This window comes from Xiphias gladius, chromosome 16, assembly GCF_016859285.1.
Source record: "Xiphias gladius isolate SHS-SW01 ecotype Sanya breed wild chromosome 16, ASM1685928v1, whole genome shotgun sequence".
Taxonomy (NCBI): Eukaryota; Metazoa; Chordata; class Actinopteri; order Istiophoriformes; family Xiphiidae; genus Xiphias; species Xiphias gladius.
Genome location: NC_053415.1, coordinates 17436589 through 17724946, shown reverse-complemented (window position 1 = coordinate 17724946; position 288358 = coordinate 17436589). Strand labels below are relative to the sequence as shown.

The 288358-nt window shown below is 40.6% G+C and overlaps 9 protein-coding genes and 2 long non-coding RNA genes across 24 annotated transcripts; 5 read left to right on the top strand and 6 right to left on the bottom strand.

The window, feature by feature from the left end:
* Positions 1 to 27961: 27961 nt before the first annotated feature.
* On the bottom strand, positions 27962 to 39314 carry sik1 (salt-inducible kinase 1). Of its 3 annotated transcripts, none has more exons than XM_040148679.1 (14): positions 39042 to 39314; positions 38246 to 38449; positions 38031 to 38147; positions 34652 to 34715; positions 34358 to 34519; positions 33722 to 33846; positions 33495 to 33618; positions 33166 to 33386; positions 32557 to 32706; positions 32351 to 32461; positions 31997 to 32222; positions 31650 to 31904; positions 31332 to 31521; positions 27962 to 30844 (listed from the first exon to the last, which is right to left on the bottom strand). In XM_040148679.1, the coding sequence occupies exons 2-14, from the start codon at positions 38396 to 38398 to the stop codon at positions 30328 to 30330; spliced, it is 2415 nt and encodes an 804-aa protein (XP_040004613.1). In that variant the 5' UTR covers positions 38399 to 38449; positions 39042 to 39314; the 3' UTR covers positions 27962 to 30327. The 3 variants fall into 3 exon arrangements, with proteins under 3 accessions (XP_040004613.1, XP_040004615.1, XP_040004614.1); XM_040148681.1 differs by having other exon boundaries at positions 27962 to 30669; XM_040148680.1 differs by having other exon boundaries at positions 38246 to 38412.
* Positions 39315 to 69741: 30427 nt separating this feature from the next.
* ankrd10b (ankyrin repeat domain 10b) lies at positions 69742 to 87298 on the top strand. The gene is made up of 6 exons (XM_040148567.1): positions 69742 to 70770; positions 71696 to 71848; positions 72921 to 73012; positions 82642 to 82907; positions 83430 to 83537; positions 86664 to 87298. Exons 1-6 carry the CDS (start codon positions 70573 to 70575, stop codon positions 86894 to 86896), a joined length of 1050 nt encoding a protein of 349 aa, XP_040004501.1. The 5' UTR covers positions 69742 to 70572; the 3' UTR covers positions 86897 to 87298.
* Positions 83534 to 87764, bottom strand: LOC120801497. The gene is made up of 3 exons (XR_005709107.1): positions 87659 to 87764; positions 86784 to 86828; positions 83534 to 83642 (listed from the first exon to the last, which is right to left on the bottom strand). It is a non-coding gene; the product is annotated as an uncharacterized LOC120801497 (long non-coding RNA).
* Positions 87765 to 87832: 68 nt separating this feature from the next.
* Positions 87833 to 92726, top strand: ube2al (ubiquitin conjugating enzyme E2 A, like). 2 transcript variants are annotated; one of them, XM_040148576.1, is made up of 6 exons: positions 87833 to 88185; positions 90004 to 90084; positions 90213 to 90238; positions 90780 to 90869; positions 90956 to 91044; positions 91914 to 92726. In XM_040148576.1, exons 1-6 carry the CDS (start codon positions 88142 to 88144, stop codon positions 92040 to 92042), a joined length of 459 nt encoding a protein of 152 aa, XP_040004510.1. In that variant the 5' UTR covers positions 87833 to 88141; the 3' UTR covers positions 92043 to 92726. The 2 variants fall into 2 exon arrangements, with proteins under 2 accessions (XP_040004510.1, XP_040004511.1); XM_040148577.1 differs by lacking the exon at positions 87833 to 88185 and adding an exon at positions 88611 to 88713.
* Positions 92727 to 94385: 1659 nt separating this feature from the next.
* Positions 94386 to 98461, bottom strand: ing1 (inhibitor of growth family, member 1). Of its 6 annotated transcripts, none has more exons than XM_040148568.1 (4): positions 98127 to 98461; positions 96749 to 96928; positions 95961 to 96109; positions 94386 to 95356 (listed from the first exon to the last, which is right to left on the bottom strand). In XM_040148568.1, exons 2-4 carry the CDS (start codon positions 96885 to 96887, stop codon positions 94724 to 94726), a joined length of 921 nt encoding a protein of 306 aa, XP_040004502.1. In that variant the 5' UTR covers positions 96888 to 96928; positions 98127 to 98461; the 3' UTR covers positions 94386 to 94723. The 6 variants fall into 6 exon arrangements, with proteins under 6 accessions (XP_040004502.1, XP_040004505.1, XP_040004508.1 ...); XM_040148571.1 differs by lacking the exon at positions 98127 to 98461 and adding an exon at positions 97886 to 98092; XM_040148574.1 differs by lacking the exon at positions 98127 to 98461 and adding an exon at positions 97735 to 97823.
* A 303-nt stretch (positions 98462 to 98764) lies between these two features.
* Positions 98765 to 107418, bottom strand: naxd (NAD(P)HX dehydratase). Of its 5 annotated transcripts, none has more exons than XM_040148563.1 (11): positions 104543 to 104749; positions 102600 to 103046; positions 102183 to 102333; positions 102021 to 102066; positions 101821 to 101909; positions 101156 to 101264; positions 100508 to 100558; positions 100292 to 100396; positions 100069 to 100189; positions 99790 to 99913; positions 98765 to 99176 (listed from the first exon to the last, which is right to left on the bottom strand). In XM_040148563.1, the coding sequence occupies exons 1-11, from the start codon at positions 104595 to 104597 to the stop codon at positions 99026 to 99028; spliced, it is 1449 nt and encodes a 482-aa protein (XP_040004497.1). In that variant the 5' UTR covers positions 104598 to 104749; the 3' UTR covers positions 98765 to 99025. The 5 variants fall into 5 exon arrangements, with proteins under 5 accessions (XP_040004497.1, XP_040004496.1, XP_040004500.1 ...); XM_040148562.1 differs by lacking the exon at positions 104543 to 104749 and adding an exon at positions 103222 to 104131; XM_040148566.1 differs by lacking the exons at positions 102600 to 103046; positions 104543 to 104749 and adding an exon at positions 107360 to 107418.
* On the top strand, positions 106622 to 112195 carry rab20 (RAB20, member RAS oncogene family). Its single transcript, XM_040148575.1, has 2 exons — positions 106622 to 107268; positions 111027 to 112195. Exons 1-2 carry the CDS (start codon positions 107079 to 107081, stop codon positions 111626 to 111628), a joined length of 792 nt encoding a protein of 263 aa, XP_040004509.1. The 5' UTR covers positions 106622 to 107078; the 3' UTR covers positions 111629 to 112195.
* Positions 112196 to 112255: 60 nt separating this feature from the next.
* On the bottom strand, positions 112256 to 175648 carry col4a2 (collagen, type IV, alpha 2). Of its 2 annotated transcripts, XM_040148560.1 has the most exons (48): positions 175455 to 175648; positions 175078 to 175199; positions 174935 to 174986; positions 155194 to 155274; positions 133208 to 133342; positions 133053 to 133097; positions 132822 to 132938; positions 132654 to 132722; positions 132483 to 132518; positions 132336 to 132389; positions 132200 to 132235; positions 131999 to 132040; positions 130990 to 131061; positions 130789 to 130833; positions 130624 to 130671; positions 130485 to 130520; positions 130343 to 130387; positions 128523 to 128580; positions 127705 to 127818; positions 126602 to 126751; positions 126371 to 126442; positions 126028 to 126179; positions 125838 to 125910; positions 125561 to 125667; positions 125183 to 125366; positions 124726 to 124770; positions 124354 to 124428; positions 124162 to 124260; positions 123826 to 124047; positions 123484 to 123645; positions 123218 to 123388; positions 122911 to 123054; positions 122661 to 122786; positions 122372 to 122553; positions 121082 to 121145; positions 120894 to 120968; positions 120676 to 120783; positions 120436 to 120543; positions 120266 to 120337; positions 119661 to 119786; positions 119440 to 119556; positions 118702 to 118863; positions 117866 to 117964; positions 117627 to 117773; positions 117421 to 117537; positions 116824 to 117015; positions 115108 to 115394; positions 112256 to 113586 (listed from the first exon to the last, which is right to left on the bottom strand). In XM_040148560.1, the coding sequence occupies exons 2-48, from the start codon at positions 175125 to 175127 to the stop codon at positions 113332 to 113334; spliced, it is 5028 nt and encodes a 1675-aa protein (XP_040004494.1). In that variant the 5' UTR covers positions 175128 to 175199; positions 175455 to 175648; the 3' UTR covers positions 112256 to 113331. The 2 variants fall into 2 exon arrangements, with proteins under 2 accessions (XP_040004494.1, XP_040004495.1); XM_040148561.1 differs by lacking the exon at positions 124726 to 124770.
* Positions 175649 to 175757: 109 nt separating this feature from the next.
* On the top strand, positions 175758 to 219324 carry col4a1 (collagen, type IV, alpha 1). Its single transcript, XM_040148579.1, has 52 exons — positions 175758 to 175977; positions 194815 to 194868; positions 197464 to 197553; positions 197901 to 197945; positions 198082 to 198126; positions 198417 to 198479; positions 198617 to 198670; positions 199036 to 199062; positions 199199 to 199273; positions 199404 to 199466; positions 199702 to 199737; positions 199856 to 199894; positions 201016 to 201111; positions 201246 to 201281; positions 201389 to 201448; positions 202561 to 202596; positions 202701 to 202745; positions 202857 to 202889; positions 204201 to 204261; positions 204380 to 204415; positions 204536 to 204682; positions 204854 to 204937; positions 205180 to 205263; positions 205524 to 205594; positions 205744 to 205935; positions 206438 to 206606; positions 206783 to 206875; positions 207195 to 207299; positions 207472 to 207569; positions 207885 to 208035; positions 208161 to 208274; positions 209682 to 209849; positions 210785 to 210874; positions 210983 to 211135; positions 211269 to 211367; positions 211586 to 211675; positions 211979 to 212118; positions 212712 to 212838; positions 212962 to 213042; positions 213479 to 213577; positions 214009 to 214059; positions 214146 to 214331; positions 214510 to 214643; positions 214764 to 214836; positions 214934 to 215005; positions 215201 to 215329; positions 215449 to 215547; positions 215628 to 215840; positions 215960 to 216137; positions 216241 to 216355; positions 217084 to 217256; positions 217584 to 219324. The coding sequence occupies exons 1-52, from the start codon at positions 175906 to 175908 to the stop codon at positions 217663 to 217665; spliced, it is 4926 nt and encodes a 1641-aa protein (XP_040004513.1). The 5' UTR covers positions 175758 to 175905; the 3' UTR covers positions 217666 to 219324.
* A 23093-nt stretch (positions 219325 to 242417) lies between these two features.
* Positions 242418 to 246806, bottom strand: LOC120801246. Its single transcript, XR_005709066.1, has 3 exons — positions 246704 to 246806; positions 244785 to 244949; positions 242418 to 244513 (listed from the first exon to the last, which is right to left on the bottom strand). It is a non-coding gene; the product is annotated as an uncharacterized LOC120801246 (long non-coding RNA).
* irs2b (insulin receptor substrate 2b) lies at positions 246266 to 261306 on the top strand. Its single transcript, XM_040147952.1, has 2 exons — positions 246266 to 249734; positions 257737 to 261306. Exons 1-2 carry the CDS (start codon positions 246359 to 246361, stop codon positions 257739 to 257741), a joined length of 3381 nt encoding a protein of 1126 aa, XP_040003886.1. The 5' UTR covers positions 246266 to 246358; the 3' UTR covers positions 257742 to 261306.
* Positions 261307 to 288358: the final 27052 nt, after the last annotated feature.

Sequence of the window (288358 nt, the reverse complement as noted above, 5' to 3'; positions counted from 1 at the left end):
TGCTTTTATCAAAGTGACTTACAAGTGAGGCAAATTAGGGTTCAGTGTCTTGCCCAAGGACACTTCAGCACACACCATGAGGAGCCGAGGATTGAGCCGGGGGTTGAACCGCAAACCATCCAATCAGTGGAAAACCAGCTCTACCACATGTGCCACAGCCAACTCAATCGAGTTTAGATACATATCAAGGAAAATGAGAGAAAATAGGATGCATCTGACTAAAAGTGTAGATTGATGGGCAATATGGCAATTTTACCTGTTTAAAATTAAATCTACGTCAAAGGGTTTGAATACTTCCTGAAGCCACTGTATACATCTTGTTTAGGATGAGCCCCTGACCAGCCAGTCTGTCTTCATTTGTTACTTGCCTTTTTCTCACCATTCTGACAGCAATATACAGAAGTACTTCCTGCAGTACAGTATTGTCCTAATACTGCAACCAGAGGCTGTAGTAACACAGTTTGTTCCAACACTGTCTTTATGCAGACAGACTGTTTGTAAGTAATCAGCAACAGTTGGGGAACCTGTAGGAATTGTTTGCACTGACTTTCAAGGGTTAATTTAGTTCTTTTGCTGCAGAAAAACTGTAACTTGTTTACTCGATCCCTGATTTACATAATTTTTCAGTTTTTGCCGACTAACCTTTTTTTTTTTTTTTTTTTTTTACAATGGGCTGGTTTCCTATTGTACCATTTAAGGTAATTTACTGGACTTGAACTGCTTAAATTTCTGTAAAATCTGGAGAAATTGTGGTGTTTGACCTTTTTGAGCAGTAGTGTACGTGTACCCTAAAACATAAATAATGATAGACAGTTTTGGGTCTGACCTTTTCATTTCAAGTTCCTCTTGTTGCTTTTTTGCGGGTATTTCTGCCTCCAGAGCTGTAGAGTCTCTATCGGTGATTGCAAACCACCAGCTCCCCTATGATTCTGCTCAGCACCCACTGCTACAGTTATTATTATTCGTCCTGTTATCGTTATTACATCTGTGTGTGGAAATTGTGTTGTGCTATGTTCTCTTTCCTCCTGCTCTCTCTCTCTCTCTCTCTCTCCTGCCTCGCCCTCTCGGTCTCTCTCTCCTCTCTATATTTCTCTCTTTTTCTCTCTCAACCCAACCGCTCAAGGATGACGGCCGCCCACCCAGAGCCCGGTTCTGCTTGAAGTCCCTTCCCGTTAAAAGCGTGTATTTCCTAAGTGCGTGGTCAAGGGGGAATGCTGGGTCTCTGACCTGCTCTATATGAAAAGTGCCTTGAGATAACTTCTGTTATGATTTGTTGCTATATAAATGTTTGGACTTCACCGTGCAGTGTAATGTATGTGCAGAGTCTGACACCAGAAGGCTGTTTTCACATGTATCTGCTGATGAGGGAAAGTTTCTCTGTGCTCACCTTAAATCTGAGTTTCACACGTGTTCATAAGGGCAGGACTTTGTGACATGTCAACTAGTTTGGAGCCCGTCATGGTCCAGTATGCAAACTTACAAAAGTGGGATGTGGAAACATGCAACCTTTAGTGCAAATACACTGAGAATAGACTTTACATCGAAGTTATAGATGCATATTCACAGATTCTGGATTTTTCAATGAGGGAGAAGGAGTCAGCAGGGGTTTAAGAAGTAACTAAATGCTTTTGTGGAACACCATATATTATTATACATTTTAATACAAATCCGGAAGGGATCTTTAGGTTAATTCAGTAGGACAGAATACTAATGTGTTCAAAAATGCACTTTCTTGAGAAGAAATCCTAATCACTTGTTACGTGACTTGTGTCCTCATCTGGCTTCTTGTTAACATGTAATATCTCGGTTGACCAGAGGGAGGCCCTGCAGGGACACAGGACAGTATAGTATGTGTGATAGTGTGCGTTTGTGCGTGCGTGCGTGCGTGTGTGTATGTGTGTGAGACACTGTTCACAATGACAGGACAGCCCTCTATTTAAACACACTGAGCTTTATATTCAGTTAATCGTTTAAACATTGAGTCCAGTGGAGCTTAAAGGGCTGTGCTGCCTTCAGTCAGTTATGACATTTATTCTTCATTCAAGTCCAACTCAATGCCTTTCCTGGGTTTAAATACAATACCTCTTAGCAGATAGAAAGATTTATACTTTTATTTTCTAAAACGGGAGACTCTAAAAGGCTTAATGTGAAAAACAGATTGAAGAGGCAAAACACACACACAAATATTCCCACATGAAAGACACAGATTTTAATGAAGAAAAAGGAAAAATATGTCACTTGATTTGGCTTAATATATTTCTTCTTGAAAAAAAAAAAAAACCTACTAAAACAACAATTTTACCAGATGATGAAAGTGACCAAAGTGAACTAAAAATAAGTAAGGCCACACTTTCCATCACAGCATGCCCTCATAATATAATTCATCTGATATTTATTTAAATTTAGTATGAGTTTCATGACCAGACAATAAGGTTAGGTGAAAGACATTTTGGTGATTTCATCTCTCATCTCATCTATCTTTCATCTCTCTCTCTGTTTTGCTTACCTTCCTGAAAAAATTGTAGTTTTTGAAGATTTTGTGAAATTGTTTTGTCTGGGACTTTAGCTTAACATTAAGCTTTTTCAGGCACTTGAGTGCCAGACAAAATCTCCTAAATTCTGTTGGTTTCCTTTACCATAGAGGTCCCTTCTTGTGTCAATGTTTTTTTTTTGTTTTTTTTTCCCCACAAAGTATTTCTTTTTTTTTTTCTTAATTGTGTTTCCACATTAAACCTTTTAAAATATTAATCTCCCAACAATTAACATGACACTGAGAAACCATGCTTATTGGAGACTTTAAAGTGAGACAATAACTGTTGTAAAAAGGAAAAAAAACCCCATCTTATTACAAATGAAAAGTTAAATTCATAATTAATAAAATTGACACTTGCTCAATTCTGCACAATGCGGCTTCAGCCTCTAATATGACCAGTATCCCATGTAGGCCACTAGCAAGCTTTAGTTGGCAAACTTCAGACCTCTGTGAAACTGACATTGCTAAGACAATTCTCCATGACTCAATCCTCAATGTCACTGAATATTGACTTCACGTGTAAGTGACACACATTGTGCATACCTGGAAAATGTAACTAACCACTTAATTATTAAAAAGGGCCACTCTAAAGGGGCAAACCAGTCATAGCACAACAAATATAGCAGCAGATGGAAAACCACAGCCAACACATCACACTGTGCTCTGCAAGTGATCATCCGATCAATCATCAGCAGGCAGAGACAATATCCCACAATGACACTGCTCTCTTCCTGTCATCAGCACAAGACTGCAATCACAAAAGTACTTAAATGTACACAACTGTGCAAAAGTTTTAGACACTTTAGATATTTAGATTCTTATCCATCATGCTATACCATTAGGGAGGTGTCTGACTGGTCCCAGATTCATTCTGCAGCATCAACGACACCAAAAGTACAGCCAGAGCCATAACTAACTATTTTCAGTAACAAGAAGAACAAGGAGTCCTGCAACAGATGATATGGCTCCCACAGAGCCCTGATCAGATGTCTGGACATACAGTATCTGACGAAGTGCGGTGGAGTTGTCAGTCAGCATGACGAGTAAAGAGGTGACCGTGCAAGTGAAGACGGTAAAGCTAAAAAAAGTAGAAATCTATCAGAGAGATATCAAAAGTAGTTGGTTTGACAAAATCAACAGTTGGGTGCAGTCTAAAAAAGCAACCCAGGAAAACTAGAAAGACTTCATGACCAGAACCGCAGAGGATTCATCACAAGATGCAAACCCCTTTGTAACCTCAAAAACACAGAAAGGTGTGTGTTTTTGCGAATTGCAAAAAACACACAAAGAGAAACAGGTAGAGTTCTGGAACAAAGTTCTATGGATGAAAATAAAAATCAACCCCTGTCAAAATGATGGAAAGAAGAAAGTGTAGAGAAAAAAGGAACAGCTCATGACCCGAAGCCACCATCTCATCTGTCAAACACACTGTCACACACACTGTGATGGTTCTGTTATGGCGTGGTCCGTGTGGCTGCCAACTGAACTTGCACAGTGACATTTATTGATGATTTCATTGCTGATGGAAACAACAGGGTGAATGCAGAGGTATAGAGGAGCAGTCTGTGTGTTCAGATTCAGTCAAATGTATCAAAACTCAGTGGCCGACATCTCATCATCCAGCAGGACAATGATCCGAAACACACAGCCAAAGCAAACACAGAGCTTTTCAGGCTGAAGAGGTGGAATATCCTCGACTGGCCGAGTTATTCACCTGATCTCAGTCCCACTGAGCAGCGTTCCAGACTAAAGGCAGAGAGACCAGAGTAAAGGTGGAGAGACCCCACAACAAGCAAGAGCTGCAGGAGGCTGCAGTGAAGCTCTGGGAGAGCATCACTAGGGAAGATACACAGTGTCTGCTGATGCCTGTGGGTCAAAGACTTCAGGTAGTCACTGAACACAAACGATTTTCCATAAAATATTAAATATGATGATTTTGTTTGACTTCATGTGTATCTGCCCAGTTACTTTTGAACGTCTAAACTTTGCGCACTCTGTCTTTAAAGGGCAACAACTACCACACAGTTCTTTCCATATTGATGTAAACCTACTCAAATTAAAGCTGAGACTTGGCACTTTAAAGGTCTAGACTGTATATTGTAAGGTAGCACAGTCCTTGAAATGAAGAAGTGCCATTCTTTTTGTTGTGATGGAATCTTGGTTAACGCTAAATAAATAAGCAAAAGTTACTAAGAAGACACTAGTGATACATATTGCATATCTATCTATCTATCTATCTATCTATCTATCTATCTATCTATCTATCTACCTATCTCTAAACTGAACCATCGCTCTCATGCTGTGGAACGATATTAATGTTTTAGCCTTTTATCTCATTATATATCCAGTACTTATCCTCACTGACATTTACATGAACGTTGTTACACAAGCACATCCCAAGGCCAAACACACCTGCGTCCTAGATACTGTATCCTCACTTAATCTTTATTTGTATCTCATCCACTCATCCATTCATCGATTATACTTTTTTGAGCTTGTGGCATTGAAAAAGAATCACTGAGTAGGATGTGCCAGATTTCTTATGTAGTATGTGTTTAAATCCCATTTGATAAAAATGTGGAATGAAAATCTGTGCATTGACCATCAAATATTCAGGGGGTTAAACTGAGCTGAGTTTCACCTCTCAAGATGATGGTAACTCACTCTTGTTCAGCCCTATGGATAAAAAGAAGCCCACAGTGTCCGTATTTCTCCAAAGTGAATGAATGTGGTGTTTTCCCTTGTTTTGTATCACTCTACCCTGCCCGGGCCCTGGTGAGTTTCTGCGCCTTTTACCTACTGTCATGTGTTACTTCCTTAAGAAGTAAATAAAATCTATTTTTTTCCTCATTCGGTCTGTGATCAGGTCTGTTTAGTTTGGAAAGAGAGCTGCTCAGATCTGGCTGCTTCTTGACGTAATGAGAAAATGAAACCACTTTCAGAATCAACAGGTCATTTGAAGCGCCACAAATCGCTGCCAGTGTGTGACTGGTGATTGAAACGAGTGGGTGTATTTGGAAGGTATGACGCACGTCCCTCTCTCTTTGAATGCTTCCTTTGCTTAATGAGAATAATTGCAGACTCAGAGGTTAATTATTTTCCTCAGGCCTGAGGTCTTGAATATGTCAATCAACGGAGGTAAGTTATAAGTCACTAAAAAAGACCTTTTAAACATACCAATGACTTAATTCAGCATCGTTGGCGGGGGGGCAAACCGTCAAAATGACTTCCTGAAGCAGAACCTGAGTTAGTATGATGACACACACAAGTTTGTGAACATATATTTTACTTTTCAGAGAACACGGGTTTATGAAAGTGGGTCTGAATCTGGGGGTCTGGACCTCTCAAGGGGGTCACAAGATGTTATGTTAGTCTTCTCTGACATTGTACTAATGTTTTTTTTTTTTTTTTGTTATGAAATAAAAAGTAGTTCGAACGATTCAAACAAAACAATTAGAGGGAAGCATCCCTCTTTGGTTGAACTGCTTGCAACACGTGATCTGTAACGAGTAAATGAAGTAGTACTTCATTTCAAAGAATCACGTGCCAAACTGATTGAGAACCATTGATGTATTGATGTATCACATATGTTTGCGATACTCTTACAACTCTCGGCTAGAAAGCAAATAAGCATAGACAAGTGAAGGCCGAGCGCTACACTGTCAACCCCCCTGTCCTTACAAATCCCAGTGTCAACACTGCCTCACTGAACTGCACTAGATGTCGATCACATACACTGAAGTGTCAAGCAGCTGCTTTCACCGCAACTGGTTGAAATGCCACAAAGGTTGCTTCAGTAACACTCACTGAGATTGAGCTATGGCTAATTAGCTACAGAGTTAATGGTTTATCTTGAAACAATAGGCTACAATAGTCATATGCGCAATTGTCTCTTTCTGATCATTTTCTCTCTTTGTAGTTAGTTTTCGTTTCTTTGTGGTCATTTTGTGTCTTTTAACGGAGCCCTGTGACTTTCAAAAAATAAATTCAGAGACCCCCCCACTTCTCAGGCCCCTGGGCCTGTGCTTGGAAAGCCCATTTGGTAATCCAGCCATGGTAGCTAGGCTACCTGGACACAAACTAACCATACTACAACTTTATTTGTCACTACACAAACAACATCTACAGTACATAATTACAAACACACAAATGATCTTGCTCAAAAGTCCACCACACAGTGATGTATCTCTTATTTCCTGAAAACAAGAAGTCATCTGTGTTCACTGTTAGCAAGGCATGGACATGGAAATGCACAGTTATGCATGCATCATTTCCTTTGGGTTCTTGTTTGCGCAAGCCTGTATTCAAATTTTGTGCAGTGTGAGTATCTTGGTATTTTCTGAATAAGTAAATCACATGGAGTAGTACTTTTAAATGACCAAATCAGCCCATGACCTTCACATAGGTTTCTTCATTTTAGGAAAACACCACAGTAAGTTTTCCCATGGCTTTAACATGTCAGCAGCGCCTTTATCTCTGTATTTTCCGCCCCAGTCTTTCTTACTCCTCCCTCTCCCTTCAACCCTTGGCTCAAATACTCCATGGAAAACCATGGAGCCTGACCCTTATGCAGGGTGACCGCTTTACAAGCACATTTGAACAGTGGCTACATGCACTGCCACACAACCCTGCCTGAACCGCAGACTGTACGGTTTTCAACAGGCGTACCACAGAATGTAAATACACATGCTCTGAGATTGTTACCCAACATATTTTTTGAAAATAATATAATAATAAGCCAGTTTCCCCTCATAAGAGTCACAAAAACTTAGAATACAAACAAAAAATTTATATTAGAAAAATTAAAAAAGGAAAAGATATAACATATAAAAATACCTATATTTTTTTATGCTACATACTGTACTATGTTAAAGAATTTCAAAGAACAGATATAATACATATGAAAAAAAGAAATAATAAAAGAAATAGTAAAAGAAAAGGAGGGTGGCGTGAAAAGTTTATTTCAAGTCAATTTATGCACATACATACTCGAGATTAAATAGGTAACGACAAAAAAAGAAAGAAGATAAGGACATCCATGTACACATACATACAGTATCCCCATCAGCCTCAGCATTAAAACTGGTAACTGGTGTTAATATTGTGTTTGATGGGGTTAATGCTCGTGGTTTGCAGTGAAACAACCCTTGACATCCCTTTTAACTGCAGCGAGACTTTTGACTTGTCAAAGCAGTAAAAGTACAGATGGAAGTAATAACATTTATGATGGGTCCAGTACATTCAGGTGAGCCAGTTCTAGGGCTCTGGTATTGTGCATGTTCCTTCACTGACATGGCTTACTGGGACACTTGATGGAATGGAGCCATTTTTAATGTTATTATTCACACTTGTGCTTCTGCTGCTTTAACAAGTCAAAATGTCAGCTACGCTAAGTATAGCCTGACAGAGCAACTAGCCTGGATGTAGACTGTTGGTCTTCTTACAGCTGCATACATGCTGACCTGCTTACATGTGAATGGTTACAGTCTATGGCTTTTGTTTCCCACAGTGTGGCAAAATTAGCTGTAACATTAGTTAGTTAGTCACAGCTCTTCATGACAAGAAGTTTAACATAATTGCCCATGAAAGAATGGGAAATTATTAGAAAAGAGTTAGTGTGTACTTCCTGTTCAGCGTGTATGGAATCAGATGCTGAGATCCACAGGAAAGACGTAATGTGTGCCTATCAACACTCGCTTGACACTCACACACACACACACACACACACACACACACACACACACACACACACACACACACACACACACACACACACACACACACACACACACACACACACCCACACACACACACGACACACACTGTGGTGTGAATGACATGTCCCTCTCTAAGTGGCATAAACTGAACCCAATCGTTTTCTGTGCCAGGGCACAGCTACTGACAGCAATGGAGGGCCCTCGTCACTGGGCTGTTTAGCCTACGGTTATGTCACCCAGTTAGACTCAGGCCGCTTGTCCCTCGGTGCCACTGCCAGTGTCAGTAATAGCCCTGCTTGTGCAGCCCGTCACAACTCCCGGCCGCCATTATCTAACTCACTGAAGTGAAGTCACTGGGTCATGGCACTTGCAGCCATGACCCCTCGCCTAGAAAGTTACACTTTCGTCAGCGTCGCAAATGGGTCAACCTCGCTCTATTATCATTGCCGTTTGTCTCTTGGAAATCAATACGGTTGAAAATAGCACGGTTCAGTGTTTAATGAAGATGAATGCCCCATCTCCAGTGAGCCACCACGGCGTCTGCATCGTCTGCATACTGAACAATAAGCCCCTGTACTAAAATCCCCATAGGTTTTTTCATGCTGCATAAAAAAACCCCAACAAGGAGTTCAAAGCTGCAGAGAGTAAACAAAGTCTGAGATGAAAATCTTAAAGAATAAAAAAATAAATGGACTCTTTGATGTTTTTCCTGTGCTGGCCACAGATGTATTGCAAATTTATTGGTTCCTCCAAGAACAGTTAATAGTTGTGCCCTGTGGAATCATTAAAGGATATTAAGAGAACTATTTGAAAAGATGAAAGATGAAAGCTCTCTGAGAAACCATTAAGTTTCCACCTTCTAATTCTGAAGAATGATCCAATTCAAAGACCACAACCAGAAACACTGTCTCTTCTAAGCAGCAGCCATGATGCACCATAAGGCACGAAAAGTATGTAGTCTACTATACTCACTGTGTGTATAGAAGCAAAGACAGGGCGTATTAATTAGAATTTTTTGAGCGGCTGAATACCTCTATTGAATACTTAGCAATGAAATTAAAAAAATACCACCTAATCCATATCCTTTAAATATTTTACTAAAATCCTCCATCTGATTTTATGTTATTTGAATTCTCTTTTTTGAGATTTCTTGGATCATGTGACCGACAGAACGTAACCTGATGGAGCAGCTGTCTAATCTATTCCATTCTGACTTGATTGCCTATTTTTCGATGTTCAAATTAGATTTTTTTTTATTTATTTTTTTTATTTATATAATATATAATATATTATCTAATATATATTTATATCCAATTTGAACAACTTGCATATTTTTTAGCCAAGCTAGCATTTTGGCTCTTGGGATTGCAATGTTAATTGGTTTTTTGGGTCCGGATGGAAGTGTTTCAACAAGTGACTTTCCTCCCATTAAAAAACGACCCCATAGGTCATCTGTGCAAGCAGCTCATTACGACCTATAATTATTCTTAGCTTACATCTAGTGGCCGTAGTAATTATGATTGGATCAAGGGAGGAAGACGTTGTATAAGGAGCAACAAAGTCCACATAGGTGGGAGGTTGGGTTGGATGAATGAACGATGCAGGAGACTGCTGTTTAGTTCCTGTTTCAAACCCAGAGTCATCTTTGTTTCTTATAACCATGACTGTCCAGAACCTTAACCTTTTGTAACCTATTGTTACTTTCACCAAGGAGGTTATGTTTCAGCCCTTGTCTGTTTGTTTTAATTGTCAGCAGGATTACGCAAAAGGTACTGAACCGATTTGCACCAAACTTGGCAGAGGGATGGGGTACGGGCCAGGGAAGAACCCATTACATTTTGGGGCACATCTGGATCATTTACTGTGAATGTGATTTTTTTTTTCTCTGAAGTCTGATGTATGTTGCTTGACATTGGCCTTGGCTGAGGTCTGCACTCCACCGAGAGCCTTTCTAGTTTGAATATTGAACATAATTTTTAAAAATCTGAATTCGCACATACTTAAAATCATGTTTATGAATTTGCACATACTGAAAATATTAATTGGAAATTAATATTAATATCAAACATATTCAGATATTTAGTTTTCAAAGTAAAATATTTCATTTTTATTTAAATTTACACAAGTTTTTAGTAGTTATTGAATTTCCCACTTTCAAATCCTTATGGCCTGTCTTTGCTTACCTATATATCTCTATATTACCTGTATATCTAATTATTATTTAAATATAGAGTAAATCCTTCAGAACTCTCTCCTTTTTGAACCATTTGCCAATTTTTCTTATCTTAAACTCCTTGTTGGACTCTGTTTTTTTTAGGCACATGTACAGCTCCTTGATGAGTTACACAGTAATCTTAGTTGAGAATGGAAGTGTAACAACTCCGTCATGTGTGTCCCCACATTCAACCCCGTAACTCATACCTCTGTAACAACAAGCACAGATCACATCAACAAACAGCTGCTTTTTACATTTGAGTACTTTCCTTTTTAATGCAGTGACTAGTTTTTCTGTGTGACTGCACATGGTGAAGGTCAGACCTCTCAGATCAACTCTGATTCCCGCTCAGATGACTTTTCACTTAAGAACCTACAGCTTCCTCTCAGAAGAGGAGTCCAGGGGATCCTGGGGTTGATTCCTGATAGGAAAGGCCTCTTTAGCCAACAGGAACACAGCACAATGGGGAACATTGTGAGGAATCACAGGATTTTTATTGAAGGCTGTGAAGCTGGAGCAGGGGACAACAGAGAGGAAGAGAGCACGTTCTGGTTTTAGCTTTCTCATTGTGCGTCATTCCTTTGTCAAAACAAGAGTGTCATCTAATGAAACGATAGAAAATCTTGCCCCTGCCATCTCTCATCTCCTCTCTGCTTTATGTCCTCTCCAGCTTTTATCATACTGTTCCCCTGCACTTACACAAGAAAACAGAAGAAAGAAAAGTCATTTTGACAGTGGGAGACATAGCTTGAATCGCACTGACAGATGCAAAGAGAGTATGTGATTGGCCTACTGAGTTACAGAGAAAAGAAAAGTCAAATTAATGGAGAGCAGAGCAGCTGTTTGCTCTGATTTCTCTTGTGCGTCACACGCAGGCCCCTGAGGAGGAGCACAGTTTGAAACTCACCCTTGCACTTAGTTATGAGGGGCAGGGGGATACAGTTTGCAGTTGCGTTGGTTGCCAAAATTAGTTTATTGTTTCCCATATTTTCTTACAGTGTCTGGTTAGAGAGAATGAATGTCAAACACCCACGTCGCTGTTTCTGCTCTGATGTCAGCCAGGTGTTAAACAATTCCAGCACAAAGGGCACACTGGGTTTACACTGTTTTAGCCTGCTGAAGAGCTTTCCGTAAAAAGTTTTAATATGCTCTTTTTTTGGAAGTCAAATGGAAATTCAACTCTGAAATTTGAATTCCCCTCACATTTTGCATAAATATAAATCATATTGATACTGCAGCTTTTTTGACGTCGACTTCCATGGTGCTGCACTGACTGGAGCGCATCATAGTGCTGTATAAGGCACAGTCCTATGACTATTATCATTTTGGTACCACTTTCTGACAAGGCTCCATTGATAAATAATTTATAAGCTGTAATTAATGGCCCTATTATTGATGAATAAATTGTTTAGTTAGTCATTCCTAAGCCATTAATAACAACAACTCTTGGATTACCAGGTTAAGGAAAATCCTACTCTAGCCTCTCAATTTGCTAGAACTTAACTTCATTAGGGAGAACCCTCCAGCACATCGACTCTGCACTTTTAAATGTTAGTAAGCCACTAACGAAGGGTACCCATCTCTCTCCCCATTTTTTCCTGACCACCTCTATACTACTAAGATAAACTGAGGTGATTTTACAAACTATTTTTAGTGAATGCCCACAGACTCTGCCCCCTTCAAATTACCAGCACCAACATCACCACTCGGCAGAAATTCACATCCCCCCAGAGACCACTGATGTAGGGGTATATAATGTCAACTGTGACTAAGTAAGTATACAAGTCCAAACAATGAGGACATATATATATAGCGGTTTCTGAGCAAAACTGAATTTCAGTTTCAGTCCCTGAAGGTAGCCAGTATTTACAACATTTTTTGTAAGCCGGAAGGAAAACGCAGCCAAGTACAGACAAACCTGCACTGTCACGTTCCTCGAGATTAAACACACACCCACCAGCTGCTCGACAGATAGGAATCTGGAAATGTGAAAATAATGGGTGGATACATTTGCAGCACTTATTTCTTGCTAATAATGTAACAGTGTGAGGAGTGCGCAGACTGTGTGAAGAAAAAGATTACTGTGGGCCAGAGAACCACAAGTACACAAGATGACTGGCACACAGACGCACACATACACAAACCCAGTCGTGCCTCTGAGAAGGGTTTGACGCTGATGTGCAGTGAAAGGCAGAGGTGGTGCATTAGATGGAGTGTAGAGCTGCTGTGAGTCAGACTGTGCTGCCGTGTCAGCTTGTCCAGACAGACACTGGTCTCCACACTCTGTGTAGGTGTCTCTCAGGGGACAGACAGGCTTTCTGTTATGAAACCCAGAGTTCAGGCCCGTAGCTCCTGCACCTTTTCAATACTTCATGCCCCTGCCTTGTGACACAGAGGAGCGCTTCATCTGAGGGTCACAGTGCTGCAGTATAAAATGTTTTTAAATCAGAAATGAACAGATTATCTCAGGCCTTTGCTATTTTATGAAGGGTTTACTACATGATAATAATTTTAGTCTTTATTTCAAACTTTTTTCTTTTAAACTTGTAGTCTGGATTCAGGAATTCTCTGGCTCACTCAAAGTTATTAAAGTCTCTCTCCACCGTTCTACAGTATAGTGACGTTTACACTGTAAAAGCTCTGCGAGACCTTTTGGCGTGACAGTGATATTCTTGAACGTTGTGCTTTCCATCATATGCTGATGGTCGAACTTGTATCAGAGCTTCAAACATATTTGTCAAAATTCTTTAAGTTCTTTAGTAATGAAGATTCTTTTTGGTGGGTTGTTGTTGAATGGAGAACTGTGTGGTCCTAACAGATACTCACCAACTAAACTTTAGTTAGATCTATCAGATATAACAAGTTTCAGTCGTGTTTTGGAACAGAAACTGTTTTGGGACAGGCGAGTTCATGTCATAGATTTTTCATACATTCTTTTAAGGTCAAGTTGACAGAATAATTGGGTTTTCTGTGGGAAAGGGAAAAAACCTTATGTTGCAATGAACACTATTAAAACAGGACCGGCAGTGGTACATAGTATAAGACAGTAAATTACTTAACCACTAGTAATACTAATACTAATGTAATACGTACGGGTGGCTGTACTGTAGCTCTGGTAGCAGAGCTGGTCGGCCATTAGTTGTAGTTTCCATCCCTGGCTCCCTCTGCAGCCTCTTTTCCACTAGCCAGGATTGTATTTCTTTGGAAAATATGTTTGTGGGGTTTATTTTTCTGCTCAGTGTGTGTATACTACCACACTGCCTAGTAAAGTTACAGCACCTTGTCATTTTTCTGTCATAAAATGATGGTAAATTTGTTACCATTAAAAGATATAGTCTTAACTATTGGTACTTACCATAACTTGACGGTAACAAAATAGTCACCGCTGTTTCTTTATCTGGTAGAGGAAGTGTGACTTCTTCTCTTTATTGCTCATGCCGTTGACTGCAGTAGACTTTATAACATTTCCTGGCTACTGATATTTGAAGTATCAGCGGCGTTGTTAATGACCCCACTGGCTCCTAAATTTGTCACTACCTCATTCTCTGTCACCTGATATACTTCTGCGTCTCTGCTATCAGTGACCTTGCAGACCACAGGCTTATGTAACTGTAACAGTCTCTGTTTTCACAGACGTGCAACATGAGCTGACAAGGGAGACTAAACACACATATAGTCTAAACACGTATAGTGTGCGAGTGAGATCACTCTGCAGCATGTGTCGCCTATCACACAGCTGCTACTAAACACAAGTTTCAGTCAGTTAATAGCAGCGAGGTGGCAGATTGTGTGGTGTGTGTTTGGTTTAATGTGAGAGAAATTTAAGACAAATGGCTCCATGAAGAGTGCATATGCGTGTATGAATGCCTTGATGTATATTTTAGTGACTCTGCGGCGGTGTTTGTGTATGTACAGTATGTGTGTGTTCTTGCCAGATGATGGGAGAGATGCATATTATTGTTCTGACTCAGGAGGTTTTCCATTTTGGGAGCACCCGTCCTCCCATCTGTTTTTTTCATCTCTTACGTCAATGCCTCCAGACTCTCAGTGAGTGAAAGGGTTTTCCTGCTCGATGCCCCCAGAGAGCTGCTGCCATCCCTGCTTCATTATTGTAGGCCCTGCATTTTTATAGTCCGATGGGGTTCAGTACAAGCTGGAGAGAATACCTCAGTGGAAAAAGTGAATAAACTTCCTGACTAGTCCCCCAACTTCCTTGTCTCCTTTGTTTGGTCCCTAGTATTTTCGAAAACAGGTGTTTGTCCGGTGAAATAGTAATCGCATTTGTAATTTTTTCCCCCAGGTGAAATGGCAAGATGAACATAAGATCATAACGTCAACAGGATGTGCGCTCACTTCCTTTGCACCAAGTGGTGGTTCCTGTCACTTGACTTGGTCATGCAATACCTTTGTGCAACGGAGACGAGAAATAACTAATACAACCGTGCAGCTTGGAAGTGTGGATTGAGTCTCGTGAATTAACAGAGACACAGCCGTGCAGAGAGCTTACAAAGTGACAGACAATCAGCCCGGAAGGGTCGGACACAGAACATAACAGCGGTGGACAGATGGGAAAGAAAAAAAAGAGCAATTGAAAAAAGAGGAGTAAGAGGTGCAAATCTGTCAGATGAGACTGTTAATTACCTTGATCAATTCCCCAGAGCCTCATGACTGCTAGGCTGGAACAAAATATTGCTTCTTGCCTCAAACAATCAGCTTTACTAATGTCAACCCTTGCCCCCATACTCAACCCATTTCCCTGCCCTCCATCTGGCTGTAAAAACACTCATGACCCACTTAAAGAAGCTCACACACTCTCTCTCTGTCTCACACACACTCTCACACACACACACACACACACACACACACACACACACACACACACACACACACACACACACACACACACACACACACACACACACACAAGATCTCTGTAATCTTGTATAACCAACGGTTCTGAGAAATGAAAAGCAGACTTGTTAACATCTCGCAGACTGTTGGCTCTATTGTGGAGCTGGAGTAGCTGACGTCAGTGCTGGCTGATGACTTCATGTGTCCCCTGCAGCCTCAGGAGGTGACAGACAGACAGACAGACAGACAGACAGATAGGGGACACAGATAAACAAACAAGCTGCATCCAGTTAAAGCAGAGACAAGGAGCCAGTCATCCAGAGGAGAGTGTGAGGCAGCTGCTTTGACCGAAAACCTGCAGAAAGAAGTTGCGATTCATGTTTGTGTGTGTTCATGTTTTAACAGGCAATTTCTCATGAATGTCTCATTAATGTTCTCGAGAGCCAACGGAGTGCTAAAATACAACATTACATCACAACTCAGCTGCAGCCCTCTTTCCTTACAAACAGACACACAGTCATGTGAGGAATGAGGATGACTGTACACGTGCACCCCAGTGTGTGTGGGTTTAGCTGAGAAGTTTTCGTATGCTCAGAAGATCTACTAACCTATTCAGAAACATTGTTCAGACCGCAGAACTTTATTTTAAATTCCAAATCTTTTGGGGGAAATGTGTATAAAAAGTTACCTAAGTCATAGATTTGATTTCCATTTGATGTAACAGTGCAGCCACCAACAAATGTCTTGGGTTTGAAAATGTATGTAATATACATGTCATATACCAGTTGGTCTTAAACTAAAAATGAAAAATTACAGTTTTGACCTGGAGATGGCAATAGATGAAATTTCAGGGGCTCACCAAAGTTATGACAGTTAACTCTCAGGAGGACATGAATGTGTTAAATTTTATGGCAAATGATCCAAAAGAAATTTCCCCTCAGACACACAAATATCAACCTCTTGGCGACACTACAGAGGATCACAAAAGTCATTAAGATGCACCATCTTGCAACCACGAATGCCTGCACAAAATTTCATGGCAATCTGTTCCAATATTTGTTGAGATATTTCCGATATTTCAGTCTTGACCACGTTGGTGGTCACACCGAACGGACCAACAAAAAAACCCCAACAAGTCAGGCCTCTTTGAGGTGCAGGAATGAGCTGGTGGCAGTGGGTGATAAGCACTGGAGATACCCATGATACCCACCTGCAACATGTGGTTACGTTGCAGCATAGTAGTAGCACTATCTCTGGTGTCACAAGTCAAGTTTAACAGGAGCTGGAGGCTCAGGAGTCAGGCTCAGTGACGCATCCACCACCTGACTTCAAGTCCTCCAAAGTTTCCACAGAGACACAACTTCTGACACTCTTGTGTCATGGTACAACCACGTGGTGTGACGAGGTGCTCTGACTCTCTCTGTGATCACTGTTCCTCTTATGCACTATCATTTCTATTACGCATATTGTACAAAGTCCTTGCAGAAAGAGATGAAACACTGAAGTTAGAGATTACACAAGAAGGGTTTCACTGAACAGCAGGGAAAGTCAGAAAACTGCAGTGAAGCACATGATATAGAGACACAATACAGGAGTACGATGGAAAAAGAAAGAAGATAGAGTGGAGCTGCATTTGCAGCCAATCTAGTTCCATATTTATTTTGTGAGGAGAAAGCAGGAGGACATGGAGATGTTGAAGGGTGTGGCTGGTGATATTGTATAGTTTTGTTACTGTCAACGAATCCCATGAAAAGACAAAAACGAAAAATGTGTCAGTCCATCTGTTCCCCAGCCTGTCTGTGGCACACCAATCCCATTGGTTCTTAATGAAGACATAAATCTTATTTTTTTAAAAAAAAAGGTTTCAAGAACATATAGTTTAATTTTTAAAATATGGTAAATAATTTTCTAAAACAGTGTTGAGTACACACTGGAGTAAATAGTATATTTGTAGGGGACTACTTTCAGCCACAGATTTCTGGGGGCAGTATTTAAGGCAGTAGGACAGTGCTCATGTTCATTGTAATAAAGGAAAAAGTCACCCAATGTGTTGCTGTTAGCCTACAGACTCAATTGCCATTTCATTTCACTTCATTTATTCAGCCTGACATTGTGTTCATGCTAGTTAACTTCTTGTAGGGGGAATTAGTTTGTTTTGCTTTTACTGAAATAAACAACAATGCTAACAAAGCATCCTGTCAGTCGTCATAAAACCAGTGGTAGCAGTTGCTAAGTGGAATTTGGGGGAAATAGGAGCCCTGGCTCTGTAAATGAGGAACAAATAAAATGGCTCGGACCGAGCCACAAAACTGTATTGCAACCAATCAGCAACAGAGGACATTCGTGCTTGTGCACAAGACAAGAGAAAGAAGAAGAAGAAGAAGATGGGGGAAAGGGGGCAGTGGGAGCAAGAGACTGTAAATCTGGTGCATCCTAACGGGTAATGCCAATTTAAGGATTACCAGAGGAAGGGAGAAGGAGCAGTCTATGCATCGCCGGACAGACCATGTGGAGTTTTGAATGGGATTGTTTGGAACCAGAGAGGAGAGACCGGCGGCGTAATCAAGGCCAGTACACCGGAGGAACGTCTAGCGGCAGCAGCATGACGGTGGCTTAACTCCACAACATAATGGCATGGTCAAGAGGGAGAGATGGTCGAGGAACAGCCAAATAGGAGAAGGTCAGAAGAACAAAAAATTAAAAAGAAGTGCTATGATCGGGCAAGAGCGAGGAGCCGCATTAACACTGGTGAGGCTTTCCAACCGAGAGTTGAATGGCATGAAGACAGATCACGGTTGCTCTGTTTCTTCTTCATAGGTGGGTAAAACATTGGTTTTGCTAGGTTTCATAGATTTAAATTAATGTTAAATTACTTTCCCCCAGAAATTTACCTTACTTTTTAGTCTGCCAAGATATGGTGGTGGTGTGATGTAAGCTATAGTGGCGGGAGAATTGTGAGTATTGCTGTCTGGAGCTGCTGTGCTGGCTCTGGGAAACCGTCTCGTTCTCTCTGCATGTTAACTTCACAGCAGCAACTGTACCGACAGTTTGCTAACCCACTACCTAGCTAACATTAGTATACTTTACTTACTGTCTTGTTGCTCTATATCATAGTATTTGTCCATACAACGTGTGAGGGGTTTTATAGCCCAAAAGACCTAAAAACACAAGTTTGCTAGCACAGTGGGATTATATGCTAGGTTTGTTAGGTTAGCCACAAACCTACGGTCCTCTGTACTGTCACTCTAGCTTTGTAAAAACAACCCTAAACAACTAGCTCTCGCTGGTTTTCACTCCATTGTGTTTTGGATGCTGACTGTGTCCATGTCGTTTTGTTTGATGATGTTTTCTATTGTAAGGTTTTATATTATAGCAGCATTTGGGAGCAGTGACCAAGTCCACCATTTTGTTGGAGGTGCAAAGAATCAGGTCATCAGCGTAGCGATTGTAGGATCAATTGGTTATCACTCTGAAATATTGATAATTTTTGGCCTCCTTGCAACAAAGTTTAACAAAGTAAATAGGAAACCCATTCATGTTTTTCCAGTCAGATTAATGATTTTTCATAACTAGTCATCTGCCAAATGAGCCCCTTTCACGACAAAAATTCTCAGAAAAAAATAGGGGACAATTGCAATAAATGGAATTCAAGTACACTTGGTCTAAAATAGGTGGCAAGTATCTAACACGTTGCAATGTAGTAGACTCACACCAATATTTTCACTCAAGCCATTATGAGTAAACAGTATATCAGCTACTCACAGTATGAGAACATAATGAAATATTTTGAGATTTTGATAAGTATATTCAATATGTACTAACCAGGAGTGACCATCAGTACGATCATTCAACCAAACATCACGAGGCAATCTTTAGGGACAATCACGCCCTAAGAAGAGCACCTCCTATCGTGTCTGTTTGCACCTCCAACAAGTGACGTAATGTCGCTGTGTCTGAAAGAATGAGAAAGAGTATCCACTTCAGTGCCATATAAGACGCTGTGAATTTTGCTGCTGTGTCGCTGAATTAGGGGGGTGGCGCTTCTGAAGGAGCACTGAAGGAGGGCTGTATTTGTTTTGCCGCTGATTTAAAATAACGACAATCTTTCTCCAGAATCGCTCACTCTTCCTTTAATTGTTCTTGCACATGCAGGTCGCTGGCATTGAGAAATACGCTATATCAGGCTCTGGCTACACAGACAATATTTGTCTCTGGGATCAGCTCATTGTTGGTTTTGGTCTTATCACGAGATTTGTTGACAATATCAAAAAATTCAGAATATCACCAGCCTTATCCTTTCAGAGAGCGACTGGGTTTTTAATGTCCCGACAACTTGAAAGGTGAGGAGACAGTGAACAAAGAAGAGCTGAGTGTTAAATACCAAGACTGTGTGTGTGTGTGTGTGTGTGTGTGTGTGTCTGTGTGTGTGTGTGTGTGTGTGTGTGTGTGTGTGTGTGTGTGTGTGTGTGTGTGTGTGTGTGTGTGTGTGTGTGTGTGTGTGTGTGTGTGTGTGTCTGTGTGTGTGTGTGTGTGTGTGTGTTTTTGACTGGTTGAGAGAGACTAATTCAGCACACAGCTGCTTGTTGAACTCAGTATGAGACAGTACTGGAATGTAATGTCTGTAATGGAATGCTCACACAGACGCCAAAGCCTGCTGTACAATATTAACAGGGCCCAAAGTGCGTCATAGCTCTCACAGCTGACCGTGTTTGTGTGTGTGCGGGTGTGTGCGCGTGACTAAGTGTGTATCTCCGTGCCATGCGCTTCGCTTTAATCTCTCTCTACTGTAGTGCCACACAGGTCTTGTGGTGATGTATGAGGCTCCAAATCAAAGTCCTGGGTGGTGTTGCCATAGTTACAAGAACAATGGCAGCGCCGCACGTTAACCCAAGGTGCAGGGTAAGTGCTATGTGAAAGATTTCAGGAGCGTGAGAGGATGAAGACAATTAGCTGTTGGGTGTTTTGGTTCCTCAGGCCTCATTTAAGAAATAATAGCTTCTATTTAATTTTAAACTTGATGGGATGATTATGAAAATAATAACATTTACAGCCTTTTCACAAAACATATTTATTTTATAAGATGAAGAGCTCATCCTATAAGAGTCTCCTAGAAATGATGTTTATATACAACTAATTTGCAACTAGAAATATGTTTTGAAGGAAATGTAATTGCGATTGGATATGTTTTCTGGTAACGTAATTAGGAAATGGTTTTAATTTGCATATTTGGAAAGTAGCTAATACGTATTTATACTGAATTAATGAAGCATTAAGTTTATTAAAAGCAGACCAAGATTCGCATCCTGTCTGTGGCTAGGTTTAGACAACAAAAGACCTTTGGTTAAAGTTAGGGAAAGATTGTGGTCTGGTTTACACAAAAAGTTCACAGTGACTTGAGACACAATGTGTTTATTTAAATTTAACCAAAACCACGATCTTTCCCTAACCTCAACCAAAGTTCTTTTATTTGGTAAACCTGACCTCAGACAGGAATTTGAATGCGAACCTTGGTCTGCTGTTCATAAATATAGCAACTCATTTATTTATTCATTCATTCATTCATTTATTCAAAAACGTTGCCAGCCAGCATTTCTGTTGCCACTGCAATGTATTTGGGAAACCAGTTTACTAATATATTAATATTATTTCTAAGTGAGAGAGTTGTAAGCTGACAGTTTATTTCTCCAATTTAGGAAATCCCCAGTAGACATTACAAATGCTTTGTTCTAATTCTAACACCACATTTGCTAATTCCAGATATGGGTGTGTGGATTTAAGTCAGACTGAACCTATGCTTGCCTCCCTAAGTGACACACTCAAGCAAGCACATAAGAACACAAAGACCCAAGTAACTTTGTGTTCATGTGGCCCTCATTTACAAGTGAAGTAAAAAAAAATCCCAAGTGTACAGTATCGCCAGAAAGTTACCCTCAAATGTCTTTCAAAGTGGGAACATACCAGTGAAAAACTATCCCAATACTTGAGTTTATAGTTGTGATGTTTCACTTTAACACATGATCTATAACTGATAAACAATGGAGAACATGTTCTATAAAACTCCCATTTCTCTGTAATCTCATGTGATTAACAACCTGTCCAGGCTGTCAAAAACAACAAATAGATGAGTTCTTTCCTGGCCTTTTTTATTTACTTCCTCCAGCTCAGTTTTATTCATAAAGGTCAGAATCACAGATTGGTCTCAGACAGCTTTACAATGTCACCAACATTCGATACCATTTTTAGACCCTTGATTTGGTTAAGAAAAACTGAGTTCAGCTGAGATATTTACCAGTGAATGAGCACAAATGCCTGGTAAATATGACATGGTCACATGATATATCTAGAACTTGATGAGAATCACTTTTAGCTCTGTTTTTGGTCTCTACCAACCCCTGATGGAAATATCTGGCTCTTTAGCTGCTCAACGCTCCACTATGTTCACCAGCTAGTTGCTATCTGTCTGTCTGCTGTTTGGTGCTGAGCAGGTTACATACAGTGGGTTTTTAGAGCTTTTTTGCTGGTTTTTAGGGCAAAACAATGATATGACAGTGGTGAGAGTGAACCATAACAGTAAGGTTGCAGGCCGGGCAACTAAACAATGAGCTGAAACTCACGGTAAAGCTCGATAAGGCTGAAGGGACCTGGAGATTCTTCTGGAGATTGTCACATTATTTTTACAGTGTCATTTGATACATTGTTATGATATAAATATTGATTATAGCTACTTTAAATTAATTGATCAAACTTAGGCTGGGACTCCTGAATTAAGGTGCAGAAAATGGAAAGAGTCAGATGAAGACATAAACCTGACAATCTAGCACTAAATTAAAGTGGTCTCACTACTATGATGTGTTTTCCTGAAGTTTGCAGTAGGTGGTGTTCTCTACGTCTATTACTGCAAATGCTTACTACTAAGTCTTTATATTAAAAAACCGAATCCGTAGCTCTGGAAATATTCTTTTAAAATTAAAAATCTCAAGGCCTTTTCTAGCTACTGCTTTTCCCAGATGGATGTGTGAGCTGATTGCGGCAAACTCTGTTATGCAGAGTCTGGCCATGCACTTCCGAAATGTGTTTATTTACTTTGCTCTGAACCTCCACAAGTTCCACAAATCCTCTGGTATTCATACTCGTCCTGCCAGAGAGCTCGATTATTGGCAGTGACGCATGTGTACAGTGTCTCACTCACGTACACACAATTACGAGGGTGCTAATCTCACAGCAAGGGGAGAGATCCAAAAGCCCCTACAGTGGCTTCCTGAGAATACTTCTGAGAATGTTTTTATCTAATTTAAATCACTTTCAGGCCAGTGGGCTTTTTGTGTACAGTAACTCTGGCACTTCATGGTTTCCTATGCAACAGTTCTTGTGGCAGTTTCACTGACCTTATGAGTCTGAGTTTCCCTTTTGTCATCAGACATAAAGTTCCTCTCTCATCTGTAGCTGATCACTGGGACAGGAAGTTATTTTTACATTTCCAAAGTTGCACTTTTCTGTCAAGCATCTCCTTTTTTCCTAATCTTCTGTCTCTTCTGCTTTTGCCCACACAGAGATTCTGTGAAACCTCTTAACGCACTTTCACTTTTGATAACTGAGTTACTTATTCAAAACACTCTGAATGTTTTATGGCAAGCTGTCTGTATGTGGAACCTTGGATTCTTTTAATTTTCTGTGTGTGTCTGTGTGTGTGTGTGTGTGTGTGTGTGTGTGTGTGTGTGTGTGTGTGTGTGTGTGTGTGTGTGTGTGTGTGTGTGTGTGTGTGTGTGTGTGTGTGTGTGTGTGTGTGTGTGTGTGTGTGTGTGATTGTGTGTGTGTGTGTGTGTGTGTGTGTGTGTGATTGTGTGTGCCTGTGCGCATGTGTGGGACAGAGCAGGAGATGAGATAAGATAGGTTCGTCCAAGTGCTCTTCACACTCAAGTGCCTATTAGTCCTAGCCAAATCCCCAAATGCCTTGCAAGTCCCTTTTTACTCTCAGCTCTTGATAGGAACTTCTCTCTTACACTGTGATACAGGTTCAAATATCCAAGCAGTGTACTTCAAGTTTAAGGCTGGAAATATTCAAATTTCTCTCACAAACCCATTGTCCCTTTGCCGTTAAAACTAACTAGAGCACCAAGTGTGTATTCATCCGCGGCTGCAAATAGTCCCTGACAAATAAAGATTATTTTGTCCTGTTTGTGTTACATTTGTGAAAAACTACAGCGCCCAGCTGTTTTAGTAAATTAGTGAGCCTTTTTTTTTTAATTAAACAATAACTTTGTGAACCATTTTTAAACATTTATATCTTCAGCAGGAATGAATGGGCTTGGGACTGAGGCAGAAAGTCTGGACTAACAAAAAAAAAATGGACTAACATGTTTGCTTTTGGTGTTATGATGTAATTTGTTGATAATAAGAAAAATAACACTACAGAATTACACCATTAGCTTTTAAATCCAACACATTTCATACAATTAATTAACTATAAGAAAAATATAGAATAATTTCGGTCTTACCCTTTAAGAAAATAATTGAGGTAACTACTTTGAAATATTGCACTTTTAGTCCTATATATTTGTCTGACAGCTATAGTTACTCGTTACTTTGTAGATTCAGATTTTACACACAAAACATATCAGCTTTAAGGGATTGTTACACAGTAAACTACCCAACTTGGTAAAACTTTAATTTAACCACCCATTTAGCACTTATAGCCATCATATTAACATGTAAGAAATGGTTTATAATAAACTATAATGTAGTTGTAAGCAGATATTAATGTAATCGTCAACAACTATAACTCCTCCTGTGGGCAACCATAATTGGAAGGTGGTCTAAACAGATAATAAGTGATAATATAGTAAAACATAGTTTGGGCAGCATCTGTCTTCATGGGAGAGGTTGACAAATACTGTACACTAATAAAAACTTAAAATGTCTTTATAGCCACTTACAACCACATAATAGTGTGTTAAATAGGGAGGGTTAAAGTAAAGTGTCAATCCCAATGGTATATGAAGTGGTTAAAATTAGCTCCACCTTGACTTGCTGCAACATTAAAATGCTACTTAGAAATCAATTAATAAGTGATAACAATCCAATAATACAATATATTATAATACTTACAGGGGACATTTTCTATGCATGTTTGGTAATTTTACATTTGATACTTTGAGTAAATTTTGCTGATAATACTTTTGTTGTATTGCTACATTTTCCACCACTGCTGATCTCCAAGTCTTATTTATCTTTTCCCTGAACCTCCTGTTCTGGTAATTCAAGCAGAAAGTTGTGTAGCACTGGGAGCACAGGGACAAACTGTACTGGTCACACTGAGTCCTGTGTTTCTTTACACTGGGTGACCTGGACAGAACTATCCGAACCCTTGAGCTCAGTTTACATGCACACATACATGCACAGATACACAAAAAACCTCGCAGAGCTATAAACAGAATCACCTCCATATAGTGTATCTCTCACTGAATACTCAGCAGACAGACTCTGACAAGGACAATTCAGCAGGGCTTAAGCCCAAGTGGAAGTACGATCATCTTTGCAACACGATTACATTACAACAGTATGTGAACACGCTCCACTTGTGATAATGTCAATACATCAGGTGTCAGTGTATGTCTAGACTTAACAGCAGCCTCTTACAGTTACAACACAGTTACCAAATTTTGAAAAGGCCTTTCACCTCTGAATTAGGTTCAGTCCTATCTCTCAGACTGCATCTCGATTTCTAAGTCCAGAGTTCCTCATAGGAATAAATGTTCCTCATGGAGTTCCATAGGGCTCAAATCTAGGTCCACTGTTCTTTAGTTTTTATATGGTTCAAGATTAATTTTTATTGTTATATGGACGACATCCAACTGCATTTAGTGATCGTTTCTAAAAATCTTAGCCCTTTGATTATGTAAAAACTGCATCTCTGATATTTATGTGTGAAATTTGTTTTACTGTATATATATCACAATATATCACATGTTCAAGGAAGCAAAAAGAGAATCTAGGGTGAAGAAATGTGGGTGTTATCGCTGATTTTGATCTACTTTTCCAACTGTGTGTAAGGAGTAGAAATGAAACAGATCTTGACTTTCTTCTCTTGATACACAGACACGTGGACATAAATTTCTCACAAGACAGCTGTTAAGCAATATAAACTAATTTACAAAGCCACTGCCAAAGTTTTAGCCTGGGCAAATAAAGGAGCTCAGCTAATTTTACACCTTTTTTAGGTTGAATTTACAAGTGAGTATGGAAAAAAAAAACTTCCTGGAGATTTAGTTATGAGGAGAAGTAAGAAGTGGACAGCACACCTGGTTTTGGTTCACAGCTCACCCTCCACCAAGCACTACTGTAAAAACTGTAACATGACCTATAGGATTTTTGAGGCTCATACCAATATCAGTATTTGAATTTTAGAATCTGACAATGATATATTGAGAATGTGATGCTTTTTAAATTACCTCAAACATATCTTTGCCGTTTCTGTACTGACATTTAGCGTTCCTTATTAGTCGATATATATACACTCTATGCCAATTCTGATATATCTGCAATAAGATAATATCAGAATATATAAAGGTTCAGCCCATTTAACAGTCTAGCTCCAGTAAAAACCTGCAATGTTTCTTAAAATGCAGCCAGATTCTCAGCAGGCAGCTGCTGCTTCCTACTGACTTTGATGTAACCTAAGTACAGTGCCTGCAGTGGCTTCCAGTTATTGAAAAGAACAGAAAGATTACCTATATTTTCTTTTTCTTATGTAATACACTTACTTATTTTTCTGTTTTTTTGTGCATTGTATTAATCTCTAGGTAAAACAAATTAAGTTTCCCTGCTTACAAAACATGAAGTACCATTGCACATTTAGATATTTTGAGTTGTCTGTTTTCTATTTGATGTCAACACTCTGAGCTGCATTTCGTACATGAAATATACAACGGCAAACAAACACACACACACACACACACACACACACACACACACACACAGACACACACACACACACACACACACACACACACACACACACACACACACACACACACACACACACATGTTCCAACATCTATAAATCAGACGTAGAGCTTGTTAGTAATACAGCAGGCAGCAGCTCATGACTGATATGTTTGTAGTGGCTGGACATCAAATGCACAATGTTCCTTTCATGCTGAGCCCCCATGAGCAGCTTCCTGAGGGTCATATCGAAGTGTCAAGCCATATGCTACATGTGTAAATTTGTGTGAGTGTGTATGCTGGAGTCTGTGATTTTTTTGCCCCTCGCAGTGTAAATCCGTACATGTAGCGAGCAGCAAATCAACACATTTGTAAGTTTGCAACAAGCAGTACTCCGATCAGCCCAGCAGAAATTTAAATAGTGTTTCACCACTTTCTTATTCTCTTACCGACCTGGAGATAATGAACAAGCAGGCGGAGGAGAGGAGTGCAGCAGAGTTTGCTTGGCTCATGGATGGTGTGGCTTCTCGGTTTGCTGTTGCGTCACTCGACCCCTGCATAGCCTTTCCGGTCACATGTCAAACTCCTGTCCTTTCTCAGCTTTGCGAATAACCGACCAGCAGGAGGGTCAACAGGGCCGAATGCATCATCACTCTGCGTCACAGCCTTTTCATAGGGTGTAAGTGTATCGTCAGCGCACCTCGTCATCATTTAGTGGAATAGGATGTAGCAATATAAAGTGTTTTGTGACTTTCTATGGTACCTAATAAGACTTTCAGTAAGATTGTCTGGTTTTTATATATTTAACAGATTTGCATCAAGAGTCTTAGTGTTTCAATAATTTTAAGAAGTTTTTTTCATCATCAGAAACAAAAAAAAGGTAATATTTATATTAATCAAATAAATATTGGATAAAATAATAACTATTACTGTGCAACCTAGTTAAGCAATCCTCATATTATATGATAAATTCTACAGTATGTATGAATACATATTGAAATCTATGTTGCATAGTAGTTGTCCTTACAGTCACTGATGATTACCAGTTATACTAACCAATTATGCCTTTTAAGGGACCACATGGTTTTCATATGGATGCTGTTGATTCCTACTGAATTCACATATTTTAGCAAAATGGAGCATGAAATTCAAAGGTTTTATTTGTCACATGGTTATGCAATATGTGCAGTGAAATGCAGGGTTGCATTTCACTGCAAATACTGGGGAGTATATAAGGGAGTGCTAAAAGACTAGTGTGTAATAAAGAATATAATTAGAATAAAAGTAAAAATAAGAATTAAAAAATAAATATAAAGGCAAAGATGAAATTATAAATTAATGTAATATGACCTTTAAGATTCTAAAGTGTATATTGGTGGTTTCTGCTATTTTTTAAGTATATAAGAATGTAAAAAGTACATGTATCACAGTTGTACAGCTGTGATATATGTACAGCATAATTTCGCACATGCTTGAGTGCAAATATGCAGTTTACATTTACAGGATTCACCTGTGCCAGACAAGGCGGACAATTTGCAGTTATGTCATTATTTTAAACTGTAAACATGACTTAAAATGGATGTGAAAAGTTGAAAAAGAGTTGCTAAAGTCATGCAAATAAAAATGATCTATAGCTAACATGCCAGTAAACAGTCTTATGATTTAACAAAATTCAAACCACAGCCAGAGTTTAGGAAGTGAACTTTATTTAAATAAATAGCCAGATAAATAAACAATCTTTCCTGAACTAGCTTTCTCTCTCCTTTCCTGTCTCTTTCTGTTCCTCCCTTCCACACACTCACACTTTCACACACACAGTCACACACAGACATGCACATGTTCACACAGTCAGGTAACAAATAACAAAGGATAACAAAGAAAAAAAACATGAAGTACTTCTTATTATCCAAAGTTTATCAAAAGGGTCATTTTACAGATTTGCATCAAGAGTCTTAGTGTTTCAATAGATTTATGAAGTTTTTTTCATCATGAGAAACAAAAAAAAACAAAAAAATGGTAATAAGAAATATGAATAAAGTGCAATTCTTGCTTCAGTTTACACAGCAAGCTCAAATTATAAAGAAGCTATCAAAAGGGGCGTCTGAGTGAACAGCCAATAACAGAGCCATCCATTTTAATTTCTTCAGTGTAGTGATCAGAGATGGAAACCTCCGATTGTGGGTTTGTTCAGAGAAAGGCACGAGTGTTGGTAATGAGTGCAATCAACTAAAAATTGTTGGGTAAAAATATCAATACTGCATGTTTCCAACGTAGAACTGGGTTTGGAAAAACACTGCTCCTCTGCAAGATGTTCCACGGATATGAGAAAAAATTAACTAAACTTCCAATGTTATGCATCTCTTGCAGCTTTCTAATACGACATCTGCACAAATACATCAGGTTGTTGCAGGTCATTTGTACCTATTTCTAGCCACTTATGGACAACTGAAGAAAGTTCAACTTCCAGCACAACATGGTATTGCTATGTTCTGATTTTTTTTCTTCTTCTTTTCTAGAAAAGTACAAAAATGAATACCACCGTGGTTCTCCTGATAGTAACAGCTAGAGATATTAACAACACGTGTAGCATTAAGGTTTGGTGGCAGCGGGAGTTTTTCTCACAGCAAAAGCTAAGGAGATCATGTGAAAATGCTAGCTAACCACCATGCTACATTTTGAGACAGCATTCAAAGTGAAAAGTCAGTAGTGTATCTGTGATAGATCACCCATCTCTTGTGATGTTCACTCTTTGGTAAAACCCAAAATCTTCCTTTCAGTTAAAGAACTACAAGAATGCTGTGTGCAGAAACAGCATTTTGAAATGCCTTCACTCTCAATTTCTACAGTATCATGTTATTATGTTACATAACTAGTACCCTTTCTAGTCAGCTAGCTAGCACAGCAAGGTCAAACAGACACATTAAAAGTAAAAACAAAAAAGCCTCAGGCATATCCGCATGTACATTTTGACAATCCTATGTAGAGATTTATCTTTCCTTTGTATTTCAATGTGAAATATTGCACTGTTCCCACAGTCTTTGTTATGTCCATATGAAAAGTGTCTTTCCTCTGATATTCTGGGATTGACGACACGTTGTTAGAGGATTTTGAAAGGTTTTTCTGTTCTAATTTCTTGCCCGAGGAGGTAGTAAAAGCATCTAACAAGAAGGTGCTTATCAAATGAGGGGAATACGGATCGCTGTATCCACATATGTGAGGTGCTACCCAGCTGACTGATGTACCTGTTGTGCTTTACTCAATCAGCGAGACACACTTCCTTCAGTTTTGGCTGATGAGGATGTAGCAGTCTTTTTGCAGCTTGAGGTAAAAGCATCATTTGCGTAGCTATAATAATCTAGGGAAAAAAAATCACAGAAAAAAAAAACCCAGCAGCACAGGACAAAAAAAAAAAAAAAAAAAAAAAAATCACAGTTTCAATACAAACCAAAATTGTCTCCTTCAGTGAACGTATGTAAGCTTAGGGCACTATATTGCATGTTCATTGCACTGCTACAGAGAAACGTCTCTTTAAAAAGGTGAACAAAGTTGAAAAAATTTAAAAAAGAAAAAGAAAGAATTTTGGTCTTCTGTCCAGTCAAGTGAAAAACATCAAGAAGAGGAAATGACACAAAAAGTGACTAAAAAAAGAATGAGGAAGATGGAGCCTTTCTGTTTGCAGAAAATCAAAAACTGAACTTAGACAGCATCAAAACATGTGAGAGATAATTGTATCAGCTAACGTCAGCTCTCATTTTATTCAAGTGAGTCCATCACAGAGCTGGATGAGAGTCTTTCAGTCTATTATTGCTTCTCTGGCTGTCTGATACGGATTTAACACCTCATCCAGAGTTTGGTTATTGCTTAGTCTTTAGCTTATATGATATCAAAACCATACACACAACATACACACGTGCGTACAACACGTGTAACCCATGTTGTTAAGTGTACGTTTGTCGCTTGCATCTGCTTTTTGTTCTTTCACCTCACTTATGCTCTATTTTTTTCTGAACTCAAAATCAAGTCATTTTTGCTCCAAGTGTCACCGAGAGGTCTTCAACATGGCTTATGTTTTACTTCACCATCACACAGCTACTGAGCTGCTGCTGCCCAGCCAGGCCCAACTCCTGCACGTCTGGATCTGTGCTTGAGGCTGCGTCCAAGCTCCACACCACTGGTTTGGACAGGAACGGGAAGGTGCCTTGTGTTGTAGATTGGGGCTGCTGCTGGAGGCTGGAGTGGGGGTGAGGGCGGGGTTGCTGGCTGATGTGCAGACGAGCCTCGAGAAGGTAAGCAGCGGAGGCCACGGGGGACAGCGAAGAGGAGTAGCAGGATGAGGAGGATGAGGAGCAGCCAGAGGAGGAAGTCTCGAGGGTTTGTTGCCAGGGGCCGTGCTGTAGACCAACTGATGCTTGCTGAAGAGGCAGGGCAGAGGGGGCGGGGGTGTCAAACATGGGGGAGGGAGCAAAAACAGAAGTAGGTGGAGGAGAGGGCGCCTGCTGCTGGGCCAGAAAGAGCAGGGGATTCTGGGTATGTCCTGTCTGAGCTGCTTGGACCTGAGGCTGAAGCTGGTGCTGGATCTGCAGCATTCTGTAAAACAGAGACAGAAGATCTGAGTCTGTATCCACATACTCTACTCATGGGATAATTGTGTCTAGGTTTTGAAACTACAGTTCCCATAATGCCGTGGGGGACATAAACAAGGAGTATAATATAGTATAAAAAACTGATAATTATAAGGCAAGTTCTACAGTTATTAGGAGCATCTTTTTTCTATGATTTCTAAGTGGATTTATAGCTGTTTATTTGCGATGGACATCAGAGAAAATTATATCCTCGGAAAATGTAAGTTACACTGTAACTAAAAGCACCTGTACCTTGTCTTTGTGTGCAGATTTGAGTTTTGACTCCCAGATGGCGTACAATGTTTGAGTCACCTCACACTCTATCTTTGCCTCACGTCTCTCCCTCTGCGCCTCTCCTCCTCCTCTCCCTCACAGTTTGAAAACTTCAGATTTACATTATCTAATATGTGGACTTTGATGACAGCGTGCTTTCATTTAATAGTGTGTCTCACCTCTGCTGGTGCAGCACCTCCTCCAGCATGCTGCGGTGCTCAGAGAGGGCTGGACCCAGTGACCCTCGGCTTCCGCGGTTACAGGAGGGTGGAGGGACAACCTGCCTCGTCAGACCCTTGATCTTATTTAATCCCAGAAGCCCTTTAGTGCGTGTGTTTTTCCTCAGCTGCTGGCGGAAAGCTTTGAGGCCTGCAGAAAGGCATGGGAAAGTGTTACACAACACTCCTTTGATTCTCCACCGTGACACAGTAGATGTGAGAAAAATTAAAATCAGATTAGATAAATGATGCTTTCATTTCATGATCCTGCTCCTGTACCTTGTGTAAGGGAGGTGTCAGAGGCTCTACGACCCTCTTGGAAGCTGGCGGACGGCAGGCTGCCCTGGGCCTGGGGAAGGAGGTGGGAGGAGAGGGCCAGAGGAGCTCCAGCTTGCAGCAGAGCTCCACCTTCAGCCCCAGAGGCCAGAAGCGTTGACACCTCACCCATAGCAGCCTGCAAAGTGGGGGTGGGACTGGATGAGGACTTCAGACAGCTGTCAGAAGAGGCACCATCAGAGGGACTGACCACGATACCTATGGAAAAAGAACAGAGAAGAAATTAGATTCTCTCCAGCTGACAGAGTGAGAATTAATTTGTGCTTTTTACATATGTTCATCATACTAACATGGAGGGTTGCACTGGTGGAAACCAGCGGACACCTCAGCCAGAGTGTGTCTGCGGGAGGTGGTGGTAGGAGGGAGCAGGGGTCCGAGAGTTTGTGTTGCCTCCTCCTCCTCCAGGTCTCTGGGTCGCACCTCTTCGCTGATGCTCGTCTCCAGCAGGCTGTTGGGTGAAATGGAGCGATTCCAGAGCAGTCTGTTCAGGCTGGCCTCCACTGGAAACACCACACGCTGAAACCGAAGGAGGAAGACTGTTAGTCACTGACTGACAGGAGACACATGGGATGCAGTATTTGCATCAGGGTGGAGGGTGAAATCTCTCAACCTCTGAGCTGTCAATCTTTATTTAATATGTTTACCTGGAACAATCCACCTTGATCACACTCCATCTCCGAGTACACATGAGGAGTATTTTTGGCTGGAATTGAAAATGCTGTAGTCCTAAAGCTGTCGGTGGACTCCCTAATCACCTAAAACCAAGCAGAAAGCTTTTTAGACTTCAAGTAGAGAATGCAGATTGGATCAGGAGTAGTTTGACCTTGATACACCCAGATGGAGTGCTCACCTCTGGGCCGGTGGAGTCGGAGGTGCTCCTGGGTCTCTGGCTCCAGGTTCCACACTGGCGGCTCAGCTGCTGGGTGCGATGCTCTCTCACTCTCTCCAGCAGCAGATAGTAGATGGCAGAGAAGTGATTGTAGCTGCTGCTCTGCAGAGACTGAGGACAAGGAAAAAAGACAGTATATTAGTGGTTTTGCTAGTATGTTTAAATTCTGTGTTTCTTAATGTCAGTTTATACCCATCTCCTCTTCTCTTTATAGCTTTCTTTAGCTGTTCACCTCTATGTAATTCGAGTTAGAGCCAGGTATAACCGTTAATGTAATATCAGAGCGAGAAATTGTTTCTACTTATAAAAACACTAGGCTAATTCTCCCAACAAACTGAGTGATAAGCTTTAAGGCATGTGGAGATACATGGTGGGTTCGACTGGCTTCAAATAAAATAGGAAACTCTCTCAATGTGAGGCCATACATGACTAACTATCTTAAACCCCCATCTACTTGTTGCCCCACCTCAAGACATAAGTCTCCTGAGACTGTAAATGGTGTATTTTCACTGTGACTACAACATTTTTACAAAGTCATAAAAACCCAAACTTCTTTTCTTGTTAAGTCACCTCGATAGTCCTCTGGCGGTCGATGCCCAGTGTGTTCATGATGCCCAGCACAGGTTCGCTGTAGTCGCCCAGGTTTGAGTTGTACTCTGTGAAGGAATGGCTGAGAGTCTGGTGGGCAGCTGTTGGGTCTGCCAGCATCCAGCGATGCTGCTTGATCTGGGCCACACTGATTCTCTTGGCTGGGTCCACCACCAGCATTTTACGGATCAGGTTTTCACAGTCTGGAGGATGTAAACAACAAATGAGTCTTGGGTTGTGAGTGATTTGAATTTAAACAGAATTGGTAATTAGCAGTAATTGTCGTGATTAGATATCAGGATAATGGATACCTTGGGACATGAAGAATGGGATTCTGAATCGTCCCTCTGTGACTCTCTGTCTGAGTGCAGGAAGGCTGGGGCCATCAAATGGAAGAGAGCCGCAGACGAGAACATAAAGTACCACACCGAGGCTCTGTGAAGAAAATAGCAAAAAGAGGAATATTAGCAATATTTTTAAAATGTTAATGCTTAGTCTTTGAACCATGCTGTCTTATATTTTTCTTGTACAAGCTTACCCAAATGTCCAGCTGAGGCCCCTCATACTCTTTCCCTTCAAACACTTCAGGCGCGGCATAAGGCGGGCTACCGCACCATGTAGACAGAGGCTCCCCTGCATTGTAGAAGTTTCCAAATCCAAAGTCTACAAGACACAGACAGAGATACACAGCTTTGTCATTCAAACTTGTTTGCTTTCTCTACATAATTTGTCATACTGATGTTCTGAGACATTTATTGACCAGATCTTATTGAGCTAATGTTAAAAACTCCTTTCTCACACAGAGGACTAGTTGTCTTGCTCTGTTCTGAGAGTTAAGCTATAATATTTCTCTAGGCAAGAGTGTTTGTTTGTGTGCTAATTTAATTTCCTCTGGTTGGTATTATTCTTGGTAAAATGACTGAATTGTTCACACTTAATTAGCAAACAGACATCACAACATTGATTTAATTAGAATGGTTTAGGAATCCCAATCCCAGTGAATACTTTCTTCAGGCGAAAACTGAACAGAATACCAAACCAGCAGGGAGAGAGAAGTTGTCAGACTCAAAGCATTGATTTCTAATAAAAATCAATTAATCCTCATATCGTACGACACGTTCATGCCAGCAAACCAGTAACCATGGTAAAAGTAAACAGTATATGGCAGACCTACCAGCCAGTTTGATATTCATGTTGGCATCGAGCAACAGGTTCTCAGTTTTTAGGTCACGGTGAACGATGTGGTGTCGATGGCAGTAGTCCACTGCTGTAAGAATCTGCCAGAACTTCTTTCGTGCCTCATCTTCACTCATACGGCCATTTGAGGTCAGGTGGTCTGCAGGGAGAGATGATATTTTAGTCCACATTTTAGTTAGTCCATATCTATCAGACTATCAGGATCAACAGATTCAGCCTAGATTCATATTTGCAAGAAAAAAGAAAAAACGAATTTGAAAGCTGAACTCACCAAACATCTCTCCGTTCTTTGCATACTCTGTCACGATGTACAGCATGTCTTTGGTCTCCATGACCTAAGAGAAAGAAAGAGAGAAAAAGAAACAGTTTAAACAAACTGTGTCATGGGCAGCTGGTGATGACGGAGAATACATTTTCAGGTTAAAATCAGTTCCATGTCCTTCAGCGGAACCTTTGCCAGGCATTCCTAGGCATGAGACATTTTCTAACCACGAAAATCCCCTTCTCATTCTTCTCCATATTCTTGTTCCACTCACACGAAACACCAGCCCCCTGGGTTTCCATTATATGTCCTGTTGCATAAGCTGGCCTCAGTGACTTCCTGCATGCATTTATATCATGTTTGTAAAAACCCATCTATACAAGTAAACACAAACCCAAAAGGGAAAAGCATAATATTAACACACAGACCAACACATATCAAATGTTAGAAATGTTTTCCCTAAGTCTGACATTAGTTAGCAAAATACTAGAGTTGAATTTCAAGCTCCCCCTATCTTTTTATTTTTTGGAACAGAGAGACATATTCACATGGCCTGTTCACATGGGTCCTATCTAGCGTATCAAAAACACCATAAGTCGCCAACCGCGCTATGTGGGCTGGAAAGACGCAATTCCCAATCCCTTCCTGGAGCTCATAGAAAGCTTCCATTTCCCAGGAAAGCCCTCAGGGACAGAGCAGTTGAGCTAAAAGGTTGCACAGCGAAGCAATTTTCTTCAGACGACAAAGCCCTGTCTGGGTAATGCTGCTCCCCAACTCTGAATTAAATGTCACTAAATTCCTCTGAATGGTGGAGCTTAATTCTTTTCAGCCACCAGCCCCTTTAGAAAACCAAGCAAAGAATGATCCAATACACAGATGCCTGCAATCGGGGCGTAGTCTTTATCTGTGAGATAGGGCAGCTCTCTGGGGCTCTGTCACCTTGAGGTGCAGCTGACGTCATGGCTCTGAAGAACAGGCATGGCACGTCAAGGGCCCTCAACTGCCTCCCGCCGCTCCAGAAGGAAGATTAACCCCTTAACATCCATATTTTTGCCTTTTTATTTTTTAGTTTATTTACTTTATTGCCATAAAGTAGCTTTATGTTTAATGAAGCTGTATAATGTTTACACTGAGTGAAATATTCAAACCTGAGACACCATGTTTTTATGGCTGCACCTTGTCATCTAATGGAAGTATTTTAGATAATTTCTGCATTATCTTATTCACATTTCCTCAGATCTCTGCCTGACATTTTTTATCCTTGGAAACTTTGGGATCTCCTCAAGAATTTGAAATAAATTTCTGTGGGTTTGAACAAATTTAGGCTTAATGGCAGATCAGCGGCGTTTATACTAACCGCCCCGCCAGTGGGAGTGTGTGGTGATACAAGGTCGAAGAGAGGATGAGACGAAGACAAAGGGAGAGGTTTCAATGATCCTTGACAATAGAGGAAAAACACATTTTGTTCTCATGAGACCAGCAAGAGAGGATGTAAGAGGATGTAAGCCTTGGATCACAAGACGGTCTTGTGCCACCATCCTCTCTTTTGTACAGGAAGGAGAGAAAGATGGGCTGCAGTGGTGAAAACGTTGCTTACCATCACCCAGTACCGAGCAACTGACTAACAGATAGAGATACAATTTGATGCTTTACCTTCTCTCTCTGCCATTATATTTTTTTTGGAAATGAACTTAGTCGAACAAAAAAAATTTGACCAGTGAGTCAGTGGGATAAAGATTTCTTTTTATTTTCACCCCTGACAAGTGAATTTTGCCTGTTTCACGCACTTCTAATTGTCACATTAAATGCTACTGTCACTGAATTTCCTCAGGATATTAGCCCTGAATGGAAATGCCGTTAAGCCTCTCTGCTGGTGAATGCTGCTTTACACTCACTTTCAACACACTTGACATGTCTAGAGAATGGATTAAACACGATTGCCTTTAAACTCACTCAAGTATCTGTATATTCATGTGAGAGCTGGACTATATACTCATAAAACAGTGATTTTTGGTTAATCATAATTTTGTAATATATCTCAAACAATGTCTTTTCCTGACCTTATAATTGAATTATGGTTCCCTGACAGAATTTTTTTTTTAACTTATTTGACTACTTGAGTATGTATAATAATGATATTTTTTTCTCACATGCCATATCACCCACTGATACTATAACACATTGCATTGTCAATATTAAGGTAATGAGCAAACATTATACTAGGGGTCCAACTAATGACTAGTTCTGTTATTGATTAATCTGTCGATAATGTTTTGGATTAGTCAATTAATAATTTTTTCTATAAAATGTCAGAAAATAGTGAAAAGTCTCCATCACTGTTTCCTTAAACCCATGGTTTCGACTTGAAAAATTAAATGAAACATTAATCACTTATCAAAATAGTTGGCAATTAATTTTGGCACTAATTGACTACATAGCTCTACATTGTTCTGATAAATATGATTTCTCAGTAAGCACTGCTCAGCTGCTTAGAACCGGACATGAAGTAATCCTAGAAAAGTAACAGTAAACAATACTGAGCTAAACAAAGGGGCAAAAAACTCAAGAGTGAAAAAAAAGAAACGTCTTTGTGTGTTTGTTTGTGTGGGTATGTGTTTGTTTCCAGACGCGTGCCACGGCCCTCTCAAGGCCAGCTGAGGGGAAAAAAGCGGATTCTTCCCACTAAGTCTTCAATTTGATTAGGAGTAAAGCAGCGCTTTGTGAGTTGGCTTTCACGTGACGCGCAGACACATTGCACTTGGCTTTAACAGATTCTAATTGGGCTTAACGTTCAAACCTGGGGACACACATCTCCTGACTGTTCCGTTTCCCATATCTCTGCAATCACCTCTGACATTATATAAGAGAAAACATCTGAGAAATGCATTGTTCTCACCAGTGACTGGTACCTACGGTTATTCTTGCACACATGCAGACACACACACATACAGGGAGAGGTCAAAAGGGATTGCACTAATACCGTTGTGCTGTACTTATGATTCAGTGTGCTCTGAGAGTCAGCAGCTCAAAACAAGCCAGGACAAACCACCTACATAACAACTGCCCCTAATTTTTGCCTCACATAATGGCACTGCTGCATCAGCATATTTACAATAATGAGGCACAATGCTCTGCACCACAAAATTGTTATTGACGGAAATAAATTTGTCCCTACTTTGCAAAGCTTCCACGCCATTGCATTCTACTCCCAGATTCATGCATGCGTTCAGACTGGCTCAATGCACACAAACTAGGCTGCACAGTGAGTGTTTGGTGACAGCGAGGACGTGGTACAGGTTGAATGCTCCACGCACACAGCACTCTGCGTACATACAAACACATATATGACAAACAGCAACACTGCAGAAACCAGAAAGATTTTACACACCTGGTACAGTTTGATGATATGGGGGTGGTTCAGCAGCTTCATAATCTGCACCTCTCTGTAAATTTTTTCCAGGTTTGAGGGATTCAGCCTGGTCTTATCAATTATCTTTATGGCCACCTGAAAAACCAAGGAAACACTGTGAGCTTGCAAATAAATTTCAAATGTGTAAGTTTTGCATCCAAAAAATACATACAGTTATGAGAAGAGCTGCTGACCTGTGTTTTGGTGACTTTATGTTTGGCCAGTTTCACCACTGCAAAATTGCCTTTCCCCAGGGTGCGGATGATCTCGTAGAAGCCGACCTGCAGCGGCCTTCCCTGGGCAGGGCTGGACTGAGCCCCCCGGCTGTTCTCTGTCATGATCACCATGGCGCACCAACAGTCTGGAGTTACAGTGTTAGGATAAATTAAGGCTCGTACCTGCAGAGGCAAAGACAGTGTTGCCGACTGTATATTACGCGGATTCTCATTTTACTAAACATTCATAGACATATAGGCCTATTACTTTTTTACATTAATTACATTAATTTGGCAGATGATTTTATTCGAATCAACTTGCAATAATTTATATGGAGCATGTGGCTATATATACGGGATTGTATGTATACAGCTATGGAGCAGCAGTATGAAAACTCTCTTGTGTAACAAGTGAATTCAGTTGGAACGAGAAGCCTGGAGTGAGGAGGGTGCTATAAAAATTCTCTTCATGGAGATAAAGCGTTAGCCAAAAGAAAATAATTTGAATCGTACAAATACGTATTCCAGCTCTAAACAAGTATTAAAAACGGATAAAGTAAGTTCTCTTAATGTGTTAATTCTATAGCCATAATTCAGTTAAAAAATGTAGGTGTTTTTTGTACTATTAAATAGAACCGACGGAATAGGGAGTAAAATGGGTGAGAAACTGGACTGACTGAAACCGAAGGGTAGCTTTGGGGTGGGTTAGAAAATTCCAAAATGATTGGTAAGGAACTATTAACCGGTCGAATGTGAGTAAAAAGTCCAGTCTTACCTTAAAGAGCGGACAGAAACCACCTTCTCTCACAGTTCAGACAGCTCTCAGAGGAACCGTAAACCATTCCACAACCAGGGCGAAGTGTCAACAACGCAACGAGGAGGGAAAAACTGTAGAAAACATACGCGGAGGAACTTTTTCCCCTCGTCTCTACTTTGAGTTTAGACAACGAGTCTTTCGGCCCGGGACTGGGCTGCGGCCGGTGTGTGCTTGTGCGCTCCGCCGGAATGCAGAGCAGAGGGCTTCGGCACTCACAAGGGGAACTCCTCCTCGCCTGCTTCCTCCCCCTCCTCCCTCCGCCACCATAACAAATTGATATCCACCTTATTAACGTCACACTCGCGTCAGAGCTCCGAGCTGGGTGCAAGGCAAGGCCGGACCCGAGCGAAAGGCACGGGTTGCCAGGCAACCGCGCGGCTCGGGCGCACGGTGACGCGAGTGCTGATGGAGGGGTTGCTTGGAGATGGGGACGGTGACGTCAGTCGTGGAGCTGTGTCACCACGTGATGTTTCCCTCTGCCGGGCTGTTGCTCGCAGGCAGCCTCGCTCTCACTCCATGGACCGGCAGCTCGCGCGGCTCCGGCGGGAACAGAAACAGAAAGCAACGAGTGATCGACGGTTAGACCGTTTTTATTGTGCGCGCCGTTTTTTCCCCTACTCTGTTCTGTTCTACTCTGCTCTGCTCTGTCTGTTCTAGCCTTTCTTCAAATGTTAATGCTCTGTTACTTTTTTTACAGAAAGAAATTAAGCAGCAGGATAAGTGTGGCGTGTCCTAAATATGCACCATCACCCACGCCCCACCCCCCGCTTTGCCAAGCGTTCAGCCAGCAGCACAGTGAACCTTGCACAGATAGAGGGAAGAATGGATTCCACTATAGATCATTAGTTTCAGGAAAGTGAAACTGAAAAGAGGCTTGGTTCCACCTCAAAATCCACCATGAACTACCTCAAGCTATGTAATGTGGCCAGGGTTGCCCTGTTCTATTCCACTCTATGCTGTGTGGTGTTTTATTCCTTTTCTGTTTTCATGTATTCTATTATTCTAATGCTGTAAAGTTTCTACTTTATATATCTGTTCCCTTTAAAACTTATATTATTGTGTCTACATTAAAGGTTCCATGTAAACATTTTTGAAAGACAAAATAACACAGTCTGCCACAAATTAAAAGTTAAATTCACAAGAAATAAAATGCAGCCTTACTTGGTCTGGTATGACCAGTAACTTATGGTGGCCAATGTTTGCAAACTCACATTAATGAGTATGTTTGCTGACTCCAAAACTCCTCTACTTTTGCTCCTGTTACACTACGTTTTAGCGTGTCACAGGTTAACATGTTAAAATTTTGAGAAATGAAGGGAAACTGAAGGCACCATTATTTTGTAATTACCATATGTGGCCGCTGTTCAGCAAAAGTAATGTAGTGTTGCTTTAAAGACAAATCAAAATGGAAAGGTTCTCTCCATCATCAAAATGAAAGCACAGGAGTATCATTCTCTAATAAGTCAACCTTTGTGAGGGAGTTATAGGTAGTAACCCATGGCTTTATTAATAGTTAATGATTTACTAATTTTTTATAGATCAGTTATACGCAATGAAGAAAAACAACTTTTGGGTTGTTGGTTGTAAAAAATGTATCCTCTCTATTTGGTCATAATGCCGTTACAAATATCTAATATCCATTTATCAATGCTGATGGGTTTCTTACAAGCCAAAAGTTGGTCTTATTAATGGGTTATACTGTAACTGATCTAGCATTATGAAATTATTCATCAACCAACAATGAAGCCACGAGTTATAACTTGTACACTCTTTATAAATGGTGCCTACAAATCAAACTGTGAAAAAAATAAAATGTGAACATAAGTCAAGTTCATGCGGTCACAGAGAGAGAACTCAATTGTTTTTTAACTGCAGCCCAGTTTATCTAGTAGGTACTTGTATCTGTTTAGATGCTGTGATTAATTTCTTTTTTTCCCCTTTTTTTCCATTAAGAAGTGTAAAGCTTATTTGCTGGTACTGACCGGCTAATATTACAAATCAGGTTAAACCACTGTACAAAAAAAAGTATTAAAAAAAATCTCTCTCCTCTCTGCACGAAGCACGTGGGACAGAAAAGAGGGTGGCAACACCTCGACACAGAGGGAGCACAGCAGTTTGAGTCAGAAAAGAACAGACAAGACAGACAGGGAGAACATGGAGGGTGTGAGTGTTTCCAAAGAACAAGTTGCATGAGAACCAGATGATATGTTGACACAGAACACATGCACATGTGCAAACACACACAAACATTCATGTGAATCATCAGATTACAAGAATTCAAATTCATTCCAAGTTATATCCACTCGTGTTGGAGGGAGTATTTTTGTGTGTGTTTCTGCTGCCTGTGGGGTTAATCCAGATTTAAAAAAAAAAAAAAAAAAATAGATAAATGAAAATGGAACTGATGTGTGAAAAATTCAAAGTTGGCTGCACATAACTGTCAAGCAGTTGAGAGCTTATTTATGTTATCCAGTGACATCTAGATGTCTCGACTGTCTGGCCTTGCAACCAGAGACCACTTTAAGACCAACTAAAAGACGACAGCTCTAACATGTGTCAGATGGTGGACATGCGCTAACATTTCGTACCATGCATAAGTGTGGGTGAGTGTAAATACCAAACATCAACCCTGGTACAGAGACAGATTCTACCCTCCCACAGTCTGAAATGTTAAAGGGATGCAAACTGTATGCAAAATGTCCCAGCTGAAAGGTCACGCAATATTTTGATGCACACTTACAACAAAACCACACGGCCCACTCTGTTCTTCATCTCACTGTTTTCATAACCAAATGTCTCTACCTGGTGCCATTTGAATATCTGCCTCACTTGCATGTAACAGTTGAGTGTGGGAAAAGCAGACACAGTTATGTAAACTGTATTTACAGTCAGATTGTCTCAGCATGAGGAGAGAAAAAGAAATGAGTTTCACATTGCTGCATGGGTTCACTTTTCTGACAGCGAATTGGGCCTGTATTTATCAAACCCCTTAAAAAAAAATTGGACTCTTGAGAACGACACCTTTCAACTTTTACTGAACAGTGGCTATTGTGACCACAAGTCGTAGTTACAAGATAAAGGGTCATTGAATTTGCCTTCATTCTTTAAAGATTCTCTTAAAGTGTAACCTCACCCCAAGCTCTGAGCCTAACTTGAAACAAAGTCATCAAGATGTGACTGGTGTTTAGACTTTAAGTTTTAATTCAGCGGGTTTAACAAAAATATCACATTAACTGTTCAGGAATTACAGCCATTTTTATACATAATCCCTAACTTTCAGAGGCTCTAAAGAAAATGATTGATGGACAATCAATTTAATAGCCAGGTGTGACCTGTTCCCTCGTTATTTCCTGACAAATTAAGCAGAATAAAAGGTCTGGAGTTGATTCCAAGTGTTGAATTTGCATTTGGTAGCTGTTCATGGGAACTTTCAATATGTGTTTCAAAGAGGTGTTGATGCAAATGAAGCAGGCCATCGTTAGACTGAAAAAACATAACAATCAGACAGATGGCAGAAACTTTAGAAGTGACCAAATCAACAATCTGGTACATTCTTGAAAAAGAAGGAGTTCACTGGTGACCTCAGCAACACCAAAAGGCCTGGAAGACCACAGAAGACAACTACAGTGGATGATCACAGAATTCTTTCCTTGGTGAAAAAAAACCTCTCAAAACATCTGGCCAGGTCAAGAACACTCTTGAGGAGGTAGGCTTGTCATTGTCAAAGTCTACAATCAAGAGACGCCTTCGTGAATGTAAATACAGAGGGTTTACCACAAGGTGCAAACCACTGGTAACACTCAAGGACAGAAAGGCCAGATTAGACTTTGCCAGAAAACAACTTAAAAAAAAAAAAAGCCTGCCCAGCTCTGGAGCAAGATTCTTCGGACTGAAGAAACCAAGATTAACTTGTACCAGAATGATGGGAAGAGAAGAATATGGAGATGGAAAGAAACATGGTTGAGGCAGTGTTATTGCATGGGCTCGTATGGCTGCCAATCAAACTGGGTTTCTGCTGTTTATTGATGATGTGACTGCTGTAAAAGCTAGGGTTGTACTATCTGCTCAGATTCAGCCAAATGCTGAAAAACTGATAAGACGGTGCTTCACAGTACAGATGGATAATGACCCAAAACATACTGTAAAGCAATCCAAGAGCTACGGCAAAGAAATTGAATATTCTTCAATGGCCAAATCAGTAACGTGACCTCAACCCAACTGAGCATGCTTTTCATTTACTGAAGACAAAACTGAGGGCAGAAAGACCCACAAACAAGCAGCAACTGAAGGTAGCTGCAGTGAAGGCCTGACAAAGCATCTCAAGGGAGGAAACTCAGCATTTGGTGACGTCCATGGGTTCCAGTATTCAGGCAGTCATTGACTGCAAAGGATTATCATCCAGGTATTAAAATTAATCCTTAGATTTATAATCATGTTGATTTGTCCAATTACTTTTGAGCCTCTTTAAATGGAGGGACTATATATAAAAATGGCTGTAATTCCTAAACGGTTAATGCAATATTTTTGTTAAACCCCTTGAATAAAAAAACTGAAAGTCTACATTTCAATAACATCTTGATGAATTAATTTCAAATGCATTGTGGTGATGTACAGAGGGAAAATTACGAGAATTTTGTCACTGTCCAAATACTTATTGACCTAACTGTATGCTAGAGGTTGGAGTTGGAGGTCTTTTCCACTCCAGAGAACCATGAGGCAGACATTACATGTGGAGGACCATGGCGGTCCTGAGCAGTTTCAATTCGAGCCAAGCATGTAGATAGAATGGCACTCTCATGAAAAAAGCCAATTGCAAATGTGCGTAGCAGTGTGTAGATATTGATTGCATGCTGCAAAATGCACATTAGTCAGGATGTGAAACCACTTTTTTTTTACTCCTCAGGAGTAAACAAACAACAAGAATAAAGCTTGCATTGATTTTGTTTGCAGTCACTTTTCATGCATCCTCATCGTCTGCACTTGTCATTGTGATACAACATTTCCGTTATTATCAACATTATTCATAATAATCTCTTTCCTTCTCCAGCTTGGTTTTCTTTTTGTTTCCACTATTCCAAACTTTCTATTATTTCCTCGATATTTATATAATTAAATATACTATAGCTATATTACACTTTTAATTTTACATATGGACATATTAAGGAATTTATAGAAAACTTAATCAAGCCATACACTGTATGTTTTAGAAAATAACACATCACTGAGAAAATGTAAGGATTTTTACAAAAAAGAATAAATAATATGGCAGATGCAGGGCAAATCCATGTATCTATTCCCACTCAAAGTATACATGTAATTAATTCATCGTTAATCATCACTTAAGAGCTGGTCTTGAGTATTATTCCTCCACTTTGCTCTGAGTAGAAGTGGGACCCTTGATAAATGTGTCATCTTCTTCACTTTTAGAAAACATTTTTTAAGAGCATTTAAATGTGCGGTTCTTGGAAATTTTAATAAATAAAGAAATGAAAAACTGTAGAAAACAAAAGTATGACCAGGAGAGTAAAGGAATGTGTTGAATGTGTTGAACATGAGCCAAACCACATTCAACACAAATCAGTCTCACATGTACAACTTCTCATTAGTAACACCCTCTCTCACTGTCTCACTCTCACTTTCTGTCTCTCTCTCTCTCTCTTTCTCTCTCTCACACACACACTCTGCATGGCTTCTTATGATACTAATTGTTTGTAAAAGTGAACCAACACAGTCAAAGAATTTGTATGAGTGTGTGTATAAGAATTTCCTTTGTAGGCAGGAAAGAAAACATTGTAATTCCTGCTATCAATCATGTACAGAATCTCTGCAAAGAAACACAAATATGACTGACTAAGCAGTCCTTTTGTCTTCAAGACTTATCATTGTTAACTAAAAACAGGTGACTTATCAGGCATGTTTCACTGCAAATTTAGTTTGCTACCAGAAAGAAAGAGCCATGAGTGGGTTTGCCCTTTTTTTGTGTGCTTCTCGTACCCTTTTATCAAATGTGGGTGCACAAAGGTCAACTCAAGGGGTATTTCACCCCCTATTATTACTTACAGTATTGAAAATTTTGAAGAATCATATTCTTGTGCAGACTGACAACAGGGGGTGTATGACAGGATGTAATGAGTCACACTTTTCACTTTCTGCTTGCACTAGTAAACACGCCGAGGTATTTTTCGGTTGCATCTTTCCACTAGTACTCAAACCAATTGCTTAGGCAGCTGAACACATCAATAATGACAGGAACGCAAGGTTAAAAGAAAACCAAAGATGTGATCCCTTCACAGTGGAGATCAAACACCCAATTCTGTTAATCTGGGTTCATGTAATTATGACTATCACCCGGATTTAATTAAATTCAAATGTCCCCTGGCTGCTCTTTTCAGACAATACATATCAAGGTTCATCTGAACTTCAAGGTCAGGATCACAACACACCAGAAAATCCACTGATGATGAGATGTGTGTCTACAACACAAGATTAAAGCTGACACTGTGAGAGAAAGACAAATCTCATGTTTTTAGACACTGGGACAATCCACAAATCGAGATATGAATGAAAGCGTTACAACTGCTGTAACTGAAATGTTACTTTTCAAATCCACAGGGGTTTGTTCACCTATAGAATCACTGCTTTCCTCTTCTCACAGTTGCTTCTGTATGACTAAACTTTTCATATAAGCTTTTCGAATGAACTGTCCTCTCAAAGACCTCTCACCACTGTCTGCAGTGACCTCTGTGTCGCACATCCCAACTCCAAGTGTGAAACTGTGTGCTTTCGAGAACATCTGTTGAACCCGACCTTGTCTTACCGAAGAGTCAGCCTGCAACTCTTTCCTGGCTGCCTGCATGTGCTGTCTAAGCCTGATTGTTTTATGATGTTTGATTACATTTTGACTAAAATACATTTACAACTACATAATTATTATATTTCTATATACACGTATAATTTCATTTACAAATCATTCTGTATTGTGATATTAGACAGGTGTAGAAACTGGTAATGTAATAACAAGAGCCTGCAGCCATGCTAGCTGTTCCGTAATGCTGTTTAGACACACAGCTGCTTTTAGGTAAGGTAGTTATCCTAATAACCATGTTCACCATCTTAATTTAGTGTGTTAGCTAATTAGCACAAACCACACAGTGCAGCTGATGGTAGTATAGTTAGTGTTGCAGATATCTGGTAATAAACCTGATCAAATTCAAATTTGGCCTGCTGATGGCACAAGAGGAGAAGTCAGTAATTCACTAAAATTATTACAGTTCATCCTGTGGGGAACATGAATATCCATTTCAAGTGTCATCACAATTGATCCAGTAGTTGTTTGAGATGCTCAAAACTACAAATGTCAGCCTCATGGTGACACTAGGGGAAAAGTCCTGGGATCACCAAAGTTATTATGATACATCCTTTCATCCTAAATTCATAGAAACCAGTCCAGTTGTTGCTGAGATATTTTCAGTCTGGACCTGACACTGAGGTTGCCATCCATAGAGACGGTCCTCGTGTAACAAAACAAGCCCAGTTACGTTTATTGTTAGGCGGCTTCTACTGGTAGTAGTTACTATGGCAGGACCAAAAGAAGTAAGGTGAGATTGTTATAGAGCGACAAAGTCCATGTTAGGAGGAGGGTTGGGGTGGATGGATGGGTCGACAAAACAGTGGACTTTGACACAGGAGACAGCTCTTTGATTCCTGTTTGAAAACAGTCATCGCTGTTTCTTTTATCCATGACCGTTCCACAACTTTAACAGGGTTATTATTGTAATCATGATGACGAAGGTCCTCTAACCATATGGAAGTATTTATTTTAACCCAAACCATGATCTTTTCCAAAACCTTACCAAGTTGTTTTTGTGCCTAAAAGTAACCAAACCATGACCGTTCCATTAGCTCTACCGCATGTTTATTATTGTAACCATGACTATGAAGGTCCGGTACGCCTGTCCCCATTGGCTTACTATTCCAGGAGATGCCCCTATGGGTCGGGTAGGGACAAATGACCTATTCGGGTGTTGAGGTTGGAGGAGTTGTTGCATCCATACCATCCATATCAGCAGTGTGGCTAAAAATTGCACTTAAAACCAATAATGTAATAACCTATTGAGTCCTTAACATAATAAGGCTTTTGTGTACAATGTAATAAGTTATTACGTTTTGTAATTCTGGCGTCATTTTTTTTATTATTAAAATGGGACATAAATTGTGTTAACAAGACTGGTAAAATCAAATGTGTCATTGGTAAACTTTTGATAAGAGTTCCAAGTGTTTGCACAGTAAGGACAAACACAACCATAAATGTGGCTTTGTACATTTGAAACCTTGAAAGTTGAAGTGTTCATGCGGCCCAACACTGCAGAAACCTCATGGCTGCAGGGTCTTCAGCTTGGTCAACACAGCCGGAAGTGTAGGTGGATGGGAAGCCAGGGATGACGTCCTGGTTTTTTTTACTAGGAAAGGGTATACATGAGTTGGCACAGAAACGTTCCTGATGCAAATAAGGCTTCAGTGAGGATACAAATATTATTTGATATATTAAACGTACAAAGTGAGTACATAACATGCTCAACATTTTTAATATATTATTGACATTACCAGTTTTAATGACTGATGTAAATATCGGAACAATGGTAATTAAATGCCCTTTAAACTATTACACACCTCTTGAATAATACCTGATATACATGCACATATAGTTATGAATATTGTCTGAATGTTGCTGTCCTGATTGTTTGCAATTTCTCTCAGGTCACTCCCCTTCTGCTCCCTCCACTGGCTCTCAATAGCTGCCTCCTGCATCCATGTCCAATCTCTGACACAGCTTGTACTGCAACTGGCTTTCATAATCACCACAGAAACACATTTCAGCTTATGCAATACACATATACTCCACACATTAGCAAACAATAGCTTTCAGACCCACAGCAAAAGCAGTTTAGTTCAGGTCTGCTGTGAGGTAATGATGTAGTACTTGCTGTTCTGAAACTGTGATGTGCATGAGACTTTATGACATATGTGATTCTTATTTTCTTGCTCATTTTCTCATTCTCATTATGGGAAAATCAATGTTTAAACTGGGCTTAATCTTACTGTATATCTGTGAAACATTTGGCGGCCAATGATGGTTTTAAGCATATGCACATACACACACCACTGACAGACTACCTGGGGTTGATGTTCCACTCTCTGATCTCAGTCCATTTATCCATTTATTTTGCTCCTTACTTTTAAAGCGTTCAACAGACTGTGAAAAGCTCCTTTGTCCGATCATTTGGTGTCACTGTCTTGTGGAGGACAGGGGTACCATTCTTCTTTGGCAATTAACGCTGGTCTGTCTACGCTTGTTGACTTTGGCAGGCGGGGGCTGTCCTCGTGAGCTTGTGCGTCAAGCTATCATCCAGGAGGTCCAGCAGCAGCCCTCCTTAAACAAACAATTTCCGTGATGAGGGCCTTACAAATCTCTCACTCACAAATACTCACTCATTTCTCACTCATGTTGTAGGGTTTGTGTTTTGAATTCCCATATAAATTATATTTATCCGTGATAATATGTCATTAATTTGAGATGTTCCAACGTCAAAGTGTTTCATATATTTTGAACTGGAAAGTAACCCCAATTTTTGACAGAAAATTGGCTCAGTATTATAGGGTGGCTGAAATGTTTCCTTCATCTGGATGCTTTTCCACAGTAGCGGTTTAGTGTTACAGGCCCTGAAGGTGCCAGAAAGCTGGAAAATGCTTGATTGATAATGATTTTTGTACACTTTCCTCTCATAGAAGAAAGCACGACATGGGCAGCATTAAAATGAATAACTCTGACTCTCTTTAGCTTAGACTCAAAACAACAAATAAGACAAAATTATCTGTTTACCAGCTGATGATAGCAGTTATGTAATTTTTAACAAAGCAAATTTTATATTCTTAAATTGCACGCCATGTGCAAAGATAGCATTATGTGAAAGAAACATTACCCAGTAAACCGCAGATTGGTACAGGTTGTTTCTCCTGGTTTATCTTTGAGCCGGACACACAAGCTAGTTGATAGCAGGGCTGAAAAATACTGACTAACAGCATGGTTAGAGGCTTTCTTAACGTCTTGAGAAACACTGATAACAAACACATATCAAAGTGTCCGTGCTTTCAACTGTAGTCCACTGAGCCAGAGAGTAGTACTTGTGTTTGCGATCGATCTGTTGTTCGCTAATATCACCCGAAACCAAGTCACTAAGCTTGTTATTAACAAAGCCAAAAACAAAACAAAAATGAATAGCTTTGTAGTCACACCATTTAAATCAACCAAATTAGCCACTTTTGTTGCTACTTTTGTTGTGTTACATGTTTGTAGGTGTTTGATAAAGCACAAGTGCCTTTGGGCAGAGCCAGGTTGGCTGTTTCCCTCTCTTTCCAGTTTTTAGGCTAAGCTAAGCTAAACTAACTGACTGCTAGCAGTAGCTTCATATTTAGCATACAGACATGAGAGTGGTATGAATTTGCTCATCTAACTCTCAGCAAGAAAGAAAACAGCGCATTTCCCTAAATGGAAACTAAATTTTAAAAAAAGCTTTGCCTCAAATTTGCCACGTTTGTTGACACTTCTGTAGGGATATTAGAGTCAGTCAAAAATTCACAGTATCTCTGACTAAGAATCATAACTGGGTTGTGAAATTTTCCAACTTGTTACCTTGTAATTATGTTCTGAACAATATGATTTGAAAGTGGTGTAAAGCTTTGCAATTTATAGTTTTTTTTGTTTTTGTTGTTTTGTTTTTAGCTTGTACGCTTAAAACTAAGTGTTCTTCATATGCGACACCGTTCTGTAGTCCTGGTGGCTATACAATAATCTGTTTTTATGATCACCATTCATTAAAGTAACAAAAGTCTTTTCTGCTAAAGAATGCGCAGTGTATTATACTATCAGCAGAGCTGCTGATACAGTTCTGTGGTGTCACTTATCTCAAGATGTAAATACCTGGCCACTGCTTGTGTCTGCACAGCAGGTTACACAGAGCCTTTATGAATGCTTGTGTGTGCAAAAGCCCCCCTGGAGACAGAGCTATGTGCGTCATACCACGGATCAGCCTATTATCCTGGGCAGAGGGTGGCAGAGGAAGGGGATGTGGGGTACCCAGAAAGGTGACAGTAAGCTTGACAAGAGGAATTAAATTAAAAGTAGATAAAGCACAGTGGTAGATAGACTCCATGATTGGATAAAATTAAAAAAGAACAAAGAGAGGAAGTAAAAGAGGGCATTAGTCAAAGGAGAGGGAGATGGCATGGGGAGGAGAGGGTACAAAAACAGAGAGAGCAGTGATGAAGACTTTAGAAAGAGGTCAGCTCTGAGTGGAGCAGGATGATGCACCTCTCGTAGTGATTTAGTGATGTAATGCTCTTATTTGACCGCTCCAAATACATGGAGAGTGAATGAATAAAAAAAAAACAAAAAAAAACAAACTCTGGGTCACTTTTATTTGTCTTTCTCGCTCCACTACATCCACGCACACACACACACACACACACACACACACACACACACACACACACACACATGGTCTATAAGTGCAGTACAGGCACATTCACAAAAACACACACACAATCTGAACTAACAGGGGATTTACTGAATTGAGCTGCTCATGATGAAATGGATTTGATATATAGGACAGTGGAAAATCAGTAGGAAGGCAAGACCTGATTAAAATCATGTATAAAACAAATAAAGCCATCAAAGCTCCACCAGACTTCAGCATGTAGAGGGGGATAAAGGGATGAAACTGTTAGTGTATTGGGGATTGAAAACAACTTCATGTGAACAAGCAAAACCAAGAGCTAACGTGCTGACGTTGTTTAAAGTGCCCACCATCTTAGTTTAGCATTTTAGCATGCTAATATTTGCTAGTTACCACTACACGCAACGTAGAAGTGGAGCTGATGGTTTCACGCAAAACCACAAATGTGAACTTGACGTGGCACTTGAAGAAAAGTCAGAGGATCAACAAAGTCAATAGCATCCATCCTCTTGGGACCATGAATATCTGTATTGCTGGAGTTGTTGAAACTGTTGGACCTACCAATGTTGGCATCCCTTGAGCCATGCTGCTAGCATGGCTAAAAACTTCCATGACGTGCTGTCTCCGATATAATTTATTTATGCAGGAGACACATATTAAGTACGACTCGGAAGTGACATTGCAAGAGTCCAGATGGAAGGAAATTTGCAAGTTTTATCCCTCCAGGTGTTGCTGCATCTTGTGCACCTGATCTTACTGCTGAACGTCCATATGGTGTCTCAGCTGGCTCCTAATACCTGATAACAGTTCTTAACACACCAGAGAAGGGAGAGGAAGTAAGTGTAGAACTAGAAACATATACGGCTTCAGGGCAAAATTAGTGGAGGATGTTTGTTGAAGGAAGAGCCCGACCCGTGCTGCTTAGTTAGGTGATAAGATTTGGATACAGGGTACAGCAATGTTTAGGTGGTTCATCATCAATTGCTTGTCCCAGAGCATATTATTCTGGCTTGTCAGCACTCATCTAAATTGATTTATTCCTTTGTTTACCCCAGACTTGTTGCGTCGTAACTCACTTTACTCATTTCCTCATTTTCTTTGCTTGATGCCTACCACTTGACCTCCATCGTATCCTTGTGCAGCTCTCGGTTCAGAGCAGGCTGGCAACAGGTTGAGTGAAACGTAATGTGTTTTTGATTTGGTGGTAGAGAGTTTGAGAGGACTCTCCCGGAGGAAAGAACAGATAAGCGTGGATTAAGAGACCTAAGCTGGGTGAAGGAGGCTGTCTGAGAGGCAGAAATGACATTCAGGACGTCTGCGTGTTCGCCTGTTCTATCCATGTGAGCACTGGACCTTCCAGTCTGGGGGGGATCCTCTTCTGTACCAAAGCCAAAAAAGGAAAGCCAGAGCTCAGGTCAAGAGGTCAGTCCTCATGGTGTGTAGGATGTGTTGTAATGTGGTCTGTTCCTGTAATTAAGCAGGAACAGTTCAAACTTTACTAACAAAACAAAAGTATATGTACACATGCATGATTGCATAACATTCACGGGCTATTAAATTACAAACTATTGTAAGTATCATACATTTTTGTTTGTTTAAACTAAAAAAAACAATTTAGGTAATCTGTCATTTTTCTCTGTAATTGTTTTGGATAAATAAGACAGAAAACGGCGCACTCATTATCTTGGAATCTGCACAAATCATCAGCTTCTTCCTTATCTGCTGCACAAAAACACTGCAATCACTGCAAGAGAATGTGCAAACACATACACAAACACACACACAGCCACAGCCAGTGCAGAACATATTGTTTGTTTCATCTCGTGTGCCAGTGATTCTGATGTGCTAGAACAATAAATCCAGAAAATGTGTTCCAGCTTAACGTGGAGGCACAGGAACTGTGGGATCATTCAGTCTCTGATGCAGTTTTTTAAATTTAATTTTTTTCTTCGCTGTGCTCAGTGAGATTCAGCTGGAGTATTAAACTGCACATGCTACGCAGAACAAATGGGGAAGAACACAATGTACTAAAAACACCAGGGAATGAAGTGTGCACAAGTCTGTGCTGAAGTGTCAGTGTGCAGCCCTGTTACACTTAAATGTGTCTCGGTAACTCTTGTATAGTTAGCATTTCTATTTTAGTTCAACAGCAGAGTTTCAAATTTCGAGATTATGAGGTGAGAGCACGAGTGCTGTCAAATTAAGTTCCTAAACCATCCTTTCATAGAAGTACTACATTTTACTACCAGTCTACCATATTATCAGACACACCAACTGACAAGAAGCTTCAGAGCAGTCTCCCGTCTGAGCCACAGAGTGTTTTGAATTTTGTTTGAGTTTGTTGCTAGGGGCTGTTGTGAGATAAAAGCAACAACAGAGAGTTTGACACTGTTCCTCCTCTGTTCCTCTTCCAACATGACCTGCTCTCTTTATCCAGCACCAGGCCACCCACTGCTCACTTCAGTGATTAACCTCAGATTAACTGCGGCACATAGACCCCTCTTGTTTCCATCACTTTTCACCCTCCCACGCCCCTATTTTCTTCCTCGGTTTTATCTCCTTTCACTACGTTCTCTGCAGCCTGTAAATGTCAGCCACTCACGGAAGGAAAATAATAATCCAAGAGAGCGAAGCAGCCAGAGGAGTCACCTGCCTTGACCTCCCACACTACACAGCAGCATCTGCTCATCCTGCTTAAAGAGCACAATCCACAGTCAGACCTTGTGTCATTTTTAGCAGCAAAGATAAGAGAGCGGCTAGATTTCAAATCAGCACAATTTTCTCTTTAGTACTTATTACACCAAAAGTATTATTAAAAAGGAAATGGCTTATTTCTTTCATAAACTTTTGCTTGTATTCTCTTTCAGGTGTCACCTCCAGCTATAGCATGTATGACGTCAGCCTGATAATATGCAGTGTACGCACCTCTCTAGGAAAAGTTCCCTCTCCTTTTCATGATGTCCATGCCTCCCACGCTATGTGTCAAACATCGTTATCTCTGCGTGATATTCTCTCTGTATAATTAACGTCAGATTTACGGTGACATTTCCTCAGCCTTAATGATGTTTTGGGTAAATGAAGAAGAAGGTGGTGGAATTATTCTCCTGCAGGAGTGACAGTATAAATATCCTGGTCACAGGGGTCAGGTGGGTGACTGAATGCCACAGACCACCAGTTATTTTTTAAATTAGCCACAGAGTGAATTTCTTCCTCCATAAAATATTCTCCTGTGTCACGTTTAGTTAGACAACATCAGTTTCTTAATATTCTTCTGCTACAGTATAATTTATCTAATCTCTCTTGCTTCATATCAAGCCTTTAATTTCATAGATATCAGACTCACAGTCAGTGCTTTCCTCCTTTTCTCTCCCCTCCCCTCCACCTCCCTCCTCCTCCATGGCAGCGAGTGGTGAGCAGACTGCTTGGTCAAAAAGACGTATGGCCAATGATGTCAGCAGCCTGCGTCAAAGTCTCAGGGGCACATTTACAATCCCCTTAACCGAACTGAGCCTTCCACCGAGATCATTGCACACTAATCAAATCTGCACTGCAAGTGGTGCGTCTTTGTGTATGCACGTCAGTTTCCTCCTCCAGCTCAATCCCTCAATTCAAATAGGTGCAGAAAAGTGTGGCTACTCTGCAGATGCACAGTGCCTCAGCTAAACAGGCACAGGCACACATTTTTTCAGGACATGCGTGGACACAGAAGGAAACACACATACACAGTCCTTGGAAAAAACAATGTGTAACCTTGAAGTGGCTCAGTGCATTTTTTTCTGGTTGATCAATGGAGGTGACAGAATCCTTTCGGAATCCATCATAGTTCTCCCTGTGGTTCGTGGCTTTTGTTGAGAAAGAAAAAAAAAAACTTGCTTCATTACTATATTTCTGCAGAAGAGTGCAGTTCTAATTCTTCTTGTTAAGGATTCACCGTGCTCACTGGAACAGATAACATAGGATTGTTGTGCTGCTGGACGTGTTGGGCTTCCAGGGAGATGAGTCAGCTGGACTGTGGTTTGCATTTATGCTTAACTGCATCATAAAGTGGCATAAACAATGAGATCACTACTAGGGCACAGTTTTGGTTTCAGAGATGGTAGAGACAAAGGATGCGGTGGAATACGTCAACAAGGCAGTTAAATCAGAGGTTATTTTATGGTTAATTTTGTAATCCAGGCACATTTGCATCATCGAGAATGCTTAAAAGGCAGGGTTTATTTACTTTTTACCCATATTATTCCACTCTCAAGCCATTACTCTGTCTCCATCATTGTTTTTAAGATTTGGTAGCTAGTTAGCTATAACATAAACGAAAGAAACAGATGTTACAGCAAGGTTGAGCAAGGAGGTGATGTTGAGCACTTCCATTCATTCCATTCAACTTGCCTTACAGAGTGTGCAGACTCTTATTTACTGCTTATTTAGGCAATAGTGTGGATGGGATTAAACCAACACTGAGATCTGCCCCAGCCTTGTTATTATAAGCCAAGATGTAGTAGGTATATTCTACTTTTCGTTAAAGCAGTTTGGTGCTTGTCCATATCATCCCATGTGCAAATCTATGCCTATGCTTCCGTTAATTACTTAAAGGGGTACTCCAGCAATTTAAGTATTGAACTTCAACAAATCTGGGAGACTTGTAAGAGTCAAATTTAAAAAAAACAAACATTCAAGACTGAAGAAGAGATAAAACTGAGATTTTCTGAGTTTTAGATCCCGATATTGATCAAGCTCCGAAAATGCTGGATTTTGACAACACTTCCCCCAGTGCACCTCAGTGCCATCTTTTATTAGACCCCACCTAATAATCACTCATGTCTTTCAAGCTCCAAGACCCCACTTTGTATCATGGATTTTCCCTAAACAAGACTTAGAGTCTATAATCACAGAAGATTTTAAGACTGGATTAAGCACACACAAAGTCGAGGCAAAGCAATGCTAACATCTGCATGCTAACATGCTCACAATGAAGATGCTAACATGCTGATGCTGCAAAAAAAAGTACACTTGAGGCTAATGGGAATGTCATTTGTTTTGAAGGTATTCAACCATAAACTAAAGTATTTAAAATTAAATTTTGACCTGATGATGGTGCCTGAACAAATGTTAAGGGATCAACAAAATTATCAGAAGACCTTGTCTGGGAACCACAAATGTCTGCATCAAATGTTTGAGCCAATCAATCCAGTACAACGTTGAGATATTTCACTGAGCAAGTGCAAAATTTGACCTGCCGGTGGCACTAGAAGAAATTCAGGGCATCACCAAAGTCACTGGGATAGATTGTCTGGAGACACTGAATATCTCTAACAAATTTCATGGCAATCCACTCTGTAGTTGTCAAGATATTTTAGTCCGGACCAAAGTGATGGACCGACGGGCTGAAACCGCCGTGCCTACAGCCACACAGCTTCTGCTAAAAATTGAATAAGATCACCAAAGTTATTCTTTGAAACTTTAAAAGTTTTCCACTCTGATCGTCAATGGGCTCTCAACATCCATCACAAGGTTTAGTGACACTGCAGAAGTGAGTTGGAGGGGAGAGGAAGGGAGTGTGAGGTAAGCCATTAACTGGTTAGAGCTGTCAGAGGGGCTGTGACCGCACAAACAGAGCATTTGTGCTGCATTTACGTCAGACAGCAGCTGTGGTTCATCCCTCCCCCCTGCAATACTATGAGAGTCAGCCAGACAGGCTGCAGGACTGGGAAAGAAAAACACTGCAAGGAGCCATGTGTTTGCTTGTGCGGACACGCTGATAGGCCCCACAATGTGCACACACAACACACGGCCACACAAATGAGATTAAAGTGGTTGCCCATGGCATTTTCACAGAGGTGACAGAGAAAGACGCACACACGTACATACATAAAGCTTCCATAATCCATGACATGACATCTGCTATAATCCTCCTTGGCATTTAGTACATACGGCTGAGTGATTATAACAGGTGTCATGTCATGTTTAAGACAGGATTAGGCTGGCTTTAGTGTGCATGTGTCTTGCAGCAAACGTAAGTGTGTGAGGGTGTGAAATCACTGGGCTGCAGACTCATAAATGGCGTTTATTGTTTTAATTAGGGGGGGTGTGGAGTGACGTCTACTGTTTGGGATTTTAACTCCTCACTCTAAATTCCGTGGACACTTGTGGAGAAAAATGCAAAAAGAGAGTAAAACAGAATGTGCTGGAGCAGTACAGGGTTAAACATTTTTGAAGGGAAAAAAAATCACCAGGAGAAACAGATCATTTCCAGGACAGACAAAGTCATCTGTATCAACTGTACTTCACATTTCTCTCATTACAAGTCTTCCTTTCCTCTCACTGATGTCAAACTAGAATAATGTAAGAGGGGAGAATAATACATTGTGTTTGCTCTCAGATTCATTTAAGTGTGCAAGCATCTGTCAGTGTGTGTGTGTGTGTGTGTGTGTGTGTGTGTGTGTGTGTGTGTGTGTGTGTGTGTGTGTGTGTGTGTGTGTGTGTGTGTGTGTGTGTGTGTGTGTGTCCTCAACAGGCAAAACAAAAGCTGTTTACTAACTAGGTCAAACTCTCTCAATGCAGTGTGTAGCTCTGCATGGTTGCAGCATAGACAGCCATGCACACTCTGTAAATGTGTGTTTTTGATGTTAGATGAGGTTTATGGGACCTTGTTTTGGTCACACAAAGTTAAAGCCAATGCGCTGCAAAATGAAATGGGGACCTGGGGGCTAGTGGTTTATTAAAAATAAAGCTCATGAAAAGACCAAAACCAACAATGCATTAGTCTGTCACTCAATACTTTTACTTTTTGACATCCCCTTCCCTGTGTGTAGCACTCCTAGTCAGTTTGTTCCTACTGAAGATGTAAATCTTCTTTTAATCTTGGGGGAGAAAAGAAAAAAAAAAAACAGGTCACAAATATACAGTTAACGATTTTAGAAAGGGCTATGTAATTTCTTAAATTGCTGGGGCACTGTAGTTTTTTAGCAAATTTTACTTAAACAGGAGGAAATCATGTATTTGTTTGGGACCACTTTCAGCTGCAGATTAGTACACATCTGATGCACAATTGAGTATTTACAGCAACAGAATTGGCTCAAATTAAGGAATACAATGTCCATGTTTATTATAATGGAGGAACACGTCAGCAAGGGCAGCAGTGTGGCTCCTTATTAAGTTTTTTAATAGTTTTGGACAACATTAAAAGACTATGGCACAGAAGAATAAGGCTTTGGCCAAACAGATAATACTTGTTAGTAGGACAAATTTATTGGTGGTTTTGACTTTTTCATGGCATTTGATGACAGTAAAGAATGTATACAATGTCACAGTTTAAAGTCAGACAAATAGTGCTCTGCATGGTGCTAATGTAAAGTAAGATGGTCGGGAAATTTACTGCTTCCATCAGTTTCTACTTCAAATCCATCAAATAACATCAAGATTCCAACAGAATTTTGGCCGTTTAACATGAGTGCAGCGTAATGACTGTTAATGACTGTATTCACATTCACTGGACCTGTCTGATATCTTTAACGTCCACTGTTTAATATACACGGATGTCTGTTATCATTTCTGTTTTCCTGACGCTCTCTGACATTTCTGGCTGTTCATCACTTCTGTCATTTGAGTTCATACATAACTTGCATCATTTGAGTTTGTCATTTTAAACATCACTTCATGTTAAACAGTTGGTAAGTCCATGAGACGGTTGCAAACACCTCTTACTAACAGATAAAAGCACTATTTTGGCACAAATAGAGCCTGATCAAAAATAAGGAAATGCTTTGGTGATCAGATTTTCTTGTCTTGACTCCCACATCAGCACATTGTGTACAAACGTGCCATGCTCAAAAATCTAGTACTTTACATACATTTGGAAATTGAACAAAAACAAACTATTTTCTAAACTAAATTTGAACATACAACTAACAGCACAGCTACTTTTTGCATAAGCGTAGACATTAATATGGTTTATGTCTGCAAATATGAAATGCATAACCATGTTTTTTTTTTAATGTACTGGAATAATTGAACCAAGTGTCAATGATGAAACTAGACAAAGAGCCTACAGCTGTGCTAGTGGCTATGTGAGGCTGTATCTATGCATACAGTAGCTAAATGCTAACTTCAGTATGCTAACATGCTTACAGTAACAATGCGAACAAGTTGATGTTTAGCAGGTGTAATGTTTACCATGGTCACCATTTTAGTTTAGCATGTTAGCATGCTAACATGTGCTAATTAGCAATAACCGCAAAGCACAGCTGAAGCTGATGGGAATGTGATTAGTTTTTAAGAGTGTAGCAATAAACCAAAGTTTTGGATTAATTAGAAAATTGACCTGATGGTGCTAGATGAAAAGTCAAGGGATCATCAGAGTTATTAAAATTCATCCTGTGGGGGGGGTGAATGTGTGTACCAGATTTAATGGCAATCCACCCAACATTCACTCTGAAGCACAGAGTGTGCCTTTCTTAGTTTGATTGTTAAAAGTTATTATTAGTTTTACATGATTTTCGACAGAATTTTCTTCCAGCCACAGCATATGGCTGCAGTTAACGTCAAAACATTTCTTTGTGTAGGTGTAGATAATGTTTTTGTCTGCAAATATGAAAGGCATCATCAGGTTCTTAATGTGCTGTAATACAAGATTCTGTTACAAGAGATGAAATTATTATGTTTTGAAAAAGATCTGGGTGTTTAAATCTCCTTAGAAACTTTGTATATACAAGCGGCATTACATGAGAAAAAAATCATATATTTACAGAAAGAAAGAGAGTATTATGTATATATGTTACTCCTTTGGGAATATTGTCCCTGACCTTTCATGGCAATCAAGGTCCTTAATTCAAAATTGAAAGAGAGCATGTAAACAGACTTCAGATAGACAAAGAGAGGAGGAAAAACAGGTGTTAATTATAATCTCCGTATAAGAGCCAGTGCAGTGCTGGCGTCAGAAGAAACTGATGTCACCTCCAACCCCCCCCCAAAGGTTCTCCAGACGATTGCCTTACTTCTCCCTGGAGGACACCTCACCGAGTGCATAAGTGACTAATGGCCTCCTCCAACAGGTATATCTCCATAGTCTTGTATTTTTGTGCTAGACGGAGGCAGGTGCTGCGCCTGGTGTGTTGTAACCTGATGAAAATATCTTTCATTCCCAGGTGCTCTACAGTCTATTCTAAACAAAGAGAAATTAACAATGTGGTGGAAGAACAAAGTAGAATTCATAGCCAAATATAGGAGACAAAGCAAAATAATACAGCATGATGAATACTTTCAACAACAGATGGTATAAAAGTGTGTGTGTGTAACAATAGAGCATACTTCCTCTCTGCCACAAACCACAGAGTACATACAGCTCATTACAATGCACTCCATTACATCTCCGTATCAGGGACCAATAATGAGGTGGGAGGTAAAAACTGTCAAAGAGGAGAAGAATGGCTCTAATGCTGTGGGAGCGTGGTCAATTTGGTTCAAATGCATGCAGCTCTGAGATAAGACAGGAAGGAGGAGAAAAAGAGGGGAAAGAATACATTACGACCACAGAGTGACGGATGGATCTCAACTTACTGCACTAGTATTGGGGTATACTGTATGTTACTTTAAAAACAAACAAAAATGGTTTAAAAAAATCATATTGGTGTTACAATACGAAGATATATCTTGTTTAATGTATGTATAATGCTTGCAGGAAGCTACAAAACTCCATCATATTTAATGACAGATTTTCTATTCCTCCCATTTTAGTGTATCTGCTGACGCTTCCTAATTTCCCCTAGAATTGTATAATATGTTATTAGTGATAGCGTTAAATCAGCAGCCATTATCAACTTTTATCAGATAAAGAACACTGAGGAGGGATTTTTATTCTCAGTGACGTCAAGTTTCCATGTAAATTAATTCTAATGAAATGCAGTAGAACAGGGTTATATAAACAAGACAATGGCTCGACCATACGCTGTACTTCCGCAATCCAAAACAGATAAAAGCACTAACTCAAAACTTTCTGCGTGGAACAAGGAAGCAGCTCTTATTTCTATGCATGGAAGTGACCTTTGTCCACAGTTTTGTAACTAATGTATAGTGCAGTTATAAAATACTTGAAGAGGGGCACATTCCTGTTGTGTTTCTTCACTAAAGCACATTAGACTGAAGAAAAAAAATCCATGAGGGTAATGAGGTAAAAGTAGTAGAGTTCATCAGCTCATCAAGTCAGCACTTTATATTCCCCAGTCCAACAGCCACTCTTTGTGAGATCGTTCTTTTCGCCAGTCTGGTAGCTTACGCTCAGGCCGCTCAGAAAACACATTCTCAAGTTCTTGTCTCCCTGTTGTCAGGACCACTACTCGCCTACTGGCCCCCCAGCTTATCAGAGAGCCACGCTCCAGACGAACGAGATTGCCCTGCCAGCCACCAGCCCTCAAAACCCCACCTGCTAGCCCTTCTCCGGCTTCCAGGACTGTTGCCTTTCCTGCTCACTTCACAGCTCCCTCTCTGCCCACTGCCCGCTTCCCTAAGCCCCTTGCCTCAAAACCCCTGCTCATTCCTGTAATCTCTCTGCTGAGTTAGCATTAAAATCACTCTGGTTGTTCCTGAACTCTGAGACTGTGTCCTGCATTTGGGTTCCTCTGCTAATGGTGACATACAGTGTATACAGTTATACTGTTTCATACTCTGTTCATACTGGCACACCCTCCGTGTGAGAAACATGAGTGAATTGCAGGATTTTTATTTCAGTTGAAGAACTTTGGTTATTACCTACGTTTTTTCTAAAAGGACGGAGGTGGCTGGGAAGTGATGTTACTGAGATCCCAAATTTCTTTTAAACAGTTTGTGCAGCTTCGTCTAATTATTCTGAAGATGAATTTTGTGACTATACACTGAGTCCCAAAGGCCTAGAGTTACTGATTTGTGCATTATATTTATGTGTATTTGATAGGAGAGTTCACTAAAACTGTGGCTTCCTTTCAAAATGTTCACGAACATAAACGTCACCAGTGTGTTGACTTGCAAATGTTAGCAAATAATGGCCACATTGTTTTTCCTGTTTGGGACATACTTCAAGTATTGAGGTTAAACACCATTACAATTATCGAAGTGCTTTTAAATCCACATGATGAAAGGAAGGAAAAAAACATTACTACTGTACAATGCATTCAGAAAGTATTCAGACCCCTTCACTTTTTCACATTTTGTTATGTTGCAGCCTTGAGCTAAAAATTGTTTAACCCCTCCCTCCCCAATCTACACTCAATACCCCATAATGACAAAGCGAAATCAGAATTTTAGAAATTTTTGCAAATTAAATAAAAAGGTAAAACTGAAATATCACAATGACATAAGTATTCAGAACCTCAAGTTAGTTGAAGAACCTTTGGCAGTGATTATAGCCTCAAGTCTTCCTAGGTATGACCCGACCAGCTTTGCACACATGGATTTGAGGATTTTCTGCCATTCATCTCTGCAGATCTTCTCAGGCTCTTTCAGGGTGGATGGGGACCATCGGTGGGCAGCCATTTTCAGGTCTCTCCAGAGATGTTTGATGGGGTTCAAGTCAGGGCTCTGGCCAGGCCACTCAAGGTGTTGTCTTAGCTTTGTGCTTAAGGTCATTGTCCTTTTGCAAGGTGAACCTTCGATCCAGTCTGAGGTCCTGAGCACTCTGGACCTGGTTTTCATTAAGGATTTCTCTTTACTTTGCTTCGATCAGTTTTCCCTCAACCCTGGCAAACCTCCCTGCCTCTGCAGAGAAAAACACCCCCGCAGCATGATGCTGCCACCACCATGCTTCACTGCTGGGATGGTACTGGGCAGGTGATGAGCGGTGCCTGGTTTCCTCCAGACATGATGCTTAGAACAAACAGTTCAATCTTTGTTTCATAACACCAGGGATCTTGTTTCTCACAGTCTGAGAGTCCTTTAGGTGCATTTTTGCAAACTCCAAGTGGCTTTCATGTGTCTTTCACTGAGGAAAGTCTTCCGTATGGCCACTCTGCAATAGAGCCCAGATCGGTGGAGTGCTGCAGTGATGGTTGTCCTTCTGGAAGTTCCTCCCCTCTCCACATAGCATCTCTGCAGCTCAGCCAGGGCGACCATCGGGTTCTTGGTCACCTCTCTTACCAAGGCCCTTCTCCCCCAGTTGCTCAGTTTGGCCGGGGGGCCAGCTCTAGGAAGAGTCCTGGTTGTTCCACACTTCCTCCATTGAAGAATGATGGAGGCCACTGTACTCTTGGGAACCCTCAATGCAGCAGAATTATTTTTGTAGCCTTACCCAGATCTGTGCCTCAATACAATCATGCCTATGTTCTCTGCAGGCGGTTCCTTCGACCTAATAGCTTGGTTTTTCTTTGATATGCACTGACACTTGTGACCTTGTATAAACAGGTGGGTACCTCTCCAAATCTTGTCCAATCAAGTGAATTTACCACAGGTGGACTCCAGTCAATGTGCAGAGACATCTCAAAGATGATCAAGAGAAGTGGGATGCACCTGAGCTAAATTTTAAGTGTCATAGCAAAGAGTCTGAATACTTACTATATACTACTTTTTCCTTTTTAATAAATTTGCAAAAATAAAAATAAAAATCTGTAGATGTAACATTTTTGTTAAACCCTGTGAATTAAAGTTGGAAGTCTACAATCACATCTTGATGGCTTCATTTCAGATCCATTATGGTGGTGTACAGAGGCAAAATTATGAAAATTCTGTCATGGTCCAAATACTTTTGGATCTAACTGTGTAAGTAAAGTCTGTAAAAATTCAAATACTGTTTTGGTGCACATAGTCAACACTTAGAAATTCTGCAGGTGCAGATGAACAAAACATTGTCTAATATGGTTTAGTGGCTTTGGATGATGAATGAACCAGTGAAATCTTCCTGCTGTAAATCTGTCCGACAGTCATGTTCAGCTCCACATACAAGGCCAGGCAATCATCTGTATTACATCACTGCTGGCCTCATGGCTTTCCTTTTCCGGTGTTGTTTTGTTCATCACCCCATCTAGCCCTGACACCTCTCTTTCCAGCTCCCAGATGGTAGAGGGACCTTCACATGCCAGTTAGCACAGAAGAACCATTATGTTTCTCCAGTATGGGCCGAGAACTCTTTTACAATTACCAAATTACGTAGCAAAATGTCAAATTCACATTTTATTAACATTATATTAATTAGACCTGCTTAAAAATTGAATGACTTGTTGCAAAAGGCTCCTCTCACATTATAGACTCTGTAACACTGGTATGAGTTTGAAACTTGGTTTGGGTGAACACTCACTCCAAGAGCAAGTTAGCCTCCGCACCCATGCAAGCATAAATAACACACATAAGGGTTGTTGAAACCTACTCTGACAGCATTTGTGTAAATAATGTGTGGAAAACTTGAAGTTTACAGAAAAGAACAGATTGAACTGACTGAGATGACAGATAGAACTTGTGAGCGTCTTGGGAGCAGCCTGGAGCACAACACTGGAGGGTCTGACGCCGGGGAAAGATTTACAACAGGAGGAAGCTGTGGTCTCAGGGGCAGGATTTTTACCTTTGACCTAGATAAAGAAAGGGAGGAAGAGGGGAATACTTGGAAAATTTAAGGACTTGTTGGAGCACATATTGCTTTGCTTTACTGCATGCTTTATAAATGTTGACAGCCACTTGTGTCATGAGGAAAAGATTAAGAAGTAGCTCCCTTCCAGTGCATGTTGGAAAAATAATCACATATAAACACACATGCTTAACGACACAATATTTATATGATAGTGACATTTTTTAATTTGTTGACTAGGGGGTAGTTTTGAATTTGGCAAAGTGGACATAAGTGAAACAAGATATAAATGATATTTGCAGAGGACTATAAGAATCACAAAAATATTATTTTGCACAGATTAACTGAAAGAAGGGATTAAACAAAAACAACCAAAACAGAAAACTGTAAAAAATAAAATAAATAAAAGAGAATGGGATGGGTTCACAATAGTTCAGTTTTGCATTATGACGTGAGACATCAAACATTATTCAGTTTTCCATTCACGTATAGGTCTAATAAATACCAACTGTAGGATTACAGTGCTAATTTTACTGTAAAGGCCTGGTAACATCAGAAAGTGGCACAGTGAAATTAATCCATGATGTGGAGCGGTATATACTTGACAGAGGAGGTTAAATAAAAAGTAGTGATTGAACAGATGTGCAGAGGTGACAAAAAAGGTAGGATCTTCTCTTTCAAGCTCTTTTTATCATTCTTCACACCTCTACTTCTGCTATTTTCCTTGCGTACAAATGACTGCAACACTGTGAACGCCTGTGAGGAAAGACTGTCCCAAAATGACACTGTTTTCCCTTTTACAGTACAGCACATTACTATGAGATTGAGAAGGAGGTAGAACTGTGTGTGGACTTTTGTCTGTGTGCGAGAGAGAGGGCTCAGCTAAATAATCTCACTCATTTCCATGCAAGTCCGACATCTATAACCCACCAATCCCCCTTCTGTTTACAAAAGCGATAGCTAACACCTCTGCGTCATTCCTCTTTCGTCTGTGTGGAGTTGACTCAGAGGTGTATTATCAGACGTCTGCAAACAATCCTTTGTACTCCTGTGTCTCTGGTGAAGAAACATGCAAAGGGAAGACAGGAAACACAAATTTTGACAAATAGGATACGCTGTACCTCTTAAATGTCAAAAAGACAGACTCACGCATTTAATTTGTTACCTAGTCTAATCTGGTTTTGTCAAACCTGCAGCGGTGCTTCCCTCACATCAGCAGGATGATCAGTATCGATGTAACGGCCGGACTAAGTGGACTGAAGTGAGTTTGAAGACAGATTTTCGGGTCAGTATGTCTGATCTGAGCAAACAGACAGTAGTCAGGTGGGATATTGACCCACGCTGATAAGCTATCAGCGGACATTCCTGTGTAGATGTGTAGTCAAGGTCAGCAACAGAGACTGTTGTGCCCTTGCTGCAACATGGATTCAGACGAAAGTTGTGAATGTTGTGACATGGAAATTGTGCCGTCCATAGCACATACTGCAATTTGAATACCAAATCCACTATTTAAATAGGATTAAGACCTTCTAAAAACTAGGTTAAGGTTTCCCAATAGCCTCCAACTGATCACACAAAAAGAAGTTTACACTGTGCCAATTGCCTACCTGTACTGTTGTGTAGTTGCACTGTGGGTAATTTATGTGCCAGGTTTAGACAAGAAAGAAGAATTAAGGGAATAAAAAAGATATCTCTGGTTCTGCTGCATCAATTTTGACCCTCTTTTAAAAAAACTGTCCATCCATGAGTCTGGCAATGTTAGACCCTAGGAAAATCAGTGGAGTACTTCAAAATGACACTAAGCTGATCATACATAACCCTTTCTAAAATTATCGGTGCCACAGGAAAACCTGGAACACGACTTCACTCTACAGTAATCCTCCACTTTGCCCGCCGTCCTTCTTTAATACATCCAGTACATAAAATCAGAGGAATCCATAAAGTATTTGTGTGTCTTTGTCTTTTTTAATATTCAGTTTAATATAGCCCATATTAAATTGGTGCATTTTTAACACAATGTGAGTGGAAAATTTTCTTCTCGGCAATAAATGACATACTCCGTTCTACATTTGGAGCATCAATTGATTTTTTTCATCCATATTCATTAAAGTGTGTGCGTGTGTTTTTGTTACACACAGTATTTTACATGATAAAGAGTAGGGACAGTAGCGGGAAAGGGAGGCTATGAACAGACGCCCTCCAGCTTAAAACATTTCTGCACACCATTGTGCTGTCTCATACTCATTACTGTCCAGGTCCATAAATACTGACCTAGAGGTCACATGTTGCAGTGAGGTGAAGGAAAAAACTTTGGAAAACTGGGTCAAGAAGTGCCTCCCAGAGCATGCTCCGTGGTCCGCTAATGAAGTGGAGCATGATGTCATCCCCGTGATATCAGGATGACGCACCTCACCGGGGTTCGTTAAAATTCTCTCTGCTTCAAAGCCTTTCCTGTAACAGAAAGCGGCTCTGGAGCTCCACCAGTGCATGCTGGGATAGACTTCAGCCCACAGGATTAGCTGGTTTGTAAAATGATGGAGGCTTGATGGATGGAGCTACCGGGGCAGGACAAAAAAAACAAAAAACTTTCTAACATGTCTCTGCTTATATGAGACACTTCCACTCATTAAAGGGAAAGTAACGAAGTACAATGACCCAAATATACATCAATCAAATTTTGAAGTACTAATACTTTACTTGAGTATTTACATTTTATGCTACTTTATATTTCTTCTCCACTACAATTCAGGGTGTAATATTGTACTTGGTACTCCACCACATTTATTTGAGAGCTTTAGATACTAGACACTTTGCAGATTCCAACAAATTAAGATATAGTATGATATAATTTAAGCTACTCAGAAGTATATTAAGTAATTAAAAATAGCCCTACTTTTACCAGCTGCACCATTAGTGATGCTTACACATGAATGCATCACTAGTTATGATCCTATAATATGATATACAGATATTATTTTGAAATGGGCCATTCTGCATTTTACTTGAGGTATTTTCAGTATATTTTGATGCTAATAATAATAATAATAATGATAATGGGGGTTATAAAAGGTTATTGTGAATTTTCATGTGCGTTTATATTCATTATTCATTTATATTCACTGAACTTAACCAGTGGGATGCTGTTGTTGCTCTGGTGGTTGCTGTATGTGTTGCATGTAATAATAATGATATCTGTTTTCTTTGTCTGTGTAGCTGATGAATTCAGACCACTGATAAAGATAATAAAACCAGACGAATTCAGAAAAAAAAAGAAAAGGCTCCAAACACTGTGTCAGATCTGGATCTGAGACTGCTCATGGTTCGACCCGAAGTGGTCTGAGCTTAAGTGATGCAAATCGGTATTGACCCGTAACTGGCTTCTCATGCCTCAGGAGGGACATCGACATACATCATCCAGTAAAGGTGATCTACTTGATCAATATCTCCCTCCTGTGTACAGAAATAACACTTCACCACAAAAACAGGCATGGCGTACCAAAATGGAAGACAGCTCATGTGCTATGTTAGGGCTTATTTGTATAACAAGAGCAATCCTTATGAAAAAAAAAAATCATACTAATAACATTAAAATAAGAATAAAAGGTATACTGGTATCACCCCCTGTTTCAATCCCTGTGACTATGGTCAGAGCCTTGCTTGTGTTTGTCCAGTTCTTGTTGTATACTCCCATCTTGTGGTAATGAAGAAACATATCATAAGAGGCTTAAAAATGACATGTCTGTTTCAATTTCAGTGGCATGTTTACTTAAACGTTACTCTGTGTGACCTAAGCCAGTGGTAAATTTTTTTTTTGTGTGTCACTGAGATGAATCTGACCATAAAAGGGAGACTGCAAGTGGATCATGGGCTCCAGATGGCACTAACTCAAATTTATCTATTTTATCTAATTTCTATTTTCCCGGTGGAAATGGTGTTCAACTTAAGCAGAGCTGTAACTGTTATTTAAATATAAAATCAGAGTAAGATAGCAGACACACTGGGATAAAACCCTTTTTTGATAGCAGGGAGGGATACAGATAACAGTAGATACAGGAGAGAAAAAAAAGATGTCATGGGTTATGGACACAGAGGTTTGGCATTACTACTTTTAATGAAGAAACAAGTAAACGGCAGAAATGATTAGCCTATTGTGGCCAGAATATCAATAAAACTCATTTTTCTACATTGCCCAGTGTATAGTACAAAAAAAAGACAAGCTCTAAATATGTCAACGCATTAATGATAATAATCAAATAATATAATATATAATAATATTCCTGAAAGGGGCCATTCTGCATAATGAGTCCTTGTGATACTTTGAATACAACCTTGCTGATAAAACTTTAGTACTTTAACTTGTATAGAGCAAAACATTGATGTAATAATATAACATAAACATCCACTTTCCAGCATATCCTGTCATACAAAGGAATGTGAAACACCAAAGCACAAATGAGCAATGCTGTTAATAATCCCATTTTGCACACACTAGTCATGCAGAGGAGAATTAAGCCATCGTGGATAAAGTAGGCTTACAATGCCAACAACCATAATATTAATCTTATTAAAAATGTTTATGGAAATAGTTGTAAAGTGGGTAAAATGAAAGTATCACACGCTAAACCCCTAAGACAGGCAGTCGTGAGCTACAAATGTAAAAATACTAATGCTGCTTTGTAAACAATGCTGTTGCCAAGTCATGCAGATCAGACCAGCTGACGCCCATTGGTCACAGAACAAGTAAACAAAGTCATAATAATAAACAGCGAATATATTTTGTGGATTAGGAGTGTTCACAGGTCTAAATTTTCAGAAGCCAGGCCTTGTAAGACTTATGTGGAGGTATGGCATGAGGCCCAACTTTTGTTCAGTTGGTGGGGGTTCCACACTTAGAGAAAAGCAAGATCGGCAGAAGCAGGTGTCCCCATAAGAAAATATAGAATATATATTTTAATTGCAAAACTGAAATTATGAAGCTCTTAAATCTATATTTTGACACAATGAATCTCTTTAAGACAAGGGCTCATAAATACAGTAGGAACCACCTCAAAGGCCTTATTATATCAGCTGATGTTATGTTGTTAACAGGCACTAATTTAACCAGACTGCAGCAGTGGGTCTCTGCGAAGACTGCAGGCAGCAGGAATCAGGAAGCACCGACTCTACCGTCGGAGGAATCCGGAGAGCCCCGAAGATCTCAAGCGGCCTCCTCGGCATTCTTCGACGTGAGGGCCGCAGTTCGGCATGTATCGCGAGTGTCGAGGGCAGCGAGTCTGTACGAGAGCTGGTATCAGCAGCAGCGGGGTCGAGTCGAGTCGAGTCGAGTCGAGCGTACGGGTTTGTGGCACCGAACGGCCTCGGCGGGGGGGCACGCTGCTATGGTGTCCACGGCAGACTGGGCCGGCCCACGAACCCCGCAGCTCTCCGCATGAAGGGGCCAGGGGTCGACTCTGTGTTTTTTCTGCAGAGACCCCGGTCCTTCGACGTCTGTGGCACCATGTTCGATGGGTCTGCGTGTGGTCTTAGCCAGGGGAGCACCTCGGGCCAGAGACTCAGGAGGACTAATGTGCTCCCCCCGAGCGCCACAGGAGCTCTTTCTTTCCTGTGGCCACCCAGTTATACAATTCCTTCTCTTTCTGCACACCTCCGTCAGCACTCTGCAGTTAAACTACTGTTAATGTACTGCCGACCCACGTTACAATTACCATTCAGTTTGCATTTGCACATCACGGTTCATTTACTTTGCACCTTTTGGCACACAGTTGTATTTGTACATTTTTCTATTCACTCACTGTGTCTTTATAATTATTAACATTTATATCAGTTTTTACTCTTAACTTATTTACTTCCTTTGACTGAGTGTTTGAGCAGCTGCAACGGAGCAGTTTCCCTGCAGCGATCAATCGAGTTTTTCTGAATCCGATCCTGCCTACAGCTCGCTACACTTTGACTCGCAGTACTCAGGGGGAGTTTTTAAAAACACCACTTGGGGCCGTAATGCTTTCACTCGTATGTCTGGCGGAGTGTGTTTGGTAGTATATAAAAGTCGAGTGGGCTTGAGAAGGCGAGGGTTGTTGCCGGGGTGGCCCTTTCGTGGAGGCAGTGGGTGCCATGGTAAACTCGATTCGTATCGAACTCGCATTAAAAAAAAAAAATTACCAGTAGAAAAATAGCTCGGTCGTTCCTTTCCGGGCGAGCGCCAACCGGAGGGAGGAGGCGGACTGGGGCGTCCAGTCCGGAGTTTGCGGCTCGCTCGGCGTTTCTCAAGTTTCACTCCGGCGCGTGCTCTGGCCCGTCCGCTTTGTGTTGTCAGGCAGAAAGACACATCAGCCAGAGCGGCGTGTGTCCATGGTACACGGGCACACCGTCGGCGACCGGAATCAAACGTCGGCCACTCGCCTCGTCGTCCGTCCACAAGTAGCCAGCTTGCCGTTGACCATTTCGCTCCGTTTTTGTAACCATGTCGGTGGGAGTGGAGTCTGGATTCTCGAGCGAGGAGGTCTTAAACAGCCGCTTCCCTCTCCATCGGGCATGCAGGGATGGGGATGTCGGCGCCTTGTGCGCCCTCCTTCAGTGCACTTCAAACCCGGCTGACCTCACCGTGGAGGACACCTTCTACGGCTGGACGCCTATACACTGGGCCGCTCATTTCGGAAAGGTAGCTCCCCGGCTTAGTGTTTCGACGGACCCGGTTTTCGCTGGTGAACAATTTGGCGGAGCCGTGTCCAGAATGGGCGCCAGCGCTCTCCGACATGAGCCTCGTCTCGGCCATTTCCTGATGTTAACTGTTAGCTGATGAGACCAAACAGCAGCCATCGTTAACTGGAGGCAGACAATGGGCTATTAGCGTTAAAACTGGCGCTGCCCTCCAGCAAACGGATTTACTTTTATAAAACACACTCGGATGTATAATATGTAAGATACATAAGCAAGGTACAGCGTGCAAAAAGCATACGTCGAGCGGGAAAACATTAACATTAAAACATGAACCTAATGGCCGTGAGATGAGACGTTGACAAAGAAACAGCAACGTTACGAGACCCATTAACGGTAGTTAGCCTAACTAACGCTGGTTAACTTAACCAGAACGTAACTGGTGTTACTGAACACTTAACCTTAACATAATTTAGTACCACCGGTGGTATATGAGCACAGAGTTGAAGTAATGATCAGTTAACTCATTTTCCATGGACTTCTGTAAGCTTGTTATTGAAAACGTGGCTGTTTTGAAAGCCCCTTACGAGTCAACTTTTCACCCTAATGATTAATTTCTAACGAACTCTTTATTGAACCTCTCCTAAACACCGACTCGTGCTTGTGGTGAGATCTGTTTTACACTAACTACACCTTTTAGAAAGGGCAGGCCTACAGTTTGCACGGAAACTGGATGCATGCCCAAAGCAAGACCTTTAGAAACTGAGGCTGAGTGACTGAGTATAGTATTGAGTTTTGCCTCCTTTAAAGCCACTGTGCTCTACTTGTCCGTACCTGCCCAGCGCCGTCTTCGAAAAGCAATGAATGAATCACTGCCCCACTTTCACAATTTGTCTGACTTGCTATGCATTGCCCTTGTCTCTACACAGTTGGAGTGTGTGATGCGTCTGGTTCAGGTGGGCTCTGGTGTGAATGCGGTGACCTCCAGGTTTGCACAGACGCCCACTCACATTGCTGCATTTGGGGGCCACCCTGAGTGCTTGTTATGGCTACTCCAAGCTGGTGCAGATATTAACAGACAGGTATGAAGTCAGATGCACACTCAACACATGCCTCCACACTGTACAGTGCACCAGAGTATTGAATAGCTGAGTTTGGTGCTTTGAAAATCACCCAGCATCTTTCACAAAGTATACTGACTAGGGCACAAGGAAAACAGCACAGTACAAATTTACATGTGATCCAACATTTAACAGCAAATTGCATTTACATCAAAAAGATTAAAATGAGTAGAAGCAGAGGTACAAATGTGTGAGTAAAAAGAGCAGAGCTGTTTGAGAGGTTGAGCTCCGACTGATCCCATCAAAGAGGATCATTCTAACGTGGGGTCACGACCCTCACAGGGTATTGTTACTGCTTGCCTCTCCACTTGACCTATATTCAGATTGTGTGTGTCTGTCACATTTTCTGTGACTGCGGTGCTTCTTACACATCACGTCTTTGCCGCCTCATGTGTTTTCATGCACAGACTCGGGCTCTGGGGCTATATTTTATTCTGCGCTGCACTGTTGAGAGAAATCAGATTAGTAGGTCACAGTGACATAAAGTGTTGTCGTCATCATGAAACACATTCTTAACAATTGAGTTTGAATTTGCTTAGCATATGTTGACATTAATACCGAAATTCTAGGCTCTGTGAGCTTTCCACTTTTGGATTTATAATATATTGACCTGGCTTTGTTTTGACATTAGAACAGCGTAGTGTGTGGGCACGGCCCACATTTCACTGTGGTTAGACACAGCCTTCTCGGTGTATGTTTTTTTTTTTTTTTTTTTTCATTTTTTTTTTTTCCTCTCCTCTTCCATCTGCACTCCTACTAATGTGTAACTGTAAGTGTGTGTGGTTGGTGGTGAAGTCTGGGTGAAAAGTTCAGGCTCTGCCCTGCAGAGTTACACCCTGTGATCGTTCCTGGAGTCTGTTTTCTAGCCTTGGAAATGTTAAAGGAGGCAGTAAGGGAAGGTATATCGGATCAAACACTTAATCATGTATATATTTAGTGTACGAAACAGAAGGGTTTTGGCTCCTACTGTTCCTGTGCGCAACATAGTCATGCTTTTCTGTGTGTGTAACTGCAGCCTTTTGTCATCACCCAGGACTATGTGGGCGAGACGCCCATCCACAAGGCTGCTCGAGCGGGCAGTCTGGAGTGTATCAACGCTCTCTTGATTCAGGGAGCGAAAGCTGAGTAAGTCCTGTGATCAGTCCTGTGTCCACATTTCTTTCTCCTCTGTACTGTCCAACTACTCAGTTACACCTTTACAAGGGATCACCACCAAACTCAAATCAGAGCAGTGATGAAATTTAAATTCTGGTTTTATATGCGGATTCCAAAATGTTGCAAATAAGAGAGTCTGAGAAGCTGCAAATTAACTCCACAGATCTGAGCACATTTGAACAAGAACTGAACGAGATTAAACAAATATAAGCTTTTAAGTAATTTTGAACATTACATTTTTGATACAATGGCTCTCTCACACATACCCAGCCACAAGGAAGCTGCTCTAATATATGGTACCTTAACCATAAATAAATGTAAGCTGTATGCTATACATCACTGAAAACAAGTACAGAATGAGTCTTTTAAAGATCCATGCAATAAGCACCACCTCGCCCTTCTGCAATAGGCTTCTTCTGGTGGTAAGATTGTACAAAAGAAGAAAATTCCTGAAAATACCTTTACATCTCCCAGCATCTTTTAAGGAATAAGCTGATGGTGATGCATTTTATTAAATAGCAAGGAATCTCAACCAAAAAGTTTTGTTTTAATTGGCTTGTGACAGTTTCTGTTGCAGAATGGTAAAATGTTGTTAAAAGACAAAATAAACATTGTTGATCGTGCAACCACTTCAGCTCAAAACAGTATGATCACGAGATGCGTTGTCATGTAGGAAAAGAATTGATGGTGATCCCTTGAAAATGTGACACATTTTGTTAATCCTTGAAATTGTTGTTTATCATTCCAACAATTCCCATTAAGTTGTCCTCTGTAATAATATTAGCTACAGACATATTGGGTTCATAGAGAATGATTCGCAAGTTCCTTTCATTTATTTTCAGCAGACACCTTTTATATTACCTTTGTGATTTGAGGAAGAGCCGCATTTTAATAAAATTCAATAATTAAACTTGGCACGGGGCCTTTGATCTTAACCAACACCTGTAAATCCAGCACAATTATCATTTAAACATGAGGACAACTTAATGTAAAGGTTGATAAACTGTTTTTAGCCTAGTAGGCCATACTGCATGATCTTTGTTAAATCTAGAGTGTGGTTTTCTTTGTTAACATTTGTTTTGGATAGTGTCTTACATACACAGCTTGACTGGATGACCAAATGCACATTACCTCTTTTTCTGAAGCCCTTTGTACTGTCAGGAAGAAAAGATTCTATTTCTGTTGCATAGAATGAAACTGTATAGATCATACAAAACTGGTTTCATACTTGACATACTTAGGAGACTTCACACAAACAAGATTTCCTAGTTTTGTCGAGACTGTTTTTGCTTTTCTTACCTTTTTTTAGAATGTGTAATTTGCCTTAAAGCATACAACAAATGGTCTTGGTATAATACAATGATATAAAAATAAGTTAATATGATAATAAATAAGATAATAAATGTTACATTATGAATTTAACCAGCCCAGACCACCCTGTTCCGTTGTGGCATTTTAGGATTTGGATGAATAATCTGCCTCAGTTGTAATGCTCAGCCATACATTTACTGTTGGCAGCTGCTTTTGTGCTTTGCCAGGATTATTCCATTTATAGAAAAATACTTTGTTATTGTTCGTGCAACTGAGGCACGAACAAAGACAAGAGACACACCCCATTTTTCCCTTTTACCTAAATTTAGATCCAAGACCTGCAGGGAGGTAAAACAATTACATGTGATTGTGTATCTCCTTTTTTTTTTGCCTTGCATGCCTTAATAGAACATAGTTATTATTTAGGTTTATTAAGGTCTTGTAAGTCAGTCAGCTCAATAAACTAAGCACTTAATAAAGCTATTGCCAGAATCATATTTTATACAAGTGTGTAAACATTACTTTTTGTGCTGCTTTTTACTTGTACTCATAGTTTAATTAATGTGTGTTTTCAGTTTAGCTAGTGTAAGAAGGTTGTATAAGTAGGTCTTTTAATGCAGAAATGCTAAGACATTAAAAGTTGCAGCATATCTTAAAGATAGATTTACCAGTTTAGATGGTAGATTGACCAGTTTTTCCTTCTCAACTGTTAATGCTTTACTGGCAGTTTCATTCTTTGCAACAAGCTTTATGCCTTTTCTTTCTGATCCAATTGACGTAGAGAAACCCAAAACAACCAGGGAATTTACAGATGCAAAGTTAATTGTGTGTAGCTTTTTGTATATTTTTATACTGACAGCAGAGAAAATGATCATTATGTGGTCAAATAAAAATGCGCTCATCAGATATTGTTTGTGAAAAGAAAATTACCCAGATATGCCGTAGTGAAATAATGACTGCGTTTGAGTTATTAGGCACATGTTAGTATGAGGGGAAAAGCATTTGTATTTGGCAATATTTAATAAAATCTGACACTAGTACTAAGGCCTCTAGTTACCTCTGGTTTCAAAAAGGAATGTGACTAATGCCAACGCACCTTTTTAAGGATTGTTGAAACACAAATGTGTAATCTCTTCCTCATAGTTTCAGAGACTACATGTCCCCTAAGGAGCACGGACTCCAAGTAAAAATGAAAGAATTGCAAAAAAAAAAATAGTTTTTTTTGGATGAAGGTTGACACTGGTATCTGAGTCAGTCAAATCAGACTTTGAGACCGGGGTGATTTAGTGACTCTTAGTTGAAACTTAATTTTCCATAGCACATGGAACCCCTGGTTGCTTTGGCTGTTTCAGCAAATTAAATGTGATGCCTTTGTGCAGACGTGTTTTAATAAATGCCTTATTTCTTGTTGACATCATGTAATGTGCATTTGGGTATCAGCTGATGAGAACTGTTTATGATGAAAATGATGTCATTTTTTTCCCCTGCAGATTACAGATATTGTATTTAGTTCAGTTTATTATCAAATAACTTTTTAGGTATGACACAGAAATGTAGTGGGGCACAACTGGGAGGGAAACTAGGGCAACACAGGTGGGAACGAGGCTCATGACAAAATAACTTTATATCTTAGTTCAAAATTTAACTGGTGTCAAATGTATGCTAATAATGTTAAATTTGTGTCTTATTATCCTATTCACAAGATAAAAAACAAAGAAAAATTAAACATTAAAAAAATTACCCAAAGCCTAAAAACATTTTAAAGCCAAATATTCTTGGTGCTTTTTTCAAATTAACATCAAATGAAGAGTTTATTAATATACAAACACACCACTGAAATTAATACATGTGCCATTTCGAAAATTAATATTTTATTGGTTGTGTGATGTAAAATATGCTGTGGAGCACAGTAAGGAATATTGTGGTTTTGAAAAAAACTTTTTTTTAAATAATTATTAAATAAAAAATAATAATGAAAGAGTTAATAAATTGCTGTTTTCACATAACCAATTACAATCCTAAATGCACGTCTAATTACTATCCGTTTTTAATTTTTTAGTAGAAGCATAAATGCAAGACATGCAGAAAATTCAGTAGGTAATCGAACATAATCAGGGTTGTAGATTTACCTTTTCAGATGTTATAGCCCATTTTTGAATTGCCATAATATTTCAGCAGATCAGCAATATACATTATAAAAACATTTTATTTCGGCATCATGAATATTTTGAATGTATATTTTTTTCCTGGTGAGTCTTTCCTTCATTTCAGGTTAAAACCTGGATCAGATTTTAGGAATGTCCTTTTTCGAGGTAACGAACATTTCAGTGGACACCTACATGCTCTCAGTTTTCCTTGGAAGATCTCTTTCATATTGCTGGCCATACGTGTGTGGTGGTTTCTATCCTCTCTCGACAGTTACAACCACCCCATTTTCCAAATTTCTGCGCTGCCCTCCACAGCAGAATTCAGACGACAACGAACAGTCTACAGTGGAATCCGTTACATTATAATAACTACAGCTACAAAGGAAATGAGGCTTCTTTTGGCCAAGTTCTTCTCTCTGCAAGTGATGTGGATGAATGCCAGGCAAAAAGCTTTCCGGCTTATACTGTGACAGACTCAATGACAAACGCACACATACACTCTAATGGAGTCTTTTTACTTCAGTATTTCCGAAGATAAACCCCAGTGAAGTATCCCCTTTTAGGGTTGTAGATCCATTGAGTGTGGTATAATAATTTTTTTCTTTTATTTAAACTTGCAGAGCCACCGACATGACTCATGCGTCAACATTATTGGGCACGGTTTCAAATTAAAATCCAAATATAACCTTTTAACAGTGGTGTTACTATATTTATTGCTTCATACAAGCAGAATTTGCTGCATCACATTGATGATACGGACACTGCACTTTGTGTAACTACTATTTCAATCCTTGTCGTCATCACAGATTTTTCTTTGCTTGAAATTCTCTGTTCACCTTGTTGATTTCCTTTGTGTGGATTCTTGTGTAAAGGACCTTCGTCTTCTGCTCTTCCGTTTAAACACTTTGCACCAACTCATGCCACCTTATATCTTCTATGTCCTTGGAATATGTTTCAGAACACTTTACTGCTGGGATTTTTCCTGCTCTTCTTTGCATTGGCATATTCATCCCATAGCGTATGGAAGGAAAAAAAGGCGGAGTTGAAGTGAGGAGAAATTGCTCTAAATGGATTCATCTCTGATTCATTAGGTGGAACAGCTAGTCAACCATCTCTCACCATCTGCCACTGGTACTGATTCAACACACTCAGTTGGCTGAACAGCTGCTGATAAAGGCTGACTGTGGCACTGGACACACCACAAAACTACTGGCCCCAGAGGATCAATTTATCGGCCAACAGCACCTGATGGCTGACTGTGGGCGTGTTGGTATTAGGTGCCTGAGAACTCATCTGTTTTGAAATATTTTAATGCACTTCGTCTAAAATATGAAATAAACTTTTCACCCGCTTTTATACATTTACATGAAACGTTGGCCATGCAGAATTGGAGTTTTTTTTGGGGGGGGGGACCACTTGAGGTCCATCCTTCAGTGGACCACATGTTCCCGGTTCCTATGGCCCAACCATCTTCATTCGCTCATTTTCTTGCATACTCTTCCACTGCAAAGCCCTGGTTCTGGACAGAGGGATTAATGTTGTTGAATGACAGACGAGAGAAGTGTCGTCATCCTCATGTGATGCATATCTTTGTCCCATTAGATAGTGAGTACAAATTTCCACTGGGACAACAGTATTACATCTGGACTGGAAGAGTCTTGTGGTCTTACCCACCCTTAATGAAAAAACTTGTCTCATTTGTCCACTTCCTCTCATCACCTCTCCATATAATCCGCATGTGACAAAATTCTCATGTTGAAATCGTTTTTTCTGGTTCTTGTATCTAAATTAAATCTGTTACACTGTAAGAGCTTACATACCTGAAAGGATATTCTTCCGACACAAAACATAAAACAATTAAAAGCCAATGGTCTTAATGGGACAAAAACTCTTTTACCTTGTGGATTGAAATACTAATCCCCAATATTTAATAAAAGTTGTGAAAATACTGTCTAAACAAGGCTCTGAAAATTTTGATATCTTCCATAGGGTCCACCTCTAAATGTAATCTAGATCAGTTCAAACAATCTTCGATATTAAAAACATAAATAATTTCCTGAACTCCCCTCAAATATCGAGATTTTGTAAAATCAAGCTTTTGTCATTAAAGTTTTTTTTTATTTTTTATTTTTTTTTATTTGTCATGAGCCTCAAAGTGTTAAGGTGGTCCATTAGAAAGCTAGCAGCAGGTAGGCGAGTGTTTAAAGGCTGCCGGCGATGAGAGTAGTGCAGAGGCATAGAGCAGCTGAGTGAGATGGGTTAGATTTGCATAGGATCATGTACTGAACTATTAACTGTTTAATGCTAACACTCATCCTGTTGCAATGGTTATTCACTGTCATGTCACTGTACCAAATATTTTACTTTATACACAGAAATGTTTTATTTTGTATGTCACAGTATTAACCCTATACAGTATCATAGTCTGTTTTGACATCTAATCTTTTGTCACCTTTTCCTTTATGAAAGTGACAATAAGTTACAAAAAAAAAGTTTTCTATACTGTTAACAGAAACAGAACCGTACGTCTTAATGTTTTGCAGCCATTGAATTGGAAATGACTTGGTTTTTTCAAGTAATCCTAGAAAGGGGGAGAATAGACACTGCTGAGTCTGCCCCGTTCCCTGGGATAGCCGCACTGTTGTGGCATTGAGTGTTCTCACTATCGCTTCCTATCTACACACTGGCAAACTGTTGAGGTATTTCTTGCGGTGATTGGTTTTAATGCTAGGTTTTTATGAATCAAAACTAAAGTTTTAGACCTGCATGCTTTGCTTATTATCCATGATTGTTCCTGTATCTAGTCTTTTGTTTTTATTTTATGATTTGTTTTTGATTTTGTGAACTAACCATAGGAACCCTTTTATATGGACAGGTTTAATCACGTGAGTCCCATGTCAACATGTAGCATGATCATAGGCTGCCTCTGGAAGGTTAGACGATAGTTAGAGAAGATACATATTGTGTGCATAGGACGGAAAAGCAAAGCATACCAGGCATTTACAAAGAATTAACGCTTCCTTTTTAAATTTTCATACTAAACCTGGGTTAATTAGTGTTATCCACAGTTATCCATTTTGTTGGATCAGCGCATACTGTAGATGTCAGGTCTCACTAAAGGAATAACTTTTTGAAATCTTTATTATAATGGATTATTGTGTTTCATTTATTCAGGGGTCATCCAATAATTAAATTTAAAGGAAGGTCAAAGAAAAATTAATTGCGAAAGTGGGCGAAGGAACAAATTAATGTTGGAAGTAAAAAGAGAAACTTAGGGATTTACTGAAGTGATGCACTGAGATGCAACATGTGGATTATCTAGAAACATCATTTATTCACAAATCTTCATTTGATTTGAGCAAGTCACTTATTTGAGGCAGTTCAGACACTCATGGACACTTTGGATCTTATTTTAGATTCTGTCTTGCCTTTTTGTGTATCCAAAACACAAAAAAAACGTTCCATAGCATCTGCTGTTGTAACATTACAGCACTTGAAAATTGGCTAGACTGCAATAAGATTTATAGGAGTTTGTACAATGGCTAATTTGTCAAGAAACATGAGGGGCGACTTAATAATCACATTCAGTATCAAATTTCTGAGTGTTGGAAAACTGAGATTAAGCATGAGTTGGAGAGACAGAAAGGTTGTGGTGGGATTTGATCTGAGGTCAGCACACATGTGGCTCCAGAGGTTCAACACTTAACCATTGGACTTCCTCTGGATAATATGTACAACAAACACTTTGTGTAGCATTTAACTTGGAGAGAATTATAAGAAATGTACCTGAAAGTAAAAGGATAAAATAATACAGCAAATTCCTTAAAACAGATTTGGCTTAGGATAATGTTTGTATTTACTGGTCCCTCTCTGGTCCATACTTTGCCCAGGGAACTATTTCTGTTCAAACAGTGAGACATTTGGGTTTTTAAATACTAAATTGTTGAATTGACTGAGGGTTAAAAATGGCAGCGAATGACATTTAAACAGTAGAATTTCTATTCCTTGGCGTGAGACCAAACCATCTACCTTATTACAGAATGGTTTTCAGTATAAATGTATTCTATTGGAAAAGTCCCTTGGAAGCGTTAATTTTGGAGGGGACGGGTAATGTGGAAAAACTTATTGTGTGATATAAATATACATTTTTTTAGTCTTTTTTTTTTTTAGTTTTTTTTTTTTTAAATGTTGAATTCATTAAAAAATGTTTTTCATGTGTACTAGTTCTTGAAATGTTTCTTTTTTGCACAACTGTCTAGAGAAAAATGCAGAGAAAGAAAAAGTACTAAACAAGATGAATGACCAAACAGAAACAGTGTATCTAAAATGCTGTCTCGGTGTGTGGAAGTCAATTTCATATGGTTTCAGCAACCTAAAAGAATATAGTTAAATGAGATTGAATAGAATAAAACATAGTGTTAGTTCCCGTGGTTCTTAAAGCACCCACCAAGTAAACCATTTTAGTCACTCCAGATGGGCGTTACTTGTTCTCTAGTGTATTTTTATGTTTTTAAAATAGTCAACTGATGGAGAAGTTATTTTTTCTTCACATTTTTAACTGTAATCAAAAGCTTGGATATGGGCCAGGAGTCCCAAATCTTTGGCAAAGAGATGGCCGGTTGCTTTGAAAACTAATTTTGCAGTGTGATGACATTTAGGCTCAGAACAAGTACAGTATTGTTTTGTAACTGGCCAATGGAGAGGAGGGAAAATCTCATCATTAAGCTCACAGGCATCTATTGGTTAGTGGGATATTTTCTATGTCCTTCTCAAGGGCTGCCTGGCAGACGTGTTCCTGCATGTTAATTTCACAGCAGCAGTAGAAAATAGACTGTTTCGTATCTAGTAGTACATTTATTTAATAACTGCCACACCAACATACAGATGAGAGTTTATACTTACATAGTATTTTTAATTGCAATGACAGTTGTAGTAATTTGTTATGGTTTTATTGTCCAGTGAAATTGCTTCCATACTATAGTACAATGTACAAATCTGAACATTGAGAACCGATGACACGGCACTGTTTGCTCATTCATTGTTGCACTCAGAAAATCCCCTAATTCCTGCTGCAACTGGATATGATTAACACAACTGTATCTGCACGGTAATTTGAGTTACGAATGGTTGAACACATGCCTCTGACAGTAGTACAGCTGTTTGTCTTATTTTGCATTGTCTCGCTCATTTTTCTTGAAACAAGATGAAGACTAGGCCTTGATAGTTCCACCTTCTCAGGAGAAGATGACTGGATTTCTGATGCTTGAAGGTTGCATTTGTTTTTTCTGTTTCTTTGTTTCTTTGTTATTTTCCCTAATAACCACTCATTCAGTGGTGTTTCCTCTGGAGACGTAAATCTGTTGCATCCTGGCCTCCTTTGATTCAAGAACTTCTGAATCTTGTACCTGCTTGGAAGAATTCTACAATCTTGATTTGCCAGGCTCTGTTGCGTCGCTTTTGTTCAGGAATACATATTATTTGCCATTGTAACCCTTCCACCTTAAACACAATGTCTTCATATACATCATACATTCAGATGCACAGGTGCACTTGCTGTCTTTATGCAGTGAAAATTTGGTAAATGTCAAAACCATTGCCTGGAATTTCGATGCAGGATTGCAGAAATCCTTGAGCAGTATCACCGGTGGAAATATGAGATGACACCAACCGTCAACCCTTTGCAAAATCCTCCATGGTGTCGCATTTGTCTAGCTCTTGACATCACCTGCAGAAATGATCTCCTTTGGATTCAATCGTGCTGTCCAGTTTGTCAGATCGTTTCAGGTACTCATTAAAACTAACTGGTGCATACTTGCAGATGTCTTAATCATGTCCTTTTGCAGCAGACACGTTTCCCTAATTATTTGGAAACAGTTTCAAGAGTTAAGTTCTATGGAAGATCCAAATGATCCAAAAGGGATCAGTCGTCATCTCTCACGAAGATGACGAAGAGGATGTGAGGGGGTAGAGCAGCGCAGGGTATTTCTATACATCTGTGTGTCTGTCTGTGTGTGAATAATTGCTTAATGAGTCTATGTGTGTGCCTGCGTGTGTGCGCTTGGGCGTCTTATTTTGTTTATTTATTTGTGTAAATCAAACGTACAGTGCGTGTTTCTAACACTCCCTCTTCCCATTGTGCAGTATGAGGAATGCCAGTGGGCTGACTGCTGCTGACCTGGCCCACGCCCAGGGATTCCAGGAGTGTGCTGAGATTCTCTCCAATGCCCAGAACTTCCAACAAAACATGGCTCAGTCCCATAACGGGTCTTTTCTGAATGGCATGACCCAGAATGGGGGCCATGCTCACCCCACCATCCAGGGACGCAGCTTCTTAAATGGTGTGCCCAACAGAAAGCGGTCGTTCGATTGCATGGAAGCAAACCCAGTGAAGAAGGCTAGACCTAACGGTAGGTCACTAAGCTAGTCAACTCTGATTTTAGTATAGTTTTAATAGTGGATTTTAATGTCTTTGCAAGTTTCTTTGAAAGCTTGAACGTGTACTATTAGCTTACACTTCTACACACCCTGTAATGCTTATCAAAATGACTGAACATTCTGTATATTCATAAGACAAACACACAGTATTTTGAAGGAACAGACAGGACTGCTCAATTTGGGCTTTGTGTCTGTAACTTCATATAAAAGGCTAAGCTGGTATAAAATGTATGTTCATCATCCTCTATGTAGACTTTAAGTCTGATTACCTTATTTTAACATTAGAAATTGACTGTAAGCAGCAGAATTTTTTTATTTGAGTCAGTAGAAATGGATGTAGACAAAAAACTGCATAATTTTGATTTCTACTGTAAGCTGTTGTGGCCTAGTGGTTCATTGTAGTTTTGGTGTGTTTCAAGAAAATGAAAGTTGAAATCGAAGTTCTTTTCAGATATCAGTCATAGTTTATTTTTGTATGTATCTCTCTCTCCAAGGTCTGGGCATGCCAACAGTAATGCTGAATGGGAATGGGCCACTGGGTGGTGCTGGAGAGACCCAGATGGAGAGCATGAGCATGGAGTTGGCAGCAACTGTAACCTCAGGTGGGCCAGAACCCTTTGCATTTGGGCTAAATGGGTTTGCACCACCTCATGGGTCGGGGCCCATGGATCAGTGTGAGGACCAGGGGAGACAGGACAGGTCGAGCCCTGCAATTAAAGAGCTGGAGGTCATCACTGTGGCATCGATGCAGACCCCTTGTCGCTGCACCAACTCTTATGCCTATCTGTAGATGGCTTGTGTGTAGGGTGACACACTCTAATGTTCCATTTGTGCAGTGTATCTTTTTATCGCTTGGCAATTTTTTATTTTTTATTTTTTTTTGGCATAATAAATGGATAATAGAAAACATTTGATTTGATGATAAGCTAAATGAAATGAAAGAAAACTACTTTGACAAATGTATAGCAGATGATGTATAGCAGTGTGTGTGCTGTATTTTCTACTTTTCCATGTAGCTGATTATACTGGGATGGATAAAAGTATTACGTTTTCTTTGTTTTACAGTTATATTTAATGCATCTGTCTCGTTCTACAGATAATTGATGTGTAATCCTTATTGGTTAGGTTTATAATAAAAAGATGAGTTTTGTTTTGCACAATTTATACAACAACATCCTAAATAACACCAAATTATTGGCATTCCCCTCGACACGGTTGCATCATCAGTGCAAATATAGGTCATACTGGCTTAATGGAAAAAAGGAGTCTTGGTCACATTTCACATCAGTCTTACTTGTTGCTTCTCAAAGTATGCATTGTCCATTTATAGTGTAGGAAATGAGGCGGCATTACTGGCAACCTGAAGCTGTTGTCATTGGCCTTGTGCAGGAAACGTCTGAATTTCAGTAGCATCGGTTTTTGACTAATTTACTTTGTTTTGGACTGTCCAAAGCTGTTATATGCTCGTGTAACAGGTTAGAAAAAGTGTAATGTTTCTTTACAAGTCTACTAAGAGAGATGGCTCCAAAAGAGTGTCATTAGTATATACATGAAATGTAATATCTAAATGTTGATTGGATGGTTTTTCTGTAGTTTTGTTCCCCAGTTTAATAAATCACGTATTCTTGATTTTAAACATTTGATAAAGAATTTTATGTAAAAGTTGATCTGTGCCTAAGCACTCTTTAATATACACTAAGAAGAAGTCTCCTGATATTAACTGCCACCATGCATTAACTGATGCTGTTTTATATTCAACAATTACCTTATGCCAAAGCATATCCCAAAATGAATGTAGCTTGTAAAGTATAAACCGTTCACCGTGCAGCTTTTTTGGTAGTTTGTAGATGACATGTACTAAGATGTAGTGGTCAATGGGGCAGGAATTTTGTTGCTACTCTGCACTTCCTTTCTGTTCATTTTGGCCCCGTGCTTTATTGATTCTCAAGTATGGTGAATGTTAACTTTGAGTTTGTTTAGTGAAGTTTTTTTAAGCAACTAGCAGGGCTTGCACATCTGTGTGTTATATAATAATACCCAGTCTGAATTTGTAATTGGTATTTGGCCATTTTACAGTCAGTAGTTACGAATAAATAGTACTGCTCAAGAAAGATTTTGCATGGATTTCTACACTTTGCAAAAAGCCTTATTTCTTGAGTTGTATTGAATAGTTAGATCAGTAACTTTAATGTACATTATTTTCAACTTTTATAGCTAGTAGTAAGGGAATTTCTTTCTGTATTTTGTAGTACTATTTTACGTTAAAGGTGGTGTCTGATGATTTTGTTTTACATGCCAGGAGGTTCGAGTGTATAGTCATTCAATTTGGAGCATTCAGTGCTTAGTGGTGAGCAGGTTTGGCTTTGTACTTGATTGTGTGATATCATTAAATGTTGATAAATTTTATAAACGTGACTGTGGTGGCCTTTGTTTCCTTGATGTATTCTCATGCATCTCCCAAGTCCTGCAATAAAGGAAGGGTTATAAACATGAAAATAATTTCACTAGACTAAGCGTCTCTAATTTAAATCACCTCTGCTCGTTGTGAGGGGTCTTGAATTATGGCACGCCAACACGTCTGCAAGATTTAAGATCTTTTGGATTTAGTGCAAAAGCTTAAATGCCACTGTGGAAAGAGAACTAGGTCACTGTGTCATACAGCACTAACTGTAAGACAAAGCTACCACAGATCAGGATGTGACCTATTTAAAACAAGGTGTTGGGTCAATACCTGTTGATTACATAAGACTCACTGATCAACTTTTTTATTTGTAATTCAAAGGGTTAGAAGAAATTTAATTTCTAGCATGTTGAAATGTGATCATGAATGACTTCTAAACTTTTTGTAGCTAGCTGTTCATAATGAGCACCCCGTTGATACTTGTGCAAAACAAAATCAATCCACTAGGGTTTTTTAATTAAAAAAAAAAAAAAAAATTATTTGCTTTTCCTGCCTCGTATTGTATTTTGCCTCTGTACACCAACACAATGTATTTGAAGTGAAGTCATCAAGATGTGATTGAAGTGTAGACTTCCAGCCTTAATTCAAGGGGTTTCGAGCATATAGGGCTCTATTATCTGCTCAGATTCAGTCAAATGCTGCAAAACTGATGGGAGAGTGCTTCACGGTACAGATGGATAATGGCCCAAAACATACTGCGAAAAACAACACACAAGCTTCTCAAGGCAAAGAAATGGAATACTCTTCAATGGCCAAGTCAGTCACATGACCTTAACCCAACTGAGCCTGCTTTTCACTTACTGAAGACAAAACGGAGGGCAGAAAGACCCACAAACGAGCAGCAACTGAAGTCGGCTGCAGTAAAGGCCTGGCAAAGCATCTCAAGGGAGGAAACTCAGCATTTGTTGATGTCCCTGGGTTCCAGACTTCAGGCAGTCATTGACTGCAGAGGATTATCATCCAGGTATTAAAAAATAATCCTTTAGATTTATAATCATGTAGGTTTTTTCCAATTACTTTTGAACCTCTGAAAATGAAGGACTATGTATAACAATGGCTGTAATTCCTAAACGGTTAATTTGATATTCTTGTTAAACCCCTTGAGTTAAAGCTGAAAGTCTACACTTCAATCACATCTTGATGGCTTCGTTTCAAAGCCATTGTGGTGGCGTCCAAAGGCAAAATCGTGCCACTTACTTACTTAAATGTGGCCAAATAATTGTGGACCTGCCCATATCTGCCCTTTGACTATTCGTCTCAATTCCAGTGGCAGGTGAGAGAAAGTGTGAGGATCTTTCCTCAAATGGTTACAATCAACCACAGCTTCCATTTGGGTATGACCCAGCAGCAGAAATCCTCCACGACCAACACACCTACAGTGACTCACCTGAGACCAACAGCACTGCAGGCAGCCAGGTGGAGCACCAGAAGTCTGTGAAAGAAGAGCAATTGTATGACCATGCCCTCTTCAGCACCATGCTTCTTTACCATGGATCTTAAAGTACAAAGGATCTAGTTGACAGGCTGTCATTTTTTTCCGGAATCTCATGTCAACCTAAATAAGCATTCATTTGCCTTAAAGCCATTGAGTGGTACAGTTATTCACTGATTTGTTTATTATTTGTTGTTGTAAAGGGCAGGCCCATTGTAGTGGGTGGATCTGAAATGTGTAACTGATAAAATTGATTAAGTAGTGGATTTTTGTCAGTGTCCTTCGAGAGAAAGTATTTGTTTAATTAAGCTGTAAATAGCCGTGTTCTGATATACACTAAAATGGGCATCTGTATTGAACCAGTGCCAATACTTAAATTTTGTTTTCTGTCTCAGCTAGAAGCGGGTTGACTTCCCCCGCTACATATTAATAAAAACAAGGCAAGTGCATCCTATGTTACTCATTAATAATTAAAAAAAAAAAGTTTGCAAAAGTTAAAGCTTGATCATTCTTTATTTTTGACTGCTTCATATGTACGGACAACTTTCGAAATAAATCCTTATCCTGGCAAAGATGCCTTATACCAATAATTAATAATATGTATCTATTCTGTTGGCTGCATAAGAAATCATAGTATTTAAGATACTTCCAAACGCCAACTCTTAAAACTTTCTCTGCTTCACGCGCTGGGCTCTACTTTTTACCCAAGAGAGACAAAGCAATTTTAATTAGGGCTCAATATGTGCACATAGGACCAAGTGCATTAGTCGATGTGTGTTTAAGTCCATTTTATCCAGCGTGCCGGCGAGGCTACCCCACTCCACACTCACGTGTAGGGTCACAGCTGTGGCGGTGTACCCTGTCACCGGGAGCGACCTTCATCACAGCCTCGCTGCACAAACAACACGTCACTGTGACCACGCCCCGTGACAGACGACGCCCTCAACGGGAAGAGGGGAGGGGGGGACTAATGCCGTTAAATAAAACAACGTAGTGCTTACATGTATCTTAATGGTGTATAAATAAATCCATTCCCACAACATGTTCTGACAGCTAAACCGTAGGCTTGTACTGATATTCCCGTACATTATTTTTTTTTGTATAACGTGGCACTTGCACATCTCTCTCGCCTCCCATGATTTGGTATCGCCCAGTAAACCTAGCTGGGCTAACCTGGCAGTCAGGATTGTCGAGAGAAACAGTCGGGCTGGTGTTGAAGTGTCAAATAGCCTTAAAATACGGCATAGCTTGTTAATGAAATAAGATCCTGTTAATATATCGGTCCTGTCAGTACGTGTTTCATAAGTTAAACCATGTCAACCCCGGCCAGAAGGAGACTTATGAGAGATTTTAAACGGTGAGTTGATCAGAAATTATGCCGATGATGTTCGTTAGCAATGATTTGTCAAAAACAGCTACTGTTAGCTTAGCTTACATTAGCTGAGATAGCTAGCCTGTGCTTTTTTTTTTTTAACTTTAAACCTATTGATGCACTGCCCCAACAGTAAATTATAGTCTTAACGCAAATACTATGTTGTTATCTTGTTTTATTACGAATCTGAAACATTTAAGTGAAATAACGTTCATTTAGTAGAAGCCCGTAGCTAGAAGCTAACGGTGCTAACTCGCAGGTTAGTCGAGTAGGGATACTGTTACCGTTTACGGCTGCTAGCTAACTATTTAAACCAGCTAGCATTTAAACGTCGTTGACAAGTGACTGGTTGGCCATTTTACCCTTGCTCAAAACACAGTTAATTAAACTTAATGTAACACAGCAGTTTCTTTATCATTATCGTTTGATACTTAACGTTACTAACCGGCATTAACGTTAGCTGTGGGAAATTCGCACGGTCCTCACTTATGTTAACCAAAAAATCAAAGTTTGGTAGGTGTGAGGGAGCTGACTATGGGCAGATTCACTTTGAAACAAAGGTTTAATATCACAAGGTATTATCCTCATTGTGTTGAGCGCGAGAAAAGCAACATAAAGCCATAGCGGAAGCCATAGTATATACTCGGGATGTATTTTCTAAAGTCGGCATCAAGGCATCATCCCGTCTTGTTCTTCTAACAGTAACAAAACATTTTGTCCACGGAAAAGGGGGTTTATTTTTAATTAAAAAGCTAGCTGCGCCGCTATGAGCAAAAACATTCTTCCATATCTAAATCTAAATTTAAATGAGCCTGGTTACTTCATGGTCTTCAAACACGTTTTCATGTCGGCAGCATCAGATTCCGTATTAGCTTTTGTATTTGAAGTTCGGACAGGACTCCGACCTGCAGGAATTTGGACAGGTCTTTCCAAGTATTGAGAGTGGTGTGGAGCGCAGCCATGTAGACACTACCTCTGGTGTAAGCCAGTATGTGGGAATGTGGAAAATTATTGTAATTTAGAACTGAGTTTTGAGTTCATACTTTATGAGTTCATACCCAATAGCTTACCAAGTGTTTCTTGGTGAGGTATTGAAACCTTCCACAAGCTCCTGAATCCAAACATATTTTTATGCAGAATAAAGGGGACAGTTTGCAATTGACAGTATCAGAGCTAGGTCAATATGTGTTGCAAAGGGTGTAAGAGTTTAAAGTTTTAGTTCTGACCGTTAATAAAGGTGTTCTATTTAGCTGTGGTTAGTATGATGAGAGTCTCTTTTCTCTTACTTAAATACCTAATACTTACATTTTGATTGTTGGGCAAAGTTAATCATAAAAACATGACATAATCTAATTACATATCTGAGACCTTAAGCTTTAAATCTCAGATGATTAATCTTTAAAATGTTACATAGTAGATAATAGTAAGCAACAGTACCTATATTTATATGATTCGTGGTGTGTACTATTGATTTACAATGATAAAAATGCTAAACATGAGCTGGGTTAAATGTGTAAATGGCTCAACCAAGTTGAGAAAGTAATCAAGATAATCTTCTAATGTGGCAATTAAGTCTGTTTACTCTAGCCAGAAGTCCACTTTTCCTGCTACCAGCCATGTAAACTGGTAAAGTCATGTTTATTTGAAATATTAAATTTGGCTGTGGCTAAATGTTTAAAGAGGCCATTCCATTATGGGATTCACCTGACTCTAATGTCTGGCCAAATAAACCTAGTTTCCTGTTAGTAAATTATAGTTTAGAGGTCCTGTTATAACATTTTTTCTTAAATTTTTGTTATGAAGGCTACAAGAGGATCCTCCAGCTGGTGTTAGTGGTGCCCCATCTGAAAACAACATCATGGTGTGGAATGCAGTCATATTTGGGTAAGACATTGATACACAGCCATAATGTGCATGGACAATAGTAGAAATCTTGTGAGTTTGTGTGTGAAGTGTGAAATTAATGACAAAATACCTTTTTTTTTTTTTTTTCTTCTTCTTTAACCTCACAGCCCTGAAGGAACTCCCTTTGAGGATGGTAAGTAGCCCACTGTGTTCCTGACTTATTATTTTGTTTTGTAAGACATAATGTCTCTGCATCACACGCAAAACACATCTAACATAATAACTTAACCACATCCAAACCCCCTGTCTATAATATGTTTACATAGATGCCAGTAGCCAAACAACCCACTCATCATTTGTTTTTCTGTTGTGTACTTGTCTTAAAATGTAATTCAGTGTATCTCATAAAACTCAGCATGAAAGTTAAATAATAGGAAACACATTGTTGTACCTTATGTTACGATCAACTAAGTTTGCAAACTAATAAAATATTTTAGTACCATCCTGTATATAGCCAAACAGCTTTTTCTTTCTGCTTTTAAAGATCTAGTTTAGCAGTAATTGTTAAACCCGTAATATACAACTTTTCATGTTGGTAGGGGAGGATTTTTGTTCAGGTTAGAATGGGTCACTGCTCCATCACATTTTTTCTGCCTTGAAATACTCCTCACCTGAACCAGATAGTCCGGTTTAATTGCTCATAAGTATTGTTTTTTCTTTTGTTTTTGTCACAGGTACTTTTAAACTAATTGTAGAGTTCACAGAAGAATACCCCAACAAACCCCCCACAGTACGATTTGTGTCAAAGATGTTTCATCCAAACGGTAAGAATATTGACTTACACAGTATACTGGCACTTTGAAATGTTGGTGATTGTTGTGGGCAGTGTGTAACTGTGTTTTATCCACAGTCTATGCAGATGGCAGTATATGTTTGGACATCCTACAGAATCGTTGGAGTCCCACCTATGATGTATCTTCTATTCTTACATCTATCCAGGTAAGAAGTGTCAATACCTTGTTTTACTTTCTTTTATATCAATAAGTGAAAAAAAAAGATATTTACTTTATAGTGACATTAAACAGAAAAAGAATTGCACTTAAAATTACTGTTATTAGACTAGAAATCCCTAACTGAATAATTTTTTGCAATAATAGTCAGAAAAAATTGTACACAATGAGCTGTTTTTTAATGAGAAAGGGAAAATGCTATATTTGCAAACCTATGCTGATGTAAATGTTTGCAAATACAGTGAGATTTTCAACTTGATGCTAAGGCGTAGGGCTGCAGCTAGACATTATACTCATTACTGATTTATTTGTTTATTCTTGATTAATCAATTAATCATTTGGTCTATAAAATGTCAGAAAATTGTAAAAATGTCCATGACAGTTTCCCAAAGCTCTCAGTGATGTCTTCAAATGACTTGTCAAACTAACAGCCCAAAACTCAACAATTTCAAAATTTTAAAGACTAAGGAAACTAAGGATTTGAGAAGCTAGAATTTTGGATTTGTTTAAAAAAAAAAAAAATCATAGTGATAAATAAATTATCAAAATGTATGTTACAATAAACCACTCATTGAAACTGTAGTATGGTGTAAAAACCTGCTGAGATGGAGAGACTGTTGTACATATATTATTCTGTGTATCTTTATATTCATCTACCATTTATTAATTTTGTAGTAATAATAATAATGATACAGTAAAAAATCCTTTGCTGCATAATTTTGAAAATAGAACTCACAAAGTCAGACTTTGACCAGATTTTAATGATTGCAAAAGACAGGTGAGAAGCTGGAACATTCTGTTGTTATTGCGTAATGAACCTGAAGCCATAGTTACAGTATTTTATCTTCTTTTCCGCAGTCTCTGCTTGATGAACCAAACCCCAACAGTCCAGCCAACAGTCAGGCAGCCCAGCTCTACCAGGAGAACAAGCGGGAGTACGAGAAGCGTGTGTCTGCCATCGTAGAACAAAGCTGGAGAGACAGTTGACCTGACAATCCTGATAGCTGCTCTCTCCATTGTAAAGCTGTGTGTGCTGCAAGTTTTAGTGGAGCACCTCTTAATTTTTGGGCCCCCAACCTTTTTGATTTTAAGCTTTTATGCACTTTACCTTCAACTTCCCTTCATAGAATGTTTTTTTTTTTTCTTTACCTGCCAGGAGGGATTTATTTTTTCTATACTACCCCCTCTTTTCCAGTCCATCAGGGGAAATGTGCTGAATCTTGCCTTGATGTTTTGTCAATATGGACTTGTTGGCCATTACCCAAAAATTCTGGTGTGTTCTAACTTGCTGTAGTAACTCCCCATGACTAATTATGCTAAATGTCTTGGAGGGTGTATCAGTTAAGTCTGGGTCCTCTTCTGTTGTGCCCCCGATCTGTTAAGTTTGTCTTCACAAGGCAGTTTCTCTGAGCTCCAGTGTGATTACCCCACCTTTCCTTGGGAGAATGAGCAGCCTGAGCATCATGGACTTCAACTAAATCAGACATCTTTACACCATGTCTTTTGCTGTGTTGTGAACTCTGTTACATGCATGACAGTAAGAGTGTATTCACGTTCCTGTTCAGTACTCATGTATATAAGAAACCCGCAACTGAATTTATGTACAGATTTTGCACTGGTTGTCTCCCATGTCATTTTTTTCAGCACTTGTAAATAAAAAAGGCAAATTCATCCTTGTGTGGTAGGTTTTTTTTTTTTTTAAACTAACTGGTATTTCAATATTAGATCTAAAAAACTACTTTTCTTGCTTTGATAGGAGTCAATACTCATGCTGCCTCTCGGTTTATGTGAAACCGATGTTCCGAGAAGACCTTCATATCAATTAGCCCATGAGGTAAGCTGTGGTTTTGTATACAAATTTAGTCATCTGTCCATTAAATAACGGCACCGAACCTTTGTGGTGTAACATGGGAGTGAAATCCTTGATATAAGGACACGGTTATCATACATGACAATATTCTTTTAGGGTTAAGATCTGCTGTTGGACTGCTGATGTTTTCACTTAACGTCCTGCAACAGCATCAATATGTCTTCTCTGGCCCATATGTTTGTTTTTTTTTCTTTGCTTTAATTGTTCGTGCAGAATATACTGACCAAAGTGATGTGATGTGTCTTTCCTGTGTAAAAATGCAGTATTAAATTCAGCAAAAGTTAATGAGACTTCAGCAGTCTTGTGGACAAATCAAGTGGGTATCCTTCAAAGTTCATTTTAATATGAAATAACCTCCTCAGCCTGCAAATACAGAATTTCATACTAAAGACTACTCAGAAGCTAAGTACTTGAATCATGGTTCATGCAGGGTTCACATTAAACGCAAGACTAAGAATTTTTAATACATCAGAGTGTTATTTAATACCAGTTTTTCACGATCATACTGTCCAAAGTATTGATGTATGATGGAAAACCAATAGGGATAGTATGGCCAAGAATTATTTATATTGTATCACATTTCTCCAGTACTTTCCAGCAATGTATAACAATTTTTATTGATACAATTAATCAAATTCATGCAAACTGGGCCCAGATAAGTGGTAGATAATGGATGGATTAGCCAGTTAAAAATGATTAATTAAACTTTGCTAAAACTGACACTTATGAATGTTTGAGCCTCCTAGCTACTATAACTAGCAGCAGTGATAGTGTTTGCTACAGGTCTGAAGGTACTGACAATCAAAAAAAGGATTTAATAGCCCCCTGAACGCAAAATCCACTACCACAATTCAGCTTTGACTTCTTCTGTAAGTCTTCTGTAAACTAAATGTAAGACAACTTTATGCCTTTTTTTGAGGAAACTGAATTAAATTCTTAACACTTTTTCAAGACCTGCAGATCCCTGTAAAATTGCTTAACTCCGACTGCCGAAGCCTCATATTAGCTTTTGTTGAACTTTAGAAGTCGGAACACAGAACAAGGATTTTGGATTGCAATCAATTTGCATTGAAATCACTTTAGGAAGAGACAACGGCCGGTGACTGTGTCAACGTACATATGGCCTTTTCAGTACTGTATTAACAAATGTGAATCGTGAAACCATCCATTAAAAATTCCCACAATGGAACCAAAAAAGCGGTAGTCACAGCATGTACACTACTTGATGCAATGAGTCGCATTTTACAGTAAATTTGTTGTCTCATGTGACACTTCACCTATCAGTCATGAGGCAAAATGATGCTTCATAAGTGTACGAAATCTCACTTACCGTTCCCGACAGATTGTTTACCGTATAGCGATCAGTGAGCGACAGTACGCTGCATTATGATACCACATTTATCCGATTCTGGGGATTCTTTACTCCATCCTCTGAGATGTTAAAGATCATAAAGTTCTTCTGTGTTTAGAAATGGTTTATTTGTTAACTGAGCATATACGTATAATGGAGTGGGTGATGTTGCATGCATGATGAAAAAGAGGGGGAGTAAGTGCAGGACAGCTGGTTACAAACATGCAGGATGTACTGTGCTGTGTCAGTTCTTTACAAATAACCCCAATCTTGAGAGGGACCAATCTTGTTTCTCAGCTATGCAGCAGTTACAAAAATATCTATGTACAAGATCCCTCTTGTCAATTCATTACTCTTTTTAAACAGTGTTAACAGTAAATGGAAATAAAGACAGGACATAAAATTAAATTTTTATGCACTAGTGTTCATCGGGCCAGGCAGAGCGAGCTACCTGTTGTATGCCCTCTCCTTTTTGGCCCTTTCTAAGGCCTTGTCCATGGTCTTCTCATTCTCACCTCTACACTTGGGGCAATACCACTTTCCCTTGGGCTTATGATGGAGCCCAACACAGGAGAAATGAAACCACTCAATGGGACATTCATCGTTATCACAGCCAATCATCTCGCCATAGGACACCTGCTCACACAGGCAGTAGGTTGGCTCATCTGGATCAATGGGCAGGTCTGGAGGTGACACTTCTCTTTCAGACTTTCCTTTTGACCGTTTCTTCTTCTTAGAGGAGGTTTTGGCACGTTTTTCCCGCGATGCCCCCACTCCCACTTCCTCAGCGTGATCCAGACCCCCGTAACTTTCCCGATTTTCTCCATTTTTCTGACGTCTTGAGCGTTTCCCTCCAGCCTTGTCTGCGCCACCTGAGCCCGGGGTTACCTCGTCACGCTTCTTGTCATGGTGGCCAGGTTTACCTGGAGTGATGGCGGCCGATGATGAGGACATCATGGATGCTGCAGTAGTTGTCATGGATGTTGCTGTGGGAACGTGGCTCTCTGGGACTTCTTGAGAGGAAAGGAGAAGTTCAGAATGCCAGTCTATTTGTCGTGTACGGTTCTCAACCAACTCCACCTGAAACAAAGAACATTCATGTTTTATTATAAAAAGGTCTATCTGCTTTCGCTTTGTCATACACGTGGATGACTAAATGTTTGCATATTGTTTCCATGAAGAGGTGAATTATATTTTAAAACTAAGATTAAAACTAAAAATTGTTTGAAGTTATGTATAGAAAATAGAAAATTATTACTTAAACTATAAAATGTAAACATCGAACACATAAGATCCATATCTCATTTCAACTCTGACATACTAAACAAAGGGGAAGGTTAAATATGGTGTTATGTTTCTGGTAAACCTTTAGGGTGTAACTATAACAAGCTGATTCGCTGTTCACTGCAGGAGACCTGCAAATGTTCAAAGAGGTTTTTCTCTGGTACTGATTTCAGTGAAATGCAAATGTGAAAAATGCAAAACCTAATACACTTCGAAACTAAAAGACCTTTTAGCAGGTCTTTAAATCCTTTTCTTCTGTTTATTTACTCTGAGCAGATTTTCTGAGTACAAATGTTACAGGACAGCACTGCTCTATCCTCAAAGAGTTGCACACATTCAGATCTGGAAGTTTGCCAATGAGCAGCTGCACTGAAACAGCTTGAGGGTGTTCCTTACGTACCATTTGACCAGCAATCTGGATCTTTTCATCTCCGAGCTCTTGACTGCGGATCAGAGCCCTCTGAATCGATAACTGAAGCTTGCGCCTCTGAAGTGAGTCAGATTCCCGGCGATACCGTTCATAAGCGTCATCAAGCTCCTTCAAAACATCTGCCAAAGACGCAATTGAGGAGGAAAAAAAAAAAATCAGGTGGGAGTAGGAATACAGAAATTCGACATATTCTGTAAAGGTACACACAAATGTTCTTCTACAGCCTATTGTCATAGTGGATTACTTCCTTGTTTGTCTATTGTCACGAGTGAACGGTGCTTTCTGAAGCTTTGGTAAACAAGTAGTACTGGGGGGAATGATTAACCCACTAGATGTTATGTCTGCCTAATGAAGCTTAAAAATAATTACGTGGGACATGGATGACATTGCTGACATGTTGACGATTCACTCACACACACACACACACACACACACACACACACACACACACACACACACACACTCTCTCTCTAAGCTACACAGAAATTCTTTACAATGTGCCTCAAGTGTACCAAATCAACACTGCCTGCATTTTACCTATGACAAGTACCCAATTACATAGTACTTTAAAGGAAACTTTAAGAAATTTCTTTTTAGGACATTGTCATGTAAGCTATCTGTAAAATAAAGCATTTGCGTACTGTATGTTACAGTATTTTTCTCTCAATCTCTTTAGTGTTTAGTGTTAATTAGTGTGGAAAGATATGAAAGAGACTTGTGTCTTGCACATCTGTGTCCGCACTGTCCAGTTTCTTTACCTTGATACTTGGCATCAATTTCCTTCATGAGAGAGACACTCCTCTGTAGGTCAAAAGGTAGTGATTCCACAAGGTCCAAATACTCCTCGACATAATTCACAACAACGTGGCCTGGGTCACCATTGGTCGGGTTCAACATTGCGGATTCGTCTTTACAACAGGACGCTCCGACACCTATACCTGTTAAGGAAGAAGTCGTTATCAAGATGTTTATTGTTGCTGTAAAGTCATTCTGCTCTTGCAGCAATTAATGCTCAATTTTGGAAAAAAAAAAAAAAAAAGTATTTTCTTGGCTAGTATAACGCCATTCACTTGCATCAGACGTCTCTCATTTAAAGATAATTGGGCAGGCCACCTCGTGTTTTTGATAGGACCCAAAAAGAAGTGTTTTCGTCGAGTTTTCCCCGTATGGGTTATCTGAGATCAGTCCGGAAACACAGCCTGTGCGGTCAAAATCTGAAAGGGGGAGGGGGCTGCTGATCTGCAGTCAGCCATCCTGAAAATTGCTACGTGTAATAGGAATCTGCCCACAGAGAGATCACTAGTATTAACGATTAATACACCGGTTGAAGAAGAATATGAATAAGTGGCAGGTCGCTTCGGATGAACAACAAAGTAGTTAAAGTTGTTACTGAGTGCACCCCAGTCTTATGCAAGGTCGGAGAAGACAACAGAGCTTACCAGTAACGTTAGCTAGCTAGATTTCCCGATGAAAATGCGACGCTACCGAGGATGTCATGAACCGACATGTTAACGTGAAAATCACCCGCAAACGGCTTCACTGCTGAGCTTCAACGTTTCCTTCACGAACAGGCTGAGTTCCAGTGTGAAGTCATAATTACTAACGCTAACTGCGGCTAACGTACCCTGCTGGCGAGTTTACGTTAACGTCAAGTAACGTTAACCAACTTTCTCCTCTTTGCAAGTTTGGGATTGGAAAACTGTTACTCTGAGCAATACGCACATCGAAATACGATTTAACCTACTTGTGTCGCTGGCTGACAACGCTAGCAAAGTGTTGAATCAAACGACATCCTGATGTGACAAAGATTAACCGGCGCTAAGAGAAACGTTTAACGAACGCTTCATTCGCCCACAACGTAAACATTCACAGAACACTTAAATCAATACGCTCACCTTACAAAAACAAATAACCTAAGGTTGAATCGTTAAAAACATTATAAGCAATAATTTTGACACTTAAAGGAGTCTTATTTCTATCATGTTTGCATCAAAGTAACTGTTAGCCAAATTAGCTCCCGTTAGCCTTTAACCTATAACGCTACTGTACGGTCCATGCCGTTTCACACTGCAAAAACAAACACGAACAAGCTGCAGTTGTGTAGTTAGTTGGTAAGTAGCTCGCAGAAGAACTTACTTGTGTGAATTGTAGTTTTTCTGTAGCTGACGTTAACGTTCAACACTCCGTGGTGCTGCTCTTGTTGCTAGCGCTAGGTAGTGTGTGGAGAGTGGGACTTGTTAGCCCGACGACAGCTACTGTTAGCTGTTGGCTAAAGTGCCTGAACAAATATGTTAAGCTGTACTCATGTAGTTGCTGCACTGAGATGCGGCTGTAGCGACCACAGACACAGGTTGAGTGAATTAATCAAATATTATACACCTCTCCTAAGTTTTAAGCGTCGATTTCAGACTCTTGTATATTTCTGTGAACACTGTAGTTTATATTGCCACTTACAGAATTCCCATTGCTTTGGCACTAACGGGATTTTTCTCTGGTCTCGTTGACTCTTTAGTAACAAATATGACCAAGGTATGTTTCCATGTTGCAAGTCAATATTGCCACCCTGTGGCAACAAAGCTAAGATGCTATGGTGTAGATTGCTTTCAATAACCTTTTTCAAAAAGTGAATCACACAACATCTTATTTATTATTTAATTCAAAATTCAAACACGTTTCTGTTTTTTCTGTGACTCCAAGTATCCGATCATGTCTCGTTGATGGGCTACCTTGACATGTTTGGTGAATACATTCAAAATACCATTTGAGAGATGGAAGACAGTGTTGGTTGGTTTAATTAGAAGGTTCATTTAATGCACTTAAGTCAACAAGGTCAGTGTTTATTTTTTGCCACAGATTTTGAGCGCTGTCTTTGAAGGGATAGCCCACACCTCTCTAACCTTCATTCAAATTCAATTTGATGAAAACATTTTCTTCCAGCCTACCCAAAGGCTATAGTAACAGTTTTCAAGAATGCAATCTTGTGTATGCATGTATAGCTTTTTAACAACACCTATACTGATTTCAGTTGTCCGTTTTCAGCTTTCATATAGCTTTTTAAAGGCTGAGCCAATCTCCTCGATCATGTCCGAGGTGGTGGTGGACCTCCCGTGTCGCTGGAATGCTTGACTGTTGCACTGTCTGGTGAGTGAACAGGCCCCGAATGCTGCAACCAGTGATGGATTCACACTGTAGGAGGAAAAAAAAAAAAATGGATTAGGAAACATAAAACCACACATCCTTGAAAAATGTATTTATTTCTGCAATATGACACTTTAAAAAGGAACATTCTGGTGTTTTTTAAATGTTTTAGCCATTAACGCCTGATTGATACCCAACAGCATTACCAACAGAGACACACCAGGGCTGCTTTGTCCATCATTTTCTAAATTAATCATTTTATCTATAAAATGTCAGAAAATTGCAAAAAAAAAAAAACACAACAGTTTCCTAACTTAACTAATCAGTTATTTCACCTATTTTTTTGAGCTCCAAACTATATGAACACATAAGTCACTAAATATTTGGCAGGATGGATTACCTAACTCAAGCAAGTTTCAAGATGCTGCAATTTGATTTTCATAACATGGTGAGGTGAATAGAAACCAATGGGTGCTGTAAAGGTATGTATAAAATAAATTGTAACACTTACAGAATGTTTTGGAAATAGTTCACATAATGTAAAGTTTATGCACTTTGTAGGTAATGTGCTTAAACATGTACAAGCACTGGTACGCTCCCTTAAAGGCGTTATATACTACCATTGAAACACGGTGCCCAAAACAGAGAAACGTGTCCTCACCTTCTGACCACTCCAGCTGGCGACGCAGCATGAGCCCAGTGTGCCAGCACTCCCAGGGATCCAGATAGGAGGTCACCCTGTCCACCACATCTTCTCCCACTGCCGTCAATGCTGCATGAGATCACTGAAAACAAGAAGTCTCAGCTTGAGATGACAAAAACAAGAGTGTCTCAGTATATATTTCAAAGTCGTGATATACACAAATGGAAAAGGTGAATGATTGGCTGGGAAAGTTAAAAGTAAGTCTGTGCTTATACTCTATATGGGCTTGATACTAACCCTTACTGCCGTCTGTAATGAGATCCTGTTCACCTTTCAGCACCAGAGTGAGGTTGCCCATGGCTACACTGAGCTGCATGACACTGCGTTGATGATCACTGCTGTCCATGGGTTCATGGTGCTGAGACGGCAACAGAGAAAACCACACACAAACATTACTGCGCAGAATGATATGTTAAATACCATCAATTGGTTACTGACTGGACTCCACCGAGATACCCACCAGTGCCTCATATAGTCGGGTGAACTCCATGAAGTTAGGTGTGAGGATACCCTTCTGGTACCCTTGAATAACAGATGGTTGCTGTGTAACTAGCCATAATCCATCCTGTTGAAAACAAACAAACGAAACACATGCGCACACTTAGTGACTGCGAATAGCTTTGCAAATAAAATCCCATCTGTTCAACAGCTGGAATGTGATTTTATCAAGACTTACTGCATCAATGACTATGGGGATGTCTCTTGCTTTTGACTTCTCTATCACCTCCTTAAAGAAAGAGTGTGAAAAGTGTTATCTAAAGATAATGTCAAATTAGATATCATCCAAAAATACTTTACAAGCACACTGAAATGTTCTCTTTAGGCTACATTAAACAAAATGTTTATGTCCAGATATATCTGTTTCCACACTCCAGGCGAATTCTGGCAACAATGAGTCCGTAAGTCCACAGTGGACTTGCCACAGTTTGCCCAAAGGATATTCCTAGTGTCAAGAATATTCATTTCTTTACCCACAATGGACTGATGGATCAAAGCGCCAAGTGTCACCTAAGAAACAGTGCTCATGTGCATCGTTCAGACAAAGATGGACTCATCAGTATGAGATGTTTCTCTCATCTCTTTGACATTCTCACAAGTCTACAGGGTTGGTAAACATGAAGCCCTGTTTTCTGGGAAATTAAACCAAAATTTTTATAGTTATCAGTCACAAGGAAACACAAACGCCGCGCTGTGGTGTGCAGCTTAAATTAATCACTGTATTCTATCTAACAACTGCTAAAAATATGTATTGTGATTAATTTCAAGTAGCTGTGACCTAAGAGACTGTTTTGATTGCAAAGGAGAGTGAATATATGCCACGTGCCTTGGCTGTTTTCAGTAATAAGTCTTCTCTCCCTAGACCTGGTCCCACCACGAGGCTGTGCAGTCTTGGGAGCCATTTTTCTATTTCTTCCACTGCATTAGGACTGTCCCTTGATACACATACACACACACACACACACACACACACACACAAATAAAGACACACACATATTAGTATGTGTTTGAATGCACAAATGATTAAGTACTACCCTAGTTATGCTCTTATTCCCAAAAGTGAGTCACCTTTTTTATGCCTTTGCATATACAAAATCATGGTTTTCAAAGATAAAAACTCCTATGAATCAATGTTACCCTGGCAACCATGAACACACACGATGGATTTTGATGACGTCTAACAACCATCATAATGAATTCTACCTGTTCTGTCACTTTGTGATTAGAATGCATGTAAATTGCACTGATTGCAGACTCCACAATCACACTGATTTTAACACAGGCTCTTAGTTCATTTGACACCAGAACCCAAATTCAAAAAGTGAGAGAGTAGGACAGAAAAAGCCAACGAAGAGCTTATACAGTAGGCACTCTGGCAAGCCATAACCAAATTTTTCCTCTTATTATGAAATTATGGTGAGAAACCACCATGAGGATCATAAAAAGTTGTAACCTTTCATACAAAATCGGAAATGAATGTCCTGCACTTACAGAACAGGATGAACTATGAGCTCAGGGCTGTATGATTTGATTACAGTTGCAGCATCTTTGGTGCAGAACACGTGAGACAAGTCAGCCCCCTGGAGTGAAGAAAAAAAACGCCACTGTAACTGCACCAGAACTTGAATTCAACTAAAAGCGATACTTTTGGACTGGAAAATTTACGCTAAATCTGTCAGAATTATTATTACCACTTTCAGTGCAGAGATGGCAGCAAAGTATGGAGCTCCGGTATAGCTTTGGGGGGTGAGGACAAAAAGAATTAGGGCAAATGTTGTATAGAATAACAAGTTAAACTCTTGTTTGGTGAATGCTGTTTATATTGAGGGGGAGATGGTCTTTGTGTCACATACTCTTGGCATCCTCCAATGATCCCAATACGTCCATCTTGTCCCTTGTGCTTTTTGGATGTCAGTGGAGGGACTATGCTCTTTACTAGTGAGAGGATATCATCATCCATGCCTCTGTATGATGTAGACCCCAAGCTGTAGTAGCGTTCAAACACTGAGGAAATAGACAAAGTAAGAGTTTTATAGTGTGGAATACTTGTTAGGCCTGAGTCAGCGGCTAAACTACATTTTTACCTTCCACTGTCACAAGATGACAACAAAAACAACAAATACACTGCTAAAACAGAGATAATAATGTATGTAAATAAAGACAAATTAACAAGTGACCGCTGGAGTGAGTGCTCCCTCACTGCTTGTAATTTCCATCTCCTTTTCACACATTCCACCTCCAGGCTGCACACATGACCCCAAAACCAATACCTAATGCCTGGGGATCTGGGTTCAACAGTTGACTCTGATGGATGAAACAGTCTGTCTGGGGTGAAGGGCGTCTGAGATGACTGGACTGGCCACGTGTACATGATTGGGAGGCACTGGAGAACACAGGTGCGCGGGTGGGGGGAGCTGTCTTGGAGGGTGTGGCAGCAGAGCCGGGTCTGGCGGAGGAGAGACTGGAGAACATCTGGCCGAGCATCTGAAGCATGTGCAGCTCCCTGGTGTGCTCGGCTTCTCTGCGGCGGTCTTCTGCCTGCAAGCGCTGCTCCTCCATCCGGTAGAAGTTGTCCTCGGCCTGGGCGCTCTGCTCGAGGAACTGCTCCATTAGTTTCTCCATGGGGAAGTTAGCACGTCTCTTCCTCGGTCTCTTAGGTGTTCTGGCTGACAGATTACTGGCTGACTGGCTGCTGTTCTGTGGTCTTACTGAGGTGCCTAAAGTGGAGAGGGATGAACCATTATGTTATGCATCTTTGAGCACATGCAATCAAATAATCATTGTATTACAAATGATTCCAAAAAAACAAAAACAAAAACAAAAACAAAAACACACAGTGCATCCACCTGACACAGGAGAACAAAGGAATGTGGACAAGGATGGGGCACTTACTGTTATTGCCCACTGTCACTTTAACTGGAATAGGGATGGGAACAGTTGGGTATTCCAGCTTCACTTCAGTCTCTGCAGGATAAGGACACTCCCCTGTGCTCTCGGAGTATGCATCTTGAGCATCTTCTCCATCCTCCTCCAGACCATCCACGGCCTCCTCCCCCCCCGCCCCGCTGTCTATGAACTCCTGCGGGTCAAGAGCGGGCCGGTTGCTCAAAATCCTCTCCATGGTGTCATAAAACTTGCAAATCTTGTGATACTGCCCGTTGTTCCGTAGGTTACCCTCCTTCGCCAACAAGTACTGTCTCTTGAGGCTCTTGATCCGCACTCTGCATTGTTCCGGTGTCCTTTCAAAGCCCATCGCTCCCAGCCTCCGGGAAACGTCGCGGTACACGAAGCTGTTTCGGAAGTTTCCATCCAGCGCCGCCTGGATGTCCTGCTCCCCCCAGATGTTCAACAAGGTCCTCGTTTCGACGTCCGACCACAAGAAGCCCCGCGTTGTGTTCGCTTGCATAGCGGATCCAAACAGGCTTGCTTAGAGTAACCTCCACCACACGCAGTTGAAGGGAGATGTTGACACTGCGGATTATGATGGACGTCTGGATCTTCGCTCTTGGCTGCATCAAAGCCGCGGGGCGCCGCTATCCCAAAACAACAACAACAACGACAACTGGCCGTTTGGGTTGTTTACAAGGACCTACCGGGTTAATAATTATAGTTTTCAACCTGGGAACCATTCCAGTAGCGTGTACAGTTCAACTCCTTGTATGCTAGCTGAAGCCTATCCGTCTATGTTTGTCCGTTTACGTCGTTAGCAAAATGCGTCGCATGGTACTTTGTGGTAAACCGACTGGGGATCGGCCTCCCAAGCTCCTTTCACACCCTTAACCTTCATTGGGTACATCTCAAAACTGACCTCTGATCAGTCCTGTGAGGGGTAACCTTTCTCCGCCTGCTTCCTCCGCCCATGCTAGGTTTCTGCGGGGTCCTAGAGGCCTGGGACACAAACCCAACCGAGGCTTTTAACCTGTCAACTCCTCGACCAACATGGAGAGGCACCGACAGGCTTTAGAGGCGTGTAGCTAAGCTAATGCTGTAACGACCAGGGCGCTGCAATGACATCAAATAACACAATACTTTCTTCACTTTACCTTTCTCATTCAAACAGACCAAAGTGGCGATAACCGACAGTGCGAGTGTGATAAAGCAAAAGGCGAGCATCTGAATCTGTTGCGGCATATTGTCATTCATTCTTTTCTCTAACTGCAGCCACCGACACACGAAGCTTTTCCACGAGCGGGCGGTCCCCGCTTCTCCTTACCTAAGCTGAAACTGCGTTTCAGCGCTGACAACTGTGCACAAACGATCCTGGTCATGAGGGGCCCTAACCCGGAGCAGCAGGACAGGAAGAAAAAGCTTATGATGCCTTTAAAGCCTCCTCGGACACTCCTCAACCCCAGTGGGCTGAAATCTGTCAACAAACAACGAGCAGCCGCCGCAGCTGAGCAGCCAAACTGGATGTACTTTAAAGGTGCACTCGTTTTAATGGTCTCTGTAGATGCAGTTTGCAGCATGAGGGCAATAATGTTCCAGCCAAGGATGTCCCACTGTCATTTATTTAATCAGCATTAAAAAAAAAAAAAAGTGTTTCTGTCCATGTTGTGAAATAAAAAGGTAGACGTTAATGTATTTGCTAATAAAAGTTAACAGACCTAATCTGGTAGTAATTATAATAATAATAATAATAATAATAATAATAATAATAATCATGTTGATAATGATGATATAAGCACACAGACAATTCATTTGATTTTTTTCTTATTTTTGTGATTAACTTAAAAAAAAAATCATTTTCCCATGTAATTTGGTGAGGATACAGGAATATAACACAAATGAGACTGAATTACACTCATACACGTAACATACAATCCACAGGGCTTCCATCTCATAACAAAATTATTAATTAATTCATTCATTCATTAATTATTTTTCCACCTATTAATCCCGCAACAACTCAACAAAACTATTCTTATGTAAATGTTTAAGGTTGACCCTTCATTTAGTGATAGGATAGCAGCAACTTCCACATGGTATGCATGTAAGATTTTTGAGTACATCAGGGATTTTGGGTAATTTTTAGTTGCCATCTTTTTCTTGGTGTTAGGTAAAATCTTTGAATTAACCAGGACTCCAGGACAACATAATTATCATACTCCCTCGCCAATTTACACACAAATCGTGATCTTTTCGATCCACATTCCTTTTAAATTTTTTGTCGTTGCATTTTGTTGCATCAGTTTAATTCATTTCTGGGTTTGAAAATGTTTCTGTTTCCTCTGTATCTCCTGCAAATTCATTCGCTAAGGAGGGGGATTCATTTGCACCTGTGGTACGGTATGTATTATGTTTGCAAGAGTGAGCATAACGCTCATCAATTAATCAGGTTAATCAAGGTTCTGGCAGGACAGAGAATATTCTGCTCTTCTCAGCTTTGTAATGACTTTGTGACACTTTTCCTAGAAAGCATACATTACCTTTAATATGTTCAGGTATGCTGGCAAACACCTATGTGAACATATGTACATACTGGGTGTACATGTATAATGTCAGATCTGTAAATTTGGCCTGTATATTTGTAGATGCAGATATGTTCCAACCTTGAATCATAAACACGACTTGTTTCCCATTACATTATGCTTGCTAAGAAATAATAACAAACATTAACATTATACCAGATTTTTTTCTTTTTTTCATTAGTTATTTGCAAGTGTGACAAGTAAAAGCTACACTTGCTACAAAAGAAACAACATTTGAGAACGAGATGTATACTTTTCAAATTTATTGTCCTATGCTTAGCAGAGAGGAATGAACCATTGTTTATAATGTGCCAGCAAGTGTTTTGACGACTTGTCACAAATGTTTCTCCGTTTACTACAGGAGTTGAACGCAGCACATGAGTTGACGAAACTGAAATTGGGTTAAAATCTTAAAGGTCAATTTAAAATGAAAAAAAAAAAACTCGCATACAAATGGTAGTGTTAAAGAATAAATCGCGGTATAGTAATCATCCAATAAGACCAATACATTGTCGCTAAAATGTTGTGCTTTATTTTGACAATGACCACTGAAGTGGAAAAGCCTCTTTAGGATGCCTCGCAGAGTTACTTCCACTGTCTGAGGAACCTACTTTCTCAAGGGACCCAACTTCTCTCCATCGAGTTGTTTTTCTCGATGGAGGAATCTATGCGTGTCACGGTCAAGCTCGAGTGTGAGAAACCACCCGCCCACGGGGCGATCCGGTATGACAAATCGGGTTTACGAATTAGCTAAGAAGTTTCCCTGAATTTTGTCTGGTAGGTAACTGATTATTTACATAGCACCTTTCTAGATCAGATATCACAAAGTGCTTCGCAATAAAAGACAACGCGAATAGAGACAAAGTATAAAAAAATAAAATAGAGATAAAAATTCAAAAAGAGCTTAATAATAAAAACAAAAGGGATGGTAGAGACTGTGGGGCGGTACACAGGCTGCCATTACACGACCCTGACAAGCATTGCTCAGGGAATCCTGGCTCCGGTCTCTCCAGCTCCTCACCTACTTCCTGTTTTACCTCAGCTACTTTTTTAAGTTCAGATTGAGGCAGCGGATTTGAGAAGGAGCAAACGCTGGATAGACACGGTGTCATAAATTACCTTTGGATCATAAAATGGCGTTTGTCAGCGGAATTCGCGAGCAGCCTGAAATTCTTCTTACGAGCTAGGCCGCGCTTCTTTTCTACGGTGAATAGAGAGAGAGAGGGAGACAGGGAGGGGGGAAAAAAGCTCCCCTGTAGCAGGACCCGAACCAGCAATACCATGCCCGAGGTATCGAAGATGAAGAAGCCCGACGTCAAGGTGGTCCTCCTGGGAGACATGAACGTGGGGAAGACGTCGCTGCTCCACAGGTACACGGAGAGGAAGTTCAAAGACACCATCAGCACCGTCGGAGGGGCGTTTTTCCTCAAGCAGTGGGGACCTTACAATATCTCAATATGGGACACTGCTGGTAATGCCTCCTTCGTGTGTTTCCTTCAGACTTTTCCCACTGTTTAGACTCTTATCAAGTTTTCATTCCTCTGGTTAACAACTGTGTTTACCTGATAACGCCTAATCCCTCCACCTGGGGCAATCACTGGCATGTGACTGCTCAGCCTGTACAGGCTGCCTATTTCATGGGAACCTGCCTCTGCTGGCAATGTGTTATTCACTTTCACATTAATTTAAAAAAAAAAAAAAAAAAAATCTAGTGCTGAAACGAATAACAATACCATGTCCTGTAAAGTCTTGGACAATTAAAACTTTTCAGGTCAAAACAGGATAAGAAATAACCTGATAATCCAGCGAACTAATGGAAAAACAACCAGTAAAAACAATTTTAGAATAAATCTCTTGTCAGACACCTTTTACAGTAATACCAGGGTCCCTGAAGCTACTTGATTTCGTTGCTCATTTGATTTTGAGGGGACAGGCCTCTTTAATAAACCTTTAATCTGTTGGCCAGCTAATCATTAACATAAGGGCAGATGAGGGACGTTTAGGGTTTGGGTTTGGTCTATTTGGGTCAGTAGTATTACCCTTAAAAACATACTTACTAAATGAATATTGCACCTTAATCTTACATAAAATGATTAACAGGTAGGGGGTTTAACAGTTAAACATAACGTAAAAATACATTTTTTTGTATAGGGTAGTACAATCATATAACTGAATATATTAATTAAATAACATTAAAGTCTATCACGTAAATTTTACTAAACTATAGACTAACCTGTTTTGAAAATAGAGGCCTGTTTGTCAGCTGATCGAACAGCTAACAGATCATTTATCAGGTCAATTTTATTCAGTTTCAGTTTCATATCATTATACACAGACTCATTTAGTTTAGGCCAGCCTGTCAGACTATCTGAAAAAAAAACATTTTAAAAGACATCCCCGTTCTAATCGTAGTTGCTTATCATTAGCTAAGATGCATCTGAAGCCCTTGTAACGTTCTACGTAAGAAAACCCCAGATTGACTCCTGCACTGGTAGAACATAGATTGTTAGTGTGCTCGCAGAAAACTGCCTACCATGCAAGTCTCCATGCAAGTTTGTCATACAAATATTAAATTGCTTCACTCTGTTTCCTGCGTGCTGATATGCACGTTATAAAATTTCTGAGTGCCTCGCCTAGTGCTATATTGCTCAATTTTGGACTGATCTGAATTTATCAATACCATCATCTGAGTAATGTTTTTTTCCTGATTGGTTAATAGCTGCCTGAGAGAGAGGCTTCAGAAATAACAGCCATTGCTAAAGATTTGACAAAAGATGGACAATTCCAGTTTTGATTTAACTATTTATCCCACAATTGAAAGCACGAAAACTTCACTGCACAGTCAGTCTAAAACAAACTGTAGTTAAATGAGTAGATAAGGATGTGCACATGCGCCTACATGACAATAGATATACTGCAACGGTCTTCATTCTACCAGATAATGAGCTAATGAGTTATGACGTTTTGAAATGCTGTTGATTTTTCAATTACTCTGTTTAGTCTTGAGGCATGAAATGTCTGAATGATGAATGCGCATCACAAGTTACTGAGGAGTTGTCTTCAAATTGCTTTAGTTTGACCCACAGCCAGAAACACCCAGTGGATGTAAATAATAATGATCTGAAATAGAAAAGAAAAGCAACTTTTTGTGAATCAAGTTTCACATAAAGTTTTTTTTTTTTTCTTTTTTTTTTTAACTGTATACAGGAATAAAGGAGTTAATTATCAATACTGACTTAGATTGGTTTATCTGTTTGCTACTATTGATTATTGACTAATAGTTGGTGCTACATTATTGGTACAGTTACACCAAGAGCAGTCTTTCTGCTCTGTACCCAGTAACAGTATTTTCATAGTAAGTGAAGTATAGGACTTTTTATTTGTTTAATAAATTAAAAGTACAGGTTTTAACCATGAGTAGGAAATGGTCAGTTATGATGAAGGGTGTGACTGAATGGTCAGTTGTTAGTTGTTGTTGTATTTGTCATTTACTTAGGCATGTTCCGTGTTGCCGTGACCAGTTACGCCTTATGAGTTCGAAATACTGAATTTTGTTAATTTGTACGAAAGACACGTTACACACAGAACCAGTTATATTTTACTGCAATGTTGAATACACTTTACACATACAAACTCGTGGTTTTCCAGAACTTCTGTCCCCAGCTAACCCCAAAGGATCATAAGAGCCCTGACTTCTTAAGAATTATTGTTCTTAAATAAACTAATTTGGCTATTTCTATCGACTATGACAGGAATAATTATTAATCTAGTTATTTCTGATGAATAAGCTTAAAAATGGACTACGTTCCAGGGTTCTGTAAACATGAATTACTGCAACTCTTCTTAGGCAAATACACAGTTCACAGAAGTAGAGATGGTGAGAGATAAGGAAAGGCTGCCCATGGACCAGTAAGCCATTTCCTGTCTGTGTTCCCCAACTCCAAGACCTCTGACAGGATACTGTTGCATTTGTTTTATTTAGTCACTGTGGTGGAGAAATGCCAGCGCTGAGTCATTTCGAGGCAACTGTTCCTGACCTGTCAGTGTAGACCATCGGGGTGCAGAACAGTGGCAGTTATGAGGGCTGTATTGAAATCTGCCAGATGTTTGGCTTGTCACGGTAAAACCAGGCTGTCGGTTGCTAAAGCAATTAAAGCAATTTTCGGTTTAGTTCCAAAGCCCCATGCAGGCATATAAACTGTGTCTACCCTGTTCCTCTTAAGTCACATGATAGGGCTGAGAGAGGAAGACTTGACTCCCCATGCTTTAACCCGTCTTTTCCAAACTTGCATACAATAGTACTTTCCAGAGGCACGGGGAGGTCTGAGTTAGGGTTGTAACTTCTTTCTTTCTTCTCCTTTTCACTTCAGCTAATAGTATGTAAAAAGGAAACATCTCCCTACCACAGATCTTCAGTATACTCTGTTGTGATGGATACCAGGAGATATTTTTGATGAATTATTGTTGATTATTTTGTCTGTTGTCTGTCATATATGATAGTAAACTCAATATCTTTGGGGTTTTGGACTGTCAGATAAAACAAGGAATTTGAAGACATACCCTTAGGCATGATTCACAATTTTTCTGATATTTTACAGACAAAACAATTAATAAATTAGTTGAACAAACTATCAGCAGATAAAAAGAATCGTTGGTTGCAGCTTTAGATACTGTATAACCACGGCTGCCAGTGCATTTTGTTGTGCTGTTGAATTGTATTACATTATGCTGAGAGGTGTTTCTAATATTTAGCTGACCCTCACTTATACAAATTGGATGGACATAATATTAGAAACACCTCTCTGTATAACGCAACATAATTTGGCAGCACTACAGCCTCTAAAATGACCATAAAGTTGAATCAACACCTCTCAAAAACAATTTCAAAGATTCTGACCTTCATGAAAAGAGAATTTATTGGAGGACTGTTGTAATACACTTCATTAGTTTAGGTAGGCGTACCTCATAAACTGGCAACCAAGACATGCCCCCAGTGGCAATGTATTAACACACAATGTTGGCTTTCAAGAACCCTGCATATTTCAACAACAAAGGTTGTTTCTGTTTTCAAACTGCTGACTGTCTTGCACAATTTCTCTCTGTGATGTGGGCCTTTCTGCACTGCTTTTCGTACAGTATGGCTGTTTAGTCTCTATGTTTATGGGTTTCAAGTTGAGTTTGGTTTAATGTAGCATCACAGAAGCCTTTGACCTCCCTCTGTCTCCACAGGTCGTGAACAGTTCCACGGGTTGGGCTCCATGTACTGTCGAGGAGCAGCCGCTGTTATCCTCACTTACGATGTTACTAACTGGCAAAGCTTAGCTGAGCTGGAGGAGCGCTTCCTGTCCCTGACTGATACTGCTAACCATGACTGCATTTACGCCATAGTGGGCAACAAGGCTGATCTCACCGACCCCAAAGCCCAGCTGTCCCAGGACTCAGATGGAGTGTCTGAGGACCACACTGAGTGTGAGGAGGACAGGACAGAACCACAGGTGCTGTCTGCTTGCCCGACACCCCCAGCCTCCCCTGCATCCCTCTCTGGGATGATCCTACACAAACAGGTTACCCGTGAGGATGCAGTGGCTCTTTATGGGAGAATACTGCGCTATAAGGGCCTGGAGGAAAAGAGCAGCCTGCTTGCAGAGCAGATGTGCTTCGAGACGAGTGCCAAGACAGGCTACAATGTTGACACTTTGTTTGAGACATTGTTTGATCTGGTGCTGCCTTCCATCCTGAGGAAGAGAAATGAGAACCTGGAGTCTCCTACAGTTGACCTAGAGGAGTGCAGGGGGGCGAGCAGCAAGCGGGGCAGAACTGGCTGCTGCTAGGATCTGCCAGAAAGAGGTGGAGAGGCGGCCACAAGCAGAGGCTTGTTTTTAACAAAGGACAATCAACAGGTTGGTCTGAGCACCAAATACATACTGTGATGGTACTAATTATTTGCCTTGACTGAGACCCAATAGCTATAATGACCTCGCGATAACACAACACATACACGTACTATCTTGATGCTATGAAGATGGTCAGAAAAAGCAACTAGAGTTCATAGTGTCCAGAGACATTTCCTGTGTAAGGAAGAGAAACACTGAAACTGCACTTGTATCCCAAAGATGTGTCAGTGGGCAAAAACACACATAAGAAGTCAATCACTGCTATTTTTATAATTTAAATTGAACAGCACTAATTGTTAGTTGGGTGGCACATTTCGCTGTGTTTATTATAGTTGTATGGTTTTCATAAATCACACATTTTATTTACTGTAATGTTCTGTTACCGACATTGATACCGATCTTTATATTTTATTGCCACTTTTGAAACTTTTCAATGAGTGTAAATAGTAAATACCCCTGTCGAATTTTTACATATGCTGTCATAATAAAGATTTTTATTTTGCAGTTTCCCTGGTCTGTCAGATTAAGAAAAGCTTGTGTGAGGAAAAATGACTAAGTCGGAGGTATAACAAACAAGATTTAATCTTTACAGTCCAATGAAATGATAACGTTATGAAAATTGCCATAATTACAGTTAAAACTAATATCAGTATTTTTCTGTTCTGATCAAACCGTTTATTTCCAAACAAGTGAATCTTTGACCTACTTTCTAAATTGTGTGAAATACAAATCTAACCAAGGATCAATTACCAGAGCAAGGATATGCTACAGTCAGACCTTTGATCCCGACTGTTTACATTCTGTCCTTTTGCCAGCTTGGGGCAGTTCGATAATAATTAAAAAAAAAAAAAAAAAAACAGATTGTAAAGGAAAATAAGTATGGCATGATAAGTGTTAGATAAGATATACCTTTAAAACTCTTATGAAAGGGGGTCAAGTTCAATCAGCTGGTATAAATACAAAGAGAATCAGTGCATTGTGTGAACGTACGGTGTATGAAAAATAAGGAGTTACGGACTATTTGGCATTAACTGATAAATGCATACAAGTTACAACAAGTTAACAGATTGAAAGGACTGTCATATTATAAAAAATGTTTTGTAAGAGCAATGGAATAAAATCAGGATAATACTGTCAATAATATCAACCAATAGTTGTTTAAGACCTCTAATGACACATTCTTCATTTGGCTGACAAGCAGTGTTAGTGGCTTTATGGTGGGCTGTATACCCTAAACAATAAAAACATCTAGATAAACTGAAGCAGTGCATACACGCAGGCATCTTTGGTTCAGCTGTAGCACATGGTCTTTGATCTGTGTCATTGTAGCTGAGGTAATAAGTTAAACAATAAGCACCACTCCACATTTAACATGAAATACTTTTCCCATAATGCTGTTGGCTTCATTATGGGGCTTCTCCTGTTTTATCTACAGCGGGACATTTCATTCAAAGCTCGAGGAATCACACAGTCATTGCATATCTGAGCTCTGTGGCTTGGGGGACAAAGTTTCCCATTTACATTGATCTAAGTCAGTATCTCAAATCCCTCTTAGTTCTGTTTAGTACATGGATAGAGAGACGACACTAGACCACTGTCAATGGACCAACTTCTTTCTGTCAGCGTGACTGTCAAGTCTTTCACAAGTTCTTCATGCAGACCTGGCAGCGGCTGATGCGTGACAGGAGCTGGCCTGCTTTGAGAGTCTCTGATGCCGGCTCAGTGTGGAACGACTGATCTACGGAGGTTAGCCAGAAGCTGTGCTTGTTAGCAAAGTAGTGGCATGTGCCTTTAGCCCCGTTACACTCAATGAACGGTGTTGTGCGGAAGTCCTCCAGGCAGGAGCCAGGCGATGACAAGGACTGACCTCCGCCTTCATTTCCTGCTGCTGTATGCTGTGGAGACAAAGGTGACAGGTGAAAAAGTGAGAAGCCAAATGTACACTTAACTACTTGGTTACATGTAGCATTTTAAAGGACAAATATGGTTATATTCTATATATTTCTTTCTGTAAACAAATCCCATCAAAATCAACAATGAACTGATCCTACCGACAAGTATTGCCTGTGCATACAAAGACTGAAATAGCTTATTTCTTTGTCACAGGCCTCCACAGTTGTCCAAAAACTAATAAAGACACATTTCTTAATTATGATGAACATGGGCACTGTAATTTATTGAAAGTCAATTCCACCAACACTCCTGCTGCCATAAATACTCAACTCATGCACCAAATCCGCAGCAGAATATAGTCTAATAAATGCACTAGTTACTCCTGCTTGAGTAATGTTTGTTAAAAAACTACAGTGACCAGTTGTTCTGGGAAATTTTTCAGCCCTTTTAAAAAAAATGACAGTGATATTAGTGACCCATTTTTAAAGTCTTCAGCCAGAAAACAAAGAGGGTTGGGGCTTAAGTTGGAAGCTATTGAGAGACAGACTTGAGAATTGAGAAACACATTTTTTTGTTGACGATAACAAAAACATAGAATAAAGCCAGCCTTATCCTTCCACACAAATGAAGGGTAGCTTAATTAATTTTCATACATTAATTGAACAAAGCAAAATCATCGGAAAAGAAATCTACGTCCTCTACTGGTGACAAACCGCCTTGCCTGATTTTACACAGAATGTGTTGGATTATTGTATCAAGGTCTCATAATTGACAATACTGCAACATTGCACATATATTAAGTGGGGCTTTCAGAGTTTTTTTTTTTTTTTTTTCCATGTCAGATAAAGTAGCCAAAAGTATTTAAAAAAAGAAAACAAGCACCATTAAAACGATGGGAGGGAAAAGTTGTGACTTCCTTGTAACAAGAGGAAATATTGTTATAAAAATGTCATCTTAAAATGGTACTCTGGCATTTAATGTTATATTTCCATAAAGTTGAGACAGTAGCAAAGGACATATAAAAAAACTGGTCAAAATTAATGTATCAGAGTCTGACCGTTAGGCCCTAATGTGGGTCAAGCTTCAAAGACTCCGCATCTAACTCTTCCCACAATGCAACTTGACGGCATCTTTTTCATGAGACTCTCCCGTCAACGCCCACATCTCAGGCTTCATGTTCCCAATTTGTAACGCAGACTTTTTCTCATCAATCCATAATCTTTTTTCAAATTTCCCGAACCTCTTCCAGAGTAGCAGAATACAATATACTTCTGTTTTCACAGCCTGAGTAGAACCCACGATAAGTGAACTGACTTTTATTTTAGAAACTCAGTGAAGTTCTCCTTTTAATTATAAGAGACATTGGCACTGTAATTAGTCTCCCTATAAATCTTATTGACTGTTGTCACTTTTGTTATGATTATTGTATCAAGGTCTCATAATTGACAATAACATGATGATGATTAAATTGTTACACAAAGCAGCTTTGATTTTATGACTCCTAAAATGAAACCAGGACTCACCATGAGGAAGGAGTAGCCGATCCACAGGCTGCGCCAGCCCACAGGACACTGCGGGATGGTGATGTCCTGGCTGTGGACTGCGATGGCAACTGATGGGGCTTCGCATACTGAGCAGCGGCTGATGTACGGTTTGATCTCTCCCTCTTCCACAGGCATCATAGGAAGAGGAGCAGTTGTTGACAACCAGTAGGACTTATCATTTCTGCTGGCATAGTAACATATGTCTCCAGGATTGCAGTACAGGAAGGGCATGGTGCTGAACCGTGGGAGGCAGGAGCCAGCCAAACCTGAAAGGCAAGGAAGGTTTTTTCATTTAACACATTTTATACACAAACTCAATTCAAATTGCTTTTATGTAATGGATAAATGACATTGAATAAGAATTACATCATTTCACATTTAAAACAGATTAAATGTATGAAAAAATAAGAATTAAAAAAATGAAAAAAGAACAGTGGGGTGGATTTTAGTCAAAGAATTTAAAATGTAATTAAAAACAATTGAGAATCTGAAAAGCTTTTAATCTTCCTCTAGAGTGACCCTTTGTAATCTTTGCTGTACAGTGGCCAATGTGTCACAACTGACAATTATGGAATAACATTAAATGCTAAAATGTAGAATAACAGTAGCAAAAGTACAGAAAAATAATAAAGTCAGTGGACTGACTCAGCAACATCCGTTATCCAGTAGCTTCTACCTAAAGTTCACCAACATTAGCTAACATTAGCTAACATTAGCTAACATTAGCTACTAATCATACCAGACCAAGCAGCAAAACCCCTGGATATACTGAGTTGAGCAAGGGTCCATTTAATAATTTATGAATTCCAGTTTTAATTTCTGATAGGAATAATGTGTTATTTCTTCTTTCAAAACTTATATAGTGTTACTTTAAAGGTGCTCAAAATTATTAGTATTTTAGTATTTTATCTTCTGGACCTTAATTCCAGCTGTGTGTTGTGTGAAAAAGTAGTTCATACTTTGGAAATAGGATTCTGTTTAAAAGTCTAACCCTATTTTCGATTTTCTTTAGTTTTATTGTATCAACTCTGTTGAAAGCAGAACTAAGATCCAGTTAAGATTAAAATTTTCCTGGTTAATTTTCTGCTTTTAGAATTTCTCACTTTTGGTGAAGGATGGTCAAATTTATATCAGATCTTCATAACTTTTCAGCTATGTTCTGCCTTTTATGCAATGTTGATTCATTTAGAGAAAAAAATCTTACTACTTGATGAAAAGTCAATGCTAAAAGCAGGCTTGAGCTGGCATTCACAATGGAATTGTGAGGATGGGAGAAAGGATTATATCACAACCAGGGACACTGCTAGCAATGACTGTGAGATAGTTTCATGAAAAACAAGTCTGTTTGTTTCTGAATTCTATTTATAGTTTGTTTTCAGAGGTCACCTACATCCGCCCCATCATGCCACTGTTGCTTTGCTTAAAATGTGAAAGTTTTCAGTAAAGAACACTGACCAGTCAATATGCCCACAATGTCAGAATAGTTTAATCTGGGGAGGCTTGCCTGAACAATCAATGCATTCTGATGGGACTTTACTGTAACAAACTCACATGTCTATTCAGTGCACAGATAACTGAACTATTCTTCCAGTCTAATGTAACAAAATGCTATTTGTCCCTTACAGAATGTTGAAACGGTAGCTGCTGAGCACATTAATGTACTGTAGAACTATTTTATTGTCCATAGAAACTTACCAAGATCCTGGTTGTGGGCCTTTTCCTGGCCCTCAAGGTACAGCAGACTGTAGCCGCCCCACAGTTTAGACATACCCACAGGACACATGGGCGTCTGTTCTGATTGACTGTGTTTCACCAGCAAGTAGCCCACGCTGACACTGCGGCCAGGCATACCAGGTAACCCAGGGATCCCAGGGTTGCCACGATGACCTATTGAGGAATGAGGAGTTCAGAGCTGTGTTTTTTCAAAGTGAACTAGTTATCCGTTATAATACATCCAATAACAGCCATACTATACATACTTCTTACAAACAGCATTGTTTATGATAGATATAGTTATGTATCATGCAAAACTCAACTCTTTCATAATTGGCCTAAATCTCCGGGAACCCATTCTCCTAAGATAATTATATAATAATACAACTATAGTCTGAGGAACTTAATTTTCATTTCAGTGCACAATGGTTCATTCTCTAAAACAAGTCTCACAAAAAAAAAAAAAACAATCAAAAAGCTGTTTGTAACTGGTTCCCTACTTAAATCTTCACCTACTTTAAATCCTTTAATCCAGGTTTATGAAACTAATCTTAAACCGCCCAACAGTGTCAGACACACCTTCCATGCCTTGCAGACCGGGGTGACCACTTTGTCCAACCTCTCCACGGAATCCAGCTATTCCTGGTGTACCACCAATCCCAGGCATGCCCTTCTGCCCAATGGGTCCCACAAAACCTGAAGAGTAACAGGATATGTGCGTGTTGCTGAGTAGAAAACTTCACTCAGGGATGCTCAACAACTAATGTTTTATTAGAATGACTAACCTGCATCCCCTGGGGGACCTTGTGGCCCTGGCTCCCCACTCACTCCCTTTGGTCCTTGGATACCCTGTCGTCCTGGAGGGCCCCTCTCTCCTGGAATTCTGATGGGAAGTGGAGGAGGACCCTGGTTCCCTTGGAGCCCATGAAAACCTGCAGCCGGGATGGATTATATAATGTCCAAGACAAAAGGGCACATATACATGATATCTGGTGAGCATTGGGTACATTATTGCATAATCTACCTGGTGGTCCAGTGATTCCTTTTGGACCAACTGGTCCTCTTTCTCCCTTTACACCAGTCATACCAGGAACTCCCATCAATCCTTGCTCCCCTTTCACCCCTGAAAGACAAAAGCATATCAAGACTGTGCACAGAATGTAGCAGGTGTTCATTTCATATTTCAGCAACATAGTGTACATGGGTGCCATCTTTGGCACTTCAAAGTACATTTTATTTTTTAGCATATTTTTTTCTTTGCAATTATTTGAAGTATTCAACATATTTCAGTATACCACTGGTTATTTGACTCTTGAATTGTAAACCGTTGACAATTTAATTTTATTTTCGGCTTATTATATTTACAATATTGTGTGTTTTTAAATGATTTATTGATAGGAAGGTTTTATTTGAATGCTGTGTTGGATGTTGGCCCCTGAGCTCACCAAGACAAGTTCCTAATGAGGTTTGTTGTAATTGCACTACAGTTAACTCCACTAAACTCAAAGGTTAAACACCCATAAACTACGAAAAGACTGAACTCCCACCACGTAGTAGCACAATAAGTGATTCATTTTTGCCGATGTATCATAAAAGAATGATATTGTGATATTGGTATAAGTATAAATATAAATTGTAATCTAGCACCAATATTGTGATATTGGTGCTAGATTACAATATATATTTATCCTTATACTTATTCCAACTATAAATCATCATATCATAATTGGTCCAAATGGTAGACTAAGATGTATGGCATCCATGACCTTCACTTTTATAATTGCAAAAATGGCAATCATGGTACAGTGGTAATTTTAACACAAGGCTTATCCTTGAAAAGATTTAATATTTCATTCATACCTTTCTTCCCAGAAACACCATTAGGCCCTCTGTATCCAAATAAACCTTGATCTCCTTTGAGTCCTTTCCTACCAGGGACTCCAGGATGCCCATTAAATCCTGATACACCCTTTTCTCCAGGGGGAGCATCCACACCAGGAAATCCTCTGGGTCCAGGGAAACCTGAGAAACAAATCATTCAGGGTCAATAAATACACTTATAATGAACAAGAACTCAGCATTTAAACCACTCTTACGTGACAGTTCTGTCAATTCTACCGTGACCCTACTTTGATGAATTGATACACAGAGTAAATTACGCGGATTTAGTGGATAAATCTTCTGAAGTAAACAATCAAATTTCTCTGGCTTAAGCAATAATAGCTCACTAACACTTTAAATTACAGTAAAATTAATCTTAACTAAAGCCTCCTCCATCAGTATTTAAAAGGTCCAGGTCTCCAGCTGGAATCAGACTCAGAAACAGTTAGGGATTGCTCAAAGGCACCTTGAGTTTTTAAAAAAAATTTAATGAATATCCCGTATGTTTTTGCCTTAACATTACTAAATGGAATTCAAAATCAAACTGAATCATTAGAGGAAGACAAATAATATCCTAACTGAAAGGAGATAAAATACAAGCCAGGGAAATCAACATGCCACTGCAGCAAAAACAGTTGCGTACCAATGTGCCAAAGTGATTGCTGGTCACTTGGATTGCTGTCTCTTTTACCACCGGTTTCCTGTTCATTTTCTCACCTTGGTATCCTTTAGGTCCTATAAAGCCTGTGTCCCCACTCAGTCCTGGTCTGTCTGGGGTCCCATCTGGTCCTGTGGGGCCACGGAATCCTGGTGGCCCAGGTTGACCATGGTCACCTGAACAAATGAAACATGGGATTGTTACCAGTCACAAATTAGTGAAACCACAATGCAGCATACATTATGTGTTGCTGTGCATCATCAGAGGAGTATCTGCTGACCTATTGGTCCCTGGAAGCCTTTCAAACCCGCTGTGCCTGGAACACCTGGTTGGTTGTTAGGGTCACCACTCTCTCCCCTCTCTCCTTTGGCTCCCGGCTCCCCAGCTGGTCCAGTGGTATCCAGACCTGATAAAAATATGACCAGAAAACACATATCTAGCTTCTGACATCTTTACATGACAGAAAAACTCAGACAAGGTTTCCACTCCACTAGTGAATAATTCAGAAATAGACAGTACTTTGATTGATTTTACCCATTTTATAAAATAGTTTGAAGCCCCTGAAGTATTTCTCTATAACACAAAATATTTGTGACTAAATAAGCAACAATCGAAGTTAAACAAATTTAGGTATTATTTATGGAGTTCAAAACTTATAAACACAGCTAATTTCCTACATCAGAACTGTGAGAATGTGGTTTTATTGACTGACGATGAAATCTCTCATGGAAAATAACTTAAACTGCTGTGATTTTGTCAAAAAATGTGTGTTAATGTAGGACCCCAATACAAATATTAAGAAGCTGATTGAGAAAATCAGTTTTCAGGGCCTTTAAGCTGTAAGAAGAAAGTAGTATCTAACTAATTTTTAATTTGCGTGAATACCTGGTGTTCCTGGGATACCCTTTTGTCCTTTCAGTCCATGTAATCCATAAAGACCCTTCAGGCCAGGGAAACCTGCACACATTTGCATAGATCAGATGGTGGAATATGGTGGACGTCAACTATGTATTTAAAAGAGAATGAAAGAGAGAGCACTGGTCTAATCCTGTTACCTTTGTTTCCTGGGAAGCCAGGAAAGCCTGGGTGACCTTCTTTTCCAGGACTTCCAGGAAAGCCTTTTGTACCTTGGTTACCAGGAGTTCCCCTCTGCCCATCTGAGCCTACAGAAATACAAAATGTGTATAAGTCACAGTGAGTGCAACGTAATTTATGCTAAAATGCATAATATTTAAAATAACCTGATATACATAAATTGGAAAGTGTATAAGATGGAAGTGAATGGAATCTCTTACCTGGGTATCCTAATATTCCCGGATCACCTGAATCTCCCTTTTTCCCCCCAATACCATCAAAACCAGTAGCACCCCTGTCCCCAGTCTGTCCAAATAATCCTTTTTGGCCTGTAAGGGTGGTATCAAACATTTCATATCAGCCAAGTATGAGACTTTAATTGCAAAGTGGTACTGATCAACACCAGAGGAGAAGTAACAAAAGCTATATGAGTATGTACCCGGCACTCCTTGTAAACCTTCTTCTCCTCTAAATCCGGTAGATCCTGGAAGGTCTATACGAGGGCCTCCATCACCTGTAATAGTGTTCCAGAATTTACCAACACTTGAAATATTTTTATCACAATGATATTAAAATCAGCATCTAAATCCCCATTCGGTCTGGAGATGGCGGTGGGGGAGGTTGTACCTTTGAGTCCCTTAATTCCTTTGTCCCCTGATGCACCATAGGCACCAGGACTTCCTTTAATTCCCTGCAAAGTAATAGATAAGTGATTAACAAACATATTAAACATTTGAATATATAACTTTTGCCTGAGATGTTGCAATGAAAGAAATGTATTGAACATGTTTTTAGCCAAAAAATAATTGTCAAATTACACAAATGATATGGCATAGTGGTGGAGTGAGTGCAATAACTGAAATTAATGGGGGGATATGCAGGAGACAGTTTAAAAAAATGGAAAATGTCAAGATATGATATTCTGACCTTTAGCCTCTAGTATTGGTTATGTTCCAAAAACACTGGATCGTACATATTACATATTGCAACTGAATTGCATATTTTATTAGACCTTCATTCCTGTTAAACACCCACTTAGTTCAAACTGACATCTGTACTTTGTAATGCAGGCTTTCTTTTAAGATATTTAAACCTACAATAATTTTTTTGGCTATTTGGGAGCAGCTGAAACAGGCTGTGAACACAACACAAATTCAACTTTTGAGTTGATATGGTGAACTTGTCAGCAAAAAGTTTGTACATCAAGCAGATATAGAGCAACATTAGCATTAATATGGAGCCATGTTTCTGGCCACCTGATGAATGTAAGTCTATTTTTCATTTTATTTGTAGCTCTATTTTTGTCTCTGCTAACTTATGAGGGAAATATCTGGCTCCTTAGCTGCCATATGCTCTACTATGTTAACTTGCTAGTTGCTAACTTGGTCTGTCTGCCATTCGGTGCTGGGCTGGTGGTGTGCAGTGTTTTTTTTAGAGCTTTATCACTAAAAGAAGTCACCTTCTGCAGCTGGAAACAGTGCTGTGAGAGTGATGAGAGTGAACCAAAATAGGAAAGTTTTGGGCTTTGAAACCAAAACAATGAGCTGAATCATGTTGTAAAGGAAAACTAAAGAGTTGTGTGATAATTCTCTGCGGGTTCGTTACTACGAGCGACCCTTTTAATATACAAGTAGCCATGTGATGCATTGTTAACAAAAAAAATTATTATAGCTGCGATAAGTCTCAAGGCCAAACCAAGATAACGCTGATGAGATCATTAGGGTTATATTTTTAACTTTGAAAAATTCCCTCCAGAGCAACAGAAAATATTATACAACTCTTTCATTAGCTCAGTAGTACTCTGGACAAGTAAACTGAACTTAATTTGTAAAATTGTTAAAGTGCCTGTTTAAGGCATAATAATTAGCGTGGATGCCTACTCAGTCATATGAATTTTCCCAGCATATCTCTGCTCACCCTGCTGCCAGGCATTCCTTGAAAACCAGTGATTCCTCGATTTCCAGTTGGGCCTGGCATTCCTTTTATCCCCGGCAGCCCTTGTGCACCTGGATTTCCTTGCTGTCCTTTATCATTGCTGGGGTCTCCAGGAGAACCATGAGTTCCCTCACTGCCAGGCACACCAGGGAAACCCTTAGAACCTGTAGAAAAGTGAGTGTGGAGTGATGGAGATGTGAGGAAGTGAACTTTGGGAAGACAGAGAAGCTGAGAAGGAAGGAGTTGCTGATATCAGATTGTAGCTTTGTACCTCTCGGCCCGGTGAAACCTTGATTTCCTCGATGTCCACAGTCTCCCTTTGAACCCTTCATGTCATCAATCATCTGGGCAGGGATGTGAGGCTTCTCCCCAGGTGGCCCCCTCAGACCACGATCACCTAGCCAGACGATGGTGGGGAAGAAGGAAGTGGTAAGTTAAAGTGTTAATGTGGAGGTCTCAGCAGAGCACAGCAGACTAATGAGCGACTGGGATCGCAAACATTTTATAAAAAATAGTCTCACCTTTCTCTCCACTTTGACCTGTCACTCCTTTTGGGCCTACTTGGCCTGGCACTCCAGGTTCTCCTGTCTTCCCACCGAAGCCCTTCACCCCTAGATCACCCGTGGTCCCCTCAAAACCTGTCATGCCGGGAGACCCCTTGTTTCCTGGGAAAAAGAGGGACCATCAGAAGTCAGAAAAAAAAAACTTTTCTGACCAAAACTGCCTGAATCATTGACAAATTACGTAGATTTTGTATTATCTGATGTTTAATTTTTCTCTGCATTATTTAAAGAGTAGATTATCAATGTAATTATCTGAGGAACAAACCCTTCATTCCTGGGACTCCTGGGCGTCCATCTGCACCCGGCTGTCCTGGGTCACCTGGTTGGCCATACTCTCCAACGCCACCATAGTCACCGTGTTCCCCAGGGTTCCCTTTTAATCCAATTGGCCCTGGCGGGCCCAAATCTCCTTCAGTTCCCCTCTCTCCAGTGAAACCTTGTGAGAGGAACGATTTACCATAAGGAACAGGCATGTCAGACATGACCAAGAACATTTCTGAGAGAGTGTGTTGATGTGTCTGTTTGCCTAACCTGGCTGTCCAACGGCACCACGAGGCCCTGGTGGACCTGCTTGCCCAGGGTCACCAGGGTAGCCGTACTTGGCCGCTGGCCCAGGCCTCCCTTCCTCCCCCTGCAGGCCTGCAGGGCCACTGTCACCTTTGAAGCCAATCATACCAGGCATGCCGACCATTCCTGGTTTGAATGGATGAATAGGAACATTAGATAACAGCTCTTAAATCCTTTAGTTTTTCAAATGATCCCACTTATATTGAAAGTATGGCAAGAAGGCAAAGCAAGACTAACTGACAGTTAGTTGAGATAAACTGTTGAGTTTGAACCATAAGTAAGTGACAATGTGAAAACATGGCTAACCTGGATAGCCTGGTTCTCCTTGATCCCCAGTCTGGCCTTTATTCCCTTGAAACCCGGGCAGCCCTGGGTCACCGTTGGGTCCAGGTGATGCTCCAAGAATTTCTCCGTGAAATCCCTTCTCACCCTGTGCCCCGTGCCGGCCGGGCACACCAGGCAAACCAGGGACTCCGGCTGAACCTTTGCTGCCAGGGACTCCCAGGTCTCCACGGGGGCCGGCAAAACCTTTATTGGAGATCCATACAGGTTAATAAAACAAAATGATCTGGACTATGGTCAAAGATCAAATGTGTTTATATTTATTTGACTACTGTCCAGTGATTTCTTGTCACTCCTTACCTGGTGGCCCAGGAAGGCCACCTATGCCTCGATCTCCTGTTTCTCCTTTCTCTCCATCTACTCCAAATGAACCCTGTGGTCCTTTTTGGCCTGGAGGACCTGTTGGTTTACCAAATATAAACAGGGCATCAAAAATGTCTCGAAGATATTACCCTGCAGGCAACACAAAGGAAAAGTTTTTTGTTGTGTTACCTGGGAAACCTGGTAATCCACTGGATCCTGGAAGTCCAGGTGACCCAGGAGGTCCCGGAATTGCATTGCAAGGACCTGAGAAGCAAATAACAGAAACACAGTCTTCAGGGCAACATCGTGGTTGTATGTAAAAGTGACTGTTTATGTGGAAATGACTATTTTGGTGCAAGTGGTTTTTGTCTGCTGCCCAGCGTGGATTGTTTTTCAGAACATGGGATTATCATTACATTAGCTGATATCTCAATACACTAAATCTCAAATTGTAAACAATTCAAAAATAATCATGCACACAAGTCAAATAATCCAAAGGCAAAGCACAAGAGAGTGGTTATGAAGGGAGCAATAACGTGAAAACCTTATTATACCAGCTACCTGTTACATCCACCTGTCCTCCATCTCCTGTCGTACTACAGCCGCCTTTCAGTTGAAAATGAGAGAGAATTAAAGAGAGAGGCATTCGGAACAAGAGTTATTCACAAGCACAAGCATTGTCTCAAACAAGCTCAGCTGCAGCTGGTTTGAGGGATGCAGCCCCTGCATCAAGGAGACACCAGGAGGCGAAGAATGAAAAGTAAATAAAATGGCAACATATACTGGTCATGCTTCCTCCCTTTTTAATCACAAGCCATTAAAGTTCATTCCCATTTCACTTTCATTTGCATTAAATTACAAAAGAGAGTTTTTTCAGAAGGGCGAGGTAAAATGAAATACTTGGTAGAGTGAAAACAGGTAAAATCACTGTAAAGAAATAAAGCCTTGAAGGAGAAATACGCAACACCATATCGAGACTGGATAAAAGGGGGGAAAGTGGCAGTCAGCTGCTTCTCACCTGGGCTGCCAGGTGTTCCTGGAAGTCCATGATAGCCTGCAATTCCATCATCACCAGGTAAACCGCGCTGGCCTTTGAGGGCCCCAAGGACTGCACCTGGTTCTCCCCTCAGCCCAGCCACACCGGGTCGACCAGGCAGACCTGGGAAACCTTTGTCTCCACGATCTCCCCTGGGACCCTCTCCCTGTTGACATGAACCAGCACAATCATTATACTGTAGGTTTCACTTACTGTTAGCAATTAGAGGTGAGGACAAGAGGAGAATATCAGATTAACTGAAACCCTAATGCACATAATAAGGCAATTAAGAAATGAACAAAAATATGATGAGTATGAACAGTGTGACACTATCATAATGGACATGACTGATGGACTCACTGGAGGACCTTGGCTCCCACGGACACCAGTAAAACCATTTAGGCCTGGAACACCTGGTGCTCCCGACTCACCGTCTTGTCCAGGAACCCCTTGGTCTCCAGGATATCCTGTGGAGATCATGTACATTGGGATAAACATATGCATACAATCCATACAATCATGCAACAACACACACGTACATACAATATGCACACACATGAGAGAGGGTACTTTTTTCTGGCCCACTTGTACCCCTGGTGCTGATCTGAAATGAGATGAAATAGAATATACATTGCACCTTTCTGTGTGGCCACACTTGCATCCCCTTTTCGGCCTTTTGGGCCTGGTGACCCACTGAGCCCAGGAGAGCCCTAAAAGAAAACCCAGAAAAGTGTGAGGGAACAAGGAAGGGGTTAAAATAAAAATGAATGTAAAAGAATTAATGAAGATGATGTGATTTTTTAAACTTTAAAAAAAAATGTTCTTACAGGGGACCCATCATATCCCTGGGGACCTGGGTCTCCTAAATCCCCCTCGTGACCAAACTCTCCAGTCATCCCAGCATCACCACGATCCCCAGCAGGGCCAGGTGGTCCCGATAGAGAGTTTACAATGGAGCACTCACATTCTCCATGATCACCTAAAGGTACACAGCAATGCACCCACTGGTCAGAATATGATGCATTAGTATGAATTTTAGGAAACTGAAACTGATTCTCCTATCTGGGGAAAATTAAAAAGAGAAGTGAATACTTCAGAAAACTGTAAATGTCAGTGTTTTCAACCAATAATCCATCATGATGTCGTCTTTCGCATGAACGGTATGGCTACCTTTCATTCCTTTAAAGCCTGCGTTGCCGGGCCTTCCTCTCTCGCCCGGAGCCCCTTTGAAGAACTCAGCCCCTAGGGACAAATAGAAATACAGTAAAATGTAATTTTATAAACAAAAGGAGATAACACTTAAACTCATAAACCAGAAAACAAAGGGAGATAAAATATTAAAAACCTAAGTTTAAAAGTATCAAAACAAATGCACATTCACTCACTCACTCTCTCACTCACATGTTCCTTTAGGTCCTGGAGGACCCCTGGCCCCCGGGCGCCCGCTGACACCTGGGGGTCCAACACTGACAGCAGGGCTCCCTGCATCCCCTTGTTGGCCCTTCTCTCCTTGCTCCCCCTTTATACCAAATGGCCCGAAGAATTCAAACACTGACAGACACAAAAGGACATTTTTAGTTTCGGCACTTAGTTAAAACTCTCGATCCTGATCAATTGAGAACGAGTGCAGTCACTGCTCAGTTTATCAAAGGTTCAACCTCAAGAACCCTTGTTGTGACAGCTTGAAAAATTCATGAGAACTGGGTCTGATTTTCCATTTATTGTGACACAACGTAAACTAGCCTTTATTTATTGCAATTTATGTTCCTTTTATAAAGCCACAAAAGGAAATGTAAGATTATATACCACATCAATGAAGACAAGGTAGCGTCCTGTGACTTGTTCAATTTTGATACACGAGTAGCCTAAATGTATCAAAGGTTTGTACTGGAATTCTAAGTTTAAGTTCTACATTGTAATAAGATCCACTTATTATTAGGAAAGAAAAATTGAAAATAAGTCGTGACTGTTATGAACTGTGTATTGTCTGCAAATAAAGCTTTATGGCTTCATCCTGTATCTAAATCTCTTGTCTGTGTGAACAGTTTACTTGAGTTTTGGTTGTTTTTTTGTGGCTGATGTCCACTTTGCACCAAAAACTTTAACTTCTAATAGTGAATATTTACGTACCTCATATTATGTACTTAAGTTTTTCTGTCATTATGTTTCTTTGTATTTTGATTCCATCTCTTTGACTTTATCTACTGCTGTATGTACATTTTTGCTTACTTTTCCCTTATCTGAGGCAAGGGTCTAAGGTCTAGAGAACATCATATGTTGTACAGACTCTTAATCCATCATAGGCAATTGTGTGATTTTGGGGTATATGAATGAAATTGACTTCAAAAAATGACCATTGCAAGTTTTACATACTGGTCCTTTACTTGTATGTTTATGAAGGTTCACATGATAGACAGTTGAGCCAAATATGCATATCTACAATGGGTCTGAGTCTGTGGATGACAGTTTGTAGAAATGTCTTTGTTAAGCTAGGGTTGACAGACCTTGTTGCTGTGTTTCATAGGCAGGACGTCCTGGAGGTCCAGGGAAGCCTTGATCTCCTACTGGGCCCCTCTCTCCTTGTGGACCTTGCTCACCAGGAGGACCAGAAGGACCAGCTTATCAAGTCAAAGCAAACAGAAGAAACATTAGTTAGGATCTCTGCAACAGGTAACATCAACTGCTTTAATCCATTCTTATGGAGTTCTTTAGCAGATGATATATGAAGGATTATAAAGTGTTTCTAACTGTTTTAGCCTTATTTGAATATAGTGTAATAACAATATATATTGTTGTGTTTGTTTAATAGTGGAATACAAATGAATTTGATTTTTTGTCTCTGAGTAATAATGGAAGATTTCTTTTCTTAATCTGTCACTAGTGTTCACTGCCATATTTGTTTCCCCACCTATATGAAACAGACCCCTTGATGTACGCCCAACCAATCACTTTTAAGTCATTAATTACTGTTGGTTCAACCAGTTGCCACCATACACCACCTGGTCTGGGTCCTGCCAGATGATATCCCTGCAGGACAAGAAGCTCTATTGTTCCTCAGGTTCACTGAGTCTATGCTATGAACGTTAATAACCCTCATCACGTCCATATTTATCTTTAACACTTGACTTTTTCCTCTGACAAATCTGCATGGTCTGTTGAGGCTGGACTTTAGCAATGTAACAAATTTCCCCATAGAGTTTCACTTCATGTCAGCAACAGTTTTGTAATAGTGCCTGTTAACATTATCAGACAGCGGGTGTCTCTTTTTCCTCTTTTCTGTTGGCTAATTATTTGACTGTTTCTCTGGTACTGATCAACTTACCTACTGACGACCAAGGCCACGAGTTTGAAATCAGATCTCCTGGGTCACCTCTGACTCCCTGAAGCAGAAATTTAATGTCAGTCTTTGTGAGTCTTGAGGACAAAGATCAGATGTGACTCAGATGAGATCACATGCTGGATGTGGTTACATTGCTTGAAAATGACCACCACACATATCCGGCTGTTGTGATCTGTATCTGTCTTATTGACAACCCTTTTTTCCTTTTCATCTCTGACCTTGTTTCCTTCTCCGTGTAATTTTTGACGGTGGCTGGATTCACACTGACAAGTTTCAAATCAGATTCAGGAAGTCAGATAATAATGTGAGCAAAATGTTGATCATTTTTGCAGAGTGAGATAATATAACATAAACATAAGCATGTTAATTATGCCACTTTCTCAGAATGACTGACTATATAAAACCCTATGTTAAACAGTCCCTTCAGATCATCATTCGTGTTGGCTGGTAGACACTAAACCTGTTTGAATTTGACCAGTTAGCTGCAATTTGACTCAAGGCCTCCACTATTAGCTTATAAGGAGGGGGAAACACCGGAACAAGAACCACATAAACTTTAGCTACTGGATTTACTAAAGATAAAAAATTAATTCCAATATCTCCTTTTGTTTCCTCTTGAATAGCTTTATAGGCTGTTAGACCATCTTGTTCTAAGCTGTCTGAAGCTAAGTAATGTTTATACGAAGTGAGATATTCAAACTTAAGACTCTATGTGTTTTATGGCTGCATAATTTCATCAAATGGAAATATTCCAGATATCTTCTGCATCATTTTACACATATTTCCAGTAAATTCAGTCTGACATAATTGGTGTTTTGTGGGTTCGAACAATATTTGGTGACACAGCGTGAGTTTGTAATCACTGACCTACTGGTGGGCAAATTTGAGACTTAGAGCACAATGGTTATTAAGGCTTCTCTGGATAGAGCACCCATCGTGCTGTTTTACTCTTCACCTCTTCGACTCCTGGAATTCCCCTTAAATTTCTTTAAATTTAGGCAAAAATGAAAAAGCACATCTTTCCTCACAGTCTGACAGATTCACGTATATATTTTGTAAGTGCTTCTTCCAACACTCAGCTGAAGCCATACGATTCTTACAACGAGTGAAATATTCACACGAGATGTTGCAGCCTTTACGTTAAACTGAAATATTCCGGGTGTGTCATGCATCATTAAACACACACATTTCTCCACAATTAGCCTGACACATTGGGCATCTTGGAAATTTTGACATCTCCTCCAGATCTTAAAATAAAGTTCTGTAGGTTTTAACAATGCTGACATGAGTCTGTTCAAACAACCAATTCCCACCAGAGTTTAAAAGGTTAGCTTCCATTTTTCAACATACATCACACTAAAATTACATTATACAAATGCAGCGAATTCATGGTGTTTTTATAGGAGGAATGAGATTAATTTAACTGTTACCAATTTATATCCCGTTGGTTTTCTTTATAATATAACATTGCATCACAATATATAAACTTAATATATGTTTTATTATGTAAAATCTTAATCTGTAACTATAGCTGTCAAATAAATGTAGTGAAGTAAAAAGTACAATATTTCCCTTTGAACTGCAATGGAGAGGACGTATAAAGTAACATGAAATGGAAAGTATAAATATCTCAGATTTGTACATAAGTACAGTACTTGTGTAAATGCACTTAGTTATATGCTGAAAATTGCATTTTAATGATAATAAACCTGTGAATTTGAGTGTACATTTTTGTCAATCAGCTAGAAAAAGGTTTAGATGGAAAATCAGTGACCAGGGATCACAATCTGCTGCATTCTCACCTTAGGCCCATCGCTGCCTTTTGGTCCCGTTTCACCAAAATCTCCCTGAGCGAGAGATTTAATCATCAAGTTATAAAATGACATTTTATTCTAATAGGATGATAAAATAATGATACAGTACTCATCTTTCAGGCAAACATACCCTTGTTCCAGGACTCCCATCTGTTCCAGATGCACCCTACGACAGCACCGTGAAACAGAGGATGAAATGAACTTGGATAGATACACATGGGTAGAGGTCAGAGTTTTTCTGAAATGTGTAGAAATTAGACTGTACTAACTCGTGGTCCAGGTAATCCCATTATACCAGTTTCTCCTTTGTTGTTCGCCTGAAATTAATCAACCAATAGAAAAGATCAACAACATGCTTAAGTGTGAATGTTAGTATGTGTGTACATACGTATTCATGCACGGAAATGTGTATGATCGCCAGAGTGATCACATACCTGATCTCCTCTTTCTCCTTTCAGACCTCTTTCTCCAGGGGGTCCCTAAAATAATGAAAGAAGAGTATTTTTGTGGTACATGCATCAGTGTTTGTAATTCGTATTCTTCCTATTTATAATTCTTTTTTTTAGAGACTATCTTTGAATGCCATTACAGCAGAGCAATGAATAAAGATTAGCACATGTTGCTGATGTACTGACCTGGGGTCCGTAGGGGGGCAGAGTATGCGGATGAGTAGAGTTCCCTGGCAGCCCTGGTGGTCCAGTGTCCCCCTGTGGTGTAAGTAGGAAGTGCAACAGAAGTCAGCCAGCTCAGGGAGAAACAAATCATCACCAGCTACTCAGATCTTCTGCTTAAGGACAAGTACCAATTCCACAGCATATTCACAATATTCCATTACCAGTAAAAGTCCTGCAGTCCAAATCCTACTGGTAGAATTACATAAACATTGGCAACTAATAAAAGTAAAAGTCAACATGCAGAAACATTGCTGCTGTGAATGACATATTATTACATATGAAATGACTAGATTGTTAATACTGATGCATGAATGCATAAGCAGCACTTTACTGATGTACCTGGCTGAAGCGGACTATTTTAATTATGGTTTGGTAGTTCAGTCTACTGGGTCCCTTTTAGATGAATTTTTTTGGCCTTTTCTCTAATCTTTGATTTTTTTGTATAATCTTGGATAATTTCTCCTCTTTACATATTTAAATTGAAATGTTTAGCAGTGAAATTAATCTTTATTGGAACTATCAACCACTCATATATACATGTATCTGTGACAATGGGCCCCAACTAGACACTGTTATTTTCGTAATTTATCACAAGTGAAAATGGTTGGAAACCACTGAATTTATCTTTAACAATGTACCGTATTTTATGAGCTTATCATGTTGTAAGATTTACAGCTGTCAGATAAAGGTAGTAGAGTAAAAAGTATACTTGATACTTTCCTCTGAGAGGTAGTGGAGTAGAAGTAGCATTAAATGGAAATACCCAGTTAAACTACAAGATCTCAAAACTGTACGGTACTTGAGTAAATGTACTTTGTTACATTCCACCACTGCAAATTATTGCGTGGGAAAGCACAGACCTCAAACTGAAGCAGATCAGATGATTTATGACCTAAATGTATTCAGGATTTTTCGTGTAACAACTGACTAAAAGATTTTAGCAATGCGTTTGACAAACATGGTTACTCACTTGTTCTCCTTTTGCTCCCTTAATCACTTTGGTCATAGTGCCCTGCCCAGAAAAACAAAAAGCACTTGAAGTTGCCTTCATAAATTCAAGTTCCCATTGCTGTGGTTCACACACAGTATAAAACAACATTTCATGCAGTATTTACAATCATAGAGCAAATTTGTATTACATTACATTATATTTATATTTTTGCTACGTTACCTTTTGTCCTCGGGGACCTGGAGGCCCTGGGGGACCCTTGCAGAAGACAAAAAAACAGATCCTGATAAGTACTTTGTATCATAACAGATTAGGCCTCACAACCTAAACAAATACACTCACACATGCACAGGCTTACCTTTGGTCCTGGGATGCCTCTATTACCCTGCAATCCGGGGTTTCCTTGAGGCCCCTGACAAAAATCAGATTTAAGACGGTAGATAGGAAAGATCGCTACTTAGGAAAAGTAAGTTTCAGATATTGAATTGAATTGAATTTGTCTTACAAATATTCCATGGACCCCTGGTGTGCCTGGATCTCCCTGTGGAAGGAAACATTTGTGAAGTTAATAAGATCTATATGACGACATCGCTGCCATATCAAGGTATAAATGCAATTTTATGGAGCCAGCTGTCCTTCAGAACAAAAGTGATATTTGGTGTGAACTCTTCCTCACTCTGAAACGTTCAATGTACACACTCATCTCCAGGGAGTCTCCCTTCTCTCCCTTCCTGCCTGGTTGTCCCTTAGAAATGGAAACAAAAACACAGAGAGTAATTGTCAGGAAGTCAGACTCTATGTATTTTACAAATCACTATGCAGACAGGTTTAGAGTAACACTTACAGGAAAACCAGGTGCACCATTAAAACCACTTTCTCCTGGTAACCCTTGTTCTCCCTTTGTCCCGTTACAGCCGTCTGCACCTGCCTTCCCCCTGGACCCAGCTTGTCCTGGGTGGCCCTGCAGAGCGAACATCAAATCAAAACAGTCAAAACACATCCCATGTAGAACCAACACTCTGTCAATGTACAGCTAGCTTCCACTTCTTTCATCCAGACTGATGGATGGACTTACAGGTATCCCATCATTTCCAGAAAACCCAGGAACACCTGTCATTCCCTGTGGAGGAACAAGAATCATACATTTAAAAAAAAAGAGTTGTTACTGTAATATTTTTTTTTTAACAATTATTCAAAAAAACAGAAAAAGAAAAGAGAAGGATATTTTACCACATTTCCTTTAGGACCTATGATGCCCCCACGGCCAAGGTCGCCTTTTTGCCCCTTTGGTCCTTGGATGCCTGGATCACCAGGTGTCCCTAGAGGCCCCTGTGGACCCTGAGGACCAAGAGGCCCAGGGTGACCCTGAGATTGGTGCGGTAAAAGAAAAGAAAAAAAGTTGATCAACATCACGTAGAAGATAAAATACTTCAAATACAAAATACACTTCGATCTCCTTTATCAATAATTTCAGGAGTGTTAGAAGTTTAACGAAAGCCAGGCTAACAATGGAGATATCCGGGGTAACAAAAAACCCCCCAAACTTACCTGTTGAAAATAGAGGAAAATAGAAGAGAGGAAAAGATTAGAAAATAGAGCAAGTGTTCTCAAGGGCTTAGAAGCAAAGCATCACAACTATAAACAAGAGGTGTGACAAGACACACTGTAAAAAATAAAGAAAGATTTCCCTGATTTTTACATGGAATTTTTTCATTTGATTTTCTACATGCGGTGGGATGGGGGCACTTTTCTTTTTCTAGTAAAATCCTCTACTTCAGTGATCCTTGCTCTTTACAGCCATCCAGTGGTCAAACAATATACTTGCAAATGTTCACTGTCAGAAAAGAACTGCAGGAAGATTAAAAACTTGACCGCCAGGCTTCGGGACTCTAAAGAATACATTTCAATATTCCTGGACTGACTTTAAGCTCATTTCAACTTTTTACAGACAGAATGAGCAGACAAAATGAGAGATTCATACAAATTACTTAATATGTTTTTGTTTTATCCCAGATCCTCTAAGACCCCAAACCACACACACGCACACTCACACACACACACACACACACATGAAATGACACATGCCAGATAGAGCAGTAAGGAGATTAAGTTAAGATAAGTAAAGCCAGACTCTGCCGTCAGAGGTCGGTTTAATGAAAAAAGACACTCATAGTGACCAAGCGAAATTGAAAGGCTGTTCAAAGGACTGTTAAGAGAGGATTTTAATCGCTGACTCTTGGAATCTGCAGACAGCCCTCTAATCTACAAGCTAAATATAACAAGTTGATTATGACACCCAGCATGATGAAAGAGAGAAGACAGGCTGCCAGATAGAAAGGAAAAAAAGGAAGGGAAATGTGAGTCTGGCATTGGAAGAAGTATGTTTCTGTTCTCCAAGCCAGACCTCTGCTACATTTTTAAACATCTCATTTTTATACCCTAATAGCGTCTCCTCTCCGCCAGAGATGCTGCTGAATTTGGACAAAGAGAACAGCAGGATGCAAATGAACATAAATGGGTCATGAATATCAGGTACACGTTCAGTGCACGTGGGGTGTGCAAGGGCAAGGAACTTCAACTAAAAGGTCAGGTAGAATCCCTCGAGAGACGGAGAGCAAGTGCTTTAAACACACTCACACATAACCCAGTGTTTCTCAGTTGTTGTGACTGTCGTTCACACGGCTGGAGGAAATGCTTGAGGGGGGCAGAAAGTAGATGAGGGCCGGTGGGATGGAAACAGAATATGGACAGTACTTACAAGGGTCGAAAAAAAAAAATGTGAGGATGAAGATACCATGGGAATTTAGCGTGTTTGTATGGTCTGGGAGTTCATGGGGTCAATAAGTGATGACCTCTGAGGTTTGGGGGGCTTGACAGTCTTCCTGTGAGAACCAACAAAGTGATGTTGTTTGTCCCCAGTCAGAGATGCTCTGAGCCATGTTTTATGAAGCTAGAGCCAAGGGTCTCAAAGGAATTAATAAAACTGCCGGGAGACTAAACAATGTCAAATAACAATTCAAACAAGCTCAAGGACAAATCTAATTCAGATAGTTTGTGTGCACTTATACGTGTAGCCTGTGTGCATCTTTTGTGTGTTTTTCTGAGTGTGTTGTCTATGAGTTGTATGTAACTGCAAAAACAAACCTCAAAATGGAAAAAAAATATTTTTCAAAAAGCAGGAATCACATGATATTCTGTACTGATTCACAGAACTATGAAGCGTGTTCAGTATCAAACTTTTAAAGACAACTGACATGAAACGGTGTGTGCAAGACTGCTTGTGGTCTTTTCAAAACACACACAGAAACATGACTACAGCCATGCTAGTGGCAATTTGAGGCTGTACCGAGGCACAGTTGTGCTTTGAGCTAAATTCTAATACCAGCATGCTAACATGCTCACAAAAACTGTAACATGCATGTTTAGCAGCTGTAATGCTTGCTGCGATCAGCATGTTAGTTTAGTGTGTCAGCATGCCCACATTTAATAATTAAAACTAAACAAAAAGTACTGCTAAGGCTGGTGGGAATATGATTAATTCAGTAGGTATTCGGTGGCGCCAAGGATGGCACTATTCCTTAGATTAAAAGTTAATGTCTTTACCAAACTTAATTGCGGTTAATGTAATAGTTGTTGACACAAATGTCAACCGCGTGGTGGCATTATTGGAGACGTCAGCGGGTCACCAAGGTAGGGTTCATCATCTGGGAACCATGAATGTCTGTTCAAAACATTTTGTGTCAGCTCATCTCATATATGTTAAGATATTTCTCAGGATGAATTAAAACTTTAACCCACTGGTGGCCCTAGAGGAAAGTTCGGGGGTTCACCATTGTCAGTAGGTTTCATTGTCCGGGAACCATCAATGTTTTTACTGAATTTCATGGCAATCCGTCCAGTAGTTGCGAGATATTTCAGTCTAAACTAAAGTGACGGACCTACCGACCAACTGAGCCCCACCAACAGTGTGGATAAAACTGTGCAATAACCAAAATGTCAAAACAGTTATAAATTGGCAGAACCCTGAACAGCCAGAGAACAGTGGAACAGTGGTTTAGAGTCCAAATGTCTGCTGGAAAACAGCACTGATGCAAAATATAGAGTGCCAGAGGGGAGGAGTTGAACGAGCTGGAATGGTGTTGTAATTCAAAAGTGGCTTATTTCTGAAATTAACTGGGTGTGAAACTGCACAAGAGCTCCTCTAGAACACTTGCATGGTAAACTATGTGCACTGCTGAATATCTTTCCCAATGGCTTAAACACAGGCCTGATAAATACCATGTCCTTTTATAGCTGATAATGGGGGAGGTGTTTTTAAGGGCATACTTGTGTAGTCTCGCAGCAAACAACAGCTACAATACTGGATCTACTGTAAACACTCAAAAATAATTGCCTCCAACAATTTTTTTTACTTTTCTAAACTGCCCATCCAACAATCATGCCCACTTTACACAGCGCTTTGCCAGTTGTGTGGAGGTGATGAAGCAGGCAGGATTTGAACTTCTCTCTTAAACTCTCTTCTGTACAACTGAGTGCCACACCATGAATGCCTCCCAGAAGAGACTGCCTGAAAGTGTGCACTCTTATCCACATTTGTACAATTTATCATGTCAAGGCTACAAAGACACGCAATAGACTAAAGTTCTAGGGGACTGATCAGGGAGACAGGTGTGACATTTTTGCCCTGAGATGTGGTTGGACAACATGTCATATGACTACTCCGTTTCAAGCATACTAAAACCTTAAGTATGTCTAAATCATTGTTCCATTACCACTTATCATTCCTCTTCTCCTCTATTATCTCCTAAGCTAAATCTCTCTCCAGTCCTCCCCACTCTTTAATTACTAGTCCTCCACAGCTTCACTTCCGTCATACCTCTAGACTCCCCATTCTTATCTGCTTACAGTACTTCCACACAGCATTTCCACATCTCCCCTCCCCAAATTCTGAGGAGTTCTTACATCCTCTTACATCTCTTCTAACCCTCCTTTGTCTGTCTTTATTCTTTCCCTTCCTGTCTCTACTGGGCAAAGAGTAACCAACATATAAGCCTACAAATCAGCCGGCAACAGACTATGTGGGGGGAAAAAACTGAAATATAAAGTGGATACAGCTGGAAAAAAATCCCCAAAGATGACAAAAAAAGCTTTGGGAGAAGCATGAAATACCCTGAAATTGTCATCTAACCACTAGATATTTGAAAAATGAATACTTTTCATTCGTGGTATAGTAGCGGGTGGATGGACATATAGCAGAAACCATATGACTGGCCCAGAAAGTAGAAATGCAGCATGAGTGCAGCTGGGAAGAAAGAAAGCGTACAGTCTGGTGCAGGAAAACTTTGAACCTGTGTAAACGGATAACTTGACATCCAGATCAGATGAAGTTGAGTGATCTTCGTATATACACGTGCATACAGCACCTTGGATTCACTAAAGGACACTTAACAAACATATATGCGTGTCTGTTTAGGTCTGAGTTGGCTTTCTGCCTTTGAAGGCCAGTCATGACTTTACCAGATTATGAAGCTCGGGAGACATGTGTAGCCCTCTGGCTTTTTCTGTAACTGTAGCTGTCTGTGCGAGTTTGTTTTTCTTTCCGTCACGGTCGGCTCACGTCATACCTTCAGCCTCGTTTCTCGTGAGCTCCATAATGGGATACGATGAGCCATCAATCAGCAGTCAAATCTACTGAAGTCACAGGGGGAAGAGAAGGAAGTGAGGCAGGCAGAGGCTAGATTACAGCTGACCAATACTCTCCACATCTTCAACTTTTGCCTCTCAATCAAAAGTAGCCACTTGGCTTCAACCTAAAAGGTTTAGGTTGTGATGCCAGGCCAATTTTAATCAGTGTATACAGCCACAAAAAATGCAAATGTGTCTCAGAGGGCTTTACAGTGCACAATGTGTGACATCTTCAGTCATTTTGCCTCCACCTTTGAATAAGGGATAAAAAACTTGACAAAAAAGTTCCACTTTCTCAACTGTGAGGATTTGTTGCATTTCTTTGACTTATGTCATAATGTATTGGTACGTTTTGGGATTTTGGACTGTTGGTTGAACAAAACAAGCTACTGGAAGACCTCAACTTGGACTAGGACCAAATGATCCATTATTAATAATTAATAACAAGTAGATTAATTGATAATAAAAATATGAGCTAATATTAAGTGCAATAGGTTAAAGAATTTCAGGCAATTACATGAATTGAGTTTCATTTTTCACTTTAACTTTTCATTCTAATCTATAACATGTCTTTCTCTGTGATACAGTACGTGTGTTTTGTTTCTTGTTTGCCTGATAATAACAGTATTTACTCATCTGTCTATGTTTTTTTTTAACTTTTTCTCCCTAAGTCCCTTGTGTCATGCTATATATGCTCAAAATCACCCAAACCCACATACCTACCCAGCCTGCTAGACTGGTTGCTGTGATTATTACTGGTATAATCATTGTTGAATCAATAACAAATCACTATGGCAACAGAGGAAATGTGGAATCAAGCACACACACACACACACACACACACACACACACACACACACACACACACACACACACACACACACACACACACACAGTGAGCGAGAGAGCGATCTGCGGATTTGCTTTTATGGTGTAAATTGCGATTTGGACCCTTATTTGGATAAAAATGCTTGTGTTTGTGTGTGTGTGTGTGTGTGTGTGTGTGTGTGTGTGTGTGTGTGTGTGTGTGTGTGAGTGCAAGTGATTATGTGTGTGTGTGTGTGTGTGTGTGTGTGTGGGGGGGGTTAGATCTAGGTGTCATTATGCCTTGAGAAGCAGTGTGTAACTCACTGTCTAAGGAAGTTGTTCATTGTAGGTGAGAGCTTAATTTTCAGACTGATGACAATGAGTTTTTTAAAATTATACATGGTTGGAATTTGAAAAGTTTTTATTAACGTGCTTCATGGTTAGAATGATAGCAGTCACTTCTGCCATAGTGGAGTATAATCAGTGAACTTCACACAGCCAGACAAATGACAGGGACTGAAAGACAGACAGTTGAAAGAGAGGTATGTGTCTGGAGGAAAAAAAACAGACTGAAATTACAAGATTAAACTACAAAGAGGATAGAAAAGTAGAGACATGCGGCAATAAAACAAAGGATGACCCTGAATATACACAAGAAATTGGGATTTTCAGAAGAGAAAGACTGCAAAAGAGCAATAAATCACCAGCCCTGCCCTTACTGGTCTGCCAACTGGTATCTGGTTTTTATCTGATCACTTCTCACCTCATAAACCACCATGCACACACAGACACACACATAAAAACACACACCAGCTAGGTGAACAAAGTGACTGTGGCTAAGGTGTGGGATGATGGGATGCTGATAGGGCAAAAACGTTAACCTCTTTTTCTTTCTAGAACAAGGCGAAAGGAAAGCAGAGGTTAAGAATCGCAGACGCACAGCAGGTAAATGCAAAATCTTCAAAACTATATAAATACGATCTTTCCTAGGTATTCCTCTACTACAACATTTTTTATGTTTTTACCAAGGATTAACCACTTCTTTCGTAAATCATCAATGACAGTGACAACGAGGTGTCCCAGTTCCATCTTTTGCAGCTGTGGGAATGTGTGAGGAGGATTTTGGACATTCCCCTCCAGTTAATATGACATGTGAGAGTCCCGATGAGGGGAGAGCTGGTGCCCATTGAACAGCCAGGTTTTTCTCGCTGATCCCTACCAAATCAATACATTAAACAAGGCACTGAATGCTGTGGTGCTGCTGAGAGCTGGAAGGTGACTTTTTACGACTGAAGCACCAAAGGTCCAGATGCGAGATTGGGGGCATGGTGACGTACAAGATTAAAAGGATTAGTTCACCCAAATTACACGGAATACATATTTTGTCACTTAGCTCTTCTTGTGCAGGTTTTGAGCTGTCTTTGCCTAAGACTTTTGCTACCACCTCAACACAGTGGAGGTGAATGGAATTTCATTTCTGGTGCTCACAGCTATGAAAGATCACATTTGAAAATTCAACGGGTACATTACTCTAGAAACAATGTTCCTGCTACTTTATAAAAACACAACAAACATGCTCTCAGCAGTTTTTTATCGGGGCTTTCTCCTCAGCAGCGAACAGTTCCAGGTAGATATGTGGATTATATATCTAAATACAAATGAAAATCTAAATGAAAATGAAAACAAACACAAGCCAGTGTATGTGAGTTTGTGCATTTTCAGTTTTCTAACTGCAGTTGGATTTTTAGTTCGGCATACTTACACTCCACTTCACTACAGCACTTAACCTATGCAACTGCCCTCATGACGTGTCACCCTTCTCAAGAAGTTTATGAGAAAATCCGTGCTCTTCACACTGTATAAAATGAAGTAACCATAGTCCTCTCCCTGTGTGTACGTGGGTGTGTTTGGATTTCTCATTCCTAAATCACAGATCTACTAAAAGTTTCCCACTCTGACACCAAAAATTTCATCTGGGCCCAGACTGTCCCCTGGGGTGGACGGTTTGGGAATGACCCCTTACAAACAGGATGGGAACACACGGCCTAGTGCACAAACCTCTAACCTCAAAGAGGAATAAAATAAATCGATAAACAACGGGCTGGAAGCGCCCCATGTTATTTCATCTGTCTATCTTGAAAAACATGGAACTACAGAGGCCCCTTTGTAATTTGTTACTTGAGAAATACTAAGCGTTACTGATTCAAATTTTAATTTAAAGATAAAGAGAGTCAACAGAGATGGGAGATACGATAAATAACAGGAAAATAGCCTGTCTCGGAGGCAACTATGAAAACAGTGGCATCAAAAAAGAGAACAAGACCTAATTAGTCCTGACATATTTCACATTTTCTTAGATTAAATGTCCTCTGTTTTTGCTTTGGTAGAATAACATTTAGTCCAGGGCTGATCTATGCAATGAAATACCTTCTGTCCTCAGGAAATACACGCATGCATATATTAGCTATTTTAAAAACTTTCATTCTCATACACACTTTGCTTCCATGCCTGTTTTTCAAGGATAGTCAACTCTGCATTTACTTTGTCTCAAACAAAGCTAATACCTACAGTCTCACAGGGCTTGCCGTTGTAGTGGTTGTATATATACTGATACACTGTATCTCCTCAGAAATAACACTGAAAATCTAAACAGAAAGGGATGTGATGAGGGAGGACTGATGCTATGCAATGACGACTTCATCCTCTGATGTCATCGATGTGAGACAGGTAGCTGTCAGCCCCATACTTCCCTAGAAACATCTACAGACCAGAGTGGGTGCTTTTGACATTCACACATCACTCAAGTCATGTAAACTCCTCCTAATAAACTTAAAATCCTGGTTAATGTCTCTGTGAGCTGTCTGCTGCAGGGATGCCAACACAATGAAGACTGCAACTGAAGAGTAATTATAGTATAAATCAAACTCTATTTATATTATTTTATTTATATTATTATAAAATTATTAATTTTAACCCTAATTAATTAATTAACCCTAGTGGTAACCCCCCGTGCTTGGAGGAATGGTTATCTATCTATATAAAAAATGTTCTTCCGCTTAATAAGAGGAAAGGCAGTTAAAAACAGTTCCAGACACGCCAACATGCTCACTTAATCTATTTAAAAGAATCTGGTGGTCCACAGTGTCAAAGGCAGTACTCAGGTCAAGTAGCACCAGAACCGAAGGCTTGTTGGTGTCATTCATGACTTTTAGCAGTAGCAGCACCACTGGAAGCTGTGCGTTCAGGTCCAGTACAGGTGCTCTGGAGAAACATCGGACAGCTATAGTGATCCCATGGGAGGGGAGCGATAGGCCCCAAATGATGCAGTCACACATCAACACAGTGGAAACAAGTGATAGTGGACCGATGTGTGCAGCGGGACGATGGCGATCAGCACCGTGAAATGGTTTTCCAGCCTGACCTCAGCACGAGATGGTCGTGGGCAGAGGATTTCCCTTGGTCTTTGCCGCTTGCCTCTGTCGCCAACCCATTTCCGCTGAGCCTAGCTCTGGCATTGGGCTCGTGGCCATAGTATGAGTCTCTGTTTTGTAAGAAAAGTCGAGATAAAGTTCTTCCTCTCCAGGATACAGTCCTCTGGTTTCAGCTTGCTTCATCTGGGGCACAGAGTAACAAGGCTGGCAGCAACAGGTTCTTGTCCTGCCTGGTCCACAGAAGAGCTCAATTCGCAGACTTAAGTGCTTAAGTCTTTGAAATGACATCAAAACTGGCTAAAAAGTTTTAATGAAGTGTATTTACAGTAGGTGTTTAGAGTAGGAAGCAAGCTCATCCGTATGGCATGTCATCTGAAGGCAAGGATGTGATTACTAAAGTGCCAGTGAAATCTTAAAGGAATAAAAATGATGTGTTAGAAATATGGCATTCATGTTTTCAGGATGTCAAAGTTATAGACACACATGTTCTGACCACAGACTTGAGACGTCTCATTCCTCTGACATGAGGCAATAGCACAAATTGAAAAACTGCACAAAAACATGGATGGTGAGACAAGAAGACATTCACAGTGTCAAACTTGTTTGTACATACTAACAGTGACAGATGTAGTTTCGTGAAGAATGAAAAAAAGAGAGCTTGTGAAGGAAGTTAAATTCCGCATAAATTTACATCTCTGCACAGCCAGTCAATCACTGCATGAGGTGGAAGTAAGTGTTGGATTGTTCTGAACTGATCTGCTTCCTGAATACTATAGCGGAAATAAGTGAAAGAACTAAATCAATAGAAAGGGGAGAACGAAAGGACGGAATGAAGGAAGTAAAGTAGAAAAGCACAAATGAAGGAAGGAAAGGTGGTGTGAAAAAGGGAGGTAAGAGGGGAAATCTTGCAGAATGATTTGAGGAGGGAAGAAAGGAATAAAAGAAAAAGAAGAGGAAATGAATGAACCGGAGTAAAGGAGGATTTATCAAGGAAGAAGAGAGGAGAGCAGGAGAGGAAGAAATGTAGAAAAGAAGGAAGTTAAGTAAGAAGTAAAGGAAATAAGGACTGAAACAAGGAAGAAAAAGAAAAGGGCCAGGAGGGCGAATTACAGCAAGTAAACACTAAATGTCTCTCTCTGACTCCCACAGTCAGGCTCAGACGCTTTGGCGGATGTGGTCCCACTGCTCTGCGACCAAGTTGAAATGTTTTTCTTGGACACATATTTCTTGGACTCATTTCCTGAAGATCTGCATCCCTTCTACATGCTGCCCCAGCGGGAAACGGGGCTCAGCTCCCCTGGAGGAAAAGGGGGAATTAGGGGTTAGGGTAGAGGCTTGAGGGGCTCTGTCCGGAGGACAAGAGGGTCCTTAACTGGATGCCCTGAGGAGGACTCAGGCAGAATAAATAAACATCTGTAGATGATGTTTAGATAACTATTAGAGTGTGTTTAGATCTCCTGGCTGCAGTCAGGGAGGTCAGCTTTCTGAAACCCAAGATGGAAGAAACTGTCCTACTTCCGAAAATCCATGACCGTGGTGAACCAGAGCAGATATAAAATGATACACAGAGCTAAAGAAAAAAGCAAAAGGCCATACAGGCTGCAGGTAGAACAGGGACTTATGAAAAAACAGTATCTAATGAGGAGCTGTCTGTAAATTGCAGTGTTGCCATGGAGACAATCCTCGAGCCAGATTTGTGAAAATAATCACTTGAACTTTCACGTTCCTCGCTGCACAATGCCAAGTTCCTCTGACTCATCTACTTAAAATGTCTCATATGCAAAGAGAGAGATGAAATAGATGTATAAAAACAAATGACATTCCGACAAACATAAGTCAGTTGTTGTCACTTGCTTTCTTCATGGATGTCTGCTGCTCTTTATTCAGTCATTCAGCACAGAGTGGTTTGGCTGCTTTGAGTCTAGTTTACATTAGAATTAATGTGTTTAGACTCTGAGCTAATTTCTGCATGCACGTGTGTCATTTTCACTGAGCACGTGCGCATTCATGTGCCAGAGATCTGACAGCAACCAGACAAGAGACAGGGGGCTGCTAATGACCAGCGGTTAGACTGAAATGTGTGTGTGAGAGTCTCCATGTGCGTTGAGAGTGTGTGTTGAAGATCAAGACTCGAGGGGGGATCCCAGGCTGAGAACAGAACAGCTTGGACCTCCAGCTATCCCCGGGGTCTCTGGGGCCCGACACCTGTGCTATTACCTCATGTCAGAGGAATGAGACGTCTCAAGTCTGTGGTCCAAGAACATGTGTGTCTAAACAAGTCACAGCTGCAGCATGTGTGTATATGTGTGTGTGTGTGTGTGTGTGTGTTTGTGTACGTGAGAAAGAGCGAGAAATGGTGCACAGTCTTAAATGAGGTGTTGCCCTCACCTCAGAGACCAGCCACCTGTGTGCCTGTATCGGGTGTCGGCATGTGTCTGAGTGTATGTCTGTGTGTAATGAGCTCCATCATGGGTGTGCTGCCTCCATAATCCCACTGTTACATTTATCACTCTGACATTATGCCATTACACCTTCAATACAGTGAATCCCCCAGAGCGCATTGTCCTTCTGTTTATAAAAACCCACCAAAGAAAACTCAAATTCATCAACAAAGCTGTTCCTTGACATTGTACATCACACCAAATGGCACAAAGGTATGTATATTGAATTATATATGGAGTGAAACAGTTTAAGAGGCCACAGGAGCAATGATTTAGTGTGAGAAAGTTGTTTCATAAACAGGATATGCCTAGTTTTTTGTATTGTTCATTAGGATTTGTTATTTTGGCCCAAAGTAGGTTTCACTGATAAAAAAAACAAAACATTTTAGAGTAAAAACAACACGGTCACTAGTAGGATATCAGTAAAAATAACAATGATAGCTTTAGTGCTAAAATGATTAGTTGGTTGAGTTTATCAGCAGATAATTTCCTGCCACTTTTTCTGACAACTGATCAATCACATGCTTCGTTTATCAATCAAAAATGAAATGCATATGTGGTCCAGCCTCCTAAATAAGACATTTTGCTGCCTTTCTCTAACTTACACAATTATAAAATTGACTTTTTTATTTAATCTTAACTAGATAGTTGTATACTTTTATCACATTTGAGCTGAATATTATGTGTATTTGTATGATGTGTGACCGCTCTCTTTTTCTGTTGTTTGTATTTATTGTTGTAAAAATGACTTTTACGCTGTCCTCGCTGCCAGGTCTCTCTTGAAAAGTAGATTTTAATCTCTCTTACCTGATTAAATAAAGGAAAATAAGTGAATAAAATAGATTGAATATCTTTGTGTTATGGTCTCTCATTCAGACAAAACAGATGTTTGATGTAGTAATATTGGGCTGTGAGAAATTGTTGCCTTATTGTAACAAGACTTAGACTAAGGCTATTTTAAAGCTCTCTGAGGGTGTACCTACCCACAGCTGTGCTCAATAGCAATGTTAAGATGTTGATGTTTACAATGTTCATCATCTCAGTTTAGGATGTTGTGTGCAAACATTTGCTAAGTAGCACTAAACACAAACTGCAGCTGGGGCTGATGGGAATTTCATTAGATCTGCAGGTATTTGGTCATGAACCAAGGTATCGGACAAGCTGAAATTTTGACCGGATGATGAATGAAAAGTTAAGGGATAAATTTAATTCATTCTGAGTAGAACATGAATGTCTGTACCAAATTTCATGGTAACTCATCCCATAGTTGCCAAGATATTTCACTCAAATCAAAAATGTCAACCTTATGGTGGCACTACAGGATAGGTCAGCAGATCACGAAAATCATTAGGCTGTATCTTCTGGGGACCATGGATATGTAAACTAAATTTCATGGTCATCTGTTAAATTGTTGTTGCAGTATTTTAGTCTGGACCAAAGAGGTTGACTGACTAACACTGCTAAACCTACAGCCACACAGCTTGCTGGGCTGAAAATTATCAATAGATCAATCAATAATGAAATAACTGTTGGTTGCAGCCCAAACCAGCTTTATGTACATAGCACTTTTCAAAACCATTACAAATGGCTTTACAAATGGTTAAAAAAAAAAAAAAAAAAAAAAAAAAGCACACAGCAATGGGAAGACCTAAGTCTTGAAAATGAGATTTATAGTTAAATACCCAGCTGTGATGTTGGCCCTGTTTGACATGGACGTCAGCCAGTCATATTAGTGTGAGGGATACCCATGTAATCCTCAAGGTCTCTTTGGACCCATCCAGCTGGCCCTGTCGACAGTCCAATTTTGCCAGCCTGGAAGAGTTTTTCCCTTTTCCCACAGGGGGATGTAACACCCACTGCCATTCCAGCTGCAATACACATTCATTGATAGTTTGCAAGGGAATAAACCAGGGAAAAAGTCCATGCATGTCTATGGTTTACCGACTGAATGAACGGGGTCACTATCTTGAGTATATATGTAAATTACATCAAGTTGATATTCATAATTTCATTAAAATGCAGATGGTCACAACTGAGGGTGGTGTTTTACCTTGACCTTATGCCATTTGGGGGGGGGGGGGGGGGGACTTTAGTCAGATATTACACAAAATTTCCAAAATGACAAATTAAAGAGAGATATACACATATTGCGCCATTGCTAATGGAGCTAATCTCTGGTCTTGAGAAAAAAAGTGTGCACTGAAAACATGTCTTTCCTAGGAAATGTGGAATAAATGTGAGAGGATTTAGAGGAGGCCTAATTGTTTCCTCTGCAGCCGGTCCCTGATGTAGGTTTCCCAACAAGGCCTGATGGGGAACACATGCCGTTGCTGCGGAGACCCAAAACTCTGTTCATATTTTTCCTACAGCCCATAGGAACCCTCTTTGTCGACCATAACATTTCCTGACTGCTGTCTGCAAATCAAATACAAACATCCCAGAGGATGAACAGCGTTAACAGCTGATTTACCCAGCTTTCCTATTATGAGAATACAGACTAGACACATATGATTGATGTGGAAAACATGGTGTGTCTGTATGTGTTTTTCAATGAGAGGGAGGGGGAGATGGATGGAACTGGTAACAGAAGGTATCCACGGGAGAATAATGAGGCAACAGCTCCAGCTTGTTACAGGACATAAAAGGAGCTAATTGGCATTTCTCTCAGTGACCAGGGCTAAAGTATGATTAAGTTCAGAGTCTCATTCGGCAGCAATCCCTGCCACAACACGAAACACAATATCCCCGGCTTATTCTACTCATCTTGATCTTTGTTCAATTCATTTGCCCTCGATCACTCACACTATGTCCTCTGCCTGATGATAGCACAGTCAGGCTACAGATGGTAAATCAAATATTTTACACACATACAAGGTCGCAGAATTACTGGACCACTGAATGACTGTACTGTCAGTGGCTATAACTAATCTGTTTTCCTGCTGTAAGATGGATAATGTGATGATGACAGCATCAAGGTCATTGAATGACATTCTAGGATATATTATGACAGAATCAAAGTTAAGATTACCACTTGTTTCCACTTTCATGGTCACAGGAGTCAAGGCTTTTTCGATGAAGACTTAGAAATAGGTTTGGCAAACATAACACTAACATATCTCAGGGAACTGGTGGCGTGTAAACTTCCAGAAATCCAAAAAAGATCAGGACAGAGCCGATAACATTAACCTACACTCTAAAATGCCAGTAGTAGCATCAGGAACTGGCTTCCACACAGTGGGGAAAATCAACACAGAGGATGTATCAGTCCTGAATGGGGCTTTTTTTTTTACATTACCTGTAACCCCACAAAAGTTAACTAATGAAATGCACTTGAGCCTTGGAAGTATCACTGAGTTAGCTGGTTTACATTACTATAGTAAGCTTATAAGCCAGACATGCTGACATTTGTAACTTACATTAAAGCAGACAGACAGTTTTTAATCCGTTCCTTATGCACTTTTTCTCTTGTACTTTTGGCTTTGGGCTGGCTAAAGGAAAAGATGAGAAATCCACCAAACTTTTTTGGTGTCGAGTATTGCTCTTTCTGGAGTGCCATGCACACATTAACATGTAGAGAAATCCAAAACTTGACAGGCCTGCTATTCCTCGTTAAGTTCGCTAAGCTACGATTGCACAATCACTGCTTGGCGGAGGGTTTTAGCAAACGGCCAATATTCTCTTCAATGACTGAAGTACTTTATAATTACAACATCTGTAGTAATAGTATATGCCCGTTTGTGTGTGTTACCCTGTGTTTGTGTATATATGTGTGTGTAATAGTGTGTGTGTGTCTTTTAAAAAGAGTCGCTCCTTTGTTTGCACCAACAATAGTCCTCTTGTTCCTAAACAGCACCCATCATCTTAAAATGTGAGAGTTAGCCACTTTTATAGGCTCTTAAAGCCGGACCACAGCTGGGTGCAGGCTGCGGGTCAACCTTGGCTTTGACAGTAACCGAAAATAGGAGAAAGGGATGGGGAAAAGAATTTCTTTTGATTGTGGAGGCGGACGAAGATGTCATCGGAGAAATATGATGTGATCTTGTGACATTTAGTTTCTGAGTTATGGGGAACATTTCGGGGTCTAAGAGCTGCCCTGTAGTGTCAGTCTGCTTGTTCATTGTCCTTCAAGTGAGGTTTGTCTTTCTGTAGTGTATCAAGGTAGCAAACTCACACACAAAAACATACACATTTAAAACTGCTTTAATTCAAAATTTTATACTGGATGAAAAAATTCCTTATAATGTGAATGGGGTCACTCATAGTGATGAACCAGCAGCATATTATCACCAAATCTCCTCAGCTTTAAGGATTGTTCTTATAGCTCATTGCTTTGGGTTTACAGCGCATATTTCACTACTTTCACTACTTTCAGTAATGATTTCAAAATGCAACAGGCAGCTGCTTTCAGCAAAATCTGTTCTGATAAACCCTATGCTATCAAATTTTGTGACTAGCTGATGGAGCATTTAGCAGCTTAAGAGCCAGATATGTTTCCCAGGTTCTGGTGAATACCAAAACAGAGCTAAAAGTAGAGTGCAAATTTGACTAACAGTTGCCAGGTGGTCAGATACATGACTCCAAATGAATGATAATGTTGCTATGTGTCTGCTGGATATAAAAAGAAGCAACTGCTCGTGAACAAGCTCACCATAACAACTTTATCAGATACTATAATTGATAATATTGTTGTGTTTATAGGTTGTTGTCATGCTTGCACGTGGCCAAAAACGGTGTTCCTTTTTAATTATTTTCCTCATGAGTTTACAGTTTTCACATCTTATAAGAATCTGTCCTGGGATGCTGCATAAACCCATGCTCGGCTGCAGAAAGTCCTCCTACTTTTTTAAATTTCATTTTAAAGTACTGTTTTAAGGTACAGTTAAAACTTTTTTTCATTTTAAAGTTCTTTCTAACCTTGTCAAAAATGTGTCTTTGTTATTATTGTGCTTATTATTTCTTTGCTCCCTGATCTGTGTGTTCAGTATGCACATACTTCTGAGTCTAGGAGGAGTGGTGAAACCAAACAAATCACGAGGAATGTGTAAAGTGTGTAGATTTAACAGGCTAGTTAAAAGTTTGTGTTTCTTTTACGCATGACTTCAATGTCTCACCATAACTTTTAACAGCTTCACACAGTGGCTGAGATATCTTTAAAATCCCTGACCTCTAGCAACAGCTACCAATGATATTACGCTCCATCTTTTGTCTGGTACATCATTGTGCTGTATTAACACACACAAACAGCTGGTAAGCGTCTGTTTGTCTATGCGTCTCCCCAGACATGTCCCACTGCTCCACAGCTTTAATTTTCACACAGGACAAAGCCATACTGAGATCCCAGCAGAATTCCTCTTTCCACCAATCTTATGAAAAGAAAATCCTCCCATCCAAGTGTTTTAGTGATAACAGCAGGTTTGTAACTTCCCTCCCCTCCCTTCCACTCAAACACACATGCACCATTTTCTCATCTTTACTCCACAGTTGGTAGTTCTTCCTTGACAGGCCCAGTCAAGGTCGGGGTCAGGGGAGAGCTCCTGATTGCAGGTTTGGAATGAGGGGCTTAAAACTTCCATTACACATAATTTTTTACTGACACTTGAAGCTACAATACGCCCCTAATGCAAACCGGCATGCTGATAGTGCCAGCAAATCACATCACTAACTTATCAGTCCTCCTTCACTGTCAGACAATTTCTTTCCATCAGAGGAGATGAATCATGTTTGATTGAAGTTACTGATGGAGAGGCAGCTCTAATCAGAGGAGTTCAACCTGATTTAAGCTCAAGAGTTGGAAAGAGTTTATCTTATACACGCAATGGTGCACATTGAGACAGTTCTCAGAGGGTTTGCTAAGGCCAAAATGTCTGCTTTGCATACAAATCACTACTGGGAAGTGAAAAGGTTCAGGGAGTAAGAAAATCCTTCTTCCTTTACCATGAATGCCATGCATTTGTGAGTTTTAGCATTTGCTTTGACAAGGTTTAATATATCGGGGTTGTAAAATGTCCTGCGTAGAGGTTATGAACCTCCAAACACAGTCAATACCTGAAAACCACCAGCACAGGGAATCCATCCTTTGCGAAAACACTGTATATTCAACTTTGATTTTTTTTCTTACCCTACAGCATTCCTCTGGGTGCTATTATCCTGTCCCTGAGGAGGCAGGAAAGTATAGCCGATAGAATGTAGGTATAGACTTGTTTTCATGGAACAAGGAAATCTTTGCCATTTATAGCTACAGCCAAACACACAGACAATCTTGTTCCCACAAAAACAGACTTTCTATATTAAAAAAAAGATCAGTGGACTGTCATTGTGCTCAGCTTCCTGAGAAGCATGTCATTTCCTTGTTTCATCAGCTGTGGCGGCTTTTCCCATGGCGGAAAGGACAGCATCTCTCAATCTGCATAGTGTCTGTAATGGCCTATATCTTCACTTTTACACACACCCACATTATCTTCCTCTCCCTCACATATCCTCTCTTTCTCTCTCTCTCGATGTTTTTTCAATCTCTCCATGTCTGTATAGGATGAAGAGAGACACTGAGCCCACTGCAGATGGACACAACTGTTCTTTAATCTAAAGTTTCTTTTTCTCTAGAAAACCCGGCGCCACTCCCGGTTTCTGAGAACTGAAGATGGACGGACTCCCAGCAACAAAAGACAGCATTGATCTCCTAAACGTGTATTCTGCTGAAGATGCAGGGTACTTTGTGGTCAGTTTCTCATGCTGCCCTGATTTTTCATGCTTTGGAGACCACAAACTGGTCGGTTTTTACAGCACCACCTCACTTACAGCTCCAGGGATTCCCGTCCCTTTATTAGGCCAAACTTTACTTTTTGGCCAACTCTGTTGTGTGATTACAACTCTGCCCATGTTCCTCAACTATAAAGTGCAGTCTTGTGAACACCTTCAGATGCTTTGTGCGCCTAATTTATTTTATCATTACTCCATTTTAAGGTGATTATTCTCCCTTTTTATTAATAATCTCAGGAGTCCAATCCACTAATGATGCAGAAGAACAATGGGGACTTTATGAGCTATGTTGTGGGGGGCTTGATATTTTTCTGCACGCCTTCGATGAACTCTATGCCAGGGCAGTGGGTGGAAAGGCTGGAGACTCAGCTTGCCAAATCTCTGCTTTCCCCCTAAAGCAGAAAACCCATGAAATTAACATATTTAGTCCCCACCAAAACAATCCAATTCATTCTTCCAGTCTCTCTCACGCTCTCTCCGCCTGTCTCTTGTCTCTCTCCGGATTTGTATCCATCTTCACACTCAACATCTCACTTTCTCTATTACTGTGACTATTTGAGAAAATGAATCATGTGAATTCTAGCATTCATTCATGAAGTACCTCGTGTGACCCTCTTTCCACTGAAACCCAATTCATTTCCCTTTTCCTCCTGCATTGCTCACATCTTATATTTTTATCTTGAATGAAAAAAAAAAAACTATTATTGGCATTAACTGATTTTGTGGCCACTGGGGGGCAACGCAACAAGCTGTAAACACAATACTATCAACTTTTAAAATTATGGCAAATGTGTTACAAAACAGTTACTTATATATGCATCCAGCAGTTACAGAACATCATTTGAATGCGTTTTTCTGGCCACTTGATGAGTGGAAGTCCATTATTCACTCTCATTTTAGCCCTTTTTTGGTCTCGGCCAGCACCTGAGGGACGTATCTGGCTCTTTAGCCAATAAATGCTCCACTATGTTCAACTATGTCTATTGGTTGCTTGTTGCTAAGCAGGCAGTGTACAGTGGGTTTTTTAGTGCTTTTTCGCAGAAAACGGCTGCTTGCTGCAGATGAAAACAACTTTGATGAGAGCTATGGGAGCGATCCAAAACAGTAAAGTTGTGGACCAGAAAACAGTGAAAACAGTGAGCTGAAAGTCAATGAAATACTCCATAGAGATGAGGAGAACTGCAGAGTTGGTGATAATTATCTGTGGGTTCATCACAACGGGAAACACTGTTTATACACAAGCAGTCATTTGATTCATCGCTAATATAAAAATAGTGATTCGACCCTTAATGTTCTTTTAAACTTTCCCCTTACATGTCTCACGGTGGTGGACACAGTGATGATTCTGCTCCAATAACAGAATCTTACTACTCCAAAGAACAGCCAAACCAAGATGGTGACGTGACCACGGCCAGCATTTACACATTCACAACCATCACCTAATCACCACAGCTGTGGCAAGTTTCAGCAAACCCAGGCAGCTGTGAAGGATCAGTTTGACCCATACAGGGAGGCCTTCATCATCATGACTCTCCTCAGGGGCAAGATTTGGAAGGACAAGAGATGGACATAAAGCAAAAGAGACAGAGGGTTGAACGCATCTGTGAAAATCCATCTTGGTTTCCATTGCATTCACAAACAAGTACATGTGTTGGGTAATGCATATAGGCGGAACTACTTAGTTGGATCAAATTATGTGCTACACTTTTAGGCCTTGGAAAATTAATCGCTTAAATATGCACGCAATACGTCAGAGACCACAACTGGCAGACACAAACAAAGACACATTGATACTGCCTGGCTTCCTAGAAAGTCTTTTCTTCCAGTATGAAATACTGTAGTTCAAGAGCCAAATCAGTGTGTGTGAGAAATGTGTGTACAATCCATCTTTAGCAAAGTGGATGAGTAGAAAATGGAGGCGCTGTGATCATCTCTTGTGTTCATAAACAAACCACAAAAATATGCCAAGGTGTGACTCTGTAATGAAAAGCTCTTCACTCTCTTTGTCATTTTCACGTGATCACTAAATGACTAAATGAGGAAAGTTCTTTCCTTAACATCTGGCTGATGCAGAGAAAGAGTGAGAGAGGAAAGGGGGAAGAGAAAGGTGGTCTGCTGACCCTGTCATCAGACTTTTGCATCCTTACGATTTGGAATGTGCAGCTTCCTCTCTCTGTCTCTCTCTACGCCTCCTTTTGGGGTTTCCTGTATCCAGAGTCAGCGTGCAGGTCAAAGGTCAGACCTACTGTGAAGCTGGTCTGGTAAATTCTTATCCCATGCCAAAGTACAGTTGCTAGACCAATCCTCTGTATTTTTTAAGAATGGCTCCCTCAGGAGCCGTTGGCAGGGAGTTTCATGAGAGTCAATTTCAGTCCATGAGTTTACCACATCATACAGCTGAACTGAGACATTTATTGTTCCTATGAAAAATGATTCCTTATCTTTCTCTTAAAGATAGGAGAAACAAAGGAAACTGGGCAGTTTTGCCGTGGAAGATTTGTCTTTAAAATGTACAAAAGGTAGCAAAACTTAATTTTCTGTATGTATGTATGTTCTGCAGATCCCTTATTTTTACTTTGGTATTTTTAGTATAATTTTATTTGTGCAACTGCTGTTTTACATGAGATTGTCACAGTGGTTTTATTCACAGGTGATTAAGTGACTAATGATGACTTAAAATTCATATTCAGTTCTCTTCTTTGTGTATATATTTGCCTAAACAAAGTTTCTTCTAACATAGAGTAACATATGTGCATATGTAACATTTACATGCTTATTAAGGGCCATTGTTGCATTTTCTTGCCAAACCATAATCAGCATGAAATGAAAAATATGAAAGTGGAAAGACATTTCCAACCTTGAAAAACAAATTTAATAAATAATATGGCAATAAACTAAAAACTAGACCTGCAAGCAGGCACACGGGGGTCTTAGATCTTTGTTGGAAGTTGACTCAACCCAAAATGCTTATCGATACATCCTTCCCAGCTCAACAAGCAGGTACAAGAAGTACTACAAGTGAGCTCAGTGTGTAGCTGAGATTTTGGTGGCGTTTATGTCAGCTCCCGAACAAGCATGTGTAGGCTAAGATTACCCAGAAACCACTTCTCTATGTGCCTATTTAAGGCGTGTTTCATCCTTAAAAAGATGAAACTTGTTTATTATCACTCCCAAACACGTAGCTTATTGTTGTCGAAAGTAGTGTTGACCGTCTGCTTTTGAAATTAAAAAACTTTAAGGATGTAGAACCCCAGTCCAACTATCAGAAAGCTATCTGATGATCTGTACAGCATGTGTCTGAAGCCAAAAGCAATTTTAGTCATGCAGAACCCCAGTCATTCACTCTAAGCTTGTTATCTCAGCATGTTTAGTCTATGTCTGTCTCTCTGATTTAAAAACCCCGGCATCGGGTCCCTTTCTCTTTTTTCTGTCTGTCATTCCTCTCTCTAATCGGTCTCCCACACTCCAGACACTCTGACCTTTTCTTTTACAGAGGTTAATTGTTTGAACTTCATCACTTGAACTGTAACAAAGACTGATAAGTATTTCAAACTAATGAGTTTCAGCAGCATAGCAGTCGATATTAATGAATGTCTATGTCAGCCTCACACGTTCAAATCATCTAACATGTCTACATTGCATTGTTGTGATACTTTAATTTCCCATTAAAGGGCTTTAGGCCATGATAAGATATGACGCTGCTGACATGTGCTGGTAACGGAGACAAATAAGCTCACGGGGCACAAGGATCATCATTCTGATTGTTATACAACTACATCTACATAGCATTAATTATAGCTAACCTGGAGTAATAAATGGTATAAATAAAAGCAGCATGGGGGCTCTCCTTGGGTTTAAAGGATAAGCCTTGCAGAAAAACTTGGAAAAAGTCTCATTCAGCAACCAAGATATTGAAATTACAGCTTGCAGGGACATTTAGAAAGCATCATGTGCGATCATGGCCATATTTGGTATTCCAGACTGAAAGCCAAGAGCAAAAGCTAGTTAACACAGAAGTTAAGGAAGAGAGGGAGAAAGAAATGGAGATGGGTGTTTACTGAGCTATTTGGAACAGTAGTCACAGTTTCGGACTTACCCTGGCACCCTTCTCTGGGAAACATTTACATTCGCCACTGCAGTCTCTTCCTCCACAGGGGCCGCTGTGCTTCTTCCCACCCTGTCAGACACAGAACAAACAACATGAAGGTCAGAAATGGGCTATTAGAGGTCAGGGTATAGAGGTCAAATATAAAAAAAACTGTAACATTTTGCTGTAAACTTCTTTTGCATAAACAAAGGAAAGATATGTGTCCATATGGTCTTGTTTGTCTTCCTCTTTGTCCATTACATGGGACACAGTGTGTTGTAAATTTTTGTGTACTGTAGATACGACCGCCTGTGTTTGTTTACACTGTGGTTTGTGAATACACTAGCTGTTTTTGCCTGTGGCTCTGTTGTATGAGTGTGGACGATTGTTGCAGTGCTGTCTGCACTGTTGAGTATACTGGTCTGGTGTGCAGAAAGGATGTTTTGGAAGCGGCTCCAATGACTCATGATGGACGTCCGGATGTCCTTGAAAATCCTATTCGTCAGAGACGCTGGGTCTGGCCACTGACAAGGTCTGGCCACTGACAGGGTATGTCTGCATACCAACAAAACCACCCACCATCACAGGCTGATCTGTACTAGACATGACACAAGTACACAAACAGCCCATGGGGTCCGTGTGGACATGACATGATCAAAGAAAGCAGTCTCACAAACGGGATTTCCCAACCCACAGGTCAGAGGTGTCAAGACTCTAAGCTAGCTGAGATAGCTGGAGACGTTAATTAAGACAGAATGGAGTCTTGGAGAAGTTTTCCGTTTATGTGACGTTTCAAATGAAAATCACATACAAAATATAAGATTAACCTACTCCCTTTGGATCCTTTGCCATGACCACATCAGAAACAGAGGCAAAACAATCTGAAACCTTTACAAAACTCTAGATGCTACTTAACATGTTGAGAGGCACAGCTTCACCTTCAATACTGTAGAACAGACGCACATCAAGACATTAGCTCAAATTAATTGGTGGAATTAATGTATCACTGACCCAAATGTTCTTTAATAGATCTGGGTGTAATCAGTGACTGTTTAAACCCTGCAGCACTGTTTCCATTTAAATGCCTGACAAGCAACAAGCTTTTTGATAGTTAAATTGTTCCGTTGCACTTTTCCCCATGGTGCCTGAGAGTGAATACAAACGAAGCACACACACAGATAGAGCATTTGACTCCAAGTTTCCAAAGTTTAGGCAATTAGGTGAAAAAGGCTTTTCAGTGGCCTTTCAATTAGCATTTACAGTAAGAGTGAAACGGAATACAGACATGCAGAAAGGCTGAATGTGGCTGGTTGTGACGTCTCTGTCCTGTCTTGGCCTACGTCCTCCACCTACACAGCCATACCATAGCCTGCTTAGGCAGTAAATGCCTCAACAACGTCCCCTCTCCCTTTTTAAAAAAAATCAAAATGACCACTTTATGCCCACATCGGCGACAAAGTGGCAGATCAAGAATCAGAATAATTCTCCCTCCCCACTTTGACAGTAGTCCCAGCGGTCCCACTGACAATGGCCACATTGAGACCCTCCTCACACACAAAGACCTTCTTTTACCATAAAGACGTTGTCCTTTAATGATCCCCTATCTCCACAACAAAAAGACCCTCTTCCCCGTCCTTGTGGAATGCACAAGGCTGCATTTCGTTGTTAACTATCAGTGGATCTGAGTGGTTCCTTTCAAACTGCTGTTTGATAGAGCTAAAACATGCTGTATTGGGTTTAATTTAGCCTGTACGCTATGGTGGCAGACTCCCTCTGTCCACAAACAACATTTTTTACTTACAGTATACCCCTTATTTTGATCTGATCATGTGAAAGAGAGTTTTTCCAAACCAAGCCTCCACTCTGTGAACACCTTAGCAACAGTTTAGTTGGAGAGGAGACAAAAAAAGGAAGGTCATATCATCCCAATAAGGATGTGACAGAGTCACGGCATGGCCTCTCTCCACATTGAGGTGGAAATCCAAAACACAGACAATGGACTGCGTCATCTCCGGACAGACACAAAGGAATGGCTCCCATAAAGGCAATTACACATCATGGAGCAATGCACCATCAATTCAACTTTAGAGTTTATAGGTTCAAAATAGCTGATGGCTGTTTCAGCAGAAGACAATAGAACTGAGCTGCAATATCCTGTTTTCTTCACCCACCAACGCAACAACCCACCCTTTTCCATAGCTGCGGTACACCTTGGAACTTAACTGGATGATAATGTGCGGGTGCATTTTCAACATAGCACTGAAGTTAGTGCAACAATAATCCATCATCAATGAGTATGGATGATGCCATTTTCTATTTGCTTTGTTTTTTTTTCACACTTGCAGTTTGGTTCATTTTGTCCAGACCAAGTAAAATGCATTCTTGCTTTTTTAACGCTGGTCCAGTTCATGTTCACAAACATACACAAGAGCAAACTAAACCAGTTGAACAAGAGCCATAAACATGTAGTCATATGGACTAACCCCTATCTCACTGATTGGACTGTTTTGTAATCCTGAATCATCAGAGGTACAGTACATGGACCCACATGGGGAAATCAGAGTGCAATGACTGACAGCTGGTCATGTAGGCCTTCACTGAACCATATGTGTTTATTTATCTTTTCTGATGAGCTCACAAAGAAATAATTGGTTATGAGGAAATATAATATAAACTGCAACTGGACCTCTTACATCATTAAAAGACTACTCCCCAGATTTAGCATTGTACTCCTAGCATATTACTCACAAAGGATAGTTAAAAAAAAAAAAAAAAAAAAAGAGGTGTCTTGTCTTGGAAGGATAGTTAATAGTCAGTTGTGTGGATGCTATGTTTCATGTTTTTCATTCACTTTTTAATGAGAAACTGCTAAAATACACAGAGTAGGACACAAGAAAAATCTAAACAAACTGACCCAAACAGGCCAACCACATGCACCAGAATTCGACTGAACCGGTAAGGGGTACAACACAAAACTCTGCTTCGCACCAAACACCCACACTGAGACCGCCTGAGTAGTTGGATCTCGATCCATGTCCAAGAAAACTCTGGTGTGGTTCATTTGTGGTGTGAAAGCGAAAGCAGGTCCACAACAAGACTCCGTGATAGTAGATATGTAATATTGGTATGAAATCAAATGCTAAACTACTTTTAAATTAATCTTAAACTCTTCTAAGGGTATGTGCAGGCAAAACAAAAAGGATCAGAGAGGGCTTTTTAACCATGTACCATATCAGACCAAGAAATATACACCCTGAGGCTGTCAACATACCGCAACATGCAACAAGAGAGGCAAATGAATCCAGACCACCTAGCACCACTGAGTGGGGTCCTACGGACTATTACCATAAATCTGACATCTGTGGGAAGCTATATTGAAAGAGGTCCAGCTCCCTGTCTCAACATTGGAAAACCAAATGCTTTACCAGACTCAAGATTCGATTCGTGGACGAAACACACAGAGCTGGAAGAAATATTGCTCTGTGTTTAATAGCGAATGGTCATTTCCGAGATACACGTACAGATGAGCTGATGTCATCCCGTAGTATCCCCCATTTTTATATAAAGAACACATTAATCCTTCCTTTCTGTATTCTACAAAGGGTTTAAGAGTATAATTGAGAACTTATTATTTTGCCTTTGTTATGAGGAGTGTCAAACAACAGTGTAACTGATACGAAACAATGGCCATAATTCCGGCAGTTCTTAGGATCCGGTTTGCTGTGATTGTTCATCTGTGGCTTCTCGTTTACGGTACGACTCTTCAGTGTTGATCATCTTTTATGTCCTGTGAACTCCCTTCAGCAGCCTGGGGGATCTACTGGAGTCCTCTGCTCTACTTCAAAATTGCAATCACGTGTATAGATGTAAACATGCTTTCGACAAAAAAACCACCCACTGGCCGTATATAAATTAACATGTGGATTTGTGTACACCACTCAGACCACACACACATCACAGAGGAGAAATAAACCTCTAATAACAGATGAAGTTGAAAAAAAGGCTGAGCTTATCCATGTAACAACATGCTGTTTTCCTCTTACAGCTAGCATGGGTGTCTCCTGACCCAAAACAAAACCTATTCCTCCGTTTCCAGGTTCCTCAGTTTTGAGGTGTGTCTGGAGTGTGTCAGTCTATCAGTCTATCTAGCATTATAAACAGAGCTACAAGAGGAAAGTAAGTGTTAATGTGAAATACAGTTTAGAGACGTTTCATCAGGAGGAAGTCTAGCATTTCCCTTAAAGAAACACAACATACACTTGTTTATTGTCTTAGAGTTCAGAGAGTTATTATACTGTATAATATATATACAGTACATATATATATATATATATATACCCTGTGGTATATGTATATATATATATATATATATATATATATATATATATATATATATATATATCACAGCATTTCGGCCAGCACACACCAATGACAAGGCAAAAATTTAACACAAATGCAGGTTAAAAAAAACTGAAGGCAAATTATAAAAACAGACGCAGAGGAATAATTTCAAATTTTGAGAAGGAGGCAACTTAGGGCTTTGGCCTCCAGTTAAAATGTGCCAAACTCAAGAGGCCAAAAACCAAAGGATTGTGGGAGGATTTATGGTACTTTAGAGCAATCAGCAACCCACACAATGATGACTACAATAAGTAGAAAAAATGGACACATAATCCCTACATGGTTCAAAATTACAAATGCCAAAATAAAGACATAGTGAGAGGGATATATATCTTGAAATCTTAGATTAATGCAGATCAGTGCATAAAACACCTGTTAATGGAATACAGAAAATGCATTGGGAAGCCTCTGCTCTATGAAATGAAACAGCAAACAAATAAAATACACACACTCACACACACACACACACACACACACACACACACACACACACACACACACACACACACACACAGAGACACAGAAGGAGACAGATGTCCATGCTGTCAACACACAGCTGTACATTCCACATCTCCCCCGTTAAATTACTCACCAAAACATCAATTGATCCCAAAAGAATAAAAAACTAAAAACATACTTTAGAAATGTGCATGAAGAACGGATTGATGTATGACCTTGACTTAAAGGGCTGACATTATAGTGACAGGGAAGGACACATTTCAAAGGAGGTCAGTACATTTCCTGTTTCCAACAGTAATTTTTTCCACAAAACCATTTTTAATCTTGTAATTAAAAAAAAATGTTTTTTGTACTTTTTGTTACACAGATACTCTTTCTCATTTGCTGTTTTTTAAACATCCAATGATTCACAGATCAACTTTGATCACTCTGAACCTCAGGTGACAGAAGTGACAAACTGCCTCTTCAAGATTGTTTCTCAGTTTTCACACATGAAACGACACAGTGAAGCATAAACAGTGTTTGTGTGGGACCCCTCCTGTGTTTTAGGTATCAAATGAACAGAGATCACAGACTATTGTAGGTCAGGATGAGCGTTTGATCTGAGATTGGTGGTGACACTGTTGGTACCCTTCACTAACTCATTTTAGGATGAGGGCAACACAGATAATACTGAGGAGAGAGATGTAAAATATGGCTGCTGTGACAATGAATGGTAATAAAGAAGTCAACAGAAACTAAATCCCACTACAAGGAAACCTCTAACCATAAATGGTTTATCTGTCTGCTGTGCGTCAGGGGCTGTTGCTCAACCTTAATGAAGGATCTGACCTGCGGCCTTTCCACTTTGACCTTGACCCAGAGGAATGTCTGATCCCACTATTCAATTCTGAGAATGACCAATACCCTTCTACAGTGACTAGTCAGGAATAGTGGACCCTCAGTGGGGCTGCTACCATCGCCATCAAACTTAAAAACACTTGATTAAACTAAAATAAAGACACCATTAACCTCTGGACTCAGGATGATTAAGGAAGGGAAAACCATCACCACCATAATCAGGCCAAGAGCATTAGCAGTGCCTGGACAGGAACTCAGATTAAAGTAACCATCCCAGGTTAATCTGAGGTTTCCTTGACGAAACCCTCAGGTAAAAGCTAGACAAAGCAAGTGGGCTGGAAATCTAACTGCCATGTTCATGTATGCACTTACTCTCAGGTATGGACTTCTAGTTTTCACAAGTTTCTTCTTAGATCTGTGCTAAAATCAGAGCTGGTGTACATGATGGCACGGTTTATTTGAGAAAACAATATCTTGCTCATGCACATCTTCACACTTTTTCTTGCAAATCTTGTACCATACTGCACTGTTAGGTGGAAGGGATTTTACAATACCCTGTGGTATTTTCTTGTAACCAAACACATTTTATTTTAAGTGTTTCTGACCAAAACACACTAGGGCTGTTGCTGTGATACTGTGTAGAATTGTGGCTCAGCTAATCCAGAATTTGCTGGAGTTTAAAATGCAGCTGTGTGCTGAATTGAACCAGATCACTCAGTCAAAAAGAGCTCAGGTTCAGCTGAGCTGTAGTTAAATGGCAGCTAAACCACGCTCCACGTAGATGACACAGACATATGTTTATTATTTTCAGAAAATCTTAATTTAGGTAATAAAATCCAACTATTGAAGCCAATTATAGAACTAACCTCTAAAGTAATAATTTAAAAAATGCAAATGGAACAATATGTAATGTGTGTTTTTCATTTGTATTACAATTTAAACTGCACATTCTGACATAACTGAATTTGATAGGGCCGCATGATTTTGTTACAAATGGCACAGGTTTAAATGCATCTCCAGTCTTAAACCACAGTTAAACTAACACCACAGCAATAGCCACTGGTGTGTATCCATGAGCTTTAACAGACATGCTGAATGCATTTTCCTCCTTATAAAACATTTGCAAAGTGGATATGTTTCGATATTTGGAAACCTGTATTGTTTTTGGCTTCCAGTCTTCTTCTTCCCCATCTTTTGCTGCTGCATTGCTATGTTTCTGTTGATCAGTGGAGTGGTGTGAAACGGTGACGGGGACCTGATCCGAGGAATCAAGCCACTAGTTGTCGTAAACTCTGCAAGGTACCTTTAGGTAACTTTAAAACTTTTCAAACTGAGAATTTAATATGTATTTTCTTCTAGATCATAACAACTTTAAATTGTGAACACTGAATTTATCATGATGAGAGATATGATGTCATATGTTATCCAGGAAGGGACCTTTAGGGCAATTTGTAAATGAGTGTTTGCGTGTGTTTTCACCATTTCCACTTTGATTGTGTGTGTCTGTGTATGTACATTTATAAAATGTATATGAGATCATTTGTCACTGCTATGACGTGAGATACTCTTCTTCACACTAATGATGTGGATATCAAAGAGAAAGTGCAAACCCGCTGAATTTGAAACACCTGGCCACTTTCATCAAGAATCTCTGAGAAGGGTTACTGTACATGAAAAACACAGATGTGATGGAAACATGCTGCATGATATGTCTTGATGCATCTCGGCACTATATCTCAATGTCAGGGCAAGAGCGATTATGTACTGGGTGTGCTTTACTCCCTTTGCCAGCTGAGAACCATCTCAATATAAGCAAGTAAGCTGGAGTTAACATCTGAGTCAAGCGGTAACTTGGAATTTTAGGAAAGTTTTCTTCATAGCAAACAAAGTAGTAAATCACCACCTTGGGCCTGACTAAAATATCTCAACAACTATTCCCTCAGGATGAATTGTAATAACTTTGGTTATTTCTCAACATTTCACTATTAGGTCAAAAATTCAAATTGTCCAATTAATAAACAAATACCTGCAAAACCAATGGCATTCTCATTAGCTTCAGCTTTAGGCCTATTTTATGTACTTTATGTATTTTAAATTTTAGCATGCTAACATGCAAAACTAAGATGGTGAACATGGTAAACAGTATACCTGATAATGTTAGCATTTATGTAAAAGAAGAGTTCCCTAAGCACAGCCTCACGGAGCTGCTAGCATGGCTTTAGACTTTTAGTCTTGTTCAAAAATAATGAAGGTGTAGAAGAGGATAGCACAGTGTTTGCTCCCTCAATGTAAAATTAATTTAGTTTTAAAAATAATTTAGGTGTAAAGAAACTTCTTGTTTTCATCCAATCAGTTTTTAAAGATAAAGATGCTGATTTTAGAGATGATTTTTACATTTCAAGTCTTTGCACATACATGGTGTCAAACGCCAAAAGGGATTAAAACACTTGTACTTTGGGTTGATGCCGTTTGGCCAAAACTGTTGACTGTTTGTACCAAAGGAAAAACATCTTGAACAATATCTTGAATCATGTAATCACACTGTTTACGTGCCCCCTGTAGCCTTCGTGAACTCAGGACAACATAAGGAGGAATTTTGTTGAAGACATTCTTGTTTTGCTGGATAAAAAGAGGAAAGAGGCCTGTCTAAATGACCCCTGTGACTATGAGTTGGACGATATAACCATAAAATCGCAAATGTCGCAACTGTGTGAGTGCGCGAAAATAATTGAAAGGCAGAGTAGGTGACTACATTATACTGGGGATTGTTTGCTGTCTGGCTGTGTGACTCATATGTGGGCTGTAGGAAATTTTTTCTCACAATACAAGTCTGGAAGCATCTCTGATGGTTAATTCATCTGGAAAATTGTGACAGATACATTAGAATGCACTAGTACTTATTTTTCAGTATACTACTCAATACCAGCTTATAAAATACCAAAGTGGCTGAAAAAGTAGGGCAGCATGTCAAAAGGGAGAGTTTATACTTTCTGTGCAGCTTTTCCTTCCGGCAATAGTCCCACATAGAACTGAATCATATAATCAGGTTTCAACTGTTAAACAAACAAATTCACAAAACAGTAACACACACACACACACACACACACACACACACACACACACACACACACACACACACACACACACACACACACACACACATACATAAAGAAGCAGGAAAAGCAAAACATCAAACATAACCATGGCATCGGCGTAATTCTTATTGAGGCATGTCTTGATGTGACACCATTTTTCCCAAAGGCCTCCATTAAGATAATAAGGGAAATTCTCATGCCGGCTTTAATGGATTTACAGATTTTATTTGTGATAAACAGTACAGTATGTCTGTACAATTGCTTCTTTACAGCTAATTCTGCTTCCTGTCACACCAACATTGACTTCCTGTTGGAGCGTTTAAGTGCTCAACAACCCAAGACAAGTGCATTTGCATAGATGGAAAATCAAAAGAAAAACAGGGAAAGTGTTGAAAGGAAAATGAATGTGAAAAAGTCTAAAACCAAATTTTTTAAGGTCAGCATGGGAATAGCTGTGCAACTGAACACATTAGGTTATAATTTCTTACGTCAGTGTAGAGCAGCTGTAGTAACCAAATTAACATCTAGAAATCTACAACAAAATAGTGAAAGACACAGGAATTAGAGATGTCACTAAGGATCAGTATTCAGTTGATCTGGGCATATTTTAATAGATCAGTATTGGCTAAAACAAGCCAAAATCTGATCCTTTCTTTACTGAACTCTACTGTGTTTTGTCCATCTCAGGCTGCCAGTGTTGCTGTACTGCTCTCCTTAGTGACAGCTGGGGTCAAGTGGTTCTACATTGCAAGTTAATTCCAGGATTGCATTTTCCCAGTTACACTTTAATTCATATCATATGAATTATTTAAGAATGTCAACTTCATAGTTTTGAATCAGGATCTTACGTATTTGGATCAAGAAGCTGATGAAAAATAGGGTGGGCCAAATTTAGAAGGCATTAGAAGGCTTGTTTCGATGTGTCAGATTGGATTGGACCCTGTATCGGCAGAGACACAATATTAAATAAATTGGAACGGTATCAGGGCCAAAAAACTTGATGGGGACATTTCCAATGGGAATAGAGACTTTCCACAATTCCAAGACTTATGCTCTTAATTAATTGCTTCACAAAATCAGGCTACATCTTACAAGCTCGGGTTTTGTTCAAAATTTGTCCACTGAGAACCATTGAGCCAGGCAAATATGTGTCGGACCAATCGGCTAACTATATGGACATAGACGATGACATTATTTGCCCTCTCTTGACACAAAAGGAGGGCTGGAACTTACAATTATTGTATTATTAAAAAAAAAAAAATAGGACAACTGGGAGGTTGTAAAAACAGCTGACATGAGATTTCAATTTTAAAAGAAAGATTGACAGCCCAGTGAGTTGTGCATTTGAAATGGCCTTCCAAATAATCAACATCTCACCAAGTTATCTAGACTAATATTGAGTCCTGAAATCATAAACATGTTGAGAAATCTACCAGTAGGATGAGGTTTTTGAGGTGATAGTTACCAACAAGTTAAACTGTTGAACTCCCCACAAATTACATTAGGTTCATACCAGCTTTTAAGAAACTTTTATAAAATCTGGATCTGTCACACGTACTTCATTGATATTACTTGAGCTCTTTTATTATTGTCCTTGTCACATTATTTCTTTTTTCATTCAGAGACTGCTCCTTATAGCATTTTTTGTTTTTAATTGAATTAAATTTAAAACCAAATAAAAAATAACTTTTTTCAAACTTTATTGCTATTTATTATGATTATGATACAGAAACTTGTACTAAAAGCATGCAATACAATGTAAAAGAAAGTAGGGGGAGTGTTGAAAGGGAACTGTGGAGGCAGGGGCACATGGTCAGAGCAGGACATGACTTTGAAGGAAAACATGAACTAGAGCATAGGAACCTGAAAGAAGCAGGGCAGAGCAGAAACTCCCACCGTGCTCCTCTGGTTTAGCTCCAGGGTAAACACAGCTCTGATTTCTGCCCTGGGCCTGACACAGCTGGACCTTCCCTCTCCTTTAACTGGCCCCAGATCACATAGAGACTCAACTACATTTACCAGTGGGCCACACTTTTAATCAGGGCTTCCTGCTACAAAAGGAACTAAATGGAGCTGTTCTGGTCCTTGGTGCCAAAAGGCCAAGCTGCCAGACCTTGTTATGTTTGATAGCTTCTGCTCACCCCTCTAATCAGATGATCAATGACATACAGATGCAAGGATCCATTAAGTAACAACCTTGGCACCTGAGAGGCCTGAGGATATCAGTTTTTGTTGTTTTATTTCTACATATGAGTAGACAATGTCCTCACAAAGAATCCAAATTTGAGAAAAATCCTCCAGAATGAGGGCCCACAGGGATCGAGGATGAAATGAAGTCAGGTTAGATTTAGTTAGTCATGTAGAGTTCCACACACTAAATGATTAGGAGGGTAGGATTAGTGTGGGATGAGTCCAAAAACAGAGAAGGGGAAAATGGTAAAGATATTCAGGAGAAGTGGTTGATGTGAATTATTCTGTTCATCATGCCACAGTGGCAGAAAGAGTCTATGCTAGCGGCTCTATGCTAGCGCTGCACTGAAAGTGGTAATTTGAGCCACTTGCTAATATCAGCATGCTAACATGCTCATTCCGTTCAAATACACAAAAAACAGCCATGGTGGTGCTACAGGAAAAGTCAGGGGCCAACCAGAGTCACTAAGATCAATTCTCTGGGCACATTGGATATGTGTAACAAATTTCAAGGCAATCCTTTAAATAGATACTGAGATATTTCAGTCTGGGCCAAAGTGCTGGCAGGCTGACAAGCAGACATTGCCATCAATGGAGCCATGACATGTCTATAAGAGGAAAAAAAAGTCAGCCTGCAGATGAGATAGAGAGAGAAGGAGAAGCTGGACACAGTCATGTTATCCCAAAGTGCGCATTTAACTTTGTTAACATTCTTCCCATGACAAGAAATAATTCAGTCTAATCAATTAGACCACAGCTGGGATGGAAATTAATGGTCTATGTCCCCAGCCCAGATGAAAAAAAATGTGCTAAGCAGTGAGATCAGTGAATAGCCATGTTTCTGCTTGATGAGATATCATAGTTTTGACATTCTGGAAGGCCTTCATACCCACTGTAGGATATGACTAGTTTCAGTCTGCAACCCCCACCATTCATCAAATTCAAACAAATTACTTTTGAAATTCAATCACTAAGTGGGCACCTGTTGAACCAAACAGGACATAAGAAGGCCCAGAGTAATTCTGTGAGAAAGGAGTACATGTGGTCTTTGTGTAAATACAGCTGAAACAATCTTTCCATCTGAGCTCACCGAATAGACTCACCTCTGCTGAGGAGAGAAGGACGAGGAGAGATGCACGTGTAGGAGGGCGACACGAGGGGCAGGGGGGATAAATGGGGAAGAGAACGGAAATGTGAAATAGACAAGCTTAGAGAGGAAGAGTAAAAAAGAGGAAGGACAGACTGTCTGCCAAATGTCCCTTTGAAAGATAGATGGAGAGAGAGCGAGGGGACAGAAGACAGGGGAGATATAGACCAGGGGCAGAATGATTCTATAAAAGGAAGTGAGAGACTGAGCTGTACAGGGACACTGAAGCCTGGGAGGACCGAGGCTTTGGAATTCTTTCAGCACAGCCTGATGGGACCCCTGTGTCCCTCCATTAATCACTGTGAGATGGTGTAAGGGCAGGGGACAAGAGCAGATACATATACAGTATATAGGGATTTTCCAAAGATGACGTCCACAACGAATGAACTTCTGAACTTCATTCCAAGTGAAATGAAATTCAGTTTAAACTGCTAGAGTTTACAAATGCAAGTTACATTTATAGAAAAACAAGAGAGGTGATAAAGAAGCTTTTAAAAAAGTAAAAAATCAAAATCTGAATATCAAATAAGATTGCATATATTAATGACTCAATCCAATAGGGGGTGACAGCATGTACTTCCAATAGGGGGGGCAATGTACTTCCATCTTACAGGTATACTTTGGATAAGGAACCCACACTCTCAGACATGCAATACTGTAATTGTTCTGTCATTCACAGTCGACAGAAACAACACTGGTTTCTGTTTCGGCATCCAAAAGTTGTCTGAGTTGTCTGATGAATAAATTGTCTTGCTGTGATGTTGTATATACTGTATGTAACTGCAGTAAAAGTCTTGATCTCACTGAGACTTTAACCAACTAACTAACAATATTAAAATTACAACATGGTGAAATTAAACAATATATGGTATCTAAAGTGCAAATACGCAAGTCAAGCAGCTTCCAGCTGCCACCGAGCACTTGTGGAACCTGGACCAGAATCACATGCTGTAGGCAGGTATATAAATGTATGTAATTCCAAAATGCAACTATGCCTGCTTGTATGAATACAGTCTAGATAAGTACTTCTCGGAAAGAAGCAAATGCAATCTGTAAGTGCAACTTCTGTGACAGAGACAAACAGAGAGAGACAGGGAGTTTGTGAGTCTGCACACATACTGCTATATGTATTGTACCAGGGCAGTGGTGCATGTGTGGTGTGTGACCGATGGCTGTCACACATGACTGGGAATGAAAATGAAGCATGAACAGTGATTATCCATAGAATCAAACCACCGGTATTCCCACTTCCCTGTTGCCCTGGATATTGAACTTCGTTTATGTATTTTCACATCATTACAACATCTAAATAATATCATTAAAATGTCTTTATGCCAACAAAAGGACTGATGGAGACATTGATAAAAGAGGATCTGAACAAGCTGAATGTATACAAGTACACTGTATGCAGATTATCTATGTTTGCGGACAGACACCTGTGGAGTCACTGTTGTCCACTTGGGTCTCTGAGTTGACTGTAACGCTAGAGTGATGTGAGGGAAGGCAGCACATGAATGTAAAAAACATGGATCCATGTTCAGAAATAGGATAAACAGCACCCAAGTCACGACAAATGTCCACTGGCAGGCACACATGAATACTTTACAGATATAATATAGATTGCATACACTTTATAAACAGTTTATGGGTTTAGTGTAGTTAATGTTTATCCCATATTCTGTATGCATAAAGTGTGTGAATACCAGAACAGTTTAAAACAGACTGTTTGATACAAAAATTCATAATTTTAGATTTAGCAGATTAGAATTGTAATTGATTTCATATAACATCTTAAACATTGAATAATTTTCATGCTATAGAAAATGACTCAAATCAAACAAACAATACTGCCGTCATTCCCTTCTCATGTTTCTGCATGTCCAGTATGAACAGGACCGGGTTTCCATTGTGAATCTACATCTCAGAAAGCGATCACTGGCGCAAACTATGTGGGGTCCAGTAGCGCTGTAAAGCAACTCTGACACATTTAACTCCACCCCGTTTCCTTTTCCTGTTTAGAGAGCTTCTCTGGATAATCTATTTTCTCCTCACACAATTCTGCGCTCCGGATGTTTCCCATAGAATCCAACTTCACCAAGCCCAGAGATAAACACAGCCCACACACTCTGCACGTGTGAGGAAAAAGAAAATTATTCAAACACTCACACATCAAGTCAATGATGGAGAGCAAAATTGGCTGACTAATTCAATTGACATTCAATTACCTCACAAGAAACTCCAAACAAATCTCATGCAGATTTACTGACATTTTAATGCTCTTTTACAATTCTCTGATTTCAACAGTGTTCGTAATTGTATGCTTGTTTAAAGTGGCATTTCTACACCAATGGGGGCAAACATCCAAGCTCACCAGGCCTTTTCCTCACTGTTACAATGACAAACCACAGAGACTAATCAAATAATCACCACCTCAAAGTCACCTTTCACAACCCCCCCACCCCCCACAAAAAAAATATTCCAGAGGAAACTATATTTAAGCAAACAAAAGACACGCATAATGTACAACTATTCACATGTGAGCATACATGCACGTGTGCACACTAAACAAATGTAATGCAACACAAATGCAGAAAGGTCAGAGGGGTTTATCCCCGAGGTGATGGCAACACCGCAATTCTGCTTCTTCCTCGCTCCACAACACACACTCATACACAACACAGTGACAGGGGAGTCCCACATATGGGCTTCTCATCCAAAGCTGTAGTTTCCTGCAGCACTGCACAATGGGCTCTTCCCCTGATTGTTACAGCCAGGCACTCTCTATATCACAGCCACTATTTTGGCAGGGGATGTGCTTGCCATTTTTCTGCCCTTATCACAGGCAGACATCTTCCTCTCGCCCCGGACACACACTTTCCTCCCCCATAAAACAATCACATTCGAGAGGTCAGTCACGTGTCAGCTTTCCATTCGGTGACCCTATTGGACATCACTCATTCACATCTAAAAAGCAGGTATGTAGTTATATACTTTCCCAAGTGAGTTGTGCGGCTTTTAACTAATGCGACCTGCAATCCGTCATTTGCATCTCTTTCCTATTCTCTTAAGGGAATTCAAGACAAACTCAGATTGATTTAGTTTGACCATGTGGGATACAATGCCTAAAAGGCTTATGTAGAAACAACACTTATCACAATCATCCACTTAGCTGAACAGAGGGCAATTTCTAAAGCAGACGTTGCTGCTGGGCTTCTGTAGCCAAAAGCGTTTCTTCGATGGTCACTGACAAAATTCCCACAACTCACGCATCCACTGCCGGCATCATCCGCTCGTTCCATCGTGCTCAAACACATCTTGAAATATATTCTCAAACACATTAGAATCAAAGCCTGTCAAAGGGTCCTATACGAAACATCCTGTTAACATTACTGCCTCAAGAGCCTTCCTTCCTCCACCAACGGACACTGATAAACAGTATTTGTGTGCATGGGTTATGTGCGTGTGCGAAGAGACACGATTTTGTGCATGCAACCATGCACAGAATCATATTTTTGCTCTCGTGAGCGACAGGGTTAAATTTTCCCACCAAAGTACAGCATCTCCATGTAGAAATCAGAGCAGGAAATATAGAAAATAGGATCCTCTGATGTACTGTCCCCGAGGCCCTGTAATGTGGCACATTAGAGTCAAAGGAGGTTTGACCAAAAAAAGCAGACTTCAGGGGTTTGGTATGCAAACAAACTAGTTTCATGGTGTTGCACTAGGCTGTAATCACAAAATGTGACGGAAGCAGTCGTTTGAAGAATTCATTACAGAGATAAGGAGCAAGAAGTTCATATCCTAAACTTATGCTAAACCTCTTCACAGTGGGCAAATTTCTGAACGAAGTGAGCCTTAGAGCTGAAACGATTAGTAGATTAACTGATTAGCCGATTGACAGAAAAACAATCTATAGCTATTTTGAAAATCAATTATCATTTCAGTGATTTTCAAGCAAAAGTCCCAAAGATTTGGTGCCTCCAGTTTCTCAAAGGTGAAGATTTGATGCTTTTGTGTCATATGTGATAGTTAACTAAATATCCTTGACGTCTGAGCTGTTGGTCAGACAAAAAAAACAATATTTAAAAACATTGCCTTTTCTGTTCTGAAGGCAGGATGAAACTCCTGCCATCGTAGAGAGGGGAGAGATGCAATGGAAAGTTCAAATGGGGATAACGGCAGTCTATCTTTTTCAAGGCATCCATCGTGTTGCACTCAGTTGGACGCATAAAAAGTGATGGAAACAATTTTATAAAGAACTTTAAAAAAGGCTTTGGGAGAGAACTTCAAATGTTGCTTGCTTTTTCACCTCTGCACACCTAGAGAATCACTGTGTGAAGAGGGCGGGAATGTCTGATTCTTTCAGATGCTGTTCAATGAACCTACAAGCACTTTGATTGGAACATATCGAGGCCTTTAAGGTGCTAGGATACTCCCTCTGAATCGCTTGCCAAAGGGTCAGACAGCTCCCTCCACCCCCCGGAGTTCTGCTTGTTTACAAAGGCAGTGGAATGTGAACACTAGGAAAATAACAAAATTAAATCTCACATGCAGAATATCTTGAGAATTATATTTCAATAGGCAGGGGAATTCCAAATGTAAAACGTCACGTGGAGTCAGATGGTGGGAAAGAGTTGTCCAACACGGAGGCGGGGGTCTGGTTGAAAGAAATGAATAAGTCCCGAGGGTCAGATTTGGATTCGATATTAAACAGACACATATTTTCTTAGAAACAGTTGAGATTGAGAAATTCTGCGTTGGAGGGCAAACGTCATAAAGTGACATGTGATTGGTTATTGCTTCCTGTTGCCCTTTTACATGTCAAATCAACCCTCCAGCCATTTCATTACCTTCAGCTCACAACTACTGAAAGTGACTCCTTATTATCCTTTCAACAACTCCTTTGATATGCACAGATGGAGATATTTTTTTCCAAAAAGTCAGATGATGGTTGCACATCACACCTAGAAACAGAAGCTATTTTTACTCAAGTTATTTGTATAATCAGTTAGCTGTTTCTTCATTTGACAGTTAACTTGCCTGCACAGAGCACATGGATGGTGCCAAGCTAAAATTAGCCTTCTGTCTCTCAATATCACCACCTTGGAGCAAAGCTCCACAATACACAAAGGAGCTGAGCTGTGTCACATGCTTTTATTTGAGCCCTGACCAAATTTGATAAAAAGCGAGAGACAACGGGGCCTTTTCATCGCAACCGAGAAAGTAACTTTTCATCTGAGAGCCTCGTGTATGATATTAAATGTCTGACAGAACCATTGAACATCTGACATCCCGCACAAGCATCAACAAACAGAAAAGCAAAACATGCTCACGTGCTGCCAGCTCACAAACATGCACAAACACAGTACACAGGTTGATCCAGAGTCATGTCCTTTGTCTCCTTTCATCTAGCTCACATTTGTGAGCTACATAAAAGGAAAAATAAAGTAGGCCAGGTAAGGTCTGCAGGTCTGGAGAGAAAGGATAAAAAGTATTACACAAAGTTTGGCCCAGTTAGACATTCTAATCACTTAATGTAACATTTGTATTCTCTCTTTCACTTAAACTTTTATGACAACTTTTAAGAGTAGGGTAAAAATCCAACTGAGGCTGTTTGCACATGTAGGCGCGTGAGAAAAGCAACAAATCCAGCAGGAGGGTATTTTCCAATATGGGATCAGTGAAGTGTAATGTCAGCAAACACATGGAGCTGCTCCACTGATAATGAACATGCATTTTGTCCAATAACAGGATACGCACCATGGGTCCATCCACCCAAAGACTCCTCCACACTAAGTGCCTTTCCATTCATCTGTTTTTATGCACATTTTCAATTTGTGCATAAAAAAACAGAGTGGAAACAAAAAAAAAGCTAAATATTGCAAAAAAGTTTTAACACTTGGTTGAGGTGGAAAAGTGGATGTAGCAATAAAAGAAATTTGCAACAAAGTGCAATGGAAGCAGACTTAAGTTGCTTTCACACATGCACTGCATCCCTGAATTTATGTTGACATTACCTGGAGGAGACGCATGTGAAGACGCAAATGTCCAAATTCGTCAGACCGCACATTAAATGGTCTTTACCCTGCCAGCTTCCTAGTACAAAGTTAGGTAATGTCCAATCAAGCCCATGTGTGAATAGAGCTAGTCATTGTCAGGAGAATTCACAGCGAGTGAGAGGGCATCTTGAAGTTGTTTCTATTATGCGACTAGCGCGAAAACGGTAGAATACAAACATCCGAGGGTGAAGAAGAAGGCTCAGTTACACAAAGACACCAACCAAAATGTCTAACTGGAGAGACAACAAGATTCAGGAACTTCTGGCGGTAAAGGCCGACACTGAAATCAACAGACAAATTCAAAGAACGGCTAGAGACTTGGTTGTTTATGATGTATACAGAACACTGTGATTTCCACGGCGTATTTTTTGCGTCATGTCCTGCCTCCTGTATTCTCTGGACAGGTGCCGCCACTCGCCTAAACCAAACACATTATTTCCAGTAGGTGAGAATACATCTGACGCTGACAGCAGATCTCCTGTTGTGTACTACATGTGTGCAAGGGCAACTGGAGAATCAGGTCCGGACATTGCCCGGACTCCACTAATTGCCTGGCAACTCCTCATAGCCCAGAAGTATTCTGGCACATAACTCCCAGCAAATTGTTGTCTTTAAGCAGATGCGATCATGTATAATGTGTTCATTCGTGAGCTTTAGAGGTGCTGGCCGGCAAATTTTGTTATCCTCTGAACAAAGCGAGGCTAGCTGTTTCCATCGGTTTCCAGTCTTTGTGCTAAGCTAACTGGCTACTGGATGTAGCCTTACATTTAATGGAGAGACATGAGAGTGGTATCAATGTTCTCATCTAACACTGCGGGAGAGCAAGTGTTAGATGAGAAATGTATTTCCCGTTCTTTACATGGAGTGAGATGGAAAAGTTTCCATTGTGTTAATGTTACTTTGTTCCTTTAACTATTGGGATGTTATAGACTAACAGACACAAACATAAAGTAATTTATTGCTTAGTGCCTTTCCAAATAAGCAGAGTACGGGTTTAAAGTTACTTTGTGAATATTGAATAACCATGAAATATGAATAATAGCACACAATGACAAATTTATACTCAACAAAGCTCATCAACATGTCAGCATGCCTGCAGAGGTCATGACCCCACTACTCAAGCCCTGTCAGGTGAAGGGGTCAAGCAAAGCACAACATTCTGTAGCCCTACATGATATCCCATTTCTGGTTATTCATTTTGTGAAAGAAAAAAAAAACTCTGGGAATACTCTAATTTCAAATGGTAACATTGCAACATGAGGAATTTCACAAGAAGATGTCTTGAGTTTTGCAGCTTTTTACCAGCTTGCAAAGCCAAGAACCCTCCTACTGGAGGAACTCCCCAAACCGGACACTCCCACAATCAGCACACTGAGGTTTGCGTGTGTCTGCTGAGCAGCTCCAGAGATAGACAAACCAAGCCGAGAGACACCAACAGGTTCATTTTCATTTGGTAATTGTTAACAGGATGCAGTTTTCCAGAAAAAGCTTATACAAAAAAAAATAAATAAAAAAATAAAAAAATAAAAAATCAACACCACGTGGGAGAGAAAACTTACTGCTTGCGCTCCTGAGGCGAGGATGGCAACGCAGATGCACAGAAGCAGCAGCCTGCAGGCAACGAAAATGACAGCGTTAGCAACGCTGATCAGTTAATCCTGCATTCATGCTGCGCAGTGAATTGCGCCCATATAATGTTTACCTCAGATTCTTCAGTCCTCTGTTGTGTTGCTCGTGCATGGTCCCACTCATGCGGACCGCAAACTTTAGTCTCACTCCGCTGTTTCACTTGTAGAGACAACTTCTACAGCATGACTGCCCGACCTAAGGCACGCCACACACACCCCCCATGTTAATAAATCACTGGTAAATCATGAGTCAATACATCCTATCTGCATGAGTAGAGTCTCAATAAATGTACAATTACCCTACATTCACCGTTTTTGCTGTAAAGGAGTACTTCACCGGCTAATTCACATGGAACTGCTCTCAGGGAACACTTGCAATGATAAATCGTTTTTTTTTTTCTCGAGTGTATCTTATTAATTCGGCATCATTTTAATAAAAGGCATTACTTACAGTCAAACCGAGCTTACGCGCCGATGGTGAGATGAAGGAAAAAAGGGATCACGGGGGGTGCGCGGGTTCCCGGACTGGCAAGTTTCAGGTGACCGGTAACTCTAGCACCAAAACCCCCCTCAAATATTGTCACAAAAACAGCAAAGTGTGAAGAGTAGTCCCTCTCCTTTCCGAGAAAAGTCAAAGTGTTTGTAACAACTGGGTTGAGTCCCTTTGCATGGGTGAGGGTGGTCGTTTTTGGGAGGGGGTGTGGTGCAACAGAAACAAGAACAAGTTGCACTGATCAGAACCTCACATCGTTCCGGACCAAGATGCAGCCAAACGTGCTGCCCGTGCTCCGTCGATAAACCGCGAATTACCTGAAGAAATCTCACCAGAGGCGCTCAACAGGTGGTTGTTTTGTGGGCACTCTGCACTGTTGCGCACAGAGCCTCCACTGCGCACCGCCACGATGCTGTTACCGTCCGGCACCCTGCTACTGCTGGCGGCTCTCTACTCAAGTGTAGACTTGACAGGGGCTGAGGTAAGTGGGCGAAGGATCGATAAGGTTTTTGGCTGTGCTTACAGGTATACGTGCGCGTACGTATACCTGTAGACACAGCCGAAGCCTACCACCTGAACTGTATCTGATTATTATAACGTGAGCAACTTTCAAACTGAGCGCAGCTGAGGATTCGTTTAGGCTCTCTTCATGGGGACTATTTAATGCCATGCACACATGTAAAGTCTGCGTGCAACCAGCTCTGCCTTATCTCTGATATATTCAGTCTGATGAAACAGTTCATTAGTTGTGTTCATTGCCGTTAGTCCCATAGTAGCTTAAAATGACCAACAAACATCTGTTTCAGCATCACTGACAAGCAGGTTATGTATTCCAGATGTTTATATTTTTCAATCTGTGGTAATTTTTTTGTGTAATTCTTTTTCTTTTTCTTTTTTCTTTTTTTTTTTTTCTGTCATGCTGCTCTAAACACTTTGAGTTGGGTCTACTCCCAGTCCAGCCTCCTTCAGGTCTGCTGGAAAAGAGCAGAGAGAGAGAGAGGAGGGAGAGGGTGCGGCAGAGAGCCTACAGTAGCTCAAGTGTGTGTGTGTGTGTGTGTGTGTGTGTGTGCGTGTGTGTGTTAAGAGAGAGGTATAGCGAGGTAATGAGAGAGACAGAGATGTTTATGCAGTGAAAAATTGGTATGTTTCGATAGTTCAATAAACTTTTCTTTTTAGAATAGAGACAAACTTCTTATGGTCCGCTTTCACTGTCCAGACAGCCAGAGAAGTTATAACTGTATAACATCCATCAAGCAAATTGATATGATACAAAAGACAATGTTTATTTGATATTTGATTTTAAACATGTTTTGAAATCTAAATTTAAGTAATTTAAGGAATTTTGTCATCAGTGAGAATGGAAATTAGCAATTGTAGGGGGAGTAACATAAGCGAAACAGAGTTTTGTGTTGCTGATGCGCTTGATTATGATTTTTCAATTCATCACCCACAAAGAGGAATGTGCCGATCCAACTGTTATTTACTGATACTGATTGGACTTCCTCAACTCAGGATGTCGAGTTTAGGAATGATACCGTCCCAGCTGAAAAACCAGTGCTGTCATTTTCCCACGTTCAATCCACAAACCTCTCTGTTTGGAACTCATTACAATAATTTTATGTAGTTGGTGACCTGCCATGACTGAACAGATGTTACTGATACCAGATGTGGATCTGCAGACTTTGACTATTTTGATGCTTTGCAGATTTAGTTTCCACACATTCAAAAGTAGATAATCCATGAATGAGTTTGATGGAAAACGGAAGTGGAGGAGAAGAACTTGCTGCTTGTGCTTCAAGTCTCCACTGAGAACTGAAACACTTTAGAGACTTTCTGCCTCTGAGATGCTTGTTGTCAGATGTAGTGTTTTATTTTAAAGCACAGGTGGAGTTTCTAATGAAAAACACGTCTCAGACTAGAGTGGCAGAAATCCAGAGGAGTTGGAACAAACATTGGTGGCATGTTCGAAGCTTTTAATCATTTCTTTTATTGCATGGTGGAGCAATATGTGATGTTTCAGACAAATAAACACCTCACATGGAAGCCTGGCATTATCATGTGGAGAGTTTCTCCATCTTCCGGGATGTTTTAAGTATTTACACCGATCAACCACAACATTAAAACCAGTAACTGGTTTTAATGTTGTGGCTGATTGGTGTATTTTCAGCTGTGATGGATAGTAGCCGCGAGATGTCATCATAAAATGCTAAAAAAAAAATCACTTTGAGAGAAACTATTCAGGATATTGGTTGCAGGTGTCAACTCAAGAACGACATGTGATTGACATGTTGAAAAAATACAGTATGCCACAAGAAACTTCCCCTATAGCTTGTCTCCAAGTACTACATTGTGAGTTCAGTAAAGCCCACTCAAATTTTCATACGGCCATCCATTTTCCAGGTTGCGCTGGCAGCAAGTTTAGTAGAGTGGCTTTGACTTCCCTTTCCCAAGATGTTTTATCAAAAAAACAACCATCCTTCACTTTATAACTCACAAAAATCTGCATTTCTCCATTGAGACTGAGCTTTGATTCAGGGAGCTGCGTAGGATAGAAGTGTATGATGCTGGGGGCCAACATATCAGGTTAAACAAAGCAGCACTGCCTGCCTGGATTTAGAAGCACAGTCCTCAGCCCAGGACATCTGGAATGAGGAGAGGAGAGAACAATAGCGGAGGTGTGTGTCTGGCTGAACATCTTGCCACTGATCAGATGACACTAATGAAACTGGAGTAATTCAACATTCTGATTTTCAGACATTCTGACATTCGGATCCACCCATGGGAGGTCCAGAACAGGAAGTTTGTGATCCTGTCCGGGGCTTTCATCTATCCAAAGCTGCACAGTGAACAGAAAGGGGCTCCGCTTTTCAGTTACATCCAGAACACTGACACAGATACTATAGGCTAAAATGTAGTCGTATTTATTTCTCAACTCAATATCTTCTTGCTTCTGTGACCTGCTCTTGCTTAAATTGGCATCTGGTATAAGAAATAAATATTGGGCTCATGTCCACATGGCGCTTCAGTGTGTTTATCTCTTCATTGTCTCCACATAAACAGAGATGTGATCTAAAGTCAGTATCATAGCCTCTTGTTTGGGCTCCTTCTCAATCGGTAGAGCCAAACTAAGGTCAGTAGTGAATATATAGTCTAAACAATTCACGGTGAGCCAATGATGCATGCAAACATTTACAGATATGATAACCCAAAGCAGGTCCGGCTGATTTCAGAGAGGCAATAATGAAAAAATAATATAAGATTGCCTTTACCTCTATATTTAAGGATGAAGCTCCAAGGTATAATTTAGATCTATGTAAAGCTTTTCACAGCATCATCTGATCCTGATTGAATATCTCCACTGTTTATATAATATCAACAAAGTAGAGTTTCTCTCCCTTGGTGGTCATTTAATCTGGTCAGAATTAATCATTAATCATTCTCAGAGGAACATGAGGAGGAGGAGAATGAGGAAGAAGAAGGGCAGATTAGCAGATTCCTGGAGTGAGAGTTTGTGTGTGGGATGTTGGACGGAGGGATTGGGAAAGCCATTTTTGGGAAAGACGAAGTTCTCTGTGCTGCCAGGTGGTTCTTGCTACTAGCTCGACCATGGTGTTCCAAGGCAGGGTGAACCACAGGGAGGATGAGCACAACTCAGATATGGAGGAAGCAACTCTAAGAGCTGTTAATCCCCATACACCCTGAGGAATGTGTGTGTATTGTTGGTTGAAAGCTGAGAATTGAGATCGAGACTCGATCTGTTGGTCCTGCTGCCCAAAGTGCAGACAAGGCTGCTTGTTGTTTGGTCTAGGCCTGATCCTGAAGAGCAACCTCCTCCCCAACACCTCCCACAGAGACAACAGCTGACTATGTCACTGTGACTGGCCAGCACCAGGCGATACACCCTGGGAAGACACAACCTCCCTGACCCCTGTCCCCAGTGTTGTAAAAATGCCTACATTTGGAAGAGTTGTGATTGTGTTATTCTCTGTATTTTGACAGGCGCTCTGGGCGGGAAAGATAATTCTTCTCTGACCTTGATGCTCAAGTAGTGTGGCAGGTATGCCCCACTTTCTGCCTGTGTGAGTGTGTATGTTTCCCTGTGTGTGTTCCCTGTCTGTGCCAAGTAAGGAGAGGATTAATTGCGGTTAAGAACGGTAAAGCCCTTTTGAATTCCCTGTGGTCCAAGCATCATCGAGGAGGCATTTAATTCAGATTTGTTACAGCTGCATTTTACTTTTTACATATAACACACTTCTTTTGTCCCATGATAATATTTTCACTTTAACTACCCTGAGAACAACTTGAGTGTGACCCTTAAGATCAGTTACTTCCCCCGAGGTGTATTGTTATGGTGGAAATGCAATTTAGCCGTTAAACTGTGAAAGTGGTGAGTCATAAATGTCATTGGTGGTTTGGATGGAGATGGTGTAATGGATATGTCTTTCCGACAGGGAGGTGGGAGGTGGAGGTGGAGAGTGATGGAGAGGGAGGCTGGTAGAGGAAGGAGATGGAGGTGACGAGGTTATGAGCCCCAGAAGTGGAGGAATGTGTGTCAGAGCCAGAGATGATACCCCATAGCAAATCTTGTAGTCTCACTCTCTGATCCTAGACCCGATCTTCCACCAACTGTTGCCAAATTGTCCAACTGATGGAGGATAATCCAGACAGTCATGATGGTAACATTAGAAGAGTCATTCTGTTTGTTATTTTTTTGTATTGGGCCACATGGGATGAAGATTGAAGTTTTGGCTATCTTCTACTTCACCTGTTCTCTTTGTCAGTTTTTGGCCTGAAAAGCATCCGTCTGCTTTACATACAAATGGCAGGTGCAATACAAAGGAATAGTCTTCAGTTGAAGTTTCCGTAGAATGCATGGTTTGATTACTTTATTGCAACCCTCTTATTATACTTAAGGTCTGTTGTTACTCTGTGTGCCTGTGTTTGTGTTACCTCTACTGGACAGTGCAGTTCTTGGTCTGGGTGTGTCTGTGTATGGATGTGTGTCTGTGAGTTCACAAATTGAAGCTTACAAATTGATGGCTTCAGTAATCTGCAAAAGGTGAAGGTTTGTGTATTCCACACATTGGTGTCTTGTATAAAAAAAGGTAATTATTGCGTTTATTCCCACGTGATCTGACTAGATTGGACGATGCCTTTGTGAGCATCTGCATGTTGCTGCATCTTTTAAATGCCTTGTAATGCAGCAGAAAGTCTGCTGAATTCATGTGGTACAGATTAAGGTAAAAAAAACAACTATTTGCCTACTCAGAAGTTAGTCAGAACATTTTTTCAAACTTTTTCTTTGAAGCTCCGAAACCCCATTAAATGAATGCTGGTGACCCCATAACTAAAATATTTTTAAGGGCATTTTTGCCTTTATTTGACACAGACAGGAAACACACAAACATTAGCAGCTGAATGCAACTCAGCCAACTGAGTCTCAGGTATTAGAGCTTCTCATCAGCACATGAAACATCAGAGCCACTACTTGTTCATCCTGTGTAACATCCATATATAATTAAGTAATTTTCATGCTTCACTTGGAATTGTTGCTGCTTTTCTTCCATGGAGAGCTGTGGAGAAAGACTGAGTAAGGATCATCTTGATAAGTCAGCTTTTCCTCAGAATTCAAGTAAGTGTGTGTGTGTGTGTGTGTGTGTGTGTGTGTGTGTGTGTGTGTGTGTGTGTAAAAACACATAACATCCCCATGGCAACAATAAAAACACAAATTGGTCTTGCACTATTCTATTTTTGCCATCAATGCCACTCTTGTTCCCTTATATAAATACACTTGTAGAGATGGATCTTCTCAGATAAACACCATAGAGTTTGTCCCTTCTTCCTACATGACAGACTTACATTTATGACTTATTAAGTTATTAAAACTTTTACATTTTATGTATTATTTTTGCTGTATCTCACAATGCACAAGACACGACCCAGGGTATCTGTAACAAAGAGGCAGTTTGTTAATATAAAAGTTCATCCACATCAAATACAGATCAAATCATAAGCAGCTCAAAAGAATCGCTGACCTTCACACCACACTGCAGAACTGAGTGTTCCTGATATGATGGGACATCGGGAGTTCAGTCAGGGCTGTTGGGGTCTGGCAAATTGTGAAGGATCACAGCACAAAACAGATGTATGAAATTCTTCACGTTTGGTTAAACATTACGACATTTATAGGTTCTCGCCTAAAATTAGTAACAGTTACTGTATGATCACTCTATGATGGAAATCGGTGGAAGATTTCATTTTAATCAAGCCCTCCATTATCTAGGTAGTTAAATCATAGAGCTGAAGAAATACTGTAAGCGAACGAGGCAACACGTGTACTAAGATCATGAGGGCATTTTTAGAGAAAATAGGCGGATGGGTTGAGACATGACACAGTTGGACAGGTTCATGGTGCAGGAACAGGTGGACCCTCTCATTTATACTCGACCCTTTATTTGTAAACTTCCCAATTTCCAGTTTGAGGACTACACAGCAGGTGTTCCCAACTGGTATGCCCAAGAATAAGATCCAGCAGTGGCCACAGATTACATGAGTTTTTACAATTATAAAACAAATTTTGAAATTGGATTGAATCACATATTTGAGGAGAAATTTCACAGATTGTCTTCTCACAAATAATAATCATTCTCAAGATTACAAGACTAGACTAGAAAATAAGACATCACACGCTGCAAGATTTTTCTGCCAGAGAGAGCTACACACCTACAGGTTACTCTGTCACACGCATTTAACGCTCTCTTTTGAGAGTGCAGATGAGATTATTAGGAGAAAGACAAGGGACAAGGTCAGTTTGTGTGTTGAGTGCGTAACCGATGGATTTAACGATGGCAGATTGAGCCACGATCAATACAGGAAAGCTGGATGTCACCAGTGCTGAAGATAAAGAGACATTTAAAACCACATGATATCACAGATGGGACAGCCACATGCTTCATATTTGTCCGATTAAAAGTTAACCGATTACTTCTCTTGCCAGAGTGTGGGGTATGTGGTGTGTGGCTCCTTTTAAGAAGTCTGAGCATTAAATGAATGCTCAGCTCAACATGACAGTGAGATCTCACGTGGCTTAATCCAGTTTTTAACTTTGTCTGTGCCCTACACCTCTCACTGCAGACCTCACTTATTCCTGCATACTCTCCTCATCTTAATTGACCTAGAGTTACTCTGAATTTTTACCAGACATGGTAGCACTGGACTGTTAGTGCACTAAACATACAGAGGAGGACTGATAGAAATAGCAGAATGTGAGTCAGATCCAACTGTAATTCGGAGGACCTGAGAGTGACTGTGCATCCATACCTAGAGCCTCGAGACTCTTTCCCTGAAGAACAGATGCTTTATTCATCTCCTTCTGTGTTGTTCATTTATGTAGCTGTTATTCTAATATAACATAATATGATCAGATAACTTTGAGTAGGAAATAAACTCAGCTGGGCACATGGTGTGGTTCACATTAGGAGAAGAGGAGATATGCTAATCTTTCAATGCATAGCTGAGTCTAGGGGTAGATTAAGACATTTAAGCTGATATGCGAGCAGAACTGTTGTCAGTGTTCGGCATCTCTAAAGCCTCAGGGCTGTGAAATTTGTAAGTTACAGTCCCTCCATATGTTCAAATGGCAGTGATGTAATGGTGATGTAGGAGATAAGGCCTGATATGGAAACTGGAGAACAATAGAGAGCAGCTCTGTCTATTAGATAGAAATCAACTGAAGTGTATGGTCTGTTAATGGGGCCAAAGGGCTCAATTATCCCTTATTTTGTTGCAGACTTGGAAGTGAAGTGCTGGGCTAAAAGCTGTCTTTCTCTAGTCCTTGGAATTTCCTCTTTTTCTCACACTTATTCTAATTCTTGTAGTGCCGCCTTGTATAACAGTGATGGTAATGCTTCTTTGTATAAATTACTAACTCACATCCCAGATGCTTCCCTGTAACGTGTGTCTATGCTTCAGACAGAGACTTGGTTTTTCTTTTTCAAATTTAGTTTTTAAACTTTAAAACCAAAGAGTTAAAACTACTTCTTTTGCTGCTTTTTCATATAGGTTGTGAAAAAAGCGAAGCAACACAACTGGAAAACAAGGAGCTTGTTTGATAATATTCCAGGTTGGATGTAGGTGGTTGGTACTTGAGTCACAGAGGTCATTCCTTGTCTTCACGTGCTGACGTTATTCCCAGATACCAGAGCACACTTGAGAGAGGCGCAAGGCTGACCCAACCCCTTCTTGTCTTTGTGAGCATAAAAGGCAAGGAAGAGGCCTTCCTCCTCAGAGAAAGAATGGCTTCCTAAATCCCACATCCTGTGGCACAGTGCTACACATTCACGTAGGAGCCACAAGCAGAGCTGAAGCACTCAGAGCTCTGCAGCCACTCACACGAACTGAACTGGCTTTTTCTCAGAGAAAACAAACGTCTTAACAAAGCAATTGTTGCTTTCTCTCCCTCCTCCCGTCTTCTCTCTCTCTTTCCACCCCCCCTCTGACCGTTTTCTCCCTCTCACTGCCTCAATACCAGACTTGTTCGCAGAGAAAAAGCGCGAACTCTGTTCTAGTTTATTGTCAGATTTTATTTCTAGGCCGCCGGCATCCAATACCGATGCAGCTGAAAACAAGCAAACCGAAGAAAGAGGTGCAGAGGTAGAGGGCTTCAGTTTGATGTGTTTGTTTATTAGTAGTACATGGACTGATCCTGTGCCTGTGGGATTGTTGAGGAATGTTTTTTTCTCACTATGTGGAACAATAACTGCTCCAGACCAGTGATATGTTGGCAAGTGAACAGAGCCCTCCACACATCCAAAAAGTCCAGACCTCACTACTGCAGCAAGATAAACCTCACAGCTAGCCAGATTTGTGTTCTTAAATTTTAGTGTTCTGTGGCAGGGACACAGCATCTCCTGCATTTGAGGGCTGAAAAGTGTGTTTTATCCTCAACACATATTCAGCTTCAGGGCAAGACTGCAATCATGGGTGGAGTGCTGGTGTGTGTGTTTGTGCAGTAGTTAGAGCTGGAAATTCCCCTCTAAGACCAAAAGATTAAGAGGAGTCTGGCTTAATTTGTTAACAAGGTAACATTTTGTTCACATGCACATCTTCGCGCGCACACACACACACACACACACACACACACACACACACACACACACACACACACACACACACACACACACACACACTCGAATTCTGAGGAAGAGCGGAGTTATCAACATGACCCTTATATCAAAAGCTCTGTTTGAAAGTCTAAATCCCCTCTAATGGACTGACCAGAGGTTAAGGGTCAACAGGATGAGCCTATGAGGGTCATGTGACTGGTCAAGATGGGATGCAGATAGACTAGCTGATTAAGAGAGGTCAGGGACCTTTGTAATCTAAGGCAGGGATATTGTATAGGATCAATTTGAAGCATTGTAGTGCTGTGGAATTTTCCTAAATGCAGTTGAGTGAAAGGTGGCCAGATGTGTTTGGTGTTGGCCAAGAGAACCACAGCACTTTTTTTTGGCTCTCAGTCTGATCTCTGCATGAGTTTCACACCTCTCATTTCTCAACATGTACGGTGAGTGATCAGCAGGGAAAAGTTTTCTGGAGTCCCTTACACCATTTTGGAGTCATCCCACTAGCATTTGTAGATCAGCCAGCTCCAGGATTTCATATTACTGTACACATACAGAATACAAGCACAAACACATGTTACACTGTGCGGACCAGCAGAGCCTGAGAAATTGTCTAAAATAATTTTCCCATTTGCTGAGTCAATTTTGCATGTGGGTATTCCTGGGTGGACCATTAACATGGCTGGCGCTGTCTTGCTAAAGAGGCCTGTACAGCGATCCTGCTTCATGTCGCAAGTCCGCTGACATGTTCACCAACTTATGCAGTCCCAGAGAATGAGCTATGTTTTTGCTGCTCTGTCAGAAAAATTACTGTAAGTTAGTGCTCATGCTAGGCCCCAGTATTTGATGAGTTGCTCAAGTCAAGCGTAGACCTGCATGGCGTTGATAAGATGTATTTGTATTTTATGTTTTTTTTTTGTTTGAGATACAGTTTTCTTAACTTTGAGACCCCGCCACTTAAAGCTGTTATGGTCTCCAGGCCCCAAATTTGATGGTAGGCAACGTTAACCTGGTCACACATGAGCAGACTAGCAACTGACTAATGCATTTGCTAACTTTATTCATTAACTTGTGCGTGTGTGTATGTGTGTGCATATGTTTGCTCTCATATTTACCTTTGGGCAGAGACTTTCTCTCAGTCATCTCATGTATTTTCTTCCAATTTAAGATTTTCCCAGGGAAAAATAAGTGTAACATAAGGATGTTGCCTAATGAAGCTTGCTACTTATGATTTCAAGGATTTTCGCAATGCCTGGTTTTCAGTTTTTCTGTTTGTGTTTATACTCTGTGGGCATCTGTGTGTGTGTGTGTGTGTGTGTGTGTGTGTGTGTGTGTGTGTGTGTGTGTGTGTGTGTGTGTGTGTGTGTGTGTGTGTGTGTGTGTGCGTGTGCGTGTGTGTGTGTGTGCTTGTACGTGTGCAAGTGTCTGTGTGAGAACAGCTCTCTGCAGATGCATCTGCTTTTGGTTACCAAAGCCCTGAATTATTTCTGTGGTATAGATGAATACCTGCTGTCTGCAGCTTGAACAGGACATGTTTTACATCAATCTGGTCTCAGTGAAAAAGCACTACATGACTCCTTAACTAAAGGAAACAGAAAACATAACTCTTAACCCTGTGTCTTCTTTGTGCAGTGAAGTTGGCATTTGTTAAATGAATAGTTCAACATTTTGGGAACTGTGCTGATTTGCTTTCTTACCTTGAGTTAAATGAGGAAATTGATACTACTGTCATATTTGATCAATATCAAGCTGCAGCCAGCGGGTGGCTAGCTTAGCTTAACACAAAAACTGGAAACGGGGAAAAAGCACTGTCCCCCCTTAACAACCTGTAAAACCACATGTCGTCTTGCTTTAGAAGTGCTAAACACAACAGCTAGCCTGACAGTTATATTTTATCTTTATTTTAATTTTAATTTCAGTGGAATGTACAGCGCATGCCTTAAAATATTACTATTATTATTCAATTAATTGTCATGACTGGTTTAATGTACAATTGCCTTTTTTGGTATATTATGGTTTGATTTAAGGCTAAATTTCCCCACTAAGTTAGTCAAATGTTAAATGGTGTTTTCAAACATTAATTTCATGCACTGAAAAGAAGGGAACATGAACTATGTTTAGAGAATCTGGTTCACAGGAGCAGTTAATATGAAAAATTGGCTTGGCTTATCTTGATATCAAGTGCGGCATTAAAACACGCTGTTTCTCATCATACCGTTCCAGTTTGTGCACGTGCAGTTCACCCTCACACAGACACACACTCATGCTTATTTACAGAGCCAGTTGAACCAGGAGCCTTGTCTTCCAAGTAAGGCAGTCAGACATAAAAATCCCCTCCTCCGCTTCTGTTCTCTCACCCCAGCCTCTCAGAACCAGAGAAGGCCAGGAATGTCAGAGCAGCACAGTTCAACTCAGCATAGTCTGAAAAAACTTGTCCGTCCTCCTCCATTTATCTTTTATTATTTTAATTTCTTGCTATTTGTCTGTCCCTCTGCTGTTTCAGCATGTGTAGCCGAGGACTGTTGTGGGAACATTAGAGTTGTGGTCAGTAGCGCCTGTGATCTTACTGACCGCGAAGAAAAAACACAAATAAATACCTCAAAGCCACAGAAAAGCTGGAATGAGTCAACAACCCCGAGACACTGATGTCATGCAGTTTTTGTGACATCAGAATCCACTGACTAGTAGCAGAAGTACGACATGTGTAGGTGTGTGTGTTTTCTAGTTTGCGCACATGTGCTTGTAGCTGTTGCTGCTTCATCTGTTACAGATGGTTGGATGTAGGCAGTCCGCGATATAACTGTCTCATTCAGTGCCGCTTAATGAGCCCTGCTGCCAAGTGGGATCATTTGGACGTTTATGGAGTAAAACTATCCCGATTGTCTCCATATGGAAGCCATGATCCATGCCATGACCAGGTCTTTATGGAGTGACTTACACAGGTTATACATCTATGCCAGTGTAGTTAATTGACTGTAACAGAGCAGAATCCTGTTTGATGGCTCATAATGTTGGTGCTGTATAAGTTATCCGTGTAGAAATGAGATTGACTTTAAAGGGACACAGGAGCATGTAAAGTGCTTTATAACTCCACTTGTTATTTCAATGGGACTGACACAATCTACAAAAGAACCCAGATGTTTATGTGAAAGTTCACGGATACGATCAATTTAGCAATGCTGCACAATATTTACTGGTGGGACACAAGGCCGAAATCTCATTGGATGTCATTAAGAGTAATTATATCAACCAACTTGAAATCAACCCAGACAGCCAACCGCCCAAAAGACAGAACAAAATGTAAACCCAAAACTAAGTGATGCAACAATATGGCTAACTTGTGTACTTCTTTTCACATAGGGAAGCTGGTGATTGAGTACACATGGTTGAGAAGTCGTGGCAGTTTCAGTGGCTGCATTACACCAAGGCAAAACAATCCAGTCACGGGGACAGTGATAGTCTAAATCTCAGAAATGTCTGGGCTTTTGCTGGTACAAACACATGCAAGAAATCAAGGCAGCAAAATATAACTAAGGTGGCCTCTATACATCTCCAGCACGCACAGCTTTGTGGCTCACAGTATAACAATGTGGTTGCACTGGTGTTGGCGTAAAACCCTGAATTATTGAAAGTTAAACCTGCATTAGTCAGTTTTTTCATCAGTCAGTGTTTTCCATCCAACTCAACAACAAAAGTAACGTATACATTTGACATTTGATTTTGATTATGGCCCTCCTGGCTGACTACCTTCACTAGGTATAGTTTATAACCTTGTCTGAGCTTTTTGCTCAACTGGAACAGCTGGAAATGAGACTGATAAAAGTGGAGAGATTGGGATGTGAAAACAAATCAATGAGCTCAAAGATGCTACACCATTTCTTATACTAAATGACTGTAACTGGAAAAATGCCCATGTGATACGGATAACACACACCTAGCGGTGAAGCCTCATATTCAGCAAAACTTCGGAATTAAGTTGTGCTAGGAGGGAATTTCCTCTCGGGCCAGTATGGAAAGGACAAATTATTCCAGCAACAAAAAACTCTTCCTGTGTCAGTGTCGACATTTAGGTATTGTAACCTATGCTTTAACTGTACAAAAGAGATTAACTGTGGTAAAAGGTATCGTAGAGTAGTTACAGTGACTATGGTGACACGTGCCTTGATGAGAAGAAGGGAGTGCATACTTTAGAATACAGACTATAAATGTAAAACTGACTTAGTATTGTTATCTGTTTTCCCCCCTCAATGAAATCCATATCAGTGTGGAAGGAAGGCTCCTCTCTGCCCCCACCCCACCCCCCACTGCTGAAAAGATAACTGAGAGGAAATTCTCCAGTCAAATCATTTTCTTTGGCTACATTTTCACACTTCTAGGCCAGGAAAACTTGTCGCTTGTTTTCCGAAGTCAACAAACAGTGTTATGCAGCACGACTTAGATACGTGACTCCGGCTAAGGATGATAACTGAATACCTGAAGATTGGTTGATGTGAACAAATTGGCTCTTTATTACTGTGTGTGTGTGTGTGTGTGTGTGTGTGTGTGTGTGTGTGTGTGTGTGTGTGTGTGTGTGTGTGTGTGTGTGTGTGTGTGTGTGTGTGTCTGTTTTTATTTGATTTGGGGTTGTTTGTGTGTATTTGTTAGTGACAGAAATTCATTTAATCCGATTCATACAGTAATAAGTACCACCCTTGAAATGCTTTGACTTGATCTCATGATGTTTGTCTGATTGCTATTATTTTAGAAGGTCATCTAAATGTAAGGCTTTTATTTTTTTATTTGTTTGTGTGTGTACTGACTATGAATATACATGTGTGTAAATTGAGAAGAGGGATGTAAAATGACTAATCCTCCCACACTTACCCCAGGGGTTTGTGAGATACCTCAGCAGTAGTGGGAGGTTATGGCAAGAATGTGCTGGGAATGTGATGTAGTTTTAAAGAAAGGTCTGTAGATGACATTGACCAGACGTTTGTGTGATCTTTATTTTCCCTTAACATGGAAGGAGAGACACAGCGAAACACCCACAGCTGTTGTAAATGTAGGCTAACTGTGGAGTGATGGGAACATTTCTGCCCCCATGTGGCAACAATCAGGACTGCTGTAATACCATTCATGTAACCTGTTTTCAAAACGTATACAGCAAGGTAAGATTTGAGCAAACATTGTAAATTCTGCACACAAGAGAAAAGAGTTGAACATTTTAGGCAACACTGAAGTACACTTGCGATGTATGGAGGTTGACTGCACTACATGAGAAGTGGATTTGCCCAATTTGTCAAGAAGAACAGAGGCAGTGAGTCATACAGTCACAGAAAGCCAAAGGACAAACTGAACGACTTTACCCTGCAGGCTATGTAGATTTGGGACAATCCCATTGCCTTGACAAAAGCTCAAAATTGTGCAAGTAACTTTTTTGCCTTTTCCCCTACATTGTTTCTTATTTAGTTAAATTGCCTCAAGTCTGTAACAGGATATTTAATGAAAAAAATGATGTCAGGAAGGCAGTTTCATTCTGTGTGGTTAAGATATGGTACTGTATTGACCGGTTGTGGATAAGTTAGTTCTTGACCCTGAAGGCATGAGTGATACAACAAAGATTTCAACATGAACACAGCACAGAAGCTGATCATAAGCAAGCAACAACTGCAGAAAAGACTAGCGACTGTTACAAATCGAGCAGCCTAAGCAGTTAGAGTAGAGATGAAAGTTCACTCTTGACCTCGGAGGCAGTGGTTGTCAAAACAATTTCAACTCACGGTCCATTTAATAACTGCTGTGGAGCTTTAGATTGTATCTCACAATCTTCCTCAGCAGATGTAGTTTGCTCAGTTGTAATGGAATTGTAAACATTCGTATGTAAATACAGTATCTAACTCCATCAGCTTAGGAAGATAGTGTGATAAGATTGAAAACTCTAGAAACGCTACTAAATGAGCCTTGTCAGTTGCTGTTTCCATGGTGTAACTTTTCAAATTTTACAGCGCAACTATTAAGTGAACATCGACAAGAAGCCCATAAAGCACTCATGAAAAAACATTGGCAGTTCTTTGGCAACTGGGCAAACTCTCTCTGCTCAGAAAGATTGTGTGATACGATTGAAAGCTCAAGAACTACTATAAAAAATGGACTTTGCTGTGAGTTTGTTTCTTCAGTTAAGTTAGGGTTATACTTTCCACATCTGCCAGTACGTGAGGGTCTGCTAGGGTCCGTGTGATGTCGATTTCCTCATCAGAGGGTGGACACGAGGCTCTGTGTAGACGTCCATGTACCCTCCGCTTTGTTGTGTCTGTGCAGACTTGTCTGCGCCAGTCTGCGCGGCCACTATGCTACAAGGGAACCAACTGCTCATGTGCTCCTCTAAGCGGACTCCGAGCAGACTACAAAAGAAGTATAATAGGAACACCTAAACGTCCAGCTGTCTCTGTGTGTCCGCAAGGGAGTATAATTGAGGCCCTAGAGTACTGCATTTCCTTTATTTCTGTCCCCTAAGGTGAGGTGAATGACTACACTAAGTTGAAATCTGGGAAACATCGGTATAGATTTATAATGCCCTATCCATGCAAGCTATTCTGTAACAGGCAGTGCTTGGCAGTGCTTGCCTCAGCCCTGATTCTGCTGCTATTGCTATGGCTCTTGTGGGGATCTCGTTATGCAACATCTATATCTATCTATCTATACACTCACTCATCGTTTACATTAAGAGTGTCTGTGTTAACATTGGGAATCTCTGGACCACTGTCTCTTGCTGGCAGAGGCCAGTAATCTCGAGAGCAAACATTACTCATCACTTCCTCTTTCCGGAGCTCATTACACTGCAGGACTTACGCATCTAATGATGTCAGACGTATCAAGCGAGTGTTTTTGAAACATCAGGCCTTGCGGGATGAGGCTTGAACTGACGTCAGCCCCAGAACCTCTGACACATAACACAGAGCACTGAGATTTAACAGTCCACATTATGAAGGCCTGTGAACGTGGCTCTGCGTACCAGGCACAAATCTTTATAGTTACACCAACCCCATCCTCTTCTTCTGTTAGCATTTTATGTGTTTCCCTGCCAGCTCTAGCCTCAGTAAACGACACGCCAACAGATTGTCATATACACACAATTATGTTAAGGCACTGTTTTGCACTGCAACCAGTAAATGTAAACACTCTTCAAGCATATGTCATGTTGATTTTTCGGAGTTTGGTGACATCCAGGCCTGCCATCCAGACTTAGGAATGACGTAAACACTTGTCCAGAGACACGTGAGGCTGTCTGCCGGAGAGGTATACTGGCTCTGATACAGTTTCTTCAGAGACTCACCAGCCACTGTATATTCAGAGGGGACATCAACACTCATCACTGTAGAGCCTCAGGGTTCTGCTCAGTCTGTTTGCTCTGTGGAATATCATGCCGTCCCGGCAGAGTATTGTCATCTTAATCTCTTCTTTTCTCAGTCTCTGGGTCCAACAAAATCCCACATGTGCACACCCTGTACTGTGCTGGTAATCTGTACCACAATGTAGAATACTCAATACCAAGTAAAGATAGAGCATTTAAAATATAACTTCAGTAAAAGTTTAGTCTTTCTGAATAAATGGAGTGTAAGTATCAAAAGTAAAAGTACTCATTTTGTAGAGTGAACTAGGGAGGCTATCATCCACCTTTCACATCTGTGATGTAGAAATCGTATTTATGTTAGAAATGGTTCTATGGCTTGTGGTATAGCAAGATAGTGATGGCCCTCACTATGCTATATATCGGAGGATCTGTATGATAAGACCCCTCTTAAGATCCCTCTTTCCAGCAAAGCCCAGATACCAAATCAGGCAGTCATCCACTTCGAGGCTGCAAGACTCATTAGCAAGATGTTCTTTGTGCAGATGACAGTTGAGTCTTTGTACCATCGCTCCCATCTGGTGTTTGGGTTTATGACGACGAATAACGGACATAGAGGGAAAACAAACAGGAGAAATCAAAGAAAGGCTACTTTGATCTACCTGCAGATTACTGTGCCGTGTTTGAAGATCCAGCAGTAGACATCACAGCGTGTTGGCGTTTCATCACACACCCAAGCGCACACAGTGTCCTCATTGTTCATGTCAGTTTGAGGCTTGGATTCCCTGGTCATGCCCGCCAACATGCAGGAATGTCTGCTCAGTTCAGTTGTGTCTTAAAGAGGACAACAAAAACTGCGGACGAAGAAAAAAAAAATCTGAGACAGACAGGGAGCAACAGGTGAATGAGGGAATACTTAAGCAATACCTAAGCAGGAGCAGCTGTGATTTACTTATTGGTGCTGACAATATGCAAGCATGTTCCCTCATTGCATTAGCGTGCCTTAACTCCCTTGGTGAATAGTCCAAAAAAATCATGTTATTCCAGCACCAGGAGCTCTTAATACTGCGAGCCTGCAGATTTGTCATAATAAAATGCACATGTGCTCCATTCTCAGAGTCAATATTCCTTCTCTGCTGTTTGTCTTATGACACTAACCTGATCTGAAGCAGGTGTTCCTAAAGTTTTCCTGTGGCATGACAGAAAAAAAAAAACAATAAAGGAACCAGAAGTGCAGAAGTGAGATAGACTGAATTAGAGGTGTGTGAGAGAGCAGAAATGGGAAATGACATACTGTAGCAGGCCACACACATCCAGTACAGTGCAAATAGAGGAGAACAAGTGCACTGGGACAGGGTGTGGGCAGTGGGGGCTCAAGATCCTGGGAGTGAAGTCTGTTTCCCGTGGTTTCCCATGGTTTTCAGCCCACATAATGATTCAGTTATCAGGAATGTTGGAGAGTATTGCGTGTAACAAAGCAGACATGGAATAAATTTGGTTAGGATAATGAATTAAAGAAAATATAGAATTAAGAATGACATAAGTATGAAATGTCAGATTTAGAAGGTTGGGAAGGGATCAAGGTGAGTGGTAATCGAGCCATTTATTGGTTCTGTGTGTGTGAACAAGAGACAGGCAGACAGAAATATTTGGGCAGCGTAGCTGTGCACTCTGTGCCCAAGCCGGCAAAGCCTGTCCAAAGCCCTGACAAGATTTTGGCTGGACGCCTTGCACATGATTCTAGCAACAGCTGGAAGATGGAGGGAAAAGTAGGAGAGGAGCTATGGAGGAGAGAGCCAAGGCAATGAAGACTAGTTCCCAGGCTCGAGCCTCTGGAGACCCCAGAAGAGAGGAAGTGGGCGGAGGGTGTGGGGGACGAAACCAGCTGCATTGATGTCCTTCTGCCTACAATAGTGCTTCAAAGTTGATCAGTGACCCCTTAATACGGCTTAAGAGTAACCTGATTACAAGAAATAAAGCCTTTCTCCATTTTCAACATCATCAGTAAAATTAAAGCTGCTATAGTTGATATATGGATGTTACCAATGGATCAAATAACTAGCTGTTTGTGAACAGGGTTGCTTGTAGTGAGAAACACAGATAATTATCACCTAAATCTTTGTTAGCATCTTTCAGCTAATTGTTTTGGTTTTATGGCCTGCAACTTTACTGTTTTTGTTCAGTAAATGCTCTCATCAGCATCATCAGACATAGCTGGTAGCTGTTTTCAGCAAAATAAACCTACTGTATGCTACGTTAAAACTAGGGGGTGAAAACATCTCAAGCATACAGATATATATATGTAAATAAATTGATGTTTCCTAACACATTTGTCATATCAACCTAAAAGTGATAAATTGTCAATGTTGTGTTTACAGCTTGTTTTCGCTGCCCCCTAGTGGCAAAAAAAAATCAGTAATTGCAGGTTTACTATGCAACTGACTTCCAGAGTGGTGGTGAAGAAATCATCCTTTTACTTGTCTGTGTTTTTTAAATCAGATTTCACTCTTTCTGATTTACCAATGCTCATCAGTAGGGACAGATAAGCAATGCTTGCTTGAAAGTACTGCAGGAGTCTGTCTGGCTGCTCACTGTTGTGACTTACAGCGTCAGTGGAATATCCACGATCCATCTGACAGGGGCAGGACCCTAACATGCTATAAAAGAATGGAGGGATTGTAGCACACTGTACATATCTCATGGGTGTCATCACATGCCCCTCAGCAGGTGTCTGTTATATTGTCCAGCTGATACACACTATCTTCATTTGAGCTCTTCTGTTCTCGTCAAACACAAACTTATGCTTTTTCTCTTTTTTTTGTCATCCAAGTGATGGATCATTTATTTTTACTTTTCTCTTCATCCTCAGGGTTGCGGGCCTTCTTGTGGAAAATGTGACTGCAGTGGTGTGAAAGGAGCAAAGGTGAGAATTCTGTTTATGATTGATTTGCCAGTTTCACTAACCGTCAAATCCTAATTTCCTTTTTCACTTATTTGATATTAAGCATATACTGTAGGTCAGTTGGTTGAAGTGCAGGCTTGTAAGCTTATAGCAGGCCGAAGCAGCTGTGACAGTGCTCGCTATGTTCTGACTAATGGGGTCAGCTCAGTGGGACTGACTGTAGCTGGGTCTGGGTGGAAAAGTAATGGATGGGGCTCAGTCACGGACCAGGATGGGAACAAAGATCAGTTTCAATTAGAGCGTATCCGGACGCACAGCTGGGCTGCAGGCTTTATTCCCATCAGACTGTTGGAAGCTCTCAGATACAAATGTACAAGTGGTGGGGACACCAGCCATGAACTGGCTGTGAGCCCTTGAGCTGTCAGCACTCTACCATGACTGTTAATCACTGACCTGACACCAAAAGTTGGTATTAACTGGCTTGGGCAAAGATACTTTTACTGTGCCTACATTTTTTTCTCTCCAAGGGTAGCTGCTCTAATGGCAGCAGTAATGGTAAAAACACCAAACCAAATTACAAATGGATATTAAAGGATATGTTTGGAGAAATTCTTTATTTTTATTGTCAACAAATCCCATGAAAAGACCAAAACTAACAATGAATTCGTCTGACTAACAAGCATTGTGTGTGTAGCCACAACATGATGTAGCTTATTCCTCTGTATCAAGACCTCCATTGTTGTCCCAGAACCATTAAAAATACACCAGTGAGCCACACTATTAACTGGGTGACATGTTAATGTATTACAATGAACATTGGCACTGCAGTTTATTTTGAGGCAAACCCAAATCCACCATCTTAAATACTCACAAGAGCAGCAAATCCACAGTGGAAAATAGTCCCCCACTATTTATCCTGTTTGAGTAACATTTGCTAAAAGCTATATTGCCCAGAAAAATATTGTGCTTTTTAAAATATGACACTATATATTTGTGACCCATTCTTAAAGATTACATCTTCAGCACAAATGAATGGGGTTATGGCCGAGTGCCACACACAGGGCAGGTATGTCATTAAGTATTTAGAGCCATGCTAAGACATTGGGGTCACAAAATGATTAACAGGACAGGAACCAGAAAAAACATTATTTCGGCCTCACAAATATATTTTCAGACTTTCCTCTTGTCTTTGCCTTTTTGCAAGTTAATTATGGGATCATTTTAAAATGAAGAAAAAAATCACCCTTTGGTTGAACCGGTCACAACCGGGAGATAATTTGCAAACTGTATCGAGGGGTCACAAGATTCCTTTGTTTTATGTTGTCACAAGCAAAAAATGTTAGGAACCACAGCTTCAAAGACGTTGCAACTAGGTCAATTATTTTGCACTGGTACTTCTGCTGTTTGTGGGTAGCATGTATTATTGGCTCAGTTATATCAAACAACTGCAGAGTGTTGTCTATCCTCTGCAACTCTCTGGCCTTTTATGGCTCATTCTTCCAGCAACAGTAGCCAAACATTCAGCTCAACCAACAACAACAGATGTACTGACTGTGGTCAGTGGATGCCGGCCAATCCACTGTGGATTCAAAGCACCTCTGTGTTTTCTAACTTGCTGAAAGGAACCAAACAGCCTTCCCAAAATCCCCCGTGAGCTTTATTTCTAATGATATCACTTCCTGACGTTTCACAACAGGAATTGCCATGGTAACCCATAGATAATTCCCACGGTTCATAGTGCAGTATATCTCCTCTGAGGGAAGTCAGGTGTGCTGTGATCAGGGAATGGAAATCGATCCTCCATCCCTCTCTCATGTTTGGCAGCTCAGAGCGGGATAGTGGAGATTATTGGAGCATGGCTTTCCCTCATGACACAATGCTACTGTCTAGTGGCAGGGAGTGGAAACAACACGTCTGAATCTTTCTGGGTCAATTGTAGGTCATTGTGAAGGACACAGAAGAGGATTGGATGTGACCAGTATTTGTTTTTATTGTTTTCAAAACATTGCAAATAAAGAGTATGAAAAAACAGAGCCATGTGAGCCTTCATAATGGATTAAATTGAAATTAAGTCCAATTTTAAATTAGGATCATGTGTGTAGAAACATTCTTTTCTTGTATGTTTATTTCAATAAACATATGTTTATTTCATATAGACTTGATGTGTTTTCCCATCATATCTATTTATTTTACAGTGATGGAGGATTACATTTCATAAGCTCTTGGGTAAATGATCCCAATTAAGTGGGTGAAATATACATATTTGAATGCATTTGACCTGATCTTAAAAAAGTGTTTAAACTTGGTTTAGATATAAGGATGTGTTTGTTCTGGGAAAGTTTACGTTCATCGCAGAGTGTTTGAATGTTAGAGTCAAAGTAATGTAATTACAACCATGGATACATGCGCAGTAAGACTGTCAAAATGCCATTTAATACTTCTGTATTCCCATTAAAGTTGCTTTGTGTGTCAAATTCATTACAGATAATTTTATTAAATCATAAAATGTCTTGAAATCTGTTTTAAAAACTGTTTCCACATTAGTATCTAAAATTCCTCCCCTTCTAGTCTAAGTTAATATAAAGATTTTTGTCCTAACCAATCTGTGCATCACAGGGTGAGCGGGGATTTCCTGGTCTTCAAGGTAATATGGGATTCCCAGGGATGCAGGGACCTGAGGGGCCTCCAGGGCCAATGGGCCACAAGGCTAGTACACACCCACACACACAAGTTAAAATGAATAACCTCAAATAACTTTGGGTGGATATAATATTTGTCCCCCAGTCCAGACATGTGACACTGTGAACAAATTGTATTGCAATAGAGAATAAATATATGGCGGACACACACTCACACACACACGACTGCAGCAGGGATTACTAAAGTTTAGAGAAACCAAAACAAAGTTTCCTGATTTGTTTAAGAAATGAATACAACTGATTCTGCAACATTTCCATATTTGTCATTTTTTAAGACAGTAGGCTGACCTTATGGCTTGTTAGAAATAAACTTTCTGTGTTATGATGATCATGATGTCAATTGTCTCCTCTTAGGGAGATCTGGGTGAACCTGGGGCTCCTGGACTGAAAGGAGTGAGGGTAAGTAACCAACCATCATAATTAGGGTACGGTATGATATGATTTGAGAGAGACTTCTATTTCACAAATAATTGCTTATGTTTAAGCTGTTGTATCGTCACAAGACAGTAACGCTGATTTGGTTGTGATCTTACAGGGTCCCCCTGGTCTGCCAGGTTTCCCAGGAAACCCAGGACAACCAGTAAGTTCCTTTGATCTGCCTCCAAGCCTCACTTCCTGCAGCAAGCCAGTAAATTCTCCACCATAACAGCAAGAGTGTGGTCTAACATACGATCACCCTCTAAAAGTAATAGCCTCTAAATAACATGGTTTTAGATTATGTTGTCAGTTTTCTGTATTTTAATTTTGGATGCTGTGTGAGAGGAATTTAGTGGTTACAGCAGGGCAGAATCGTCAAGAAGCTGGGCAGACCTTGTCAATGTGTCACTGCAAATGGTCACAAATGGTCTATTTGTGTGCTCCCGCTCTTAGGGCATCAATGGACACGATGGCCCACCAGGTCCACCAGGTATCCCAGGATGCAATGGGACTAAAGTAAGCCACTTCTGAAAGTTCTAAAATCAGATTTGTTTGTTGTTTGCCGAGATTTCGTGTCCATCCCCGATACTTTATTTTGTTTAATAACCTGAAGACTGTTTGTCTCTTCTGACATTATTGTATGTGTGTTTCAGGGAGATATGGGAAGGGATGGCAGTCCTGGTTTTCCTGGTCTTCAAGGACCTCCAGTAAGCAAGCTCGACTCGCATGATAATCAACCACCCCAATGACTAGCATAGACTTCAGTTATTGCTACTGACCTGTAAAAAACATTGCGAAAACTATTAAAAAATTCGAGGAAAGCTTCCGTGTTTTCACTCTGACTGCCCAACGTTTTTGGGAATGGTCCAGTAGGTTTGGGGAAAGTCTCCTTAGTCCATACAGGATTATATTAAACAACTGAAATTCAAACATCACAACCGTAACATTAGAATTACAAGATTTCTACGTGACTTAGCAATATGTTAACTAGGCAGTATCTCAGATTGTAAATATTCATCCTGCCAGTATATGCCACACGTATAGATCTCTTTCCACTGTCCTCTCTCCTCAGGGCATCCCAGGATTTCCTGGAATGAAGGTGAGCTAAAATTTATGAAGCTTTAACATCTTATATGTAAATAAGTTTGTCAAAAAATAAAGGAATGTCCCAGTTTTCCAATATTATGAGACACATTTGTTCTACGAAACATTTATTTTTGTTATGTCTCCTACAGGGTGACCCTGGTGGTGTGATTGGGATTGATATCCAGAAGGGAGAAAGAGGATTCCCTGGCAATCCTGGATTACCTGTACGTTGTGTGTTTGTTTGCGTGTGTGTGTTCTTGAAGATGTATACATGTCTTAAATTCTGTGCGTTGACAGAAAAAGTAACAAACTGAGACAATGCAAGTTCCTTCCACACACCTCTTTCTCCCGCAGGGATCAATTGGACCTCCTGGACCTACCGGACCTCCAGGACTTCGTGGCTATCATGGACCCAAAGTGAGTTAATCCTACACAGTGGGCAGTTTATCCTCCTACGCAGTCTATTATTACTTTTATGAGTCAAAGGAATTATACTGGAAAGAGCACAAATTTGAAAGAACAAACTCTGTAGATACTGAACTTTTATGACCTGGCGGATAGATGATAATCAGATGCTTTGTCAATGTTCATCAGTTAGATACCGTATTGGTAATAACAGTTTGTCTGACTGATTGATAATTGTGTTTGGCAGGGTGATCCTGGCCCTCCTGGCCCTCCAGGAGAGAAGGTGAGACCAATCATACATTCAATAATTTTTACAATTATAAAAAAAAGTCCACCATCCTCTGACTTAATCATCCTGCTGAGGTGTCATAGGAACCTTTTTTTTTTTTACTTCCCTTTAGGGTGACAAGCTGGCTTTTGTGAGTGAGAAAGGAGAAAAGGTGAGACCTTTAATGTTTTTATACCCCAATGCAAAAACAGCACTTCAGTTCAGTAATAACGTGGTCAGATTGCAATACTATCTTTCTTACAATATGTGTTTTCAAGTGAGAAATAATTGCATTTCAACTAAAGTTCTGATGGTATTATCCTAAAACAAACAAGGGGAAATCAAAATAGGAAAGAAACAGGAATTTAAGAATTAGTTTATGATAATTACTCATGAAACTGTCCTGGGATTTTCTTTTGATTGTGAAGGCATTACACTGATATTAGACAGATATTAGACATCATTTGTACAGGCAAGACTATAGAAAATCAACTTTAGAGAAAAGACCTGCACACTGACCTCAAACTCTACATATATTTAAATGGACAACATTTCAGTCCCATCTGGATCACTACTCTAATATTATCTCATGATAACTAGCATTTTAACCAATTACTACACTGGTATTAATCTCTTTTCATCAATAACCGGATTATTTTGAGGTCTGCCAGTTGTCTCTCCATTATTAGCATGGTATTCTAAAATTCTAACTTTGAGCTGGTTTACCTGAATGTTTATAAGAAAACTGAAACTCTGGTATTGCCAAGATTTTCTCATGGTTATTATAATATTACCCAGTTATTATCTCTGTAACTACCTAGATATTACACCGTTAGTCCCTGGTTAATACTGAACTGTAATGTGAAGCACTACTCCTGTTACATGTGCAGTGTAATATTAGCCCTATAAATGATTTTAAATATTTTAAGAGAAATTCGAAAATGTTGCCTTTCGTCTGTGTCCTTTGAAAAACATTCATGTCCAAAATATCAACTTTTCATGAGCTAAGAAAACAGCCCCATTTTCAGCTTTGTGACTGCATTTCAAGATTGCCCAATCGGTTTTTTAAATGCTTTATTTAGCTTAAGAGGTAAGAGAATTTTCTCAACCCATCAAGGAACACTTAACTGTTCAGTTTATCTGAACAAATGTAAATCCGCATTTTTTGGACACATTTTGTTTTCACTGGATGATTTACTTTTTTATTTAAGTTTGGGACTAATTGTTGACGCGCTGCTCTTGTGAAAATGTATTTGGCTGTGGCTGTCGTTGATTGTTGCCGTCTCCCTGCAGGGTGAGCCAGGATTTCGTGGCCCACCCGGTCCCCCTGGACCTCCATCAATGGGTGTGGAAGGAGGACATACCACAGTACATATACCTGGACCACCGGTACTCCCTCAGTTATTTATAAACTGTGCTATTTTTATTTACAAATCAATCATTATATGTCTATTTATAAAGAGACTGATAAAAGATGGCTGGGATTCTGTATTAATTCCTGAACGTGTTTTTTGTTCCTGAAGGGAGACAGAGGACTTCCTGGAGAGAAAGGAGATAAAGTTAGTATTTTGCATTCAAGTGTTGAGGTTTATTACTTACATTACTGTGCACACAGGCTGTTTTTTTCAACTTTCTACTGTTTTGAGACACCTGATTTCCTTTGCAGGGCTTTTGCATCCCGTATCTCGATGGCATGAAAGGTGAACCCGGCCCGCCTGGACCAAGAGTAAGTAGCAACAAGACAGGGTCAAAACCTAGTATATAGCTGGACCGCCCTTTATCTGTTTGCCTCTCTCCTACTCTCTGTGCTCACATATAAAGTAATTTAATACAGCTGAATTCCCAATAAAGCTGTTCTCATTTACGTGTTTGTCTGTTTCTGTAAGTATGAAAATATTGACTCAAACGGGGCCCATTAAGACTACACGTTAACCAGCAGTCACTTACAAGACATTTCCCTGCTGCGGCTCTGTACTGCTATAATCGTTATTTTATAACCGCAATGTCATCTGACAAAATCACCATACACATACGCTAAAGACAACGGCTGTGCTCTGATTTTGGTTATATTTACTTGTAAAATTATCACTCACAGAGGAAGTTAGAAGTTCAGTCGGGTCTGTGTCAGCTATCAGTCAGCACGATGACGAGTCAATTGAATGAGATACATAGAGAGGTGCACCTGTGGAGGGAAAGCCTGACCTCACGCTCACAGGACAATAATGGCAACTCACTTCAAGGGAAAGTAGCTAAGGTTTTTCCAAAAGGTCATTAGATTTGTCACTAGGCGCTTTTGTGAAAAAAAGGAACTAAAACGGGGTGAAAAGTTGGCAAATCTAGTGACAAAGGCGCTAAGTTGGCAACACTGATGACGCAGTAGAATCTGTTTGTGCCAATTCATTTTGAAAGAGCAATGACCAATGGTGTAACTTCAGCACTTAGTCACACCGCATTCGGCTGACCAGTGGTGTAACTTTATCACCCAATCAGTCAGTCAGTCACTGACATTCATGTTTGTAGGGCTGGCCCTGCTGTTGCGGTCAAGCCAAAGATATGTCTACATAAAAATACATATGTATACTGTAATGGCATGGTAAATGAAGACAGAAGTTCAGCATCAGTTCTTTATGCAGAATCTTCAAAAGTTAGATTGTGTCAAGGTAACAAGCTTTTTTTATAATGTGTCATTACAAACAACTGCAAACTTGTTTTACTTACATTTCTTTTTGTGCCCACTTTGAGCTTATACAGATTCAGTTATATATATCACTCTCTTTATTGTTAATGACTGTGACTACAAAATGAATCAAAGCGAGTGTCTGTCTCTATGATTTTTAGGGTAAACCTGGCAAGGATGGAGAGGGTGGGCCAAAGGTAACAATAACTTACTGTGTTATCCATCTACTCTGCTTTCCAACTGTTGTTTTCTTTCATATTATAAAATATTTATGACTAAAGTACTACATATATTCATACAGGGAGAAAAAGGCTTTCCAGGAATTCCTGGAAACATTGGTTCCCAGGTAACTAATGCACCTTTTATTTATTCTACATATATTCAAGGCTTCAATCAGAAACTTAAATTATGTTGGAGGTGTGATGATCAGACAGGCTATTTTTTTCCCTTCTTTCAGGGTGAAAAAGGAGAAAAAGGACCACCAGGTTTTGTAAGTGATGTATCTCTCCTCCCGCTTTTCTAGTTACTTCTATATATAATTCTCTTTCTTTCTCTCTCACCCACTCACTCTCCGTCCCAACAGCTACAAAGAGGATGAATTCTAAAAGCTACCAGCAGATGTCACCACATATTCATTTAGTTAGAATGTGAGAGAACGTTAAATGGGCAATCCACTGATTTTACCACTGTATGATGTCTTCTATGACTGGTCTGAGAAAATTACATTGAATTGCATTACTTGTGTCAGGCCAATAGCTTCTACTGAGAACATCAAGGTCAGACTCTTGGTATTGTATCTGTAAAATGCGGGGAATTTAAAAACCTGAGGAGGAGTTTGCACACAAACTACTTTCAGCAAAAAACTACGGTTACACTCAAATTACATATCGTGGGTTTTTGAAGGCCGATTCTGTTTTTTTTTACACCAAATATATTTCCGTTTGACATTTTTAGGCCACAAACAATGGATTAAATTAACATATAACAAAGGATTCTGTATTTTCACTTCCGTCATGTAGAAAAGTATAATTTGTAGAAATTATAACAGTTGTAATTATAGTAAACCAAATTCACTGAGTAGCGCCAGAAGAATTATGACTCCTGCCCTGAGTATTTCACCCTTTTTATTTCTTATTTGAGTAATCTCGGGGTTAGGTATGGAAACCACAGAGTTTGGCAGTACAAACTATTTTTAAAGATGTGTGGATTTACAAAGAGGGGAGGATCTAACAAAAGATTCTACCGAGTTACATTACGGGAAATGCAGGATCCAGAATTAAAGAAGCTTGACCTATACGAGAGACTTAAAAAGCAACTCAACACGGCCCAATTTTGTTTTTTTACAGACCATACTTCTCAGGGCACTCATACACATTTACGAGTGATCCTGGTTGTGGTGAGAGGTAAAACAGACCTGAAATGTTCAATCAGAGAGGAAAATGAGCGAAACATTGCTTTTCAGCCTGGTGTTAAGTTACGCTTTAAGGTCATCATTTCTTGGCCTCTGCTACTTCGATTTTAACCATTTTGTTCATCTGTCTCTCGCAAGACCCCCAGCTTTATGGAATTGCAATTCTATATTTCTGCCCTTTAAATTGGAGATTAATGGCAAAATCTATTCTAGTCAGTGAGACACTGAGGAATGCAATCCCACCAAGGATTATTTGTTGTTTTAAGAGTTATTTAAACACAAATCATTTCAGCAGTCAACTGATCTGAGTTAAGATAGATCAGTGTAACTTAAACATTAATCTTATAAAATGGACATGCATCCTTAATCTTTGTAATTATATCATTTTAGGTTAATGGTGCCCCTGGTCCTCCTGGTCCTCCTGGTTTCCCAGGGTTACAAGGAGAAAAAGGTAAAATTAAGCCATAGTAGGCCACATGTTCATACTATATGTGGACACATACACATAAACACCTACCTCAGTTCCCACAATATCCTTTTTTCTTCATTTGTTTCTTCTTGATCTACAGGTTTTCCTGGGCCTCAGGGAGAGGCAGGTCCACCAGGTAAGACATCATAATATTTCTTATGTAATATAACCACACTGTCTGATGGGCTGCATATATCAATCAGACACATGCTAATCTGAATAATCCACTTACTTTGGCTTTCTTCCTGTACCTCAGGCCGCCACACTGAAGGGCCTCGAGGAGAGAAGGGTGAGAAGGGAGACGAGGGTGTGAAAGGAGACAGGGGTATAGAAGGAGAGTCTCTGGTTGGACCTCCAGGACAACCAGGGGTCACTGGACCCCCTGGACCCCCAGGACTCCCAAGTACGTCTCATCTTTAAATGCTACAATCATTTGAGTAACTGACAATAAGGGGACATGTACATAAAGCGTGTATTTACAGATGTTTAAATAACCTAATGTGTGTGTTCATGTGTTTCTGTGTGTGCGTATTGGATGCGTACGTTGTGTATGTGCTATGACCTGGCTGCACAGTCGACGATAATGACTGTAACATCGAGAAAGGCTCTCCTGGCCCACCTGGACCTCCAGGGTTACAAGGGGAAGTGGGACAGAAAGGCAAGAATGAACACAATTACTGCTGATTAACACAAGTGATCAAATAATTAATAAATTCAAATTTTACGTTTCTGTCTTTGAGATGTAGTGAGAGATTTGAGGGTACATATGTACTACTAGGAACACCACTCACATGAGTATCCAAGGAACTTTTATGTTTTGCATCAGTACTACAGCTGGACTACACATGAGGACATTAACACGATTTTTTTTTAAAATGAAGTTACTGTACCTCCTATTAGGTGACAAAGGAGATACCTGTGTTCAGTGTGAATCTTTTGGCCCACCTGGATTACCTGGTCCCCAGGGGCCTAAAGGAGAGCATGGTGAGTGAATCTGCTCCATTCAAATGACTTAGCCTAAAAATTTGGACCATGAGCTAAAATTGTCATTCTACTGGACACTCTGCTACATTTTGTAACTTACATTCTAGATATGTGAGTATTTGAATATTTATAATATGCCATTGTACAAACACAACCATTTCACTATTATCTTATTCTACCTCTTTTTCCTGTGTATTGACACACACTATGATGAGCATTGAATTAGTTAAGGATGTACAATGTCCATCTTCACCTGGCAGGACCTCCTGGGCCAGTAGGAAGCAAAGGAGAAAAGGGTCAATCTGGTGCTCCTGGACAACCTGGAAGACCTGTGAGTAGAATAATATCTGAGACACTTTTGACAAGATCGTAGCTGAATGTTTTCACAGTTTCACTGAGGAAAATCGAGCACGAGAAAGATATCGGGATATGCCACTGATATGTTCTTCAGTGCACAACACATTTTTTTGACCTCTGCAGGGTATTCAAGGAACTCCTGGGTTGATGGGGGCTCCTGGGGCTATTGGTGAGCCCGGGGACATTTTCATAGCTCCTGGTCTGAAGGGAGACAAAGGTCTTCCTGGTCCTGCTGGTTCACCAGGGCAACCAGGATTGGATGGACAGCCAGGGATTGATGGCCTCCCCGGTATACCTGGCCTCAAAGGAGAACCTGTAAGTTTTTGTGTGTGGTTTGTATGATGAGACAATCTCTCAGGATATCAGGAAAGCCTGAGCTCCACTAGTAGAGCAAATGATTGAACCGCCTGTCAAATGATAATGGATGACTTTGAAAGGACCAGCCTGTACAAAAAAAAAGTAAACACAATAGGCAACTTAACTTTTAAAACCCTTTGCTGCAAGTGAAAGTTCACTTAAAGATGCCATATTCAGTACTGGTTATATTAACAATGGAAAGTATGACTAAAGCTCAGCTAAAAGAGAGTGACTATTAGACTGTTCATTAAATGCCCTGAAACATGAGTCTAAATGAATGGTAATGTTGCTCAATGTCTGCTTGGTATGTAAATAAGCAACTGTTCAACTTTATGAAGATATGATACAGTATGTCAGTGTTGTGTTAGCCAAAAAATCAATAATTGTGGTTTTAATTTATTGGCAGCCTTTTTAAAAACAAAGTAAATCAGACATCCCTTTTCTTTAATCTCGCTTTCAGGCCAAAGAGGGCATTAAGGGTGAGCGTGGACCAGGTGGGGATCCTGGTCTTATTGGGCCCCCGGGAGAGAGGGGTCCCCCTGGTCTGCCAGGCATTGGTCAACCGGGAGAAAGTGGAGAGAAAGGCAGTCAAGGGAGACCAGGACTTCCTGGAACTCCCGGACAACCTGGTAGGCGTGTGATCTGCGCAGATATTGTTAAAGAAATGCACTCATATAGTCAAAGAGATCTCATATTAAACTATATCTCAACATTGCGTCTTAAACTCTGTAAACAGACACAGGTTCTGCACACGCACACCTATAATATATTTGTTCATTGATAACACATACCTTGCGTCCATCAGGTGCCAAAGGTGAGCCAGGTGTAGGTATAAGCACTCCAGGTCCTCAGGGAGTACCTGGACCACGAGGAGAAACTGGCAGACCTGGACTTCAAGGTGAGCAACACCATAGTTGGAATGTTTTCATTTATACTCCCCTCCAAAAAAATCCATTTAAAATATGTCTCTTGATGATGAATCAGTGAGCTAAATGTTGTCTTTGATCATTGAAATAACATTAAAATCAGGGATGAGGAACAAAGTATCATTATCTAATTAACAAAAAATATATATTTATTCATATTTATTCATAATATAATATATTATACATATTGTTCATATTAACATACATACACACATATTATTCACATATATGTGAAGATTGTTAGCAATTAGTCCTAGATTAGTTTAATATACAAAATCATGCTTGTTGCAGGGGATAGAGGCCCGGTGGGAGACTCAGGGTTGCCAGGTTTCCCTGGACAGAAGGGTGAACAAGGACCCCCTGGAATTGGTTTTCCAGGCCCAACGGGTCAAAAAGGTGAGTCACTCCATGCTGACCCCATTCTTCCTCCTCCTGCATGCATCACAGACATTCCATACATACTTACAGATTCTTAAAGAAAATGTAAAAACAGGCTATACATAATACAGTACATGTACATGAACAGAACAACACAGAATCCGTGTAATGATTTTGTCCATGTTTCCAGGAATCAGTGGAATTCCAGGAGCTCCAGGATTAAAAGGAGAGCCAGGAAGACCAGGACAGAGTGGCTTGACTGGACAACCTGGTCTACTTGGACAAAAAGTGCGTATTTGTCTGCATGCATTTATCAATTAGTAATTGCAATTATATTCTAAATATAGTGTCAAACATGGTGGAAAGGACTCAACAAGGGACCTGAATCATCTCAGTTTTTGTAATGGAAAATGTGCAACTTCCAACTAGCAAAACAAACGCATTAGTCCTACAGCTTTATTGCCATACAATAACATTAAAATCCAAACACCACAACTACAGTATTGTCTATTTTGTGAACAATGAAAGAATGAAATGTCAACGTAAAAAACACTACTGTCAAGAGATGATATGCAAATCAGTGCTTATTTGTACACATTGCAGGGTGAACCAGGACAGGGTCTTCCAGGCCCAAAAGGTTCGCAGGGCCTCCCAGGACTTCCTGGCTTCCAGGGAGAGAAGGGTAACATTGGGCTTCCTGGTATTCCTGGAAGGGAGGGCGAGACAGGACCACCAGGACCTCAGGGAATCAAAGGTACTACCAGACAGTTACAATGACTCTGGTGTGAAGTCTCGTTAGATTTAGTCTATGCCATAGAGGTAAAAGTTATATTTTCTCTACCAAGCACAACACTCTTTTTCTTTGATCTTTAAAATTAGGTGGCGTGGGACCCCCAGGGCCTCCTGGATTGGTTGGCTTACCAGGTGCACCAGGAAAAGGCTCACCTGGAGCTCCCGGACCACAGGGACCAACTGGAGAGCCTGGACCACACGGTGAGCGCATACTTAACATCCAAACATATAGGCCTTTCTCACAGGAACGATTTTACACCACAGGTGTAAATCATATGGTTAATGATGGCTGAATTCTTTATAGCTCTTTCAGTTTCAGGATCCTGGTATTGTGCTCGCATAGACACTTGAATAGAACACAGCCATTGTAATGTTATTAGTAACAACTGTGATTTTCCTAATATTACAAGTAAAAATGTCTGTTGTCAGACTGTAATTGATATTCTTGATTTCCTACCCCTGACTGTCAGTTGATGTTATGGAAATCGCTAAAATATGTATTTGTATGTGTGCATGTTGAACAGGTAATGACGGTCTAAAGGGAGAAAAGGGCTTCCCTGGTCCTCCTGGTCTGGACATGCCAGGACCTCAGGGAGAAAAGGACCAGGAAGCCCTTTTCTCCCTTTGGAGCCGTCATTACCTGTTCCATGCACACATACAAATACATATTTTTAGCGATTTCCACTGTTTATCAGAAATGAAAAATTACCTGTGGTGCTAAATCATATGGTGTGATGGCTGAATTCTTTTATAGCTCTTTCGGTTCAGGATCTGGTGTTGTGCTCGCCGAACTGCTTGAATAGAACACAGCCATTGTAATATTGGTAACAGCTGTGATTTTCCTAATATTACTAGTAAAATGTCTGTTGTCAGACTGTAATTGATATTCTTGATTTCCTACCCTGACTGTCAGTTGATGTTATGGAAATCGCTAAAATATGCTGTTTGTATGTGCATGTTGAACAGGTAATGACGGTCTAAAAGGGAGAAAAGGGCTTACAGATTATACTGGCATGTCAGACCACCAGGACCTCAGGGAATCAAAGGTACTACCAGACAGTTACAATGACTCTGGTGTGAAGTCTCGTTAGATTTAGTCTATGCCATAGAGGTAAAAGTTATATTTTCTCTACCAAGCACAACACTCTTTTTCTTTGATCTTTAAAATTAGGTGGCGTGGGACCCCCAGGGCCTCCTGGATTGGTTGGCTTACCAGGTGCCCCAGGAAAAGGCTCACCTGGAGCTCCCGGACCACAGGGACCAACTGGAGAGCCTGGACCACACGGTGAGCGCATACTTAACATCCAAACATATAGGCCTTTCTCACAGGAACGATTTTACACCACAGGTGTAAATCATATGGATAATGATGGCTGAATTCTTTTTAGCTCTTTCAGTTTCAGGATCCTGGTATTGTGCTCGCATAGACACTTGAATAGAACACAGCCATTGTAATGTTATTAGTAACAACTGTGATTTTCCTAATATTACAAGTAAAAATGTCTGTTGTCAGACTGTAATTGATATTCTTGATTTCCTACCCCTGACTGTCAGTTGATGTTATGGAAATCGCTAAAATATGTATTTGTATGTGTGCATGTTGAACAGGTAATGACGGTCTAAAGGGAGAAAAGGGCTTCCCTGGTCCTCCTGGTCTGGACATGCCAGGACCTCAGGGAGAAAAGGGAATCCCCGGATTCCCAGGACCCACAGGCTCTAAAGGGTTGCCAGGGCCTCCAGGTTTACCAGGCAGGGATGGGCTGATAGGAAACCAAGGTGAGATGGACAAACACCAAACACATTCACAAGAGAAAAAAAAATCAAACTAAAAACTTTCAGTGATGTGGGTTCTTTGCTGTCTCTGGGTGTTTCTGTGTTTCTTGTAGTGTTTTCTTGTTTTGTTGTTGTTGCACTTACACATCAGATAAAGGCCAGTCCCAAAAAAGTCAACATAATGTATATTTCAACCACATGATTTCATTCAGTGGTCATGTAATCAATGCAGCTAGTGTCATCTTCACCATTTTGTTGCTCTGAGTTTCTATTTTTATCAGAAATACAGGACTTTATCAGCTGAAGTAATTTCCATGCATTTACTTTGCCATGTGTTCGCTTGGTGTTAAGCTCTTGTTGATGAAACTTAACAGGTCCTGTACATGTTTCACATTAAAAGCCTTCAAAGTAAGGGAAGGATTATGTCCTTTGAGCTGCTGTTAGGCTTTTATCGTGAAACATCTCGGCAGGAAGTGTTAAGTTTCAGTGGCAGAAGTTTCAAGCCAAACAAAAGTACAGCAAAGTAGTGGGAGTTATTTAGTGAATGAGAAAAGCATTGTTGTTATAAAGAGAAACTTAGTGAGCGTGACAAGACTTTATGACCCATCATAAGCATGTTTTAAATAAGGACTTTGTCCTTTCTGCGGATGAGGTACTAATGCAGAATTTACTTTATGTCTTTATTTCTTTTTGCATTTTCAATACACACATTAATCTTACCACTAAGTGGCAGTGAGGTATAAAGTTGTGTATTCATCCTACCATTCAATTTGAAATGGGGAAGGAGAAGGGTTGACTTTTAGCTGAAAAAAAATCCTCCACTTGTATAGTACTGAGGAGGCTGCATTGGATGTATTTTTTAGACCACTGACTCCTCTAGCTTTTTAATCTCTTTTTTTAGTTACAATAATCTCAGTGTGTTTGTGTTTGTTTTCCAGGTCCTAAAGGTGAAATGGGGGTCATTGGGACACCAGGAATACCGGGTTTTCCCGGACGACCTGGCACACCTGGATCTCCTGGTCTGAGAGGTGAGGAAGACCAAATGGTGAAAATTATTTATAGTCTTACAGTGTCAGCTTTTTTTTTCATAATTATCAGCAGCAATAACAGTGTGTCTTTCCCACCATCTGTCTCAGGTGATCCCGGTATTACTGGACCAAGAGGTGATATTGGAGAGCCTGGACCTAAAGGAGAAAGGGGAGAACCAGGGCTTCAGGGACCTCCTGGGAACATGAGCAAAGTCGACATGGAGCACATGAAGGGGGAGAAGGGAGACATCGGAGACGCAGGTACAGAACAACTTACTGGCCCTTTGATCTACAAGAGTACATTCATCATCTAGAGATTTACAACAAACAGGCTCCTGGATGATTCTGTATATTGACCCATAGTTTAAGAAATAATATTCAATTATCCTATCAGGTAACCCTGGGGTCACTGGAGAGAAGGGCTACCGTGGAGTTCCTGGAGACCCTGGAATGCCAGGCAAAGATGGAGAGCATGGATTACCTGGACATCCAGGTGACCTACCAGAGCACATGAACAGTATTCTAAAATGTTTTAACCAAAATTAAAGGATATTTAAACCATGTAGACTTCATATGGTAATCATCTCTGTTTATCCTACTCATTTAATTTTACTCTTGTTTTGATCAATTTCCTGCACCTGCTTCATCACCCAATAAAAATGAAGGGAAAGTAAATATTATTAAACATTCAATCTCACTGATATGTCTCAGGTGACAAAGGAGACCCTGGCTTTCCTGGAGAGCCTGGCAGTATGGGACCACCTGGACAGAAGGGCAGCGTAGGAGAGATGGGAATACCAGGTAAAAACACCTAAAATAACCCACACTTCAACCTGCTGCAGTGAAATATGTCTCATATGTGTCATGGAAATGTCAACCAGTGTGATCATGTGCACATGTCCTCAGCATTTTTATCTGTATTACAAACATGACATTCAGTTCTGTAAACACAGAACTATTAACAGTTGTATTGAGAATATTTACGCAATAGAAAAGGTAAAGTTGAAATTTAATTTGTACGAAACACTCTATTTATTGCAAGTTTAATGCAACTCCTTATAAAATAGCTGCATTTTATCTGCTTGTATGTGTGTGCTTGTGCAGGTGGGACTGGTCCAAAAGGTACTAAAGGAGACATTGGTACACCGGGACATCCAGGATTCAGAGGCACAGAAGGACAGAAAGGAGACAGGGGAGCAGCTGGTGAGCCAGGTATCGGGATCCCAGGACATCCAGGAGAAAAGGTAATCCCATGGTTATATAAGCTTGACTGCTCAGCTTCTGTGCACTGAAAATTGACATGAACTCCTCTAGTCAGATTATCAGTACTAAAATTAGGACACTACTTTGAAAAAAAAATGTAACAAGTCAAAAGGCCAAGAATGTGTACATTTAAATATTGGGAGAAAAGATTTCCAAGGAGCTTTCAGTAAGAAACATCAAATACCCACAGTTAAAATTCTATGTTCAGTCATTTGCATCTTTACAGATGTTAATGTGATTTTGAGTTAGGGTTTCTTTCTGTTTCATTTCGGTTCAGTGTAAGTGTGAATGTGACATAATCTACAGACTCGTGACTGTCAATGAAAATCCTAAAATGCTGAAATCCTGAACATTAAATTGAATGCCTGAGATCCTAAAATGTTAGGATTAAAATAATCTAAACTGGTGCCCAACAGAGATGGAATGGGAAACATTTTTTGTCAGTTTTACTTGACTCATATACTGAATACTGTCTTCACACTTTAAACATCTTTTCTGACTCGCTGCTCTCAAGAATCATCAGTACCTACCTGTCTTTACGTAGCATTGCTCTCCATTCCCTCGGCTCTCACAGGGTCAGACAGGCCAGCCAGGATTCCCAGGATCACCGGGAGAGAAGGGTCAGAAGGGTCATGAGGGTATGCCTGGCAAACCAGGAACGCAAGGAGCCAAAGGAGAAAAAGGAACCATCGGGTATCCAGGTCAGATTTCAATCTATGCTGTTACATTGATCCTGTTTGTCTACAAGCAGAACACTTAGTATAGTAATCATATGTTTTGTTTTTCCGTGCGAGTTCTTACGGTGGTGTGTATGTGTTGTACAGGTCAGCCAGGCAGACCAGGTGAAAAGGGTATCCCTGGGCTTCCTGGGTCTGCAGGAGAACCTGGTCATGAAGGCCGGCCTGGTAAGTAACAGGCTTATTTAATCAGCTCGTCAGACCACTGCCCACATATTAGTCACAGCAGATTTAATTAATTTGTTCAAGGTTTGAACACCATTAACTTCACAAAGACAGTGTAAACCTGGTTTTTGTTAAAAGAGTTAAGTCTGAGAAATGATTGAAAACCAAGCTAATCAGTTAGTTGTGAAGAAATCGCAGAAACCCATTTCTATGGATAAATTAGGAGAAACATTCAATATCAACAGAGATGTTTTTAGACAGAGATTAATAACAGCTCAGGGATTGGTGGGCAGTTCAAATCAGATACAGAAATAAATCATACACCTGTCCCAAGCAACTACCTTAGAGTTTCGCTAAAAAACAACAAGTGAAGTGAAAGTTTTGCCTGTGGCACCCTAATACACACTAACAAATAATGTGTAAACTTGTTCTCCTCCAGGTGAAGGCGGCTTGCAGGGACCTCCTGGTCTTCCCGGAGAGAAGGGAGAGCCTGGGGTGGATGGCATCCCTGGATCCTCAGGGGAGAGGGGAGACCCAGGTTAGTGTCAGGGAAGTTAGGAGGAGTCTACACTGCAAGAATTTACTTGTCAGTAACCTGTGATAATGCAATGAGTCTCTCTGCCTGATATATCCTACAGGGTCACTCTGGCTGGGGACACTTAAATTAACCTTCAACCAAACCCTCCCAACCACGAACACCACACACACATTTTAAGACGTTTTCTGGAACATATATTATGGAAGACACAAACTCTTGCTTGAGTAGTCAAACACTACCCGTCAGCTACAATCAGGGGTTCAGGTAGCTCTAATTTAGTAGCAACTAATAACTGCAGACACAGGGCAGGATCTTTAAAGCACTGTAGGTTTTTTTCCTTAGGCATCCCTAACATCTGCAAACCCCTCACTACCAATCAAAACATTAAAGAACATGCCTGTAATGTATTTGTTATCTGTCTTTCTCTGCAGGTTTACCTGGCCTAGGTTTACCCGGGTCACCTGGAGTGCTTGGAAACAAAGGTAAGAGCTATTTCATCACTGATTCATAAAATCCCTCAGTCACTGGAGCTGAACAGAGTTTCAATTGTGTGGCCTTGTGTTTCCAGGTGACAAAGGTAGTCCTGGCTTCCCTGGCACTCCAGGTCAGCCAGGTGTCCCTGGTATCAAAGGCGACAAGGGAATTCCAGGCCAACAGGGGCCACAGGGTGAGCCAGGAGAGAGGGGGATCCAAGGTACTTCTCTAGAGGGCCCTAAGGGAGAAAGGGGAGAAACAGGACAACCTGGAGAAGCAGGTATTGTGGAATACATGAAATGCTATCAATTTATTATGTGCATGAAGACCTGTTTTTCCAAAATATACAAAAGTGCAGTATATAGCAATTGTCAGAAGTGCATAAAAAGAAATACCGTATACATTGTATGTTGTATTCAATAATATCTCCTCATCTTTTTATTGTCTATGTCAAACAGGATCCCCAGGAGCACCAGGGCCTGTTGGTGTGCCAGGCAAACATGGCCAAAAGGGAGAGAAAGGAGATCAGGGTCTCCCTGGTTTCCAGGGAGAGATAGGACATAAGGGTGACTCTGGATCTCCTGGACTTCCTGTATGTCACAAGGCTGTTTTCCATGACTTTATCTTTTTCACTGTACATGTCACACACTAGTTAAGGTTTATTCTGATGAGTGTGTGTGTGTGTGTGTGTGTGTGTGTGTGTGTGTTACAGGGACAAGCTGGCCTGCCAGGTATCGATGGACAGAAGGGAGAGAGGGGATCACAGGGTGTCCCAGGCTTCCCGGGTGAGTACATAGAGTGTAAAATATCGGTGTATATCTATATGTTTTTTATTCAGGTAATTAACAGATAAAACACACTAATTTTAAATACCGACACTAGGTGCAAAGGGTAATGTCGGGGACGGTGGATTCAAAGGAGAGATTGGAGACAGAGGATTCCCAGGAGAAAAAGGTAATACAAGAGCTAAAAACCTTCAGTTTTTGTTCATATTCGAAATTATCACCATTTCCCCAAAATGGATTCATTATGTTATGTAATTCTGTTGTATTCTCATGTCTCTGTTAATTTTATTACTTGATGGCCATTAGCTGCGAAAAATCAGCATGAGTAACAAAAAATATATTCCAATGATATTGCATATTTCAGGTAATGAAGGCCCTCCTGGTCCCCCTGGCCCTCATACCTTCATCAAAGGAGACATCGGGTTCCCAGGAATTCAAGGTCTTCCAGGACCACAGGGGCCGTCTGGGTTCCCTGGACAGAAAGGACAGCAAGGTGACGCTTTGATCAGATGTGCCCCTTCATATACTCTCCTGCAATCCAACAGTTTACTCCTGCTCACCTATGATCTGCATCCATTTTTCTAATTGCTTCATCATTTTTGTTATTTTCAGGTATGACAGGTATTCCAGGGCCAAAAGGTGAAGAAGGCCTCCCTGGATATCATGGTCATCCTGGAGCCAAAGGAGAGGCTGGCCTTCCAGGGCCACAAGGTGAGAGACTGACAAGGAAGAAGGTGTTGGTCAGTTTGTGCTGCCACTTTCATGGCTTATTGAAAACTCTGTATCTTTAGGACCCAGAGGACACCCAGGCCCCCCGGGACCTGATGGTGTTCCAGGTCAAGCGGGTCCACCTGGCCCCTCCTCCATGGATCATGGTTTCCTGGTCACCCGTCACAGCCAATCGGTGGAGGTTCCACTTTGTCCCAAGGGAACCTCTGTCATATATGATGGGTACTCCTTGCTCTACGTACAAGGCAACGAACGGTCTCATGGACAGGACTTAGGTGAGAAAAATAATATGAGAAACAAAGAAAGAAAAGGAAAAAATAAAAGAAAAATTAGATGCAATGCACAAAGGGGGAGTTATTTGAGTTTTTACATTTGTCTTGGGGCCATGTTTTAGGTACGGCAGGCAGCTGTTTAAGAAAGTTCAGCCCCATGCCCTTCCTGTTCTGTAACATCAACAACGTGTGCAACTTTGCCTCTCGTAATGACTACTCCTATTGGCTCACCTCCCCTGAGCCCATGCCCATGAGCATGGCGCCTATCACTGGCCAAAGCATCAAACCCTTCATCAGCAGGTATTTCTACATTTCTGTCCACGCTGTTCTATGTCAGATGTAAACGATGCTTGTGTGACACTCCCATACTGAACCCTTCCCTCTCATCCGTGTGTGTGTACAGGTGTGCTGTGTGTGAAGCCCCAGCCATGGTGATAGCAGTTCACAGTCAGACCATCATGATCCCTCCATGCCCTCACGGCTGGGACTCTCTGTGGATTGGCTACTCCTTTGTAATGGTAAAACAAATAGGATTAGGTCTCATTGTGAGTAAACTGTCTGACACCATGTATCAGCCAGGCCCATGCTGGTGATGACTCCCCACTAAAATCTGAGGAGGATATTTCAGAGAAACTTGAGTCAAAGTATTGATAATTTATAGCGAATGATTATACAGTTAGATTTGGTGGAAAAGGCTCTTTGAGGGAGCACTCAAAGAATCCAAGCGTTAAAAACATACATGGACATTAGGTCTTAGTTTAATCTAAAATGCCAAAAAAAACATGAAAATAAGGAGGCGGTTGGGGTGGTGGAGGAGGTGCGTTGGAATAGAGTATAAGCACAGTAACTGAGAGTAGTGTTAGATTATAATGGCTGTGCTGTACGCCTGCATGAATATGACTGCACATTACTAGTCAGCTGATATCCACACAGCTGGTGAATCAGCCAATGATTGTGAAGAATGAATGAAACAGATGATGCCAATCACAGGCAAGGGCAACTTTAGCTCTCTGACTAAACAACAAAATTCTCCATTATTGTGCTGACTAAGTTTTTGCCTACCAACAGGATCAAGCTGAATGCTTTTGGTGTTGGCTCAGTACTCATTATGATAACTACAGTTTTGTTCATTTTTGTAGAACAAAAATCACATCTCAATCCAATCCGAACGCTCTCATTCAGACTGTGTTACAGCGGAAAATGCCCTTTTTCATTTGACTACATTATATTGTGTCTTTTTCTGTAGCACACCAGCGCTGGTGCTGAGGGTTCAGGCCAGGCTCTGGCCTCTCCTGGTTCCTGTCTGGAGGAATTCCGCAGTGCTCCATTCATCGAGTGTCACGGGCGTGGAACCTGCAACTACTACGCCAACTCCTATAGCTTCTGGCTTGCCACCATCGAAGACAATGAGATGTTTACGTAAGGCAGAGACAGTCGCACTCAGACATTGTATTTATTTATTTTCCCTGTTTCTAGTTAGAGAATTACTTGACACACCCTGAAAATCTAGTTTTACTGACTTCCAGTGGTGTAACTGCTCACCTTGCTGCAGTGATGTAGGGGTGTACTCCAGGACACCATTACGTTACTGTTTGGTGTGGTTACAGGTGCAACAAAGCACACTGTTGACTACGCCCAGCCATACCCTTCAGTCATGCAGGGTGTGGTCAGAGTTGAAAAATGGCTTGAAATAGCATGGCAACACAGGATGGATCTCTGACGTTTTTTTCTCTACTTCTTTTCCAGGAAACCTGTCCCAACAACGCTAAAAGCGGGCAGTCTCAGAACACACATAAGCCGCTGTCAGGTGTGCATGAAGAGGACATAAACCACAACACCAGAGTGCTCCCTCCTAACATGCAAGCAACACCGCATACGCTGACATCCTCAACTTGGCTTTACTTTCTGTTTTGAAAGGATGGTGCTATTTCCCTGCATGTGTGAGAGGAGAGGGACAGAGACATGGTTTGCAGAACAGCCAGAGATTGAACTTTACACACCAGAACACAGAGACCAAGCGGCCTTTTGCTTCATGCAGAAACACTTAACTAACATGATCACAACATGTCTCTAAAGAATGGCACCCAGTTTACCACTGCACTGAGTACATGCCCCCTGGTAAACTCGTGTTCATTTTGAAAGGTTTGTTTGTGTAAGTCAGGTGCTATTGAATCTTACTTATCCGCCTTATTCCATTTTTTTTTTAAATTTCCTTTCCCTGCAAGTGCTACAGCATTCAAAGATATAGCTACATTAATATTATACATTTTCACACCTTATAACTTGTACTAATGTAAAGGATGGGACTTACCACTGGTTACAGAAGCTTGTCATTTTCTTAAATCACAATATGTTGCCACCACAGATATATAACAATCACTCTGTTGTAAATATAATGCATTCCTCTCTAACACAGTTCAACATACTCTCCTCAGGTTATTATTGACTTACTTTGTGTGTTATTAGCTCAATTTTTATTTATAAGATTTATGAGAATATGTTGGACTTGAGTGTATCTGAGATTTCACTGATCCAAAAACAGTGTTTCAACAACTGACAACCAGCGCATACAAAATAGCACTGAAAAAGCATTGGCAAGTGTGTGTGTGTGTGTTTGTGTATGTATGTGCTTGAGTGTGAAGACATGAGTGCATTTGGGCTGCTTGGAAGTGGTGTGTGTTACGACTTTTGCAAATGTATTGTTAATCAACCCTGTTGTTGAAATAATTCTAAACCAATGCACACAAATGAATAGACAAAAAAGGAAAATCACCTTTCCTATACCTTTAATCTGTCAGAACATTGTGTAGAAGAGCTGTGTGTTAAAGAATTTACTCCTCTCACATTAAGTGAACCAAATCTTTCTGATCGTTGATCCCAAGGAAATGCACATGTATATATACTTACACATAGCATGTACTTGCTATTCTGCTCATATACTTGACTGTTCCCGTGTGTGAATTACTTTTTCTATCCCTGTTGATTTTATGCAAAAATTATTTTTGATTAAGAGTAAAGGGGTTATCATGTCATGGCTGCACATTCAAGTCAAACTCATACAGATGAGGAGGATTGTATTTATAAGTGTCTCTGCAGGTTGAGAAGTTTTAAAAGGTCTTAACATAGGTCTGTGTTTTGTATACAGCATTCTGAAATAACATTCATGTGTTGATACTAGAAAGGCCTATTGGACCCCAAACATAGTTTCTGTGTCCCTTTCAGAGCAATTAAAAGATGATAACTTTTCTACTGTTAAAGTTATAGCAATTACTCTACACTGACCATAACCTGTTTTTGTTCGTGTGTTTTGCTTGGTTGTGATAAAATACTCCATGAAGTACATACAGTATTAGCAACATTTGCCATCAAATCTGATTAACAAATAGAAAAAAAAACATATACATTGACATTTTATATTTTTCCAGATCCCATTCTGTGTAATTCCTGCAATAAAGTGATTTGGAGAATAATCTTATTAATTAACTTATCATAGGTGTTATTTTTCCTTTTGCTTTGCTTTGTCTATTTTTGTAAATGTAAAGGTTTCTAATACAGTACTTTCAAAACGCCACAAGAGGGCAGCATCAGTACAATTTGTAAGTAAGTTGCTGATGGTTCATGATTGCTTTCCATTTGGCTGATTCACAAGCCCACTGTGTTTTTTGTTTTTACTGTCACTGGCTATTATTCCATCAAAAGGCAGTAAGAGCTGACCTCAAATCTATCTTGAACCCAAGCCTCTGCACCACAGTGCAATGCAGCCACTACCTCAGCACTTCTGCTGGGACTGTGGCCAACAAACCCGTTCACCCCATGAAAACACAAACAGATCGATACGCTTCGCAGAGAACCAGATAACCCCTCCTTTCATCTCCACTCTCGTCTTTCATCTATTACCGGAATCCTATCCCTTGTTTCCTCTCTTGTCACCAGACAGAGAAACATAGGCCCTGACCCCTGGCTATCTTCATAAACATGTCTAACAAGGCCTTGACCTTCGACCAGCGAGTGCAAGGTCACTCAGGTGCGAGTCACACCGGGTGGTGTACCACGCTAAAAGTCCAAGTTGTCAAATGACAGGTACAACTACGAGAAATGGCCTGAAGACCACAATCAAGATCATTTGTTGCAAGGCTTCGATATCTGCAGATGGGCCAAAGGCTATAGTCACAGACAAGTGGCTGAAACTGGGTACCTCTGCTTATATAAAGGGTAAAGTGTAACAAGAGGCAACTGACACATTTGCTTGAAAACCCATACGCGTATTTGTTTTGTAGGACACAGCTGTTTCTCTCAAGTGATGAACAAAAATGTTAGTCCATTTTACAGCTGAATTTACAAAAAATTACTGACACAAAATTTTGATTGCGTTGTCTTTGTCAAGTGTTACTGCTGACAAACACACGTCAGCCAGTTTGATAGTAGGTTATGTCTCATACATTATTTTGAAGATTGGATTGTTGGAGATATTCACGTAGAAATTTCTTGCAGCACTTTTCTAATACTTTGTAGTGGATGCTTACATTAAACAGAGCAGATAAGGCAGTAAGTTAATGGAACGTAAAGTTCCTTGGCGGTAAGTATGAAATGTAAGGAAAAACCAAGTTAAATTTGTAGTCAACAAAATCAATTTAAAAGTTATTAAAAATTTAGAAGCTTTCAACAATGGTAAGTACTGTATTCATCTCAATACACAAATTCATTATTTTAATAGTAAGAAAGTATCTCAAACCTGGCTCATACCCTGAAAACTAAAAGAAGTCCCATCAAACTGTAGGATATAACGTCATAAAATCATCTGCAACACTACTGCTATTTAAATAATCATATCATGGTGATTATTGTTGCGAGAACTGTAGAATCTGTGAAAAACAGTGTTACAACACAAACTGATCATCACTTTAATGACGACAGCCTCAATTAGCCTCATGCCTGATTAGAAAAACAGGCTTCTGACCAGAATGTTGCTTTTTTGAAAATCGGAAAATGTGAAACACTCACTCCCTAACTCAGTAACACCCTGCTGTGGTGGTACCATCCTAAATAAAGGTTAAAAGATTGTGGTCATAACTATTAAACCAGAGACAAAATGTTTTTTTGTTTTTGTTTTTTACTAGAGTGATCTTTCTTGTTTTATTAATTTGTTTATTAAAATAGAGGAACATTAAATCCTGGCTGTAAACCCCTGCATGTGTACATTGTGTTCAAACAGTTGCAACAAATTAAGCCCATAAATCACCGGAGTTCACATGCAAATGGACACATCAATGCCATGTGTCAGGGTCAGCGCTCAGGCTTGCTCAAGGGCTTTAGAGTTCAAAACTTTAACCTCTTTAAGTGTTTTAATCCTATTGGTTGTTTGCTTACGAGTTACGATCACATACAGAGCGCTGGAGTTTGTGCTGGTAAAACTTTAGTGCAATAATCTGTCCATGATGTTGCTTCTGGAGAGAGCATACTAAGTGAAGGACAGTAAATTGATCACATACTTATATACAGAATTGCAATTTGTGATAACTGTTTTTCATTCATATCAGGTTGAAATGAACAAACTGCTTTTTAGAATCTGGCCTTGACCTTTGCTGAAATGTGAAAAAAGTACATTTATATAAGTCAAACTGATAAAACAACTTGACCAAGTTCCTATAAATTAACATGTCAAGTTTTCGAGAACACGTTTACAACACAATTTGGGAATGTGTCAGGAGGTTACTATGACCCTGACACTTCTCCAGAGTGGATCAAGCCCAGAGGCCACCCCCACCACACCCCCTTGACCTGAGCCCTGCCAAATACAGATTAGCTTGCAACACAGCACGCAACACAAAACGTAACAGAAGCCATGCAGGGCATACATCCACAAACACTCACACACTCGCACACAACTATAAGAAAGGGACTTTGCATACCAGTGCTCTTTCCATCAGTCTGGGATTACACAAACAGCTAAGCTACAATAGGAGCTAAATACAGTTAGGGCTTTAGTGAGAAAGCTCTTTTTTCACAAAGAGTGAGATACTCTCAGTTTCCTGTCCATTTCCCAAAAAGAAAAATTTATTTCAGATTTCATTAGTCCCAGTTATAGTTTCCTATAGCGCTGCAGGCTACAGTGTGAGGGAAAACTGATAAGGTGGAGCGATGCTTCACTCTCCCCACTAGCTAACAACTTGCTGAAGGGAGGAGAGTATCATGGACTCAATGTCCAAATTCATTCCTATTACTACATGATAATGAGTATTTAAAAGCTGCACTAAGGACTATTTCGGATTTTAACGCGATTTCAGGCTCTGTGGTACCTCAGCTGCAAACACTTAAGCCTGTTTGTGGGACCTCTACAGCTGAGTAGGTCAGGGCCTCAACCAATCACATTGGTTACTGGTAAGCTGACAGTTGCCACTGAGTAGCCAGTCTTAATTTAGTTTAATTTTTATGGCTTTTATGTATATGTTTTTTTTTCTGTTGTTTTTGTTTTTTACTACAGGTGCTATTAACGTAACTACTAACTTTAGATTGGCTGGACCCCTACACAAATCTTATGAAAGGCATTTGACTTATTCATGTTTCAAAAACTTGACTGTGTCTGGTCTTTGTTAAAGGCCCTGCATAGCCCTCCAGTTGTTTTCAGTTACTCTGGCTGATCAGACCTCATGTCAGGTGGAAGTTGACTGGAGCTATGCTACTGTAGGGATTGTGTGAAGTCACCAAACTCTATCTACTAATAAGAATATTGTGTAAATTTTCCTGTTATAAGAGGTGCAACAAACTCAAGAGAACGGCGAGGGAGATTTGAGTGCAGTTTGTTTACCCTCCATCATTGCCCTCCGTCACTGCAGCCACTCAGCTTTTCTCCTTCTCTGCATGCTTTTATTATGTTGCAGGATACAAACAATGACTGTTTCCTGAATGAGAGGTAAAACCCACCCCCGTCTCTCAAACTGGCTGCAGATTGGAGAGCAGAGCAGTTCTGTGTGTCAATCTGTCAGACTGAAATCTGTGTAAAGTGAATGAAGCGATGGTCAGTTTCCAAAGCGAAGTGAATATGTCTCAACCTCTTCTTCATCAAGATGAATGGGGTAGTGAAATGACCATGCATTGAGAAGAAGTCCAATCAGGTAACTTAAGTAAAAACATTCTTGAAATGGATAAGTCAGTGTAGTGAATTAAGGCCTGTTGCCTCATACACCTTTATGTATATGTTACTCAAAATTTCAGGTTTGACCAGTGACCCCAAAATAAACTCTCCCTCTTTTGTCAAAGAATAAAATAAAATCCATCAAAGCAAAACTCCGTGCACTAAGCCAGTCCTGCAAGGTTTGTGTGACTTCAGCAGGGGGCAACCATGTGTGTTCACATTGTTAGAGAGTGAGGAGATAAAGAACCGAGAGATATGCCTGGTGTTTGGTATAAACTGACATAAAATGATGTACCCTATATCTTGCAGTCATCTGAAGTTTCTAGCTTCTATGCTTATCTTGACCATGCATGTTTTCAACAGTCTGCAAAAGTTAAATGGACGCCCTTGGCAAAAAGCAAACAACTGAGGTATTAAACATCTCAACTCTATGCTCTTAACCCGTGGCATGTTTAGACACGCCATGCGTCTCCTCTGTTACATCGCTTTTTTAAAAGGCTTTTTTCATTGCTCTGGTTGAGATCCATTTTTTTGAGACCTGCTGTGAACACACATGTTTCTCTGACACCTTCCTCACTACCAATCACACCCATTGTCTGCTACCATGACTTCGAAAAAAATTAGGATTAATACATGTCAAATTTTTAATCATTTTTGAAGGATACCAGTGTAGCTTCATTTCTTTTTTTTTCCATCAATTTCAGTTTTGCTACAAAATAGCAAAACAGCCAATTGTCCAATTCAGTGTCAACCTTTTGGGTCCGGCCGTACTTCTGTTTTTACATCCTGTTAGACATGATTTCAGTTAACTATACCACTAGTTATCTGTCAGTGTATTATATTGCTAATTATCATGTTTAAAGTAACAGTTTTCTTTTATCTACAATGTAACTTTGACTGATGAAGTGACGAAACCAAACCAACAATGAAACATCCAGCCGTAAACTTTCACTTTGCTACCTGATGTCTTTTGCTGTAGCTTTGAAATGCTGGGTTCCTCCCTGTTTCCCCTACCAACCAGTTTATGACAAGACATTGTGCAACCCTAGGTCCATGCTGGACCCTTTAAGCATCCATGTCTTCCTCTCTGTGGAACTAAGTTACAGGCGTAGGCATAATTTTATTTGGAGACATGTCACCCAAGTTATTTTATCCACAGTATTTGACACCCCAAATTAACTCTATTAAGTGTCCTCAACATCTTGACACCTGACCAATAGGGTCGTCTCGCCCAAATTACCAAAAAAAAAAGGTGGAATCAAGCACACTGGGGGTGAATGTATATATATATATATATATATATATATATATATATATATATATACAACCCTCATTGTGAGCAGTTATTTTTGGAACTACTTTATACTGAAAAAATGCTTTATACTGAAGAGGTTCTCTCTGGGTACTATGGAGATTAATGATCAGATGACTTTTAATTAAACAGTAACTTTCTGCTTCTGTTTCTTAACAATTTTAACAAAGTCTATTTTTTTCCACACTGAAATATATATGGTTATAAAAATACCTATGATATTAAATTGTGTCAAAGATCTATGGAGGAACACAGGACAAATCTGCAGATAATTCACCTTAAGAGGAGAAAAATAAAACATTGACAAAGTATCATAAATTCATAACTTCATACGGTATAGAAATGTTTGAGTGTGAAGCACATTCACACAGTAAGTAAAAAATGAAGTTCATGAAGAATCATTACCATTTAAATCGAGTGTATCAATCATCTGTGACAAAATGCCTTTTTTATTTTCTTTCTCTTTGAACAGTTGAGCGGTGCTACTGTGTAAGTCAGAATCAAGCCCTGACCTTTCTCAATGCACTGTTAAGATCACGACGTGATGCCAAGTGCCAAAGGTTTACACATAGTACATGCAGCGTATTACACACATAAATAATATACCATTAGGAACATACTGCTCTCGTGGTTGAAGACTATAATTGTAGCTTCTACAGTTTGCAGTATATGTGCTCCCCAAACTTCAAACATAAATAACACCCTTGGATACAAAGATCATTGTGCTATCTGGGCACTGGCAGATCAGACTCAGCTGTGTTGTGTCCCTCTCTTTGAAGAAACCTGTACTTATAATGTACTGCTCTCACAGTGAGTAGTGAAATGGCACGGGACACACATTTGTTTCTGATTAGTGGGAAGTGTAAGCTATTGACCACTCTGCATTGGCATCACTACCCGATGTTAAAATGCACGTTTGTTATTTTTTAGTTAAAACAATCAAATTGCTCTATTTTAGTAATTACAGTGACTGTTGTAGCGATTAGAGAATATGACTGTATCGTGTTTTTGCACAAAGATGACATAAGTCCATCTGTGGAGCTTGGCTGTCATGTGAGGTCTGATCACGATCTCAGCATGATCAGAAATCTGATGTGCTCAGATGAGGCCAAACATGGTGCTTCCTCCTCCTCCGCTGCCTCCTCTTCCTCCACAGAAATTTTAACTCAATGCACAGTGTCCACTCAGAAATATGGAAATAGCATGGCAGTGTATGAATGAGAGGAGAACAGAACGCCTCCACAACCGAGTGGAGGAGTAAAAAGGATGAGTGGACGTCACTGTAACAGAGAGTGCGTGGGCAAAAGAGGAAGAGTGGGAGTGAATTTGTGGGAGGCATTCCAGTATAACTCTCAATCTGTCTTTTCCCTTTATTCATCTCAATTAAATCACTTTAATTCTTGTGAAGAACTCTTCATACTTCTCCCACTACCATCCTCTCGAATCATAGGTAAACACGTACGTAAAAGCTACAGTCAGCAGACAGTTAGCTTAGCTGGAAACAGAGATGAACGGTTAGCCTGACTCTGTCCATAGATTACAAAATCTACCTGACCAGAACCTCCAGAGATCATTCATAAACACATTATATCTTTTTGGTTTAATCTGTAAAATTGACATCTTGGGGTTTTTACAGTGGCTTTAGCTGGGACTGTCAGTTGTACCTTAATGTTTAATGGACAGATATTAAAGTGGTATCTTCTCATCTAAGTCTCAGCAAGAAGAGTCAATAAGCATATTTCTCAAATAGTCGAATTATTGTATTAACCCAGGTGTCTCAGAATGTAAGCAGTAGCAGGAAGAAGTGTAGCATTTAGGACAAGTATTGTATTAAAATTACTGGCAGTCAGCACAGGAGGCTCTGCTTGGCCCTTCTGGACCGTCAGTGTGATCAGATGGTTGGCATTCATGGATCGTCCATGTCTAGTACCGGGAACAGAGAGCGAAGATGGGACATCGTGTGTGTGGAAGTCAGATGAAAAGGAACCATAGAAATTGAGACAAAACTGCCAGATGGAAGAAAGCGTGTAAAAAGGTCATGAAATACACTGTGTGAGATCACATCCCACCCCTTTTTGGCCTGGCTTTAACATCTTGTCTGCTGTAAAGCATATGCAGATATCAAATGTTAATACATATTAATCAATCAAAGTTGATTAATATGTGGAGAAAATAAAGGAGGATTTTTTGTGGATGTCGGATGTTGCATGAATTGTCATTTATCTGCACAGAGCATGTACTCTTTGACAAGCGTCCCTTGCACAGGAGTCTGGATGTGTGCATCCTTCTTTGGTTATAAATGCAGTTCATGTTTTCAGTGTTAAACAAGGAGAAAAAAGGTACACTCTGTACGGCCCAGTCTTCACACCAGCAAGGAATAGTGATTAGGTACTGTTTTTTCAGAGTACAAGAAGAGGACTGTGGGTGTTGTGTGAACATTAGCAGCTAAGGGTGTGAAGACTCATAGTTAAAATTACATTTTCAGTTGAACACAACTTTTCCCTCTTGTAATTAACCAGATATGTCAATAAGGAACGGACATGATTAGTTGAAAATGATTTGTATTTTAGTATAACCACAGCAATATTGGACTGAAATACCTCATCCATGACTGACCAGTATTTCACTCTTGATGAACCAAAGCGATGGCAACACTTTCTTCAGCTTTTATGGTCTAGTCACATCATCATGTAAATTACCAACTAACGATTATTAAACTATATGTTGAGAAGAAGTGCACCATTGAATGTGTGTGACACTGCCATCTGTCTTCATGTCACTTTCTTGTGTAAAAGGTTAGGTAGAGCTCTTGGTTGACTGCACAGAAAGCATTGGCTGTGTTTAACGACTGCATTGTAACTTACATTCCAATTTACTCAGCAGACAAATCTACAACAGCGTATCATACTTAGTAAATAACCTTTTACCGTGTTTCATGCTAAATTACCTCAGTTAATATTACAAGCTGGATGCAGGAATCTCTCACCAACTTGGCTGCTTCATTTACATGCCAAGTGAAGTCATCACTTCCCTCGAGCACCATTAACAAATCCCACTAAAGGAAGCTCAATTACAACATATGAAAGGGCCATTCATGCTGAGGCTAACCAGCTACATCTACTAAAACTGAGAATCTTCAACAATTTAGTGGACGGTGAGGTTGTCGATTAAAAAACGACCAATTTAGTGGGTTATTTAAAACCATTAGTTCACTTGAGTTCACTTTTTTACACTGGTCACTGCATCACAGGGGTACACTGAGCTTCACAGCACATAATCTGTTGTGCCCTCTATGAGTTGTACCCATGGTTATCCAATGACATTATCTACAATGTTGTTTGCTCTTTCAGAAAGCTGTACTGTTGATTTTCTCTGCAGGTGCTGAATTATTGAACAAAGCTATCATCACACCAGCAGACCAAGTATTTACAGTACTATTAGGGTTGTTGTGGTGTTAATGGGCCCTTCCGCTAGCCATTGTGAAGGCCAGGGTAACACCTGCATCAACAAAAACACGTACATGTGTACACACACGCTCGCGGACACAAATTTTGTCACACAGTTGTTGCGGGGAGACCCTCGCGGGAGTTTGTTGTTTTTCAATAGTGGTCTGAGCACGTCAGAAAATGTGCTTACACCATGGCGACACATGCTGGCTCAACAGTATTATGGAACGTAGCTGTCCTTCAGTGTCCCGGGAGACTTCAGATTAAACACACAATAACATACAGGGGCCCTGTGGCGACATCTTGTGAAGGATGTAACAGACCTGTAAAGAGTTTGCCTTTCTTGGTTACGTTCTGTGTGTATATGCATGTGTGTTTCCGACCTTTCGTATTTTCGTTTTGTGTGGCTTGATGCTTTTCCATCATCATGGGCAATGACAGGAGAGCTATAAAGAGGCCGGTAACCATGATCCCCTCCAGAGAGATAAGAGAGGCTTGCGACCTTTCACTGCGCTCTGGAAACTTCCATGTTTACAGTCTCTACCGACTCCTCTGCTCCTCCATCAGCTGACAAACTGTTACATAAAGCAACATACTGGCAACAACAGGTCATTTATATATATGATCAGTCACTAACCCAGCCACCCTTATCATTTCACTCTCACACAGGCACACACACCCTAAAACAGGATCTTGAAGATATCCCTGATAGCTACATGCATGATATGAAGCTAAAAGATTGAGGCTAAAGCTACATGCCCCAGGCCAAAAGTAAGCATCCTCACCAGCTGACTAATGAAGACCACATGAAAATAAAAAGCAGTATTGCTTTATTACAGAGTACAGCTTTTCTGGCCACTGTATTATAGTACAGTATAATAAATTAAACTTTAATTAGAAGGTTAATAATTCTCACACAAACATGTTTGGATGCTTACTATCGAAAAATGTACCTGGTCATGCAACACAGAGGTTAGACTTAGTGTGCGTATTTTCAAAAAGTAGGTTTCCTTCTTACAAGAGAAAATGCTTTCCGGATGATGTCGTAGTTTGGGAAATGTAAAGCTATCTCAGGTATAAAGTTTGGCTGGGGTTACTGAAGTGTAAACTTCCAAACCAAAAAAAGAGGAGGACGGAATGGCTAATGTTAGCCTCACCACTGATATAGCAGCATCCAATTCAGTGGATGTGTACTGTAACCCTACAAAATACTGAGGTTAGGTCATTTCTGGGAGGGGTTTGGAAGTAATTCAAAGCCAACCAGTGGCTAACTACTGTGTGTAGAATTAATGATAAATTAGAAGCTGCAGTTTTGAACCTTCATTTTTTTGTGTTTGCAGATTATTTTTGTCTCTTCCTGCTGGCATATGTTCATTTCTGCCCATCTGTTTGTCTCCTTGTGTCTCTATTTATGTCCTTTTTCACAGTCTCTGTCAACATGTCCTTTGTGATCTGCAACACTTATTGTGAAAAAATTAAGAGGTCAGGCTTGTCATAATCTTTTAATCTTTAATCATCTTTTAATTTTTCTCTATTATAGATGGAGGTGTGGAAGAGATGTCTGATCCTTTAATCTTAATTAGAGGATCATATTATTTTATGAAGCAAGACTCAGTTTTGTTGTAGCTAATGCTTGTGAGGCCTAATGATTAGCTGTGAGCCTTTCCAGACTGAAACTTCCCAAATGATCTGAATTGATCCTGACGGAGCCATGCTGTTTCTAGTCTGCATTTATTAAAGGTTGACAGCGTGTAACTGAAGAAAAGGCATTGCTGCTGATGAAGACAAGTGAAATCGTGGAAGGCGGTGGTAAATCCTCCTATTTCGGTAGCGTCACACATGAAAGCTCAGATCGTCAGCCACCCAATTTCTTGCATATCAAAGCTCCTCCCACACACTATCACTGTCAAGGCCAATCTCATGAGGCTGCAACCTGCAAGACCACTATTTCTCAGATCCCAAATGCCTCCAAATGCAAATGTATATCTAATGACTCTCTCCTATATATCCTTTCAATATACTGTATAATTTATTCTGTGCTCAAGGGCAGCCATGCGTTGACCAAATGCATCTCTTATATACCATGCAGGTTCTTTCACAGTCATTTCCATTTCTTCTGCTGTTGGCCTTTTGATTATTCTTGGTTGGAGTTTAATGTCACATAAGGTATGTCTAGGTCTACCTATTATATCCATACACTGTGCACTGTATGTGCAAATATACATTTAATCACCCACATATGGATGAACTTATACAGACATGCACACATGCATTCATGCATAGTAGCAAAATGTTTGTACCTATAAGGTATTCATTAACATGTTTTCACTCTCTCCATCTTGTTGAAACCCCATTAAACAGAGACTGGAACGAATGAAATGTTGGTATGTAAATGTATGTAAATGAAGAGCTCTGCTGCAGTGTCAGTCAGACTGGCGACAGACATTTTCAGTATTGCGGTGGCTACAGGAAGAAAACCTCGATGCCATGGTCCACAGGTTCCCTGCCCCCTCAAGTCAAACCCTTTGATGGGGTTTCATTATTCGGTGCATTCCTCTCTTAATTCTCTTACAAAATAATTATATCTGAAATGGGGAATTGTGCTTAATGTATGTACAATTAGGCCCTGTTTCAATCAATTTTGGTCATCTAAATTAAACCAAGGATTCATTATTGAGTAAATGATCAAGATCTTTATGCTTCTCTATAGTCTGTTCCTATTCGCCACACTGCAAAATGTATAATGTCTTTAAAAAGGAAATAAATAAATATCCCTATTGCTCAGTCATCTTGTACATAAGTTTATTTTAGACTTGAATATATTGTGATGTGTTGAAGAGAGCGTCTTTAAAGGATAAAGATACCTATATTGTATATTTTTGTCATTTTCAGCAAATCCAAAGAAAAGACCTAAACCAACAATGCAGGTTCTTTCTAACAAAGTATGTCTCTAAACACTTTCTGACTACCTTACCCTGTCTAAGGTTCTCAACCCCTAGCCTATTCATTCCTACCAAAGATTTAAATCTTTAAAAACGAGTCACAAATATATAGTTAGATTTTTTTTAAAAAGGCTTCAATAACAGCCGGGATCAGTATCGGTATTCTGGTTAGTATTTACAACATCAGGACAGAGTATGTGGGATTGACTCAAAATAGATTACAGTGCCCGTGTTCTTTGTAACAAAAGAACATATCATCCTGCGAAATGATGTGGCTGACTGATGTGTTTCTTATGATAGCTATGCACCACTTTGGTCCCAACCGTGATATTGCAACTATTGGATAGATTGCCATGAAATACCACTTGATATCAGAAGATGAAACCTATGAATCCCCTGATTTTAATCTAACACCACCAGCAGGTCAAAGTTTTCAACGCCGACTTGAATGAACTCGCACCAAATTGTGTAAATTCATGATCCCCAGATGATGAATCCCACTGACTTTGGTGATCCTCTGAATTTTCCTCTAGCTATGAGATTGAGTGGTTCGGAGTGATATATCTCGACAACTACAAGATGGATTGCCATAAAATTTGTTATAGACGTTCATGTTATCCTCAGGATGAATTGTAATAACCTCACTTATTCTATGAATTTTCATGTAGTGAAGTCATTTGATCAAAGTTTTCTTTTGTCCAATACTTTGGTTTTGCACACCAAAAAAACTGACATTCACATCTGTCTCAGATGAGCTTTGTGTTTACTAAAACAGTGAATGTGATAAACACTATACCTGCTAAACATTATATTGTCATTGTGAGCATGTTAGCATGCTGACATTAGCATTTAGCTCAAGGCATCGCTCTGCCTAAGTACAGCCCCAAAGAGCCAATAGTGCAGCTGTATACTCTAAATTTTCTTAAACTCTAAGCTATAGAAGCTATATCAGGGTTAGTTTTAGCCTACACAGACAAAACTAATTTGCAGGATGAATACAATTTGTCTTATCATCTTTTCAATGTTTCAGTATCTGTGGGTGGATTAATTCAGATTTTGGTGCATTGAACAAAATCTTAACAAAGCAGAAGTCTGCTTTACTAGATAAAATTTAATTTATGGCTTGAAGTTAAAAGTTCTGGTCTGATTCCTCACAGATTTTAAGGAATGAAAGATGATCAGATTTGTCCATAAACTTAAATGGACATTTTGTTGACAATCGCTTGGTGTGTATACATTTTTTGTACCAATTTTTGTGATTTAGGACGCAGACAATTGTAGTTGTCTATCCCCCCAGGGGATGCCCAGTGCATGAGGAGGATATTTCCTGTGTTCTCTGGAAATCAGTCCACCTCCTCATATCCTCCTACCGCCCTCCTCTAGCCACTTCCCACACACAGCCAGCCTCTGACAGATAAATGTGCAGGCAGACTATACAATACACATGTGATCTTCTGTGATCTCCACCCACCACCAGCTCAGACATGTTGAGAGAAATATGCCACTGAATCTCACTGTATGAAGATAACCTACAAAAACGGCTTATTTCTCAATATGGCGAGTCTGGGTTCAAGCAAAGCTGTTCGATTCACTGTAAAAGAGGAAGATGGACGCAGATCATTCTGAAATGTTAAATATTTAAGAGCTGCAGGCCTCTGAGCAATAGAGAGGAGGGAGGGAAGGAGATGGGGGAGAAGGACTGAAAGTGAGAAAGATGAGGAAGGAGAGAGTAGAATGATATAAAACTCCTAATTTCAATGTAGACTTCATTACATATTCATGCAATGGTGCAGCCTTTATGTGTGCGTGTGTGTGTGTGTGTGTGTGTGTGTGTGTGTGTGTGTGTGTGTGTGTGTGTCTGCATGCGTTTGGTGTGCAGCTGGTGATCATGCATATTACCTATCACTTCCACTTTAATTGGACACAACCAAGAGAAGGTGGGCTCATATCAATAATTCTAATGATACATAAAAGCAAATATTCTCGTTTTTCAAATGATTTGCTTGAACGCACTCTCTGGAGTGTTGGATGAATGTATTTATGTATATAAGTGTGTCTGGTATATGCTATTATGACTGATTCTTTCATTAGCAGAGCCTGTGTGCATGCATGGACTTTATATATCTGTATATGTGTGTACGTGGACGTGTATCTGTGTGTGTGTATGTGTGCATGTGCATTCATGTGTGTCCCTCTGTCTCCATATAGATTTTCATTACGACCCCATCAACGTCCAATTTATTAGATATCATGCTGAACTCTTAGCATGTTGCACTTCAGATAAACGTGATTATGGTGCTGCTGTGTGTGTATGTGAGGAGCATTCAACAAATTATTAATGTTATTTGAGGTTTATCAACCCTAACTAATATCATTTAATAGCATTAAAAAACATGAATGATTAATTTAAGAACAAAAATAATAACTGTATTGCCGGCCAGTAAGTTTCCTCCTTTGTTCAGAATGTTGCCATCATGTATATAGTGCTGACGAATGAGATAATAAAGTCATTTATATTTGATAAAAAAACACAAAATTGAAGGCTAAAAAATACATTATGATCACATTTCTCCTCTCTAACTACACCAGAATTGCAATGATGTATAAAACATTTAAGTGTGACGGTAATTCACTAATTGTGGCAATCGGCCATTCCCACTGGCAATTGGGATGCTCCATGTGTTGCTTTTTTAGTGTGAGGTAAAATCAGTACAGCCTTAGTGGGGACATTGGTGAATGAGGTCACAATTGCTGGACATATACAGTCCAGTTACACTACGGGATGTAATGAGGATGTAATTAAAGACATGTATCAGATAAGCTCATAACCAGCTAATAGCATCACTAAAGAACAAATAAATACAAAGGACATGTTTAGATAAACACCCAAACAACCATACTGTACTCTATGATCATAATAAATTAGGTATTTTTGTGAGTGGAAATTAACATGTTTGTCAGGGTGATTTTCTCTTCGTTGGGGAAAGCCCTCTTTGACCTGAGGGAGTGTCATCTTCTCATTTGTGGCAAAGAGTCATCAACATCTAATTTAAACACTTGATTGGATAATTACACCACATGTATAATTTAACTTTGTGACCTCTCCCGCTGTCTTTCTCTCTTCATTAAAATTAGTACGGTGCACACACGCTTGCACACATCTTACCAGCCTTAGCAACAATGGACTGTTGGACTATGCAGACCGAATGTGGAACACTATTTCCGGTCATTTTGAAATAAGCAAAAAAGGAAATGCAAAATATTCATTCAAGAGGGTCGCCATTCATAATATAAGTGCAAAACTACTTTGTAATTTTCCTGTAAAAGTTGTTAAGAGGGGCTTGAAACTCTGGCCAATGTCTACCTATCAAAAAGTATCAAACAGGGGACCTCCATAGCCTGCAATGGAACTTTCTGTGGTGAACAAAGATTTGGACGTGAATACATGCAAAGGCTTTCTTTATACCTTTCAATGGATTATTTAACTATATTGTTTTTAACATTTAAACATCTTGCTTTGACAAATACTCTGAAAATCATGTAGTGTTGCATTCATAGAGTATTCAGTGTATATCAGCTGACATTAATGTAATAGGCTAATATAGTGGCTACTTTAGTACTAGTGTTTTATTATAGTTTCAAAAATCTGTAGTTTTTGTGGGAAGTGGAGTAACAGGACCATTTAGAGGTTTTGAGGTTTTTGGGTTTGATCCTCCGGCAACTGGTTTTCTGTGAAGTCCTGTACCCAGAGGAAAGACTCAAAGGCCATGAGAAATAGATCAGAATCTGTAAGAAACAGATCTTAAGTGTCTCTTTTAAAATAGCAGAGGGAGTAATAGAACTGCTCTGGAGTTCTGAGGTCTTGGGTTCAATCCTCGGGATCCCCAGTGAATTTTCAAGTCCAATATCCACAATAAACATTCAAAGGCCCTAGGAAACACGAGTATGTTGTCTGATTAAATAGCTCATGGTGATAGAGGACTGCTTGGAAGATTTCAGGATATAAGTTTGATCCTTATGAGGCTCAGTAAATTTTTAAGTCCAAAACCCAAAGTGAAGACTGAAAAGCGCTCAGACAGAAGCTCACAGTGTGAAGGGGACCTAGTGGCATCGAGGGGTTTGTTCACGACAAAGGTGGCAGGAGTTCAGTGTATGTCTCAAATCCTGCCCGCTGTTGGTGCCTGAAGCATCCAAACCAATCCTGCTGCAGAGGGTGAAGGACATTTACACCATCAGGTGCAGGAAAAAGGCCTCCTGCATTATGAAGGCCTACTCCACCCACCCTGCAAATGGACTGTTAGCCTCCCCACCCCATCAGGAAGGAGGCCATGCAGCATCAGGGCCAGAACCACCAGGCTACAGAACAGTTTTTACACCGAGGCCATAAGACTGATAAACTCTGCCTCTCACTGACTTCTTCTGTAACACCACCACTATTAACCCCCACCCAACCATTGCGATGAACTAATCCTTATGAACCCTTAGCTAATCTGGTTGCAATAAGCGAGTGTAACAGACATTGTGTGTAATTGTATGCCTGCAAATATACTCCATCTGTATGTGTATGCATGTACCAGTGTGTATAAAGGGCCAAACAAAGAATTGTAAAGGCCAAATGAGACAGAGGGTCTTTATTCCAAAAATGTCTTTGTACATGATTGAAAACATGGGAAATCACATGTCAAATCTGTTACAGCAGAGCATTATTACTTTTTACATGCTGTAACATAATATCTCGACAACAGCTACTTTTTTGTAGTAATTTAAATGCAACTTTACTTAGCTCAGTAACTCTGTGCAGGAATGTAAAATTGATGTCACCAACAAGCTAGCATTAGCTTTAGCTCAGAGCTCACCAGGGCCCCATTCGTACTGCAGACATGTATTATGTAGATCTACTTAATCTGCATTCAACCCATCTTGGACTCGGTCAGACAGCTGTCACAGGTTATTCTATATTACCAGAGACTTAGCTCTTCACCGCTAATTCATATTTCACAAAATGACATTTAAAAAATGACAAAATAAATTAAGGTTTCAGTTTCACTTCTCTCCCTCAATTCATATGAATGCTCTTTATTTGCCCACATGTGCAAATTTCTAGCCCCGGATGCTTGTACTGTGTACTCCAAAGCCAAGTAAGTAACTAACCAAGCAGTAACTGACCCATGCTCAAGTTGAAGGCACTATTTGTCTTGATTTTGAGGCCTTTACTCTGGTCGGGATCAATATCTCTAAAAATGAAAGGAGATGGGAATGTCATATATTCAGTGTTACTAATTTTATCAATGTTAAATGTTTAAAATGTGTAATATTTATATATATATATATATATATATATATATTTAAGGTTTAATCTGAATGGAGTGAAGAGCGAGTGAGTGAGGAGACTATTATTATATTTATGGTTTAACTATGAAGATAACAATGCTCATTTTCAGACAGTCTCTTCAAAATGACATTTATAGTGTTGCACTGTGGGCTGTTCACACAAAAGTCACAGAAATCCAGAATTGTATCCAGAAGAGAGAGATCTAGGGAGAGAAGTTAAAACCCAGCTTTCTTTCTCACCTCCACACAGCTGGCCAATCACTGCATGAAGTGTGTGTGTGTGTGTGTGTGTGTGTGTGTGTGTGTGTGTGTGTGTGTGTGTGTGTGTGTGTGTGTGTGTGTGTGTGTGTGTGTGTGTGTGTGAATTTTGACTTGTTGGTCATGGAAAGTTACATAAATGGTTGGGCAAAGAATCCCCTAATCCGATGTCATGGGACTGACATCCGACGTATGGGGTGTTTGAGGCTAAGCAACTATCCGACAAGCACTTCTGACGGAGTATACTGGCCCCTTTAGCCTTCAACATTCATTCTGAGGCATCTGGTAGTGACATTATAAACCTTTAACATCATGTTGATCCCAACAGCTGAGATCATCCTTTACCAGTGCTTTGTTTATCTTACCAGATTGACATAGTGTCTTTTTTACGCAAGATGTCCTGCTCTTACAGGTTCAGAAATATGCTATTTGTGTATTTTTAAAACATCCTGTGACACTGATAAGCACAAACAGTGTCACAGGATTATCTGGTGGTTGTCACATAAAGCAACTGCTCAAGCATATATTCCATGTGCAACAGTATGATAACCTTGCAATGTTCCTTGTGTTTGTCTGTGTCTGCCTGATGTCTGGAAACCGGCATATGGCAAAGCAATACCCTGTTATGTGTTCCTTGCAACAGTAAGACTTGAACCATAGTTTTCTCTGTGAATCCTTCAGACATTGTGGCCTATACCCATGTACACCTTCAGATTGTGTGTAGAGCCAGTTAAAGTGGATTATAGGTATAGTGTGTCTCAAGTGACCACCAGTAACTGGATTTTGCTTCCCTGATCCCATTTCACTTTATCTGTGGGAAACTGGGACCATTACTACTAAAGAGGAAAAAACCACCCATTTTCTGTGAGACATTTAGCTATCAAAGATGTTTGTTGGTACGTTATCTTCGTTATGGACTTAAAAACAATAACTCTGAGTTATAATGGATTGTCAAGGTACAGGTATAAGCACACCACAAAGCTGACTGAGTGATCATCGATGGTTGGGGACTCATCTGCTTTCACGCTACTGGAATATGCTCACATACAGTACATGCCTGACCGCTTCTGAATATGATAATTACAGTTTGTTTGTTTTTGTTTTTTCCAAATTGCTAACATGCATTGGTCAAAACTGAAATCACATTCTCAAAACTCTTAACACAGTAAGCAAAACATAAGTCTATGTGGAACAAACTGTGAATAATTTTTCACTGCTTTCACACAAAATGCATTCAATGACCACATTTTCCAAAATCCACAAACTCTTTTCTCATTCATACGTCACCCCCTGCACACTGTTGCAAATGTTGTAAACCATGGCCTCTCTTTGATAGAGGCCGGTTTAAGCGTGCAACCAAACCTGCAGCGTTCAGGTTCAATACTCCAGCAAAACAACAGGTTAGATGTGCTTCCTTTAGTGATAACCGAACTACATATTGCAGTACAATAAAGCATGCTTATATTTTTACATGTACTGATATTTTGAAATATATTGATTGTTTTGTGTTTTACAGTAGGATCCAAAGGTTCCCTCCCACAGGACTGAGAGGCAGAATATTTTCAGAAATGGAATTTGCCATTGTTGACATGGTAATCGGCAAGAATGCATGAAAACTGTGGGAAATTCGGGACAGAGTGCTGATAGGCAGTATCACTTTTGGGAATGTGAGTCCGGTCAGCAAAACGACAATTGCCATAGTCCTAGAGACACATAAAATAAAGATGAAGCAGTTGTACACTGTACCCGTTGAGAGAAACGGGAACGTGTGTAAGAACTCTGGTATCAATATGTCCAGGTAAGATGTCTGTTCAATAACCAAACAGGGTACATACACAGCTATGCATAATGTTAAGTACTGAAAAATTGTGCTTTTACTGCACTTTAGAGGGTAATGGAGACGGAAGCCAGGCAAATTGCACATACATTCATCTTTATGGATGAAGCTGGATTCAACCTGGCAAAAACACGCCACAGGGGAAGAAATATGATTGGAGAGAGAGCAACTGTGGATGTCCCAGACCACAGAAGAGCTAACATCACAATGATGGTTTGCTGTGACACAAACCACTCATTGGCCCCTACAATACAGAGAAGCTCATTTCTTTTCTCGATGACCTGTATGATCGACTTGTGACAGTGGAGGAGATAAGTCTAGGGGAGAGAAGCTTGCCTGCTTTCCTTTGTTGTGCTGAATAATGTGGCATTCCATCGCTCGGCTGCAATCACATACAGGTTTGCTTCACATCCCAGGATGTACTCCTGCCCCCATACTTCCCCTTCCTAAACCCCATAGAGGCGTTTTTCTCTTTGTGAAGGTGGAATGTTTATGACCATCGTCCACATGAGCAGATGTCCTTAGCGGGTGCCATGAACGCGGGATGTGGAGACACATCTTCTGAAGACTGCCAGGGCTGGATTAGACATTCCAGAAAAACACTTTCCAGGATGCATCGCTGGAGAAGACATAAGGTGTGATGTCGAAGAACTTGAGGCCAAATGCAGGAAAGCGGAAGCACTACAACCCTCACAGTACTGTTCAATATGAATGATTACAATATACATGTTTATTGATTTCGACCCTGGAATTTCAGGATTTGTTTTATAACTTTTTATTTTTCACAAGTAAAATTACTATATGCAAAGATATAGAAAAAATGTATAAAATAACTGTATTTCTGATTCATTCTTGTTCTATATACTTTAGTACAGTCAATAAAGTGAAAAGGTGTTATTCTTATTCTATAATGAAATACTGATTTATTTGAAAAATCATTCAAACTTCAAAGATAAAAGTTCATCCTTTATGTGATGCTCCCTGTTGTTAGTTTTGGAGGTGAAATTAATGGTTTCGGCCAAGATGCATAGTGGTACTGCAGACTACATGAAGAGTTTTGAAAAAGGGGCTTCAGTATTGACTGATGCTTGTTAGCAGTGGAAAAACACCCAAGAAATTCCCACCTTGTTCCTCTAGTTTGTGAAAGTCATCTAACAGGGCGGGCAGCTACCATGCGGATCCGAGTTCCCCTCAACCAAGATAAGCTAACAAGGCACAAAGCTAAAACAAAAAGTATTCATAAACATGTCCAGTGGTTTTTCAAGCTGGGCCTTTGCCTCGGAGAAAAGAAAAAAGTACAAGACAGCTGAACTTTCCTGTTCATTCACTGCCTGAGATACCGCCGGTTCCACAGATCTAGTAGAGGGGCACTCACTGGATCCATCCCAGGCCCTATTTTAAACATTCTTGTATACTTTTAGGTACAATCCCAGCTGTATTCAGATCTGTCCTCTTGTAATCTGATCTGATCAGCCAAGATACATTTTAGAGCAGACTGTGAGGGCATTTGTATTATTTCCAAGGATATCCCACATTTAAATCTCAATATTGTAAAATGTAGCTGTTTTAACAGAGTGATGTCTGTTATATTTACAATGATTATTTAACCCTTTTATTTAACTGTATATTCTGTCATTTAGGCATTATGCTTTTGCTTTTTATATATCCTGCTGTTTAACTGTGTTTTAATGTATATTGTTTTTTTCCAATATCTTGCTATATTGTACATATTTAAATTACACTTTCTTAAGTAATAAATTCATGCATATTCAGGTCTCCCTTGACACTGAAATCTCCGTCTCAATCATACAAAGGTTACAATCCAGTTCTTTTTGTTTTGCCACAAATAAAGTTATTCTATTTGTTAATCTGTGGTGGGCATTTCCACTCAGATGTGGTATTTATTGAGAAACACTGTAATGTAGAGGAGAAACAGGGAGGAGCCAGACTAGTATCTACATTGTTCATATTTACCTCATTTACACTAATGGGGAATAATTTTGGTTTACTTACCTTTGCCAGACACTCAGGAGCACAAAGTACTACTACAAGTACTACTGCATTTGCTTGTAATAGTGTGTGTGTGTGTGTGTGTGTGTGTGTGTGTGTGTGTGTGTGTGTGTGTGTGTGTGTGTGTGTGTGTGTGTGTGTGTGTGTGTGTGTGTGTGCGTGCGTGTGTATGCATTTATGTTACCTATTTGGGACCTTATGTAGACAGTCCTGACAAGGTCGATGTATAAACACCGACCTCGCCAAGACCAGTAGTCCTCATAGGGACCAAAGCCCGGTCCTAACGAGGCAAAAGGGAATCTCTGTGGTCCTGCTTAAAGTTAGGGTTAGGCTGTCCACAATGAATGGAAGTCAATGCAATGTACTAACAAGGATAGTTGCGCAAACTCTGTGTGTGCACGTGTGTGCATGTGTGTGTGTGTGTGTGTGTGTGTGGGCGCGTGTATATTTGTGTGTGTATGTGCACAGTTTGTGAGTGTGTGAACTTGTTTGTGTCAGAGACAAGAGGAAGACAGAATTGTGTTTTTGGTGAAGAGAAAAGAATATTAGATCAGCAGGTCACTTAAGGCTAAGCCACACCAAAAATCAATGCACACTTAAAATACACACAAACAAACAAACAAGCAGGGATGTGTAACTTCCTACACACTCCTACTTAGATCAGTTCTGTTTTAAATACTGTACATGCCACTTACATTCCTTTAATCTTCCTTCCACCAATCTATGCGTGGACTGTGTGACTGACACTATGGAAAATACTGCGGTGGGCAAAAAAAAAAAATTACTGCCTTGATCCAAACTCTGCCTATAATTTCCTCTACAATCAATACGCTGACATATTGTCTATCACCAGTCTCGGGTCTCTCAAGTAGACTGTCTTGACTCCCGTGATAGCCTCAGATGTACTGGACAAAACGAATGTTTTTAAAAAGTTGACTTTAAATTTGTTCTGTATGAACGGAGACACACTTTAGAGGCATTTTTATGCGCTCTTTCCGTCACAGTCATGTTTCCCCCTGTTCTGACTGTGGCAGAGAGGGAGCTCATGTATCACTGTCATCTATATCAAACCACGTGGCTCCAGATAACGTATAATTATGACAAATGACTGATGATGGTATTATGGAGCCTGAATATCATATGCATTCAAATCTATTTAATCAAAGCTACAGAGAGATAAGATTTCAGATGGCTGGGTGCTGTTATATCTCTCTGTGTGGCCAGGAGAATAATTTGTTGGGGGAAGACGTGTTCATGAATAAATATGTTGTCTATGTATGTCTTCAGCCTACATAAACATATTATCATTGGTTTCTCTTCTGGTCACATAAGCATGCTATGGCTGTGTCTGCCTGATATGTCTCCTGTCCCTTCTAATGAGCATATTAAATAAATATCTATCTCAGTGACCTGTGAAATGAGAAAACCCAAGTCATTCTGAATTTCTGTACAACGTATTCTTAAAAAAACAGGTGATAATATTATGAGGAGATAAGGCTGGGATCATTGTAAAGCGTGAAATTTTCATAGTACAGAAATGTCCTTAACAAAATGTCCTCGGTAAAATTATAAAAACGAAACATCTCTGCAGCTTCACAGTTCTCCAGCAAACATGTGGGGCATTGAGTACAACATAGCAACCACCATCTTTCTGGTACCATTTCCCACAACCATGCGTAAACTGTGTCCAACCTGCAGAATAATCAAAAACATATAAAGTCCAAGCCAATGAGTTGGTTAACTGAAGTAATCAAACCTGTAATCACTCGTGCTGTGGCTCAATACAGGTGCGGGCAATCATGTCCAATAACACAAGGATCTCTATCGGCACATGCTGCCTTTCCTCCAGGTCAGCCTGCCAATGATCAATAAGCACAAAAATTAACCAGAGGAGAAATTTCAATTTTGCCTTTGCTGTATTGATTAGAGAATCGAGTCAATTATGGGTGACAACATGAGATTGAACGGAGTGATCTATATTGTATGTTCGCAGGAGCACGGACAACAGCTTTCATTATCATTAACCGGTTACAGTATTGGGTTTAAGAAGTTACAGGGTTAGTAGGGAACCATGTTTAAATGCTCAAAGAAAAAAGAAAAAAGACGAACCTACATTTTTTTTAACGAATTTTCCTTTTCTTCCGACCTCTTTAAAACCCAGTATGTAGAAAAATATTGACCCTTTCTTTTTCCACAAACTTGGTTTGCATATTTCATGAAAATAACAAAATACAGAAATGACTGATATATAAATATATATACATATATATACATATATATATAAATATGTTAAAATGGCTATACATGAACAGATATGTATTGATTTTATTTGCTGAAAGTCATGCATGGACAAGGAAATGTACAGTATGTTAACTTACATAATGATATACTTATTTTTGGGGATCTGTTAGAATACAAAAAAATAAACGTCTCTCTGTTAGACATCTTAAAACCAAACAAACAAAAAAAGAACTTATTTAGACTTACAGTATTTAGGATTTGGGAGAGGTAGTTTGACATAAAAAGTAAGATGAAATATGAAAATCCACTGTATTTATCCATGTTTTACAGCTGGAATATCTGCCTAAGTCATTTTCTATAGCAGACATCTGAGATGTCATCTGTTCAAAATCAGGTTTATAAACAATTCTCATAAAATGAGTAAGAGTCACTGAGTGTCACGATAATGACACGTTAAGTATGTTTTTTAGGCTGTTAAAGAGGGCCTATTGTTTCCGAGATCCTGAACAGAACATTAGTCAACTGACTAAGCTATCCACCATATCCAATTAAGTCTCTGACACAACTGTCCTGACAAAAAAAAAAAAAAAAACAAAAAACTCCAGACAATAAATAAGAAAATCATCAAAACAACTCTGCCACAACAATATGAATCACACACCCCAGACTTGGGTTATAATCTGTTTTGTCTTTGACTAATGAGACGAGGCAGAGGCTGTGTGAGGAGTGTTTGTGATGTTTGGATGCCAACAATACATGTTTGTGCTGTTCATTTGATGGGGCCTTACGTGGCAGGGAGCGGAGTATGACTGAGCCTAAGCTTTACCCCCCGCCTGCTTGTCCTTAATCTTATCTCATCAGATCAGCTTTTCTAATCTGCTTTATGAAGGCTTATGAAACTAATCGTTGCACACAGTGACAGTGCAGTGGGTGACTGAGACATTATGTGCTTGTGACTCAGCAAATGGAGCAACCGAGGCTGTTTGTATTTGAGGGCCAGCCTGAAGAGGCTAAACGAGATTAGGTCCTCAAAGCTGCGGGCTTCTGGGGAATTTAGACAATCAATTATACTTTGTTTATTTAACCATTTTCGATTGTTTTCTCACACTTAAAATTATAGCATGAGCATTGCTTGCACTACGATAGGAAAGAGAATCCAGAGAGTGAGAAAGACCGATCTGTTTTGACAGGATGCGCCCTCCAAACACACCCCTATCCATCCCTAAATAAATAAACCTATAAAGACCTAATGGGTTCATAACAGGAGACGATGAGAGGGCCAATTCAAAGCCTTGTAAATCAGGTTCGACTGGCCCTTTAATTAACTTGTAAATTAATGCACCATGCTGTGTAAATTGGAGGGTGATAAATATTCATGTAGTTACCTAAGAAAAAGGGCAAGGACGGATCACAGACACGACCACACTGGGTTTGCAAGCAGCACACTTTATGGGACAATCACCCACTTTATTGGTATTTTATAGACAGCCGATTTGCATTTCCTATGCTTCATGGGTTATGCAAAAAGAAAGAGTCACTCCCTCTGCCCCTGCTTTCACTTCACACTACCCCCACTCAGTTTCTGTTTATCTTCCCAGTGTCAGGTCACGGTATATACAAGGCGGGTTGTCATGGATTTGAAACGCTTCTGACACGGACAGACTTTTCCTACTTTATCAGAGGTTTAAGCAATACCCACATACTGCAAATGTTACTTATTTAAAGCAACACATACGGTACAGCCAGTCTGCATTGGTTGTCTGTTATCAGAGAGTGTGAAAGTTCAGATCCAAGCCTGTGTCTGTCATGTAGGAAACCTAATATAAACATAGAGGGAACCCTCCTTATCCTACAGGGAGATACCCGAGCCTGGGAGGTTTTAGCAGCCAACTCTGCTGCATCTATTTATATCAGTATGCATTCACAGCACTTTAGGCTGAGGTAAACACAGTAGGTCAAAAAATGAAAACAACTACACAAAACATTAAATACGCATTACCACCCATGGAGCAAAACTGTGTGAGGTTGTTGCTTGATTTGGAACTTTTTCCGTGGTGGCAGTAGTCAAATCATTGCTTCTGGTGGCATAATTGACCTGCAGAGGGCATGGTAATTGACCTTGCCGCTGAAGACAGGGTGGTTTGGTGCTGAGCCAGCACTGTGGGACCTGAAAGAAAAATGGGGATATAAGGTGGGGGATGTTGGATGTGTGTGAATAAGGTGGGGGTAGTTTCCACCGTTTTATCATCATCGGACATGGGACAAAAGTGGCACAACAGTGACTAATTACTGACTGCTTATGTAGATGAACCCACACTTAATTACAGCTCATAAGTAAATGTGATTCCTGTGGCTGTTTGCTGAGTCTACATTTGACCCGCACAGGAGAACATACTCACACTGAACGGCCAGTTTTCGTCAGTGTGACAGCGCCGTACCTCTGTCGGGAAGGATGGGGTGAGCGAATCTCATTCCCTCGGGTCAGAGACAGGATACTGGCCGCCAGCAGCACACTCCCATCACCGCCATCACCACCACGACACCACGGTACCCAGCTGGCTGTCCGTATTTCATCCTTACGCACATTACCGGCATTGACGCATCTAGATCAGGAGAATTTTTTGCGTCATCATGATCACACTGTTTTTTTTTTTTTTTAATATAACCATATATGGGTCATTCCTCCGTTTCGCTGGCAGAGGGAGGTCTTTTATTTCGTCGACCAGGCGTTCACCCACCGCCACTGCAACCTTGAACGTTTTTCTGGGCGTACGTCGTCATCCCTTTTGAATCTGTCACCCGACCTGTTTCTGAACGCGGGGACGCATACGCAGACAACGCAGTCGGAAACGGGGCTGCGACTGAGCAGCTCGGCCACGCCGGGAGCCCCGGGCAGACTCGAGTGAAGCGGGACCGCGTTGCGCAATGAAGCCCCCTGCCCTGCGTCTGCGACCCCCGAACTTCCTGCGCTTAGTCGCTTATCGCGAGCTCGCGTTCGCTTCCGCCGCGGACTGGAGGAGGAAGAGGGGCCAGAAAAAAAAAAATCCCGTTTCGCTGGCGGGGTGACGCGGGGAGAATATTAAGTTCCGGTGACGAGGCTGCAGTCTCGACTAGCTGGTGTTCGCCGGTCGGGGAGAAAGACCGGAATGACCCCCCCCCACACACACACACACACACACACACACAGGCACACTGAAATGCAATCATGGGGGTTGTGGAAAACGTCGGTGCGATGTGAATGGGCAGTGAGAATAAAACAATAACAGTGATACATGAGAACCACAAGTAAATTAACTTTCCAGATCATACATTATGCTTTGCCCAGTCACTGTGTGCATATAATTACCCTGTATGCTCAGGTCACTGTGTAGGCCTGTTCTAAGATCAATCGTTAAATGAAACAGACGTATGCTTAATAGGTCAGGAACATTTTGTTTGGTAGGCTTACATATCCTGATTAAAAAAAAAACAAAAAAACCCTCACAGTAGCCAAGTATTGGATCATAGGACCAGGGCTGCTATAAATAAAGCTACGGTCCTGACTGACTAGGCTCAAATGAGTCGGAAGAGGGCAGAGTGATAGTAGGAGGGCCTTTTCCTTCTCTCTCTCTCTCTCTCCTTTGAACGGAGCCATCTCATTTCAGCATTCATCCCGTTTCCACCAATAGGCCCAATGAGCTGACTGCGCACCACCCACTATCGGTGTGTGTAATTTTTTTTCCCTTTTTTTTTTTTTTTTTTTTTTTTTTCTCCTTCTCCTTTCCCTTCTTTTTTTTAAACCAGAGCTGGATGTGTAGGTCGTCACATGTTGTTTCCCCCCTCCTCAGTCCGGACACCGGGAGACATGTGTTATTTATTGCTCAGCTGCGGGAGAAGACGAACGAACGCACAAGCGGCTCCGGAGATAGAGGATTAAAAAAAAAAAAAAAAAAAAAAAAAAAAAAAGCAGCGCGTCGTTTCTTTAGCAACTCGAGGAAAGGAGGCATTGTGTCTGATCGCACCGGACGCGAGGATGGCGAGTCCGCCAAACACGGGAGATCAGCCGTTACTAGCCAGCAATGCGAGCGCGAGCAACAACGTCAAGAAATGCGGATATCTAAAGAAGCAGAAACACGGACACAAGCGCTTTTTTGTTTTGAAAGAGCCGAGCGAAGGTTTCCCTGCGCGGCTGGAGTACTACGAGAGCGAGAAGAAATGGAAAAACAAATCGGCCGCGAAGAGAGTTATTCCTCTGGACTGTTGTCTCAACATCAACAAGAGAGCGGACGCCAAACACAAATATCTCATTGCCCTTTATACCAAGGACGAGTATTTTGCCGTGGCGGCAGAAAACGAGCAGGAACAGGAGAGCTGGTACCGGGTCCTGACGGATCTAATGGCAGAGGGGAAAGTGTATGACGGATCGGCGTCCAACTCGGCGTCCTCGCTGGTTGGCTTCGACGAGGCGAGCTACGGAGTCATAACGCCGGTCTCCGCCGCCTACAAGGAGGTATGGCAAGTTAATCTGAAATCCAAAGGCCTGGGGCAGAGCAGAAATTTGACCGGGGTGTACAGGCTGTGTCTCTCCAGCCGGACTATCAGCTTTGTTAAGTTGAACTCGGAGGTCGCCTCCGTCATTCTACAGCTGATGAACATCCGGAGGTGCGGCCACTCCGACAGCTTTTTCTTCATTGAGGTGGGCCGATCTGCAGCCACGGGTCCCGGGGAGTTATGGATGCAGGCTGATGACTCCGTGGTGGCACAAAACATCCACGAAACTATCTTGGAGGCGATGAAAGCCATGAAGGAGCTGTCGGAATTCCGTCCGCGCAGCAAAAGCCAGTCATCTGGTACAAACCCAATCTCCGTGCCCACACGGAGGCACCTGAACAATCTCCCCCCCAGCCAGACCGGGCTCCCCCGGCGGTCGCGCACTGACAGCATGGCTGCGACCTCTCCTGTGAGCAAATTTTCCTCCTGTCGAATACGCACGGCCAGCGAGGGCGATGGCACCATGACACGCCCCATGTCAGTGACCGGGAGTCCGCTTAGCCCGGGGGTCCACAGGACCCTCCTGAGCAGATCTCACACCATTACAACTCGCCCTTGTCGGACATTTGAGTCTTCTTCCCTCCAGCACAGTAAGTCCATGTCTATGCCCCTGTCTCACTCCCCACCCATGGTCACCCCTAGCCTAGCGAGTCTGTCTTCCTGCCCAGACAGCAGTGCTCCCCGCCCCTCCAGCTGCAGTGCCTCCTTCTCAGGCTCACCCAGCGATGCTGGTTTTATATCATGTGAGGAGTATGGCTCTAGCCCTGCGGATGCACGGGACCTCAGGCTACCACTCACCCTCCGTAGCAACACTCCTGAGTCTCTCAAAGCTGACACTCCCCCCTCCCGGGAGAGCAGTGAGCTCGATGGGTACATGGTGATGGAGCGGCAGAATCAGAACGGTTACCGGCGGTTACCGGAGCTGGACAAGGCTTATCGAAAGCGCACATACTCCCTCACCACCCCCCGCCAGCAGAGACCCCCAGCCCAAGTATCTTCAGCCTCCCTGGATGAATATACTCTTATGAGGGCCACGTACACCAGCAGAGGACAGTCGTCTCGCAGGTGTCACACGGCCTCCCCTAAAGGGACCTATCCTGAGGATTACAGGGATGTCCAGATCGGATCTAACAGTCTCCAAGCTGACAGTGGTTATATGCCCATGATGCCAGGTGTGACAACTCAGACACCGGGGTCCAAGGATGACCCCTACATGCCCATGAGCCCCATGTGTGTTTCTGCTCCGAAGCAGATCATCAACCCCCGCTCACACTCCTCTTCGGCAGGGCTGGTCCCACGCACAGACTCCCCTGGGAGTGTTTCTCTGGAGGACAGTGGCTATATGCGCATGTGGTGCGGAACCAAGATGTCAGTGGAGAGCACTGATGGAAAGCTCAACAATGGAGAGTACCTGAATATGTCTCCTGTTGACCCTCTGGTGTTTCTCACACCCCCAGACTACATTCTTAGTCCCCCAGGAGGAGATCCCCATCCCCAGCAACATCACAGACAGCCTTATTCTTACAGCTCTCTACCACGCTCACTTAAAGGCCCATTGCAGCGCAACGGGTCCACAGACACAGACCAGTATGTGGTGATGAGTTTACAGAGACAGAGTATAGAAGAGGAGTCCAACTATTGTCCTGTCTCCCCAGGAGACTCTGTGGCCAGCAGCTCTCCAGGGACACCAGTCACCCCGTCGTCTGCTCTATCTCCTCTCAGACTGGCTCGGGTAGATGGAGGTCTGGTGCACCGGAGTAGGGTGTGTCGGCCCACCCGCCTGGCTCTGGAGTCCCTCAGAACATTACCATGTATGAGCGAACACCCCCTTCCCTCAGAGCCACGCAGCCCCGGGGAGTACATCAACATAGACTTTAGTAGTGTTGCCGGTGACCCGCAGGCATCCACAGTGTCAGAGAGCTTTGAGTCCTCCGTGAGTTTAATGTGTGGAAAGAGGACATCCCTGCCACTCTCAGACTATGCTAATGTTGATGTCAGCTCGCCAAGTCACCTTGGTTCACACCAAGCTAGGGGTCCCCCCCCTGCAGGGTGCCTAAACAACACGCCTGAGGTCTTGACATGTCCTCTGGATAATGTACAGCAAGGCATGCGGGGAGACGACGAGGAGGAGGAAGAAGAAAAAAGCTTAGAGGGACAGGCAGAAGAAAGGGGGATGGTAGAGGAATATCCTCTAACACAGCAGGTGAGCCTAGTGTGTCAGCCTGCGCCAGTCAAGGATGACTACACCGAGATGACTTTCAGTCCTCCTGCCCCTCTCCCTGCTCTCTGCACCAATGATGCTGCTTCCCTCTCCACCAGCCCTACCGCCTGTGTCCAGAGACTAAGCCTCGAGACCAGCATTGTGGATGGGGTGCCCCACGTGCCAGTGGACTCTTTTCTCCTGGGGGGTCCTTCGTTATCTGTTACCCTCGTGGATCCACACAGGGGGGCCAAAGTGATCCGGGCGGACCCTCAGGGGCGCCGGCGTCACAGTTCTGAGACCTTTTCCTCCACCACCACTGTCACACCCGTGTGTCCATCCTTTGCCCACGACACCAAACGGCACAGCTCTGCCTCTGTGGAGAATGTGTCCCGCTCTGTTCGCAGCTCTGAGGGATCTGACGAGGACTATAGCAACAACAGCCCCATGTGCAGGGAGACGTCAGCCGGTTATCAAAATGGACTTAACTACATTGCCTTAAACTTGATGGAGGGAAACTTTGGAGGATGCAGGTTAGGGGGCTGTGATGGACTCCTGAGGTTCAAAACAGCCTGTGGCTGCAAGGGTGGCTTGAATGGTTTCAACACTAGCCCCTACGCCAGCCTGGGATTCAAGGAGACTGCTGCTGCTGTGAAAGGTGAGTGTTTTCATACATGTCACACACACTCATTCATTCAGTAGGTTTTCATTCATGAAGGCAGGGGTGTTAGGTCTTGAGTACGTTAGAAATCCACTTCAGGGCCACTGTTTACTATGCAGAGGTAGCCTACTCATTGCTAAGCAGCAAGTCTGAGCACATTTTCATTGAAAAGTTGAGAAAAATGATGATCTTTTTTTAGAGAAAATGCTGAAAACAAACAGCCTCATTTGTGTGTATGCAGTAGAGCCTGTGTGTTTAAAACTAACTGTGGATTTAACCCAGTAACTGCCAAAAATCAAACTATTTATTTTTTAGTTTATCTCAGTGCTTTTCAAAGAAGAGGTAACGCCATTGACAAATAACATAACCATAGTGTTATGTAATCAAATGTAACTTACTGTGTTTATCAGTTGCGTCCATTTTTTTAATTAACAGTGGTTACGTACTAATACATGTTGTGTATTAGAATAGCAATTTTTGATCTGTAAATGCCGGCTAAATGCCGGAGCCCAGGAAAGTAAAATTGTTCTGAACTATGCTGTTGGTTGTAGGTTGTCATGTTTAGATAGCATTAGTCACTTATTCGTCACACCCCTGCCACAAAAGACAAATCTCAAAGCTGTGCGATGCTGATGAGAGATTTTTCCTCGGTCCCTCATCTGTTTGAAACTGCACAGAGCTGTTAGAGCAGCAGCACCAGAAAATGTCCCTTCCACAAAATAAGAGCTTAGGATTACAAAGTTGAGTAGATGCAATGAACTATGCAAGACATCAGAAACGTATCCATACGTTTGCAAATCCCCTTAGAGGGAAACAGCAACTGTATTTCAATTCAGGAATCACTGGATTTAAATGAGGTTTTATTTTGCAACCTTCGTATTTTGAAAAGGTTTTATTTTGAAAACTATGGCCGGACTTCTTATTATTTAGTATTGTGGCTGGCTCGATGCTTCTGTTGTGTTTTTGTGTGAATGGTTTGCTCAGGTTTCCCCTTTTTTTTTTTTTTTTTTTAATACCATGTCAGTATTGAAAAAAACATCTATTCTGAGTCAGTGACACATGCTACGCTACACAGGAGTAACAAACAGGCAAAAAATACTATTTTATTGTTAATTTTATAGCACAGTGTATAATATAGGCTAGAATTCATAATGCTGGTATATGTGGGAATAAGTCGTGAAATCCTTGTCACTAGTTGTCTTCGTAGGAAAGAACAGTTGTCATCGAAATATTACCTTTCACCTCAATTATTCGCTGTCACATCAGTGGCCTCTCATGCATCTCTAAAAGGCAGGGATTATGTACCGGGGTAGATGACCTGGCAGGGGCATGTCAGAAGTTGCTGCTGTTTGAAAAGAAAACACACTGTGTCAGGATCATTGTGAGTCAGGAGTCAGTGTTCCTGATGGTGAAATACAAGAAATTAATTGCCGTTTGTGGTTTCACAACCAAGTTGTCTCTCTTTGACTTTGCCTCTGTTGGCTCTCATGCTGTGAGCACAGCCAGCGTGGGGCTTGGTTGAAATCATCGGGTTCCCCAGAAAAACAAGTGAGTCAGTTGTTTATCAGTTGTCAGGTACCGGGTTTCAGGACTGGAATGTAGGCAGTGTGCAAAGGTTGCTGGGAGAGGTGAATGCTCACTTGTTTTTCTAACCTGGTGGGATAGACTCAGAGGGGGGAAGGGAGGACTCTTTTTTTTTTTTTTTTTTCACTGTGAGCAACTTCATAAACCCACGAATGAAGCAGTTTTACACAGGAGCACATGCTCACTAATGTTTTGTATGAACACATATGACTTAAACCTGGCAAGCACACATACATGTGTACCCTCACATCTATTGAGAGCCTCCCGTTTATCGGCAGGTCATCAGTTCATTCTGTCCTGGTACTTTTATGTCTCAGGACCCAAATATAGAATTTTGACCCTCAGTGGAGATGTCGGTCCAAGGCTACTAAAGCAGAGGAGGAGGAAAGACGGAGGTGAAAATGCAATGGTGATGGATGGATGACTTGTTTTGTTTTTCAAGTCCGACAAAATAGACAATTAAGCTTTGGGCTGAAGGGAGGGAGAGAGTGAGGGGGAGGAGTAGAGGAGTAATAAGGAAAGAAAGAGAAGAAACAGAAAGAGATAGAGATCAGTGTTGTTCCAGTAAGAGTTGTTCTTTGCTCCTGTATCGTGGTTGTATAAGCCCTTCCTAACAAATTCTTTGTATATAGTAGGTAACCACTCAGCTCTGATTGGGTATGTGACAGGTGCGGCAAGTCATTGATACTCGCATCAAAACACAAAACACTTGTGTTTCTTGTGTGTGCACGAGAGAGGGAGGGCACACCTGTTTACTACAAGATGACAGGCTTTACCACATTCTCTTCTTATCGCTAAGTGAACCATAGTTTGTATTCCCTGCAGTACACCCGTTTGAAACAGGTAGACGAGGAAAACAAATCCCCTTTCCTCATTTGGCATGGCAGTGCGAGGTAGAGGTGCAGAGGGAGGGAGATGCTGCTTCCTAACTCAACAAGCATGCAAATATGTAAGCATATCCTACCTGCCTGTTTATGGAGGCTTTCACCTGGCACAGTGAGGAGTGATTGAGTCCGTTAGTTGGTGGGTTGCACTGTTGTTGTTTGGGTTTTGGCCCTGACATTACGTGCAGGGGAGAGGAGAGGTGGCGGGGCAGAGAAGGGGGCTGTTAAGCTTGACCTTTGAACTAGCACTGTGTGTGTTTTTGTGAGGCTTTGAGAGGGACATCACCATCAGAGCATTTCCAGAAATCCACATACCTCTGACTCTGTATTGGTAAAGAAAAAAGGAGGCATGTGTACTATTTTTACAACTTTCTTACTCCCTTTTTTAGGCTGTTCTCATCTTACCTCTCCTTTTAGAGTACATTTGTTTTGCCTATTGCCACTTCTCTTTTATCCATAAAAGCTTCTTTATCATCCTCCTTTCATCATCTTTTCCCACTTCTGTCAGTTATCTCTCTATCTAATGTTTCTCTTTCTGGCTAAAAAGGGTCCTGTGTGGGTGGGGAGGGAGTAGGGGCTCACACCACCCAAACACAGGCACACAGACATTTCCACTTTGTGTTTCTTCATCTCCTGTGTGCGTACATATACACAGCCATCAGCAGATGGTGGAGGGGTAGGGGGGTCAGGGGTTTTGCACCTGCCCCGCCAAGCAGTGCTCACTGGTTATCTGGCTCTTCAGAGGAGAGTGACAATACGCTAATGACTGGCCACCATCTGCCACACCAACAACAGGGAGAAGGTGGGGGTGTGGCGGAGCAGTTTCAACAAGCCATGCACCAACCCCAAACCCTCCCCCCCCTTTCCTCCTATGACTCTCCTCCTCCCCTGTTTCTCCTCTCCTACTCTCCAGGCATTGGTTTCTGTTTTTCAGAAATCATGTGATTCCACCCCCCTCACCCTCCCTATCCCTTTTACACACACAAACACACTACTTCAGCACACACCGGTGCATTTCAGCCTTATGTTTTTCCTGTTGTTATCTGACCCCAGTGGACTGTCTCTGATTGACTTTTCCCGCCAGAGGCCATAGAGCCTTGTCTAATGATTGCACTTCCATGTAAAGAACTCGGGACAAATTTTCCAGGAAAATCCAAAGGATGTGACGTTTATTCTCAGTGCCTTGCCTCAATGCTTCTCTTCCCCTCCACTACAGCGCCAACAGTGTGCAACACTAGCTAACGTTAGCTGCCACTGCCATGCAGTACAGTAACGTTAGCTGATAATATAAAAGGTCTATCCTATTGTGCTGAAACATTAGCGCATCAATTTGATAAGTTAGAGTTGTGATGGAAACGATCCCGTCAACAATGAATTTGCTAACACATCTTATTTATAATATTCCGTCTAGTTCACTAACTGTTAGCGTTATCGTCCAGCAAACTTAGCTGTGATGACATTGCTGAGCCTCTTGGTGAAAAACTAGACAAACAGCTAATGATAAAGCTGGCTGGCTGGCTAGCTAATGCCACCGTATCATATAAATGCAGTCAATTTATCATGCAACCAGAATGGATTAGTTCAACGTCACTAGCCTATATTGTGCTAGTTAGCAAGCTGATAGTAATATACGTTTTATAAATCCTATTTCAAAAAATCAAAAAGACTATAGTCTTGCTTAGCCAGACCTCCGCACTTAGCACTCAGAGAGTCAAATACACTCTATAGTCTCAAATATAGTTTACAGTCAAACTATAATAACAGTGTAACTGTTGCTGGTCATTCCCGTTCAGTATTGTGTGTGTCACGTCAGTGTTTTGGCCGATGCCCGGGATGCTCGCTCAAACCTTCCTACGGAGTGTGAGCACGTGCACAAGCATCAAGTTGCTGAGTGCAGATCACTTAATGCCCACCGGTCTCCTTAATAACAAGGGTCTCCCGAACGGTACACATGGAAGCTTTGGCTCCGCAAAACAACTGATTACTAGAGTACATACAGTATTTTTTGAGGAACGTACAGTCTCTGTCCTCACCTGTCCTGGACACGCCACCCCTGCAGACACACATAGACAGAACTCCTGGCTGTCTGAATCATAACTCTTTCATCAAAGTAGGGCAGGATGTTCCAGCACTAGATAAAAACAAAGTTAACCTACCGTATCCTCAATTTAGCTTGGAGGTAAGAAGGATTACATTCACTTCAGGATTAGACATTGTTGAGTAGCTTGTTTTTCTAGAGGTTGAGGAAGAGATGGACCTTCTATGTGTGTGACTTGAGTGCACATGCCATACAGTACTTAGTACACACACACACACACACACACACACACATGTTCAAGTTAAGTTTAGTCTAGTGGTTACAGGCTGATTCATTCATAAACAGACCAGCTCAGCGTAAACTCTATTTCTTTAAAAACCCTGTTGCTGTATTAATGCTTCTCTAAGGAGGTTTTCTGGCAGTTATACAGTTAAGCATAACATTGGGCACTGGATATGAGGAATGGAGTGCTTTAATATTGTATGTAGAAATGGCCTCTTGATTTCAGGGTCTTTTTGATGATGAAAATGTTCTTGTCTTGTGAAATCTTAGCCTGTTTTGTAGCCTATCATAAAGATTTTAGCTGTTACTTATGATGCATTTAGAGCTTTCAACCAACTGGTTAGTCAATCAAAAAATTAATCAGAAGCTACTTTGATAACGGAGTAATCTTTTTAGTAATTTGTAAGGAAAAAAAAAAAAAAAAATGAAAATTTTTTTAGGTCCAGATTCTCAGCTGTAAGGATTTGCTGCTTTTCTGTAAACTGAATGTATTTGCATTTTGGGAGGACTAAACAAGACATTTGAACATATCAACTGGGGCTTTTGGGAAACTATGATTGGGTTTTTTTTTTTCACCATTACTGAGATTTTATAGACCAAATAATTAATTGAGAAAGAAATGATCAGATTAATCAATAATGAAAATAAATGTTAGATGCCTTGGCAGTTTTTTTCAGTGACTCAATTGTATCAAGAAGACAAGATTCAAAACACGGATAAGTTGGGGAATATATTACCTGTGTTATCTGGAATATATGTAATAATGAGTCAGCAGGATAACAGAGTTACCGGTGGTTGTTGTTTTGTTGGTCAGACTCAGGTGTGGGAGGTCAGAGGTGAAGAGTCAGTGTTTGTTTGGTGGAGCACTGCTGTAGATCAGGGAGGAGCCAGCATGGCAGGAATGTAAACAGAGCATATCTGAGCCTCCCTATCTCTCCCTGTCTGTAGGAGGAAACCTGCTCCTAACATCAGTTTTTTGTTGTTTGCAGAAGCTCCATTTCCAGCACATGTATAACAGTTGGTGATCCTCTTCCTTTCCCCGCTGTTGCTGTTCAGAAATACGGTTGGAGCACTTCCCCTACAAGCTCATTAACTTAGCTCTGCAACAACATGAAACTACTTAAGCAGGCAATGCATCAACAGACATGGGCACTTGTTTACACTGCCTCGGAAGCACTAGAGAGGAGGCTGCTAATGCATGCCTGCATGTGTGTCCTAGCTGTGAATGGAGCAGGGCTAAATTTAGCCTGTGAGAACTAAATAAATAATGAACAGAGCCTGTGTGTGTGTGTGTGTGTGTGTGTGTGTGTGTGTGTGTGTGTGTGGGGGCTGGGACAGGGGGCACAGACGTACAGACATGGGTTGTTGAGAGGGGTGGAGGGATTTTTGTATGTGCTCGAAAAAGGGGAGGGGTAGGAGCCATTGGGTTCATTCCCCTGCTGGACCTCTGTCCCTTTCTCTCAATAACGCCCCCACACACACACACACACCCCAACCCCCAAACACTGCCCACCCACAATTTTCTTCGATCAGCATGTGTTTGAATAGCGGTGTGTGTGGCGCGTCCCTATATGCCACATTGTCCACTGGCGCCATTGTTCATACAATAAACATACTGTTTCTGTTCATGTCTATACCTGGTTGCTAATCTGAATTGTTAGTGATTCATTTCTCCTTTCCAGTAGATCTGTCATCCTCACCCAGTGTCTGCTCTACAGGCCACTGACTAGCCCAACCCCTCCAGAAAAACACACACACACACACACACACACACACACACACACACACATTCGGATTGTTATGGACCGTTGGTCCCATGACCTCACTGCATTCCCGTTCCTCTCTGTCAGGTTGATTCTGTTACTGTGGTTTTTCCACCACTTCCCACCCCAGTGTTTCTATTTTCTTCTTTCTCTGACACCCATGGCAATGAAGAGACAGAGCCCAGCCGGCCCAGGTGGCCACAAGAGTGAAATCAATTAATTTATTTTTCAGATGAACTCTGTGGCTCTGTATCTTTGCATTCTGAGCATCTGTGGAGGTGCTTCAGCCTCTTCAATGTGTTTTTTTTTTTTTTTTTTTCGTCTCTGATGTTTTGGTCATCAATGAGGGTTGTGTTTATAAAGCTCTAGATTTGACATTGACATTGGATTTCATTTACAGCGAGTATGTATAGGGCAAAGAGAGAGAACAGACGTGTGTGTGTGTTTATGGTGGGAGTAGCTGAGGAGGGGGGAAGATGGAGGACTCTGAATGAAAGGTTTGTTTTAGAGAATGACGATCACATCCAGCTTTGTGAAAACAGCTCTTGTTCACGGCTCGGGAAGAGGGAGAGGAGACAGCGAATGAGGGAAGAAATGCAGCAGTGAAGGGCTGTGCGTGTGCGTGTGCGTGCGTGCGCGTGTGTGTGTGTGTGTGTGTGTGTGTGTGTGTGTGTGTGTGTGTGTGTGTGTGTGTGTGTGTGTGTGTGTGTGTGTGTGTGTGTGTGTGTGTGTGTGTGTGTGTGTGTGTGTGTGTGTCAGCCAAGACTTCTGCTCCCATTTGATAGCCCTGCATGCAAATGAAACCTCACAAACAAGTACACAAGGGCAAGGGTCAGCGCAGCTTTCCACTGGGAGAAAAGCGACACTGAAGACACTGAGTTTATAGTATGTGAAAATACACAGCTTTGGTGTGTGTGGGAGTAAATCTTTGTTTATTTGGTTTCAGTAGGTATGCAATCAAGAATGCCAGTGTGAGTTTATGTGTGTGTGCGTTGGTGTGTGGGAGTGTTGTTACTGTATCTTTTGCTGTTCTCGGTGGCTGCCCTGTATCAGCTGCACAGTGCTAAATGCCAGTCTGTTTTTCCCCTGCCATGAAAGCACCTGCCACTTCACTGTCTACCAGCTAAGGAATATACCCACACATATACCCCCCCCAACATACACACACACACGCACACACGCACACTCACAAAGGCAGACCCCTGGAAGAGCACTTATTCCTTACTTGGTAACAGAGTCGGGTATATGTTTGACCTCTTCCTCCCTTCTTTTGCTTTGTCCTATGTAATGAATCACATATAGTGTACTTTCTACTATTTACACACACTAAAACTAGGTTTCCGAAGGGGAACATTGACTGGGAAATCTGATTCAGCTACATGCAAGTTCATGTCTGTTATCACATGAAAAGAAACCCACTTGTGTTTTTTTTCCTCTTCTTCTTTCAGAATGAAAGCTGATGGATCCTCTCAACCCCCCCTTTTCCTGTGAACGTAGGATTTTGCTGCAGCCAAGTGACGAGGTCGCCACAGCGACAGTTGGACCATGCGCTGCAGCCGATGTCCTTTGACCTCTTTGCTGCCTTCAAGGGTCACGGGGATGTCCATCACCATGGAAACATAGACACTTGACCCTTGCCCCAAATCTTCCCTCCGCTTTTCTTGGCACCAAAACATTCAGGCGCCATCGCTGCTGTAGTACTAGATTACTTAAAAAAAATAAGAACTTAAACGGACTATTGACTCTAACTATAGATAGGTAACTATTTATCTATTTATCTCTGTACGTAGGTCTGCAAAATTATTCTGCAGTATATTGTTATGTTAATTATTGTTGTTATTACCATTCATATACTTTCAACTGGCTTTCTTTTGGCCTCAGACAAGAGTTGCCAGAAACCCTCACCTGAAAACCTGTGAACCAAACCTGGAGAGCACGTGTGCTCACACATACACGCAAAAAACCTTACATGCATACAGATTACATGTATTTATTTATTTATCATGACTGTATGCAGTAAATGAAATGTGTGTGTAAATTTTTATACAGATTGTACTGCAAAAAGAGGTGGCATTTATGAACATATTTAAAAATCAAAGTTAACATTTGCTTAAAAAAAAAACCCTACCTCAGCAAAAACCAGGTTGGTATCAATTCACACGGTAGAAATATATATAAAATATTTATTTTCAGAGGTGAATGTTTTTTTAAGAATCGCCAATCCAAAGCCTTACTCTAACCATCAGCGCCCATCTGATGGACCTTTTTAGTTTGGACCTATAAACACGCAGTATATCAAAGATTTAACCGATCATTTTAGAATCTGAATGTGCATCAAAGCCGAATGAGAGGCAGCCTCTCTGAGATTAAGTCCCTTCTCTCCCCACTTACATTTATGACAAGATTATGTATTAAAAACCCAGAGTAATATATTTATTAATATGTCTGAGATGGAGGATTCATACACACTAAAAGAATACTTAGAGGACCTTAGAGGAATACTTGACATTGCATTGCATCACACCTGCATGCAAGTGTCACAAATTCGGTGAAACCTGCATGCAGGTGTCACACAGTGCAGCATGAAGCAGGTCCACCTGGACCTGACCACCTGATCCGTGGCCTGTCTAAGCCCAAGTCTCAGCACCTTTCTACACTTTACCAACTCACCCACTGTTTACCTGTGATATCCTGCACACCCACACAGCCTGCAGGAAGTTACGACCTGTCAGGACAAGGGATTGGAACATGAATGTTTGAAGTTATTTATACAGAGTAACTGGACAGCCCAGTATCTAGCCCATCCTCTCACCCGACGCCTCGTTGTGGAGTTCTGTCGTACAACACCAGGCAGCACTGAGCAATGCGGCGAATGCAGGACGCAGTCTGACTGGCTGTTCAATGAGCTGCTCGTTAGCTTGAATTCATGGCCTCCACTGCATGGTCTTGCCCTTACAAACTTTCGAGATTGTAACACAAGACATGTTGAATGTAGTACATGCAGTGTTCCGTGCTTGGGAACACGCAACCCAACAAACACCACAACAACTGCAACAACAATAATGACACATGCAGAGGTACTGAATGGAGACTATAACACAGATACAAGCCGAATAAAAGAGACAAACCAGGGGAAGTATCTTATTATTTATCTGAATTCACTGGTACTTAACCTTTGCCTATATACTGTAAATAGTGCGATGTTACAGAGAATTACATCTAAGCAAACGCTGCGAAACTTTGAGAGATGTTAAGTTAAATAACTTATGTTTGTTTGTACTGTACATAGTATGTGTTTGAGTGAACTTTCTGATACAACAAAAGCACTAATTAAGTTATATGCTAACCACTATGGTTTGGCTTTGATTTTTTTTTAAAACCGTCATGGGATAGTCTTGTGAAATTGATGCCACTATGAGGACATTTTCTAATGCTGTAATTCTGAAAAAGATTTTAAGAGAAATCATTATTACTTGACATAGTTAATTCTTGTTACTAAGGTACAACACAAATGGCATATATGCAATATTTACACTTTTGAAAATTAGTTTACAAAGATGTACCAAATGTATAAATACTGTTAATAATGTTTGTTAAACCTTAAATCAGATTTTTGCTGTTTGTACATTTTTTTTTTCTTCAGATTTGAAATGGAAACTTTTTTTCTGTTTGTTTTGAGCAGTGTTTTGCATTTGGATAACGTTTCAAGTTTTTATTCAGCATCTAAAGGTTACAATATGGGCCCTTGGCTTATCTTGCTGTGTCTTTCATTGTAAATATTTCATATCTTGCATATTGTGATGCTACTAAGAGATGATAATTTAAACTTAGTTCATTGCTTTAGATTGTATTGATTCTTTATAGACACATGCAATAAATAATGATGTTATTTAAAAGGGCCATTTGCCTCTGTTTCCATTCCCCTCCCACTCTCCTCCCCGTCGCATCACGAACAAACACTAGCTTTTCGTCTCTCATTTGAAGAGGCACTCGCTAGAGCAGATGTTTCGATTCAGATTCCTCCCCCTTTCATTAAGAAAACCCTCATTAGGAATAGGAAAGAGAGGACATCTCTTGATTCTTTCATTTCCCTTGTCCCTCCTTGTTTTTAAAGCCCTGCTCCCTATTGAGAAAGCATGCATCAAGAACTGCGTGTAGGCCTAACCAAGCATTGCCTCTAGCATTAGCATTGTTATTGTTTTTCTGTGCTTGCCTCCCAGTCCCCACCCCCAGCAATAGTAATTAGACCAGCATGTTGAAGCAGCCCCTGTAACTGGGAGGGAATAAATGACACTGCGATAGGATTATGATTTTTCACCCTTAGCCATATGCTGTCAGATTATCAATTCTCACAGCCTTGCTAATTAAAATGGTAATTAATGCTGAGAAATAGGTCTAATTGTCTGCTATGGCCGTTGTTATGTGTTTGGATGGGAGGAGGGGTTTTTGGCTTTTAGGTTTGTGTGCATGTGCTGGGCGAGGGACATGACATGCTTATACTTAAATCTTAAGTATGTGAGCAGTAAAATGGTCGAGAACAGCTGGAAAGAACCGGTGGGTTGCAGAGAAATGTGCAGGTTGAAAGACCGAGGAAGGGCAGAATGGTAACCTGAAGGTAGATCTCTTCCATTGGGCAGATTTGTCCCTACAGCATATGTAGAAGCTAGAAGCCTAATGAGAGAGCAAAGTGTGACATAGTCTCTGTAAACCAAATCTCATCCATCAGTGCTCTGTTCATTGCTCCTGTTCTCCCTCTTGCTTGACTTTCTCTTTAAGTTTAATTAAAGACAAGACTTTAAGAAGGGATAGAGCACGAGTTGCTGACCATTTAGTCTCTCTGTCTCTTCAATTCTGTACTACTCACTGTCAAATGAGTTTCATCCTCACTGTTCAGGAGGAGAGGAAAATCCTTATAATTTCATTAATGTATGTTGAAAGTGTCAAACACAGAAGATAGTACCTGAGCACACACTATGTAGGGAGACTGATAATGAGACATTCAAGATAAAACCATGCAAATCACTATTACAGTAATATAATGGAAGCTCAATGGAAGCTCAATGGACTAACTTGAATATTGTCCACGTGTCTGCTTGTGTGTGAATTCATGTATGTGTGGATGTGAGTGAGTGTTTGTGTGACGGGGGTTGGTTGTCCAACAGTAGATATATGTAGGTCCATATGAGCAGCCTAAAGTAGCCAATTGCCCCAGGGAGTCATCAACCTTATGGACAGAGACCTGCAGTAGCTCCACAGGAAATTCCGGAAAGCTGTCCGGGACATGGCCACTGCATTAGTGGCAGTGTGTGTGTGTGTGTGTGTGTGTGTGTGTTTGCGTTTGTGCGTCTGTGCGGTTGTGCGCTTTAAAAAGCAAGTATGCTCTGTGGCCATTTGTTGGTGTCTCCCACAGCAGTCACATCAGTCAGTCTTTCTTCAGCCTTGGCCAACATGCAACATAGTTTTTTGCAATATAGCGCAAGTGGGAGGCTGTGTCCATTAGGAAGGGAGGTTTACTGTGGCCCCTGAGGACAGAACACATGCAAGAGAGAAAGGACAGATATTCAGGGAAACTCGCTCCAAATCCAGAAATACAACAAATATGAAAATGCATGCAAAAAGGGAAACAAGAATAGCACACAAGAAGTGCTCAAGGACGCTAGGAGGAGTGATGGGCTCAATTTAGATAAACAGCAACATACAGCTAAGACTTATTTCTGAACAGAATTCTTCAGGAAGAAAAAATCTTAATGACAGAGTTTATTATAAGATACACCTGTTATCGAATCTGTTATATATTAAATAAAGCTAAATTTAATATAGATTGCACTGCCTCTGTTCATTTTTGTTTATATATATATATATATATATATATATATATATATATATATATTTATTTTTATTATTATTTGCATTCATTTGAATGTGGTGATAGATCTGCAAATGTTAGAACCCACAAAGTCCACAGAGGCAGCATTGTTGTTAAACTTTCCAATAAAACACGTATTTATTATGTATTCAGTTTTACCTGCAGACAAATTTTATCTTCCAAGACGAATTGTAACATTTCACAATGCTACGGAAAACAGAGCAAGGATAAGACTGTTCTCCCGTGGACAACAGCCAGAGTGCTAGCCGCTGAGATGACTGACCATCTCCTTCTCCTCGAAAGATGTTGGAGCAAAATTTTAAACAGACATTATCTGGATGACCTAACCACGTTTGCAATCTAAATGGTTACACTTTCGCCTGAAGAAATATCAAAATTTAATTAAAGGTTAATTAAGGTACATAAGCGAAAGTATCTATATATTGGTTGGTTTGTAGATGCGGGGCATAACAGCAGCCATGTTTTGAGAATTTCTTTACAAATTTTCTGCGCGAATTTTGGCATGTCTAACAGTCAGATTTAAGACCACTGTTTTGGATTGAAAACCAAAGATTTCACCACATTTATCCTGCAATTGTCCGCTTGTCTGGGACAGCCTAACCTCTTGCCTCTTGTCCCTGTTCATGCTGTCAATGATACAGGTGTAAAGGTAACGTTTTTATTTGTTTATAAGTCGCCATCAGTTTTCAAACATTACGTCGTCAAGAGAACTCTGTTGTGGAAGTTGAGCCATTTAATGTTGTTACTATTTTTGTCATCTTGCCTTTTAAAGACCATTTTTTGTTAGACAGACATTCCTCTGTAGTGTACAAAACAAAGTTCGTCATCAGCTTCAGCTCAGATCATTTTGTTTACGACTGATTTGGTTCGCTGGTGATGGAATTGGCTGAAATCCACACAGGTGACAATACAAAAGGTGCTTATATGCAGAATGAATTATGGTCCTCCTATGATCACCAGTAGACTGCCTGCATATTTGGTCTGGTGTTGCATGGATTCATCTATATTCAGATTCTCAGATATTTCCCACAGATCCAACGAGCAGGAATGCAAACACTTCTGCATACAGGAATGTTATCACCATATTTGTATATATACTGCAAGGGAGAGAATGGATGACAGCTTCAAAAATGAGAGTGTGCATACCGTGTGTGTGTGTGTGTGTGTGTGTGTGTGTGTGTGTGTGTGTGTGTGTGTGTGTGTGTGTGTGTGTGTGTGTGTGTGTGTGTGTGTGTGTGTGTGTGTGTGTGTAACTGATCCTCCCAAACTGCGGCCACCTATTCAAATAGTACTTCTTATTTTATGAGTTTGTCCACCATGGTCAGTGACTATCAACAGCTTATCTCCCTCTCTCTGTCTCTCTGTCTCTCCCTCAAACACACAATCTATGCACTTGAAGCGCTGGAAGGTATAAACACACTTGTTTAATCTTTTCAGCGTTGCATAATCTGCCAGCAAAAGAGCAGTAAACAAGGGTTAACTTCCTCTTTAGAGTGAAATCTGAGAATGCAGAAACTGTTTCTTCCCATCCCCTTTTACACACAAACACACACATGCGCGTACAATCACACAAACAAAAACACACGCATACTGTAGAGAACCTCTGTCAGTATTCATAAAAATATACAAATGTGAGCAAGACTGGCTATATTCAAACAAAACAATTCAACAGTCTGTATAAAAGGAGGAAAAGTTTATCTGTGAGAGAAAAGACAATGAGTAGAAGGAAAGGGTGATTCTGGTAGGAATGGGGATGTTCTGCAAAGTTGTGTTCATCCCGAATTATGTTTGATTTAAAGTTAAAAGCAGCAAGTGAAGGTATAAAAGGCCTTTAGAGAGCTCTTTCCTCTGTTTTGTTCAAGTTCCCAGACCCTGAAACTTCTGATTCTTGAGAAATGAGTCAGTATGTAAGTCCCAGTTGGGTCTGACCCAACATGTATTTTACAGGAATGTGTGTGTGTATTTGAGGGAGTGCCTGTTACTCACTTAAATGCATTAGTGTTTATGTGTGTGTTTCTAAGTATATGCATGTGTGTTTGGTCAGTCTGTTCAGCAGACATTCCCAGCTGTTTTCCAGGTAGTGTTCTCACGCTTCTTGTGCATCTCCTGTTTCTCACGCTGGCTGTTTTGACTGTAAACCCTACCAACAAACATACACATGCATGCACGCACAAACACACACACACACACACACATTACTCCGCCTCTTTACCTGGCCACCAGATGAACAAAAACCCACCTCATTCACTCAAACACACACACACACACACACACACACACACCCCTTTCTGTCTCTGATGATAGAGAAGCAGCCAGAACAAAGACAGGACAGGGGAAAATAAGCACACTCACTAACAAACACACACAATGGGAGAGGTAGTGGGACAAGTAAGACGTGAAGGGGGAGAAACAGAAAGAGGCAGGTAAGAGAGGTGAAAAGACAAAGACAGAGATAGGGAGGTGGATGTGAGATGTGGGAATGTGCGGGAAGCAACAGGATGAGCTCATGCTCTCTCCTCGCCCTGCCCACCTTGTGTGACTCATACTTGGCAGGTGTGTCTGCGTGTGTGTTTACAGCCAAAGGGCAGCTCTGGGTGTGTCCTCATTACACTGCTGGGGAACATGTTTCCTCAAGCACAAGTAGAGCTATTCATAACACCGGTGTTTCAACAGCTACACTTCTTTATCACCACACTGCCTAGCCTAATCAAAGGGAGAATGAGCAAAAGAAAGAGAGGCATTTAAAAACCAGTCTTCTGGAACATAAATTTAGAAAACAGTAGCCCCACAGTGTATATGATGTAAGGATTACAAATTTGGAAAGTCTTTAGTATGCAGTCCCTTGAAAGTAACCACATCCTCCCTGAGAGCACAGTCTGAGGGAGAGTTTTTAGAAGTGGGCCCCCGCTACAAGTCTTCTGTTTCCCTCCCTGCTTTTGCCTCAAATGATGGATGTGGTTGGTGGAGACAGCACACGACTGCAGACAGCATAAAGCCAAAAGCTCCTTAGAAGGAAAGAGCGCTGAGTGTCAATGAGCCACGTGTGTGTGTTTCATTTTGAACGTGTATGAATGCTGAATTTATGATAATAACAAATTAACCCAGAGATTTGGATTTAAGAAAAAGAGTCGTTGCTCTGGAAAACTCGCAGCTCAGATATAAATGCATCACTCTTGCTGGGTCTCTGCTTTGAAGAAGAAATCCTGATGTGTTGAAACATGCACGTCAACTTGCTCCTAAATAGTAAGTTCTGTCATGGACATCCTAATCTGCCAACAATTCACTCTCTCAGCACAAGGTCAACATTGGGAAAAATTCCTGTTGACTGATATTGTGGTAATTCCAGCTTTCACAAGCCACTTTAGCGTTTAATTCTGTACATCCATCAGTTTAAAAAATGCATTTCTTATTTTTAGTATCCCTATACTGCAGGAAACAAAAGGTCGAATCAGTGTGTACACACTTCAGCTAGGTTTTACTCAAGATTGCTATCTCAAAGTTGTCTGGCTCATTCACTGTTTGCAAGTTGGGACAGTGGTGTGGGGACAGTCATTACCCAAAAGCATAAAACACATTTTGGCATTTCAGTCAGGTATGTACACAGGTGTGTTGGAGGATTCTGATGTGGAGCATCTCGTCAAAAAATATTACAAATGATCGGTAAAACTCAAACAGAGAAACGACTGTACCAATGTGCCCGCTTTCTGTATAAATGCTTGTATATTGTAACTTCAGAGAGGACGCGAGCACATATTACATTATAAATGTGTGACTGTGTGTCAAATATCAAAAAGAAAAGTTCAGGGAACAAAACAATGTTTTCTTCTATGTTTTATGTGTTAACAAGAAAGTTGACCAAACAATACACTGGGTATTACCTGAGATTGTATTCATTCCTTAACAGGTCATGGAGACATCGAACTTGTTCATGAATATCAGTTTCCTTTTAAAATGGGGGTGAAGCTTGGATTTTAAAGGCCTCCACTAGCTAGCTACCCATTAACTACTAGCCTCCTGCAGCCATTTTAAAGCGATAGGGGATGTTTGATCAACTCTGGAATAGGGTAAAATTAACTAACATTAGCCAGTGTGATGACATGCAAGTGTGCATTTTATTGTTTACCAGTTGTATGGCCAACCACACAATCAAAGGAGGAGTTAAAATCAAAACTAAAACTGAAATCAAAAGTGTTGGACCTTAATGGGAAGCACAAACAAATTTAAAGGACTAATGTTACGTCATATTCACTTGAATGAGCAAGTCTGCACAGTGCAGTGGAAATGTTTTGCTGCTTATCTAAATATATGTTCAAATTATATTCCAACAGAAGAAATGTATTTTTTTTTTAGACCAACAGATCTTCAGACATGAATGTTAACGTATGTATGGTGTTCCTCTGTATAATCTTGACCACTCCTCTCTCCATTCACTGCTTTCTCTACCTAACCTGTTCTTAAAATGCATTCGTCATCATAACTGATGACCACAAATGTTTCACTTCCTCTAATCTCTGTCACCTCCATCTACATTTTTCTTTATCTCTGATAATGTTCTGAATTCTCAGGGCTCGTGTCTTATCTTGGCCGCTCTCTGCGTGACGCACAGAGCCAAGCAAGGACATGCAGTTACTATGCTACGCTGAGACAATGTCCTCGAACTATCAATCTCAGGACAACTCGATGCTGCTTTCGAATGTTTCTATATTTGAGAGTGATGGATAGGAAAAGCAATAGAAAGTGAATGAGAGCTGAAGGACAACTGAAGTGCCATTGTTTACATTTACATTTATATTGTTTATATTTTTATAACATCTCCGGTCACAAAAGACATATTGAGCCTGTGCATTGAGAGATCATTTGTGTGTGTGAGAAAGTCTCATACAAAAATACACAAGCGTTGATAAACATGATAGGTGGCTGGGTGCAGAAAGTAGAGCTTGTAGGGAGTGGGTGGAGAAATGAGGGGGGTTGGGAGTCTCATTATAATAATTACCACATTATTATATGAATGATGGAGGCTGGTCGTGGTGAAGGCAAGATAAATAAATTATTAGGGAAACACACTGTTGAAAAACACAAAGGGTCGTCTTTTCAAGGCAAAGTAAGAAAAACTGAGAAGAAATGAGTTAAAGTGCTCATAAAACAAAGGCATGGATTGAGTTCCCCGCTTGATTATTCATTTCATTGACGACAATAACAAAATGGGACTGGAGATACAAAAGATTTCCCCGTTTGGCTTCTCCTGTATCAGCGTAATGAAAGCTTTTTTCCATCCCTGAGATCACACAGCAGGTTTACTGAGTGCTCCAGAGACACTGACACTGTCTGGAAGTGGGCCATCAGTTTCCTTCAATCACCCCAATGTGGAGGGCTGTGCGGCTGACAGCCATCTATAGCGAAGTGATACCCCTCCCCCCGAGCGCTAATAAACAAACACACAGCCTCCCTCGGAGTCCCCCAGGTGGTCTCAGTCAACACACTGAATGGAGCATCACTCAGTGTGGGATCAAAAGAAAGACCATCCACCCATCACTCACCTTCTCTTCTTCCGCGTCCTCCCAGCTATCCTCTCCTCCACTCCTGTTCTCTCCCACTCTTTGATCCACCTTTTCTCGTTTAGCCCCTCTCTCATCCATCTTGGGTGTTCCTGCCCTGCTCTGAGCTCCAGACAGGCAGAGGGGCTCTAGACATCATCCTTCACTCGGCTCTCTCTGCTGGGACAAATAGATCCCTGAGCGCCCCCGGTGAAGGATGAGCCTGTTACACACACAACCATTTTCTTTCTTGTTTTTTGTCACTAATTCCTGTGTCCTGAGTCCTGCTCTTTCATGCATGAACTCTAACGTCCAAATACATCATACTCATACAAATGACTTTGATGTATCTTTCCATACAAATGCATGGATTACTAGGTGATTTGTCAGAGATGTCATACCGTTTACATGTAAGGTGCCTACGCATGGTATATAAGTTCAAATTATTTCAACCATGGCCCTATTGCTCTTCACAAAACAAAATATGTGACAGGTGGATGAGTATGTGTGTCTCAAATGATATCACACCAAACTAAAAGCATATCACAATCTTGGAAGAAACATGTTCCGTACGCATTTTTCAGTGACATAACAACTATTCAGTTTGTCTTCGCGGCATCTTTTTCGCAGTGTGCGCTGGGCTGCATGCTGAACAAACGGCAACAAGTCATTTTTCTGCGCCTTCGAAAACTATTACAAATCACTCTTGTAAAATAAGAATGAGGTTTGCTTAGCTTTAGGCACAAAAACAACTTGAATAGGTTTAGGGCAAGATCATGGTTTGCGTTAAAATTACGACTTCGTTAAGGGTAGGAGACCTTTGTTGTCATGTTCACAATAATAAGGTATCATAGGTAACGACCGTGGCCATGCTTAAAAAAACAGCAATGTTGACTTTTAGTTGTGAAAAAGGGAAATGAAAAGCTGCCTCCCATGTTAAAGTTCAATGTACTGTTAATCTATCAGTCCACCCCGACCTCCTCCCTACGCTGACCTTGTCACTGTGTTACAATATCACATTACCACCTCTTTTGCTCCAGTTATAATTGCTACTGCTGCTAGAAGGTTTTGTCACTTGTGTAAACATTTGTTGTATTGGGGCACTTGCTGAAATGACTAACGCTGACGTTCTTCGAAAGGAGGATACATATTTACTCTGGTTGCAGCACCAGGACTGTAAATGTAGTCCGGTACCAACCTGTTGAGGACCCTGACACACAAAACTGCCTTCAAAGAAGTAGTGCGAACGCTGTCCGTCTGTCACTCCATGTCAGCTCACTTTGCCTCATGTTGCTGCATAAAATCTTTTAAAAGTTCAGCTGAACACAACACAAAGACCGAAGCCAGCTGACTCCCAACATGCATGTCCATTTTCTACCTGCTGAGAAGAAATGACTATCAAGAAGTGTGTATGTGTACACCGCTTCATTATGTTCAACATAATGAAGTGGTGAACAAACTAAACAAGCCGAACCCTTTTCACATCACTGACGAATCTGATTAAACACTTTAATTACACGTTTGGAATAGAAATTCTGTCTGCATATTCAGGCTGTGGTCTTTTGCATTTGGAAGAAAAATTGGCAGAAAACAAGGGTAAAAAACATTATATGGGTGATTTGGAAATCCTAAGTAAACAAGTAAATCTGTTCCCTAAGAGAAAGGCACACATTGCACGAATAAAGGGACCTTCAGGTCTTTTATATTTCCAGCACATATTATTTTCTAGTAAATCCAGTTTATGAAGACGGACGGGTGTAAAATAATATTGATGAAATAAGGTTTTACTTAAATTTTCCCAGAGCCACTCTTGTAAACCAGCTTGCATTGAATTATATCTTTACCCAGGACACCTTATCAGTGTTCAAACTCAAACCAGATAAGTCTTCCTCTCACAGTTACCATATATTGAATTAGCTGTTATCTTATAAAAGGTGGAAGCTGAAAGATTGTTTTAAGGTCATTTAAAATGGAGCTGTACCATGTTACCCTCCCCTAACAACAAGCCAGTTCTTAATAAGATTTAAGTGTTTTATCAGTCATCAGATCAACTATATTTCATATACTTCCAGAAAACCAGGGTGCTAAAAGGTTACTTTATCCTACTTTTACAGGTGGATTATTATCAAGCTCTCTTTTTAAAATTCTTCCCCAACTACTTTGAGTGCAACACTATGAATGCCTTCGAAAAAAGAAACACTAAGTGTGCGCTGTTACCCCCATATTTCTATGATTTAAGACGATTAACGCACCTCTCCCCTCTCTGTGACAGCAGGCTGTTTGCCTCACCTTTGAGTGTGGCTGTTAAAGCTGACTTCCACACAGGCCTGATGAGGCACAGGTACATTAGAGCTGTACATTAAAATTGAAAGAGACTGGCAGGAGCAAGGTTTAGACTAGCAGCCAAATAACAGGCAGGCAGCTATGCCAGCATTGGCCTGGCCGGAGCACAGAGCATCATAATAGCTGTAATGAAAACCAGAGAGAAAGAGAGAGAAAGAGAGAGAGAGAGAGAGAGAGAGAGAGAGTAGGCCAATGAAAAGCAGCAAACCTCCCTAACATCACTGAAGAGATTTCCCTACTCCCCAGTTTACTCTTAATAGTAATGGGCTGTTTTTCTGCAAGTCCCTTTGGCCTGAGCCCCTTTCCTCTCTTTTTAAATCTTTTTTTCCCCCTGCTTCCCTGCGTCACTCAGTTTCTCTCTCCTTTCTTTTTGCACGTGTCACTCGTTTTCTTCTTTTTCCTCGAGCATGATAGCATGATAGATTTTTCTCCCTTTGAGTGCAAGCAGAGCAACAACACATTCCTATCCGCATTCCAGCCTCAGGAAAAACAGTGTCCGGAACATAATAAAAGGCCAAGCACGTCATTTGTTTTTAAACCCACTTGCTCGCTGGAACAAAGCTGCGCTGAGGGCAGGACTGGGCAAATGTGTTTGTGCGTAAGAGAAAGAGACAGTGTGAGGGATGTGTTTGTGTTTATAAGAATCTGTGTGCATATGTGTTTTCTGTTTTCCTCTGTGGTAATGAGAGTGAAAGCTTACCCCTCTGCCACCAATAATATAGCTACCACAAGGCCTCCGCCCAGCCACACCACTTGAAACACGAATGTGTGGAGGAAAACAAAAGGCATGGCACACTCACTCTGATCAGCTCATATCTCCAGCCGTACAGCTTGTCAGCACATTATATGGTTTCATTTGTACCATTCCTCTCCTCTGCCTGTTGTTATTGGCATTTTGTCCAGCTCGTCTCATTTGTCTTCTGCACTCCAGGTCACATAAAAATCCCCAGGTACACTGTGACCTTGTTTGGACTACCTGCCCTCTCAGGTACCTGCTGTAAAAACATACGCACTGGACAATGGCACACAAAGACGGATAGACACATGCACATGGCTGTACACACAATAATTATCATTGGACAGCTGATAAGAGGAGTGCTGGACATTTTGGCGCGGTCCAAGTCGGCACTTTGTTGTGTTTGTTGTGGAGACGGCCTTTCATATGTGTGTGTGTGTGTGTGTGTGTGTGTGTGTGTGTGTGTCTGTGTGTGTGTGTATACACTAAAACCTTGATAATTATCCATGCAAACAACAGTCTCCCTGACAGTGGTGGCACGCTGAAGGTCAGGCCACTTTTAATGGAGTGTTTTGGCCGTGCTGTATCCTTGGTCAGAGAGCCTCTTGACCTCTACATCCTGCCCGGAACAATTTCACTTTCACTCCCCATCCTCCAAGCCAGCCATCACTCTCCAAGCATGGCTGTGACCGATTTTGGTGCAAAAGCCTCTGTTTTGACATTTCCCATCATTCATCCCTATTTTTATCTTTTAATCCATCCAGTCCACTGCATTTGCCATAACCCCCGGAACTCTCAATTTCTAAATTTCTTGAGGTCTTAGGAGTAACAGATGCTGAGAGCTCCAGACCGGCCAATCCATAGCACTGCTGACCTCATCCTGTCGTCCTCTACGCCTGCTGCTCCGTAACTGCCGGTCCCATCAGTTGCTCAGGAAGCTAATAGTCTCCTTCCTGTATCTGACACGGGACGTGTCAGCCAGCGGAGCCCATGTGTGAAGGGTGCATGAGTATACGTGTATGCATGAGCCCGAGCACAATGATTATTCAGCCATAACGGAAGTCATAAAGATTTCCGCTGATCACTATCAGTGTAGACAGAGGGAGTGGAGAGATAATACAGCCACAGGGTATATGCGAAACACTAGACCAGAGCTGTACTGACACCCAAACAAAGCTGCTGCCTGAGAGGGTGCAAGATTCCACCTACCACTCACATTATTTCTAAATGTCACTAAATGCCAGTCGGTGTCAGTTAAAAGCAGTGGCACTAATATAAAAATATGGTTTACAGTCGCTGGGTGGCTGCATGACAATGATGTGTTTGTACGACAGCATCACCCTGACACGTGCTTTAACCTTTATTTCCTGAAACACATCCTAGTTACCATCTCTTTGGCAGATAGAGAATTGAATACATTATGCAGTGACAGAATTTGACGCACTCCCTGTGCTCGGTTGTTTTGCTCTAATGTCTAGTCTGCACAAGCTCTTGTAGTAAAGCAACCAAATTATCCAGTATTATACAATGCTGTTACGGGATCACTGGTTTAAAAAACATCTGAGCCGCAGCGTGCAGCATACTACGTACACGACACATTTAACAGATTGAATCTCCCTTATGAGGCACTGGATGAAGATCAGTTATGTGTAAGCGGAGAGGGGGCCAGAGGACAAGAGAGATGAAGTGAGTACAGCAAAAACGTGTCTGACAAACTAACCTCAATATTTCTGTAAATCTACTGAAATGAACAGCAAACTGTCACATTCAATGTCAGTGCCTAAGGTACTGTCCGTAAAGGGAAAGGCTGGTTCCATATTTGTCTTATTGCTTGAGTCTGTCTCTCAACTAATTTTTCTGTCTCCACTTCATCATATTACGCTTTGCTGGCTCAAAAAAACTGTCAGTACGCCCAGTCTGAAATATGAAATACATGAGTACGTTCTCACTGAACATTCTGCTATGAATTCCAGTTTATGTGTGGAAAAAAACAGCCCTTTTTTACGTCTTCAGGAGCAACAATTGACTTGCATCGTTAGTTGACAGTAGGAAAAATATAGAACAACATCAGCAATATTCTTTATCTTCCTGAAATCAGCTCTGATACACACTTAGTGGTAACAGCAAAAGTAAGGCTACTATCCTTGTCCAGTTGTAGGTGATCCCACGTAGATGTCCACACAGGAAACATCAAAAGGCCATAGTTTAACAGCCCACCAATAAATCAGCAGTTTTTACAACTTGCTTTTATATGACCCAATATCACACTACCACTCCGTTAGGACATGAGGGACCAGTAACTTGTGTCATTAATGACTGTTGCTTATCCTGCCTCTTGACCTGGACATCTCTTGTAAAAGAGGAGAAAGAAACTCACCAACCCCCCCCCCCCTCCCTTTCTCCACTGTTCAAGCCAAATCCTCTAAAAACATTCAACTATCTTCTTTTCAGTGCTTTACTACACACACACACACACACACACACAGACACACACACAAACACAGCACATTCAGTTACAGTAAGCTAAATGTTGCTAGGAAGCCTCAACTCTTAGTTTTGTTTTGTTTGTTGATAATGCCACTTTCCTTTGTAACAAATACTACGATTTCATGGTGACAACTAAAGAATATGAAGTGTAGAGTGTCTTTTTCTGGGTCTGACGCTTTCATTCACTCCACCTCTATCTCACACTGCTTCTTGTTTCCCCTGTAGTGGTCTTGATGTTGTAATCCACACCTGGACAGGCCCCAGGCATGTCTGCAGACGCCTGTGTCAGACCGACTGTGAAAAACAAGACTGAACAACAAAGAACAAATCCCACCCCTTCGTCCTTTTACTCCGGCTCTCTGTCTCTGTGTCTCCCTCACTGTTTGTCTGTGTTTCTCTAACCCCCACCCCTCTCTCTCTGTGGGTCTGAATGGGTCATGTGACTTCCTTCCTGTTGTTTTGACCCAGGGGTCACTCTGCCTCAGGGTCAGTGTATCCCCCCTTTTGCTTATTAAACACAATCTGAAAATCTCAGCCTCTCTTGCTCTCTCTCTCTTAACCACACATACACCTCACACTGCACACACGGCTGGGCCCCTGTTGAATCTGACTGAACTTTAGAGGAACTCGGCGACCAAGTTCTCCTCCTCTTTATGGTGCTCTCTGGCTGACCTTTCTGTCTGTGGAGGACGGCAGACAGTGGGGGGTTGGGTGCTTGCCTCTTGTTATGGCTAACTCAAGAAAAGCACACCGTGTTTTGGTTCCAAACATCGACTGTTGTGTAAAGACTACTATTAACATCAGTCTGCCAAACTCTATAAATCACACTGGCGCAGACAGCAGTGTATCATGAATGTCCTGCATGTTACTCTGAATTTCATACAGCTCTTCATCAGTTGTCCATGGCAACCATTATTTTTAGCTTTCAAATGAGTGAAAGGTTTTGAGGTTAGTATAAATGATACAATCCAAGGTCATCAGAATGCAAAGTGCCCCCCAAAATCCCTCTGGATTTTAACATGAAATCTCCTGAATTATCAAAGGTCCTGCTATCTCACATTTTTCTCACAGCAGCAGGCTTCTGTTTCTATCTAAACATCATTCATACACTTTGCCAATTCAGAATAAGCGTCAGAGGGCCCACAGTGGATCCAGTGTGTTGTCATGGTTACAGATAAGGCTGTGTGTTATCAGTCTCTTCAGCTATGGAAAGCACATGACCATGAACTGTAGTACAATTGGTTTATGTGTGTGTATTTGAGAATGCGTGTTTGATCCTGGCTGCTTGTCTATGTGTGCACGTGGATACACATCGACGAGAAATGTGTCACTCGAAGAGGAAAAAAAGGACATTGATTCAATAAGAATTACACTTGCTGAACTTCATCACTGAGCTTATATTCACTACTGTAAAGTAATCTGTGTGTGTGTATGAAAAACATCCCTCCACATATCAAAAATGTTCCTGTCAAGAATGGCCTGGTATTTGCACTGACAGGTGGAAGACTCTGACTTGCTCTGTGTTTAATCTTTTTGTGTTTATGTGTGTGTGCAGCAAATGCTTCTCAGCTGACTGAGAGAATGGGCTGTTCTCCATGCTGCTTTGACTGACAGCTATGGGGAACAAAGGGTCCTAAGCAGTCCAAATTAAACCCACTTTGGCTGCATAACGTTCTGTTCCCAACTTGGGCACGATGAGCCCCTGGCACACTGTCAAACATAAGTTTGAGTACTTCTCAACACCTTATCCGAGTAGAGCAAGGTGACCTATTACTGTCATGTCAGCCATTTGTGCAACAAGAAGAGCTGAGAGTACTACTTTCTCTCAATGAATGGTAAGGGTGTGTGTTACCATGTGGATGATCATAATACAGATGATAAAGAAACAGACATAGTGCAGATAAGCGCTTTTCAAAGATAAATAACACTGCTGTCTTCATAAATCTTTAAAAGCAATGGTATTTGGGCTTTCAAACATGTCTGTTTGATATGTAGTAAATGCTCTGTAACAGCTTTATGCAAACATGACAGAACCTTGATTGCTAAGCTAAGGCCCTGTTCATAACTGGCAATAACGTGCATCCCGGGTGAACCAATCACAAGTGGACAACTCTAAGTACAGGTGTGAATGCTCCCAAGACACATTGAGGGCGCATTAGAGATCCGATCACTCAGACCATTCGGTGGTGGCGGTCTGGGCCGCATAAGGCCACATTCTTTTAGGAGTGTGAACGCAAATGTGTCCTTCGCCACATTGTAGGAACACGTACTGAACTGACGCCCTCTGCATAAGTCGATGTTCGTACTCATTCATAAACAAATACAAGTTGTACAAACTGTGTAATCTGGCTTCGTCCACAGCGTCCGAAAATTTCGAACATGTGTCAAACATCTTAGGCGATTTGGTTTGCCTGGAGCACACCGAGGAATAGGACCAGTTTATACTGTTTTGATATTTTCTTCTTCTTTTACTTTCTGGCAGACTAGGCAAGGGAAGAGCATTGCTGCCCCCTGCCGCTTAAGAACGACAACGCATTTCGTATTTTCAAATGTAAATTATGTACATGTTTATTTGCATATAGAGCGGGAAGGTGAGATGTGATCACAAATGGTCACTCGTCATATGGAGATGCATTCTAATGCCAGGTGTGAACTGACGTACTTAGAGCTGCTACTTGTGATCAGATCACCTGGGACGCATGTTAATGCCGGGTCTGAACAGGGCCTAAGAGACAGCTAACTTAAGTAATAGTCCACCGCAACATGACAACAACAACCTAATAACATCTCTTACACCATAGATCTTGCCCACAACCTTTCCCTTACTTTAGCCAAGTAGTTTCTATGCGTTAAACTAAACCTTAAGCATGGCTAGGCAATGGAAAACACCATATAAACACATATAACATTAAAACCATCTGCCTAATATTGCAGCCTGGTATCATCAAATGGCGTGACACACCAATTTCCTTAAGTCATTTTGTATGTTCTCACTACGCATTTTTTGCATGTAATTGTGAATGAAATTTCAAGCCACATAATTTCTTTACTTACTAACCCCTAACCCTAACCAAAACGGCGTTAAAAGACACGTGGGACTAAAGGGTATTAAATTACACACAAAAAGCTTAAAATGCGTAGTCATGTCATACAAAATATCCAGAAAGTGGCGTGCTGTTTAAAGACAATCCCCTGAAATTGCGTTAAATGTTGTGTAGGTCCCCCTTTGGCCCCTCCAAAAGAGCTCTAATCCATCTAGGTATGGACTCCACAAGACATCTGAAGGTGTCCACTGGTATCTGCTACCAAGACGTTATAAGGAGATCCTTTAAGTCCTGTAAGTTGCGAGGTCGGGCCTCCATGGATTACACTTGTTTTACCAGCACATCCCACAGAGGTGGGATGGTGGGATTTTTCAATGCTGTTTACGTAGGTGGTACATGAATGCAAAGGACCAAGGTTTCCCAGCAGAACATTGCCCACAGCATCATTACCTTCTTCCCATAGTGCATCCTGGTGCCATCTCTTCAATGCCCATGCACAACAATGCACAAGCACCCAGCTATCCACATGATGTAAAAGAAAACATGATTCATCAGACCAGGCCACCTTCTTCCATTGCTCCATGGACCAGTTCTGACGCTCACGTGCCCATTGCAGGCACTTTCAGCGGTGGACAGGGCTCAGCATGGGCACTCTGACTTGTCAGGCGCTACGCAGCCCCATACACAGCAAACTACGATGCACTGTGTGTACTCACAGTTTTCTATCATAGATAGCATGAAGTTTTTCCGCAATTTGTGCTCAGTTGCTCTTCTGTGGGATTGGACCACAAGCCTTGAGCCATGAGCTTTGCCCATGACCCTGTCGCTGGATCACTGGTTGTCCCCTCTTGGACAATTTTTGGTAGGCACTGACCACTGCATACTGGCAACATCCCACAAGACCTGCCGTTTCAGAGATGCTCTGACCTAGTCGTCTAGGTGTCACAATTTGGACCTCAGATCCTTATGCTTGCCCATTTTTCCTGCTTCCAACACATCAATTTCAAGAACTGACTGTCCACTTGCTGACTAACGTATCCTACCCCTTGACAGATACCAATTTAACGAGTGGTTTAAATGTTGTGGCTGATCAGTGTATTGTGCTGTTTTTTTTTGGAGGACTTGTTGGGCCTTTATATCAAAAACAGGAACAGCATATTTAGTTAAAATGTGACCATGCCTGCTGTACAGTTCAGGTTCCCTTACTACCATGATCTCTATACTTCCCTTTTGTATTCCTTGCAAACATTAACATTACGATGCCATCTTTACCACTCCAAACTTGGCAACCTTTGCAAAACACAGGTCTTTGCGTGTGTTACGTGTCTGTTTGTAACAAAAAAGTCACAGATCTAGTAGGGATGTGCTGATTAGGATTAGACCACTCTGATAGGATACAGAGATGAGAACTCTCAACCTGAAGTGGAATGGTGCCACTATTCAAATATGCCTCACATGCAAAGAGAGTGAATGGATGGAAGACTGGATGACTAAATGGAAAAAAAAAACAGGTCATATGCACGCGCTGTATTGTATGCAAATATTGTACCGATACTGCTAGTGTGTTGAAGAGTTCTGAACGCATACTGCAATGTGTAAATGTGGATGTCCATATTTGCCAATGTGTTCTAATGGCTTGTGAAGGACTTGTGAAGGGTTTGTGAACATGTTAAAGGGTTAAAGGGTGCTCAAAACAAATATGGATTTGATTTAGTTTTTTTCTGTTATCTGTGCTTTGTATGAAGTTAACCGATAAATAAAAACTATTCGTGGCATTATTTTTAAACGCATCATAACATTACTTTTATTCCCTTTTTCAGTGACTTGCACAGTGGTGTTCGTACATATTCAAGCATTATATATATCCATGCACACCTATACAGTGTCTCCCACTTTCACACACAAACACACTACTGATTTGTGTGTACGTGTGGGTGTGTAGACGTGTCTTTGTGTGCTTGTCAGGTGGTTTTCCTGACATTTAATAAATGCAGATGGCCTGCAGATGACTCAAAGGTAAATTAGAATGGACCAGGCAGTAGCTCCTCTTTCACCCATGAAGAGGAGCCAGCCATGCTAATTAAATTACTTATACCTTTTAAGTAGGGCAATTATGAGATTTAATTAGTTGGTGAATGGTTGATTAGATAGTTAACTAATGCTTGATTAAAAAGTGCTAGAGCACTATGTGGTGCTGATTGTCATTTACAATCGGGGTAGGGTAGGCATGGGGGGAGCTCCGATCATTTTAAATAAACGTATGTATATATGTGGGATCAACACAAAATGGTAGGGCGTTTTCTTCTCTACATTTCTCACTGTCTCTCCCCCAGATGTTAAGTGTATAAATGGTCTGAGGTTTTCTCTAATCTTTCATTTTACTGCTGACAGCAGAGACAAATGAAAGAAGCAGGCTTGGCCACCGCACAAAGGCGGGGCCCCCGAGACAAAGCAGAGAAACATCTGACATTTTCCCTCTTGACCAGGCTGTATTGCTTGCTGAGCATTTTATATATTCCTGAGATTTTACCGCATAAACGTATCTCTTCTGAATTAATGGAATGCGTGGTTAATCTCCCCCAAATGTGCATAGCCATGGAGTCGATGGGTATTTTCAGAAACCCCTACTGAGTACACACGCAAGCTGGAATGGCAATAGGAATTTCCTTTTTCACCACTCCTCACATGCATGTAGACCATTGTACAGAGTACCATATTTTTGCTTGTGGGAGCGATGAGGGTTGTTAATGTAAATACGACGTACAGCAAAGAGAGGTCCTTGGAGAGATGACCCAAGGGAGAAAAGCAGCATTGCAGCACAATGGTTACGCTGCACTGACAGGACCTCCCATTGCCATGGAAACGACGGAGGTTGCATTATTTTCTCAATTTCCTTGATGCCTCTGTGGTAGAGAAACTGGCACCAAAAGCACATGGTTCCACATCATACCCTTGCCAAATCATATGCCACCACATGACAGCAGACTTTGATTGGGAGCAGAGGTGTATTTTTTCTTTATTCGTTTTTCAATTTTGAAATCTGCAGGACACAGGTCTATGTGTCTGTAGACACATTGCAGGCACAATTACAGCTAATTGTTCCCCTATGAGCTCCTCTGAGTACCTTACCTGACATGACATTTATGTGTATATGTGCATGTTTCCATGTCTATATGAACGAAAAAGTGTCTCCATCCGTCTGACCTTGTCAGCAGTATAGAGCTTTGTTAATTGCAATGTTAACTGGCTTTATCATCACAGACGGCCTAAGTGTCTGCCGATCTGCTGACTGCTTGGTAAAAGAGGAATGGAAGTAGGATGATATCAGTGGTGGAGGGTGGAGCAGACAGGATTCATCTTCTGTTACTGATCTGCCATCAATGATTTATCACTTTGTTTTCCTTCTGAAAAAGCATATGGGCATGGGATCATTGCAACTCTGTATCAAGACAGATAGTAAGAGAGTTTACTGGATGTTTATCAAGTGCAGATTAGGGAAAGAATATACATGGTGGGTAAATTGGGGGTGCGTGTTTTTGGTACTATTGACACAATACTTACCTGACCATGGGCGCTAACGAGAACAGTGTTTGTGAATAGTTTTGGGTTTAGTTAGAGCAGAAAGTTAAAAAAAAAAAAGTTTTTTAAATCTGTACATAATCAAGAGCCAATTTACAGTTTTTTTTAACACCGATATTGTCTCATGATTCCACTAACAATAAAATATATTACAAGAATTTAAAAGATAATCTCATGTAAATATGTTTACTTCATGAAAGATTAAAATACCCAACAGTATATAGAATAGTTAGAGTCACAGTAGATATATCTGAAATACCTAAAAGATTACTAATTCTATTCTGAAAAGGGATCATTCTTCAGAATGAGCACTTTATCTTTTTAGACTTAGTGAAATGGCTTTTTCCTTGAGTACACTTTAATGCAAGACTTTTTACTGAGCACCTGCTACTTTTTACTGTTTTTTGTTGTTGTTGTTGTTTTTGTTTTGTTGGTAACTTGAAGGCTGTGGAGCAAGCTGAAAACCCAGCATGACTTATGAACCTTATAAAATTAATCTGTTAAATGTTTTAGCAAACAGTTGCGTACACATCCAGCAGACACAAAGCAACATTGGGTGTCATGTCTCTGGCCACCTGACAAATGTTAGTCATTCTCCTTTTAGCTCAGTTTTAGTCTTCACCAACTCCTGAGACAAAATATCAGTAGCAGAGGCTAATTGTTCCACTGTGTTTTTATCAGTTAGTTGCTAACTTGTTTGACTGTTGTTTGGTGCTGGGCAAGGGAGTTTATCACAACTCTTTCAATGGAATCATCTTCTTGTTGTGGCTGGAAACAAAGTTAATAAGAGCAGAGCTGTGGATCATAAAAGTAATCAAATAACAATGAGCTGAAAGACGCTAAAGTGAGGATCTGCTGAGTTGGATATATTTCACTCTAGGTTTGTCACTACAAGTAACCATTTTTAACATTACATGTAGTCTTGATCCATTGTTTATATAAAATATTAAGTGCAGCTTTAAGAACACGATGTGAGTTTTTTGTGTGTGTGTGTTTTTTTACTGTGAGTGGTGTTGTGTCAGTGCAAGAGTCTCTTCTTGTGTCAGTGTCTTATCTGTTATTTCAAAAGCTGGTCTGATGTGATGGATGTGTCAGGAGAGACAGACCTCAAACTCGTTAATTGAAAATTGAGACAATGTTGAGGTGATGTTATTGATGTTCATGCTCTCAGTGCGCAGTACACGGAAGTCTGTGCCATTGTGAGAAATGGGTGAGGAGGTGAAAAGGAAAAACAACAGCGGGGTCAAAGCAGGGTAGCAAATACTGGACGGGAGACGAGGAAGAGCAGAGAGGGCAAGAGGAGGACGGAAGGGGATCATGAGGTTAGGGTAGGTAGTAAAGTGGGGTTAAAAGACAGACATTATGGGGCCTTTAAATGCTTGGAAAAGAGCTGCCATCCTTCATGTATGTTACAAGCAAAACCCTAAACCTTTTGCTATCATAAAGCTGGTGAAGGCTCACAGCTGAAGGAACAACCCTTCTAACCTGTGCCTTTTCCTCACAACATCGATCAGACCGGAGCATGTCAGTCCCCAGGCTGTTTAAAAGTCAACATAAACCTACAAACCCTCCAACCAGTGCTCAAGTAATCAATAGAGTTGGGAATCGTGTTTACTCCTGTGTTTCATGGCCTTTGAAATGTCTCAGATAGAGGGACTCTTACAGCCTTCATCTGCTTCCTCTCTCTTGCTTCTCTCTCTTTCTCGAGCACAAACATACGGACATAAAGACAAACAGTAGTGTGTGTCAGTATGTCTCTGGTGAATGCGTAAAGGTGGTTTGTAGACCAAAACAAGGACAGTTAATCAATACCTTGCTTCTTCCGTCTCATTGTTCGTAAAACATGCAGTAGTTCCCTCTTTCCCAACATCCCTACACTCCTACTCTGTTGAGCGACCATTCAGTACTTCCTATGAAAATTAACGGTCTGGTTTACTACTGCACGGGATTACTCAAACATTTTACGCAAATACTGATTGGAAACATCCATTTTTTTGTTTGTCTGAATGGCAGATGTCCAGGACACTGCAAGTTGGTCAAAAAAAAAAAAATCTCTTATTGGGACATTGTTGCTACTTATGAGCAATTAGAGCAGAGAATATTGACCGTAAGTATTTTGATAGCTCCACATTTTTTGTTAGTCAGGCTCCGTGTTTCATCACATTAAATCAAAGAAAATAAGAGAAAATATATTAATGTGTCATGTCTCAGCTTTAATTTAAGTAGGTTTAGATCAATATAGAAAGAACTGTGTGGGCGATGTAGCCCTGTAAAGACAGAGGGCCCAAATTGCAAGGGTTCAGAAGTAATTGGACACTTGCCCACTAACTTTTTTTGGGACAGCTGTGTATCGTTTCAATGTTAGTTCATACACAAAAGAGATCAGTTGTGGCCGAGAGTTGACTGAGAGTTGCCATTTAGATTGAGGTGGAGATGTCTGTCAACATGAGGAGTGAAGAGGTGTCAATGGAAGTGAAGAAGATCATAGTGATGATTTAAAAAAAGCAAACTGGTAGACCAAGAAGAGTCTTGTGGATGAGCAGAAAATCATTTGCATGTTGTAAAGGAAGATAAAACCCTTTATGATGGCACAAGGATGTAAGTGGACATGTTTCCTTGTCAATGACCAAGAAAAGACTTTCTGACCAGAACTGCAGAGGATTCACCACAAGATGCAAACCCCTTCCTAAACCTAAAAAACAGAAAGGCCAGGCTGCAGTTCACAAAAGAAAGAAAGAAAGAAACAAACAAACAAACAAAAAAAACTCCAAAGAGAAACTAGTCGAGTTCTGGAACAAAGTTCGATGGACTGATCAAACAAACATCTCTCTCTATCAAAATTATGGAAAGAGGAAAGTGTGGAGAAAAAGGGAACAGCTCATGATCCGAAGCCACCACCTCATCTGTCAAACACGGCGGTGTATGACTGCCAATCCACACTGGCATTTATTTTATTGATTATTGATTTCACTGCTGATGGAAACAACAGGGTGAATGCAGAGGTATACAGGAGTGGTCTGTGAGCTCAGATTCAGTCAATGCATCAAAACTCATCAGACAACATTTCATCATTCAGCAGTACAACGATACTAAACACACAGCCAAAGCAAACACAGAGCTTTTCAGGCTGAAGAGGGGGAATATCCTCGACTGGCCGAGTCAGTCACCTGATCTCAATCCGACTGAGCTGAGGACGATAAAAAGTATCGTCCAAGCTGATGTCAGTGGGTCAAAGACTTCAGGCAGGATTAAATATGATGATTTCGTTTGACTTGGTCTGTATCTGTGTGGTTATTTTTGAACATCTAATAGTTGGGCACTCTGTCTTTAAAGGGCTATATCTCCCACACAGTTCTTTCTATATTGATGTAAACCTACTTAAATTAAAGAGTAGCAATTTAAAGTAGCATCCATTATTTTATTAAAAATTGAATGTACTAAAGCTCAGAGCCTGAAGAAGAACTGAAGTTTATTTAAATGGCCCTCTGCATGTAGTGTGACAGTGTTTGCTGTGTGTCATCACCTGCAATTGAACAAGACCCAGCTGTGATATCCGGTAACTGACTGTTGGCTAAGTCTCGCTAAGTGACGTTGCTTCACGTCAAGCTTTCTGTTCTTGCACAGCACATACGCAGTTTATATAGATACAGATCTACCACTCGAAATTCAAAAAAACAAAAAAACAAACAGAGGTAAACAAAAGCAGGCTTCTCATTTGTAGCCAGCAACTGTCGATTTTACTGCCTGAAATAACAGTTGCTAGCAGGTTTTATCAGCTCTAGCTAGCTAGCTAATTAATGTTAAACCACGGGCTGGTAGAAAAAGCTGTCTCCGCCTGACTCATTTAATTGATACAAAGCCTACATGATATTATACTAAAACACTGAGCCAAAGCCACATGTCCCTGGCAAAAAGTCAACATCCTCACCAAATGGTGATGCATGTATAAGACATGGAAATAAATCGGCAGAATTGACCTAAAACAAACTATTATCTACAAAAGACATAAACACATGATGTGATAGGGGGCTGTATCAGTAGTCCAAGTACAGCATGGTTGAGTTAGAAAACAAAATGCCAAAACAAACAAAAATGTGCGGCCTATAGGAGAATGACAGCATGCTGCACTGTTTTAAATAGGCCTGGGGGAGGCCTTGCAGCTGTCGGGCCTCTAAAAGAGAAAATCAGCAAGACAGAGCAGACAGAGAGGGAGGATGTTGGTCGTTCAAATTCAGCATCAGCACCAAAAACAGCTAAATATCATCTAATTTTATAAGATGTCTCAGAGTTGATACGTGCTCATGTGATTTAGTGTTGGTTGAAACTGCACAATTTGTTCAACAATGTCCGTGTATATGAAATAGGTCTTATTGCAGCGTGGCTATTAGCCTTTGTATTATAGTTATTATAGCACAGTCTGATGAGACCGTTAATTCCTAAAATAACCCTGTTTGGAATCTGATGAAGAAAATGAATGCAACGTAGTTTCGCAATTACGCTGTGTGTTGCTTTCAAGTAGCAAAGTAGATGCTAGTTCATATTTGTTTCAACTGGATTTTTTGAAAAGTGAAAGCTTTGTCACAAATACATTAGAGTATTACTCTAATTCTGCCGCCGAGTCATGGCTGATAAACTATGACAACTGTGTTAAGGGTGAGGGATTTAGCAAATTGTCAATTCAAGGGAAGATCCTTGCTGTTCTTTGATGCTATTATACTGAAAGGTTTCAGGTTGTCAGTCATTATTTTTATCATTTTCTTCAGCTTCTTTTATAGCTTTCTTCTTGACTAGCCAGCCTTACAACACATACAATTAGTATTTACAGACACAGTCACACCTGGGTACAAACTGCTCCCTAAAGTAGCCCTGAGGGAGCGATAGAGAGCAAAGAGAATAGGGAGAAACAGAGGATATATGGCAAAGGTGACCACATTTAGCGCCCTAAATGGATGACTGGGACAAACAGGCTGTGTGTTTGATTACGGGTTTATTGGGGTAGCATCGGGGGGCAGTTTGGTCCAAATTACCTCTTGGCTATTTACCCCCTCTTGCTGTGTAATGGTGGACCTTTTCAACCGGGAATAAATGACAAAATGGCCCCAGAGCCAACATCTAGTGGTGAGGATAAATTAGGAAAACAGCCCTCCTATAGGGGTGGTTTAGAGTTGAAAATGATTTGCATCAACATTAGCATTTCCAGGTTGTTTCTGTGGAAACCTCTGTCCATAGTGAAATACCTGAACAACAAAAAATGGCTAAATCTCCTCTTCTTTGCCCTATTTTCAGTTAGCAGACCACAAAAACTGGTCAATGCAACTTACCAAATCTTTATTTCCTGATGGCGTCATCCGACAAAATCAACATAAACACTGGTTAAAGACAGGTGTGCTGTATGATCATCTATATCGATTGTGGTCATGTATACTGTCTTTTCATATTCATAATGCATAATATAGTTTCCATATTTTACTGTTTCTGTTGTCAGATAACTGAACGAATATGAAATAGTTATTTAATCACAGCGCATACACACTACATTACCCACACCGCTGTGCCGCAGTAAGAAAATCATTATTTTATAATCACAACATTATCTGAAGAATACACACACATCCAGGTTGATGACAACAGCTCAACTGTGTATTCAGCAGTACTGACGTTTCAACTGAACAACCACAGAGAAAGTTGGAAGTGATTAAAGGTTGTCTTCTTAACCTTACTGGCACACAGCCCCGACCCTTATTTCATTGTTTTTGAAAAGCTCTGTTTACCTTGTACACACTGAAACACCAAGCTGGTGTGATTTACACATTATGGAGGCTGTTCTGGAAAAGCTTCTTTTTGGGGGGAGTAAAACAGTCTGTCTTTTTCAGTCTGGACTGAGCACTGAAACAGATAGAAAGAGACGCATTTACAGATTTAATTGTCTTGAAGTGGATATAATCCAAGATTGATGGTCAACACGTGTAAGCGCACATCTGTGTTAACACTTTTAAAAAGTTAGTCGCGTACATCCAGCAAGGCTTCACAGTCTGGAGAGTACTTAAATTATAAGAATTTAAGGGCCTTGTACAAAGACAAATTGTTAAAAAAAATTCTACTGAGGTAGACACATCATCAGCAAAAATCAGACTAGAAAACACATGCCAATAACTGCATTTCATTTGAACTAAAACAAACTATTATCTACAAAAGACATAAACACATGATGTGATAGGGGGCTGTATCAGTAGTCCAAGTACAGCATGGTTGAGTTAGAAAACAAAATGCCAAAACAAACACCACCAAAAACAGCTAAATATCATCTAATTTTATAAGATGTCTCAGAGTTGATATGTGCTCATGTGATTTAATGTTGGTTGCAACTGCACAATTTGTTCAACAATGTCCGTTTATATGAAATAGGTCATAGCAACGAAAAACATGGATGATGTTTTTTGTTTTTGTGTGAACAGAGACGGGTGTGGCTCATATGGATAGATACGTGTTGAATCAAAGAATCTAGACGCAGAAAAGAAAAAATGACAAAGAATTTATGAATTTGTTTTTCAGTGTGTACAGAACAAATTGGAAGCGACGATGCTTTTGCTTTTTCAAGTTGTGTGGAAGTTTAAGTTGAAAAGAAGTTGAAAGGAGGTTGAGTTTATACAGAAGTGGCATGGCAAGCTGCAAGGTGTATCAGTGTGTCATTGTTACATCCAATTACAAAAGAAGGTAATACTGGAAAAGTATGGATTGCATGACAACAGAACTTACAGACAACTGCTTGTAACTTTAGGTTTAGCAACATCAGAATCCCAGATGTTATTGAAAGATATAAAGGCTTAGATAGGGTCTGTAACCTTTGTAATGAAAATTGTTTAGGAGACAGTATCACCTTTTTGTTTGACAGTAAGAATGCAGTCAAAGTGAGTATCAGGAAAAGGTGCACTTCACTTCTACTGATTGCCCTTGATTTATCAGTACTATATTTTATGTTGTTTGTACTTCTTACTTCTTAACCTGGTCTTAAAGTTAAGAACATGTTAAGTGTTTGTGATATTATTACATGAGATTTAACATAGTTTGATGGGAAAGGTATTAAAAATGACTGAGAACCCCAAAGCAGTACAGTTAGCAGCCAGTAAGCACAACTACCTTGCCAAAAGTATAATATTGCTGAACAGGACACTATGAACATGTCATTCAGTCTTATTAAGTCCCTGAGGACTTAACTAATTTTTTTCCCAGCTGTTTATCGCCTTCTCCTCTCTGTTTTTGACCCTGGAGCACATACCATGTACACCTGGCAGTGCATGATTCAGCGCTCTCTGGTAGAAACTGTTTACTGTGACACACACTGACACATAAACTTAAAATTCAGGCTCCCACACTCTGAGGTGAAGTCTTGCAGTGTCTCCTGCTTGGGGGAAACATTCTTCTAAATTACTGTAATGGATTATTTATGTGGGAAGACGCAGTTCAATCGTTCCAACTGACATAACTTGTGCTTGTCTTGACCCGACTCTGAACAGAAACCACCGCAGGTTAGAAACTACCTGGAAGGGCAGCCTCTCACCCTGGGAAATGTCACCACTCAGGCATCATAGTGGGCCCTGCAAAGATATTAAACCTCGTAATGGGTTGGTTCACCTAAAATACACAAAACTATATCTTCTCACCCATCTCTAGCGGCATCTACCTATGCAGATAGTTTTGGGCTGTTTGTCTCTGAGATTTCTGTCCCCACCCAAATAACTTGGAGGGTAAATGCAATATAAAATTCAACAGTAACATCTTTTTCAAGAATAACCCCTGTTACCCTGTTTAATGCAAAAACCTCGCTGTCAATGGTTCCCAGTGGAGCTACATTCTTTGATAGGAAATCCCTATAAAAACTTAAAGTACAATGAAGTATGCGCATCATCCAAAGTAAAGGGACGTTGTTTGAGGAAAGAGACATGATGGTTGAGTTTTTTTAATGGCAAGTACAAGTACATTTACTCTACATGTATTGATAAGCTAAATTTTAATTAAAATTTGAAGCACTTCTATTTTACTCGTGTTTCCATTTTATGCTACTTTATACTTCTTAGATATCAAATAAAAATACTGTACTTTTTACAACACATTTGTATGATCACTTTGGTTACTAGTTACTGATCAGATTAAAACAGTACTCCACTGATCCTAAAACACTGTCCAAGGCTGTTTTTAAAATAGTATCAGAAACCATGCAGCAGAACCAGAGATACTGTAATTTTTATTCAACACATTCGTCTTTAATGTCAAAACCTTGTGCCTACAGTACCCACAATGCAACTCGACCGCTGACAGTTCAGTTGCTGATTTGGGTGTGTTATGCTAGTAGCAGCTAATGTAGCCTTAAGCTGCTAGCCTGAAGCAGAGACAAGGAGCAGGACTGGTAAGCGCACTGCTTCCTAATTCCACATCCCCTGATTTTTTTCATTTTCAAACTTG

What these genes read in the sequence shown, in the direction of transcription:
- col4a2 (XM_040148560.1), bottom strand. Translation starts at nt 175,127, where the DNA reads ATGAGTGGGACCATGCACGAGCAACACAACAGAGGACTGAAGAATCTG. An exon ending in GTGGCCTTGGTCGTCAGTAG is followed by an intron (nt 127,819 to 128,522) that starts GTAAGTTGATCA and finishes TGACTTGATAAG; the next exon opens with CTGGTCCTTCTGGTCCTCCT. An exon ending in AGGAATCACTGGACCACCAG is followed by an intron (nt 117,774 to 117,865) that starts GTAGATTATGCA and finishes TCCCGGCTGCAG; the next exon opens with GTTTTCATGGGCTCCAAGGG.
- irs2b (XM_040147952.1), top strand. Translation starts at nt 246,359, where the DNA reads ATGGCGAGTCCGCCAAACACGGGAGATCAGCCGTTACTAGCCAGCAAT.
- col4a1 (XM_040148579.1), top strand. Translation starts at nt 175,906, where the DNA reads ATGCTGTTACCGTCCGGCACCCTGCTACTGCTGGCGGCTCTCTACTCA. An exon ending in CTGGACAACCTGGAAGACCT is followed by an intron (nt 205,595 to 205,743) that starts GTGAGTAGAATA and finishes TGACCTCTGCAG; the next exon opens with GGTATTCAAGGAACTCCTGG. An exon ending in AGGAGAGATGGGAATACCAG is followed by an intron (nt 211,676 to 211,978) that starts GTAAAAACACCT and finishes GTGCTTGTGCAG; the next exon opens with GTGGGACTGGTCCAAAAGGT.
- naxd (XM_040148562.1), bottom strand. Translation starts at nt 103,735, where the DNA reads ATGCAAGCGAACACAACGCGGGGCTTCTTGTGGTCGGACGTCGAAACG. An exon ending in CTCATAGTTCATCCTGTTCT is followed by an intron (nt 101,265 to 101,820) that starts GTAAGTGCAGGA and finishes ATGTGTATCAAG; the next exon opens with GGACAGTCCTAATGCAGTGG. An exon ending in CCCGACTATATGAGGCACTG is followed by an intron (nt 100,190 to 100,291) that starts GTGGGTATCTCG and finishes TTGCCGTCTCAG; the next exon opens with CACCATGAACCCATGGACAG.
- rab20 (XM_040148575.1), top strand. Translation starts at nt 107,079, where the DNA reads ATGCCCGAGGTATCGAAGATGAAGAAGCCCGACGTCAAGGTGGTCCTC. An exon ending in CTCAATATGGGACACTGCTG is followed by an intron (nt 107,269 to 111,026) that starts GTAATGCCTCCT and finishes CTGTCTCCACAG; the next exon opens with GTCGTGAACAGTTCCACGGG.
- ing1 (XM_040148568.1), bottom strand. Translation starts at nt 96,887, where the DNA reads ATGTTGAACCCGACCAATGGTGACCCAGGCCACGTTGTTGTGAATTAT. An exon ending in AATTGATGCCAAGTATCAAG is followed by an intron (nt 96,110 to 96,748) that starts GTAAAGAAACTG and finishes CGTCTTTGGCAG; the next exon opens with ATGTTTTGAAGGAGCTTGAT. An exon ending in TCCAGATTGCTGGTCAAATG is followed by an intron (nt 95,357 to 95,960) that starts GTACGTAAGGAA and finishes TCTTTGTTTCAG; the next exon opens with GTGGAGTTGGTTGAGAACCG.
- sik1 (XM_040148679.1), bottom strand. Translation starts at nt 38,398, where the DNA reads ATGGTGATCATGACAGAGAACAGCCGGGGGGCTCAGTCCAGCCCTGCC. An exon ending in AAAGAACGGAGAGATGTTTG is followed by an intron (nt 34,520 to 34,651) that starts GTGAGTTCAGCT and finishes CTCTCCCTGCAG; the next exon opens with ACCACCTGACCTCAAATGGC. An exon ending in ATCAAGGTGGATTGTTCCAG is followed by an intron (nt 32,223 to 32,350) that starts GTAAACATATTA and finishes CTTCGGTTTCAG; the next exon opens with CGTGTGGTGTTTCCAGTGGA.
- ube2al (XM_040148576.1), top strand. Translation starts at nt 88,142, where the DNA reads ATGTCAACCCCGGCCAGAAGGAGACTTATGAGAGATTTTAAACG. An exon ending in TGGAATGCAGTCATATTTGG is followed by an intron (nt 90,085 to 90,212) that starts GTAAGACATTGA and finishes TTAACCTCACAG; the next exon opens with CCCTGAAGGAACTCCCTTTG. An exon ending in AGGAACTCCCTTTGAGGATG is followed by an intron (nt 90,239 to 90,779) that starts GTAAGTAGCCCA and finishes TTTTTGTCACAG; the next exon opens with GTACTTTTAAACTAATTGTA.
- ankrd10b (XM_040148567.1), top strand. Translation starts at nt 70,573, where the DNA reads ATGTCGGTGGGAGTGGAGTCTGGATTCTCGAGCGAGGAGGTCTTAAAC. An exon ending in GGGCCGCTCATTTCGGAAAG is followed by an intron (nt 70,771 to 71,695) that starts GTAGCTCCCCGG and finishes GTCTCTACACAG; the next exon opens with TTGGAGTGTGTGATGCGTCT. An exon ending in GGCAGCAACTGTAACCTCAG is followed by an intron (nt 83,538 to 86,663) that starts GTGGGCCAGAAC and finishes TCTCAATTCCAG; the next exon opens with TGGCAGGTGAGAGAAAGTGT.